The sequence below is a fragment of the Arvicola amphibius genome, chromosome 1, assembly GCF_903992535.2.
Source record: "Arvicola amphibius chromosome 1, mArvAmp1.2, whole genome shotgun sequence".
NCBI lineage: Eukaryota > Metazoa > Chordata > Mammalia > Rodentia > Cricetidae > Arvicola > Arvicola amphibius.
Genome location: NC_052047.1, coordinates 99,890,907 through 100,162,809, shown reverse-complemented (window position 1 = coordinate 100,162,809; position 271,903 = coordinate 99,890,907). Strand labels below are relative to the sequence as shown.

Genomic DNA, 271,903 nt, shown 5'->3' with positions numbered 1-271,903 from the left:
TGGGACTTCTCTGCAATGATTTCTGTCACGGCTCAAACATAAGTTTGGCAATCCTGACAACGAGCATTAGGGTTTCTTTCCTCCTGGTTCACCTCCAGTGCGCATGCGTTCTCTGACTGGGGGGGGCGGGGGGGTCTTAGTGTCGCTGAAGACACTTCGGCTTTAGGAACTGAGGACTCAGGTGGTTTGAACCGGATCCGCCCTGGAGGCTTCTTTCCTACAGTCTAGCTTCCACAGTTCGAGAAAATGCTACTGGCAGTTGCCAAGTTCAGGAAGTAATTAAACAGTCCCACCTGGCTGAGACACATATGAACCATGACAGTGACTAACGTGGCATGATATCGCTAGGCGTGGTAATTAGCCTGCTCCTAAGGCCAGTGAGGTCCAGCGTGATGCCTCGGTACATTCTAAATCTTCTTCTTACAGATGAGTGTAGCCAGCACTCCTCCTCGTCAAAGAAGACTCTCTTGGTGTGGTGGCGCACGCCTTTAATCCCAGCACTCGGAGGCAGAGGTTACAGGGTGAGGACACTGTCCCAAAGGAAAAGGTCCAGGGAGAGGGTCCTCAGGTGAGGTGTTTGCTGCTGCTGAGGCTGATGACCAGAGAGTTTAGTCCCCAGAACTGACATGATAGAAGGGGAGCACCAACTGCCATCAACTGTCCTGGGATGTCCGAGCATGCTCCACCACCAACGCACCCAGACACACACCAAATAAATAAACAAACAAACGCAAATTTTATTTTTTGGAGACAAGGTTTACTCTGTAGCTTTGGAGCCAGTCTTGGAAACTAGCTCTTTTGTAGACCAGGCTGGCCTCGAACTCACAGAGATCCGCCTGCCTCTGCCTCCTGAGTGCTGGGATTAAAGGTGTGTGCCACCACCGCCCGGCTAGGAAATGCAAATTTAAAAACATCCTTTGGCTGGGCAGGGGTGGCACATGCATGTCTTTAATCAGAACACTTTGGCAGAGGCAGGAGGATCTCTGTGAGTTCAAGGCCAACCTGGTCTACAAGAGCTAGTTCCAGGACAGGCACCAAAGCTACAGAGAAACCCTGTCTGGAAGGGAGGAAGGAAGGAAGGAAGGAAGGAAGGAAGGAAGGAAGGAAGGAAGGAAGGAAGAGAAAGAAAGAAAACATCCTTTGAAACCAGGTAGTGCAGCACTCAGGAGGCAGAAGCAGACCAATCTCTGTGAATTCAAGGCCAGCCTGGTCTAGAGTGAGTTCCAGGACAGCTAGGGCTGTTACACAGAGAAACCCTGTCTTAAAAGACTAACTAAAACTAACTAAATAAATAAATAAAACGTCCTTTGAAAGAAAAGGGCAAAAACCTGGCCTGCCAGCTAAACCAGCACTGTGGAGGTGGAGGTAGGAGAGTTAAGAGTTCAAGGTTATCCTTTGCCCTGTAGTAAGTTTAAGGCCAGCCTGGGCTACATAACACCTTGTCCAAAAAAATGAAAAAGAAAGAAAGTGCCAACTCTTCATAATGGTGTGGTTTTTCTTGTTCATGTGAGGCCATAGGATGCACACCAAGCAGTTCTGATCGGTTACTCAAGGGTTGTGTTCTGGACTGGCTGTGCCGGTGTCCCTCACCAGGCAGAAGGCACTGCAGCCACCTGAGCCACTGCTGAGACCAAGATCAAGTGTTGGTTGCCCGCTATGAATCATTGATGCTGCAAAGATTACCCCACACACTGTGAGATCCCCATCTCCAGTTTCCTGCATTACCCTTGATAAAGCCCTGGACAGGGGGTGACCAGTGTAGGGACAGGGGTAGCCAGCAGCAGGGGCTGCCTGCTGACTTTCTGGTCCTAGAGCCCCAGGGGACCCACCAGCACCTTCCAGGACAATGGCATTTCCAAGTCCACGGCACATGAGAAGCCAACTCCAGGACTCAGTATCAGGGAATAGTTTGGCTTTGCCTGTCTAGTTTTTCAGAGATAGGGTCTCCCTGTGTAGGCTGCTCTTCCTTTCCCAGTACTGGGGTGAGAGACATCAGCACGCCCCACCTGCTGGCACTGCGGGTTTGTTTTATGTTTTGTTTCTTTTTTCTTTTCTTTCCTTCCTTCCTTCCTTCCTTCCTTCCTTCCTTCCTTCCTTCCTTCCTTCTTCTTGACAAGTTTTCTCTGTGGTGTAGCCCTGACTGGCCTTGAACTCAGGCATCCTCTGCCTCTGCACCACCTCCCAGCACCACCAGTACTAACACTGTAGTTTTTGGTTTGGTTTGGTTTTTGGAGACAGTGTTTCCCAGTAGCCACGGAGGAGCCTGCCTTGGAACTCGCTCTGTAGACCAGGCTGGCCTCAAACTCACAGAGCACTCACAGCCTCCTGAGTGCCTGGGATAAAGGGGCCACACCGCCATCCGGAAACCCTGTAATTAGAAATGCACTACTGTGCAGGGTCTCCCACTGGGCAGGGGTCTCCCACTGGTGTTGCGGATACAGGGCTGGGTCATTTTCTGGATTTTTTTCTTTTTGGAGACAAGGTCTCTCTATGTAGTCCCTACGGCTCCTTGTGGCAGTTTGTGAAGCATTCACATCCCTGGGGGCTAGTTGTCTCCTGGACGAGAAGCGTTCCTCTTAGTGCTGGGATTGTTGCCTACACACATGTTGCTTTGTCTTTCTTCTTCCTCTGTTTTGGTGCCAGAGATGAAACCTAGGCCTTCCTAAGGAAGGTTCATCCTCAGTACTTTGCTTTTATTATCTTACATTAAGAAGATGTCTTAGAGAAAAACAACAGCACAACAAAAACGATTTGTGGGGCTGGAGATGGCTCAGTGGTTAAGAGCACTAACTGCTCTCCTAGAGGACCCAGGTTCAATTCCCAGCACCCACATGGCAGGTCACAACTGTCTGTAATTCCAAGATCTGACATTCTCACGCAGACATACATGCAGGCAAAACACCAATGCACATACAATAAAAATAAATTGTATATATAAAGAAACTGATGTCCTAGGCTAGGACTGGGAATGGCTCGGTGGGCTGAGAGCTTCATTCATGAAGCCTTGAGGTCTGTCCCAGCAACTGCTTAAACCTGCTCTGGTAGTGCACACCTGGTCACCCCGGAACCTAGGATGTGAAGGCCTGAGGATCAGGAGTTCAAGGTCATCCTGGACTATATAGTGAGTTTGAGGTCAGCCTGGATTATTGAGGACCCTATTTCAAAACAAAAATAAAACCATGTCCTTACACCTGCTGATTATAAAAGTTAAGGTCTAGAAGCCACAGAGGCTCACATGGGGGTGTGAACCCCAAAAATTCACCCTGCAACTATCAGCTGGAAGGCTCTCCAGGTCCACTGATATTCTCTACCTTTGACCCTGTAAGCAGGAGGCCAGGAAGTGGCAGCTGGATCATTTCCAGCCTGGCTCAGGTTCACCGTCTTATCTAGGCATCTCCCTTTTAATAAATTTGCAAAGGCCTTAGAGGTAAGCCAGTAGACGGGGCCGTTGCCATCCCCGTCACCATGGCTGCACGGAGACCCAGGCACGCTTGGCCCCGCTCCACCCCACTGTCCTGGATGCTCAACAGTCTGCATTGTGGGGATCTGAGCAATCTGGGCAGCTCAGAAAAACAGACTTGCTGTGGCTCAAATATTGGAGATGGCAAGGTTGGGAGAGGCAGAGACTTGTGTAGCCCAGGCCATCTGTGTGTGCACCTGTCTGTGCCCTCTCTCTCTCTCTCTCTCTCTCTCATCTCTCTCTCCTCTCTCTCTCTCTCTCTCCTTCTCTCTCCTCTCTTTTCGTCAGAATGGTCAGAGTCTTATGTAGCCCAGGTTGGCCTTAAATGTAGCCAAGAATAACTTTGACTCCTGATCCTCCTGTCTCCACCTCCCCAGGTTTAGAATGACTGGTTTGTACCATCAGACCAGGCTCTTTAGTGCTGGGGATAGAACCCAGTGCTCCCCGTATGGCAGGTGAGCATCCTCTAAACTGAGCCCCAGTCCTAAATGTCCCTCTTCTGTGAACCCTGTTGCTTTAGTCTCAACATTCATGGCCTCAACGCACATTTGCTGTTTCCCACAGAATGACCCATTCTCTGGTCCCTGGTTGTCAGGGATGTGGACAGAAGAAACCAGACTCGTCCAGGCAAAGTGAGGTGTCTCAGTGAGTACAGGCTCTTGCCAAGCTGTCCTGTGACCACCCCCCCCCCACACTCATGGCATATGTCCCTACCCCAAAATAAATAAATATAATTTACAAAAGAGAACCCAGCTGTGGCACGCCTTTAATCCCAGCATCAGGGAGGCAGAGGCGGGTAGATCTCTGTGAGTTCGAGGCCAGCATCATTCACAAGAGCTAGTTCCAGGAGAGCCATGGTTGTTATACAGAGAAATCCTGTCTCAAAAAAAAAAAAAAAAGATAGATAGATAGACAGACAGAGAGATAGATAAAAAAAGAGAACCCAGGGGGCTGGAGAAATGGCTCAGAGGTTAAGAGCATTGCCTGCTCTTCCAAAGGTCCTGAGTTCAATTCCCAGCAACCACATGGTGGCTCACAACCATCTGTAATGGGGTCTGGTGCCCTCTTCTGGCCTGCAGGCATACACACAGACAGAATATTGTATACATAATAAATAAATAAATAAACAAACAAACAAACAAATAAAATAAAATTAAAAAAAAAGAGAGAGAACCCAGGCCGGGCTGTGGTGGCACACGCCTTTAACCCCAGCATCAGGGAGGCAGAGGCAGGCGGACACCTGTGAGTTTGAGGCCAGCCTGGTCTACAGAGCGAGTCCAGGACAGCCAGGGCAAAGTAGAGAGACCCTGTGTCAAAAACAAACAACAAAAATCCAAAGCATTTTTTTTTCCAGTGGGGCTGGGGAGATTTTTGTTGTTGTGTGTTTGTGTGTGTGTGTAACTGTTGTTGTGTGTTTGTGTGTGTGTGAAGTGCGAGTGACTAGTCACAGGCTTACAAGGTGCTCAGAGGATGCAGGAGTGAGTTCCACCTTCACCTGAATTCCTGGGTCAGACTCTGGTCATCAGGCTTGGGCTGCGAGCAATTTTGCCTATTCTGCCAACTAGACAGTTGTAAATAATCTGCGAGAGATTAGGATATTCTCTTCTTGAGAACTGAGGTGTGGCAGAGAAGGACAGAGACCAATGCTGGGACTGCCATCACAGGTATGAGCATTCATCCTGCAGAGGAAACGGTTGCCCTGCAGTTGGGAAACCCACTTCCTTTCTCTGGATCCCTGTCGGAGCCCCACACTGTGTGGCCTTTTGTGTGGGTCTCACTCAGCACGGTGTCCTCAAGGTCCCTCAGAGCTGTGGTGTCAGAGCTTTCCGGCTGGTGCCTGGGTGACCTCCGGAGGAAGGGCTGAGCTCTGTGTCCACCCTCCATCCCCAGGGCCACACGTGCCCAGTTACCAGCGACTACCACAGCTTGCTGCTGATTCTGCGTGCCAGGGATGGCCAAGGGTGCCAGAGGGTTCGCCGCAGTTTCTGAAGTCCCTGTGTGAAGTTGGTGAAGTTGGCCAGTTTCCTTCCTCTGCTTGGATGGATGGCCAGGGCTCTAGAGTCTGGGAAACACTATCTTGGATCTTACAGGGAGGGGCAGGGTGGGTAGCAAATGGGCTGTTGTAAATCAGGTGTGGAGGTGGGTGGGTGGGTGACACAAGGGTGGACAATTCTAAAGGCTAAAGGAGTTTCCTTCAAGGTCCTGGGCAGTTAGGAAAAGGCTTCCTTCCTTCCTTTCTTGCTTCCTTCCTTCCTTCCTTTCTTTTTTCGAGACGGGGTTCTCTGTGGCTTTGGAGCCTGTCCTGGAACTAGCTCTTGTAGACCAGGCTGGCCTCGAACTCACAGAGATCCGCCTGCCTCTGCCTCCTGTGTGCTGGGATTAAAGGCATGCACCACCACCGCCCGGCTAGGAAAGGACTTCTGTTTGTTGTCCCTAGTAGACAGCTTTCAGCAGGAGGTACAGAGGAGGAAATTCTGAGAAGCCCCTTCCCACTTCCTGAATGTTCTCTGTGGGTCAGGGGTGGGCAGGGTTCCCTTCCTTCACTGCTTGGAACCTAGGGACTGAGTCCAGGCTTGGCTTTGTCTCCAGCACCTTCTCTGTCTCCTGGGTCTCCCTGGAGCCCTGAGGTTGGAAGGTTAAAGCCTGAAACTTCCTTAGCATTTCAGCGGTTCTCATCCAGACCAGATTGCCTGACCCTGTGCTAAACTGTCCAATCCAGTAGAAATCTGCGAAATAGCTGGATGGTGATGGTGCACGCCTTTAATCCCAGCACTTGGGAGGCAGAGGCAGGGGGATCTCTGTGAGTTCAAGGCCAGCCTGGTCTACAAGAGCTAGTTCCAGGACAGGCTCCAAAGCTACAGCGAAACCCTGTCTTGAAAAAACCAAAACCAAAGCAAAAATTAAAAAAAGGGTTAAAAAAAGAAATCTGGGAAATAGCCAGTGGTGGTGTTGGGCATGGCGGTGCACACCTTTAATCCAGCACTATGGATGCAGAGAAAGGAGAATCTCTGAGTTCGAGGCCTAGTCTACAGAGCAAGTTCCAGGGCAACCAGGAATACACAGAGAAACTTCTCAGGGGAAAAAAAAAGGAAATCTGAAAAATGGGCATGGATTCCTGATAGCCTGTTTTATTGATTTTTATCAAGGTAAACAATTAGATTAAAAACTATTTGCAGTGCTGGAGAGATTGCTCAGTGGTTAGAATATTGGTTGCTCTTGCAGAGAACCCACATAGTGGCTCGAACCATCTATAACTTCAGTCCCTGGGGACCCAATGTTCTCTTCTGGCCTCCTCTGGCAATAGACACACCACATGGTAATAGATATCTATACAGGTGAAAGACCCATGTACATATAATTAAAATTTTCTTGAGAGTCTAAGTAGTCCTGGCTGGCCTGGAGCTCCCCATGTAGACCAGGCTAGCCTCTATGTCATAGTGATCCATGTCACCACGCCTGCCTAAACAAATTGTACTTATAAAGAAAAGAGAGGGGCTGGAGAGATGGCTCAGAGGTTAAGAGCACTGGCTGCTCTTCCAGAGGTCCTGAGTTCAATTCCCAGCAACCACATGGTAGCTCACAACCATCTATAATGAGATCTGGTGCCTCTTCTGGTGTATATATGTTAACAGAACATTGTATGCATAATAAATAATAAACCTTAAAAAGAAAAAAAGAAAGAGATACTTTCAATTCACACACCAGTGGCTGGGTGTGGGGTCCAGACCAGTCACCTCAGGTGTCTGAGAGGCTGAGACCTTCAGGTTCTCACATAGAAATCCCCAGTGACAGGCAGGGGTGTAGTTTAGGCATAGAGCCCTTGGCTAGCAGGTTTGAAGCCCTGGGCTCCATCCCCAGCTAGGCAAACAAATAGGAAACAAGAAATCCCAACCATAAACATTTCCTTTGGTGGCCTTGTTTCCTTTAGTAGGGGAGTAAACGAGACATCCCTGTCTTCCTTGTGTTCTTCTGAGAGTTTCACTTGGCCAGCTCTGAGGCCCCTCGCCCTGGCCTATCTCCTCCTGCAGGGGAGTGAATCACTTTTCCTGTACAAGCAGGCCAGTGTGCTTCTCAGACAAAGGCCAGGTGAGCTGCCTGTCTCTCCTCACCTTAATCATTCATGAAGACAGCAGCTGGCAAGGCTTGGGTGGGCGCTGGGCAGGCAGGGCACAAAGTCAGGCCTTTCATGTGGGATAAATAAATAATACAGAAGCCTGGGGCAATCTTTCCTAGCAGGTGTTCTGCACAAGGGACAGAGAAATTGTAAAACGGCCGATTACTAAGCCATGGTTCCCCCAGTCAGTCTACCCTGAGGAGGACATCTAAGACTCCGGTGGCCTGGGGTGGAGGGCTCCCAAAGCCAGGTTCTTTTGCAGGATGAAAGGTCAGTCACAACCTTTAGCAGCTTGCAATGGCTTTTCATGATCAGAGGTGGCCTCCACAAAGATATATCCAGTGCTAATCCCCAGAGCCCATGGATGTGGCATGGGCTTCGGCTATGGATCAGTGTGGAACACTGGTCTAGTTCCCTACCCAGCACGCAGACTCTCTAGATACATATCGGGGTCCTGAGACAATCTGAGATTACAGAGAGAGGCGGGGCTCAGAAAAGGAGATTTAAGAAGCAGTATGAGAATCCGTGGGTCCCTACAAAAGCCAGCCAAGGAGACCGAGTCCCGTAGGTAAAAGCAAAAGCCTTTATTTTAGTCAAGGTTGCAAAACTCAGTCTCTTCGCATGTCCAACATATTGGAATATCCGGAGAGCCCGAGCTCAATTAGAATGGGTTTTATAGTAGTAAAGGTGGGGGTGAGGGCTTTCTGAGGTTTTAAGACTCCTGATTGGCTGACATTCGTCTAGCATTTCCTGGTGACTGTGTGCTGGCAGGTGTTTCTATCTACAGTGCTTGGAATGCCAGGCATTTCCTTTGAATGGTCTGCTCTTGGGTGAGGGTCCAGTGATCTCAGCCTGTGGTTCTTCCTGCAGCCCTGTTGTCTCAGGGTAAACAACGGAGACTCCAGCCTTCACTGAAATTCATTGATGGCCAGAGTCCTAGGTGATAATGGTTGGAGGAAGTAAAAAACTTTCTTTCTGCCCAGACCTAGATTATCATGGCTGGCTCTCACAAGAACAGGCACATACAGGGATGAGGCAACCCTATCACAAGCCCCAGACATTGGAACTCCCAAGTCTGGGAGAGGCAGGAAAGAGATTTCCTGTGCAGAGCTGGGTCTCAGACTTCTGGACTCCAGATGCAGGGCTTATATCTGTGACGTTTAGAACGCAAGCCCAACGTGGGGGACCTGGCTACAAAGAAAATACAAATCTATTAATCAATTTTTAAAAAGCTTTGGCGGCAATGGTAATGAATCCCAGGACCTCCTGCAAACTAGGCTAATAATCCTACTGCTGAGCCACGCTCCTAGCCCACCACAACTACTGGGGGATTGATTCTAGGTGGGGTTCCATCCTGACCACTCCCCAGCAGCCCCTTACTGGGGTATTCTAGGCAGGGGAATCCACCTCTGAGTCAGGTCTCCTTCCCTCTTGACTAAGCTGCCCGACCTGGTCTTTTGTTGGGTTTTCGAGACAGGGTTTCCCTGTGTAACAGTCCTAACTAACTCTCCTAGTAGACCAGGCTGGACCTCGAACTCACATGGAGATCTGCCTGCTTCTGCTGGGATTAAAGGCGTGTGCCACCACTGCCCGGCCCCAACCTGGTCTTGAACTCACTCTGGCTGCATGTATCAGTCTAGACCTGTCATTCCATAATTCAGAAAGAGGATCACTGCAGGCTTGAGGCTAGCCTAGGATTAGTACAGTCTAGGACAAACCAGGATCACAGAGTTGAGATCTTGTCTCAGAACAATCCAAGCTGGGTACAGTGCACACACCTTTAATCTCAGCACTTGGGAGGCAGAGACAGGCAGATCTGGATCTCAGTGAGTTTGAGGCCAGCCTGGTCTACAGAGTGAGTTCCGGGACAGGCAGGGCTACAAAAGAAACCATCTCAGAAAAAACAAAACCAAAAACCAAAACAAAATAAAAACAACAAAGAACTCTGTACCACAGGCTGTTCTTGAACTCACAATCCTCCTGTTGTCCTCCCAGTGACCCTCACTTTATTCCTAGCTTGGTAAGGGTTCTTGCTGAGCTGTGGCCCTGTTCCTCTCTGCTCTGCAGCCCCACTTACCTGGGGTTAGCCCAGCTCACCCTCAACTCTCCTGGCCACTGCAGGAAGTAATGGGACACTTAACACTAAACACATAGGCTTTCCTCCTGGCTTTGTGGGCTCGCTGTCCTGCATGGGGGTTCTGCCTGTCTCAGAGAGGTGGGACACAGTTTTCCTGTCTACTGGGACGAAGGCCCTGAGGAAAGATTAAGGGAGGGAAGTCGGATGCCCCAGGGAAATGTTGTGCAAAGGCCCTGAGGCAGAGGGAGTCAGGCAGGTTAGGAATCTCAGTCGAGTGTTGGTAGTCTTACTAGAAACCAGACAGGAAGACGAAAAAGGCCATTTTCAAGAGTCCAGGCTCCACAGTGGCTTTTAATAGACTCAGCCAGTGTAGACCTGTGCTTGGAGATCGGCAGTCTCCACCCCAGCACATCCACCTATACAGGTTGGCTTCCGAGGGTGGGGCCCAGGCTTGGCACCAGCCCACCAAAAGAACAAAGACTGGCAGTCAACCTTGGCCCCGAATGGTCCAGTCAGGACCTGATGGGAGTCCCAGAGGGCTCAAAATCCTCCGCTTGTTGTGAGGATTCTTCTAAATCCGCGGGACGGTCCTGATTAGTGATTCGGGGCCTTCAAGCTAGCTGTTCTGCGGGCTGACTGGGGCCTTAAAGATCTCTCCTGGAGGGGCCTCCGTGGAAATCGGCAGCCGCCCCTAATCCCAGGCTGGAATCCTCTGGCACCAGGCCCGCGTTAGGGCTCTAAGGCTGTTGGGCCCCTGGCCAGGCCTGCAAGAAACCAGCGTGGCTGCAGACCTACCCTCCTCCTACTCGGCGTTCAGGACCACAGAGAACGGAGGCCGGGTGCTCGGCTCACCTCTGTGGAGGGAGAAACTTTCCCCTCCTTCCTGGCTTTTTTTTTCCCTCTCCTCCTCCTCCTCCTTTTTTTAAGCAGAAAACCAAGTCAAACGAGAATCCGAATAATTTGGGTCTTTGGGAGCCACATCAAAGGCATGCCCAGAATCTCTCTGCAGCCTGCACTAACCTCTGAAAAACCCGGCTCCAGCTCTCACCAACCACCCCCAAGACTGGAATGCAGAACCCTGGCTCCTGGGGTAATCCGTTTTGAGTGCTCTCCCGGGTGGAGGACTCATAAGGCGAGGCTCTGCTCCTCCAGTGGACCGTGCTTGCCTCCTGAGCCTAAGTGTAGGGCACGCAACTCGACACTTTCCCCAGCTATAGGCAGAGCTGGCCACACTCCGGTCCGTTTTGTCAGTTTCCCCATTTCTGCAACAGAGGTGGGGCTTGGCCACTTGGGGGTAGACAAAAGATGGAAAGGAATAACGCACAATCAAGTCGGGACTGTGGCTACGAAGCACGTGGCCTCCATCGCCCTGCTCTCTAGTCCAGGAGAAACTCGGCTTAAAGGCGAAGTTTTGGTCACGTGACCGCAAGCCAGCTGGGGCGATAAGGGAATTACTGCCCGGTTTATAAGATGGCGACACACTTCACTTTGCCCTCACGCTGAAGACCAACGGCTTCCAGTGCCCGTTTGAAACATGGCGGCAACCTCCCGCAAGAACGCTTCTTCCCGCATCTGACCCGCCCACGTACCCACTCTCAAGATGGCGTCCCAAGGGCCGGACCTGGGCTCACTCATTGGCTCGAACGCTGTCACGTGGCTCCGGCTCGTTCACGCCCTCCCCCTCCCCACAGATCTTTCCGTCCCTCCGCTTTGACTGAAGGACGTCTCGCCCAATAGCCGTCTGGGTTCCGCCCTCGGAGTAGCTCTCTGGCCAATGGGAGGCGTTGGCGGGGGCAGGCACGGTTAGCCACGCCCACCTTCCGCGGTGGGAGCCAATTAGTAGCGCGCGCGGGGGACGTTGTGCGGGCGTCTCCGCCATCTTGTTGAGTCTATAACTCGGAGCCGTTGGGTCGGTCCCTGCTATTCCTCTGCGCCTCCGCTCCGTCCCCCGCGGGTCTGCTCCGTGTGCCATGGACGGGTGAGTAGTGCCGCGCCCCTCGCCCGCTGCTCTCGGCGCCGCTTTCCAGGCTTGGCCGCCACGCACGCCGGCCCCTCCAGCCGCTGCGGCGCGCGCGCGTGCCCGGCCTCCGTCCGCGTGGCGCGCTCGGACCCCGGGCGGCGGCGGCCGGCGAGGAGCCCGCACCATTCCCCGTTCCCTTCGAACCCACTCTCCCAGCGCACTTCCGGCGGCCGCGCGCCTCCGTGGCAAACCCGCGCCCCTCCCCTCGTGCACGCAGCTCCCCCCGTGGGCCGCGCTCACAGGAAGCGGGCCGGCGCGCTGGCCCCTTCCCGCTTCCCGTCCTCCAATGGGTGCCGGCTCTCCGCGTGCCGACGGATGTCCCTTCGCGCTCCCCTGTCCGGCGCCGCGTGCGCGCGCGTCCGTGGGTCTGAGGGGCGCGCGCCCTCTCTGCCTCGTGGGAAGGTGCCGGGAGGCCGGGTCCGAGTCCGCAGCCGCCGGCCGAGGCGCGATGGCTCTGCAGAGCGCGCACTGGCCTGGCCTCTGGTCTCCCGCCGCGCTTCCGGGACGCGCCGCTGCGCTCGGCAAACTTTTGTTTGTAGTTTCGGGTTTGTTTTTGGAGACGGGGGTCTCAGTGTAGCGTAGCCCAGGCTGGCCTCAACTCAAAGATCCGCCCCCCCCCCCCCGTCGAGTGCTGGGACTAAAGGCCTGCGTTGGTAGTTCCGACTTTTTTCTTGAAACTTGTTTGGGTTTTTCGAGACAGACTGACCTTGAATTCCTGAGGTTCCCAACTTAGCCTTCCTAGTGTTGTGAGTCACCACGCTTAGTAGCAGTTTTGCTCTTTTCTTTTAAGAATCAGTCCTATAAAATCAAATATTTCGGCGTGGCCTCAGGGCTTGTACCTGTCGCCGTCCTCTCCCAGCCTGAGTGCTGATCGCGAAAGCCTCCAGATGCAGTCGGTTAGCGAGTTACTAAGACTTTGAGCCGGGTGTGGTGGTGTGCACCTTTAATCCGGGCCGAGACGGGCAGATTGCTGCGTCCTGGCTAAGCCGGGTCTTGTAGAGAGACTGTCTCATAAAGGGTTTTGGAAGACATGCAGTAAAGCAGAGAGGTGCCCACTAACGATCAGTGTCACGCAACCCAGGCACCACTTCCCTAGGCGGAACTCTTGGAGTCAACTTGGGCACCTGGCCAGCCAAGGCAGGCTTGCTGCTGCCTGTTAATGGAGGCTAGGTTCAGCAGGTGAGGCCGAGTGCAGTCACGAGGGGCTGGGGTTGATCAGTAACCTAGGGTGTATCCCGGCAGCTCTCTTGGTTAGTAAATGGTAACAAGGCCTCTTTGACTGCCGTCAGCCGCCTGGCTCTGGAGCTCCCCGCCCCCCCTCAGGAATCAGTCTTTGGCTACTGCCTTTACCTGCTTCTGGGCTTCTAGGATTATAGGATACCAAGGAGTTGAATAGTGGACCCGGGTAGACCTTGTAGAAAGTGGCCTTCTTAATGTGTTCAAAGGCAGGAGCAGGGTCCTGCATGGAAGGAGGGAGGGGCTCCGAGGACAATGATGGCCCCCTTTCAAGTGGAGACTCAATGGGGTGGCTCACTTCCCTGCCCTTCCTTCCGAGCCCAACTGGCAGAGGGCCCTCCAGGCCCCACAGTGCTGATGTCTCTTTTTCTCTCCACAGCATCGTCCCAGACATAGCAGTCGGTACAAAAGGTAGGTGTCTCTTGCTTGGCATTGCACACAGCCCTGCTGTAGTCAAAGTTAGACTGTGCCTGCTGTAAGGTGGCCTGGCCCTGGTCCAGTCTACAAAGACCAAAAGGCAGAGGATGGCATGGGTGCATACACACTTGCCACCCAAGTGATGCGAAGGCCTAAGACCCTTTTCTGGGTCTGACTGCAGCTCTGTGCTGGCCTCTTTCTGGCTCGTTTTCTGCCAATTAGGTCTTCATCTGAGCAGTGGGTTCAGGCATTTGGGCACTTACTGAGTGTTGCCTGCCCACGTGGGTTTGGTTTGGAGGTGTGGCATGTTTCTGAGGTGAAGATTGCAGACTTGTCTGAGTCCTCTGCTGACCAGGCAGGTCTCTCCTGGACTCACATAGCAGGGGACAGTAGCACACCTCTAGCTCCATTGGTACTTGAGGTGGAGCCTAGGACTAGAAGGGCTTCTATGTCTGATGGGATGACATAGAATTGGGATGAAAGCTGCAGGTCTGTGTGTCGGGGATTGGTCACGCTCTGTTGGGTGAGCTATTTAGAATTGCCTGTTAAGCCTTAGTGGATGGCAATAGTTCCTACCCTCAGAAGGCCCCACAGGTGAGACCCCAGGGTCACACCAGCCACTGACAACTGACTACCAGGCTGCTGTCTGGACTAGTTTCGTTCTTTCCTGAGTGGACTCTGTCTGCACCTGCCTGCTGCTCTCTCTTTCCCTCAGATTCAGACTAACCTGTGTGTTCAGTGGTGGAGGGAGGACCCACTAAGGTCCAGGCCTGCAGGTGACTGGGCAAGGTGTTGCTTGCTGACCTGGATTGCCTCGTGGCTACTTGTCCTGCACAAGACTCCATTCTGGCTAGCCACAGAGGGCATACTGGGCAAGTTAGGAGCAGGTAGCTCTGCATGGAGAAAGAGACCAGGCCTTCCTTGCTCTGGACTGGCGAGCATTTGGGAAGGCTGCGCTCTGACAGCGGCTTCCCTGTGCTTGGTCTCACATGCCTCTGTCTGCATAGCCACTTGGGGTTGTTGGCCCAGGTGCTGGGGTTCCTCTGATAGTCTGGGCTCCCGAACCTACTAGGAGACTGTTAGTGCTCCTGCAGCCTGCTAGGAACAGAGCTACAGGAAGTGCTGCTCCTCCCGCCCAGTCCAGGCAGAAGTCATCCTCCCAGTAGGGTCAGGCCTGAGAGATCTCATGGGAGACTGGCTGCCAACAGGAAGTAACTTCCTGCAGCTCAGATGTGGACATGATGTTCTGGGCTTGGCATGTCAGGGTCTCGGGGGCCCCCCCCCAGTGCTGGGCAGGTCCACGTCCCTGTAGCTTTTGATCTTAAGACATTAATGCCCAAGCTTCAGGTGGGTGCAGGACATGAGGAACTTCTTGGGGTTCCCAGGTGCTGGTCTCTAGACCTGTCAGCTCACAGTGGGTCAGTCCAAGTGTTACTGGAGGATGGAAGCCAGTGCCCTTGGTAATGTTCAGTGAGGATGGAATAAGACATGGACAAGATGGTGGCCCCGAGTCCCTTGGTGTCTAACTTCGGGGTCTGGCTGGTTAGGAATAGATAACCAAGGAGCTCTGCCCCCCTGGAGCCTCTCGTCTGATCTGAGGCTTACTCTGGGTGGCAGGCCATCTCTTCTGCTGTACTGAGCCTAGGTCCTCTGGTTTCCAGGGCGGGGTTGGCTCAGCAAATTGCTTCTGGCAAGCAGGGGTCCCCACTGTGGGGTCAGCTTGGGTGTTCCCCGGTGAGTGGCTTCCATCACTGGATGGTCCCACTCACCAGGTATAGCCACTATCTCCTCTTGGAGTATGGCCAGGGCAGCAGGGTTGGGCTTTGTTTCTGTGGAAGCTGCCAGAGCACCTCTGCCAGGAGGGTACCGTGAGGCTGGCAGCTGTGCGCTCTGGACAGATGACCTGTTAGGCGGGGCCCTCCCACATGGCTGCTGGCACAGGGTCTCAACCACTGAAGGCTGCTGGTTGTGAGCAATGAAGCCACAGGCAGGCTTGGGACATTGTACACGTCCCTGGGGGCTGGTGTGTGATGGGTGGGTAGGAAAGAAGGGATCAGCTTGGAGTTGAAGGTTCATGCTCTTCCCAGCGGGGATCCGACGAGCTCTTCTCCACGTGTGTCAGCAACGGCCCCTTCATCATGAGCAGCTCGACTTCAGCAGGTGAGAGTGCTCAGGCCACACTTGGCCTTTCTCAATCAGGGAGTGCCCTAGGGAAGCCTGGCGTGGGAACGGGAGGGGTTGGGGAGAGTAGGACCCAGCCAGAGGCAGGAAAGGGCTTGCAGTCTCCCAAATGCACCCATATTCGTTTTTTCAGCCAATGGAAATGATAGCAAGAAGTTCAAAGGCGACAACAGGAGCACAGGGGTTCCTTCCAGAGTCATCCATGTCCGCAAGCTACCTAGTGATGTCACTGAGGGCGAGGTCATCTCCCTGGGGCTGCCCTTTGGGAAGGTTACCAACCTCCTTATGCTGAAGGGGAAGAACCAGGCCTTCATTGAAATGAACACGGAGGAGGCTGCCAATACCATGGTCAACTATTACACGTCAGTGGCACCTGTGCTGCGTGGACAGCCCATCTACATCCAGTTCTCTAACCACAAGGAGCTCAAAACTGACAGCTCGCCGAACCAGGCGGTGCGTCTGCAGGGCAGGCACAGGCGGGTGGGTGGTCTGGCTCCCTGCCTCAGCCCTGGGTCGCAGCTCATGATGGTTATCCACAGCGTGCCCAGGCAGCCCTGCAGGCCGTGAACTCTGTGCAGTCCGGAAATCTGGCCTTGGCAGCTTCTGCTGCTGCCGTGGATGCTGGAATGGCAATGGCAGGCCAGAGCCCAGTGCTCAGGATCATTGTGGAGAACCTCTTCTACCCAGTGACCCTAGACGTGCTGCACCAGGTGGGTGGCTGCATGCCCTGCGCCAGGGAGGGTCCCATCTGCCTGCAGCTTGGACTCACACAGCTCTCTTGCAGATCTTCTCAAAGTTTGGTACAGTCCTGAAGATTATCACATTCACCAAGAACACCAGTTCCAGGCGCTGCTGCAGTATGCTGACCCTGTGAGCGCCCAGCACGCTAAGCTGGTGAGTTGGGCTTCTGGTGGGGTGGGCAGTCCTATTCTTGGGCCACACTCACTCACCATTGTCTCCCCATAGTCGCTGGATGGCCAGACATCTACAATGCCTGCTGCACTCTGCGCATTGACTTCTCCAAGCTCACCAGTCTCAATGTCAAGTACAACAATGACAAGAGCAGAGATTATACTCGGCCTGACTTGCCTTCTGGGGACAGCCAGCCTTCTCTGGACCAGACCATGGCAGCAGCCTTTGGTAAGATGCTACACTGAGATGCACCAAGTCAGCGGGGTGGGAAAAGGCCACCTAGCTCTGTCAGGCTCCCCGCCACCCACTCAGCAGTCCAGCCCATGTCCGGCCGTGAGGTGAGGGTGCAGTGATTAGTGTCTGTTTGTTTCTAGGTGCGGCCCGGCATAATGTCAGCCTCTCCGTATGCAGGAGCCGGGTTCCCTCCCACCTTTTGCCATCCCTCAGGCCGCAGGTATTCATGCTCATCCTGACCCCGGTGCCTGCATGCCCACACAACCCCATAGCTGCTCATAGACCGGGATGGCCTCTGGCCCTGAGTGTCAGGTCCCGGGCCCCCTTGTGGGGAGAGGGGAAGGGGCCTCTGGCAGCATTCCCAGACAGGTAGGGCAGGGCAGTATCAGGCAGGGCTGGGCCAGGCGCCCTCTGATGGTTGTTAGAGATGAAGTACTAATCATGCAGTCTTTGGTCTGGTTCCCTTCAAGCACCTTGGGCGAGGACGAGGATGCAGTGTCCCTAGTAGATTGAATTTAATTGGCCTGGTAAGCAAGTGGCCTCCAGGGCTGAGAAGCATGGGCCTCAGCCTCCGCGTGCCGCCCGAGCCTGCATGGAGGAATGGGCGCCGCATGCGTGCACAGCCGGGCGTGTCTGGCAGGCCCTGCTTGCAGAGGGCCCGTGTCGACCAGAGCTTTCGTGCTGTCAGGCGCATGTAGTCTGAACACACTCGGACTGGCCATGGTGCCAGGCAGTGTGCGTGGCCTCTTGGGCAGTCCATAGCCAGGCGACACCTTGTGGCTGTGTGAGAAGAGGGTGCCTGCCTCCTTTTGGCACAGCCATCCAGACTCCAAATCCACACTACTTTCCCTTGCAGGTCTCTCTGTTCCTAACGTCCACGGAGCGCTGGCCCCCCTAGCCATACCTTCTGCTGCTGCAGCTGCTGCCGCTGGCCGCATCGCCATCCCAGGCCTGGCAGGCGCAGGGAATTCCGTCCTTTTGGGTCAGCAACCTAAACCTGAGGTATGTGGGTGTTGCTCTGCTCTGCTTGTACCTGGAATAGTGATGGGGTGCTGGTTTGACCACACGTTCTGGGGGGCGCATTGGATGGCAGGCAAGGGCTCTGGGTGTCCCAGGCACTGTGGACACAGGCGTGCTGCCCTCTGTCTGCTCCTGTTGGCCTCCGCTCCTTCCCAGCTGCTCTGAGGTTTTCCGTTTTCTTCTCAGCTCCATTCGCACCCCGGCCCTCAGTGCTCAGAGCCGGGGTGTTTTTCTTTCTGTACAAGGCAGTCTGAGTTAATTTGGGGGCACGGCAAGGAGAAGGCCTAGGAGTGCCTGCTGGAGGGGAGGTGGCTCAGGCCAGTGCCAGCCACCAGCTTGTCTGTGTGGCGGGAGCTCTAGAAGTGGCCCTTGAGGCTCAGTGTTCCTTTTCCAGGATGAGTCTGTGCGTGGCAGAGCCTCAGGCTGCTCTCTGGCTCCTGTGGCTCCAGGCTGCCCTGCTCCAGCCAGTTGACTGTAGCTGTCCTGAGCTTCACGTCCGCCACCTGGGAACTAATAGGCTCCACTCCTTGCCTCAGTTCTTAGTCCTGGCTTCAGTGCTGGCCATGGCCCTTGAGCCTGCGTGCAGTGCTTCTCTTCACATGCGTGAACGTGTGTGTGCAAGAGTGTGCAAGTGTGAGTGAGTGTGTGTGGAACACTGCCTCATTTTCCTACGTATTTACTGACCTGTATTTTGCTACTTTTTCTTTCCTCCCCTCCCCTCCCAATTTTTTTTTCTTGCCTGATCCGGAATTTCTTTGCCAACTGACTGCACGGTTCTTCTGCTTCCTGTTGTTGCTTGAAACAAACAAACATAAATCAATAAAAACAAAACTCCCCTCTCAAACCCGCTCTCCGGAAACCAACCTGCCCTTGAATATTAACATCCTGACAACTTCAATCATCATGAACCTGCTCGCCTGCGGGGACTGTCTTCCTCGTGGACGATTGGCACTCGCCCCCTTGACCTCTCCCTCTCCCTGTCCCCTGCTGCCTTCCTCTGCTGTCTCTAAAGAGAGTCACACCCCAAAGCCTCTTTATTCTCTTCGGTATGTTATTCTCACTTTTATTATCTTGGTTTCGTTTAATTGATTATTTTACACCCTGCGATGTACTATTGAGTTTGTGTTTGGCCTTCTGCCTCGGTCCGTGGTTTGCTTCCGGTTTGCGGATTGTACTGAGTAGACACGCATGGTTACCACCCTGCATGCTTCCAGAGCTAAGCGTGTCAGTAGCATGTGAACTGGGCTGTTCTGACATGTCAGTGTCTGGAGGTCCGAGACCTGCCGAGCACAGTGCCCCTTAGCAGGTCTTGGACTGTGAGGCGCAGGCTCCCAGTACCCCACTAAACAAACCTGGCCGGCGAGAGCTTGGGGTGCGTGAGGGGTGGGGAGTGGGTGAGGTGAGTGGGTGGGAGAGGTTAAGAGGCCAGGCATCTCATTCTCTGTCTCTGGGCTTCAAAGGCGTTTATGGTGATGTGCAGCGGGTGAAGATTCTGTTCAACAAGAAGGAGAATGCACTTGTACAGATGGCCGATGGCAGCCAGGCCCAGCTGGGTGAGAGCCACTGGAGGGGGATGGAGGCTCATACTGCCGCTGAGGCTGCCGATGGGAGTAGGTGAGCATGGGGCCTGCTGCTCATGTTGTTTGTTTTTTCCCCCTTGCCCAGCCATGAGCCACCTGAATGGGCACAAGCTGCATGGGAAGTCAGTGCGCATCACGCTGTCGAAGCATCAGAGTGTGCAGCTGCCTCGTGAGGGACAGGAGGACCAGGGCCTGACCAAGGACTATGGCAGCTCACCGCTGCAATCGTTTCAAGAAGCCGGGCTCCAAGAACTTCCAGAACATCTTCCCACCCTCAGCCACTCTGCACCTTTCTAATATCCCGTGAGTTAGCCAAAGCGTAGCTTGTCCCTTTGTGAGCCCTGAATGGCTCCTAGTCTTTGTCTTTGCCTGCTGCTGTCCTTGTGTTGTGCCCGCCCCCCCCCCCCCCCAAGTGTGTGTGGGACCCAGCCAGATGCCTCCTGTTTGCCTGCAGGCCCTCTGTGTCCGAGGACGACCTCAAGAGCCTCTTCTCCAGCAATGGTGGTGTGGTCAAAGGCTTCAAGTTCTTCCAGTGAGTACAGCCCCGCTCCACTCCACCCTCCTGCCTTTACCCTGCGTGAGCCCCTCTTGACCAGCCTGCACCCCACCCCTGCAGGAAGGACCGCAAGATGGCACTGATCCAGATGGGCTCCGTGGAGGAGGCTGTGCAGGCGCTGATTGAGCTGCACAACCACGACCTGGGCGAGAACCACCACCTGCGTGTGTCCTTCTCCAAGTCCACCATCTAGATGCGCGTGTCCGCGACAGCTACCACCATTCCAGAAAAGCCACTTTAAAAAGCAGCTGAAGTGACCTTACAGACCAGAGATTTTATTTTTTTAAAGAGAGATCAGTTTACCTGTTTTTAAAAAAATTAAATCTAGTCCACTTTGCTGTGGCGGGAAATGGCTTAGGCCACAGAGGCCCAGTCAGGCCCGGCACCATGCCTTGAGGAGCTCAGGCGTGAGGCCACAGCGGTGCCCCCGAACACAGCCGCTTTCTCGTGCCTTACAAAACCAGCCCACCTTGCGGCCACACACCCACCCTCTCAAGCCACCAAGTCTGTCGCTAGACCTGCCGGTGAGCCGAGACCTGCACTTCCAGGCTCCCTAAACCATGCAGGAGCCTTGGCCACCGCCCCCACCCCTTATAATCAAGTGACATGATTCTCCCATGTCCCTGGCCAGCCCAGGAGGCCCAGGCCATCCTCAGCTGCCGAGCCTCGTGACCTTTGTATTCTGTTCTGGTGGTCACAGACACCTGTGCCTAGCAATATTTCCACTTGACCAAATACTCAAATCTTTTTCCATTTATAAGAGATAGTTTTAAGTAACTTTTTATAGTGATGATACAGTGGTATGTGTGTACTCTAAGCTTCTGTGTCCCTGTGCTCGTCCCCTCCTTCCTGGTGACCAACTTCCGGGTGGGGCCCAGGCCAGTGCTGCCCCTGCCTGGGGAAAACAGCCCTGAGACCATTGGGTTCCTACCTTCAAATTCTGGACCAAAGTTTTTTTTTTTCTTTTTTTTTTTTTTTTGCCTGCCTCTGACTAGGCCCAGGTGAGGGGCTGACCTCCAGGCCTTAATGCCCCTCCCGATATGCCCATGTCGTGCCTAGCCTGTCTCTAGGGGAGGGGTTCCCTGGACCTTGGTTCTGTGAAGGAGTGGCAAGAGTGTAAATATTTATGATTTTTTTTACCTGTGTGGGGCTGAGGCAGTGCAGCAGTTTTTTATGGTGACAGATATATATTTTGGTAACAACTACAGGCTCAGTATTGTCCCAGGGCCAGCCCTGGCTACATTCCACCCCGTCCCAGATGGTATGTTGGGAAGTTTCCATTAAAGCAGTTTTCTAACCTGTGCCTTCCCTGAGCCCTTCATTCTGAGCTGTAGAGGTATCGCCCGGGCTGGGCCTGGATCCAATAAATGCCTGTGTCTTGCGCACCTCTGCCTGTCATTGGGCATTGGGGACTGGAGGGCTTGGTGTGGGTCACATGGAGTAGAAGGGACAGGGCTGAGAAACTGCACATGTCTTCTAGGTTAAGGACCATCCAGACAACATGATAATGTCACTGTCAGCCTTTATTGGTGTCCTGTGTTGTTCCCCCCCCCAAACCATGTTTGCCAGGCTTAGTCCTGGTACCTCCGGGCCTGCATCCTCCTATAGTAACTTTCTGCCTCAGCTTCCATTTCCCGGTTCCCCAACCCACCCACCTGGCGCCTCATGGTAGATTCACGACTGTTTGCACCTAGGGCTCCATCAGTTGAGCCTGGAGGGGGCAGACCCTCCCCAGTGGCGAGGTTAACAGTGGCAACCGCCCCAATTCGGGCCTCCTCCTGGTCCACATCACTAACCGGAGACCCTGAGCCCATGCCAGGCTGTTTGCAGCTGCTTCGAAAGCCTCGTGCTAGGTCCCCCAGCTCGTAGGAGCCATCACCCTCCACTACTTTGGCCTTCCATTCCCAGGGTGTGCTGCCAGCAGACAGGTGCACCACAGGATGGTGGGGTGCATGTGCATCAATTGTGACAATGCTGGCCGAGTCACGGTCTGACGGGGAGCGGTATTGTGAGGAGTCGGAGCTGGTGCTGGAGGATGAGGCTGTCTCAGCCTTGGGGCCCCCTGCTGCCTTGGACATGGCAATGACCTGCAGAAGCCTAGGTGGGTTGACCACCCGTGGCTGTGATGGAGCCACAGCCACTGGGGCTCCGCCCTTCTCAGCCATTGACAGCCATTTAGCCCGCACTGATGAGCTGCTCTTGGGCGACAGGCCAGCTCCAGCCTGCACTCCTTCTTCAGGGATGTGCACAAGGGGTTGGGGACCTGGCCTTGGAGGAAGAATGACTCTGGGCCCAAGCCCTGGCCGCGCCTGGACAGTGGGGTAGAGTGAGGGTGGCACGGGCCCATCCTCCTCCTCCTCCTCCTCTTCCTCCTCCTCCTCCTCCTCTTCTTCCTCTGCCATAGGCTCTGCTGGGGCCCGCAGGTGCACAGGGCTACCCTCATCGGGTACTCCCAGGCCACGGCCCTCCAGGGATTTCTGCTTCCACTCACTGATGAGCTGCTTGGAACGGGAGGCATCAAGGGGCACATGGATGGTCATGTGGCGCCGGGCAGGGTCATCCAGCGAAGGCGTGCTGACACGGGGCAGTGTGTTGCTGAAGGTGACCATGCCCTCCTTGCCCATGGGGCTGCGTGGGGCCAGCAGGTCCACATCCACACTGGCCCGCTTCAGGCTGCCAAGAGATGTCTTCTCTCGAGCCACAGGCCGTGGCACACCCTCTAGCCTCCCCGGAGGGCCCAGCTCGTCTGTGCTGACAGACTTATTCTGCTGATACATGGACTCATGACCCCGCTGTGCCAGCGCTCGCAGGGCATCCTTGGCAGGAGCTGGCAGAGGCACCTTCTCTGTAGGTGGTGCCTGGAAGTTGCCCACTGCGTGGCAGGCCTAGGGATAAGGATTTGCATGAGGCCTGTTACCCAGCAGGGGACAGTACCTGCAGGCTACAGGGAGGCACCAGCATTCTGTGAGGATGGGTGCATGCAGAACCAGTGGGAGAAGCCTTCCTTCAGACCCCAGGCTCTTGCCACTCAGCCTCCCTGCTTAAATTCCACTGGTGGCCAGCCAGCCTCCTCCCTCAGACCTCGTCAGCTCCCACTCTCACCAGGTAGGCAGCGATGCCTGCACCAATAAGAAAGCCAGCATAGACATCCACAGGGTGGCTGCGGTACTGGGTGATCTGGGTGAGGCCACAGACGCCAGCAGCAATGGCGAAGGCAAACACAAGGATGGGCTTCAGCAGCTTGGTGGTGTCTGAGATGACTGAATTGAAGTACATCTGGGCCAATACATAGGTAGGTCAGGCTGTGCCTACTGCCCTCAGATGGGCAGAGCACTGGGCTCATCACTCACCGACACGTAGACAGCAGCAAAGGCTGACAGAGTGGCATGCTGAGACGGGAAGGTTTTCCTGCAAGAGGCATGATGTCAACCCCGCTGGATGAGGGGCAGCCTGTTTCCCTAAGGTCACTGCAGGGCTTGGGGCCCGAGCTCACCGTGCTGACAGGATGGCATGGGTATCGTGACCAGAGCAGATGTCCTGCGTGATGTAGGGGTTCGCCTCACAGGAAGTGCCCAGCAGAGTGTAATTGGGTTTGCAGACAGTTAGGAAGAAAGGCGTGTGGTAGCCGGTGGCCAGCTGGATGACATCCGTCACCAGAGCCGTGGCACACAGGCCAAACACGTGCACACCTGAGGGCGAGAGGGCCAGGCCAGGGGAAGGGAGCAGGGGAAGGCTGTTCCCCCAGAAGCCCATCCACTCTGTAGCCCCCCCATGAATGGACATTAAGGCAGGATCAGAGAGCCCACAGTCACTCACCTACAAAGCGCACTGTCCGCCTGAGGAAGGAGTTAAAATTGCAGCCACCCGCGTTGATGCTGCCCTCAGTGCCCCCTGGGCCACGGCCCCACAGCCGGGACTGCAGGCAGTAGACCATGCCTTCGCCAACCATGATCTGTCCCCCCGGGAACAGGCAGGTCAGGGAGGGCCACAGTGAGAGACCCAAGTGCCCAGGGTCCTGGTACAGGCTACTCACAGATGCCGCGGGTGCCGCAAAGGCCAGACTCAGCAACATGAGCAGTGGAATCAGCTCCTCGTTGGTCTCCACATAGGGCATGGACAGCGAGCGGTCGTAGCACTGGAAGCCCACCTTGGCCGGCTTGAACAGGTCAGTCAGCTCCAGGAAGTATAAGGACACAATGGAGGAAGCCACGATCGGCAGCTTGGGGGAGGCAGATGGTGTCCAAGTCACCGGCCATCCCACCACAGCCTTAGGGTGGCTCAGAGATTCATTTCTGCAACCAGCTATGCCACAAAAGGGAGAGCCGTTGCACAGCCAGGAAACAGCTCAGCCACACAAGATCCATCTGCCACTCACCCACCACCTATCCGTCCGTCCACTATCTATCCTGTCTATCCACCCACCCATGTCCATCCATGTCTATCCACCGACCCATCCATTCAGCCAGCATCCACCCACCCACCCCTCTATTCATCCACCCACCCGTCCATCTACCCACCCACCCGTCCGTCAGTCCACCCGTCTGTCCATCATCTACCCACCTGTCTGTCCATCTACCCACCCACCCATCTCTCATCTGTTCATCCATCCATCATACATACACACACACATATATTCTGTTTATAGCCCTCTCCTTTCAGCTGCTCCTTAACCAGGCTTGCTGTCAGTCCTGCCTTACTTAGCGCAGCTTCTCTAGTGGCATTTCCCTGTCCCTATGCAGCTTCAAATGGCACCCCGCATGTGGCTGGTGCTGAGGTCCCTCACTCATCTCTGAGGCCTTTGTACCAACCCGGCGTATGTCTCCACCACCTAGAGTATGATGTCAGTGTCAATACTTCCAAAGAACAGGGAGCCATGGCTCCTGAAAGTGGAACCCTTGGGACTCAAGCAGGGGAATAACTGTCACTGAAAGGACCTGGGAGAGTGGACTGAGGGAGCTGGGCTGACATCAAAGGAGCATCCAAATTATTTATTCACTGACATAGCATCTCATGTCCCAGGCTGACCTCAGACTCACAGCATAACTGAGGATGGCCCTGAACTCCCGATCCTCCTGCTTCGGTCTCCTATGCTGGGTGACGGGTGGGCAGTTTCCCTCAGGTTAAGGAGCATTTATTGATCAAGAGGTCTGAGGCAGATGAATAAAATGGGTGACATTTGCCTGGGATCAGCTGTACATCTCCATTTTCCCAGCTGCAAAAGAGTAATGAATACGGTCTGCAGTGGTGGTGCACACCTTTAACCCCAGCACTCGGAGGCAGAGGTAGGCGGATCTCTGTGAGTTTGCGTCTAGCCTATTCTACAGAGTGAGTTCCAGAACAGCCAGGGCTACTACACAGAGAAACACTGTCTTGAAAAAACAACAACAACAACAAATGTGTGTGTGTGTGTGTGTGTGAAAGCCAAGGGCTGGAGAAATAGTGTGATAGTTTGATAGTTAGGAATGTTGTCAGCTTTTCCAGATTAGAGTTCAATTCCTAGCACCCACAGGACAGCTCACAACCTTCTGTAACTCTAGTTCCAGGGGCTTCTGTGTCCTCTTCTGACCTCCACGGGCTCCTGTATGCATGCATGCATGTAGTGCTCACGGCAAACAGCCATCAACATAGATAACTTATGTAGTTGGAATAGGGCAGGGCACACCTTTAATCCTGGCAACTGGGAGACAGAGGCAAAGTAAGTCAGAGCTACATACTGAAACTCTGTTTTCAGTAAACAAATAAATACTGGATACCGGATGTGGGGGAGTGGCATGCACCTTTAATTCCAGCACTCCGGAGGTAGGGGCAGGCGGATCTCTGTGAGTTCAAGGCCAGCCTGGTCTAAGCGTGTTCCAGGACAGACAAGGCTACACAAGAAACCCTGTCTCAAGAAACAAAACAAAACAAAAAGTTGGGCAGCCAACAGCTAGGCAGTAGACAGATCGCTGGATTGGAGGATAAGAGAGAATAAGGAGTAGGAGAAATCTAGGCTCAGGAGAGAGGGGAAGGAGAACAGAATGAGGGAGAAAGAGAGGGACAGGTCTGGGGCCAGGCAGCCACAGGCAGACGCGAGAAACAGGAGAGCAGGACGTACAGGATGAAAGTGGTAAAAAGCCCCAAGGCAAACGCAGATGAGGAGAAACAAGATAAGTTAATATGGGCCAAGCCTAAGATGAGGCCGAGACTTCTAACTAATAACAGTCTCTGTGTCATCATTCGGGGGCTGGCTGGTGGTCCAAAGAAAGCCTGCTACAGGGCTGGAGAGATGGCTCAGTGGTTAAGAGCATTGCCTGCTCTTCCAAAGGTCCTGAGTTCAACTCCCAGCAGCCACATGGTAGCTCACAACCATCTGTAATGAGATCTGGTGCCCTCTTCTGGCTAACTTGTATACATAACTAATAAATAAATAAATATTTAAAAAAAGAAAGTCTGTTCCTTTTCAGTATGTAATGAAACTGACCACACATACAGGACTGATCTTTCAGTGTTCAGTGGGTTACATGAAGAATGTGCCCATAGTTTTAAAACAACTCATACAGGATGTAGTGGGTTGTGGCCTCACCTGTGTCAGGTGAGGAAATAAACTCCCTTGCCCGTAGATAAAGGTTTCCTGTCCAGACCGCCCCACCCCAGGAACAGGCTCAGAGGCTGAATACTAATTACAAAGGCTGGCCGATAGCTCAGGCTTATTAGTACCTAACTCTTACACTTAAATTAACCCATATTTCTATTTATGCTTTGCCATGTGGCTTATAACTTGTTACCTCATTTTCTACATGAGCTACTTGTTCCACGGATAGCTGACCGGCCTTCCTCCTGACTCCACCCTCCTTCTTCCCGTCATTTTCAATTTTGTTTTTCTACCTTACTTTCTGTCAGCTTTTAATTAACCAATGAGAGTAACACATACTCATAGTGTAGCAAAGGATTGTTCCACAGCACTCACAGACACACACACACCCTTTCCCTCTCCCTTCCCCTCTTTCTTTCTGAGAAAAAGTTTCCCTGTGTAACAGCCCTGGCTGGCCTGGAACTCACTCTGTAGCTCAGGCTGGCTGGCCTGGAACTCAGAGATCCACCCCCTCTAGGCATACATCACCACACCCAGCCTGTCCCTTTCTATTACTGGGTGGGTGAGGCGGTCAGAGGGCTACTGTGGGAATCTTAGCTTTTGTGCCAGTTGCAGGGATAGAACTCAGGTTGATGGGTTTGCCGGCAGGAGTCTTTACCACAGCTGCCGTCGGTCCATAAATGCCCTTCTCTGCATAGGATTCTTTATTTATAGGGTGTGTTGGAGCCCTGGCTCCATCTGTACTGAAAGTAAAGCAACAGCCGAGCGAAGACAGCCTAAGGCCCACGCTTTGGTTAAGATCCGCTGCTCACTCGGGGCGCCAGTGCCAATGTGGGCAAACACAGCAGGGCGTGTGAAACACTGTACTTCCCTCTGCCCGCAACTGTGGTGTGTGTCTGCAGCCTAAGCACGTGGAAGGCCAACTCTGAGTTCTCGATCAGCTTGGGCTACTTAAAGAGAACCAGTCTTGCTGGGCGGTGGTGGCGCACGCCTTTAATCCGGGCACTCGGGAGGCAGAGGCAGGTAGATCTCTGTGAGTTCGAGGCCAGCCTGGTCTACAGAGCTAGTTCCAGGACAGGCTCCAAAGCTACAGAGAAACCCTGTCTCGTAAAACAAAAAAAACAAAAAAAACAAAAAAAAAAGCAAACAAACAAACAAAAAAAAAACCAACAACGATAAAAGAGTCTCTAACAAACCCTTTTCCCAGAATCTGTTCTAGGGCTTCTCAGCCTGCTCCTCCATTGGGGGGAACAATGCAGGCTCATCCAGGTCTGTGTGAAAATGAAGGTTCAGAAACAAGTTAGTGTGCCCAGGTGGGGGTAGAGTAACTCGTGTGTACAAGTCAAGTTCTCCCTGGACAAAACCCTTGTATAGGGCCAGCAAGATGGCTCAGTATGGAGCATGCCTGCTGCCAAGCATAGACCCACATGGTGGAAGTGAAGATCTGGCTCCTGAAAGCCCTCCTCTGAACCTCCACACTCCCACCACAACACAGGCATGCACGGGTGGGCATGCACACGCACGCACACACACACACACACACACACACACAAAAGAATATTTAAAAACCTTAATGAGAGGAAGTTGTCGTTAGGGGAAGAATGCTTCCTTTCCAGGTGCCAGGACCCAAGTTCAAGTCCCCAGCACCACGCAGCAAGGGGGAAACAGTAGTTGGGTGCTGCCTGTAACTTGGATACTGCAAGGTGAGGCCATGGAGACCGCAGTGACGGACCCAGCCAAACAGCAATGGAGGAAGACACCTGCTGTCACCCTATGATTGGGGGGTGAGCTCTCACCACCCACCTTAGCACAGCATGGTGGTCTGTGCTATCACAGCCTCCCAGCACCAGGGAGGCAGAGACAGGAAGATTGGGTTTGAGCCTAACATGGAATACAATCAAGTTCCCATCCAGCCTGGGCTACAGAGTGAAAATTCAGAATGAGGCTGAGGAACTGAGCTCCCATCCAGAAGGCCCGCAGTGAGTGCCTAGGGGGCATGGTCAGAGCAGAGGGGTCTCCTGGGAGAGTGATCATGGGGTAGTCTCACCCAGAATTCACAATCGAGGGGCTGGGGGTATGGTCAGGGGCAGGGTCCCGCCTAGAATCCTGTAGTGAGGAGCTGGGCATGTGGTCAGGGTGGAGCCCCGCCTAGAATCCCTCAGTGGGGGTGGTGGGCGTGGTCAGGATGGAACCCCGCCTACAATCCCCAGTGAGGGACTGGGGGCGTGGTCAGTGGTGGAGCCCCGCCCAGAATCACCCAGTGAGGGGCTGAGGGCGTGGTCAGTGATGGAGCTCCGATCTGGCAAGGTCCAGGTCCTGGATTCTATTGCCAGTACTAAAGACAATCACGAAAATAATTTTAAATGAGCGAGAAAAAAATAGCTGTAAGCAATTTCTGAAAGGATTTCAAAGGATTCTGGTGAGAGAAAGTCAGCCTGAGGGTCTGGGCAGAGGATGGGACCTGGTTAATCTACTGTCATGTTGGAACTTAATTAAACATTCCCTCAATTGCTCTGTGGCTCACACAGGGTCACCTGCGGGGAGGGATCCGCTTTGGGGACAAAGCTGGGCTCCAGGCTGACCCGGGGCTTGTCTGTCACACAGCTTCTGTCCCCATCCGATTCCTGTCATTCAGAGAAAAACGCCATCATCCACACTTAGTATGCACCAAGTGAATGCATGTATTGTCTTCTATTTTTAGACCCCTCAATTCTCCACCACAGCTGGCTAGTCTTGGGGGGGGGACGGCACGCAGCCATACCATTAGCAGAAGAGGGTTTAGATACATCCAAGGTGCTGTAGGGCCAAGTCCTCAGCACCCACCCTCCCCAGTTGGGGCTTGTTCACCACCATGCCCCAATTTTCAGACCTAGCTTCTCACCCATGTCCTTCAAAGAAAGCCCATCATCCTAGCATTTTCCTGGTCTGTTCCCACAGTCTAAAGGACCCTTCTGAATTTCTGGAACTCCTACTCGACCTGCAGAGCCCTGCTTCTTGGACCCAGCCTTATCCCCATCCCAGCTCCAGGTGCCATGGTTCCGCGGTGCAGGCTCCTGTCCCCGCAGCGTAGAGGCGACGGTGTTTTAAGCTCCACGCCATGGAAACCTATCTCCGTGGTCCCCCACTCACCTCTACGAAATAAAAGCAAGGCAAGAGCGTCATGCTGTCCTTCGGCGTTTTATTCTTCTCCTTCATAGCAATCATGGTGACGCGGGCGCTGTAGGCCGAGGTTGTAGGGGACAAAGGCGCGCTGGAAACCAGGAGGTGCGCAGATGGAGTTCCCAGGTGGAAAGACACGGGATAGACAAAGTGGCCCGGGGAAACTGAGGCTGAAGCGGAAGGAGGTACTGGGGGAAGGAGGATGCAGGAGCGCAGACGGCTCGCTCACCTGGGAGGGCGGAGTCCGCCGCAGAGCGCGGACACAAAGCCCGGACCCCCGCGTGGGAGGGACGCGAGGCCGGGAGCGGTGCGCGGGGCGCGGGCTCTTTGTCTGTGGACTCTGCAGCCGCTCGGGCCCCGCCCCGGCCCCGCCCCCGGTTAGGGCGCCTCCGCCTCCGGCTCTGCGGGTCTCAGGGTCTCCGGCCCCCGCGGGGGATCGCAATCCGGGTCCCTGGTACGCGCCCTCTGTGCGCCTTGCGCGCGCACGATCAGTCTCAGGGACCTAGGGGCGCGCGGCGGAGTGAGGGGAAGGCGAGGTCCCGCGGCCCCAAATCATCTCCCAGCGTCTCACAGTCGCCGAGTCCCCGGGCCCCCACGTTTTCCGCGCCCGCTGCGCTCTGGAGTCGGTTGCCATGGTGAGGTCCCTGGGCGCCTGAGGGAAAAGAGACAAAGACTCCGGGGTGGAGGGGCTGCCCTCACTCTACTTTTCCCCCTCGTCCCCGCCCCTCATTTTCTCCATCCAACCTTCAGGCCTGCCTCACCCTCCTGACCCTATCCAGCCGATGCCTGGAGGATAAATGCACCTAGATAGCGCTTGCAACCCTTTCCCCGCTCGGCAGAGGCAGCCCAGTAAGGTAGCCACCGTATCCCAGTTGGGGCAAACCGAGGCCCAGAGAAGTTAGGAAATCATTCTATCGGTATAGTGAGTGAGCTTACTGTATACCAGAACCTTAACGGACCCTTGGGATCCCCTGGGATACGGCTACATAAGACTAAGCTGGGGTTAGCCAGTCATGCTACAAGCAGGAGGACCTCGTTCGAATCCCCATCATCCACATAAAAATCCATCCATGGTGTCATATCTAACCCCAGCGCTGGGGAAAGCAAGACCGAATGATCCCTGATCCTAATCAAAGAGACTATCCCAAAACATAAGGTAAAACTGGGGGTGACTCTGTACATCTGTAATCTCAGCCGCTTGAGACAGAGGCAGAGGAATTCTACGAATCCCAAGACCCTGTTTCCAAAAAACAAAACCAGGCCTGGACAGTGGTAGCGTAGGCCTTTAATCTCAGCACTCTGTGAGTTCAAGGCCAGCCTGGTCTACAGAGCAAGTTCCTGGACAGCCAAGGCTACAGAGAAACCCTGTCTCAAAAAACCAAAACCAGAACAAAACAAAACACAAAAACAAAGTGGGCAGCTCAAAGAACACATGAGCAAACAGGCCCCTCACAGGGAAACATGCGAAATGCAGGACAAGGGAATAAGCACAAGGTCATATGAAGGGCATGGAGGGTTGATCCATGGAGCACCTACATGTCCACCCTGCTCTAGCGCCCTACCCACCCCACTGTTCCCGCCCTACCCACCCCACTGCTCCCGCCCTGCCCACCCCACTGCTCCCCCACTGCCCACCCCACTGCTCCCCCACTGCCCACCCCACTGCTCCCCCACTGCCCACCCCACTGCTCCCGCCCTGCCCACCCCACTGCTCCCGCCCTGCCCACCCCACTGCTCCCGCCCTGCCCACCCCACTGCCCCTGCACTGCCCACCCCACTGCCCCCGCCCTGCCCACCCCACTGCCCCTGCACTGCCCACCCCACTGCTTCCGCCCTGCCCACCCCACTGCCCCTGCACTGCCCACCCCACTGCTCCTGCCCTGCCCACCCCACTGCCCCTGCACTGCCCACCCCACTGCTCCCGCCCTGCCCACCCCACTGCTCCCGCCCTGCCCACCCCACTGCTCCCCCACTGCCCACCCCACTGCTCACCCACTGCCCACCCCACTGCTCACCCACTGCCCACCCCACTGCTCCCGCCCTGCCCACCCCACTGCTCACCCACTGCCCACCCCACTGCCCACCCCACTGCTCCCGCCCTGCCCACCCCACTGCCCCTGCACTGCCCACCCCACTGCTCCCGCCCTGCCCACCCCACTGCCCCTGCACTGCCCACCCCACTGCTCCCGCCCTGCCCACCCCACTGCTCCCGCCCTGCCCACCCCACTGCTCCCGCCCTGCCCACCCCACTGCTCCCGCCCTGCCCACCCCACTGCTCACCCACTGCCCACCCCACTGCTCACCCACTGCCCACCCCACTGCCCCTACCCTGCCCACCCCACTCCTTCTGCCCTGCCCACCCCACTCCTTCTGCCCTGCTCTCTGTCCATCCCCATTACTCACAGTGTTTGTTTTCCCAAACTCAAGCTCAGCTCAATTTCAGAGTCTCCTTATGGGAACAGCAAGTTCCCCAGGCCTAGTGGCCACACGCAGCAAATGTTCCTGCTCCACAGAGATGCCCTGAATGAAGCCAGGCATGGTGGTGTGCCGCTCTTGGGCAGATGAGGCAGAAGAATTGCTGTGAGTTTAAATAACTCCTGGGCTGCACAGCAAGACCCTGTCTCAAAAAAAAAAAAAAAAAAAAAAAAAAAAAAAAAAAAAAAAAAAAAAAAAAAAAAAAAAACCCAAAACAGCCGGGTGGTGGTGGCGCACACCATACATCCCAGCACTCTGGAGGCAGAGGCAGGAGAATCTCTGTGAATTCAAGACCAGTCTGGTCTACAACAAGAGCTAGTTCCAGGGCAGGCTCCAAAGCTACAGAGAAACCTATCTTGAAAAAGAAAAAATAAAAAAAGAAAAGAAAAAGTATTTGGTGTGGCGGGTCCATACCTGTCATCCCACACCCAAGAGGATGAGGCAGGATTGCTGTGAGTTCCAGGCTAGCCTGGGCTACAGTCTGGACTGCAGTCAGACTTGGTCTCAAAAACAAGCAAATGAAGTAACACACACCTATGATCTCAGCACTCGGGAGGCAGAGGCAGGTGGATCTCTGAGTTTGAGGCCAGCCTGGGCTACAGAGTGAGTTCCAGGCCAGCCTGGGCTACAGAGTGAGTTCCAGGCCAGCCTGAGCTACAGAGTCCCCATTTCGAAAATGGGAAACAAACAAACAAATGACAGAGAGTATGGTAAAAGTGGCCCACGCAGGCTTGAGGACATCACTGTCCACCAGTGTTCAGGGAAAGGGGTGGGCCAATTCCCCTGGGGCAGCCCTTCGCCATAGTTCCTGGGGCACAGGGCACAGGAAAGCAGCAGTGGAGAAACCCAAAGGGGGACACAGAGACCTAGAGGAGCCCTGGCCTCAGTTTCCCTGTCAGTGGGGGGAAAGCTTGGGTGACCTCTTAGGAATTCTAGTGTTGAAGGAAGGCCCCTAAATGAAGGTCCTGGGAGAAGAAGAAGCTGTGGCAACCAGTGTGACCGGCAGGGGATGAGTGGGGGAGGAGGATTTTGGGCCTTCCAGGGTGGAATCTCCACATGGCTATGAGGAGCTGGGCTCTGGTGGCCATATGGCCTAGCTGAGAGGTGTGGATGTCAGCAGTGGCTAGGGAGCCTTGGAGACCAAGGGCAGGAGGCTGAACTCTTTGCTGTAGTTCCAGCATCCAGGAGGATCAAAGTTCCTAAGTCCTAACCCCAGCACTCAGGAGACAAAGGCAAGCACAGCTCTATGAGTTTGGGGCCAGCCTGGTCTACATGAGATCTTGTCTCAGAAATGTCCGAGAACAGAAGGTCCATTCAGCCCTCCCCGGGACAGGACACTCTGTGGCTCCCGAGCCTGACATGCGACAGACCAGATGGACGGTCACTAAGGATTCTCCCTGAAGAGCAGAAGATGCTGGTGGCTCAGCGTCTTGAGCTCAAGCAGCAGAAGGTGTGGGATGAGGAACTTCAGATGTTGCCATTACTCTGAACCAACACTGGGCCCAGAGTCTCCCCAGCCATTGGGTTGTGTAAGAAGTCGTCCTGGAACCCTGTGGACCTCTGCCAGCGAGGCTGCATTTCAAAACGAAATAAAACCACACAACCTCTCTCTCTCTCTCTCTCTCTCTCTCTCTCTCTCTCTCTCTCTCTCTCTCTCTCTCTCTCTCTCTCTCTCTCTCTCTCTCTCTCTCTTTCCTTTTTCCAGTCTGACAGGTCTGTGGTTTCTTTCTCTTTGTGTGGTTTATTGTTTTAACTCAATTTAATTAATTAACTTCTTTATTTGTGGGCTGTCAAGATGGCTCAAAGGGGAAAGGCATTTGCGCCAAACCTGACTACCTCAGTTCGTACCAGGGACTCATATGGTGGGAGGAAAGAATTGTCCTCTGAGAGATGTCCTCTGAGACACACACACACACACACACACACACACACACACACACACACACGGCGGGGAGAGAGAGAGAGGCATGTAGGAAGGAAAGAATTAATTTTTGTAGTACTGGGGTAGAACCCAGGGCCTCACACATCCTAGGCAAATATTTCGCCATTCCCCCATTCCCATTAGCTATATTCCAGCATCCTGAGTTTAGACCATTTTATAATAAATGAATATATTTGCCCTGTGATCCCAGCACTTGAGAAATGGAGGCAGGAGGGTTGATGTGAGTTCTGGGTCAGCCTGAGATTTAACAAAAGGGGGGATGATGGGAAGTGAAGGAAGGGAAGGGAAGGGAAGGGAAAGGAAAGGAAGGGAAGAAGGGGGCTGGAAGATAGCTCAGTGGGTCAAGTGTTTGTGGCATGAGAGGACTGGAATTCTGGTCCCCAGAACTGTCCCTGCCCCACACCTGGTGAAGAACCCCATGGTGGTGCTTGTATTCCCAAGTTTGGGTGGGAGCGGGGCCAGGCAACGACAGGAATCCCCCGCTGCACCGCTGCCAGCAGGCTAGTGAGTTGGCTGACTGAAAGGGTAGAGGTGAGTCCTGCCTCAGTGTGTCAGGCGGTGAGGACCTGAGGAACATGTCTTGGCCACCTCAGGCATCTACGTGCATGTGTGTCTACACATCTGCCTGTGCAAAAATAAAAATGAGAGAAAGAAACAGAAAAAAGCTAAAGATATTTTTTTTAAAGATTTATTAATTTATTATGTATACAGTGTTCTGTCGCCATGTATGCCTGCAGGCCAGAAGAGGGAACCAGACCTCATTACAGATGGCCGTGAGCTACCATGTGGGTGCTGGGAATTGAACTCAGGACCTTTGGAAGAGCAGGCAGTGCTCTTAACCACTAAACCATCTCTCCAGCCCCAAAGCTAAAGTTATTAAAAAAAAAAAAAGAAGAAAGAAAGAAAGAAAAAGAGAGAAAAGAATAGGAAATGATCCCAGTATGAAAGCAAAGCACAGGCCTGTCATCCCAGGCCGCAGGAGGCTGGGGCAGGAGTGGACGGGAGTTCAAGGCCAACCACTTCAGAAAGGGAACACACACTACCACACTAAGGAGAAATAATGATAATCTCTCAAGAAAAAACCCAGACAGGATACAACTGATCGGATCACAGGGCCCTGTGGGTTGCAGCCTGGTGGCTGGCAGTCAAGGCCTCTTCCAGGACCCTCAGCATGCAGTGGGTGGCAGCTGGCTTCCCACACCTCCAGAGAGACCCTTTTATCCTGCCTTACTGCTTACTCTCCTGGGCCCCAAAACTTGAAGGAGGAAGTGGAATACACAGCCCCTGCTGGCCTTCAACCGCTGTTCAACGGCTCCCCACAGAGCTGGGCTATAAGAGGGGCTCAGCGAGCAGGGGGCCAGGAGCCTGACCATGGCCAGAAACCACCCATCCCCCTGCTGGGTCCATCCCTTCCTCCTGCTTGCCCTGGTCTTTGGCGGTGAGTAGGGTTCTGTCCATCAACCAGCACCCTCCTGGCACAGCTGGGGAGACCAGGGCACCTCTTGGCTAAATGCTTGGGAGGAGAAGGATGAAGAGGGAGAAGCCTAGGTCTTTGGATAGGGTCTCCCATAGCCCAGACTGGCCTTGAACTCACCTGGTACTGGGATGGCAGGCTTCCACCACCACGCTGGTCTTCTGTGGTGCTGGAGATGGAGCCCATGGCCTTGTGGGTGCTGAACAAGTGTTCTGCCCACTGAGCTGCAGCCCAGCTTCAGTCCCTTGATCCTTTCTTTCTTTCTTTCTTTCTTTCTTTCTTTCTTTCTTTCTTTCTTTCTTTCTTTCTTTTTTTGGTTTTTCGAGACAGGAGCCTGTCCTGGAACTAGCTCTGTAGACCAGGCTGGTCTCGAACTCACAAAGATCCGCCTGCCTCTGCCTCCCGAGTGCTGGGATTAAAGGCCTGCGCCACCATCGCTGGGCTTCATTTTTTTCTTAGAAGTCTCTATGACTGTGCTACCCAGAGGCCCTTGCTGTAGGGGAGGGATTTCTAGGGAATGCAGAATTGCAGAAACTGGGATTAGTGGTGCAAGCCTTTAATCCCAGCACAGGCAGAAACAGATGGATCTCTGTGAGTTCGAGGCAAGCCTGGTCTACAGAGTGAGACAAAATAATAACCATAGATTCAAGCAAGGATCCCCAACTCCTCCCTAGGCATGGGTCTCCCTGAGGCCATAGCGCTAACTGTGGGACACCTTCCTCCCCCAGGTGCAGTCCGGGCCTCCCAGATCGTGGGTGGACACGAGGCTCAGCCCCATTCTCGGCCTTATATGGCCTCCCTGCAGCTGAGCAGGTCCCCTGGGAGCCACTTCTGTGGTGGCACGCTGATCCACCCGCGGTTCGTGCTGACGGCGGCCCACTGCCTGCAGGACATGTGAGTACAACAGTCAGGGGCAGTGAAGGGGCTGCAGGGCTTAGCTGACCACACCGCACCAGGCTGGGTGTCCAAGTAGCCACTTCCCCTTCCCAGTCCTTTCCCTCTCCGGCCTCAGCTCTACTCCAGGAAACTACCGTAAAGCATTCTTCTCACCTAGACGCTCCCAGTGAGGGGCTGGGGCATGGTCAGGGGTGAGAGGGGCTGGGTCCCTGTAACAGACAAAATTCCACGACCCTGGCCCCACAGCCCCTGGCAGCTCGTGACGGTGGTGCTGGGTGCCCACGACCTGCAAAGCCAGGAGCCTGAGCAGCAGAAATTCACCATCGTTCAGGTCTTCGAGAACAACTACAACCCTGAGGAGAACCTCAACGATGTACTGCTCATTCAGGTAGGTCGGCGCCCTGTGGAAGACACACCGGGAGCACCTCTTTTATGCCGTCCCGGGACCATGAAGGTCCCGTGGTGTCAGTGTCTCAGCTTCTGCCCCAGCTGTGCTTCCTGTCTGGTGCGCTCGGTTGGTGGCTGCAGTTAGGGTTAGGGTTGAGGCTACGTTTTGGTTACTGTTGGGGCCATGGCTAAGTCTAATGTTAGGGTTAGGGTTATGGTCAGAAACGGAGCCTGAGTTAGGGTCTGGGTTGAGGGGGGGGGGCTGTACAACAATCAGCCTCACTGCCCGTAACTTTCCCTCTGCATCATGCTGTACGAACTGACAGCTCTCTCCAGAGAATTTTTTCTTGAAGGGCTGGGACTGACCACCAACAAAGCTTTGAAGCTCTGCACAGAGCAGAGTATTCAGTTGAGTTTTTGTTTGGTATGGTTTTTTTTTTTTTTTTTTTTTTTGAGACAGGGTGTCTGTGTAACAACCCTAACTGTCCTGGAACTCGCTCAGTAGACCAGGCTGGCCTCGAACTCACAGATCTCCGCCTGCCTCTGCCTCCTGAGTGCTGGGATTAGGGTATGTGCCCTCATCAGTCGTTGCTGTTTAAGTGCTCCGCCAGAAATTGTTGCTCTCTAGGTTCAAAGGCCTGAAAGAGATGTTAGGTCCCTAGGGTGGCCGGTGGGGAAGAAGCCTCACATTTTCTTTTCTGCAGCTGAACCGGCCAGCCTCCTTGGGCGAGAAGGTGGCGCTGGCCTCTCTGCCCCAGCAGGGCCAGTCGCTGTCCCAGGGCACCCAGTGCCTGGCCATGGGCTGGGGCCGCCTGGGCACCCGCGCGCCCACGCCACGCGTGCTGCAGGAGCTGAACGTCACGGTGGTCACCTTCCTGTGCCGGGAACACAACGTGTGCACGCTGGTGCCACGGCGGGCAGCTGGCATTTGCTTCGTGAGTGCTGGGCTGGGTCGTGGGAGGCGTGGCCTGTGATTGTGGGGCGGGGCCGCTCTGTGGGGGCGGAGCCTCTGGTGGAGTTTGCGGTTCGGTACCGGGACCGGGCACCTCTGGCGGGGGTCGGGATTGCGGGGAGTGTGTTTCTTGGGAGAGGCGGGTCCCAGGGGACTGTAGATCCCTGGGGATGGGGATGCCTGGGCTGGCCCGAAGGCTTTGTTCCCAGGCGGGTGAGCTGGAGGGCAGGGTCTTGCGGAGTCCGGGTCTGGAGGATAGATGGGTATGCAGAAGAAAGCTGGGGGTCTGAATGTGGCCCCACTGCCTGCCTGTTCCATTCTGACCCTTGGTCTCTACCCCTCGCAAGCACAATTGCGGAATCAGTGGCCCGTGTAGGGACCACGTTGGGCCGCGTCGCCTCTCTTCTGGACCCACTCAGGCTGAATCCAACAGGAAGCTACTAAAAGCCTCCTGGTCACCCCCCCCCTCCCCCGGGGACTCTTCCCAAGTGGCCTCATCCCGGCTGACTTCGGTCAGCTTGGGGACTAATCACTCTTCTGCCTCAGGGAGACTCGGGCGGCCCCTTGATTTGTGATGGCTTTCTCCACGGAGTCGACTCCTTCGTGATCCGGGAATGCGCTTCCCTCCAGTTCCCCGATTTCTTCGCCCGGGTGTCCATGTACGTGGATTGGATCCACATGGTGCTCCGGGGCGTTGAGCGCTGAGCTACCCTTCTGCACTCCAGACAATCTGTCTGGAGCAGGGTGGTCCTTCCAGGCTTTTCCTCCAGCTGGATCCACCTCCGCACCCCCTGGAGTGGAGCCAGCTCTGCCCCCCAGTCCATGTGACCTCAATAAATCTGAGAAGTATTTAAAAGCTGTCTTCTGTCTGTCTTACCTCATGTGGACCTGGGATGTGGCCAGAGCCTAGGTGTCAGAGGCTGGGGATTTACCATGCAAGAAAGAAAGGGGTGGAGGGGAAGCCAGGCTCACTCCCAAACCGCAGCGGTTGGATTCAGCACCCCCTTTGGCTTCTCACCTCTGTGTCTCAATTCCCCTAACTAGAACCGGGACACATCCCAGACGTGGATGAGGAGGTGGGGCTGGTGGGGTTTGGTGATGTGTCCCCCAGCTCCAGACCGGGCTCTTTTCACACCACAGTGGGTAGGGGCTGGGCTTCTCGGGGGGGGGGGTGGGGGGCTCACGGTTGTGATCCTGTCAAAGCAGATAGGAGGTCTTCCTGGTGGAGGAGGCAAGGTGGACAGCCCTGGGAAAGCCGGGAGCAGGGGCGGGACCCAAGGGACGGGCACAGCGAGGCCAGAAGAACAAGGGGCAGACGTGGAAGTCTCGGGTTTTCCCCAGAGGCAGAGAAATGAGCTGGGGCCAGCACAGGGATGAGGGAAAGAGGTCCCAAGCCAGCCCTGGAAGGGTGAGAGGGGGCCGTCTCCTCGCAGGGTCTTAGGAAGTGGGAGCGGGCTGCTCTCTGACTTTTCTTGGTGCCGCCGATTCGTGGTGCTGTTCCGAGGCCACAGGCTTATTATTCCTTCTCTAACATTGCTTTGGCTTTGGGAGACAGTCTCATGAAAGCCAGGCTAGCCTCTAGCTCCCTACAAAGCCGAAGATCCTCCTGCCTCCACCTCCCAAGTGCTGGGATGACAGGTGTAAGCAGCCACTTCAAGGCTTGGTACGCTCTAGGAGGGCAGCTGCCCACTGAACACCAGCCTCTTTTCAATCCCCCAACTCCTGTGTGCAGACTGTTTCTTATGGAGACACTGGGGATCTGGGGACACTAGATGGAGTCAGAGAAGAACCTGAGCTACAGAGGGGTTCCCTCAGGGCCTGGAATTCCACAGCAGAGGACTGGGAACCTGGGCTACAGGGGGGTTCCCTCAGGGCCTACTGGGAATATGAACCTGAATGCAGACCTAACCTGTGCAGCGTGGATGAGCTCAATAAGGTGGTGCTCAATAAGCGTAGCTGTGGTGATCTTGTTTGCCCTGCCCTCCCCGCCAGGTTTGCAAGGGATGGTGTCTACCAGGTACTCACTGTGTGGAAGAAAAGGAGTCCAGTTATTGTGTATCTGGGTGAAAGAGGGCAGCTGTCGCCACTGGCGTCCCAGGCACCCTGGCCACCTGCCCATGTTCGTTGGGCTCCACCTCACCATGCCCTATCCTAGAGTTGGGACATTGGTTTTGCAACAGTCTTGGCAGCAGCTCCTGGAAGAGGGGAGCTGGCCACAGAGTGGGGGGAGGGCTGGGCCCCCAAGTCCTGTCTCCTTTGTGGGAGGGGAGTGCTCCCTCTGTGTGGTTCCAAAGGGAACCCACAGTCTGTCCACTGTCAAGGATAGCAATTCCTTCTCATGGGTGCCCAGGCATGGATGGGGTCAGATGGGAGTGAGCTCTCCACTGTGAGGAGCGACCGGCCACGCCATTTAGGGGCTGGGCTGCTGCAGTGTGGACCTGGTTAAGATGACCGGCTATGCTGGGCATGGTGGCGCCATGCACCTCTGTGAGAGGCCAGCCTGAGCTACGTAGAGAGAACTTTTCTCAAGTGCACACACAGACACCTCACCTGTCACTGGGTGGGTAGAGCCGCCATGTCCCTCAATTTTTCTGATTTAAGTAAGGATCCAGCCAGCCACTCCGCCACCCCAGGAAAAAGTGAGGCTGGCACTGGACCCTTTGAAGACCCAGCACCATGCGTTGCTGTTATTACCATGCCTAAGGTAAACTGAGGCAAAGGAATTGGCCTTCAGATATAAGTAGCTGGGTACAGGGCGCCAAGCTGAGCCTGGAGGGCACGCCTGCCATCCCAGCACTCGGGAGGTGGAGGCCAGGAAAGTAAGAGTTTGAGGCTAGCCTGGGCTACCTGCGATCGTAGTTTGTTTATTTATTTATTGGGACACAGTTTTTCTGTGTAGCCGTAGCCATCACGGATCCTGCTGTAGCCCAGGCTGACCTTGAACTCACAGAGATCCACCTGCCTGCTGCTTCCCAAGTGCTGGGATCAAAGGCGTGTGCCACCACTGCCTGGAGTGAGGGCCTAGTTTTTTAAAAGGAGGAGAGAAAAGGATGGCTTGCTGAGTGTTCGTTGCTATTCAATAGCAGGGATGAAGCTGAAGTGGGGACCCCAGGGGGCACACACCTCTCCATGTCATCCCCATCATCCTGTCCCCAGGGAGGAAGTGGGGCTGTGGCCAGCATGGGGCAATTCAACGGCCTCCGGCTGGGCTATAAGTATGGCTGTTAGGTAGGGGCCTGGGAAACCACGAGAGCACAACCTCACCATGGCCCTCAGCCAATCATCCAGCCGAACTCTGGCTCCGGTGCTTCTGTCCTTGCTCCTGGGTGGTGAGTGCACATGGAAGCACAGCCACCCCACTGACCGCTTGTCTGGCTCCACTGTCTTTCCCCGGGTCCCCCGGGACTTTAGAAAGACATGGAGGTTTCTGGTGGGCAGGTTTATTTGTTTCTCTGTGTAGCTTTGGAACCTTTTCCTGGAACTCCCTCTACAGACCAGGCTGGCCTCGAACTCAGGAGAGTCACCTGCCTCTGCCTCCTGAGTGCTGGCATTAACAGTGTTTGTGCCACCATCGCCAGGCAGAAATAGGGGTTCTAAGCCTGGGGGAGGTGCTCGGGTCTCAAGTCCAGGAGCACCTGGGCAGGTCCTTTGTCCTCTCTGCTTCAGTTTCCCTCATCAACCTTCTGAATTCTCATTAAGGGTTCAAACAACTTGGTGGCTGGGGCTCACTCTTCCTCCCTGTGTCCCTAGGTCCGGTGCTGGCCTCAGAGATTGTGGGTGGCCGGCCAGCCCAGGCCCACGCTTGGCCCTTCATGGCGTCCCTGCAACGACGTGGAGGTCACTTCTGTGGCGCTACACTCATCGCCAGAAGCTTCGTCATGTCAGCAGCCCACTGTGTGAACGGCCGGTGAGTCCCATACCTCAGCATCCACACGGGCCAGAGTGGGGAGGTCAGGTGGGGACTCCCACCCACGCTCCTCCCCCCTTTCCCCTCTCGGCTGTCTATAGAAACTTCCGGTCGGTGCAGGTAGTGTTGGGGGCCCACAACCTCCGGCGTCGGGAACCCACTAGGCAGATCTTCTCTGTGCAGCGGGTCTTCGAGAATGGCTACGACCCCTCGCGTCTGGTGAACGACATTGTAATCATCCAGGTGAGCTTGGGAGTCCGGGAGGGTGAGCCTCAGGTGCAAGGGCTTGAGAAAAGCGCAGTGCAGAAGGGTCTGGGTTGGGGGAACAGACATACCCGGGCAACTGCAGCTACCACCCCTGACCCTGTTCCAGCTCAGTACAGTGGAGAAAAACCGTTCTCTGGGCCAGATGGTGAGGGCACAGTATTTAATCAACAAACGCCTGTATTTTTTGTGCCTCTCCACTCACTGACCCTGCGGCTCTGGGGATCCTGGGGGAACACTTGTTTCTTCCTCCAGTGCGTCTTGGGGGCAGGGCACTAAGGAAAGTGGGGACACACGATGTCCAACGTGGCCTGTGACTCCTTAATGGTTTCTAAGTCTCTCCCCTCACCACAGCTCAATAGTTCGGCCACCATTAACACCAACGTGCAGGTGGCCCAGCTGCCTGCCCAGGGCCGTGGCGTGGGTAACGGCACTCCATGTCTGGCCATGGGCTGGGGCAGGCTGGGCACAAACCGACCATCACCCAGTGTGCTCCAAGAGCTCAATGTGACGGTGGTGACAAACCTCTGCCGTCGCCGTCTGAATGTATGCACACTGGTGCCGCGGCGGCAAGCAGGCATCTGCTTCGTGAGTACACAGAAGGGACTTGCCGGTGTGCAGTGTGGGTAACGGGGCCTTGAGGTCCAGTCTCTGACCTTGATGCTTCCACAGGGGGACTCTGGAGGACCTCTGGTCTGTAATGGGCTTGTCCAAGGCATCGACTCCTTTATCCGTGGGGGCTGCGGGTCTGGATTGTACCCAGACGCCTTTGCGCCTGTGGCTGAGTTCGCAAACTGGATCAGCTCCATTATCCGTAAACATGATGACCACCCCAACACCCACCCCGGAGATCCCGAGAGTGGGACCAGCTAAGACCTGCCTGTCCTCCCCCGCCATCAACCTCATCCATGATGACCACCCCGAAAGCCACTCCGGAGATCCCGAGAGTGGGATCAGCTGATCTGCCCATCCCCTCGGCTGCTCGAGACAGCCCTCAATAAAAGCAGTGTTTCCTTTGTACACAAGATCTGGTGTCTGTTGACCATAGAGCCACTGCCTCGTGTGAGGGGCACCTCCTGGGGTCAGTTGCCGAGTTGGGGCAAGGTCACAGCAAGAGGCATATTCTCCACTTTGTACAAAAGGCTATCACTGGGCTGGAGAGATGGCTCAGAGGTTAAGAGCATTGCCTGCTCTTCCAAAGGTCCTGAGTTCAACTCCCAGCAACCACATGGTGGCTCACAACCATCTGTAATGGGGTCTGGTGCCCTCTTCTGGCCTGCAGAAATACACACATACAGAATATTGTATACATAATAAATAAATATTTTAAAAAATCATAATAATAAGCTATCATTGCCTGGCTGGTGGTGGCGCACACCTTAATCCCAGCACTCGGGAGGCAGAAGCAGGAGGATCTCTGAGTTTGAGGCCAGCCTGGTCTACAAGAGCTAGTTCCAGGATAGGCTCCAAAGCTACAGAGAAACCCTGTCTCCAAAGAAGGGGGAAAAAAAAGGTTATCACTGAGACACTGAGATGACTGTTATGGGTTTCTGTTCCCTAAAACCCACGTTCAGCTAGGTCTCAGCACTCAAGAGGCAGAGGCAGGAGGATTGCCATGAGTTTGAGAACAGCCTGGCCTACACAGTGAGACCCTGTCTCAAAAAACATAGAGGGGCTGGAGAGGACTCAGCAGTGCCTGGGTTCCCACATGGTGGCTCACAACTGCCTGTAACTCCCGTTCCATTCCAGGGGCCTCAATATCCTCCTCTGGACTCTGTGAGCACCAGGCATGCAACGCACCCCCATACACATAGTTAAGAACAATAAGGACTGTGAGGTGGCAAAGTGGCAAAGGTGCCCGTCCCGGGAAGCGCATGGTGGAGGGAGACTCCTGCGAGCCCACACAGCACATGGGACAACGAAACAAACAAAGCATACAGATAAACAATAAAATGAGAAATGATCTGCTTCCCATTAGACTGTCCCAGGTGGCCCCTAAATGGCCTCTTCTGTCCCACCCACCCTCCTCCCCTTACCCCACCCCGACTAGGACAGGCCTCCAAGTGTGTGGAAGCTCAGAGTTGTTTGCTGAAGTGTGTCCTATTGGCCTGACCCTGGGTGGTAGCCAATTTTTGTTTTTAATTTCTCGGGTTTCTTTTTGCACAATCTGGATTCTGTCCTAAAAGGCTTCTGATTTTGTTTTGTTTTGCTTTTGAGACAGGGTCTCACTCTGTAGTCCAGGCTGGCCTCGAACTCACAGAGATCCTCCAATCTCTGCCTCCCAAGCGCTGGGGTTGAAAGCCTCAGGCACCAGGTGGCTTCAAAGCAGACTCCTAGGGTTCTGACATCACCTCTGCAACATTGTTACCCCCAAAGAGAGAACGTACTGCTCTGAGAGGGACTGGTTCACGGACCCTTCAAGCCCCCCACCTCCTCCCTCCACTCCAGAACCCACCCTAGGGGTTAGCTGAGGGGCGGACTGTGACCTAGACACAGCCAGTCAAGACCTTGATTAACGTGAGGGTCGGATTTTCCAGTGAGGGTCCCTGCACCGCGACAGGGAGCAGCCTGGACAGGGAGCAGCTTGGACAGGGAGCAGCTTGGGCGAGAAAGGCAGAGGATGCCTGGATCAGGTCATACCTAAAGGCAGAATCCATAGGGCTTTCCTTTCCATTTCCTTCCCGCCACGCTGCTGAGGTGTGGGCCCCTCACGGCCACAGGAATGTCGATTCAAGTTCCCTGCCCCCACCGACAAACAACCTCTTTCCAAGTTGGAGGAGGAAGTGTGGGAGGGTAAAAAGATGGAGACATGTTTGCCAGCTGGCCTCCTGCCCCTGCCGTTGCGACAGACACCATGCTGGAAGGACAGTTACTGGACCAGGGTGCTGGGTGGTCCAGCCTCCCACCCATCCCAAGTGCTGTCACCTTCAGGATGGGCACTGGCCGGGGTCCCAGGCAGGAAGGAGAGGAAGGATCCCTGTGCACGTGGAAGGTTTATATAATCAGTCCCAGAAGGGCCGACACACGACACACTCAAATCTGAAAGAGTAGATTCCCAGTTCCCTAGTTGGCTCTCTGCCCAAAAGGCAGACTGGAGGCGGGAGGCACCTGCCCCATAAAAAGACCCCGAGGACCGGCGCCTGGGTCAACATCTGGACTCATTAGCGTCAGAATGTGCAGTTCTGTGTGCCTCGTGGTTCTGGTGGTCCTGGGGGCAGCTGAATGTGGTGAGTGGATCAGAGAGGGACAGCTGGATACAGCAGCAGGCCGGCTCACCAGGGGTGCACCCCTGCAGTCAAACACACCAGTCTGCAGGCTGAGCCTCCTGGACTCTGAGCTTTTATCAACAGCAGGACTCTCCCAACCTAACAGAAACCTGTAGACTTTATAGAATTAAAGATCTAGAATTTACTTTGGGGCCAGTGAGAGGCTCAGTTGGTAAAGGGGCTGGTGGCCAAGCCGAAAGACCAGAGTTTGATCTCCCGAACCTGCATGGTGGAAGAAGAGACGGGATTCCCTGCCAGCTGTCTTCCCACTGCTGCAGGTTCTCTGTGGTCTTGAGGGGTGTGCACCACCCACCAGGTTCTGAGTTTGCAGCACCTCGAAGTGTATTTTACAGAGATGGTTGGGGTTCTGGATCTGCGGCAAACGGGGATGGGGGAGGTGGTGTCTGGCGTCTCTCTGGATGCAGCCCAGACTAATCATAGTGCACCCACCTTCCTCAGCAGCGCAGCCCCGAGGCCGAATCCTGGGTGGCCAGGAGGCCAAGGCCCATACTTGGCCCTACATGGCTTCGGTGCAAGTGAACGGAACACACGTGTGCGGCGGCACCCTGGTGGATGAGCAGTGGGTGCTGAGTGCTGCGCACTGCATAGACGAAGTGTGAGTGGTGGAGGTGGGGAGGGAGGGGGTGGGGCCTCCTGAGGGTGGGACGTGGATCTGAGGTGGGCCCTCGTCACGTCTGCAGGACCACGAATGAGATTGTGCAAGTGCTCCTGGGTGCCCACTCCCTGTCGATGCCTGAGCCCTCCAAGCGGCTGTACGACGTGCAAAGTGCAGTGCGTCACCCGGGCAGCCGGCCCGACCGCATTGAGGACGACCTTCTCCTCTTGCAGGTGAGGAGGCTGGGTCCTTCCTACCCCCTGGGTTCCACTCGGGGTCTAGCCTCGACCCTTCCTCCTGCACCATCACTGCAGTCCATTTCCCAGCCCCGCGCCCTACCGTGACATTACCCTCCTCCCACCCTTAGCTGTCCCAGAATGTCTCGCTGGGCCCCTACGTGCACCCTCTGCCCTTGCAACGCGAGGATCGAGTCATGCCCCCCGGAACGCTCTGCCACGTGGCCGGTTGGGGTGTGGTCAGCCACGCCGGGCGAAGGCCCGACATCCTGCAAACCCTGACAGTGCCAATCATGGACCGGAACACCTGCAATCAGCGCGTGCATCACGACGGGGCCGTCACCAAGAACATGATGTGTGCAGAGAGCAACCGCAGGGACACCTGCAGGGTAAGTGGCAAGGCCCGGATCAAGTGGTGTGGGTGGGTGGGTGGAACCCGAGGGTCTGCAGAGGCCAGCGAGGGGCGTGGCTTGCAGAAAGAGTGGCGTTCAGGAGTCCTGGAGCTGCCGGGAGTCAGTGGCTTGGCTATTGGGCGGGACATCACTCGCGGCCCCACCGCACAGGGAGACTCCGGTGGCCCTCTGGTGTGCGGAAACACGGTCGAGGGTATTGTCGCGTGGGGCTCGCGAGTCTGTGGAAACCGCAAGAAGCCAGGTGTCTTTACTCGCGTGTCGACCTACATAGATTGGATCGAAAACGTCAGGAATGGTAACTTGACGATCTGAGGGGACCTCGGAGACACGTGTCTCACAATAAATGCATTTGTCTGAGTCCAGTGAGTCTTTATTGACTGCCTGCTGATTGCGCCCGCACGCACGCACGCGCGCGCGCGCACACACACACACACACCAGGGAGGCTTAAGACAGGTAGTTCCCTGTTCAGCCACACGGAGGCGCGCGTGCTCTTTCAGGGAACCGTGGGGCAGGGCCCACTCCTACCCTACAGAGGTCAGACACCATGGCCAAGATGCTCTGACATAAACACTAAAAGGGAAACTGAGGCACAGAGAGGCCATAAACAAAGGCTGGACTTCGACCTTGAGCCCACATTGGTTCGCTGAGAAGAGTCGGTGATGTTCGCAGTGCCACATGGGCTGGAGAGCTGTGGAATCAACACTCCAGGTCCCCTGCAGGTGACAATGGGCAGAACCCAGAGTCAAGCCCCATGCCTTTCTCCCCTGAGGACAGAGATACTGAGACAATGACAGTCACTTAGCCTCCTGTAGGTATTGGAGACTGAGCATCTGAGAGGTGAGGTCACTCAGGTCCTTGCTGGGATCTGCAGTAGAACTGGAGCCTGGGCCTAAATTTTGGTTCTGCCAGGCAGATTCACCTTTATGAACAAGCACTTACTGAGCACCTACTGTGTGCCCTCCCTAGGCTCCAGTAGAGGGGTGGGCACAGGCGTAGGCAAGCCCCAGTTGTGTCTCCTCAGGAGGCTAGCATTTCAATGCCATCTGTCCCACAATCCCGGGTGCGTCACCCCCTGGAGACACTGTCATTCAGCTGCTCCTTGCAGTTTTCCCACACGGCTTGGCATCCACTAACATGGTCAGCACTGCAGAGAAAGGACGCGAGCAGCCACGCAGACTGGTGAGGAGGAAGGGAACTTACACACAGGATGGCCGGTCACCCCAGTGGCCATGCTCCCGGCCACGGGAAGTCAAGGATGGCTCGAGCAAGGCCAACATGCCCCACGCCATGCTGCTGGCTTCTGCTGGCAGAGGCGGCACCCTAGGGCCAGCAGTGGGTGTCAGGGGAAGTCATAAAACCCTAAAGGGGACACCGGTCTCCCAGGCTCTTCTGAATGTACAGTGTTCCAGGAGGAATGGGAGCACTGCCTGCTATCCCAGGAGATACAGAAGGATCAGGAGTTCAAGGTTATCCCCAGCTATATAGGTTCCAGGTTGGGAGGCCCCACCAGGCCCAGGCCCTGCTACAGTGTCTGGCTATGGCTGCACTCACAGATTGCGTCGGAGCACGGTGAGCTGGAGCCAGGGCTTGAACACAGCCCTCCCCAGGCTGGGCCATGTGTGCCACCCCTGCACTCTCTGCTCCACAGGGTGCCAGGGGGAAAAGGACAAAACCAATTATCCAGCTCCATGAGGCCTGGACCTGGCTGCCAGTGACTGCAGGGGCAGATGCTATGGGAAGACTGAAGGCAGGACCCTGGGGACCAAGAGAAAGGCTGCCAGAAACCAGATGAGAGGCAGTGGGGAGGGGAGCCCGCTAGGCCACACCTGTGGGCAAAAGTGGTGGGGACTGTGGTGGTAAATGGGCCGGACGACAGGAGAACTTTATTGAGCCCACTTTCTGCTCCCATAGGCCTAAAAGGGAAACTGAGGATGACATCCCCAATCTGGACAGGGGCCTATGGACTGTGGACCTTTTGAAGGGTGAACACACAGACCAACTCCTTCAAGCTCTCTGTGTGTGGCCTGGGTGTGGCATGGGCCTTGAGGCCCTCCCACCCCCACGTCTGCTCAGGGACAGCTGAGGGGCACTCTCCGCCACAGCCCCCCACACAGGCAGTTCTTGATCCAGCGCTGCTCCCACTGCTTCACGGCTGTTGTCTTGTTGGGGGACCTCAGCATGGTGACACAGCCACACCTGGGGAGCAGGGGCCGCTGACACTCGCCCTCCCACCATTCCGCCCGCCTCTGCCTGCAGGATGCGCACCCCAAACCATACCCCAGGTACGACACAGGCTACCAAGGGCCTCCTGAAGCTGCCTGGCCCTACAGACACAGGCTCTGTCTGTGGCCTGGCCGGCAGACCCTCACCTGGTACAGGCTTTACACTCCTCGGTTGGGTAAGCGCCCAGGTGCAGCCTCCGGAGGTGGTCTATCTTGGGCTGGCCAGGGGCCCTGGGGATGAGAGGGGAGTAGGGAGATGTTGGCTTCTGGTGTATGACCCTGAGGCTCAACTGAAAGAAACAACAGCTGATGTCCATTTCCTGGTGAGAAAGGACCAAAGTTTCTAGAACCTTCCAAGCATGGCTGAATATGGGTGGAGACCCTCACAGCGGCAGCTCTGACTGAGGTGGGCAGAGCACAGGGAAGGCTGACAGGCAGCAGGCACACCTGGCGAGGCCGTCTAACTGCAGGGTGGAGGAGCTGCTCAGCAGGGTGGGCGCCCTGCCAAAGCGCAGGCGCAAGGGTTGTTTGGGCTGCAGGCGGCTGACCAGGCCATCGCTGGCGGGAAGCCAGTCCAGGTTGGGGACCAGCAGCTGGCTGGGCAGCAGGCAGCACTCATCCACCAAGCCCTCGTCAGGTTCACTGGCTGGGCCCTCGTCACGGCCTACAGGGAGGGGTTGGAGGTCACCCACACGGCACTCGGGGCAGCGTCCCCAGGGTTCTGCCCTCTGCCAGGCTTGTATTTTGTTGGGAAAATGTCTCACAGCAAATCCACAGCTTGGTGAGCAGCCGGAAGAGCAGGGACATGCTGTCCTGGGTGTCCGAGGTGGCCGTGTAGACGGGCAGGCAGCTGGGCTTCAGCAGGCCCCAGATGCGGATGACAACCATCAACTCCCGCAGCATGCCCAGCGAGGCACCATCGCGCAGGAAGCTGTGCCCTGGCCTCAGCGGGGAGCCCTGTGGTGGGGACACGGGGTGAAGTCCGGGACAGCGTGGTCTTTACCACAAGGGCACAACAGGCACAGAGCGGGGGAGGCCAGAACTGCACTCAGTGCCACAGACCAACAGTGGCTCACAAGTGACCAGTCCAGTGTCTGTGGTGCTGGCAGGGACCTGGTGGACACCAACCCAGACAAGCATAGCTGTCTTAACCTTCCACAGAACCTAGGAAGCCAGGGGCTTATCTGTGACAGACAGGGAGGAGGAGTCACCCACTCTGGGGACAGGAGCCGCTGCCTCAGAGAAAGGCAAGGACACAGCGGCCTCTCAAAAACACAGGCTGGAGCAGGGAGACCAAAGGGGAAGCTGAGGGGTGGGGCGGGGGCTTACCTGGTTGGGCAGGCTGGCTGGAGGTATGGGGGGGCTCACCTGGTTGGGCAGGCTGACTGGGGGCTGGCTGGAGATATGGGGGGGCTCACCTGGTTGGGCAGGCTGACTGGGGGCTGGCTGGTGATATGGGGGGGCTCACCTGGTTGCGAAGGCTGGCTGGGGGCTGGCTGGGGGCTGGGGGGGCTCACCTGGTTGGGCAGGCTGACTGGGAGTATGGGGGGGACTCACCTGGTTGGGCAGGCTGGCTGGGGGGTGGGGGGACTCACCTGGTTGGGCAGGCTGGCTGGGGGAGTGGGGGGCTCACCTGGTTGGGCAGGCTGGCTGGGGGTGGGGGGACTCACCTGGTTGGGCAGGCTGACTGGGGGCTGGCTGAGGGTATGGGGGGACTCACCTGGTTGGGCAGGCTGGCTGGGGGGGTGAGGGGACTCACCTGGTTGGGCAGGTTGACCAGGAGGTAGAGCACAAAGTCCCCCACCCACTGCAGCAGCTGTTGCAGAGCCTGCAGAGTGTTCATGTCCAGGACAAACTCCTCTGTCTTCAGGTTGATCATGACCTTGTCGATGTCTGTGGGGACAGTACCGGGTGGTCAGGGAGACCGCCACAGGTCCCAGGGTGGGGCAGGGTCCTGCCCATGTGAGATGGCTGTAAATGACAGTGGAAAGTCACCACCGCAGCCATGCAGGAGACAGCATCACACAGCTCTGAAAGCACTGAGAGTACAAGGAAGAGCCTGGCTCCAGCGTGAGATGCTTCGTGACGGGACCTCGTGCAGTCTAGGCTGGCCCCTGACTGGCTCTGAGGCCAAGGATGACGTTCAACCCGATCTTTGTGCTTCACCACATCTGGTTTACACCAAATAGGTGTTTTACCACCAAGCCATACCTCAAACTCAACGAACACTAAGGATATGAAGACTGCACAGGGCTTGGGCTCTGGTACAGGGCTGGGCACCTCTCCAGCACCCACCTCAAGGGCTGATTATGATTAAATGGTCACCATGGTCCTTGCCCTTTTCAGACAGGAAGGCCAAGCACCCACCGACATCGGTGGTCTTGGCACAGATCTCAGCCAGGCGGTCCCCAGGGCTCTTGTCAGGGGTGTTGAGGAAGTGGGGGCGCAGCAGTGATTTGAGGGTGGACGTGATGGCCATGAGGAACAATTTGGTGTGGTAGTCACACACGCGCGCCACTGTGCAGGGAGACAGCTTGCATAGCGAGGCCTTCATGGCCAGAATTCGGGTGGAGAGGACCTGGGGGGAAACAGCCGTGAGTGGAAGGTCTGGCAGGCTGGGGCTCACACTGAAGGCCCAGAGCATGGGACAGTAGGAAAAGAGCCACTTGCCAGGCAACTGGAAGCAGGTGGGTCCCCTCTCTGGGCTTCCCTCTTTGTGATTCAGCATCCCTGGCACTGAGAACACCCACTAACAAAGGTGACAGTGGCCAGTTATGAGTCCCCACACTCTGCTGTGCTCCCCGGTCTTCCCTGACTGCTTCATTCTGAGGCAACGTCTTGCTCTGTAGCCCAGACTGACCCCAAAATCATGATCCTCCTGCCTCAGTTTCTGGAATGCTCGGTGGGCCCACAGGTGTATACCCCCCTCCCATACTCTTGCAGGCTAGCCACGCTCAGGGTCACCCTCTGTGAATGGCCATGGCTCTCCCCTTTGCCCTGGTGGCTAGTGGCCAAGGCCTCTGGCAGCCCGTGTGGTCCCATGATGCCCACCTTTGACCAGTTCTATGGTAGAACAGTGTGGACAGACCTCTGGGCTTTGGGGCAGATGAGGATGCAGGGATGGATTCGAGCTACTCCCCAGGATCACTGACGGGTGCTGCTGGCTGCCTGCCAGGCCCTGGGCCCTGCCCACAACCCCACAGAGGGACGTTTTCAGGTGAGCCCCACCTGCTGCAGGGCGGGCTTCTGGCGCGTGTACTCCTCATGCAGCCGCTCCACCAGGCTCTGCACCATGCCGGGTTGCACGTGCAGCAAGATGTCCCACCAGTCGTAGCCGGTCACCATGCAGTACTCCAGCAGGAACAGCAGGTGCTGCAGGGCCAGCTTGGGCTCCAGCGGGTGGCCCAGCGATGGAGAGATGCGAAGCATGCTGAGCTGGGGGGAGACTGTGCTGAGGGGACACTGCCTATCCAAACCTCCCCCCTCAACCTGCCCTCCCCACCCCTCCCCACATACCCCTCTACCCTCCTGGTCTGGGCACTCACCTTCCCGTGGTTGTCAATGCCCACCAGGGCCAGTGAGGTCCAGGACAGCTGCATGGCTTTGAAGTGTATGGCTGGGCCCGTGGTGCGGGGGCGCTTCAGGGCGGGCTCATCCAGCGAGCGCGGGGCCGAGCTGTAGAGCACGGCCATGGTCTGCAGCGATAGCCGATGCACTACATGCACGCTGCCGTCCTGGAAGGCCAGCGCCAGGCCTGCTGGTGCAGGAGTGTGGTCAGGGCAGGGCGGGCAGCAGCTGCCTTCCCTGTCTCCCATAGTGACCTCAAGAACCAGAGAGCCCCTGGCTCTGTCCCAGGGTCCCACTTAGGCTTGGCCACCGCCCCCACCTCTAGGGCATTCTCCCATCACGTAGGAGAGAGCAGGAGAAGGACCCTAGAGGCACAGAGACAACTCCATCTCACAGCTGAGCAACTGAGAGCACGTGACTGACTTACAGGATCCGACCCTGGACCGTATATGTACTCTGGTGATTGTATGTGTCTGTCTCTGCAAAAGGGCTTTACCCCGTGTTCCCAACTCACAGCCACAGCTCTTTACATGGGAGGGCACAACTTTCGAGTAACTGGCTACAGCTGTGCACATCTTAAAGCTGTAGCTTCACGTTAATCATCTAGAGTTCCTTACACACTAAGTGATGCCGCTCTGGTCAACCGGCCACAGCTCTTTATATGTCAAGGAGCGCAGCTATCTGGCAGCTTTCGGGGCCTGGATTCTGAGGGACAGTCCACACTCTCACAGCACTCAATCCACCTTCCCACTCCAGGTCCAGGTGCTGGGGGGCTCTCTGGGCCTAACATACCGAGGCCGGGATAGAACTGGGTGTCGCTGGCCACCTTGAGGTCCGTGTTGGTGAGTGAGATGGGCAGTTTGGGCAGCGCCACTGCTGATACGCGGTCCAGGTCGTTGGTGGCTGACAGGATCCGCCACTTGAGGATCATGGGCTGTTTGTCACCAACTGCACAGTTGGGGACAGGAAAAGAGAGGGATATGGGAGGGGTACAGAAAGACCACCTCAGGGCAGCAGGGTCACTCCTGTCCCTATCAGCGTGGCCAATCAGAGCACTTCTCCAGCCAGTTGACCTGAGGACCAGTAGGAGCAATCAAAGGATTTTTCTTGTTTTTTTGAAACAGGGTCTCATGGAGCCCACACTGGCCTTGAACCCTCTACTGGCCCTCCTGCCCCCACCTCCTTGGTGCTGAGATGACAGGCACTCCCCACTATGTCCAGGTCACTGCTGGAGATGGAGCCCAGCCCCCAAGTGCTCTAGCTTGGACGGGTTATCTATATGACAGTCTCCATCGTTGAGACCAGTCCTGAGTCCACAGAGAGCCCCAGCAGGTGTCACTCCCAAAGGACACTGAGGCCAGAGCGGCTACAGCCTCCTGTTTAGAGCGGTCAGGGCTCCCTGCACTGCAGTCTGCTCTCACAAGGGAGTCAGGAAGCAGAGGTGGAGGCAGGAGGACAGCTGACAAGGCTACAAAGCCCAGGACTTTTCTCAAAACCCAAACAAGTCAGTGACCAATGGCAGCCAGTGGTCCCTGCCACAGACAGCTCCTGTCACCATGGTCACCAAGCCTCAGCCTGGCTGCCAGGCACCACCCACTGGGCAGGAGAACTAGGCCAGATGCACAGCAGGCGGTGTGCTCTAGGGATGCGCAGAAAAGGTTCAGTGGGCATGTGTGGTGGGTGCGGGCCTAGTGCAGTCCGGCCCTGCCCAGCCAGGGCCCCAGCTGAGGCCAGGCCAGACTGCAATGACTCACATCCATTTGCAGGAAGCACAGCGGGAGGCTATTCACATTTAATTACTCGCTGGCCACAAAGGGCAGTTAGCGTAACTGCAGCGAGGCTTCATTAGGCCTCCAATTAGGTCCTCTAGCCACGTCAAAGCCACGAGGAGTCCATTAGCTCTCTGCCCTGGCTTCCTCTCACCTTCCTTTCTGTACTGAGGACAGCCATGCCAGGGCAGTCTCAGGGAAGGAAGGTGCCCATCTGTAAGCAAGCATGGGTGTGGGTGTGGGAGACCACGGAGGGCTACAGGAGGTGCTCTGGGGAGGTGAGCTGATACTGCCAGCCTCCTCTGAACTGGGGTTTGTGGAGTGTCTTGACTAGGGGGCCTTGCATCACACTCTAGCCAGGAAGCCAACAGCCTCCTGGGCTGTGCAGTTCATCTCAGTAAACTAACAGGTCAAAGCTTTTGCCAGGAATCAAGGAATCAGGAGGCAGAGGTGGGTGCAGTTCTGTGCATTCAAGGCCAGCCAGGGACACACAAAGACTGTCTCTGTCTCTCTGTCTCTCTCTCTCTCTCTCTCTCTCTCCCTCTCTCAGTTTTTCAAGACAGGGTTTCTCTGTGGCTTTGGAGCCTGTCCTGGAGCTAGGTCCCGTAGACCAGGCTGGCCTTGAACTCACAGAGATCTGCCTGTCTCTGCCTCCTGAGTGCTGGGATTAAAGGCATGTGCCACCACCGCCCGGCATAAGACCCTGTCTTGAGATAAACCTTCAGACCCCACAAGATGAGGACCCAGAGACTCACCCGCAGGCGAGATCTGCTGGAAGATGTTGTTCACAGGCAGGCCTTCCTTCCGTAGGGACCAGCACTCCACCAGGCTGCTGCTCTGGCTGGATGCGCACAGGAGCACCTGGGGGGGGAGGTTAAGTGAGGACCGGTTCACACTGGACTGTCAGCACAAAACTGCAGGGCTTTCAAGAAGTGGGGGCCTCCCAAATGCACAGACGCAGCAGGAACTCAAGTGACCCCTAGCCAGTGGGAAGAGAGCCCCAAAGATGGGACAGGACATATTCTAGGTCAGGCAGAGGGGACTCGGGAGCGGGACTCAAGCTGAGGACCCTGACTGGGGACTTGCCTAGACCATCCAGAGCCTGATTTCACCTTGGGGTTGTGAGGCAGGACAGGGAGAGGCAGATAGAATGGAGACACTGTGCTAGCTCTGAAGGTGGACAAAGGGGCCACAGACCCAGGGATGTGGGGCCACCAGCAGGGAGGGACCTTCCCTGACCCACCAGGTCCCTGTCAGATTCTGCCCCCAGGCTGGGGATGAAGCCTCGCTTACCTGCTCAGACATATCTCGAGCCAGGAACTTGAGGTGTGTGATGGCGGGGAACCTGTCCTTGCGGTTGGGGTCGGTGGTGCAGCGCATGAACAAGGAGGGCAGGATCTCCGTGTCAATGCGGCACTTTTCGCTCACCACGCTCACGCACACCTTGTAGAACTTCACGGGCGACGCGCTGCTGCCATCTGCAGCAGCCACCACGATGTTCCCGCCACCCGTGAAGGCGATGTCGGCCAGCGCCACCCGGCCACGCAGCCGGCACAGGCTCTCTGTGGATGTCAGCACTTGCCCGCTTGGCTTCAGCAGGGACACAGTCACCAGGCCACTGACTGTCACTGCAATCCAACCCTCCATGGGCTTGCCACCAAACAGCGTGAGTGAAGGAGAGAATTTTACACGTGAGAACTTCTCCCCGAAGCTGGAGGCACCTGACTGTAGGAAGGGAAGAAGGGCTTGCTCAGATCCTTGGGGTCCACGTTCGATGATCCCCACAAACAAGAGCCCTGCATGACGGGGCCTCTCTAACTCTTGGTCTCCTCTCTTGTAATGTACAAGCAGTGACATTTTTCTCTGGGCATCAAACTTGGCCCTGCAGTGTCTCTGTTGTGACCTCATGCGTGGTCTCTGCCTGTGCCGCAGAGGCAGCGGACGTTGCCTGTGGAGTGCTGCCTCAGCGGCAGTCACTCTTGTCCTTGCTGTCCACAGGTCCAAACTGGGGTCATTTACATACAAAATGCACGTTGTTTGCTTGAGATAGGGTATGCAGCCCAGGCGGACTCAAAGTTATGATCCCCCTGCCTCAGCCTCCCAAGTGCAGGGATGACGAGCACGCACAACCATGACTAGCGCAATAAAACTCTTTTTACGTTAACTCTATAAGTTAACATAAGACATATAGCCAGGCTCGTTATTTATATAGTGGCACGCGCCTTTAATCCTAGCACTTGGAGGTAGAAGCAGGAGGATCTCTGAGTTTGAGACCAGGCTGGGCTAAAGAGTGAGTTCCAGGACAGCCAGGGCTACACAGAGAAACTGTCTCAAAAAACTGGGGGCAAAAAGATTTATTATATTTTATGTGTCTGAGTGTTCTCACACCACACGAGTGAGGTATCCGTGGAGGTCAGAATTGGGTATTGGATCCGTGGAGCTGGAGTTACACATGGCTGGGAGCCACCATATGGGTGCTGGGAATGTAACCCAGGTCCTTTGCAGGGGCAGCCTGTGCTCTAAGCTCTGAGCTACCTCTCCAGTCCCTATATTTAATTTGTGAGACAGAGTATCAATGTTCAGCCCTGGTTGGTCTGGGACTGGCTACATAGATCAGGCTGGCTTCATGCTCAGAGAGGGCTATTTGCCTCCTGAGTGCTGGGATTGGTCTGTGTCACTAGGTCCAGCCTTTGTTATTCATTCATTCATTCATTCATTCATTCATTCATTCATTATTTATTTATTTATTTTTGAGGCAGGGTTTCTCTGTGTAGTCATTTATTATTTATTTATTTATTTTTGAGGCAGGCTTTCTCTGTGTAGCTCTGACTGTCCTGGAACTTGCTCTGCAGACCAGACTGGCCTTGAGCTCTGAGATCCAACTGCCTCTGCCTCTCAAATGCTGGGAATTAAAGGTGTATGCCACAACCACTTGGCCCACCCAATCTTTTTTTTTAAAGAGTTGTATTGGGTAGGTGCTGTGGAATATTACTTTAACTACGTAAGGATGTGTTACATTTGTTTGATCTTGCCTGGCTAAGGCTCCTGATTTATTTAGTAAAAAGCTGAACCCTGCCTAAGGCTCCTGATTTACTTAGTAAAAAGAGACAGGTGGGGCTGGCAGAAAGTAAGTAGGTGGGATCTAGGTGAATCTAGGCAGAGAAGAATGAGGAAGAAGGAGGGAGACGAAGCCTGGGACAAACTAGGCAGCGGGAAAGTAGGACCTGCAGGATGAAGAAAGGTAAAAGCCGGAGGTTGAAATAAGTTATAAGAGCTAGTGGGACAAGTCTACGCTAAGGCCAAGTATTAGTAATTAATAAGTCTCCATGCCATGATTTGGGAGCTGGCTGGAGGCCCAAGGAAGCCTGTGACAGATAGGCGTGGCCTTAACAGGCACTGCGGGGCTCCTGGGCCCCGTGGACCTGCACAATCATGGCACCAAGGCCTAGCCACGCTCCCTTCCTCAGAGGCGGCCACCTCCCCTGCTCTACTGAAGAAATGGATTCTCAGAGTCCAACTCTGCTGGTGTCCATTTCTCATGCTGAATGCCAGCGTACACACAGACAGGGGAATTCTGGGTCATCACTAAACCGAAGTTGACTGGGGTCTGAAGGCCACATGGCAGCCATCTGTAAAATGGGATGTCATTGGCACAGCTGTCTGTTAAACAAGGTCACTGTAAGGGGCCGTCAGCGAAAGGGGAGGCTGGGGGATGAGAGCAGCAGTTAAGGACAGGTATCCCACTGCGAACAGGGCAGCATGAGCTGGGCCTGGAGCCCGACAGGATACTGACGGCAGTCAGGAAGAGCCAGGCCAGGTACTCGCACCTCCGGCCGCAGTGGGTCTCTCACCTTCTCCACGTGCAGTGCCAGCTTCACACCATTGTGCAGCCACGACAGAGCCACGATGGGGTCCCCCTCCACCTGGCTGCCCACGGAGCTCTCCCAGCTGTTGGCCAAGTGGTCAGCCATGCTCCAACATTTGATCCGCCCATCAGCATCAGCCGACAGGAGCCGGGAGCCTATGGTGACAGAGCTGCGTCAGGAGCCCCCTGATGGACAGGTCGACTCTGGACTCCCAGCGGGCCCCCTGGCCTGGAGAAGGCAGTCCGTGGTGCTCAGGGCTCTGCACAGACAGCAAACCTGGCAGCCTCACCTGACTGGTCCCATTCCAGGCAGGTGATGGCCTCACTGTGGCCAGAGTTGACAGAGTGCACTTCCCAGGGATGTTCCGTGTCTAGGATATGGATCATATGTGTCAGGTCTGCAATGGACGGAGAACAGGTAAGGTCAGCAGGGCGCACAGTACCCCATTTCACCTCTCCCTGGGTGCTCCTGCTCCTCTACGCTGCTAATCCCGTGGGCAGGGTTATCCAGTGTGACCACAACGTCCCCTTCCGGGGCACTAGCGCTAGAGCTGGAGGATGGTGGCTTCTCTAAACCCTCTAACTCGAAACAGAGAGCCTGGCTCTGCCATCGTGAGCCTTTCAAACTGGGTCACATGTATACGGAAATCTGAGATCAACACCTGGCACAGCCCACCTACATGGCGTGAATGCCCGGTCCTGGCCAGGTGAGGGGGACAGACACTCACCCTGGTCATCATTTCGGAGGTCCGTGGTGAAGGCGATGAGGTTCCTGCAGGACCAGGCACAGGCCAGGGGTAGCGACGGGCAGTACGTGCTCTTGGCCCACTTCTCCCACTCACACACGTAGGCCAGGTCCATCATGCCCACGGCACCCAGCACGGTCCCTGGGTCCTGGGGAATAAGGAAAACCCCAAGACCCCAGCTAAAGTGGGTCTAGGCCACTGAAGCCTGAGTCCTGCTATAAACGCCGGGCCTAAAGTCATCCCTCCCTACCCACCTGTCACCCACCCAGATATCAGCCTGAGCTGATATCTAAAAGTACTAAGCACCTCCACAACCAGGCCCCACCCTGCTCCTTCAAGTCTGGGCCTCAACCCACACTCCAAGTTTAGGCCCTACGCCCCGCCCCCGCCTAGTAGCTCAGGCCACGCCCCCTACAAGTTAGCACCCAAGGCAGCATCCCGAGACCTAAATCTTAAACCTTAGCCTAGACCCAGGTACCGTCAACCACGCCCCTCCCGACCTTGTGAAGCTGCACCCACACCTTATGAAACCCTAGGTTCCGCCTCCAAACCAACTACCAGCAACGGACCCTCTTAGCTTGTGGTTACCGGGCCACGCACCCCTCCATCAGCACCAGGCCGGCAGACCACGCCCACACCCCCATTTAAAGCCGCTCCTTAGACCACGCCCCTCCCGAGCTGCCTCATTTCCTCAGGCCACGCCCCCATCCCGCAGTCTCTGGTTGGCTGATGCTCTCAGGCTCTGCCCCCCCGCTCAGGCCACGCCCCCTCCGCAGCCTCAAGTTCCCGGCAAGCACGGGTCCTGGCCACGCCCCTTCTCCCCCTCACCATCTGCTACCCGGCAGGCTTTGCTCCCAGGCCCGCCCTCTGACCCCGCAGGCTCCGCCCCTCGGCCTTCCGCTCGCCGCTCTCGGATTCCGCCGGTCACGCGTCCAGCAGCCTGTACGTCGCACTGACCTGTCCACCCCGAGCGCTCAGTCGGCCGGGCGGTCGCGGTCCACACTCGCCCCACCGCCCGGGATCCTGCGCCGCCATCTCTCGGACCGCGCCGGGCCCCTCGCACAGACTTCTGGGAAAGCTGTCGCTCCGCCCCTACCCGGTCAATTTGCATATAGCAGTTCCTAGTGACCATTGCGACTCTTTGTGCGATAGAAGACAAATAATCCCGCATTTCTGATCAGTGGCTACATCTTACATGATACGTTTAGTTTTATCCAGGAGAAAATAGAAACATACTGCAATTTTCAAACCCAAAGTATAATAACCCTAACTAAGAGGATACTGAGTTTTGTGCCTTTAAATATCCCTCGGAGGACATAGGTGTTCGTGCTCGCTTCGGCAGCACATATACTAAAATTGGAACGATACAGAGAAGATTAGCATGGCCCCTGCGCAAGGATGACACGCAAATTCGTGAAGCGTTCCATATTTTAAACCCGGTAGGCTTTTTACATGTTGTTTATCTTCCGCACATTCACTGATGGGGAAGGAAATTAAGACCCACAGTTACATAACTATTTTTTTGTTTTTGTAGTACAGGTTGGCCTCTCAGATTTCTCTCTCAGACTTCAGCTCGACAGCTGTGCATTACAGAGCCATGGGTTCAGCTATATTTTTATACTTGTATTTTGGTTTTGGGGTTTTTTTTTGGGGGGGGGGATAGGGTTTCTCTGTGTAGCTCTGGCTCTGTAGACAGAACTCGCTCTGTAGACCAGGCTGGCCTCACTTAGAAGAGATCCGCCTGCCTCTGCCCCCCACCCCCACCCCACCGAGTGTGCTCAGGCTAGCCTCAAACTCAGGTGTAGCTGCGGACAACCTGGAATTGTTGGTTACCATGGGGTTTACATGTGCTGGAGATGGGACTCAGGGCTTTGGGCAGACTAGGCAGCTATCGGCTCCACACAATAAGCCCAAGCCTGGCAACCCCATCTTTAAGCATTTTACACATTTTCACATTTCAAAATGAATGGAGGGTCCCGTGTCCAGACTTCCAGCCCACAGCCCTGGTGACTTTCCACACTCCTGCCCCCACCAGACCAAAGCACACAGTCCGGGCGGGAGTACCGAGGCTTTATTCAAAGTTTCCCTTTCTCCCAAGCACAAAGAACCACAGGAAAGGGGAAGAGAGGACAGGCCTGCGGAGCGTGTAAGGCCTCTGCAGCGACCACAGCTATGCTGGACAGCAGAGGGGATGGGAGGGGACAGGGAACACAAGGTCAGAGGCTTCTGGCTGGAAGTCCTGGACCCCTGGCATAAGGAGAGACACGAGGAGGCTTTGAAGGACAAGCAGAGCCCAGGGAGTCAGGGACATGATACACACATCACCAAAAACAAAGCATAAACTCAGCCCTTGAGACAAAGAAGCATGTACACACACACACACTCACTCAAAGTGCCCTGGGGAGATCAGCAGACACCCCCATCAGAGCTGAAATGGGGGCAGGAGGGGGGGTCAGGAGGGGTCACAACCGAACCCACCGCTGGCTGGCGCTGGGTGTTTTTTAATTACACCTCCCACTTCAAAAGAGAAATTAAAACAAATCTATTCCAAACATGCCAAATTCATTAAAACTGATTGGGGGAAAATAAAAGAGAGTCTAGTTAATAAAAACTCGCCTGAGTTTCAGACTGCACCAAAGAAAAAGTGGAAAAGGGTAGGCTCAGGTTTCCCTGCCTGAGCAGGGGCCAAGGGGCCGCCCTGTGCGAGCTGGGCCATGAAGGGGCAGGGCAAGGGGCCCCCGGAGGGAAGCAGGGTGTTCTCATTCTGAAAGTATGCAAGAAATTAGCAGATGTTGGAGGTCTGGGCCGGCCGGCTGGTTGGCAGGCGGCTCCACCATCACTGCTGGTCCAGGTAGGCAGACAGCAGTAGTTCCGGAGGCAGGAAGTCCAGGTGACGGTTGCTGACCCTCATCTGCCGCCGGCCTTCCAGGTCAGCACCTTGGCGGACAAATCATATGGGGACTGGAGGAGCTGGGCCAGAGGAGGCTAGCCTGGGCTACACCCGAGACCCTCTCTCCATAAACAAAAGAAAGTGGGTGGCTGGGGTGTGTGTGGTAGCCATGAGCTGGGCTGTCTAGAGGCACCCCACCTCTACAGAGAAGTCTCCCTCACACCAAACCCCTCCCCACTCTCAGTCTGTGAGAAGAGGCAGGTGTGGAGGCTGCAGCAACCTCCCACAGAGGGAAGCCAGAGGGATCAAGTCCCAGGGTTGCCGTGGAAACCATCACCGCAGCAACTCTGAACCGCAGGCAGAGCCAGGTAGGAAGAAAGGGAAGGACCAGATAGGGCTGGCACCTGGAGCAACCGAGGCTCACTGTTAGGGGGTAGCATAGGGTATACCAGAAAACGGAGGACAAAGGCCTGTGTTCTGGGAGCCTCTGTCTCCTTCTGCAGGGCTGGGATAGACCCCCGACTTCAGGCTTTAACAACCCCACCTTGGCTCCTCTTCCCTGCGAGCGGGCACTCACTGGCTGAGATGAGGTCCAGGTACTGGCAGACGGCATGAAGCAGGAGCCTCTCAAAGCTGCGGAAGAAGGGGTGTGAGCAGAGCTGAGGCAGAGCGAGGAAGAGGAGAGTGCGCTGCCCCCTCGCCGCCACCAGTACCTGTTGTCCAGCATGGCGGTGTACACAGCCTGGGGAGACACGGAGAAGAACCCCAGCAGCCGCTCCTCCCAACTCTCCAGCGTTTCCTGTGGGGGTGGGAAGAGCTGAAGGGTCACAAAAGTCAGACAACACAACGTGCCCTAGCGGTCTCCAAGGGTGTCAGGCCCCGCTTTTTGTCCGCCAAACTCCTATCCATACTGCAGCACCCACTTGCATGGGACCATCCCTCCTCCTCCTAAGCTCGACCAGGACAAGTCAGGACGGTGGCGTGGAAAGGTGAGATTGAGAGGAAGATGGAGACCACTCACCATCGGGATGCGGCTGCGCTTGAGCACAGACCTCAGGCGACGGCTGATGCGCCTGAAACACTCATGAGGTGTGAAGGCCGGGTCCTCTGTGAAGGTGACAAGGTGGGGGGAAGGCCCGGTGACCAAGGAGGCTATGGCCACAACACTTCGTCCCTCCGCAGCTTGGCCCCGCCCACACAAGCCCCACCCCCTGACCCAGACCCCCGTCCGCACAACACACCTGAGTACACCTGTGCGCTAACTCCGCCCACACCGACACACCCGACACGCCCCCAAGCCCGGCCCGAGCCCGACCACACCTCTCCGCCGATCCTCCCCGCGGCCAGGCCCGCGCCTCCGCTTGCCCTGATCCTCATCCTCCAGGTAGCGGAGCACTCGCTCTTGCTCCTCTCCCGAGCGGTTCATAAAATCATTCCAGACCTGGAAGACAGGGATGCAGGCTAGCCTTGAGGACCCTGGGTCTGCTTCCCCTCCTGACAAATGTCTCACATGTGTGGGGCCTGAGCTGGATGCTGGAATGGGGGTTTCAAAGGATGCTTGGAGTTCAGCAGGCGTGACCCCACTCACTCCATGGAAGTTGGGGATGCACCATCAGTGACATGTTCTCATGTAACGGGGTCCTCTATTCTAATATGGAGAGCCAACCATATTAGCACACCAGGGAGGGGTGGGCACATCTCAGGGGCTGCCAGGGGACCCCAGAGTCTCACCTCCACATACATGGCGTTGCTGCAGGCCTCTGCAAAGATTCCAGGTGCCGCAGGAGGAGTCAGGTCCCCATCTTCTGGGCCTGGAGAACCCCCTGCTGTTTCTAACAGAGTTAGGAGGTACCGGGCTGGATAGAAACAGAGGGTCCGTGGGTTGAGGCAGTAATTGGGGTACCTACTCACTTCTGCTGTCCCAAGTTTTGTTTTCTCTTTTACCCAGCCAGTCTCTAGAGCCCCATCTCTTTGCCTTCCCAAACTCCTAGGAACCCTCTGGAGCCCTGAGTCTAGTGCCCGGTCAGTGGGTGTTTCCCAGCAAGGGGGGCATAGCATCGGCACATGGCCCTGCTTACTATTCTCCAAACGCTGCAGGCTCTTCCGTCCCTTGGCTTTGGGAACCAGGTCCGAATTTCGCACAGCCTGGTTGATAAAATGTTGCTTGCGTCTGGAGGCTGAGACCCTCTTCACTTGTGAGCCACCGAGCGTGGGCAGGCAGCCAGGAAGGGGCCTGTGGGCCAGGGGAGGAGGAGGCCATTAGTGTCCATACAGGACCTGCTAGGTGTCCCTGGCAACACTCCCACTACCCCAGGCCCCTGTGTGTGGAGACTTGGGCCCTATGGATTCTCAGGACTCGAGCCATATATGATGCAAGACGGGTAAACTGAGGCTCTGAGAAGGGAAATCACAGAGGAGAGGTGGCCCCTCCAGCCACTCCAACCTCCCAGATTTAAACCACAAGCCATCAAGGCCCCCATGTACTGCAGGGGCTGGAAACCCCCCCAGAAGTGGACCCTCTCCCACACACCCTGTAAACCAGAAAAAGCCACAGGATCTCAAGGTGACAAGCACCTGACCAGGGTGGGAACTGATGGATTCCAGGAAGCTAAAGGAGCCCAGCTGAGTGCCCCCACAGGAGCCAGCCCGCCCGCCCCCCTCAGAGCTAACTCCTGAAGATGGTGCTAATCCTGTGAAGGATTAGCTGGGCGCCCACGAGCCCAGCTCTGCTCTGAAGGACAGGCGGCCACCCAGGCCCCAGGCAGCCCATCCTGGGGGTTTTGCAGGGTTGGAGCCCGGAGCTTCAGTTCAGGTGGGGTCCCAACCCCAGGCCACCAGCGAAGGCGCTGAAAAGGGCCCTGTGGAGCCGAGCCTGGGCAGGGACACCCATCTGCTTGGGTCACCCCTGAGCAGGGTGAGGCCCGAGGCTCCTTGCAGAAGGGGCCTGCTAGGCCAGCTACCAACTTTCTCCCAGCCCCAGGTGGCCTGATGTCACCCCCAGGCCTTCAAAGCCGCACCCCTGGCAGTTGGTGCAGGCTGATAACAAACCGCAGCTGTCGCAGGAAACACAGACACAAGATGGATGTGAACCTGGGTCCCAGTTAGGACAGCTGAACTGCTCAGACCGAAGGCCACCAGGCTGAGACCAACCATGGCTCCCTAGTACCCATAGGGCAAGCCCTCCATGCTCCTTGGCCTGCAGTTTGTGTTCAGTTCTAAGGGCTGTGGGGACATCACCACCCTCTTGTGGGTCACAAGTGCTCCCAGAGATGGAACTGCTCCCTGAATTCAAATTTGCCAGGCCTCCGAGCCTTTGCACAGGCCCTGCCGCAAACACCTCGCCTGGCTCTGCCTGATTCTGGTTTCTGTTCAAATGTCACCTCCCAGAAGGTGGCACGGCCGGTCCAGTCAACACTTCTTGCTGCTGTGCCAACCGGGAACCAGCTGTGTCCCCTTCAGCCCTCATTGCCTCCCAAGTGTCCAGCAGGCAGCCCACAGCAATGAACTAACACGGGGCTTGTCGAGTGAACACTTCCTTCCCCATAACCAGGCCGCTTCACAGAGACTGAAGCTGAGGACCTAGAGGAGGTGTCTGCGCCTCAGAAAGTGACCAGCACCTGGGAGGGGTCGCTAGAACAAAGGCCGATAGTGTGCTAAGTCAGCCAGGTTTGGGGAACACAGTTCCTTTTTTGCATCCCCATGGTTGGGCAATGGGACCCTGACTTGCTAAGACACACCCCAGGTAAACACATCTTTGGCAAACACTCCCAGAACGGCAGAGAACCCAGTTCTCCAACAGGAAGCAGGGCGGAGGTGACTCAGCGCCCCCAACACCCTACAGACAGGTGGACACCTGGGTGAGGCCCTGATCAGAAGCAATTCACCAAAACACAAATGTATTTACACCAGAGCCACGGTAAGGTAGCTAGGCGGGGTCCCAGGAGGTAGAGGCAGGGAGGACCAGGAGCGGAAGGTCAACGAGAACCTGAGGTCAGCCTGGGCTAGAGGGACCCAAGTCAAACAAACAAACAGAGCAAGGCCAGGAGAGGAGCAAGAGCTGCCCCTGAGGAGGACCCAGGTCCGTTTCCAGCACCCACACGGGGTTCACAACCACCTGGGACTCCAGCTCTGGGGACCTGACACCCCCTTCCAGCCCCCACGGGTACTACACACTCATGGTGCACACAGATGTGCAGACAAAATGCCCATAAACATAAAAATAAAATATTTCTTTAATTAAATTTAAATAAACCCAACAGGCAAAGGTGTAACCAAATAGGACCCAGGACTACCGGACACCGTAAGATCAGGGCTTTGTGGGTCCCACGCCGTCTTCCCCATGACGGGGCTCAGCAGCCTGCCTGGAGGCCAAGCCAGCTCTGACACACAGGGCGAGGGGGTTGTCACAGAACCAGGACTCCTGAGGAGCAGCACCCACTGCTCCAGGCTAGACCACTTGCTGGAGCAGTGGAGGGCATGGGGGCCCTCAGAGGGGGCTGAGTGGTAGCGGCTGCCTAGCTGCCTCAGCCTTGGGGCAGGAAATGCCCAGGTGCCTGTGGGCCCAGTTAGCTACCTCCTCATAGAGCGGTGTCCCCATAGAGCGGGGGTGGGGGCGTGAGGAGTAGGGGTGGTCTGTGGTGAGCAGCCAGGGAAAGGGGTGTGGACAGAGAGAGAACAATCTGGAGGGAGTTGGGGAGAAGGGCAGGGAGGAGGGAACAGAGGAGGAGACCCCATCCTGGAGGGGAGGAGACCCCCATCCTGGGGAGGAGGAGGGGGAGAGGAGACCCCAATCTGGGGAGGAGAATGGGGAGAGGAGACCCCAATCTGGGGAGGAGGGGGAGAGGAGACCCCAATCTGGGGAGGAGGAGGGGGAGAGGAGACCCCAATCTGGGGAGGAGAATGGTGAGAGGAGACCCCAATCTGGGGAGGAGAGGAGACCCCAGCCTGGGGAAGAGGAGGAGACCCTAGTCCGAGGAGGAGAGAAGAGGTCAGCCCCCCGACCCTGCTCACAGCCTGGTCTCCGCGCCGGGGGTCGCCTCCAGGCCGCCGTCAGGGTTGTCCAGAGCCACCATGGCCTGCAGCCGCAGTTGCAACCCGGCCCGAGGCCGCGGAGGAAGTGACGCGCTGGGAGGAGTCTGCAGCGGCCCGGGGCGGGGACAGCCGGGGAACAACCTCGGTTGCTGTGGGGTAGCTGTGGGGTAGATCCCCTGCCTCGGTTTCCCTCTCCGTAGACACTGGGCGGCGTCACCCGCCGGGCTGAAGACGGCGTCTGGGCCGTCCAGGGGTCAGGGTGGGATGCTCCCCCAGGAGGCGACTGCAAAGCCGCGACCGGCTCCTGAGGCTGGAGGGAGTGCCGCCCGGGGTGTCGGCCCCAGCCGGTCCGAGCCCGCCTGGTGGAGCGAGTGTGGAGGGAGGTCGGCTCTGGTGCAAGCCCCAGCACTCCGGAGGCTGAGGCAGGAGAATCATTAGAGTGCCAGCCTGGGCTACAGGATTGGATTGGGGGGAGGGCAGGTGCACGCCTGGCCTCCCAACACTTCTTAGAAGAGGCAAGAAGATCAGGTGTTTAAACGTCATCATCAAGTTCAGGGCCAGCCTGGGCTACGTGGAAAGGCTCACGCCTTCGATCCCTTAAAAAAAACTATTAAAAATAAATTAATTAAAACAAAAGTCAGTGTCCACTCCGAGGCTTCGTGGAGACAGGTGAAGCGAGGCCTGTGCACAGGAATCGGGCCAGAGGGAAGCGAGGGCAGGGGGCTATGAGGGGACTTTGGATTCCTGGCGTCACACCTGAGTGCTCTGTGGGTGGACAGAGAAGGGGTTTTTCTGCTTCCTACTCCCAACACCCTTCAGGATTCCCAGGGCGGCTTCCTATTTGCTGACCCTTCCCCCTTAAGTCCCCCCCTCAGTGTGGGTGAACCGTAACCATACTAGATAAATACACTACCACCGAGTTACACCTTAGGTCCCCTCTTTTAACTCGTTTTATTTTTCTCAGCTGCATAGTATTCTGGTGACTTGCCAAGGATAACATCTCAGGGTCCCTAGGGAGCTTCTGAGATGCAGTAAATGGGTGTGACGGTGTGGCTGAGGTCAGTTTCCACAGCGCCCACTCCGGACAGGGACGGGCCGCTGGGTGCCAGTTAGAGGGGGAACCTTGTAACCAACAGAGTCAACCAAAGCAACCGAAGGTCCCTCCCCTGTCCTAAGCTTCACGTGGCTCCCACTGTCCCGGGGACATACTCTGGGCATCCTCCCCTAGAGCGCGGGCCACCCGCCTGCAGCCCCGACTGAAGCTGGGCCCTGCCTGCGAGGGTGGGAGGAAGGGCCACGGACCCCTCCCCTGATTGGTGCCCAGCGCCCTCCCTCCTCTCTCATCCGGGCACAGCTCTGGGAAGAGCAGCGCGAGGCTCCGGAGAGGCTACTGCGCAGGGATACGCGAAGGCGGGGACAAGGGAGGGGGGCGCGGGGTATAAGAGTGGCCTCTGCGACGGACGCTGGCAGAGGAGCCACGTTCCAGCCCCCTCCGCCGGCAGCAGAGCCCGGGGCGCTGGCATCCCGGGAGGGAGGCCATAAGGAGGAGGAGTAGGGACCTTCCTCTGTTCCCAGAGTCGCGCAATCCGCGAAGACTGCCTGGAGGAGGAAGGCCACCGGGCCATGGCCACCGAGGCGACCTTGGGTCCCAACGCGACCTGGTGGGCTCCAACCAATGCGTCGGGATGCCCGGGCTGCGGTGCCAACGCCTCGGACGGCTCGGGCTCCGTGCCCAGGCCACTGGATGCCTGGCTGGTTCCCTTGTTCTTCGCTGCGCTCATGTTGCTCGGGCTGGTCGGGAACTCGCTGGTCATCTACGTCATCTGCCGCCACAAGCACATGCGGACAGTGACCAACTTTTACATCGGTGAGTGCGCGCCTCTCTGGGGTGCCAGGGTGGGAGCGGGGTCCACCTCCCAGCCTCCCCTGCGATGCGTCCCTCCTGAGTACCAAAGGGTGGGTTGACGACTGCGCGAGGAGACGTGACCATTTCTACAGGTGTCTGTCCTGTAAGGGCCTCTGGACAGAAGGGGACCGGTGTGTGTGTGTGTGAGAGAGAGAGAGAGAGAGAGAGAGAGAGAGAGAGAGAGAGAGAGAGAGAGAGAGAGAGAGAGAGAGAGAGAGAGAGAGAGAGAGAGAAAGAGAGAAAGAGAGAGAAAGAGAGAGAGAGAGAGAGACTGGTACCCGCTGTCTCCAATTTAGAGGTGGGGAAACTGGCTCTGAGACACCGGGGCTGCTGGGAATGAGCGCAATGAAGGTGGAGGGTGCCTCCGCTTCTTTGGTGCAAGATTGTGTGTGTGTGTGTGGGGGGGGGGTGTCCCTCGGAACTGGATGGAGAAGTCAGGGGCCCCGGTCAGGAGCTTTGGGTGCCCCCACCTTCCAACGTCCGCGTGTCCCCTACTTGTAGCCAACTTGGCGGCCACAGACGTCACTTTCCTACTGTGCTGCGTCCCCTTCACGGCGCTGCTCTACCCGCTGCCCGCCTGGGTGCTGGGAGACTTCATGTGCAAATTCGTCAACTACATCCAGCAGGTGCGCGGGCTGGGCTGGGGGGCGAGCCAGGGAGCAGGAAGCCGGGGAGCAGGAATAAGGTCTGCCCTGGAGAGTCTGGTGGGGGTGGGGCCAGGAGCTGGGCGCACGCTCTGGTGGGAGAGAGACTGATGGGGTGTGAACGGGACCAGAGAGCTGCGGGTAGGAGGGATGGCCAGGGTCTAGGGTGCGCAGGACCGGGCATAATCAGAAATGAGGCATGGTCTTTTATTTACTTATTTTAAATTTCTGAAACAGAGTCTATGTAGCCCAGGCTGGCCTGGAACTCAGAGATCCGTGCTGGGTTTAAAAACGTGAGCCATTTAAATGTATTTTTAAAGATGCATTTTTTATGTATACAGTGTTCTGCCTACATGCCAGAAGAGGACACCAGATCTTACTATAGATGGTGGTGGCTTCTGTGAAATGAACTCAGGATCACTGGAAGAGCAGTCATGCAATGTGTGTGTGTGTGTTGCCTGGGAGTATCTGGGCACCACGTGTGTGCAGTACCCCCAGAGGCCAGAAGGAGGCGTCGGGTCCCCAGAGCTGGCGTCACAGACGGTTGTGAGGCCCGTGTGGGTGCTGGGATCTGAACTCCAGGTTCCCTGCAGGGGCAGCCGGTGCGCTAACCGCTGAGCCGTCTGTCCAGGTTTCTGAGGGCACGGTCTTGCAGGGCAGGGGTTTGAGCTGGTGTGAGCAGGGAGGAGTGGTCAGGATGGACACCCCCAAAACACAGGCGCCCCATGTGGTCTGTGTGCAAAAGGTTGATTGGACGCAGTGAGTCTGGGTGGGCGTGGGCTAGAGCCCACAGTGGACGCGTTCCGGATTGTGTGGGTGTGTTCGGGATGCCAGACAAACCCTAGTGTTTCCCTCCCTTCCAGCTTTCCGGGTTTTCGGGTCCCCTCAACCCATGGCCACTGCCTGCTCCTTCCAGGACATGTTCGTGTACACCTGAGCGGTCAGATATGTAGTGGGACTGGCAGGACCCACACTCAATCCTTAGCTTTTCCAGGTCTCGGTGCAAGCCACATGCGCCACCCTGACGGCCATGAGCGTGGACCGTTGGTATGTGACTGTATTCCCGCTGCGCGCCCTACACCGCCGCACTCCGCGACTGGCCCTGGCTGTCAGTCTTAGCATCTGGGTGGGTGAGTGCGGTTTGGGGTGGAAATAGGGTGGGGGGAGACAGGGACTCAGACGAGGGGCGTGGCACTGGTGGGGGAGGACGGGACCCTGACTCCTGGGTGGGACCTGTCCCCATTCTCCCACCACGGTGCTCATTCTGGGCGGGTGGCGCAGGCTCTGCAGCCGTGTCCGCCCCGGTGCTGGCCCTGCACCGCCTGTCTCCCGGGCCTCGCACCTACTGCAGCGAGGCGTTTCCTAGCCGTGCCCTGGAGCGCGCCTTCGCGCTCTACAACCTGCTGGCTCTGTACCTGCTGCCTCTGCTCGCCACCTGCGCCTGCTACGGTGCCATGCTGCGCCACCTGGGCCGCGCTGCTGTGCGCCCCGCTCCCACTGACGGAGCCCTGCAGGTGCGGGAGACTCAGGGCCAGGAGGGAGGGCATCTGGGGGAACAGTCGGAGACTGGAGGGTGTGTGCGTGTGTGTACACGCGCGCGTGGGGGGTAGGGGGAGACCCACGGTGCTGATGGAGGGGATTGGAGTCCAGACTGCATGTGCATGTGCGGGGACATAGGTGAGGATAGAGGGGCGACGGGGGGCGATCGGAGCTCGGATTGTGTGTGCACGTGTAGCCGGCTCCCGGGGTAGGATGGCTGCTGGGGGTAGGACTGGAGCCTGGTGTATGTGTGTGCATGTGTTGGGGGACCCTGGGGGTACCTCGGAGGGAGTCCTGTTCCTTCCCGTTAACACCCCTGGGTCACCAGGGACAGCTGCTGGCACAGCGCGCTGGAGCAGTGCGCACCAAGGTCTCTCGGCTGGTGGCCGCCGTGGTCCTGCTCTTCGCTGCCTGCTGGGGCCCGATCCAGCTGTTCCTGGTGCTCCAAGCCCTGGGCCCCGCGGGGGCGTGGCACCCTCGCAGCTACGCCGCATACGCGCTCAAGATCTGGGCTCACTGCATGTCCTACAGCAACTCGGCGCTCAATCCGCTGCTCTACGCCTTCTTGGGCTCACACTTCAGACAGGCCTTCTGCCGAGTGTGCCCCTGTGGCCAGCGACGCCAGCGCCGGTCCCGCGGGTCTGCACTCTCAGACCGAGCCGCAACCCACACCGCGCCGCAGAGTCTGGCCACGCACCCCGCCGATGGCGTCAGGACGCCCGAGCCTGGAAACCCTTCAGTGCGCTCGCTGTGCGGTTTGCAAGAACAAACTGTTCCACTCTGAGCCAACCCCTGCCGGATAAACCAACCCGTATTCCGTTGTTAAAAGCTTAGTTTGTGTCCGGGGTAACCTGTGTAAACCTCTTCTCTTCCTTCTTCAGTTGGGCATCTGTGGGCCATGGTTTTGGCTGTGGTTGTGATAATTCTCTGTACTCTGCAGAGTTTGACGATTAATGTCCCCACTTTCTGCATCGACTTCAAGACTTTGTGCTTATTAGGCAAATGCTGGACCGCTAAGCTAAATTTCTCCCCCACCCCTTGTCTTTTTTGAAACAGGATCTCATGTAGCCCAGGCTGACCTCCAACCTATGTAGCTGAGGCTGACCCTGATCTCCAGTTACAACCTTGAGACCCGGTGTTAAAAGCAAAAGACCGGTGGTGGCTCACGCCTTTAATCCCAGCACTCTGGAGTCAGAGGCAGGTGAAACAGGCAGATCTCTGTGAGTTCAAGGACAGCCTGGTCTACAACAGTTCCAGGACAGGCTCCAAAGCTACAGAGAAACCCTGTTTCGAAAAATAAATAAATAAATAAATAAATAAATGCCAAAGCCTGGGCCCTGTGTGGTGGCACACACTTGTAACCCCAGCACTTGGGAGGCAGAGGCAGGTGGATCTCTGAGTTGGAGGCCAGCCTGGTCTATGGAGTGGGTTCCAGGACAGCCAGGGCTACACAGAATAGCCCTGTGCCCCCCCCCATCACAATAGAAAGGTGTGAGAGGAGAGAGGACTCCTCAGCAGGTAAGGGCTCCGCCTAGTCTTTCACTCTCAGCACCCCCAGCAGGTAGCTCACAAAGGCCAGGTGTGGGATCCCTTGGCCTCCATGTGGGTGCTGGGTCCTCTTCGAGTCTCTCAGCCCCACCTTCTGGGTGTTAGTTCTGAGACTGTCCTGCTGTGTAGCCCTGACTGGAGTCAGCAGGTCGGCCTGGAACTCACGGGAGGGATCTTCCCAGTTCTCATAAGTGCACTGCTAGGGGCAGAGCGCCCAGCACGCAGTACCTGGCTGCACCTGGCTATGGAGGCCCAGAGCTCCTCAGGCCTCCACAGCTAGTGCTGATTGCAAGTGCACCCCATCGGACCTGGGTTTTTACCAGGGTCCTGGGGGACCGAACTCGTCCTCAATCGTGCAAGGCAAGCTTGTCATCGACTAAGCCGGCTCCCGGAGGAAGAAGAAAAGGTTCTTTTGGCCCCATGGAGGGAGAATGAAGCTGGAACACAGTGGCTCACAGGGTGGCCAGGGTCCGTCTCATCCCCCAGAAACACAAACTTCCTCCAATCAGGCCCCAGCTTCCACGATCATCACCGCCAAATTACAAATCCATTCTGAGGTTAACCTCTTCCCAGGAGACCACATACCACCACCTATTGGGAAGGTTTGGGGTGGGGGGCTACGGGAGGTCACGTAACTGCGCAACAGAGAACAGTGGCGGTGGCGTTCGCCTTTAATCCCAGCACTCAGGAGGCAGAGGTAGGAGGATCTCTGTGAGTTCAGGGGCAGCCTGATCTACAGAGCAAGTTCCACAATAGCCAGAGCTGCACAGAGAAAACTGTTTTGAAAAGCAAAAACAAGTCGAGCGGTGGTGGCACACACCTTTAATCCCAGCCCAGGCAGAGGCAGGCGGATCTCTGTGAGTTTGAGGCCAGCCTGATCTACAAGAGCTCGTTCCAGGACAGAGAAACCCTGTCTTGGAAAAAAAAAAAAGAAAATAAAAAACAAAAACAAACAAGAAAGAAAGAGAAAGTCAGACAATGATGTGGCCATGCGCAGGGCCTCTTTTGGGAATTCAACTTTGTGATAAACAGACAGAAGGTTCATGAATTCAAGGCCATCATGGGCTACACGTTGACACCCCGTCTAGTCGGAAAAAGCTCTGTAAGAGAAAATAACTTCAGGCCTCAGTTTCTTCCGTTCTAACGTGGGAAACAGGCTTTTTAGGGGCAATGGCGCCACCCGGCGGCCACTCAGCACTTGTTCTGTTCGCGGCCCCATCATACCGAGCCAGTCTGGGAGCAGTTCCGCTGGCGCCCGGCAGGGGGCGCGCACGCCTTGCGGAACCAGTCTGATGCGGTTCAAGACCCCGAGACGTTTCGTGTGGATCCTAGGAGGCCGGTCATTAAGCTCGCCACCTGGACCCTCGGCTAAATATATCCCGGACATAAATGGGATCAGCAGGTTTCGGCATTTGTTTTTAGATATTTTGCCAGGCGTGATAGTGCATGCTTTTTAATCTCAGTACTCATGGTGGCAGAACTGTGAGTTCAGGCCCAGCCTGGTCTACATAGACAGGTAGGGCTGCGCCCGTGGTGCATAGACTCCGTTTACATACATACATACACACACACACACACACACACACACACACACACACACACAGCTATATGAGGAAGAGACTGGCCAGTCGTCCTCATCAGCTTAGACCATGAAACCCAACACGGACAAATTCAACTGAGCCGGCATAAAAGGGCTGCCCATGCCTGCTTCTGCACTGCCAGGGCATAAACTTCATTGTCATTCACATACCGTGATAGTTTATATATAAAGTAGCATATATAACATTTTGGTTGCATTCACTATCTAGGCACTAGGGTCAGTATGTTTTGGGGGGTGCTGTCCAAACTCAGGGGGGACCCACAAGATGTTGGGATTAGTGTGCTCATCCACCGCACAGGTTGAGAGAAAGATCTGCAGGCCCCGTGATGCTGCAGGACCGCGGCGGCACGTGCAGGCTCCTCCCTGGGGCCACGCCCCAACAGGTCAAGGTGTGGAAGGTGAAGTCTGCAGCCACCTGCGGCGTCGAGCCTGACGGTCTAGGATTCTAGCCGGACTCCGGGGACGGGTCCGGAATCACCCCACCACACCAGACTTGCCCTGCACTGCCCAGGGGAGCTTGCAGAAGTGGGGGGGTTGCCCTGAGCACGGACGCTACACACTAGGTAACTCTGGGCTGAGCTCACACCATGCCTCAGTTTCCCATCCCGCAAAATGGGGGCCTAAGAAGCGGGCACTCTACCGAGCCGCACGCGGTGGGCCAAGCAGGCTGAAGGTCGGTCCTCCCTCCCGCCCTCCCGCCCGCCCTCCTTCCTAGGCGGGGTCGTCACGGGTCCTCGCATTTCCTCGAACGCGCGCGCGCGCAGCCCAACTCCGTGCTTTTGCGCACGCCGCGCACTCTCCCGCAAGCGTCCCCGCCCCCGCAGCTCAGGCCTCTCCCGGGATTTTAAGCCCATTTCTGAGACGTGGAGACCCGGGCTGGAAAAGTTCGGGAAACGCAGTGGGCAGGAGGTCCAGCGCCGAGCTCGGCTGGTCCATCTCACGTGGGTGAAACCAGGAAACGAGCAGGGACCCAGCCGGCTTTCCGCTCCCAGGTGGGGTGAGGAACCCCCGAAACCCTTGATTCCCCTCGACGGCGCCCTTGCGGCCCCGCCCTCCGCCCGCGGCCTCTGCGCCGTGGGCTGCGGCGTGCACTTTGCACACAGTCCCTAAACTAGGGGCGGGGCGTCTCTCTGCCCGGTTCCCCTTTCCTTTTATTATTTATTATCATTTAAAGGGGCCGCGACCTGATATTTTCCGTCCCTCTGTCGCGGCTTTCCAGCTGCCCTCCACCTTCTCCCATCGTGGGCGTCCGTAAATTGAGTTGGAGGGGGGAACCCGGGGAGGTCTTGGGAAGCTTGGAAAGGGGGACCTCGGAGAGACACCCACCACCTTCCCCTGAGTCCCCGGGGCTGCTGAATCACCGGCGAGGTATTTGCATCTGAGAGCAATTTGTCACTCGGCGATTCGTCTGCCGGGTGGGGGAGGGGCGGGGCGGGGGGCCGGTCGCGCGCGGAGACCTCGTCCCTATCGGACGGATGGAGGTGTAGACACGGCCTGGAGATTCGGTGAGGCGGGTGACCCCGGAACCGGGAGCGTGCACCGGGCATCAGGGGGAGGCCAGAGGGGAGAGAGGCCACCGGAGGCCACCACCGGGCTGGACTCCGGGCACCCGGTCATGCGCCTCCCGGGCCATCTCGAGCAGTCTCGGTAAGGCCTTTTGCAGCGCGGCTCCAGCACCCTGGAAACCGACAATTGTGGGGTCTCCAAAGTTAGGCAGGGATGCGTGTGGGGGTGTAGGGCTGGGTGGGTGACTCGACCGACTGTCGCGGCCGTAGACCTTGGAGACCTTCATCCGGTCCGCGAGTGTCCGGGCTCGCGGGGGTCGCGAGTGCGCGCTGTCCCCTGGCGGAAGGAAGCGGACCCGGGGTGTGTGCGCGTGTGTACGCGGGGGCTGGGGGCTGCGCTCTGGGGACTTCATCTCGCGTTTTCTTCCTTAAAAAACATATATTTAATGTTTGGAGCTAGGATTTCACCGTGTAGTCCAGGCTGACCTAGAACTCCGCTTAAAGTGCAGACTGGCCTGGAACTCAAGGCCATCCCCCTGCCTCAGCTTTCCTTCCCAAGTGCTTGGGAAAATCCCAGACCGGGCGCGGCGCCACGCCCCGGTGCCTTCGGTTCTATTTCTCCTCCAAAACCCTGTGTCCAACGGGGTTCGCCGACTCTCCCCCTTCGCTCCCTAGCTCCAGGGCACCAATGGGGTCCCCTCTCCTCCCGCGGGGTGCACCCATCCCGATCCTTCCCACGGGGTCCCGGGACCCCCCTACCCCCCGGACACAAAAGAGGGGGCAGGAAGCGCGGAGTGCGCGCGCGTGTGTCAACTCGCAGCCGGTTTGTCAAATATCTTCCGTTTTTTACGACTTGGGCAGCAGGGGTTCCTCCCCCCCCACACCCTCCTGAGCGCTCTTTCCAAGAAGCCTTTGAAATCCCGACTATCTTAGGGGTTTTCGTTTGTCTTGTTGTTATATTTGTCCTCTGACTACTAGGACTTACTGGAATGTGTTTTTGCACACGTCTCCTAGTGAGGGGGAACACGGTGCCCTCTTTCCCAGACCCCTCCCCAGCTCCTGCCCTTCCCCCTCCACCTCCCTGGGAGGAGAGAGGGGCCCCTTTCGCCACCCTCGGGCCCTGGCCTTGCACAACTCCAAATAACCGTGTTTTGCAAGGCCTGGCCGAGCTGGTGACCTCTCTCTCTCTCTCCCTCTCTCTCTCTCTCTCTCTCTCTCTCTCTCTCTTCCCCCCCCCCAAGCCTGGAGGTGGTGGTGGTAGTGGGGGATGAGGGTGTGGCTCTGAGTCTCCTCCCAGCCCCCACCCCAGCCTGCTCCCCCCCCCCCAAACACCAGCTACCCAGTCCTGGCTCTCTGAGGGTGTCGTAAATTGAGGGTGGGGGCTAAGGACAAAGAGCTGGGCGGGAAGGCTCTCCAAGGATGAGCAACAGCAGATTAGGGGTAATGGTACCCCTGGAGCGTAGGGGGTTCGTCCAGGCTGGCCTAGGGGCAGTTCTGGGGTTCCCACCTACCTCCCTCCACCCACTACTAGCCCCAGCAGTGGAGGCCTGCCCTGTTCCCCTTCCCCCACCCCTCCACCAGGAAGGGTCATTAAACCAAGCAGGCCTGGGGGGGGGGGGACAGAGTCTGGGAGAGGGGCTTCCTCTAGCCTTTTCCCTGTGTGTTCCCCACCCCGCTCCAAAGTGTCCCTTTCCGCATTTCTGTATGGCTGTGAGTTCAGCAGCTCCAAGTTGTCAGAGGCAGGGGACGGAGATGGGCCATGTCAAACCGTGTCCAGAAATGTCCCCTTCAGCAGTTCTTGGGTCTGGTGGACAGGGTGGGGGGTCGGGAGGTAGGGGTGGTGACCAGCAGCCACTGGGTGTGTGTGTTGAGTCTCGGATGGTTTCTCCACTGCCGGGGCCTCTAAAATCTCCTGTCTCAGGAATCCTAGACCGACAGGTCCCTTGGGGCCACACCTGCCACAGTTCTCCTGTGAGCCCCATGGTTTGGGTGGCCAGATGTCTAGGGAAGGGGACAGACGTCCCCATTCTCATTAGAAGCCTCGAGACATTGCAGGGTCCCCTAGGTGGAGGACTAGGTCCAGAAAGTCCCTTAGTTGTCCCTTCCTCCCCACAGCTCAGGAAGTAAGTTCCGAGGGTCATGTATGGACTTTGGGGTTCAGGTTAGGCTGAGGGTGACCCTTTAGACCCTCTGTTTGGGAGGTGGGTTCAACTTTTGTCGTCCTCCGTGGTCCCTTGATTTCAGGCCTGCTGGGTTCCTCCCGCTGTTTTATTGGTGGTTTATGTGGGGTCGAGGGTGTGGCCTGGGCTAGGTGGGACCTGCACCCCGGGGGCTGGCTTCTGGATGCCATATTCTGGGACATTTACCCCCAGACCTATGTCCTCTGAAGAGCTGCTCAGGACACTGATACCCGGCCAAACCCCAGCCGGGGTGACCTGAACTTTGGTTCCCCCATCTGCAGTACAGACCGCCCTCCCCAGGACCCCACCGTCACCTGCGTGCTGTCCACTCTGTCCACTTTCTCTCCATAAGTAGGCAGATCAGGTCCAGAGACCAGCTGAGGTCTCTCTGAGGCAGCTATGAGTGAGAAGGGTACATTGCCTAAGGCTTGTACACACACCAAGGTCATAATCTTGACCAAGGTTCCAGGCCTCTGAGGCTAAGCAACATGAAGAAGACAGAGCCAGAATCCAGAACCCAGAGGCACTCCAGGGTCTAGAACAGGGGTACAGCCAATAAGAAAGCAAGGACACCAGGCCCCTCCCCCACTGTCCTGCTTATGGGACAATAACCCATGGTGTCCCTGGTGGGCCTAACCAGGGGGGACCCAGAAACTCCCTAGGTGTGGATAGGAAGGGCGTGAGCAGGTGTGAGGGATTTTGAGGAGGGATGTATCTGTGAGGTGCAGGTGTGGTCTAACCTCATCTCTTGTGTTCCCCCAGGAGTCTACAAGCACTTGAATGACCCTGACACCAGCTTCTGCCCCTGAGTGCCCAACGTGACAGCAAGGAGCCCTTTGGTAGCCCCTGGCATGCCCCACCCCCCCTCAGCCTGAGTTGGTGGCCCCTGCCCCTGCCCCTGCCGGCCGCCACCCTGCACTGTCCCGGCACCCCCGAGGTTCCCACGCTGCGGTGCAGCCAAGACCCTTCCCCACAGGGGCCACCCCTACCACCTGCCCCTGGTGCCCGGGGTGGCCCGGCCCGTAGGGCCATGAAGCTGCAGGCTGTGATGGAAACCCTCATTCAGAGGCAGCAGCGTGCCCGGCAGGAACTGGAGGCCCGGCAGCCGCCGGCACCCCCACCACCCGAGCCCACTGGTATCCGGGCTCGGACCACTGTGATGGATGAGGACAGGGAGCCTGAGAATGCCCGAATGCATAGGACGCAGATGGCTGCGCTGGCTGCCATGCGAGCCGCTGCCGCTGGCTTGGGACATCCATCCTCTCCTGGTGGCTCTGAGGATGGGCCTCCTGGCTCCGAAGATGAAGACACAGCCCAGGAAGGGACTCTGGGTTCACCTATCCTGCGTGGAAGAGGCCGGGAGGGCCTAGGACACACAGAAGGAGAGGGGCATTTGTTGGACATGGAATCTGATGATGACACGTGAGTTGGGGTTGGGGACGGCAGCTTCTGATGTTTTTCATGGGAGCTAGGAGGGTTACTGAGGGGATGCTGCATGACTGGCCAGGTGTTTGCCGAATGAACCTGTGTTCCTGGGTTCGCCACGCGGGGATCCTGAGACTCGGTGTTTTCTGTGGCTGTGCTGAATGCTGCCGAGGAAATGAGACTGCGGTGTGGGGGAGGGGTGAGTTGACAGAAGGGACTGGAGAATGTTGAACATTTACAGTGAGCCGAGTGTGGGGAGCCACACATGCAAAGGTCCTGAGGCCAGAACCTTTGAGAAGATGTATTGGGGTTCTCTGTAAGAATCTGTTCAGTGGGGAGAGTGGGGTGTGGGCAGGAACCCACCCAGAGCCCTGACAGGCCTGTGGCTGCTCTTGTTTACAGAGAGAGAAACTGAGGCAGGGGTAATGGGTGGGCCTGGCCTTGCCACCGAGACAGGTGGTACCTGCCTGTCTCCTCTGACGGAGGGTACTCTGTGTCCACTGCAGGAAGCCCAAGTGGGAAGAACAAGACCTGGAAGAGCTAGGGGAGGAGGACGAGGAGGAGGAAGAGGATGACTTTGAGGAAGAGGAGGAGGAGGGCCTGGGCCCGCCAGGGTCTGCCAGCCTGGGCTCTGCAGGCCTGTTTGCGCACAAGGCCCAACCTGCTCGGGCTTTCCGCGGAGATGGTGGTCCCAGGATGCTGGGTGGTGCTGAGCGCCTGGGACCCGGCCAGGCCCACCCCACTCACACGGCATCCCAGATGCCACCGCCAGACCACGGAGACTGGACGTTTGAGGAACAGTTCAAACAGGTAGGCCATGCGCTTGGGTACAGCCGTTGGGAGGGGCTTTGATCATGGCCACCCCCACATCCCAGACATGATGAGGATCCTGGGAAGGCCCAGCTTAGATCCTGAGTGTGGCTGAGGTACGCAGGTCAGGGCAAGGCACTAGGAACTTTGAGGACAGTGTGGGACTCTCTCCTCCGTAGAAAGGTGGTTTGTTGGTGCTGTGTTTGGATCTCCAGCACCCCTGGGGAACGCTGTGCACAGTGGAGTGTGTTTGCGGTCCCAGTGCTGGGATACAGGAGTACCCCTGGGGCTTGCCGGCAGGTAGGCTAGCTGAGTCAGTGAGAGACGCTGCCTCAAACAATACCATGGAGAGCCTAGAGGGAGGTGCCCGGTGTCTGCCTGTGGTTTACACGTGTCCTCATGTGCAGCACGTGTGAGGTGGCTTGGTGACCGGAAGCAAGGCCGTAGAGTCCGGCTCTGGAGAGCTGTGAGGTTTGCAGGCCTGTGGCCTGAGCTACAGTGCCCGGGTGTGTGTGTGTGTGTGTGTGTGTCCGTGGACCCCCATAGGTGTCCTGAGCCAGGGAGGGGCCTGAAGGAAGCTCAGACCGCCCTAGCCAGTCCCTTCAGGCGCCCTCGCTCTTCCCTGCAGGCAGGCAAGCTGGAGGAAGTGGCCAGCAGGGAAGCTTTGAAGTTGGCAGGCCAATGGAAACCAGATGGTTGGCCTGCCCGGCTGGGGCCTACATTCCAGCCTGGCCAGCTGGCCCAGCCGACCACTGGGTGTGTGGCCAGGGTGGAAACCAGCTCCTGGGCTGGCTCTGGAGCTAAGTCTTGTGTGGCCAAAAGGTAGCCCCAGAGCTCGGCTGAGTCCTGGGGTGACAGCTGATTAGGATGGCTTCTGGAGGTGACCTGAGCTCTGATGTTGGGGGGCCACCAAGGAGCAGGCCTGGTGCCCTTTGGAGAATCATCTGACGTGGAGGAGCATGCCCGGGAAGCCATTGAGCTGGGGCACCAAGGGGGCTAAGTTAGGTTAGGGTCCAGTACTTGTGGGCAAGCCGTGGTAAATACCCCTGTTCTGGTGGCGAGGCCATGCAAAGGCCCAGGGGCACAAAGAATAGCTTCGAGGAACCGAGAGGAGAATTAAACCCTCTGTGCCCGCCCTCGTGGGACCTGCTGAGACGGCCCAGGCTGAGCGGGGCGGCCTCGTCCTCCATCTCTGCTTCTCGCTCGCCCTGGCTTGCTTAGGTGTGTGCTGGGCAGTCTGCCAGTTGACTTGTCAAATGGACATCACCACTCCTGGGTGTGACCTCGTCCCACACTAGGCCAGGGGATGGCTGTGGGCTTAAAGACTGGGCCTCCCACTCCCCAGGAGGTTCTCTCGAAACACACCACACGTAAAACGATTTGTGTTTGACTGGGTGTGTGTGGGCTCCAGCCCACTCAGTGCCTCGGTTTCTCTGAGCTGTTCTGTAAGGAGTTGAAAGATCTGTCGCCCAGAGAGGCTCCAGCTGTGAGTTCTCTAGGTGTGTGGTTTTCAGCTGGCGCCTCAGTTTGAGGGCAAGCGAAGTTTATCAGTTTTCCTGGCATTTGCTCAAGCTCCCTGCAGACCCCAGCGCCAAGCAAGTCGGTCATCCCCACCCAACCGCGTCACAGCTTACAGTCACAGATCACGGGTGTCCCCTGTGCACGCCACCAGACCCCCCCCCCCCCCTGCCCAACTGCACACTGACTAGGCATAAAAAGGGCAACAGGCCCCAACCCCACCCCCCACCCCCAGTGCAGCGAGACAAAGGGGGACTTCGAGAGCCATTGTGGGGGCCTTTCTGGAGGATATCCTGGGTCAGGGTCAGGGGTCATGCAGAGACACAGCCTGGGTGGGGGTTTGTGTACACAGAAGGCCGGGGAGGCGGCTCCCTGGGTAAGGGCCTGCTTTTGCATCCCATGGACCCACGTGGCCTGCATCTGTTACCCCCAGGGCTGGGGAAGCTCAGAAAGGGGGATCTCTGGGGAGAAAAGAGCCAGGCAGAGGTCCTGGGGAACCAACGGTGTGTTAGGGGCCAAGTGGTCCTTCTGGAAAACAAGACTGCTTGGTGCTGGATGTAGAGATGATGTCAGCAGAAGCCAGCCCTGTGCTCTGGGACTCCTTTTCCGCCTTTGTAGAAGCTTCACGTTCTGCCCTGCTGGCCTGGCACCTGTGCGGCCTGTGTCAACAGTGGTCCAGCCAGCCCCACAGATGTCAGCCCCAGGCCCGGCCTGTGTTGACTCTGGTGTCTGCCCCACTCCCTTCCTGGCACGTGGCAGTGCTGGCTGGCTGGCCTCTTGGCACTGTCTCCGAGTCTTCCTTCCCAGTCTTGGCCACGGCTGGTTTCCTCCAGCTGAGCCTAGACAGCTGGGATTGGCCCTGGGCTGTGGGTCTGAGGAGGGGACACTGGGGTGCGGTTTGTGGCTGTGATTAGGATCTGGGCCTCCTGGCATTGGACGCACATCCTGTGGCCTTCCTGTCCCTCTGCGGCCACACCCTGGCTTGGAGTGGCCTCGCTGGGATTTTTTTAAGCTGGCAGTCTTCTGTGAGGGTTTCTTCTTGTTTTCCCAAGACAGGGTTTCTCTCTGGAGCCCTGGCTGTCCTGGAACTCACTCTGTAGCCCAGGCTGGCTTTGAACTCACAGGGATCCCCCTGCCTGTGCCTCCCGTGTGCTGAGATTAAAGATGGGCACCACCACACCCAGGTTTTTTTTCTGAGGCTGAGTCTTGGTGTGTAGTCCGGGAATGCTCTCCTGCCTCAGATTCCTGGATCCCAAGATAATGGGCATGCATGCACTGCCGTGCCTGGCCTTTAGCTCGTTCATGGGTTCAAGATCATAAACGGACAGATCTCCTGTCTGGTTCAGAATATTTAGGTCTCTCCAGCTCCATCCCCACAGCATGGTTACCTGTCTCCTACATAGCTCCCTACATTCATGTCCCGTTCTGGACACTTCTGGGGCATGTCAGGGTCTCTCTGAGCACAGTGTCAAGACTCCACTCCGTGGTATGTCAGAGTCCCTGTTCCTGTTTACCCTGGCGTGTGGGCTGTTCCTTCTGGGCCGGATACCGGGCTGTTTCCACCTTTTGGCTCTGCAGCTCTCCCTCCATGGGTTTATTCTTGGTCCTCATGGGCGTGTACCTGAAGTGAAATTGCTAGGTAGAACAGCAATCAGAAGGTGCCTATTAGGAGTTCTGTGGACGGCAGCTGTCTGTCCAAGTTCCCTTGTGCAGGGCCGGTCTTCCCCAGCCACACCCATCACCTCCTGCTCACTGTGGAACCCATGCCTGACCTCAGAAATAGGAAGCCCAACTGTGGTGGCACATGCCTGTCACCTAGCCCAAGAGAGCCTGAGGCAGGAGCATTGAGGAGTTCAAGACCAGCCTAGGCTCTAGCGCAAAACTCTGTCTCAAAAATAAACAAATAGAGCCGAGCTCTGGCCTTGCATGCACGAGGCCCTGCGTGCCCACTCCAGGCATGGTGGCATGCATCTCATTCAGCACTAGGGAGTGGGAGGCAGAAGTTCATACCTGAGCTATATCCTGGTTCCCCGAGACCCTGCTACAAAAAAAGAAAAGTGAGTGGGATCCTTACTCATCCTACAAGGAAGGGACTAGAAGGGAAACTGAGGCACAGGATTGTAATAGTCCCACGTCGGAAGGACTCACTGCCCCCAGCCCCCCCTCAGAATCTGGCCCAGGGTGGATGGATGGATATAGCACCTGGTGACTGTGGCCTCACTGAGACAGGGAGTCCCTGGCAGGTCGGGGGTTAGCATGCTCTCACATCTAGACTCAGAACCTGGTGCTATAGCCCAGGCTGGCCCAGAACTCTCCATCCTCCCAGGCACACCCCTCCACCCTCCCTTCCTAACCCTAACACGTTGAAAAAGATTGACATTTCTTTCTTTACTTTGAGTGAGCAGGGCATGTGCATCATAGCTCGTGTGGAGGTCAGAGGAGTCCACTCTTGCCTTCTTGTGTGTCTTTTTTTTTTTAAATATTTATTTATTTATTATATATACAATATTCTGTCTGTGTGTATGCCTGCAGGTGAGAAGAGGGCACCAGACCCCATTACAGATGGTTGTGAGCCACCATGTGGTTGCTGGGAATTGAACTCAGGACCTTTGGTAGAGCAGGAGAGCTCTTAACCTCTGAGCCATCTCTCCAGCCCCTTGTGTGTGTGTCTTAATGGGGACCTGAACTCGGGTCACGGGGGTTGGCTGTAAGATCCTGTACCTCTAAGCCGTCTTGTCCTCTCCCACTAAAGTCTGCTTCTAATTCTAGGAGAGCAGACAGCACTCCAGGGAAAACGGGCCGCGTCCCGGGAGGCCTTCTGCCAGAGGGAGGGCTGCCGTGGTGGCTGTGGCTGTTTCTTTCCTCCCTCGCACAGGGAAATGGACAGGCAGCCAGGTGTTAGAGGTGGGGGCTCTGGGTGGGGCTGACGGGTCCCATCCCTGTCACCTGGTGTGTCCGCCCCGGGCTCTCACGAAGCTGTGAGCCCTCTGGGGCCACAAGGGAGGAGGTGGGTGCTTGTTCCCTGTCTTGCCTTGGGGACATAACGCTGCACAGGAAGGGACATGATGGCTGGGGCTTTGCTGAGTGTCTTAAGAGTCCACTGACCAAGCAAGAAAAACAGGGTCTACTTCTAGGAGAACATTCTGGAAAACCGGAATTAGCCTTGGTGGAGCAGTGGAGGAAAGAGGTGCCGGATAGACCCAGAGGCAGGGACTAGAGGGGGCCTGGAGGTGAAGCATAGGCTACCATTTTCTATAGAAAAGGGAGAGCCAGGCAGACCCAGCCACCCGGATAGTGGCCCAGAGGTCAGGCTCCTGCTTCTGAGGGCAGCATCGTCTTTGTCGTCATTGTCGATGTCTGGGGCATGTTTGTCTCTGGGCTGACAGCCAGTCTTGGCGGCTAGCCCTAGCCCGGAGTTCCTGGGGCTCAGGAGTCCCGTGCGCTGGGGTGTCAGGGACTGGAGGTGTTGGGAAGCCCCGGGGCCGCCTCATCAAAGTCGCTGTGGCTACTGGCGCCGAGCCAGCGAGCTGTGGCAGGCACAGGAGGGTACCTGCCCACCAGCCCTGGCACTGCGCCCCGACCCGTGCCAACCCCGGGAACCATGCTGACTCAGCCGGAAGAACCTTATCTGGTTCCTATGCCGCCAACTTGGCCACCGGGTCACCGCCGCTGGCCAGGCTCCCCACCCTGTGACCCATTGCCAAGCGCGGTCCCGCCCCACGCTTTCTAATAATACACGCTGTGGCAGAGGGAGCGGTGTCCCCGAAGCTGCCACCCTCAAGAGGGTGTGGTGGCTGAGTTTGAACTGGACGTGCAGACAGGACAGCGATGAGCCTAGTAGGCGGAGTCCATGCCTTTGTGACTGTGGGTGCAGGGACCACACTGGGCCACTCAGACCAACCTCCCCGTGTCTTTGGAACTGTTCCTTGGGCCAATTATGTGTCGGTACATGTGTCTATGTATGTATGTGTATGTATCTATGTGTCTGTGTGTCTGTGTGTATATGTATGTGTATGTATCTATGTGTCTCTGTATCTGTGTATATGCCTGTGTCTGTGTGTGTCTCTGTGTGTGTGTCTCTGTGTCTGTGTGTGCCTGTATCTGTGTGTGTCTATGTGTGTGTGTATATGTCTATGTCTGTATGTGTGTGTCTGTGTATATATGTATGTGTATGTATCTATGTGTCTCTGTGTGTGCATCTGTGTATATGCCTGTGTCTGTGTGTCTGTGTGTGTGTATCTGTGTGTGTATGTCTATGTCTGTGTGTGTGTCTGTGTGTGTCTGTGTGTGTGTCTGTGTGTGTATCTATGTGTCTGTGTATCTGTGTATGTATGCCTGTGTCTGTGTGTGTCTGTGTACGTGTTATCTGTGCGTGTGTCTGTCTGCGAGCATATGTGTTTGTGTATCTTTCTGTCTATATGTGTCGTGTGCACCTCCTGGGCAGGTGCATGCTCACCCTGGTCTGAGAACACGGTAGTAGTGAGATACTGTTACCCATCTCCTTGCAGGGTGCATGGCTCTGGTCACTAATTCTAAAATTCCCTGGGCACACACAGGTCAGCTGCCAGCCGCTGCCCATGTTGTCCTGCGTTGGCCACATGAAGGCACTGCCTATGGTAACTGAGGTGTGGATAGAACCAGCCTGGCCAGGGCTCTGCCTGACCCACCCCCACAGTTACCCTGCTTGTCACTGAGGCCTGTTTTTTGGGGAGGCAGCTGTCAACTCCTACAAACAGTTGTCCCGCCAGGACCACAGGACCACAGACTACAGCAGACATGGCACTTGGAGAGACATGGCCCCCGACGGCTCTCAGCTCCCAGCGTGGCCCCCGACGGCTGTCAAGCATGACCAACCTCTTTCCTTCTCAGAACTAGCCCAGGAACAGCCCGTGTGGCCTGGTGGGTGGCACGCATGGGGTGGTGGTGGCCCGCCCCTTCCAGCTCGCCTGGCTGCACATGGCCAGGGGACAATTGGGGGTCACAGGGTTAAACGGTAACTAATGTGTCCATTGAAGGGCCAGGTCTGAGGACACGGCCTTGCCCCGTGATCAGGGCCAGGCCAGGGTCTGTGAGTCCTTGAGGGGGCGGATGACTGGCTAGTGGGGTCAGCTCCCTGGCCACCCCTGGGGATCTGCTTCCGGTCATGGACTCAGATGTGCTGAGATCAGGCAGCAGAGGAAGGAGGATTGCCTTTATTTAATTTCGTTTTGTTTTTTGAAGCAATTTCTCTATGTAGCCCTAGCTGTTCTGGAACTGGCTCTGTAGACCAGGTTGGCCTCGAACTCACAGAGATCTGCCTGCTTCTGCCTCCTAAGTGTGGGGATTAAAGGCGTGTGCCACCACTGCCTGGCTATGGATTGCTACTTTGAAGCTGGACTACGCAGTAGGGTTTCTCATTTCAAAACCACAAACGGAGCTAGGTTCAGTGGGTGCTCGTGGGGGCTCATAATTGCTGGCACGGTGGAGGCAGGAGTGGACCTTGTCGGTTCTTTATACGTGCTGTCTCGTCCTGAGTCCTGGCAGTCCTTCCATGAGCGTTAGTGGAATGCCGTTACATACCGTGTAGTCATAGACAAGAACCCGGCTGTAAGGCACACGCCCTTAATCCCAGCATGTGAGAGGCAGAGGGCAGCAGAATGAGTTCTAGGCCAGCCTACCTAGAATTCCTCGGTGCCTGCTTTCTCTAGCTATAGTCTTATATAACCCCTCCTGAAATCCTAGAAGGGACTTCTCTTCTAAGGGAGCAAACCCCAGAACAGAAAGGGCTACACAGACAAACCCCTTCTACACCAAACCAAAAAAGAACCCTGCTGTAGAGGTCCCTGTGAGATGCAGTGGGATAGGTGGGTGGGGTGGGCCTCTCTGTGCCACTGTCTCCATGGGATGGGGGTCCAGTCTGGGGGAGGTAGGCGTGTCTTCACGTCTGGCTTAGGGAGACAGCTATGCCCAGCTGTGCCCAGCATCTCCACCCAGGCTGTGTCATCTGTGGCTTTGTGTGTAGCCATGATGTATGTGTCTTTCAGTCTTGTTGCGAGAATCCTAGAGCCACAGGTTGGGTGGACTTGGGGTATTGCCAGACGGGGTCTGGGGGATTAGGAGGCAGACCCAGTCGTCCCAGGGCATGCTTACCATCCTGTCTGTCTACCCCTCTGTCCTCTGTAGAGCAGACAAAACTGATGTCCTGAGCGCGGCTGAGTGCTGACACTGGTCAGGATCTGGTTAATGAGTGTCTGTCTGCCTCCACATCTGGCTCCCATAGCAAAGGCACAGAGCGTGGAATGGGCACTGGCGGTATTTACCCGTGTTTATCCACCCTGCCTTTTCCAGTGATGGGAGCTCCCTGCAGCAGGAAGCAGGTGTTCAGAGCCTCCACCTTGGGCTGGGTGTCAGCTATCCTTGGCTCACAGTATGGGGACTCTAAATGGAAGGTAGCCCATTTCTGTCTTAGGACTTAAGCTCCAGCCTGTCTGTCACCTGTTGTGCAGCCAGGGAAGGGACACCTGTCCCCAAGTCCTATCCTGAGAATCCAGTATGATAGCCCTGGGTCTCAGACACACATTAGCCAACAGGGGAGTCCAGATTATACAGGAGTTATTCTAGGCGGGGCTCCAGCCTGACCATGCCCCTCATGGGGGGATTTTAGGAGGGGTTCTGCCCTGACCACGCCCCCAGCCCATCACTGGGGATTCTAGGCGGGGCTCCACGCTGACCACGCCCCCAGACCCTCAGGGGGGGTGTGGGGGGGTGGTATTCTAGGGGGAGCTCCACCATGACCACGGCCCAACACATTTTTTACACACTGCATTTTGAGATAGGGTCTCAATAAGTGTTCCAAGCCATCCTGGACTTACTGTGATTTTCCTGCCTCAACCTCCCCAGTAGCTGAGATCACCGAGTTATGCCACAATGCCTGGCATCTTTCTGATCCTTGAATCACCCTCCTGCATGTTCCAGAGTGATGGGCATTGTTTTTGTTTTGTTTTGTTTTTGGTTTTTCGAGACAGGGTTTCTCTGCAGCTTTAGAGCCTGTCCTGGAACTAGCTCTTGTAGACCAGGCTGGTCTGGAACTCAACCCCCGCCTCCCGAGTGCTGGGATTAAAGGCCTGGCTCACACCAGGCATTGTTTTTTGTTTTTTTTTTTTTTAAATATTTATTTATTATGTATATAACATTTTGCAGGCCAGAAGAGGGCACCAGACCCCATTATAGATGGTTGTGAGCCACTGTGTGGTTGCTGGGAATTGAACTCAGGACCTTTGGAAGAGCAGGCAATGCTCTTAACCTCTGAGCCATCTCTCCAGCCTCCTCCAGGCATTGTTTTTTGCTGATCTCTGTGAGGTCCACCAAGTCTCTGGAGGGCTCCATCTTGGCTCTTGCGTGGTTTTTTTGTTTTTTGGTTTTTTTTTTTGCTTCTGTGTTGGAGTTTAGGGAGGTCACCGTGGGCTCTTCCACACAAGCTTCTTCGCACTTTCTGGCAGCACTTCTCTCCCCATTGTTGACCCCAGGACTGCCTAATCCCTGTGCCTCAGTTTCCCTGTTGTAAAGCAGGCTAGCACCTGAGCAGTTTTGTTCCCACCCAGCTCTCCCTTGGGATTGACCTTTGCTGTGTCTTGTTCTCAGTTTGGAAGCTCTGGGCACAGCCCCCCACCCCCCCACACACAAAAAGAGGCTCCTGATCAAACCTGTCCACTCGGGAGAGAAAGGCGGGTTGGAGGCCTGCACGCTCCCCTGCAGTCAGAACCCAGGGGCCTGCATCTGTGGCAGCCACTCCTGCGGCTCCGAGTGGTCATTTCAGAAGGACTATTAATATCTGCCTCGTGGGTGGGGCATGCTGTGTGTTCTGAGGCCAGCCTCCATCGGAGGCAGCTGAACAGACAGATGTTTGACCCAGCCCAGAATCACTTCCCCAATTTCCTGAGAGCCAGAGCTGGCCCCTGGTGCCCACAGAACTGACGGGAAATGAAAAAGCCCAGAGGCCAGCTGGGAGGGGAAGCCCCTAGCCCTCAGGTGCAGCCTGAGGCCACCGTGTGGACAAAAGAGCTCCCCCCACCCCAGGAGAGAGAGCTGGAGCAGCGGGGTGGCACATTCATGCTGACCTTGCTGTGTGCAGAGTTCCTGGCTCCTGGGATGACATGGTACTTACACTTCCATCCCCAGCATCAGTTTCTGGGAAAAAACTCGGCCTCAAGCCTGTTCAGTTCAGTAACTAACTGCCCACCCTGGCAACGCCCCCAGCCCCACACTGGGGATTCTAGGCGGGGCTCCATATTGACCACGCCCCCAGCCCCTCACTGGAGGATTCTGGGCGGGGCTCCACACTGACCACGCCCCAGCCCCTCACTGGAGGATTCTGGATGGGGCTCCACCCTAACATCTCTGGTCCTCTCTTCATTTTGAGACAGGGTCTCACTGAGATACCTAGGGTTGCCTTGAACCTGCAGTCCTCCTGCCTGGTCTCTTGTGCAGCTGGGAGACAACCCTTTGCCATCTTCACAGTGTTGTGGTTTAGTCTCTGCTGCTGGCCCGGTCCTTAGGTGTGGTTATAAATGTCTAACCGTGCATCATTGGCCTCATATACCGAGAGTATTCAGTAATGGCAGCAAAACTTCTGGGGTTTCCAAATATGAAAATAACCCCAAATCTCCAACCTGACTACCCTGTCCTCTGGCCAGCTGCCTCCTCTTTCTTTTTCTTTTCTTTTCTTTTCTTTTTTTTTTTTTTTTTTTTTTTTTTTGCTTTTCGAGACAGGGTTTCTCTGTAGCTTTGGAGCCTGTCCTGGAGCTAGCTCTTGTAGACCAGGCTGGCCTCGAACTCACAAAGATCCACCTGCCCCTGCCTCCCGAGTGCTGGGATTAAAGGCGTGCGCCACCACCGCCCGGCCAGCTGCCTCCTCTTACCTCTGGGCCACGGTGGCCCAATGCCGTGGTGGGTAAACTGAGGCATGCAGACGCAAGCAGGGAGAGTAGCTACTGAGTTCATGTCCACCCGTCCACGCTGTCTATAGGTCCCACTGAGCCCATTCGATTCTTATTTGTTCATTTATTGGTTTCTTGGCTGTGTAGTCCATGGGATATGTTGAGACAGGGCCTCCCTACATAGCCCTGGCTGGCCTGGAAGTCATGGCCATTCTCCTGCTTCAACCCCGAGTGCTAGGGTGTGAGATGTGTACCAGCACACCCTAGGTCTCCATGGAGAAGGGTCAGTCGTGCACTCAGCTGGTCCTTGGCACCCTCTCATTCACAGGTCACCTCTGCCTCGGTTTCCTCAAGTGAAGAGTGGGTTCCAGGTGACTTCAGTGGCATAATGGGCGTGTCTGCTCAGGGGAGACTTCAGACTGCCCCCAACGCTGAGTTGTTGGTGCCCAGGGCCTTGTTGGAGTGGGAGGAGGACATAGACGGAGGACCAGGCACAGGGCAAAAACCCTTGGGCGGGGCTGTGTAGAGCCAGCCTAGAGGCCCGAGTGGACAAGTATTGTGAGCTTCCAGAAGAGACTCACCCAGCAAGACTGGGCTGGTGCGGAGGGAGAGGGGGAGATGTGTGGTTGCGCTGAAGGTCCAGGCCCTTCCTCATGGGCAGCTGGGAGAAGGAAGTGTTTCGGTGACTGTCCTGGCTGGGACTTTATGCAGGTGAGAGAGGAACATCACAGCCTTTGTTTGGATGTAGGTTATAGACCTTACAAGTAACGTATTTTGTTTTTCGAGACAGGGTTTCTCTGTAGCTTTGGTGCCTGTCCTGGAACTAGCTCTTGTAGACCAGGCTGGCCTCAAACTCACAGAGATCCGCCTGCCTCTGCCTCCCGAGTGCGGGGATTAAAGGCGTGCGCCACCACCACCCTACTGCAAGTCTTGTCTTATCCAGAGCCCAGAAGACAAAATACAATAATCAAGATCCTCAGTGTGGAGAGGGTAAAAAGCTCCTAGAGCCCAGAGACAGGTGAATGGCCACACAGTGTGGTCTCTCCATATACTGGAATGTTACTTAGCCAGGAACAGGAGTGGGGTCTCCCCATACACGCTTACAGTGAGGGACCTGAGGACACTGTGCTCACTGAGACCCAGGCACAAAAGGCCTCACAGTGTGTAACAGTGCCCCAACAGGCCAACACGGAGTTGAGTGTCAGGGGCTAGAAAGGAATGTGGTGTTTTCTCTCGTGTGGTGAAATGTTCTGGAATAGATAGGTATGTGATTATATGTGATCTCAGGTTTTTATGCATGGTGTTTTTAAATGGTGGGGATGGGCCGATCTCCATTGTCTGAAGAGTGCACCAGGTCCCCGCATGATTTTGAAACTCCACATGGGTGCTTGGAACTGAACCCCAGGTCCTTTAGAAGAACAGCCAGTGCTCTTAACCTTTGAGCCACCTCTCTGGCCTGTTTGTTTTGTTTAGAGGCAGGGTTTCTCTGTAGCTCTTGATGTTCTGAACTCGCTCTTGTAGACCAGGCTGGCTTTGAACTCAGAGATCCGCCTGCCTCTGCCTCCCGAGTGCGGGGATTGAAGGTGTTTGCCATCTTTGTGTATCACCCCCGCCACCGCACCTGGTCAAAAGAAGCTGTTTTAGAAACTCCACACAGAGGAGGGGGGTTGCGTACAGGGAGACTCAGTTTCCTCTCACTGGTTCCTGCCAATCTGGCAGTGGCTCTCCAGGGCCTTCAAGGTCCCTGTGTCCCCAGATGGCTTTTCTGGGTTGTCCCCTCACCTGGGGCTGGAGTGCTGACTCAAATCTGATCTGCATTTTCTGATCACTAAAGAGGAAAACAGCTTGAGTTCCCACAGCAGGCGTTAATGCGGCTTTAGAAAGTCCCCTCCAGCCAGGTTGTTGGGGTGGCTACACCCTGTGGTCCCAGCACTGCTGGAGAGTCAGGATTGCTTCAGGTAAGGCCAGCCTGGGCTCATGGGCCCCTATCAAAAAAAAAGGAGAAAAAGAAAACCCAAACTGTCCCATCAGGCGGCATGTACCTATCACAGGGCCCAGGGTGTCAAACTCAGGCCACAGACAGTCCCTCTGTCTCCTGTTGTACCCCAAACTGGGTAACTGCAGGGAGTGCCCATCCTGGGGCCAGGCCAGGTTCTACTTGAATGTCTTTGTTCCTGGGGTCCACCCCGCCTGGCACCCGTCCAAGGTGGGGCCCTGTGGACTTTGGAACCCTGGGGAGCTGGCAGGGGGCCTGGGCTGCCACAGTCTGGGGGGCAAAGGTTTTCTCGGGGCCCCTCACACATGTACACACACAGAGACACAGAGAACAGCCTTTTTTTTTTTTTTTTTTTTTTTTTTTACGGCCGGGGACAGCCAGGGCCCCTTGGCTCTGAGGACACCACCCTGGGCCCTTGTGGGAAAGACCCTGGCTGCCCAGGTGTGTCAGAATAGAAACCTCCAGATGGATGTGACCATGGGCATCTGGGCCCCAGGGCCAGCCAGGTCTGGAAGGGGGTGGTTTTGGTGTCCACTCAGGCCTGTGACTCCAGCTCTGTCTTAGAAAAGCCAGACGACCATTTGAGAATGACAGCCGAAAGGTCCCCGTGAAGGAAAAATAAGAGTGGGCACTCTGGAGGCAGAGGAGCCAGCCTGGTCTACAGAGCACGTTCCAGGACAGCCAGGGCTACCCAGAGAAACGCTGTCTTGAAACCCCCCACAAAAAAACTGAAACCCCAGAACAAAGATCTCCCTAGTGAGATCAGAGGGGGCTGGACAGTGTGATCCAGAGTCACGCTCCTAAGGAGGAAGTGTTTGGGTAGCTGTGAAGAGGAGTGAGAAAGCAGTGTGCACCTAGGAAGTGCCTGCTGTATGCCTTTATCCTGGCACCCTGAAGCCAGTTAGTGGATGAAGCAGTATGGTTTACTGGCAGGGAGTGGACCCCCACTGTAAGAAATCATGCATATTTAACGAGCATTTATTAGACAACTGCTGTGTGCTCTGTCTGAGTCCAGACGAGAAAAACAGGCAAAAGAATCCTCAGATTGCTGGGCCTGTGGCTGGGAGAGGGGCCTGGACACTGTCCTCGGGAGCCTGCCCTCCAGGGTGGGACGCTCCCCGCCCAGAGGTCAGCCAGGAGGGCCAGATATCCATAAAGGGGCTTTTATGGCCTGTCTTTGTGTTGACCCTTCCCCCACAGGCAGCTGGGGGATCCCCTGGGTCCCCCTTTATGGCTTTGAATTGATGTCCTGTCCCTGCAGACCTCAGTCCCTCCTGTTAGAATGGCATCCATGGTGTCCTTCCCTTGTGGGGCAGCTGCCCACCGCGTGAGACTCAGTTTCCCCAAAGACACCAATGCTTTGAAACTCAAGATAGAAGTGTTATTTTGGGGGTGATGGTTGTTTTGAGACAAGGTCTCCTGTAGCCCAGGCTGACTTTGAACTCACGACCCTCCAGCCTTGCCTCCTGAATGCTGGCTTGACAGGTGTGTACCACAGAAACACCTGGTTTCTGGGGTACTAGGGGTTGGGCTAGTGCTCCACCCTCTGAACCTTACCCTCAAGGGCTGGCTACACTTTTTTGCCTGTCAAGGAAGATGAGGAAACCGAGGAAGGAGGCCCTAATGGTGTCTTGTGCAGGGGACCAAGCCCAGCAGGGTGGTGGACCCTGTAGACTGTCCCTTGTCCGGGCAAAGGTTCATGCCGGACTTTGCATAGGCCTCAAGTCCCCCAGGGGTGGGTCCTTCCTGCCTCTTCAGAGTTGGGGGCTCTGACCGTGCCCCTGGTCACATATCTGCCCGTCATTTGCCCATTCATGACCTGCCCCACCCTGCCTAGGTAGCCCCTCAAGGAAATCAAATTGTAGGGTAAAGCATTTATTGAGTGATTGCTGTTTACGGGGCACATCCACCCATGGATCCCCACTCTCCCATGCTGTGTACCCCCCCAGCAAAGGCAGAACCCCTTTGGGAAGGCACGGAGGACTCCAGCTGGCCCCAGGTGCTTGTGCAGGGCACCCAGAGGCCCCGTGCAGGGAGGGCAGCCCTGGTTACCTGCAAGGCCCCACATCCCTCAGGCAGCCTGGAGAGGGAGAGCGGCCTCCCTGAACTTAGGAATGTGGGCTGGCCAGTCTGGCGCTGGCTGGCCGGGGGTGGGGTGCAGACAAAGCTGGACAGTTGGGCAGCTAGCAGCTACGGCCACCGCCACCCAGGGCAGAAGGTTGCCCGCCCTGTCCATGACCTCCATTGAGCAGATGGAGAAGCTGAGTCCTTGGGGGCAGTTGTTGTTGGAAGGATGATCTGGGGCTGGCTCCGCTGCCTGCCCTGAGGAGCCCACCAAGCTTTTGGAGACTAAATGGTGGCTCATGCAAACCCAGGTGTAATTGGTGGTTTCAAGGCCCCCCACAGTCCAGCCAGCTGCATTCCTGGTAGTTAATTTGAGGCCTGGTGTTCAGCTGAGCGGGTCTCATTATCTCCGCCCCACTTCCCCAGCTAGTCAGTGAGTCCCAGTACCCTGAGGCACCCAGGACACAATCCTGTGACAGTGGTTGGTACCACAGCCTGGGTGGGCAGAGGGGCACACTACATAGGAGACAAGCCAGGGGACCCCGGGTGCCCCGCAGAACTGTCACTGTCTCTACACCTCGGTTTCCTGTGGGATCATGCCCAGAGCTTCTAATACGGGAGAGGAGGGAAGGACCTGGTGCCCCCTGCCCGGGTGGGGGCGATGGTTAGTGACCCCTGCACACAGTGGAGGGGGTCAGAACTGCCTGCAGCTTGTGTGGGGCGTTGGCTGAGTGCCTCCCTCCCCCTGATGGGGACTGGTCCCTTCATCCTGCTGACCCATCCTCCCTCCCCCCTACGGAGACCCCCATCCCTTCATCCTGCTGACCCATGCTCCCTCCCCCCCATGGGGACCCCTGTCCCTTCATCCTGCTGACCCATGCCCACTCTCTGCAGCTCTATGAACTGGACGCAGACCCCAAGAGGAAGGAGTTCCTGGATGACCTGTTCAGCTTCATGCAGAAGCGGGGTGAGCACCTCCCAGGGCAGGAGGGTATGATGGGGAACAAGGCAGTCCTCCCATGAGGGAATACTCCCCAAACTCTGTGACTGCCCCCAGCTTCGGGTGGATGGAGACCCCAGGAGACGCAAGTCTCCCTTAGGATGGGACAGGCTAGGTCGTAATCCGTGTTCTAAGGGAAGAGACTGAGGCCCAGGGAGGGTCAAGGCTTCAGCCGCGGAGCAGGAAGGGGCCGAGGGGACCTGAGGCCAGCCTGGGCCTTCGCTGGGGCCCAGCTTCTGTAAACACAAGCCGCCAGGCCTGCCCACCGGAAGGCAGAGAGAGAAGGGGGTACTGTGGCCTCTGAGTTAACCCCTCCATGTGAGGGTGGGGCCTGCAGGCCCCTGTGGGTGTGGGGATGACCCTGTGCTATCCGCAGAGTCCAGCCCTGCTGCCCTTCATGTGGCCAGAGAGATTCCCCTCCCTCAGCTATCTTGAGTCCCCACCTGCCCTGGCCCGGCACACAGCAGGAGCCCCCGCTGCCTTGACCATCTTATTCCCCCCCCACCAGAATGGGGTCAGCAAGGCCAGGGACCTCAATGCTGCAGTGCAGCCACTGACCACAAAGGGCCAGGAAAGTCGCATTTACCCCTGCCTCCTTCAAAACCCCAGGACCACTGCCATATCCGGGACCTTCTTCTGAAGGCCTCGGTTTTTAGAGCTGGTCTTCAAACCACCACCCTCACGCAGTGAGCACAACCTACTGCCCATGGGTCCTTCTTAGGAAGGGACACAGGACTCCTGGAATCAGAAAGCCAAGAACTTGAAAGAAATTTCCCCCTTAAGTCTCTAGAGATGGGAAATGGGAGACGGTGTCCTGCCTTTGCCCCTGGCAGGTCCCCCACCCTTCCTTCACCCCAGCCTCAGCCCTCCATTGGGCTCCTAGACTTCCGATAAAGTTCCTCCTCCACCGGCTGAGGCTGGCCTGCCCACCTCCTGGCTCCCTTTGTGCCTGAGCTGCAATCATACAGGGTGGTGGGTTCAAGACCTCACCAGAGCTGCCCTGGCCTCCCCTTGGTTCGCACAGGGAGTTTTTGCAGTTTGGGAGAGGCAAGAAGCGGCTAAGCAGGGAAAGCCACCTGAGCTAGAACTTCACAGACTCTAGTTCAAGCTGGCGTTAGGCTGGGCTCTGAGTTGGGGACATATGAAAATTCTCTAGAAAATTCTCTAGGAGTCACCAGATGGTGGTTGCACACGCCTTTAATCCCAGCACTCTGGAGGCAGAGGCAGGCAGATCTCTGTGAGATTGAGGCCAGCCTGGTCTGCAGAGCGAGTTCACAGCCTGAGCTTATAGAGGCTGTCTGGGGGTGGGAGAGACTCTGGAGTCCAAGGTGCAGACTTGGGAAACAGATGTCATAGGAGGTGGTTTTGAGAGATGAAGAGGAGGCCAGAGTGTCACTAGATGCAAAATGGATGTTCCTGCTTCTTAAACTGAAAATCCTGTTAGCTGAGCCCTCCCCACCCCTTACACCCTGGAGTCTGCCACTCTGGGGACGGTTGCAGAAGGATGGAGGGCTGAGCCAGAAGGGCTCTGGGGATCTTCCGCGGTTGTTTGGCAGCTCCTGTTGTTGGAGACCTGGAGCAGGAACTCCAGGGAACCCTGGAGTCTCCTTCGTCCCCAGCATGGCCGCCATCCCCTGCCCTGAGGCAAGCAGGGGCATTGCCCAGGGTGATGCCGTTAGGGGGAGTGTGTCTGTGGCTGCCACACAGAACGTCTTGGTGTGGAGTTGGGAGGGCAGGAATGAGTCACGGAGCCCTCAGCAGCTCCTCCCTGTCCTGTAGGCACACCAGTGAACCGGATCCCCATCATGGCCAAGCAGGTCCTGGACCTGTTTATGCTATACATGTTGGTGACTGAGAAGGGCGGCCTTGTAGAGGTCATCAACAAGAAACTGTGGCGGGAGATCACCAAGGGGCTCAACCTGCCTACCTCCATTACCAGTGCTGCCTTCACACTGCGGACACAGTGAGTGCCGGGCTGCACCCCTGAGATAGCCCACGACCCCCTGAGATAGCCCACTACCTCCCTCCTGAGATAGCCCACCACCTCCTCCTGAGATAGCCCACCTCCTCCCTCCTGAGATAGCCCACCGCCTCCTCCTGAGATAGCCCACCGCCTCCTCCTGAGATAGCCCACTGCCTCCCTCCTGAGACAGCCCACCGCCTCCTCCTGAGATAGCCCACCTCCTCCTCCTGAGAGAGCCCACCTCCTCCTCCTGAGATAGCCTACCACCTCCCCCCTGAGATAGCCCACCTCCTCCTGAGATAGCCCACCTCCTCCTCCTGAGATAGCCTACCACCTCCCCCCTGAGATAGCCCACCTCCTCCTGAGATAGCCCACCTCCTCCTCCTGAGATAGCCCACTACCTCCCTCCTGAGATAGCCCACCTCCTCCTGAGATAGCCCACCACCTCCTCCTGAGATAGCCCACCTCCTTCTCCTGAGATAGCCCACCTCCTGAGATAATGCTTCACCTCCCTGAGCCTGTGGCAGGAAGACACTCCCCTGGTTGTCCCCAGTGCCATCCTGTTCCCTGTCCACAGGTACATGAAGTATCTTTACCCCTATGAGTGTGAGCGACGGGGCCTGAGCAGCCCCAATGAGCTGCAGGCCGCCATAGACAGCAACCGCAGGGAGGGCCGGCGCCAGAGTTTCGGAGGCTCGCTTTTCGCCTACTCACCCAGTGGAGCCCACAGCATGCTGTCCTCACCCAAGCTACCAGTAACTTCTCTGGGCCTTGCTGCCAGCACCAATGGCAGCTCCATCACCCCAGCACCCAAGATCAAGAAAGGTGAATCATGGGAAGGAATGAGGTTATCCTTTTATTTATGGGTAACCGTGAGAAATGTAAATTAGCGGGAAAGGGTCCCTGTCTGTTCCTGAGACAGGCATTACTAATCAGTCCCTGTTCTCCAGACCCCTGTCTTCTGCCCACAGCAGACATTACTAATTGAGTTCTGGTTTTCACGTCCCCATAAGGGCAGTCATTATGAGTTGAGCACAGCACCCTTTCTAAGCCCAGCATTGTTAGTCAGTGGTGGCATCAGCCTCTTGTGCACGGCAAACATTACTAACTGGTCACCTCTCTTTCCTTCTGTCCCCTAGAGACCTCTGGCCCATATCCGACTCACCAGACACAGGCAGAATGTCTGTCATGATGCCTTGACCCTTGAGCCAACCTAACTGTAGTGCCAAGGACCCTCCACAACTTGCTGATGCTTTCTGAGCTTGGCTTACCTGTCAGAGACGGGAGGCCCAAGTCCATGCTTTCTTTTATTTTGAGACAGGGTTTCTCTGTAACTTTGGAGCCAATCCTGGAACTAGCTCTTGTAGACCAGGCTGGCCTCGAACTCATAGAGATCCACCTGCCTCTGCCTCCCAAGTGCTAGGCTTAAAGGCGTGCACCACCACTGCCTGGTGTCCATGCGTTCTTAATAAGAAAGCACCTATTTGAACCTTGCAGTGGGGTAGTAGTAGACACCTATGAGGCAAGCCTTGGCTACATGGGGAGCAGGGAGTGCAGGCTCTGCGGAGTCCCCTCCCACCTTGGTGGAGGCGAAGCCAACTCTTCCCCAGGACCCTCCTGACCCTTTGGTCTTCTTCTGTCTAGAGGAAGACTCCACTGTTCCCATCACAGTCCCAGGCCGCCTCCCTGTGTCTCTGGCAGGCCACCCTGTGGTGGCAGCTCAGGCTGCTGCTGTGCAAGCAGCAGCAGCCCAGGCAGCTGTTGCTGCCCAGGCAGCTGCCCTGGAGCAGCTCCGGGAGAAGCTGGAATCCACTGAGCCTCCAGAGAAGAAGATGGCCCTGGTGGCTGATGAGCAGCAGCGTCTCATGCAGCGAGCTCTTCAGCAGAACTTCCTGGCCATGACAGCCCAGCTGCCCATGAACATCCGGATCAATAGCCAAGGTACCTGAGCTTGGGATCCTCCACATTCTAGGGGTGCCTTGGACCATTCTATGTAAAGAGTCCTGGCAAATCAATCAGAAAAAGGTCCTCTAGAGCTAGTACATTCATGGGAAACTTGAGTCTGTCTTGTTGGGAAGCTGCGAGTTCCAAGGAGGTGTTAACCGTCCATCGGCATTTGTTTCACATGGAGCCCTTGGGGTCACCCGCGGTGGTGCATGTCTGTTAGCCCAGCAGGAGGCTGAAGCAGGAAGATGGTAAGTTCAAGGCTAGCCTAAGCTACATCGTGATACTGGGTCATAAAAAATAAACAGTAAATGAATAAATAAAATAACCCCATCAAAAAATGTAGTACAGTCTTATAAAGAAAGCAGACAGGAAGCAAGCCACTCCCCAGGTAGGTGTACCTCTGACCTGAATGACGGCTCTCTTGTCCCGCAGCCTCTGAGAGCCGCCAGGACTCAGCTGTGAGCCTCACCAGTGCCAACGGCAGCAACAGTATTAGCATGTCAGTGGAGATGAATGGTATCGTGTACACAGGTAAGCACCACAGCCACCACCTGGTCCTGCTGTCGAGGCTGCTCTCGGTTGCTTTCTCTCTGGGCCGGGGGGAGGGTATAGGGCACTTGTGGGAGTTGGTGTTCCAGGTTGGCAGCCAGCGCCTTGGCCCACTGAGCTGTCCTACTCGCTGGTCCTTGTCTTTGTTTGTTTGTTTTCTTTTTTGATTTTTTCAAGACAGGGTTTCTGTCCAGAACTCACTCTGTAGACCAGGCTGGCCTCGAACTCACAGAGATCCGCCTGCCTCTGCCTTTCAAGTGCTGGGATTAAAGGTGTGCACTACCACCGCCTGGCACATGCTGATCTTTTGAGACAGCATCTTGGTTGGCCTTGAACTCCCTCTGTAGCCCAGGCTGGCTTCACCCCCTCCTCTACACTGTTCAGTTGATAATCCCAGCCCTGTGACATGTCCCCCCACTTTGTCCTTGTTTCAGGGGTGCTGTTTGCTCAGCCACCACCCCCCACACCACCTTCTGCTCCCAGCAAAGGTGGCATTAGCGGCATCGGGACCAACAACACCATGGGTAGCCGGACAGGAGCCAGCGGCGGGACCAGCAGCGGCCAGGTGGGGCTGGTCGGGGTATCTGCGCCCCCCACATCTTCTACCTCAAATAATTCCTTGCCTTAAAGGAAATCAAGTTGTATTGCTTGCCCACCCGCCATGGAGACTGCATAGCCACACGGGGACCTGGACCATCGTAAGAATTCCAGCGGGCCAGGCAGATTCCCAAGGAGCCACACTGACGCCAAAAAGGAGAAAGAAATTTTTATATATATACATATAGAGAGAGCTAGATAGATAGAGAAACAGATTTAATAAATCAGGGCAAAGAACACTTGAATCTCTCAGGTTTTAGAGACTTTTGAGAAACGGATTTCACAAGGGCCACCAAGGCCCCTCAAAGCTGAAGGAGGCCACCTTTCCAGAGGCTTCCATGGGGTCCGGCTTGACCAACCCGGTTCAAGCATGTCTATTTACCTCACAAATCCCCGCACTGTGCCCTCTCTCTCTCCTTCTGGGAAGGCCGGGATGGTTGTTTGTTTCATTCTCCTTGGAAGCTATGAAATTTTTTTTTAAAAAACGAGATCTCAACATTCGGATGCAATTTTTTTTAAGGTTTTGGGGTTTTCGATTTTGTAAATATTCTATTATATTCTTGAGGGTGAGGATTGGATCTTAGGAAGAGTCCTATCTGTATATCTATATATTTGTGTTCATTCAGGGAAAAGGACAATTTTTTTTTTTAAGCAAAAGTACCAGCCATGGCCCCCAGCCCCTGTCACCACAGAGTCCCTGCGGTGTCCTGTGGTAGAGTCAGGCAGTGCTGGCTCTCAGCAAATTCCACAATTCTCTCTAGTCATGCTGGGCCCTGCCCACTGGCTCCATCATTCAGGGACCCAGGACACAAAGTCTTCTAGAAACGGGTAGGGGAGCAGCACACGGAATGCAGTGGCCTCCTGTATCTCAGGGATGAAGATCTGCACTCTGTCCGGATGGGTTGCTTCCAGGGGAGATGGGGTGCACCAGGCCTAGCTCAGGGCAGGGATTCTTGCTGAGACACGCACAGTGCACAGTGCCTCTTCCTGTCTGTATCACTCTCCCCCCGCTGCTGGGACGGCAGTTGAATGTGACCAGGAAGGATCCTGGTCTGGTGTCTCCATACCACAGTTTAGCTGAACTGAGCCCAGTGGTACAGGTCTGTCATCCTGGCTCCTGGGAGGGTGAGGCAGGAGGATGAGAGTTCAAGGTTATCCTTGGCTGCATATGCAGGTTGAAGCCGACCTGGGCTACTTGAAGCCCTGTCTCAACAAAGCAAAGTAAGATGAGGCCAGGGGCAGTGGCCACACCTAATCCAGCCCTTTGTGAGTAGGCCAGCCTGGTCGATACAGTGGATCCCAAACCACGAGAACCTGTCTCAGAAAGAAAGAAAAGAAAATTGCATCTCATTTTATCTGGAACCACCAGGGCAGAAATGATGTAATCTCCCGCTGGATTGGGGGACCTTTCCTGGACTCTGCTCTGGTCACTGTCCCCAAGGGAGCTGGGACCTGCTTGTCCCTCAGCCCCAGGAGTCCTGGATCCCCTGTCACCCCACTTCTATGTCTTGGCTGTGGGGAGCAAACCCCCTTCTTTCCTGTCTCAGGGTTGACACCCCCTCCCATCCTTCCAGGAGGGACGCCTTGCTCCAAGGGGAGGGGAAATCTCAACTTTTCCTTCTGGAAGCTTCTGCCTGCCCCGTTTTGGGGCCACTGTTAGCCGCACAATCATTCCTGGTCACAGGTGTTGAGGGGGTTTTTGTCCCCTTCTGACAACGTTGTGCAAAGCCAGCCTCCGTCCGTGAGTACCTGGCTTGGGGAGACGGGGGTCGCCTTGGGGGCCACATCCAAGGCGTGTTTCTACCTCAGGTCTTTTGATGCCAAAAAGAAAAAAAATGCAGCTGGGTCACCCACTTTTCTGATCACCTGCTCGAGTCCACAGTGGGACCAGTGTCTTGATGTCCACTCGTGTCTGGGTCTGTGAGTGGCCAGAAAGCACCCAATCCTAACTCAGGGGACCTTGCCCATTAGGGCTGTGCGATTGTAGGGGAGTATCCTCTGCTGGACACACTTGGTGACCCTCCATGGTCAGGTCTGTACCTTGGCATGAGGTACAGTTGGCACTTGTTAGGCAAGCTGGAGTGGGGACAGGGCTGGACATGGTCACTGTCCACCTGGCACCTCAGGGCAAAGAGGGTGGAGGCAGGCCAGACCCCCAAACTCAGGGCAAAGAGGGTGTAAGGGCATGCATAGGCTGCTTCTAGAACCTTCCCAGGGACAGGCTGTTTCTACAACTTTCCTGGTGGCCCTTCTGCTGGCCACCAGGCTGTCTGTCTGTCCAGTGGGTGGGTGGGCATGGGGCTTGGGGACAGCTGGGTTCGTGTTTTCTGAGAGTTATACATCTGTATAGTCTTGTGGGATTTTTTTTCCTTTTTTGTATCAATTTTACACTTTTTTCCCACACCCCACATAATTTTGGCTTTTGTGAATTTAATTTTCCTTCTGGGTGAAGGTGAACTGAACCTGTTTGTTCAGAACATGTGAACTTTTTGGTTTCTTGGGGTGGGAGGGGCTTATCCGACAGTGTGGGGTCGTGCACCAACTCAGGTAAAATAAAAAAAAAAAAGTGGATTAAAAAAAAAGTAAAAACTGCTTTCTACCTCTCACGCCAGGCTGTGTGTGTCCTGCGGTGGCCACGGCCGTGCGGGACACTCAGGAGAGCTCAGCTATTACCAGGAAAACTAAAACACAACAGCAGCAAAGGAAGTGTGATTTTGTGATTTTTGAAATTATTAAAAAAAACACTGAAAGTTTACATTTTATGACCTTATTGTGGATTGTATTTAAACCTCAGAAATATTTAACGCGATTGTAACCCTGTGAATTGGTAAGATTAAAAGAGTTGAGACTTCTGTGAAAGAGTGGCTCCCTGGTGGTTTGGGGGGGCTGATGAGTTGCATGGAGGGGACCCCAGCGGACATGAGTGGCCAGCAGGACTGTGGAAGACAGACTGCCCCAGCCCGTCTCTGCCTTCACCTTAGGTCTGTATGTCGCGTGTGGTGGGAGCTTCCCACCGTGTGGGTCCTAGGAACTGAACTCAGGTCATGGGAGCGGGGAATGAGTGTCCCTGCCTGCTCCACCATCTCCATGGCTGCTGTTTCTTTTCTTGCTTCAGGAAAAAAACAAAAATAACAAGCCGGGACTGTAGTGGCGCACACCTTTGATCCCAGCATCAGAGGCAGGCGGGTCTCAGTTCGAGGTCAGCCTGGTTTACAGAGCGAGTTCCAGGACAGCCAGGGCCACATAGTATGACCCTGTCTCGAACACCTCCTGTTTACATTTGGAGAATTTCATACAATGTATGTTGACCATTTTCTTTTGATACAGAGTCTCACCACACAGTCCTGGCTGGCCTAAAACTCAGCACAGAGATGGCATGCCTCTGCCTCCCAGGTACTGGGATTAATGGTGTGAGCTGCACCCAGCCTGACCTGTCTCAGGACCTTTACGGAGGACATTCCCTTCTCCCACCTGGGAACCATTCCCTCTGCCCCACCCTCAGCTCACCTTGGGACATCATCACTCCATCTTTGTCCCTTGGGCTAGTTGCATGTGACACTCACACTTCTCCATCCCCAGCAGCCAGGTGGAGGCCTCCTGGGAAGCCAACTAACTCCCCAGGTCTCCCCACCCCTGCCCTGTGTCAGATACCTGTCACCCCCAGGGGCCAGGGCTCCTGGCAGCCTCCCCAGCCCCCAGCCCTCTCTGCCTTAACCTCCAGAGGACTGATATCCGAGGCATGTGCCATATGCCACCACCGCTCCCAGCTTGAGGGCTCAAGGGTTTGAGTGGAGAGAGGATCCCTGAATGTCAGTCTCACACCCAGGGGACTCAGGAGACTGAATGACTCAGGTAATTGAGGCCAGGTGGACAGCCCTTGGCCACCTGACTCTCATCCTGCCTGCTCTGGCCAAGTCTGGCCCAGGCTGGACCTTCCCCAGGTTACTGACAGAAAACAGCAGCTGGCTGGCTCCTGAAACATACTTCTGCCCCTGGGGGACAAGAACCAGCAATATTTCTCCATTAGCATCTCTCGGGAGACAGGAGACTCGGCTGGGCCGAAGAGCACCAGAGAGAACTGAGCAGCCCCTGAGTGTCTCACAGCTGGGTCCTACCCAGTAACCCACAAAACTGTTCTGAGCAGACTTGAATTTGAGGAGAGTCCGTAGGACCTCCCTCCTCTTGGGGGTCCACTGTCAGCCTTTCTGCCTTAGGATTTCCCAGATGGTGGGCTGGTTTGTGGCTCCCACAGGGAGAAGGTGGAGGCTGGAGCTGGGTGGGCGCTGGCAGAACAGAGCAAGAGAGCTGTATGTGTGGAAGGCGCTAAGGATGTCTGTGCCTCAGTTTCCCCTGATCCGGATCCTCCATACCTTGCTGTGCCTTCCATTTTCTCAGAGGTCTAGTAACTGGGTGGTCCTGGATACCCAAGTGTGGCTTTTGTCCTCTTAGCTGACACAACTGGACCGTCCTCATTCCAGGGGCCGTCTGGGGGCCGACTGACCCCTAACCTCACACTGTGCCTGGCCGCCCACCCCCAGGGAAGGGGAGAGTAGCCAGGTCTTTAGGAGGGAGGCCTTCCCCAGCTGCTGACCAGCAGGCTCTGATTAGTCTGGAGTCCTAAAATGGAGATTAAGGAAACTTGTAGGCCTGACCCACCCAGATAAGGATTGTACCTGGGGCCTGAGGCTCACGAACCTGTCACTGCTGGGCCTTCTAAGCAACCCCCTTAGGGAGGCCTGGATTCCTACAAGGGCCTTACCCACTGCTCACAGTTGACAAATGGAACTCAGGACCAAGTTCAAGCCCCAAGTTGGCTCTTGGCACCTCCACCCTTCTTTCTGCTGAGAGCAAAACCCAGGCCTTTAGGATTACCGCTTATATCTTTCATCTTGAATGATAAATGGTCATAAATCCAGTAATACACAGGCTGTGTCCTCTGATGTTTGCTTGCTTTTTTGGTTTTTCGAGACAGGGTTTACCTGTAGCTTTGGAGCCTGTCCTGGAACTAGCTCTTGTAGACCAGTCTGGTCATGAACTCACGGAGATCCGCCTGCCTCTGCCTCCCGAGTGCTGGAATTAGAGGCGTGCACCATCACTGCCCGGCTCTCCGATGCTTTCAAAGGCAACTTCACACCCTCCACTCTGCCCCAAGACTTTGTCCGGTGGTGTTTCCCTGAGTCTCCTGCTCCAAGCGGGTGCCTTTTCTTCAGACTCTTGCAGGCTGCCCCATGTGGATCTCCTCCGCGTTCTCCACGTCCCCGCAGCTTGTGCCTGCCATCTGGTGGCCACATTAAGTGCCATTCTCCACCCCAACTGTCTCCTCTGCTCGGAGGACGCGGAGTCCCTCCCCAGGGAGGCCCAACAGAGGCTCAAAACCTCGGTGCAGCGTCCAACCTGCGGCCCCGGCTGGTGCAGCGCTCCGGACAGCCACATCCGCGGCTGCAAGATTTAACACTGGCATCCGTTCTTTACTAACAGCACATTAGGAAAAAACCAAAACAACAAAAACCCCTGGTTTGAGACCTGGTCTAGGGCCAGCAGGCTGTGACCTGAAGCTAAAGGTTTGGCTGGAGATTGACTTGTTGGGTCTACACCGAGTGAACCAAATACAAATGTGAAATTTATGACGCCAAAAAAAGGTCAAAGAGGAGGCGAATCAATAAAGGATGTGGTCAATCAGTACGCGTTTAATCACCAAAGCGACGCCCTGGCCAGATGTGTTATCCTTGGTGTGTACGTAACCTGATCTTACATGCAGTAAATAATTTCTTTCGGTCTAAATAAAGCATAGGGGTCGGTTTTTTATATTTTCTGCCTTAAAACAAAGTTTAAAAAGTAAGCCGGCCATGGTGACAGGCTTGCCATCTCAGCACTCAGGAGGCTGAGGCAGGAGAACTGGTCGAGGACTAGAGTGTCTCAAGACGAAAAAAACAACTGTGAAAATTTGACTCATTTGAGCCAAAACACCCTGCAGGACCGGCGAAAATCTCTAGTCACTCTGCATAGCAATCGCCTCTGATCTGCGTCCGAAACACAAACCCTGCCAGCATTCAGCGGGAGCAAGCACGGAGAGCGCGCGCGTGCGCGGAGCGGCTGGTCACCCCCCCCCCACACACCCCGGAGGGCCCGCGTGGCGAGATCCCGCGCCCTCCGAGCTGGTACGCATGCGCAGGGCGTGCGGCTCCACCTCACCGCGGCGAACTGTGTACGCGTGCGCAGAGGAGCACCGCCCCACACGCTTCCGTGCCGCCTCCTCGCCACGACGAAGCTGCCGCGCATGCGCGCGCTCTCCCGTCCGGCCGCTAGGAGACGCTCTAGCGGGCCAGGAGCCATCTTAAGAGTCTCGCTAGGGATGACGGGATTCAGAGGCGGGGCTGCCCGTTTAAGATGGCGGCGCCCATGGAAGTGGCGGTGTGTACGGACTCGGCGGCGCAGCTCTGGAGCTGCGTGGTGTGGGAGCTTCATTCGGGAGCCAACCTGCTCACCTACCGCGGCGGACAAGCGGGGCCGCGGGGCCTGGCGCTGCTCAATGGCGAATACCTGCTGGCGGCGCAGCAAGGCAAGAACTACATCTGCGCCTGGGAACTGCAGCGCAAGGTGCGTGGCCTCAGCATCCGTGGGGGCCGAGGGACAGCCGCGTGGACTGGACGCGCTGGAGTTGGGGTCACCCGACCCGGGGTGCTGTGTGATGCTGGCGTCCTGACCGGCCTGGTGTAAAGGCGCCCTGAGATTTCCGCGCGCATGCTCAGATGATGTGTGGCGAATCAACGTTTGCTCACTTCTGGTCAAAGGAGCGCTAATTTTGATGTAGAAAGGAAAGTGGGTCCAGTAGAAGTCGTGCTTTTGAAGGATAAGACAGATCAGAGTTCTTGGGAAGAGATGGAGTGTTTGCAAATGCTTTCATTGCCCTCTTTTTTCGGGGAGAGTGCGGGCGGTTCGAGACAGGGTCTCACTATTTAGCCCTGGTTGTCCTGGAAGTAGTTCTGCAGACCAGTCTGACCTCAAACTCAGATCCGGCTGCCTCTGCCTCCTGAGTGCATGCGCCACCACCGCCTGGCTCGTTACCCTCTTAAGGGCCTCGGTTCTTCACTAGAAGGACTGACTGTGAGGCATGCATGGGGTTCTTATGTTTCTGGAACCAGAGCCTCTTTCATGTCGGGTAGAGCCTTCTTGGGGGGTTTTAGGCCAGGGTCTAGCCGTGAGACACCCCAGCCACTCACTGGGGGTTCTGCCTACCCCTGCTTCTTCCTCTTGCTCTTCCCGATGCTCACATGGCTTGTCTCACATTGTGTCCCTAGGACCAGCTCCAACAGAAAATCATGTGTCCTGGGCCAGTCACTTGTCTGACCACAGCATCCAATGGCCTGTATGTCCTGGCGGGAATTGCCGAGAGCATCTACCTGTGGGAGGTGAGAACAGCTTGTCACGTGTGTGTGTGTCACCTGGGAACACTGGAGAGTAACCTGTGCTTAGTGTCCAGACTGACGGAGGCAGGTGTTCTTAAAGCTGTTACCCAAAATATGGGGGTCCTAAATTATCATGACTGTGGGGTGCAGCCCAGGGCTCAGTCTAAGGTGGCCCTGGTGCTGTCCCACCTTTATGGGTAACCACAAAAGAAACTTAGAAAAAGACAGTGTTCTAGCTTGCTTTCTGTTGACAAAACACTGATCAGAAGCAACGTCGTCTGTTTGGCTTATCGTATTGTGATGTTATATTATCTGATAGCTTGTGTTTAGGGATATCAAGGCAGGAAGCAGGAACGCAACAACTTAACAGTTAACGTCCTCACAGGCAACATTCCTGTGGTTAAGAGCTGCTCTTGTAGAGGACGTAGGTTCCGTTCTCAGCACCCCGTGATGTTGGTTCTGAGGGGCCGACACCTGCTTCTGACTTTAATGGTGTGATTCTGGTACACACCTATACCTGTGGGCAAAGCACTCATAGAGAAAATAAACCTGAAAATAAAAAGTACTGAACTTTTAAAAACCATCGATTGGACTGGAGAGACAGCTCAGCAGTAAAAGCTCCGGCTACCCCAGTCCCCAGCACACACCCTCATCTGACCTCTGAGGGTATCCTAGATGTCAATAAAATCTTTTTTTTTTTTTTTTTTTTTTTTGGTTTTTCGAGACAGGGTTTCCCTGTGGTTTCTAGAACCTGTCCTGGAACTAGCTCTTGTAGACCAGGCTGGCCTCGAACTCAGAGATCTGCCTGCCTCTGCCTCCCGAGTGCTGGGGATTAAAGGCGTGCGCCACCACCGCCCGGCTAATAAAATCTTTTAAAATGTAAAATTATTGCCGGATGCTGAGGGTGGATGCCTTTAATCCCAGCACTAGGGTGGCAGAAGCAGGCGGATCTCTGAGTTCTAGGATAGCCTGGGCTACACAGAGAAACCATGTCTCAAAAAACCCTATCGCAAACCCTGAGATAGCCAGCCCCGCCCCATTTGTCTCGGTTATGACAAGAGGTGGCAGTGCCCTCGGCCTCTTCCTGCTTCCTCAGCGCCAGAGGCCCCAGCTGCCTGGCTCCACACTGGACCCAGTTAATGACTTTGGCCATGAGTGAGCCGGAGGAGGCGGGGTTCTAGGCTGTGTCCTGACCCTGCTCCTCAGCTGAGGTCAGCCATGTTTCTGCTCCTCCTAGCTTCATCTTCCTCCAAGCCATCTCTGGGCCACCACGTCCTTCTCAGACCAGGATTCTGAGGCATGGTCCCACAGGAGGGATCCACCTAGGTTGGGCGCATCTAAGATCCCTTTCCTGTGCTTTCTTGGGTTTCCTATACACGTGCTGTGTGAAAGTGCAGGCGTCAGCATCAGAGGGCCACTTCAGCTGGCATGTGGGCCGGTGTTTCTCTGCTCAGGCGCCCAAGATGGCTCCTAGCTCCACTTGCCATTGTCACAGATGGCTGAACATGAATTCTGGAGACTGGACCCTAGGCCTTCACACCTGTACAGCAGGTGCTTCACCCACCCACCGAGTCATCCTTGGTTCTTGATTTTGTCTTTAGAGACAGGGTCTCAAGTAGTACAGACCGGCCTTGAACTCACTATGTGGCCCTTGAGTTCCACCTCCATCACCACTTCCAGTCCTGGCTTATGTGGTGCTGGTGGAGCCAGGGCTCCAATCTTGCTGGTACCCTCCTACTCAGCTACTCTCTTCACACCCATCTCCCTACCGCTCCTTATCAGGGTGTCCCTGCATAGCCCTGGCTGCCCTGGAACTCACTGTATAGATCAGCTGCCCTCAAACTCCCTAGTGCTGGAATTAAAGGTGTGTGCTACTGTCTCACCCCCACCTCCCACCCCTGCATTTTAGCCTGTTTTGGTTGTTGTTGTTCAAGATTTATTTACTATGTGTACAGTGTTCTGTCTGCACGTATGCCTGTAGGCAAGAAGAGGGCACCAGATCTCATTACAAATTGCTGGGAGCTACATGTGTTTGCTGGGAATTGAACTCAGGACCTCTGAAAGAGCAGCCAGTGCTCCTAACCTTTGAGCCATCTCTCTAGCCTATCCAACCTGCTTTCTTTTTTTTCTCTCATATTTTTCTTTATTAAAGTAATTTACTTTTTATTTTCTTTTTTTTTAAAGATTTATTTATTTATTATGTATACAACGTTCTGCCTCCATGTATGCCCGCACGCCAGAGGAGAGCACCAGATCTCATTACAGGTGGTTGTGAGCCACCATGTGGTTGCTGGGAATTGAACTCAGGACCTCCGGAAGAGCAGCCAGTGCTCTTAACCTCTGAGCCATCTCTCCAGCCCCCTACTTTTTATTTTCTATACCATCCTCAGCTCCACCTCCCTCCCTTCTCCCACCCCCCACACCCCCCCAGCCATTCCCCATCCTTACCTCAGAGGGGGTAAGGCCTTCCTTAGGGAGTAAGCAATGTCTAGCCTACCAACTTGGGGCAGGACCAAGCTCCTTCCCCACCGCATCAAGGCTGAGCAAGGTATCCCACCCACCACAAGGAATGGGCTCCCGTGTCCTGGTCCCACTGCCAGCCACGCCCCCCAAAAGATCAAGCCACGTAACTGGCACCCATATTCAGAGGGTCTCAGTTCGGTCCCGTGCAGGTTCCCCAGCCATAGTCCCTGAGCTCCCACTGGCTCGGGTCAGCTGTCTCTGGTTTCCCTATCATGCCCTTAACCCCTTGTTCAGGTGACCCCTCCTCCCTCTCCTCAGCTGAACTCCAGGAGCCCAGCCCAGCCTGCTTTCTTCTGCAACCCAGGAGCCCCTGTCCAGGCCTGGCGCCACCCACAGTGGGAAGACCCCTGTCAATCATTTAGTCAAGAAAATGCCCTACATAATGGCCCTGTAGGTGACTCTTGTTTGTGTCAAGGTGACCCCAGCCTGGGGGCCTCCTCCTGCCCCACCCTAAGGAGTCTGAGTCGTGACCACCAGGGGGCGCTGCCCAGCCCCACAGATTGCTGGGCTGAAGGCTGGTGTGAGAATTTTCCCTTTTTCTGGGGCAAGGGACTCCAGTCAGTCTCAGCACCCGAGTGGCAGCCGGGAGCCAGTCTCCTGTGACATTAGTGTGTAGGTGGCCGAGCTCTTTCCATCTGCAGGTGCCCAGACACCCAACAGAAACAGCACCCCTTGGCCTGGAGCCTGGGCTCACCACATTGTCCTTCTGTCCCTCCCTGTTGTGAGGTGGACGGACCTTAGATCCAGGTATTCTGGCTGCTGCCTCACTCCTTCTGCGGAACTGTTGCTTACTGTTTCCTCTGCTTTTCTAATCGGCTCTCGTGCAGCTGACAGGCAGCTGTGCCCTCGGGAGCCTCCAGTACACCCCTAGATCAGCCGACCTTAGACATGATCAAGCTTAGGCTCCCCTGGGGGCTCAAAGGACCCAGGAAACTTATGTCCCCCTTTCCTGGGTGGTGTCACACTGCCATCAGACACTGGGGACACAGCCAGTCCTGGCAGTGGCCTGGAGCGGGTAGACAGGGTTCTTGTCACCCCTGACTGCTGCCTGCCCCATCTCAGGTCTCCACTGGGAACCTCCTGGTCATCCTCACCCGTCACTACCAGGACGTGTCATGCTTGAAGTTCACGGGTGACAACAGCCACTTTGTCTCAGGGGGCAAGGACTGCCTGGTGCTGGTCTGGAACCTCTGCAGGTAGGGCACGTGCCAGGAATCTGCACAGAAAACCACGGGAGCCTGAGGGCAGGGGGACCTGGGCTGGTGACATGGGGGCTTAAAGAGGCAGGCCAGGGTCTCTGCACATGGCCTCACTGCTATCCTGTGCCCAGTGTGCTACAGGCGGACCCGTCCAGGATCCTCGCCCCAAGGCATGTCTGGTCCCAGCACACACTCCCCATCACAGACCTGCACTGTGGCTTCGGGGGCCCCATGGCCCGGGTGGCCACCGCTTCGCTGGATCAGACCATGAAGGTAGCATCCCCAACCTGGACCTATGAATTCCTGACTGCCACTTGAGCTCAGCCAGGAGAGGGAGACTGGCCTCCCCTTGTCCTGGCTGCCTCCGTTCCAGACAGCCCATAATCCTATGCCTGACCAAGGACACCCAGAGATGGACGGTCTAGCCTGTCTGCTGGAAATTCCCACTCGGCTGTGCTGCAGTGGCCAGCTGCCCTTGAGAGTTTGTGATTGTTTGTTTATTATTGGCGCAGTTGGAGAGATGGAACCCAGGACCTCAGCAGGACCTGGACCAAACCAGGCTTCTACCCGAGCCCTCTTATAAGACAGTATTTTTTCCCCTCCCTCCCTCCCTCCCTCCCTCCCTCCCTCCCTCCCTCCCTCTCCCTCTCTCCCTCTCTCCCCCCCCCTCTCTCTGTCTCTGTCTCTGTCTCTGTGTAGCCATGGCTTGCCTCTGCCTAGGCGTATAGGGAGCGAAGACATGGCCTCCTACCCCAGCCTTGGTGACTTAGTTTCCCTGTCTGGTGCAGTAGCTGAGCTGCCCTCACCACCAGCCAGAGTGGCTTGTACGTCTGTGTGGGTTCGGAGGCTTGTAGCATGGGCAGGGTGGTGCCAGGGTCCTCAGCCTTCCTGGCTCCCTGGCTTGGCTGTGTGCCTGGTTGTCCGTGGTGCCAGGCCTCCCATCCCTGCAGCTCTGGGCCATCTCCTCGGGCGATCTGCTTCTGTCTGTCTTGTTTGATGTGGGCGTCACGTCTGTGACCATGGACCTGGCTGAGCATCATGTGTTCTGTGGAGGCAGCGATGGTTCCATCTTCCAGGTGGACTTGTGCAGCTGGGTGAGTGGCCACTGGGGGCTGAGGGGGCACACGGTGGGTGCCCCACATCCCAGACACTGACAACTGACCTCTCCCAACACCACAGCCCGGACAGAGAGAACACAGCTTCCGGCCTGAACAGAGCGCAGGGAAGGTCTTCAGGGGACACAGGAACCAAGTGACGTGTCTGTCGGTGTCCACGGACGGCAGTGTTCTCCTCTCCGGCTCCCACGATGAGTCGGTGCGGCTGTGGGATGTGAAGAGCAAGCAGAGCCTGCGCACAGTCACCCTCAAAGGTGCGCCTGGCACCGGGAGCACATCGGCCGGCCCGCAGGGCGGCCAGCCCCTGACTTTGTGATTTGTGTCATTCAGGCCCAGTGACCAATGCAGCCATCATCCTGGCCCCGCCCAGCATGTTGAACCCTGAATTCAAGCCCAGCTCGCCCCTGCCCCTCTTCAACAAGCACCTGTTGGGTGCTGAGCATGGAGATGAGGCCCAGGGTGGGGGCCTGCGCCTGCAGCTAGGGCTCCACCTGCAGGTACTCACCCAGCTAGCCTGCTGCCCACTCAGCCGGACATTCCAGCCCCTGGGGGCCCCCTGGTGCTGGCACCATCACTTAAAGACCTGAGTCCTTTCTGCCAGGTCGTTGGCGCCATGGCTGCTCACACTCGCCACCTGTCCCCACAACTGATTCCTGTCTGAAAGCACACTGGGCATCAGCCCACATTCAAAAGGTGGCTTGTCATTGCTCCCACTGTGTGAGCAGGTCACTTGGGTCTTAAAGAATAGAGCAGGATAGATCATTGGGGCAGCCTGAGGACAGCAGCTGGGGATGGGAGAGCACCCGAAGGGAGGGACTTTACCCAGCCCCGTGTCCTCAGCGTCTCCCATCGGGCCCTTGGCCGGGTAGTGTCTGGCCCTTCCACAGAGGGTGGCACCCAGGCTGAGGACCTAGTGTTCGGAGTGCTACCTTGCATGCCCCGCTGTGTGGCATGGGACACAATGGGGTGACCATACCACTTTTCAGGGCACCGAGCAGACCTACCTGGAGCGGCTGGAGCAGCTGCAGGCAGCGCTATCCGGCTACGTGGAGAAGGTGGGCGGGGTTGGTCCTGGTTGTGGGAGGGGCCTGGCTGGGTCGGGCCAGAGCAGCCTCACCCACGAGCCCCTCTCACCACAGAACATGCTAGGCAATCAGATGCTGCCAGTGCGCGTGTTGGAGCTGGAGGAGGAGGTGCGCAACCTGCGCAAGATCAACCGGGACCTCTTCGACTTTTCCACGCGCATGATCACCCGCCCCTCTAAGTGACGCGAGCTGAGCGGCTGTCACCGGAACACTTGCCATTGGCCTGTGCTCTGGTGCTTTAACAAAGGATGGACAAAGAAACTTGTGCCTGGGCTGTTCTGTCCCAGAGGGCCTGGGGCTGGGCTGGGAGGCCTCATACCTGGGGACTCCAGGGCGTGGGTGGGTGAGGTCGTGAGGGACTGACAGCCTAGAGTCCTCACGGGGGCCAACCAAGCAGTGACCAGCCCCGCATGGTCCAGAGCTCAGTCTAGAGTTCAGCCCAAATACCCACAGAGCCTTCTGGAAAGCCACCGTCAACTGACCTCTGCCTAACGATCCAAAAAATAAAAAAGTGACTTAGCAGAGCTGTCACCGCTGCAGCTGGAGCGGGTGCCAGTGCTGACCTTACCCTGAAACCCCATGACTGTGCGCTCAGGACGTCCACCCCTGGACCGTACCCTGAGGACCCACAGCCTCCGGTGCCGCGACTCCAGGTGCTCTGGTGGTCCCTGACACTTGTCTTAGTTTCCCCACTGAGCTGGCTCCCTGCGTTCTTGGCCCAGATACCCTGATTCCTCCCACACTAGTCGCTCCTGCTCCCTCAGGAGAGGTTTGGGGCAGGCAGGTACATGGGGACTCCACCAGCCCATGGGTTCTCAGCACACCAGAGACCTGGGAGGTTACCGGAGACGGGTGAAGGTGAACTCGGTCCCCTCCTTGGCTGTGTGTGTGTGTGGGGAGCTCTGCTTTGCCACACACTGGGTGATCACCTGCTGTGGCTGGGCTAAAAGGCTAGCTAGCCTAGGTTGCCTGAGCCTTACCAGGCTGTCGGGATTATCCCTTCATCTGTGCTGCCCCCATTTCCCTGAGCTGACTGGCTTCTCCGGGCTTATAAGAAATCAGAATTGCTTTTGGGACTCAGCCACCATAATTATCAGGCTGGTTGAGCGCCAAGCTGCAGGAAGGTACTGGACCAGGACCCCACAGACATCCTGGTAGATGGGAGCAGAACAGCCCCAGTGCCCATGGAGAAAGCCAGGTACCAGTGCAGCTGTGCAGTGTGACATGCAATGTCCAAAACCGGATTCTTGGGGATAAGTTCATACACTGAGGCATCCCTGCACTCCAAGAAAGTCTTGCGTGTCTTTTCATTCAGCCGGAGTGGAGGGTCAATTTCTGCCCTTCTGTTAGGAGTGGTGATTCCTGCTGGGCCTGTACCCCAGCTGTCTCGCATTCAGTGGGCTGAACAGACTGACACCCAGGAGTCCTCGCAGACTAGAAGAGGGCCAGGGGGTAACACTGGACAAGGGCAGCTTTCTGAGGACTTTACCCCCATCCAAGAACATGAGGTTGGTGGCATGTCAGCCTCAGTGAGCGTGCCCTGAGGATCCCCTATGTGACATGGTGGCCCCAGGCAGGAACCCTGAAGTACCCCTAACCTGATGTACCTTGGAGCCTTGGCCAGGTGCCTAGCTGACTGCCATCCCATTAGAAGGCGGCTCAAAGTGCAGTCTGTCTTGCTGGCGTTTTTATTTGCTTGATGGATGTTTTTCCTTTAACCGGCTCTGCAAGGAGAGTGAGCGTTGGGGGTGAGTGTCGATTCATTCATCAGGGCTGAGTGTTCCCTGCAGGCGCTGCCTGATCTTGGGAGAATGCCATATTTTCCCGGGCCCTGCCTGTGAGGACAGACCACAGAGTTCCCAGCAGGAGCCTCCCGGCCAGGAAAGCCTTTGGTCTCTGACCCTACAGGCCACACTCAGCGGAGTTGGGGGGGACCGAGACAGCTGGGGGCTGTAGAGGGTTCTGGAGTGGTGGAGGAGGAGAGTGTGCTGATTGCTCAAGCAGTGATGAAGGGTCACTATATGAGAGCCCTGAGAGGCAGGAGGAACTGGACTGGATTTACCCCTGTCCTCCCCTGATGTCTAAATGAGTCATAGGAAGATGAGCCTGGTGGGGCAGGGTGGGGGTGATGTCTGAGCTTTTGACACTGGGTTTGGAAGGTTAAAGAGTTCTGGAGGCCGGAAAGGTTGCTCTATGGCCAATTCAGACTGCTGTTGTAGAGAACGTGGCTTTGGTTGCAAGCGCCCATGCTGGGTGGCTGACATCCAGCTCCAGGGAATCCAATGGTCCCTAAGAGCGTGGACCCACCCTCCACGGAAACTCCAAATGCAGACCCAGATGGATCTCGTGAGTTCAAGGGCAGCCTGGTATAAACTTGGAGTTCCAGACTAGTCATGGCTGCATAATGGAGCCCTGTCTCAAACGAATACAAAAAATAATACTTTCTTTCTTTTTTTTTTTTTTTATTTTTTTTATTTCTCGAGACAGGGTTTCCCTGTAGTTTCTAGAGCCTGTCCTGGAACTAGCTCTTGTAGACCAGGCTGGCCTCGAACTCAGATCTGCCTGCCTCTGCCTCCTGAGTGCTGGGATTAAAGGCGTGTGCCACCACCGCCCGGCAATAATACATACTTTAAAAGAGAAGAAAATTCAACAAGATGGCTGAGTGGGTAAGGATGCTTGTGGCCAAGTCTAAGTAGCCTACTTTGATACTCAGGACCCACAGAGAGGAGAGAAATGACAGACCCCAATAGGCTGTCCCCACTTGGGCTGCAGAATGCAACTTACCGCACAAACCCAAGATATAAATACAGATACCTTTTTGTTGTTTGTTTTTGTGATTCAAGATTGTTGCCGGGCCGGGCGGTGGTGGCGCACGCCTTTAATCCCAGCACTCGGGAGGCAGAGGCAGGCGGATCTCTGTGAGTTCGAGACCAGCCTGGTCTACAGAGCTAGTTCCAGGACAGGCTCCAAAGCCACAGAGAAACCCTGTCTCGAAAAACCAAAAAAAAAAAAAAAAAAAAGATTGTTGCCGGTCCCTGGCGTGATTCTGTCCTACGTGTCTGTTCTGAGGAGCAGCAGGCAGTACCCTCCGTCCGAGTTCTCTGCCACCGAACCGAAGTGCGCGCCTCCGCCTCATGGAAAACTGGACGGACACGGACATGAGCCCTCTAAGGCCTCAGAACTACCTTTTCAGTTGTGAACTAAAAGCCGACAAAGATTTTCACTTTAAGGCGGACAATGATAAGAATGAGCACCAGTTATCTCTAAGAACCGTTAGTTCAGTGCTGGGTAAAAGACGAATGACACATCGTAGAGGGAGAAGCAGAAATATGCAAGCAGTCCATTTAAAGCAACGCTGGCAACTTTGAAAATGTCTGTACAGCCAAGAGTTCCTCTTGGGGGCTTTGAACTCACACCACCTGTGGTCTTGAGGTTGAAGTGCAGGTCAGGGCCTGTGCACAGTAGAGGGCAGCAGCTGGGAGCTGTAGAGGAGTCAGAGAATGAAGATGAGGATGTGGTTTGGAAAGCCAGCTGCTTCTGGAGGTGGCAACAAGGTTCCACAGAAAACAGCAAAACTTGATGAGGATGATGATGGAGAGGAAGATGAGAGGAAGATGATGATGATGAGGAGGAGGAGGATGTGAAGAACTGCTTTCGGATGACTGACCAAGAGGCTATCCAAGGTCTCTGGCACTGGAGGAAGTCTCCTTAAGAACATGGTTTAAACAGTTTGAAGTATTCCGTCTTACTTAATTTCTGCAACAGTTGATATATCTGGCTGTCCTTTTTATAATGCAAAGGGAGAACTTTCCCTACTGTGTTTGATAAATGTTGTCCAGGTTCCATTGCCAAGAAAGTGTTGTCTAAAATGCCTGTTTAGTTTTCAAGGATGGCGCTCCGCCCTTTACTTGGTTCTAAGTATCTCTGGACTGTTATGACAGGACATAGTGGTGGTCAGAAGTGGAAATGGTAGGGAGACAAAAACAAAAACATACATGTGAAATAAACTCAGTATTTTAATAAAGTAAAAAAAATTACCAAAAAGATGATTGCCGGGATTGGAGGGCACATCTACTTTACAGATTTCCACCAGATGTGCCTGCCTCAGTTTCCCCCAGGGTGCACACACTATTGAACACACTATTGAGCTGGTAGAGACTGTTCTGGAAACCTCTGTCTGGGCTGTGGGAGGCATCATCCAATCGTTCCCTGCCAGCCACAGCAAAACCAGGCAGTGGCCCAGCTCCTCCTTCAGTGGATGGGGACCCAAAGGAGGGACGGAGCGGACTGGCCCAGGTGTCTCCTCCTTCTCCGCGCACAGTGGCAACTTCGGGATGGAACGTGTAAGGACGCTGTGGCTCGTCCTGGCGCTGGCGCTGGGGCTCCGGGCGGTGAGCGGTCACCCTCAGCCCTGCGGGGTTGCCTCGCGTGCCGGGAGCTCCCTGCGCCTAGCTGCGCTCCTGCCCCGCGCGCCCGCCGCCCGCGCCCGCGTCCTGGCCTCCCTGGCCATCCCCGCACCGCGGCTGCCACACAACCTGAGTCTGGATCTGGTGGTCATCGAGTCCCCTGCCCGGGACCCCGCGTCTCTGGCCCGAGGTCTGTGCCAGGTCCTGGCACCGCCCGGCGTGGTGGCCTCGGTAGCCTTTCCCGAGGCGCGGCCCGAGCTGCGGCTGCTGCAGTTCCTGGCAGCGGCCACGGAGACCCCGGTACTAAGCATCCTGCGAAGGGAGGCGCGCGTGCCCCTCGGAACCCCGGTACGCGGGGAGCGCTGGGGACCCTGGGGCACGGGGACGGGAAGCGGGAGCCCCATTTCTCCAACCAGGGAATGGAGAGGACCCCTGCCCCATCCCTTCCTTCCTAAGCATGCCTTGGCTAGGAGGGCGCGCCACTCTCTTCTCCTTAGACTTGGCCAGTTTGGGAAATCCTCCCAGAAGTCCATCTTTCCCTCCCAGGGGTCCTACAGGCCAGCAACTCCCTATCCACAGCGCTCTGGTGGCCTCCAGCCCCAGAGCAGAGCTGATTCATCCCCACCTTCCCCATGTCCCATCCTCATCCTTGCTATGTCTTTTTTTTTTTTTTAAAAAAAAAAACTTTTAAAAATACTTAATATTTTGAGACAGCCTCTCACTGTGTAGACCAGGTTAGCCCTGAACTCATAGAAATCCACCTGCCTCTGCTTCCCGAGTGCTGGGATTAAAGGCATGCACCATTACACCTGGCTAGGGTCTCTCTGTCTGTCTCTATGTCTCACTCTGGACCAAGCAGGCCAACCAAAGTTCCCACCAGGGCTAGCAACCCAGAGCCGGCTGGAGACCCTCAGAGGAGGGTCTGTGACTTGTGTCCCTGGGTTCCCTGTATCCCCTAAGGCAGCTTGGTTGGGTGGGAGACTCAAGACCAAGGCTGAAGATCATCCCGTTCTGGGAAGTGCGACCAGCTATGCTTCCAGCCTCTGAGCCAATTCCGGCTCCTCTGGGGTTGGCCTGGCCTCCCCAAACTGAGCCATGACATCCTCCTGTGCTCCTCAGCAATGCGTCCCTGACAGCAGCGCCCAGGGGATGTTGGATGTCTACTGGGGCAGCTGTGTATTCCAAATGTGCTACAAAACCCCTAAGGATGCTCGGGATGTGCTGAGCACCAGGGGGCGCCTGGTGGGGTGGAACTAGGTCAGGACCAAGCCGGGAGACAGACAGACAGACAGACAGGCAGGCAGGCAGGCAGGAACCAAAGTCTGGCAGAGAGAGCTCTGGAGAGTCCAAGGTTCTCCCTGGTAATGTCCAGGTCTACACAGAGAAGAGACAACAGAGCTAGGTTTTGAAGGACATGTAGGTGTTGTATGATGTTTTACTCTTTTTTTAAAAAAAAATATTTATTTATTTATTTATTATGTATACAATATTCTGCCTGTGTGTATGCCTGCAGGCCAGAAGAGGGCACCAGACCCCATTACAGATGGTTGTGAGCCACCGTGTGGTTGCTGGGAATTGAACTCAGGACCTCTGGAAGAGCAGCCAGTGCTCTTAACCTCTGAGCCATCTCTCCAGCCCCCGAGAAGGCATGGCATAACTGGAAGTAGTATATGCTTGTTGTCATCCTAGGGCTCTGGAGGTAGAGGCAGGAGGATCATGAATTCAAGACCAGCCTGGGAGGGGAGGGCAGGTACCGGGGAGGTTTAGAGGGTGCAGAGCAGGGTGAGCTGAAGCAGGCAGGACGATGCCCAGCTCTCAAGAGGACACCTTGCTTGAGAGAGTGGGGTGGAGATGGAGCTGTGGATACCAAGCTCACTAGCACTGACTGGAACCACCTCTTCCCAGACCCCGTTCCATCTGCAGCTGGACTGGGCCAGTCCCCTGGAGACCATATTGGATGTGCTGGTGTCCCTGTTACAGGCGCACGCCTGGGAGGACGTTGCTCTGGTACTCTGCCGCATCCGGGACCCTGGCAGCCTTGTGACACTCTGGACTAGCCGTGCTGGCCAGGCTCCAAAGTTCGTGCTGGACCTGAGTCGGCTGGACAGTAGCAGTGGCGGTCTTCGGGCTGGACTGTCCCTGCTGGGGGCACTGGGCGGCGGGGAAAGCCTAGTGCCTGCTGCGGTCCTCCTCGGTTGCAGCGCTGCCCGCGCACATGAGGTCCTAGAGGCTGCACCACCAGGTCCTCAGTGGTTACTGGGCACACCACTGCCTGCTGAGGCACTGCCCACAGCCGGCCTGTCACCTGGGGTGCTGGCGTTGGGAGAAATCAAACAACCCTCACTGGAAGCTGCCATTCACGACACGGTGGAGCTTGTGGCACGAGCACTCAGTAGCATGGCCCTTGCACATCCGGAGGGCGCCCTGCTTCCAGGTGCGGTCAACTGTGAGGACCCGAAACCAGCTGGGCCTGAGTCATCTGGGCACACCTTGGCTCGGTGAGTCCAGCTTAGGGGGAAAGGCCAGGCCCATAGCCTGGCTCTGTCCCGTGTGTCAGGGGTGGGTGCCTCAGTAGGAACAGAACCTAGAGGCGGGTGGTTGTCCCTCCATCCTCAGGCCTAGAGTTCCCATGGCTTCCAGGGGTGGGGGCTCGCTGAGCGAAGCGCGGGTCTCTCGGAATTGTGATAATCCCTACTCTTTACATCCCCCAGATTTCTAAGCAACACATCCTTCCAGGGCCGCACAGGGGCCGTGTGGGTGACAGGCTCCTCTCAGGTACACGTGTCTCGGCATTTCAAAGTGTGGAGCCTGCGCCGGGATCCGCTGGGCGCCCCAGCCTGGGCGACGGTGGGCAGCTGGCAGGACGGACAGCTGGAGTTTGAGCCCGGGACGGCTGCTGTGCGCGTCCTGTCTCCATCTGGCACCCAGGCACGGCAGAAGCTGCGAGTGGTGACCCTGGTGGAGCACCCGTTTGTGTTCACCAGGGAATCCGATGAAGATGGGCAGTGCCCAGCTGGGCAGCTGTGTCTAGACCCAGGCACCAACGACTCGTCCAAGCTGGATGCGCTGTTTGCAGCACTAGCCAATGGCTCGGTTCCCCGCGCGCTGCGAAGATGTTGCTACGGCTACTGCATTGACCTGCTGGAGCGGCTGGCTGAGGACCTGGCCTTCGATTTTGAGCTCTATATTGTGGGGGACGGCAAATATGGGGCCCTGCGTGACGGACGCTGGACAGGCCTGGTGGGCGATCTGCTGGCTGGCCGGGCACACATGGCTGTAACCAGCTTCAGCATCAACTCGGCTCGCTCCCGGGTGGTGGATTTCACCAGCCCTTTCTTCTCCACCAGCCTGGGCATCATGGTGCGTACACGGGACACGGCCTCACCCATCGGGGCCTTCATGTGGCCCCTGCACTGGTCCATGTGGGTGGGTGTTTTTGCCGCTCTGCACCTCACAGCGCTCTTCCTTACCCTGTACGAATGGCGAAGCCCCTACGGACTCACGCCCCGTGGCCGCAACCGTGGCACTGTCTTCTCCTACTCCTCGGCCCTCAACCTCTGCTATGCCATCCTCTTTGGGCGCATTGTCTCTAGCAAGACACCCAAGTGTCCTACCGGACGCTTCCTCATGAACCTCTGGGCAATCTTCTGCCTGCTGGTGCTGTCCAGCTACACAGCCAACCTGGCCGCCGTCATGGTCGGGGACAAGACCTTTGAGGAGCTGTCTGGAATCCATGACCCCAAGGTGGGGCCTGGGAAAGCTGAGGGGCTGTGGGTTGTAGTCAGGGTGGGGTGGGCACCGGGGCTCAGCAGTTGCAGTGCTGGCAATGGAATCCAGGGACTCTACCCCTCGACCTCGCCCCAGCTCCTCCCTGGGGGATTCTAGACGTGGCCCCACCCCTGATGATACCCCCGTTTGCTTCCCTTACCTCCAGACAGGGTCTAACTCACTCTTGTAGACCAGGCTGGCCTCGAACTCAGGAACTCACAGAGATCCACCTGCCTCTGCCTCCCGAGTGCTGGGATTAAAGGCGTGCGCCACCACTTCCGAGGCCTTCCTTCTTAAGGATGAGTCCTTTTTTAAAAGAATTCCAGCCAGGTGGGCGGTGGTGGTGCACGTCTTTAATCCCAGCACTTGGGAGGCAGAGGCAGGCAGAACTCTGGGAGTTCGAGGCCAGCCTGGTCTACAGAGCTAGTTCCAGGTCAGGCTCCAAAGCTACTACGGAGAAACCCTGTCGCAAAAAAACAAAAACCAACAATTGGCGGCCCTTCAGGGATGACAGGCACGCTGAAGTACATCTGAATTTATTCTCGCTTTTCATGTTTTTGGAGTTCGTGCTATTTCTCAGTTTCTACCTCTTTGGGATCCAGCTGGTCGCATCCTGCTGACCCCACCCCCAGTCTTGCGTTCCCTGCAATTAGGTGCTGCCCAATGCTCTAGCCACCACAGTGGCTGATGGCCAAGGCCAGGTGAGATGAGGACTGGGGTTGGGGTGAGAGCAGAAAAAAATGGAGTGTCTCTGGGGTTCCCCAATGGAGCATTTGCGGAGCTGATGGTACCGCATCTGAGCTCTGTGCAAGGCCCTGCGCGTGGTCAAGCAGGCCCTGGTAGGGACGCAGGCTGCCGGCTGAGCGCTCTTCCTCCGCAGCTGCACCACCCTTCCCAAGGATTCCGCTTCGGTACCGTGTGGGAGAGCAGCGCAGAGGCCTACATCAAGGCGAGCTTCCCTGAGATGCACGCGCACATGCGGCGACACAGTGCGCCTACCACTCCACATGGAGTGGCCATGCTCACGTGAGTCTGCGGGGTACTGTGTGGCGTCGGAGGGCCACCTGCCACTCAGGGCCTGCTGACCTTGCACCATCCTGCTCCACAGGAGCGACCCACCCAAGCTCAACGCCTTCATCATGGACAAGTCTCTACTGGACTACGAGGTGTCCATTGATGCTGACTGTAAGCTGCTCACCGTGGGCAAACCCTTTGCTATCGAGGGTGAGTGTGGAGTGGGGTACTGGGCATCCCAGCCGCGGGGGCACGCAGCTTAGTGGAGCCTCCTCCCACCCAGCTCAACTTCTCCAGGCTACGGCATAGGGCTGCCCCAGAACTCACCGCTCACTTCCAACCTGTCGGAGTTCATCAGCCGCTACAAGTCTTCAGGTTTCATTGACCTGCTCCATGACAAGTGGTACAAGATGGTGCCTTGCGGGAAGCGGGTGTTCGCCATGACCGAGGTGGGCAGGCGCCCGGGACACAGGGTGGGGAGCTCTGGCTATGCTTGCGTGCACTGGCACTCACCCTACACAGCCCCAACACCCCCTCATTCATAAGATCTCCCCACCTATTGGCCCCAACCCCCTGGGGACACTGCTGTCGTGCAGACGCTGCAGATGGGTGTCTACCACTTCTCGGGGCTGTTTGTGCTGCTGTGTCTCGGGCTGGGCAGCGCACTCCTCAGTTCTCTGGGTGAGCACGTCTTCTACCGCCTGGTGCTGCCACGCATCCGCAGAGGCAACAAACTGCAGTACTGGCTTCACACGAGTCAGGTGAGGTGACAGGGACCAGAGTAGGGTGGGATGGCACAGATGGGCAACCCGGGCGCCCACTGACATGCTTGTCTGTGTCCCTAGAAGATCCACCGAGCCATCAACACTGGGACGCCAGAAGGGCAGCAGGAGAAGCCGGAGCAAGAGTGCAGGTGAGCGTGGGACGGGGAGGGGGAAGCCCCAGGTAGGTGGCTAGGCGGCTGCAAGGGCCACTGCCTCCTTCTCTGTCCTAGCAGCCCCGAGGAGCAGCCTGCAGCTGAAGGAGCAGCGCGCTGGAGGCGGGTGCGCAGGGCTGTTGAACGAGAGCGGCGCGTGCGGTTCCTCCTGGAAACCCGGGAGGCCAGAGAGGACAGGCCGTGGCTCTGCTCCAACGGGCCTGGGCCGCAAGCAGAACTGCAGGAGCTGGAGCTGCGCATCGAGGCGGCGCGGGAGCGTCTGCGCAGTGCACTGCTGCGGCGCGGGGAGCTGCGGGCCCGACTGGGGGATGGCGCCCAGCTCCGGCCACTGCGCCTGCTGCAGGTACCACCGGCGGAAAGCTGAGGGACCACACGGCCGCGCTGTCCACGACAGTTTATTCTATATACAAACACGACTCTGTACACTGCAATTAAATAGCGTAGAACGTGCGCCCAGCGTCCTGAGCCGCCACCTGCGAGTCCGGGCCCGGGCGCTCGGCCCCGCGCGGGCGCCGTGTGGAAGGCACTGGGGAGCACCAGGCGGCCGGCGGCCACGTGCCCACCGCACCTCGCCGCCTTGTCCCGGCCGCTTCCAGAACCTTCACCGCCAGCCCCTCTCCCTGTAGACCACAGCTCTCTCAGGCTCCGGCCGCGGCCCCGCCGGGAGCCGGGCAAGCCGTTCCTCTCAGGACCCGGCAGGCGCAGGCGAATCCTCCTGAGGGACCCCGGGGTCAGGGCGTGCGCTGTCAGGGGTGCTGGGGGCCACCGGCCTCCGCTCCAGCAGTGAGGCGCTCAACCCCGACAGGAAGGATGCGTCCGAGATGATGGCGGCCGTCTCGGCCACCCAACCCAGGTCACTGCCGGACACCGAGGCCGCGGCACCCAGAGAGCCAGGCCCAGATGCCCCGCCGGCGGGAGCGGAGCTGGAGTTGGGGCCCAGCGCAAGCTGAGGACCAGGATCGGGGACAGCTGGGGAGCCAGAGTTGTTGTTGAGGTCGTCAGGCAGCGCTGTGGGGGTCCCGGGGCCTAGCTGCGGCGTCTGCAACAACATCTCCTGGATGCGGATCTGCTGCAGGATGGCGGGCAACTCGTAATGGTGGAAGAAGTAGATCATGGAATGCTGCGGAGGTCAGAGGTCAGGTGAGCGAGGCCACATGAGGCCCCGCCCACCAGCAGTAGGTCAGCCAGCCTCGTGGGGCGCAGCAGGGCAGGGGAGGCCCTTACCTGGATGAAGAGCCAGGAGGTGACCAGGGCCAGGCTGCTATACTGCCCGTTGAAGCGGTAGTGGTAGGCGTAGAAGGCAAAGTGGTACAGGTAGAAGAACCTGCAGGGCAGGAGAAGCGGCCCTGTCTGACAGGCCCCGCCCCGCCCCGCCCGGATCCGTCCTGACCCCGCCACCACCTGGCCCCACCCCCACCTCAGCCAGTGCCGCTTGCTGGTGTTGGTGTGGCAGCAGATGGCATCATACTGGTCGGCCAGCCACACGATGAGGATGATGTAGAAGGCCGTGGTGGTGTCATTGAAGAACTCGGACATGATGGCCTCCATCCCTGCGGGGACACGCGGCGGGGTTGGCACGGGTGGGGCGGGGCGGGGGCGGGGGCGCAGCGGGGGTCCTCACCAACGAGGGCCAGGATGACGGTCAGCAAGGGCGCTGCGGGGAAGGCGATGGCCATGTTCATCTCCAGCATCTGCAGCAGGTCCACTGCGGGCACAGGGCGGCCGCCCGTGAGGGCCTGGGGAGAGCCCAGCCCACCCCCGGCCGGCCAGGACTCACCGATGAAGACGAAGATCTGGTGGTGCGAGTAGCGCAGCAGCATGGACACGCTGAGCGTCTGTGGGCGAGCGGGCGGGCGGGCGGGTCAGGGTCAGGGTGTGCCTGGGGTGGCACCCCAGCAGCTCCCCCCCAGGAATGCCAGCCATGCCTATTCACTCACAAAGATGACCATGATGACGAAGGCCGCCAGGTAGGACGTGCGTGCCATCCACATGCTGACGAAGCGATAATGCTCCCCAGACACCACATTCCTCAGGAAACCTGGGAGAGGCGGCTGTGAGCAGCTGGGGGACCGCCATCACTCCCTCCCCCTCCTCCCCGCCCAGAGCCCCACCCTTGTTCTCCTCATTCTCTGCTAGGCCCTTCACACTGGACATGAGGACGTCATCATATCCCAGGAACTCGTCCAGCAAGAGTCGGCTGAAGCGATCTCCGAAGCACTGGTCCCGGGTGGGGTCTGTGGGCAGATGGGAGTCAGGAGTGTGACAGAAGCTGGGTGGGTGCTCCTTGGCCTAGCACCAATCTGCCAGGGTGCCCAAGTTGCCTTACCTAGGGTGACCACCATGACAGGGATGCTCAGGCGCTGTCGTGTTGCCTGTGACAGCCGCAGAAAGCCATACTCCAGCGAGTACTCTACAATGTACTCATCCTGTGGCCACACTGCAGAGACAGGACAGAGTGGTCAGCTACCCCACCCTCAGCATGGCCTTGCCACCCTCCCTACCTGGGGCCACAAACCTTTTGTTGGTGTCTCAGGGAAAGGGAAGTCCTGGCTGTCATTCAGGGCATTGGTGCCACCTGGAGGCTTGAACACCTTGGGCTCGATGTCCAGCTCAAACTGCAGCACAGGGGACCCAGGTGTCAGTGGAGCCCACGAGAGGCAGTCCCTGAGGGTCTACTGGGAGGGTGTCCCCAGGACTGGGCGCCCAGACCTGCTCACCTTGATGGAGCTGTTGTTGAACATTTCCACAGTCAGCTCCTCCTCCTCCTCCTCCCCCAGCTCCAGGCCGCTGAGACCCCCATCACAGAACTGCAGGACCACCGGTGCCCGGCTTGAGTTGTGACGCACCTCTACCCGCAGGACGCCCTCCCGCGGCCATCGATCTCGAACATGCTCCAAGCAGTTGATAGGCGAGCGGGAGAAGACAATGTGTATGTAGGCCAGCACAAAAAGCACAAAGAGGGCCTGGGGTGGGATGAGGGCAGTCAGTAGGGCAGAGGGACACCCCTCTCACAGGTAGGTATCCCTGGCTACCCATGCCTCCTTGGGACCCAGCTGCCTAAGGTCCCCACTGCAACGGTTTCCTGGACCACTACCCTCCAACAGTTTCCTGGCCCAGCAGCTGCTTCAACTCAAAGTTGCCTTTGGAGGGGGCTGGAGAGATGGCTCAGAGGTTAGGAGCACTGACTGCTCTTCCAGAGGTCCTGAGTTCAATTCCCAGCAACCATCTATAATGAGAACTGGTGTCTTCTTCTGGCATGCAAGCATACATGGAAGGAATGTTGTATATATAATAAATAAATCTTAAAAAAAAAAACCAAAAATACCAAAGTTGCCTTTGCGAATCCCAGTCTCACTACTGCTAACAGAAGCCCTGATCTCACCAGCTATTAGCCAACGTCTCCAGCAAGGCACCCTCTGCCCTGTTCCTGGGACTAGCAGGAGCCATACGGACACAGCTGCCCAGGGCCAGGGCCAACTCAGTAGTAATGGAGCTTCACCTGGAAAAGGGCAATGGCAATGGCCACTCTTGCTGGAAACCCTGGGCCATGTGGGGTACTGGAATGGGAAGGAAAGAGCTCTGCTCACACCCTACAGAGTCCATGATGCCCTGCTGAGACCAACCCAGCTCCAGATGTTCAAGTACAGGTTAAGAAAAGAGATGGCTCAGTTGGTACAGGCACTTGCCACTAAGCCCGAGAACCCGAGTTCAATCCCCAGGATATCCAAGGTAGAAGGAGCAATTCGACACCTGCAGGCTATTCTCTGCCCTCTACATGAACACACATATGTATTCACACACAAAATAAATGAATACAAGTTGGGTTTGTTTTGTTGTCTGAGGCAGGGTCTCTACACAGCCCTAGCTGGCCTGGAACGCATTCTACAGAGCCACCACCTGGCTACAAGTTTTTAAAAGTCACAGAGTACTTAATGAGACCCACAGTCACTCAAGAGGCCCCACCCTTTGGGAACAACCTCCCCTTTCTCTGCACAGTGTGAGAATAACTGGAAAGCTGGTAACCCAGGGGTTCTCAACCTGTGGGTCATGACCCCTTGTGGGGGAGGGGTTGTTTAAGACCACTGGAAAATGCAGGTATTTTTACACTATGATTCATAACAATTGTGAAATAGCAATGAAAAGAATCTTATGGCTGGGGGTCACCACATGAACTGTATTGAAGGGTCACAGATTCAAGGTTGAGAATCACTGCCCTAACCCATGCTGGGCAGAGGCCAGGGGTGTTCGCAGCACCCCAGGATGTCCCTCATGTGTGTGTGCTTGGGCTGAGGGGACTCTGTGCTCCATGGGCCTGCACAGGGCATAGGGTAAAACTCCTCTATGGCCCCCACTGACACCTTGCCTGAACTTCCCGCCAAACTCCCACTGACCAGTACAGATCTCTGTCTGTCTGCAGATCCGCGAGAACCAGGACCTGACCTAAGGTGATGGGAGTCACCAGGGCCAGGATAGTCTCGGACAACCTTGCATGCTCAGCGTGTACACTCAAGTTTCCACACTCTTCACGGACCAGACTGGACTCGCACACCCCAATCTCAAGAGAGAGATTCTGCAGTGGCAAGCACAGCAGCAGCGCCCCCACCTTCTGCTAGGTGTCCCCACCTTCCGCTAGGTAGCGGTTTAAGGGACATAAGCAACCTAAGGCCAGAACAAGCCAGAGCCACTCCGCTGCCCACCCTGCTCTGCCTGCTGCCCATGCCTCCCCTTTGCAGCCTGGTGACAGAGTTGGGTCAACAAAGCACCCAGCCCTCCTAGTAGTGACCTGAGGGATGCAGAGCAGCAGGCAGATGGGGGGGGACCCTGGGATTGAGACCAAGGCTAAAGTCCTGAGCTAACCATACCTAAAGCCAACACCTACCCCTGTGAATTGTGAGGCTCTTCTGGGGCAAGGAAAGGATCTGTATTAAGAGTCATGAAGTCTGACCCCCCCCCTCCCAGGCTGAGAACAGAGGCAGCGGCTCCTGCTAGTCAGGCCCAAGAACTGGGAGCAGACAGGCCCATGCTCTACATGTTGGGCAAACAGAGGCAGAGGAGGTGGCCACTGGACAGGTGGGCGTATCTAGGCCTCTCTCGGCACCACAGCTGCTAGGCAATCCCACAAGTCCCTACCTGTCACTGAACTAGCGTCGGGCAGCCCACTCAGGCCCTGGGCCACGCCTCTGCTCATCTACCCTCCCTGTGCCAGAGAAACAGGCACCGAGTTTGGTCACACAAGCCTGGTGAGGGCTGCATACTATCACTTCCCGCAGAACACTTGGTGCCACCAGCCTCAGTCAGGATCTCCAGGAGATCCCAGCCCACCAAAGGGTGTCACACAGCACCTGCCAGCGTCAGATCTCCACTCAGCAGGGCTTGAGCTGGGGCCATTACTCCTGCTCACCCTTCAACAGCTGCCCACACCCTGAGGAGCCTGTAGTTTCCTCTACCCCATGGTCGCCCACACAGTATTGCTGCTTAGCCTAGGCTCCTAGAGCCTCAAGGGAGGCCTGTATAGTTTCAGTCTTTGAGGCTGTAAGGCCAGCAGAGGGGACACCACGGCCATCAGTTCTTCCCTGGACTTCCGCAGGAGCTGACGCCTAGGCTGGGTGTGGGGACAGGGTGCAGGGTGGTAGAGGCCTGACAGGCCTTGGCCATCAGGCACACCCCCTCTATGAAGGCTGGGAGGAAGTGGATGGGCAGGAAACACAGCAACAGGGCTCCCCGAAACAAAAGCAGCCCCAGAAACCAGTCACTAAAAGGCCTGTTTGTCCCAATTCAGACAGCATGGACCAACTGTAATCCAACAGACCCCGGCTACGTTCAGGCACCTGGTACCCCAGCTGGGGGTCATCATCGGAGAGCGGCCACTGGCTCATCTCCACATCAGAGACTGGAGACTGAGGGGAAACCTGACATCTGTCTGGAGCTTGCACCTGAGCTACCTCTAGGAAACCCCGAAACTACTAGCTCTGGAACAGCGACAGGAGCCAGTCCCACCTTCACCAACCCCAGCACATCCGCCATCATGCCACGCCCCCAACACCAGATGGCCCAGCCAGCTCCTCTCGGAAGGCTGTCACAGGCACGGTGCCCAGTGAGAGGCAGCCTGGTGCCCATCCCTCCTGAGCAGCCTTTGTGACTGCGAACCCAGTGCCCCCCTGGAACACAGCAGGAAGACAGCCAGGGCAGGGCCTGGCAACTGGAATTTCCCAACAAGACTCAGGCAGGCGTGAGGTCCCAGGCCACACGGCCCCTGGCTGTGACTCTGCTGCTGACCCCAGTGAGGTGACCTCACCCAAGAGCCACAGAAGGCCGGACAAGACGCTGAGAACAGTGAAGTGACACCGGGGGGGGGGGGGGGCAGGGGACTGTGCCCAGGGGAGGCCCAGCGTGGGGTAGGACGGGAATGACAGGTGGGAGGTGTTCCCAAGGGGACACCCGGCTCTGTTCTTGAGTGAAAACTTTGGGGCCTAGGTTCCCAGGCTGCAGAGTCAGAGGTCAAAGGGCAAGACGCGGGGCCTGGGAGCTGGGGAAGTGGGGACCAGGGGCTGCGTCTGTGGGAAGACTGACATCAGGGCATCCGGGTGTCAGGGGTCAGGTGCTGAAGCAGTGACAGTGGGCAGGTGGGTGGCAGCTGGGGTCAGAGGTCAGGGGTCAAGGGTCACCTTGAGCAGAACGAAGAACTCAAAGAGGCGGCGGAAGGCAGGCGGGAACAGACGTGAGTAGGTGACGGCCATCTTGAAGAAGAGCGCGTGGAATAGCCGGTCGCGCACGTTGATGAGCGGGTTGGGGTTGAGGTTGGGGCCGCGCGGACCGCGCACGGGCGCCGCGCCGCCGCCGCCGTGGGGCCCGGGCCCCGGGGTCGCCACGTGCTCCGACATCACCGCCCCGTGTGTCCCCGGCGGCCGCCGGCTGCCCCCCCGCCGTGTCCCGGCCGCCGGATCCCCCCCCCGCCGCCCCCAGCCGCCGCCGCCTGCGCTCCTGCTCGCGTCCGCTCGGCCCGCGACGCCGGGAGAGCGCCGGGCCAGAGCGCCGCCCGTGCGCGGGGCACGCTGGGATCGCCGCGGCCGCCCCAGGAGGCCGGCCGGGCTGCAGGGGCGGAGCTCCTCAGAAGTGGCCAGGCTCCGCCCCGTCGCGCCCGTGCCGAGCCGGTGAGCGGCGGCCGGACGGGGGCGTGGCCCCGGTCCCAGCTCATTTGCATTGGCCTTTTCTTGGCTGCCACCGAGTCCGCAGCTCTGCGAAGGGTGTCAGTAGGGCTACCTCCGCGGGAGGGCGGAGCTACATTACCATGTAATTTGCATTCGGCTTCCTACTGGCGGAGGCTAATATATAGGGGCGTGGCATGTAGTGCGTCACTGGGGCGGAGTCCGGCGAGGACGTCATTAGTATGGGGCTCCCTGACACCCGCTCATTGGCTGGGGCAGCGATGAGGGCGGAGTGCGGGGGCTGCTGGTGTGGCCCAGAGGCGGCGCCCAGCCTGGGCTCCTGGCCAGCCCGGCCCAGCCAGCTTCCGGCAGCCGGAGCTAAAATTCTTAAGATTTCTGACGTCTGTGTCAGGCGCGCCGAGAGCACTTTACAAATATTAACCTGTCTGTTTTTCAGACAAGGAGCCCGGAGCACAGGAAGGGCTGATAAATACCCAGTGAGTGGGGAAGGAGGATTTGAACCCAGGCTCCCTGACTGTGGCTGGGAAACCTGCAGGCCTTGTTCGTTTTGAGGGGAGGGAGAAGGACAAGGTGTTCTGTAGACCAGGCTGGCCTGAAACTAGCTCCGTAGGCCTAGTAATCAGAGATCTGCCTGCCTCTGCCTCCCGAGTGCTGGGATTAAAGACGTGGAATGGTTAAATTCCATTAATTTGAGAATTTGAGATCTCAGGTCATAGTTAAAGTGCAGAGGCCCAGGACCGTGGGTTCTGTGGTGTCCAGGTTTTTTTGTTTCTGGCATCGTCTGTCATCGGACAGCGGTGGCGGGATTTTGAGCGTGGCAAACATTCCAGCAGGTGTGGAATGGTGTTGCGCCTCCTTTGATTTTCTTTTCTTTTCTTTTTTTTTAAATCCAACGACTTCAACGTCCGGAAAGTCAGTCTGAGCTCAGGGGTGGACAGAAAGAGGGAGTGCCTAGCCTTACTCCTGCATGAGAACAGAGCTGTGGCAATAGCTTCAAAATACACACAGCACTTCAAGTCCAGCCCCTGCTAAGAACCGGTGAACTTCGTAGTGTAGCAGGATCAAAGAGTAACTCAAAAAAAAAATATAGATGATAAATGAGTTGAGAAAGAAATCAGAGAAACGTCACCCTTCACAATAGCCACGAATAACATACCTTGGAGTAACTCTAACCAAACAAACATGTATAAACAAGAACGTTAAATCTTTGAAGAAAGAAATCGAAGAAGATACGAGAAAATGGAAAGATCGCCCATGCTCTTGAATAGGAAGGATTAACAGTAAAAATAGCAATCTTACCAAAAGCAATCTACAGATTCAATGCAATCCCAGCAAAATTCCTCACAGACCTCAAAAGAACAATACTCAACTTCATATGGAAAAGCAAAAAGTCCAGGATAGCGAAAACCATCCTATACAATAAAAAAACTTCTGGAGGCATCACAATCCCTGACTTCTATACAGAGCCACAGTACTGAAAACAGCCTGGTACTGGCATAAGAACAGAAAGGAGGACTAATGGAAGACCCGGATATCAATCCATACCTCTATGAACACCTGATTTTGACAAAGAAGCAAAAAATATCAAATTGAAAAAAGAAAGCATATTTAACAAATGGTGCTGGCATAACTGGATATCAACATGTAGAAAAATGAAAATAGGCTCATATCTATCGCCCTGCACAAAACTCAAGTCTAAATGAATCAAAGACCTCAGTATAAAGCCAGCCACACTGAACCTTATAGAAGAGAAAGTGGGAAGTACACTTGAATGCATTGGCACAGGGAACCACTTCCTAAATAGAACCCCTGCAGCACAGACACTAAGAGAAACAATTAATAAATGGGACCTCCTGAAACTGAAAAGCTTCTGTAAAGCAAAGGACAAGGTCAACAAGACAAAACGACAGCCTACAGAATGGGGAAAGATCTTCACTAACCCCTCATTGGACAGAGGGCTGATCTCTGAAATATACAAAGAACTCAAGAAATTGGTCATCAAAAGAACAACTAATTCAATAAAAAATTAGAGTACAGACCTAAACAGAAAACTCTCAATAGAGGAATCTAAAATAGCTGAAAGACACTTAAGGAAATGTTCAACATCCTTAGTTATCAGAGAAATGCACATCAAGGGGGCTGGAGAGATGGCTCAGAGGTTAAGAGCACTGGCTGCTCCCCTCCCTGCCTCTCCCCTTCCCCTTCAACCCTCCCCCAAAGTTCCCATGCTCCCAATTTACTCAGGAGATCTTGTCTTTTTCTACTTTCTACTTCCCATGTAGATTAGATCTATGTAAGTCTCTCTTGGTGTCTGCATTGTTGTCTAAGTTCTCTGGGATTGTGGTTTGTAGGCTGGCTTTCTTTGCTTTATGTTTAAAAACCACCTATGAGTGAGGACATGTGATACTTGTCTTTCTGGGTCTGGGTTACCTCACTCAAAATAAAGTTTTCTAGCTCCATCCATTTGCCTGCTGTCGTTATTGTTATTTTTTCTGCTGTGTAGTACTCCATTGTGTAAATTTACCACATTTTTCTTAACCATTCTTCAGTTGAGGGGCATTTAGGTTGTTTCCAGGTTCTGGCTATGACAAACAAAGCTGCTATGAACATAGTTGAGCACATGTCCTTGTGGCACAATTGAGCATCCTTTGGATATATACCCAAAAGTGGTATTATTGGATCTTGAGGAAGGTTGTTTCCTAATTTTCTGAGAAATCGCCACACTGACATCCAAAGGGGCTGTGCCAGCTTGCATTCCCACCAGCAATGCAGAAGTGTTCCCTTTCCCCACAACCTCTCCAGCATAATTTGTCATCAGTGTTTTTGATCTTGGCCATTCTTACAGGTGTAAGATGGAATCTCAGAGTTGTTTTGATTTGCATTTCTCAGATGACAAAGGATGTTGAACATTTCCTTAAGTGTCTTTCAGCTATTTTAGATTCCTCTGTTGAGAGTTCTGTTTAGGTCTGTACTCCATTTTTTTCATTGGATTATGTGATCTTTTGATGACCAATTTCTTGAGTTCTTTGTATATTTTGGAGATCAGACCTCTGTCTGATGTGGGGTTAGTGAAGATTTTTTTCCCATTCTGTATGTAGGCTGTTGTTTTGCCTTGTTGACCTTGTCCTTTGCTTTACAGAAGCTTTTCAGTTTCAGGAAGTCCCATTTATTAATTGTTTTTCTCAGTGTCTGTGCTGCTGGGATTCTATTTAGGAAGTGGTTCCCCATGCCAATGTGTTCAAGTGTACTTCCCATTCTCTTCTATAAGGTTCAGTGTGTCTTTGATCCATTTGAACTTGATAGATATGGGTCTATTTTCATTTTTCTACATGTTGATATCCAGTTATGCCAGCACCATTTGTTAAATATGCTTTCTTTTTTCAATTTGATATTTTTTGCTTCTTTCAAAGATCAGGTGTTCAAAGATGATATCTGGGTCTTCTATTTGTTTCCAGTGGTCCTCCTGTCTGTTCTTTTTAAGATTTTTTTTTTTTTTTTTTTTTTTTTTGGTTTTTCGAGACAGGGTTTCTCTGTGGCTTTGGAGCCTGTCCTGGAACTAGCTCTGTAGACCAGGCTGGTCTCGAACTCACAGAGATCCGCCTGCCTCTGCCTCCCGAGTGCTGGGATTAAAGGCGTGCGCCACCACCGCCCGGCTCTTTTTAAGATTTTTATTTATTTATTACACATACAGTGTTCTGGCTACATATATGCCTTCTTGCCAGAAGAGGGCACCAGACCTTGTTACACATGGTTGTGAGCCACCATGTGATTGCTGGGAATTGAACTCAGGGCCTTGGGAAGAGCAGGCGATGCTCTTAACGGCTGAGCCATCTCTCCAGCCCCCCCCCTGTCTGTTCTTATGCCAATACCAGGCTATTTTCAGTACTGTAGCTCTGTAGTAGAGTTTGAAGTTAGGGTTTGGATGCCTCCAGAAGTTTTTTTTTATTGCATTAGATATCCTGGGTTTTTTTGCTTTTCCAAATGAAGTTGAGTACTGTTCTTTTGAGGACTTTGAAGAATTTTGCTGGGATTTTGATGGGCGATTTATTCCTTTTTTAAAATTAAAATTTTTTTTTAAATATTTATTTATTTATTATGTATACAATAGTCTGTCTGTGTGTATGCCTTCAGGCCAGAAGAGGGCACCAGACCCCATTACAGATGGTTGTGAGCCACCATGTGGTTGCTGGGAATTGAACTCAGGACCTTTGGAAGAGCAGGCAATGCTCTTAACCTCTGAGCCATCTCTCCAGCCCTAAAATTAAAAATTTTGGCACGTCTTTAATCCCAGCATTCCAGGCCAGCAACGATACATAGTGAGACCCTGCCTAACAACTTAAAAACCGGGCGGTGGTGGTGCATGCCTTTAATCCCAGCACTTGGGAGGCAGAGGCAGGTGGATCTCTGTGGGTTCGAGGCCAGCCTTGGTCTACAAGAGCTAGTTCCAGGACAGGCTCCAAAGCTACAGAGAAACCCTGTCTCGAAAAACAAAACACAACAAACAAAAACATAATAAAATTAAATATTTATGGGCTCACCAGGCGGTGGTGGCACACACTTTTAATCCCAGCACTCAGGAGGCAGAGGCAGGCAGATCCCTGTGAGTCTGAAGCCAGCCTGGTCTACAAAAGATTTCCAGGACAAAGAAAACGTGTCTCAAAAAACCAAAACAAATAAACGTGTGTGTTTGTCTGTGTGCCTTGTAAGTGCTGTACCCACAGGGGCCAGAAGGGGCATCAGGTCGCCTTGAGCTGGAGTCACAGGTGGTTGCGACCTGCCATCTTCTCTAACCACCCCTGCTTTGTTGAATTTTTTAAAGATTTATTTTAAGTGTGTGTGGGAGGTGACTGGCATCTCTTGGAGATGGAGGAAGAAGGGAAGGGGCAGAGAGGGCGGGCAGGAGAGAGGTCTGTTCGGTGGTCAGATCATTGGCTGCTTACACAGAGGACCTGGGTGAGGCCATCTGGTCCTCCGCTGAGCCTGGGTCTGTCTGTGTGCATTCTGGGGTCCCTCAGGAATGGACAGTCCCATAGAGGGGCCGATATTAGTTGTGTTTGTTTTGCGGGCGGGGCCTCACGTAGCCCAGGTGGGTCTGAAACTCTCTATTTAGACAACAGTGACCTTGAACTCCTGAAGCTGGGGGCGGACCAGCGGGCACCACCACACCTGACTTCATTCACTGACTCACGTGTAGACACTGGGTGAGATCAAGCACTTACCGAAAGCCCACTACATACCAACCCTGTCCCCAGGCCATCACATGACCTTACCCTCTGCGGTTACACCCTCACAAAAGGACCAGCAACCCTCAGCCTCCACTCACCGGCTCTTCCTGCAATCCGTCGCTAACGAGCGCCTCGGTCTTTTAGTTTTCTCCTACCCTTCATGTTTTCGCACCCTTTATACTACCAGAAAGCCCGTTCTGGTAACTGAGAAACTCCTACTCATCCGCCAATGCCCTAGCTCCCACGGCCTCCTCCTCTGAATTAGCCTGTCCTGATTCCTGTCTACATCCCTTCACTATGAGATATTTGGGGGGAAAATACAGGCTGGTAAGCGCCTGTAGTGGCAGAGAGGGACTCTCATTCCAGACGTTAGGGTTTGGGGTCCCGCGCAACAGTTTCCTCTCACTATGGTACGGGGTGGGGACTAGTAGGAAGCCCACACCCCTCGCTGCCTCAGTTTCCTGTAACTCCAGAGGGAGCGGCGGGGGGCCCTCCCGCCCGGCGGGGATGCTGGGTGGCTCCGTCGGGAGGGGGTCCCAGCGGCCGAGGGAGGCTCAGGAAGTGGCGGCTACAGGAATTCGGCGCTTCCACGCCTTATAAGGACATTTGCTCCGCCAGCCAATGGGCGGCGGGGGCGGCGCTCAGCCCTGTCCAGGACCGTCCGCCAGCAGCGGGTCCCTAGGTCCGCCCGTCCCGCGCCGGTTCCGTCAGTCCCGCCATGAGCTCCACGCAGTTCAACAAGGGCCCGTCCTACGGGCTCTCGGCCGAGGTCAGGAACCGGGTGAGTGGGCGCGGACGCAGCCCTGCGCGGGGCGCAGCCTGGAGCGCACCGACGCGAGCGGGATGGCTTTGCTCCGACCCCCGAGGGCTGGGGGCGCTCGGGTAAACCGGGGTCTGTGGGATCTGGGAGGGACACCCCACTTCTCTGCACCCGGGGTGCTCCTGCAGCCCCGCCCCTGGACATCCCGCACCCCCGCCCCGGGGGGTCCTCCGCGTCCCGAGCTCCTGGAAGGATGTAAGCAAGACCCCGGAGTGGGCGAGCAGGCGGGATGCTGGGAGGAGCGACCCCCCGCAATCCCCGCGACCCCGGCTTCAGCACCTGCTAGCACTTACCTTTCTTCCCCCCCTTCGAGCCATTTAAGTTGGGGACGGGAAGGGGGCGGGACCGGGGCCTTCTTAACAGGGTGTGGCTCCCCTCTCCCCTCCTGGGACTCCCCACTCACACCTGGGAGAGGGCTCATGGGGTGAGGGGTCTCGGGCACAGCGGGACATCGAAGTCACCAGTGTCCGAGGGACGGACACACAGCTAGGAGTCCTGATCTGATGAATGGAGGGACGAACGGGACGCTGATCCGATCCCAGACTCAGGGGAGCTCGCCTTCCGGGTAGACCCGCTCCCACACACACCCGCCTGGCACCTGAGAAGGCCGGTTTCACACTCAGCAAAGCCGGGCCACCCGCCTGGGCATGCTGAAGCCACCAGCCCGGCGCATCTGCGACCGGGACAAGCTGCCATCTCAGTTCCCACCCCGGGCTGCGGGTCCCAGGGCCCTGACTGATTCCTGCAGGGAGCAGGGAGCTGGACACCTTCCTGGGAAGAGGAAATGAGACAGAGAGAGACTGAGGAAAGCGCCCAGGATAGAACAGTTAGGAGCTGGGTGGGGCGAGGGGGACAGGGTACCCGCTACATAGGGCTGAGGTCGGAGATTCCTTCCATCTCTGTCAGACTGTGGAGCTGGAACAAGGAATGGCCCCAACCAGCCTGCTGGGGTCACAAATGGTCTCATTTTCCACTGGGAGGGGAGCCCCAGAGACGTGTCTCAGTTTACCCCCCTGACCGCCCTCAGATCCCGTAGGGCTTTGTTCAGTGCGGCTGAGGGTCCTGGCCACTGGGGAACAGCTGGTCCTGATTTAGACCGGGAGGCCACCGCATTCCTGGTAGTTTGTGGCTGGCGGGCTGGAATGTGCTGCCGGGGAGGGAGGTGGCCACAGCGGTTGGGACTGGGACTCTGCCCCCTTCCTTGGTTCTCAGAGCCTCTAGGGACGTGGCCCAGCTGGACTTGGCATGCCTGGCATCCAGGCCCAGCCCCTGCTCATTCCTGCAAGATTGGGACACTCCCACAGGTGGGATCAGCTGTTCCCCGCCCCCCAAGGCCTTTTTTTCCCTCTGTGAGCAGCTAATCCCACTTCAAAAGGTTTAAAAACGCAATGGGAAGGGGAGCCCTGTGCATGGTGGTGCATTCCTTTAATCCCAGCACTTGGGAGGCAGAGGCAGAGGCAGGGGGGATCTCTGTGAGTTCGAGGTGGCACATGCCTTTAATCCCAGCCCTCTGGAAGCAGAAGCAGGCAGAACTCTGAGTTTGAGGCCAGCCTATCCTAGTATACAAAGCAAGTTCTAGGACAGCCAGGGCTACACAGAGAAACCGCATTTCAACAAAACAAGCAAAAAATAAAAAATGGAGAACTGAGACCCGGAGAGCCTAGAACCCGCTGTGGTCCTCCACATGGCAGGAGCCAGGCCCACGGGCAGTTCTCTAGGGTCCTTCTAGTCCACTGGAGAGCCTATTCCTCCCGTGAGGTGGTCAGCCAGACTCCTGGCTGGATCCCTGCCTGTCCAGGCCTGAGATGCTCAGGGGTGAGCCTGTGGGAAGTGGGTGTGTCTGGGGGAAATCTCAGGGTTGTTTTTTTTAACCCAGTCATGTGGAGACAGTCTTCCTGGGGTGGCCTGCTGGCTGGAATATTGCTCAGCCATGAAAAATAACAGGCCGCTATGATGTCAGTGGAGGACCTTCTGGATGCTGCCCTCAAGTCACAGGACAAAGCCCCGGGCAGATAGGAAGTGCTTGGAGTAGATGATGTCAGCGGCAGAAGCCGGGATCTGGCTGGTGGTGTAGCTTTGTTGGCGGAGTGCTGGCTCAGGTTTTATCCCAAGCACTTCCCAGTCGCACACAAGTTTCATCCAGGTATGGGGAGGTGGAGGCAGGAGAACAGGTTCAGGGTCATCTAAGTCCAGCCTGGGCTACATGAGATCCTTTGTCCCTTCTTCCCCTACTGTCTGAGAGTTTGCAGGGTGTGTCCACACCCCAGCTAATCCCTATGCTCCTTGCTTCTCAGCTCCTGTCCAAATATGACCCCCAGAAGGAAGCAGAGCTCCGCAGCTGGATTGAAGGACTCACGGGCCTCTCCATTGGCCCTGACTTCCAGAAGGGCCTGAAAGATGGGGTCATCTTGTGCACGTAAGTGCTAACATGCATACAGACATCAGCACTCTCTTGTTCGTTTCTAGTTTTTTTTTTTTCCTTGTCTTATTGCATAGTCTCTCTTTTGGTTTTCATTCTCTTGGCTTATTTCTTGTCTTTATTTATTTGTTTGTTTTGTTTATTGTTTTTGTTTTTGGCAGCAGGGTTTTTCTGTAGTTTTGGAGTCTATCCTGGAACTAGCTCTTGTAGACCAGGCTGGACGTGAGCTCACAGAGATCTGCCTGCCTCTGCTTCCTGAGTGCTGGGATTAAAGGCATGCGCCACCACCGCCCAGCTATTGATCTTATTTTATTTAGGGTTTGCTTCACTTTTACTTCTGAGTTTGTGTGTGTGTGCACACGCGAGAGTGATTAGGCTTGTGTGCCCCTGTGAGTATATGATGTACATGAGTGCACTTACCTCAGAGGCCAGAAGATGGCGCTATGATCCCTGGAGCTGGCTATGAGTCACCTGACATGGGTGCTGGGAACTGAACCTAGGGCCTGGAACAGTGACAATCACCCTGACCTCTGAGCCCTCTATCTGGCCCCTTGTCTTTTTTCTGCAGTATTGTAGTCTCCAACCGTATTTCTCTGTCCCTGTCTGGTGTTTCCTTGTACCCCCCCCCAGCTGTGATCAGTCCTACCCTAGGCCTTTCCCCTTCAGCGGATAACGCTTCTGGAAGTTTCTCCATCTTGCGTGCTATGCATCTGTTGTTCGTATATTCTACAGTGTGCATGTGAAAAGAAACTATAGTCAAAATTCTTAGATTCCCCCCCAAACCCCATGGTTCAAGATTATATTCCTAGCATCCATTGCTGGCAGCTGAAGGGAAACTGAGGCTGGGTAGAGGCTGTGAGGTGGCGCGGGAAAGTGTGAGCGTGCTGAGGTCAGAATGCCAATGACCAGGGGGGTCCTGGGTCATTTCTTCCCAGACTCATGAACAACCTCCAACCGGGCTCTGTTCCCAAGATCAACCGCTCTATGCAGAACTGGCACCAGGTGAGGAGCTGGCAAGTAGACAGGGGATGCCCTACCCTGCCCATGTGTACACAGGGCTCACTGCCCTTCCCTGCCTCCTCCCAGCTAGAAAACCTCTCCAACTTCATCAAGGCCATGGTCGGCTATGGCATGAACCCCGTGGACCTGTTTGAGGCCAATGACCTGTTTGAGAGCGGGAACATGACGCAGGTGCAAGTGTCTCTGCTCGCGCTGGCGGGAAAAGTAAGGTCCAGAGGGGGTTGGTGGGCAGCCCAGAATCTCACAGCAAGGCGAACCAGACAGACACAGGCCAGGCCTCCTAAGAGTCACTCTGATGTGGGAGGCGGGGAGGAGAGAGAAAGTGGAAAGATTGGTAGAGCAGCGGTTAGGTTGGGGGAACAGCCGTGAAGAGATGTGGGCATGTGAGGAGAAGGAGGAGTCCCTGTGTGGGGCCCGGACAGATGGCTCTGGTCTGAAGGGTGGGGCCAGCCGCCTGTGGGGATCGATCGTGGTGGATGTATTTCTGGGGCGTTGTATCCACTGACCTGGATTGAGGGTCCCCGGCTCCCTTCACTCCCACCCAGGCCAAGACCAAGGGGCTGCAGAGCGGTGTGGACATCGGGGTCAAATACTCAGAGAAACAGGAGAGGAACTTTGATGATGCTACCATGAAGGCCGGCCAGTGTGTCATTGGGCTGCAGGTAAGCGCCACCCCAGACAGTGCTCTGACCCTTGAATTCCAGGGAGGGACTAGGCCAAAGGTCAACCTGTGGGTCACGACCCCTGTGGGCCTGAAAGAGCCCTTCAAGGGGTTGCATATCAGATATTTACATTATAATTCCTAACAGTAGCAAAACTGCAGTTATGAAGTAGCAAGAAAAATAATTTTATGATGGGCTTGGTCCCCACAACGTGAAGAACTGTACTGAAGATTACAGCGTCAGGAAGGCTGAAAAAGCTGGCATCCACAGCCTAACCCCCACATTTCCCCTGCAGATGGGCACCAACAAATGTGCCAGCCAGTCTGGCATGACGGCTTATGGTACCCGACGACACCTCTATGACCCCAAGAACCACATCCTGCCTCCCATGGATCACTGCACCATCAGCCTCCAGATGGGCACCAATAAGTGTGCCAGTCAGGTGGGTCCCGCCTCAAGCACCCAGGCTGTTTGTCCCCTGCCTCAGGGTAGCCTCCACTCTGTGTCTTTCTCACTGTGTGTGCTTTGGTATTGTAGGGGGCCGGTTGTTTGTTCCTGGCTGCTCAGACCCAAAATAACCACACAGAAACCATATTATTTGCAATACTGTTTGGCCAATAACTTAAGCATATTTCTGGCTAACTCTCATATCCTAAACTAACCCATCTCCATTAATCTGTGTATCACCATGTGGCTGTGGCTTCCTGGCAAAGTTTTGGCTCTATAACTTTTCCTTGACTCTGCCTTCTTTCTCCCAGCATTCAGTTTAGTTTTCCCTGCCTAGCTAAGTTCTGCCTTGCTGTAGACCAAATTAGTTTCTTTATTCATTAACAATAAAAGCAACACATAGACAGAAGGACCTCCCACATCACTTTCAGACGTGACAACCCTACTCTGTGCCTCAGTTTCCCCCAAGTGTACACCCCCATCTAAGCTGTTGCCTGTGTCCCTGAGGTTTTGGGGAAGTCTCTGTTCCAGGTGGGGGGACAAGGAGAAAGTGGGGTGCTGGTGCTTACAGGTGGTCAAAAAGTCTGATTTATTTTATTTTTGTGCAGAGGGTTGGATTTGAGATAGGGCCTGACTATGTAGTCCATAGTCTTGAGCTCTCAGCAATCCTCCTGTCTCAGCCTCCTTTTGCCAGGGTTTCAGGGGCCAGGGTGAGGCTCAGTGTGCATAGCATTCTGCTACCATGCGTGAGACTTGGCTTCTGTCCCCAGCATGGCACAAAGGGTCATGCTTGCCTGCTGTCCCAGGACTCAGAAAGTGGAGGCAGGGGGATCAGGAGTTCAAGGTCATCTTTGGCTACATAGTGAGTTTGGGGCCAGCCCGGTCTACAGAGCGAGTTCCAGGACAGCCAGGGCTGTTACACAGAGAAACCCTGTCTCAAAAAACCAATAAATAAATAAAAATAAAATAAAAAAATAAAAGGTTTTAGCTAAGCTTTGGAAATCTTGTAGGGAACTGCTGGGGCGGTATATTGAGGGAATTAGGGGGTCCCCTTTCTGAGCCCCTCTCTCCTATCTCCAGGTGGGCATGACAGCTCCAGGGACCCGGAGACACATCTATGACACCAAGCTGGGTACCGACAAGTGTGACAACTCCTCCATGTCTCTGCAGATGGGTTACACGCAGGGCGCCAACCAGAGCGGCCAGGTCTTCGGGCTGGGGCGGCAGATATACGACCCCAAGTATTGCCCACAGGGCCCAGCAGCTGATGGGGCACCTGTCGGGGGTGACAGCCATGGCGAGGGCCCTGAGTACTTGGCATACTGCCAGGAGGAGGCGGGCTACTGAACACCCAAGGGTGCTGGCTCCCCATATCAGCATCCCTGTGTGGGTTTTTCTTTGTTTTATGTGTTTTCATTGTGTTGTTTTGTTTTTTGAAACTGGGCCTCACTTTGTGGCCCTCTCTGGCCCTGAACTCACTGCAATCCTCCTGCCTCAGCTTCCTGAGGGCTGGGAGGAGAGGTCTGCATTAGCTGTGCCCCTCACCTGTCATGCCTTGCTTCCTTCCCAGGATTGACCCACCCAGTAAGCAACATGGGGGTACTTGATAGAGTACCCAGCTATAGATTTCTCAGAAGGCTCTGGAAGAGCCTAAACCCAGAGTTTTGGGTTTCTTCATCTCTCAGAAGGCTCTGGAAGGGCCTAAACCCAAAGAGTTTCGGCTTACTTCATCTCTTCAGTTTGTGGTGTGTGATCCCATGGAAATTGCAGGCAGTTTCAGTGAAAGGAAACAAGGGGTTTTGTGTTTTGTTTGTTCCCCCTAAAGGTATGGGGGTGCACCTGGGCTCTAAATACTGCAGGCATTCTGAGGGACTGCGTTTGCTTTTCCGAGACCCTCAGATTCCTCTGGGTTTCCACCTCTCTGCTCCTCCTGCACTGGGCTGATCACCCGTGCTGGACTCCGACCCTGCGTCCAGAAGCTGTGCACCCGACCGACCCACAGGGGCCTCTCTGCTTCCAGATAATGTGAAATACCTGTGTGGACCAAAACCAATAAAAACCTCCGTTTCTAAGAGTGAAGGGTATTCCTGACGTTGGTGATGACCGAGGGGGGCTGTTTAGAATCAGGGGCAAGCCATGCACAAAAGTTAGGGGTAAGGAGAAGAAACTGAGACCCAGTTGAAATGATTTTAAGGTCAGGGCCAAGGTGGAAGAACAGGCTGTGTCCTTCACTGGTTCCCTCTGAACATCCTCAAAACCACGACTCTAAAGCCAGGCTAATGGCTGGGAGCTGCATGGAGGTGTAAGGCACTTGCTGCCTTTGGAAGGGAAGAACAGACTCCAGGAAGTTGTCCTTTGGCCTCCACATATGTGTCAGGCACACATGCGACCTATCCCAATAAACAAATTAAAAATAAAGGTCACTCATGGTCGCCAGCACAGAGGAAACCTCTTCCTCTGAGTTCAAGGCCAGCCTGGTCTACAGTGATTTCCAGGCCTGTCAGGGCTACCAAGGTATGAGCCAGTCTCAAATAAATATTTAAGAAAGAGCCCTTGGGGGCTGGAGAGATGGCTCAGAGGTTAAGGGCACTGGCTGCTCTACCAGAGGTCCTGAGTTCAATTCCCAATAACCACTTCATGGCTCACAACCATCTGTAATGAGATCCAGGACCCTCTTCTGGCCCACAGGGATACACCAAGACAGAACACTGTATACATCATCATCATCATAATAATAGTAATAATAAAAGAGTAAAGAGTTCCTGGGGAGAGCTGACAGAGGATTCCCCTGTAGGGGCGAGCGGCCTTTTTGAGTTCTGAACTCTTTGGGGTCCTCCACGTGTTTGCGTCCCTGTGAAACCAACGTGACGCAGGCCGAAGCCTACGTTCTCTTTAAGAAACCCAGCTCCGCGCGCCCGGGCTGAGGTCCCGCCTCCTCCAATGGCAAAGACGTGTGAGTGACAAGTGCACTGTCCAATAGTAGCGCTTGGGGGCGGGGCTGGTGCAGCTTGGGACTCCGGGTTGTGAAGGGCGTCGCTTGCAGTTGATGTGGGGGCTCCTCTTAAAGGGGCCGCGCACCCCTGCCGCTGCGGGGCAGAGCGGAGGTGGATGGGCCTCGGAACGGTGAGGACAGCCCCAAGAGGGTGGAAGGTGGGGTCTGGCGAATTGGGGTGTTGTGGGGTTAGGGTGGGCGGAGCCACGTTCCCTGATACTTAGGGGTTCCAGGCGAGCCCCTACTCTGCCTCGCCCTTTCTTCCCCTTCCCGCGAGTGTGGGTGTGGGAAACTGATCACTTTCTCACAGCGGGCATCTGGTCACCTAGAGGGACCTTGGCCTGCAGCGCCCCGCTTTCTAGATGACTCCGGTCCTCCCAGATTCCCAGATCCCCAGTGGAAGCCGCCAGTTCCCACGTAGATGGTTAAACATTGGTCACTCCCTTCTCTGTCATCCTCAGTTTCCCTGTCTGAATCATGAAGTAGGCCACAGGCAGAAGTTCGGGGAGGTCGTCTGCTCCAACCTTTTGACACTTGGGGGCCGGCCCTCGCTCATCTCCGGTTTCCTTGGGAGCGTGACTCTGCCCCTTTTTGAGCCTCAATTTACATTTCTGTAACTGTAACATGGAGGACCAGGTGGACGTGGGATTCGGGCTGCACTGGAGACAGAGGCTGCGGGTCTCACCGTGGGTCGCTGGGGGCCGTGGGAACCGAGACTCAGGTCCTGGATGAGGCTGAGGGTGGAGGTCAGATTCCGAGGTCTTAAATCCTAGCTCCGCCCTCTAAGAATGCGAATAGGGTCTTCCAGACCCCAGCCTTCATCCTGTCCAGAGCGATAGCCCTTCAGCCAATCAGCTACGAGGACGGCTGCGGGCCGCGCTCCCATTGGTCACCCCTTGATGTTTGCGGGACTCTCTTTACCAGAGATTCCTGCAGCTCAGTACGAAGGGCGGATGACTGGTGGATTGAAGGATGAAGACCAGAGACCATCAGGCATTGCCTTGAACCACACAGCTCACCCTTAGCCTATTTTGCTCTCCTTTCTGCTCTGTTCTTCGTCCAGAGTCGTCATGGCCTTCTGCACACAGCTGATGCTTCTCCTGTGGAAAAATTATACGTATCGAAGGAGACAGCCGGTAAGGCCAAGATATACAGGTGTGGGGCAGTGGCAGCTGTCTGTTCATCACGGTCCCACAGAGTCTCTACACATTTCCACCCCAGATCCAGCTACTGGTAGAGCTACTGTGGCCCCTCTTCCTCTTCTTCATCCTGGTGGCCGTCCGCCACTCCCACCCCCCACTGGAGCACCACGAATGTAAGACCCACTGTGTGCGTCGGGCGGTGGTGGCGCACCCCAGCACTCGGGAGGCAGAGGCAGGCGGAGCTCTGAGTTCGAGGCCAGCCTAGGGAACACAGAAAAGCCCTGTCGAGAAAAAGGAAGGAAGGAAGGAAGGAAGGAAGGAAGGAAGGAAGGAAGGAAGGAAGGAAGGGAAAAAGAGGCCCACTGTGTGTCGTGGGAGGACAAACCTCTCCTGCCAAGCCTCGAGCTGGGGTTGAACTGGGTGATCGTCTACCAGGGAGGGTGACTCCGAGCTGGTGCCTCTTCCCCCAGGCCACTTTCCAAACAAGCCACTCCCATCTGCTGGCACCCTGCCCTGGCTGCAGGGCCTTATCTGCAACGTGAACAACTCCTGTTTCCAGCAGCCAACGCCTGGCGAGAAGCCGGGGGTCCTGAGCAACTTTAAGAATTCCCTGTGGGTAAAGTGGGCGGGTGGGGGCTGGCTAATGAGTGGGGTTTGGGACTTGAGCCCCAGCTCCCATCCCCTGTCTGCCCCCAGGATCTCAAGGCTCCTTGCTGATGCTCGTGCAGTGCTGGGGGGCCGCAGCATTCGGGAGATGCTGGCTGCCCTGGGGAAACTGATGCCCCTGCTCAGAGCCTCGGGAGGTGGAGGTAGAGGATGACAGAGCCCTCAGCTTAGAGGGCTGTGGATCGGGCAGGGGGTAGGGGAGGGAGGACCGCAAGCTGAGCTTTGCCTAACATTGGCACCCCCTCCCCTCAGCCTGGCCACCAGAGAGTAACCTGCCAAACAAGCAAGCGTCAGTGACCACTGAGCTCAAAAAGATCCTGCAAGGGGTGAGGAGGGGTTGGCATGGTGAGGGACTCCTGGAATGAGCCCCTTCCCCTCCCGCACCTCATTTGTAAAAGAGGTGTGATGGATGGAAGCTGAGACTGGGGCTCAGTGGGGGGAGCGGGGTGCTCACCCGCCCATCACTAAAGAAGCCATGGACTCCATCCCAACTCCTCTGGCATCTCAGCACTCAGGAGGTGGATGCCGGAGGATCAGGAGGCCTGAGGACCAATGAGCAGTCCACCCAGGTCTCGGCCACTTTGTTCTCCTGCCTGCAGGCATCCCTGGGACCTGTGCTGGGTGAAACCCGGGATTCCATGAGGGAGTTCTTGAATGCCACCAGGGAGATTATTCAGGAGGTGAGAGGCCCCAGCCCGTCTCCACCCTGGCCAGGAAGCCGAGGGAACCTTAAGGGGCCCCTGAGGCTGGGCGGGGCAACTGTGAGCTTGAGGCTAGCCTGGGCTACAAAAACAAACAGACAGAAGGGCTGGCGATGCAGTTCAGTTATTAGAGTGCTTGTAACTCAGTTGGTAGAGCATTTGCCCAGCATGCATGGAATCCTGCATTCTACCCCTAGCCTCCCCATAATGCTCCTGTCATTCCAGCACTCAGGACATAGAGGATGCATAACAAATAAGGCTTGCCATCTACATGAGACTATGTTTCAATAAAATAAAATAAACAAAAGGGGGGTTGGGACATTCTACAGGAGGTACCCAGCACCACCTGGTGATCTTTCTCTAGCTCCTGGTGCTGCCCAGCCTGCTGGAACTCCGAGCTTTGCTTCAGAGGCCCCGAGGGTCAGCTGGTTCGCTGGAGCTGGTTTCAGAGGTCTTCTGCAGTACCAAGGGGCCCAGCAGCCCAGGGGGCCTCTCCCTCAATTGGTATGACGCCACCCAGCTCAACGAGTTCATGGGTCCAGAGCTGGCCTCTGCCCAGCCTGACATCAGCCTCAGTGAGTCACTACAGCTGAGTTGGGTTCTGCATGGGCCCGATGGAGGGTAGAGGGATGCAGTGGGGCTTCATGTTACCCCCCCCATACCAGGTCCTGCCTGTTCCAAGTTCATGGGGACTCTGGGTGACCATCCTGTGTCGCGGCTGCTCTGGAGGCGCCTGAAGCCATTGATCCTTGGGAAAATCCTCTTTGCCCCTGACACAAACTTCACCCGGAAGCTTATGACCCAGGTGAGACACAGGAGGACAGCGATTTACACAGTACCCATAGTCAGGTGGCCAGTAACAGTGAATAAGTCTTAGATGTGGCACTGGGGGCGTGGTCAGGGTGGAGCCCCGCCTAGAACTCCCCAATGAGGGGCTGGAGACATGGTTGGGTAGAACTCCCTGCCTAGGATTTCTCAGGAGCTCTGGGGGAGGGGAGGGCTCAGTGGTGAGGGGGGGGGTCACCTGGTATACATCCCTAGAACTCAAAATACAAAGAAAAAAATTAAAAAGTAAAACACAAGTTAAAGCGGCAGCTCTTTAGAACCTGACCGTATAGGTTTATTATCCCAGCACTCAGAAGGAAGCTGAGGCAGGAACATGTGGAGTCCAGCCTAAGCTATAGTGGGAGACACTGTCTCAGAAATAAGAAAAGCCCCATGTCGGTGGTGCATGCCCTTAATCCCAGCGCTTGGGAGGCAGAGGGAGGCGGCTCTCTGTGAGGGATACACAGTGAGACTCGGTGATGATGATGATGATGATGACGACGACGAGGATGGAGGCCCAGAGGTGGAGGGGCAGAACATGGCCGGGGTCAGAGCAGGTATGTGGAAGGCAGCCTCGAGCTGATCTCAGATGCCCACTTGCAGGTGAACCGGACCTTCGAGGAGCTGGCTCTGTTGAGGGACCTACAAGAGGTCTGGGAGGTGTTAGGACCTCAGATCTTCAACTTCATGAATGACAGTGCAAACATGGCCATGCTTCAGGTGGGCTGGGCTGGAGGCAGCCACTTCAGGAGGCTAGGGTGTGCAGACAGGAAGGGGGGACAGAGGCCCCTCCTCACCTGTCATTTTCCCCTTCCCCAGAGGCTGCTGGAAGTGGTGTACTCAGGGCCAGGGCAGGAGCAGCAGACACCCAGAGGCCAGAAGCAGTTGGAGATTGTCAGAGATTTTCTGGACCCTAGTAGGGGTGGCTACAGCTGGCGGGAGGCCCACATGGACATAGGGCACCTGGCAGGAATACTGGGCCAAATCATAGAGGTGAGGGGTTTTCATAGATAGTGGAGTGGGGGCCAGGCGTGGTGGCACATGCCTTTAATCCCAGTACTCGGGAGGCAGAGGCAGGCAGATCTCTGTGAGCTCGAGTCCAGCCAGTTCCACAGAGCAAGTTCCAGGACAGGCACTAAAACTACAGAGAAACCCTGTCTCAAAAAAAAAAAAAAAAAAAAAAACCCAAAAAACCAACCAACAAACAAACAAAAAAAAGGGAGTGGAGTGGGCTTTCCCTTGTGACCTGAAAGGGGCCAGCGGCAGATCCTGTCCTGGAGGATAAAGCAAAGAGACATCTGGGCTTCATTTACGTCTAAAAAGGCAGCCCACTGGTCGTGGTATATGGTCATCTAGGGGCATGAGGGGGAAGGAACTGGGGACTGAGGGTTCAGCCACACCCCAGAGTCTGGAATTCATGTCGTCCCTCCCCACCCCAGTGTGTGTCCCTAGACAAGCTGGAGGCTGTGCCCTCAGAGGCAACTCTTGTGTCCCGTGCCCTGGAGCTGCTGGGTGAGCGCCGCCTCTGGGCAGGCATCGTCTTCCTGAGTCCTAAGGAGCCCCTGGGCCCATCTGAGCTGTCACCTCCAGCCTTGGGTCCTGGTCACCTGCGATTCAAGATCAGAATGGATATCGATGATGTCACAAGGACCAATAAGATCAGGGACAAGTGAGGGGGAAGCTTTACTGGGGGGCGGGGCTAGGGTGTGGTGGGCAGGGCCAAGACCATGCGTATTGGAAGTGAGAGATGGGGCTAGGAGTAGCCAAGGGTCTGGGATAAGGTGTTGAGGGAGCCGCGCTGTGGAGCCGAGCGCAATGGGGGCTAGCCTATTACAAAGAGCTGCCAGCCGCGTGGAACATGGGACTTCCCAAGTGTGGAGCTAGGGAGCTAGCTCATAGTGTTACTGGACTTGGGAAAGGAAGGGGTGGAAGGGAAGCCTGCCCATTTCTTTACTTTCGTGTAGCTTATCCCCTGAATCTGATATCTCCTAGGTTTTGGGACCCCGGGCCATCGGCAGACCCTCTCATGGACCTTCGATATGTGTGGGGTGGCTTCGTGTACCTGCAGGACATGCTGGAGCAGGCAGCCGTGCGTGTTCTGAGTGGAGGGGACTCGCGCACAGGCCTCTATCTGCAGCAGATGCCTCACCCCTGCTATGTGGATGACATGTAAGAGCTCCCTTGCGTCCCGCCTGGGCTTTGTGGTTTGGAGGGACCCTACATGGGACCGGTAGAGGGCTCAAGGACCCTCCAGGGTTCCAAGGTCTTCCCATAAAGAAACAAAGGGACCTGTGCTGGGAGCTGGTACCCTCTGGCTAGATCAGCCCTCTGAGGATGCTGCTAAGCCTGCAGACCCCAGGATGGTATTTGTGCACACGCGTGTGTGCACTCTGTGCTGGGGTCCTCCAGTTGCGCCCCACTATCCCACCGTTTTATAGGTTCCTGCGCGTGCTGAGCCGGTCTCTGCCGTTGTTTCTGACTCTGGCCTGGATCTATTCGGTGGCGCTCACCGTGAAGGCAGTGGTACGCGAGAAAGAGTCACGGCTGCGAGAAACCATGCGCGCCATGGGGCTGAGCCGCGCGGTGCTCTGGCTTGGCTGGTTCCTCAGCTGCCTGGGACCCTTCCTGGTCAGCGCCGCGTTGCTGGTGTTGGTGCTCAAGGTGAGGGATCTTCCATCTCCCCCCACACGCACATACAACACGCACCGGTGGAGTGAAGCTCGGGCGCGCATCCCCAGCACCCATCTCGGAATGGAATCCTGAAAGTCTTATGCTTTTTCCCAGCTAGGGGAAATCCTTCCTTACAGCCACCCGGTTGTCGTCTTCTTCTTCTTGGCGGCCTTCGCGGTGGCCACCGTGGCTCAGAGTTTTCTGCTCAGCGCCTTCTTCTCCAGGGCCAACCTGGCAGCTGCCTGTGGGGGCCTCGCCTACTTCTCCCTCTACCTGCCCTACGTGCTGTGTGTCGCCTGGCGCGAGCGCCTGCCGCTGGGCGGCCTTGTAGCTGCGGTGAGGGATGTTCTGGCCTGCGAGGGGACAGACACCCGCAGAGTGTGGCCAGCTCTCTGACCCCCTCTCTCTCCTCCCAGAGCCTGCTGTCTCCTGTGGCCTTCGGCTTTGGATGTGAAAGCCTAGCGCTGCTGGAGGAGCAGGGGGATGGGGCTCAGTGGCACAATTTGAGCAGGAGCCCCGCGGAGGATGTCTTCAGTCTGGCGCAGGTGTCCGCCTTCCTGTTGCTGGACGCCGCCATCTACGGCCTCGCCCTCTGGTACCTGGAGGCCGTCTACCCAGGTGGGGACCGCGCTTGCTCCCTGGAGGCCGAGTATCTTAGGGGCTGTCGTTGGGATATTGGGCTCCAAGAGACTTTGCCTCCTGCTGTTTGGTGTCTGGGTTAGTACTGCCCAGGATGGGTGGAGCTTTCTGCTGCTCCCTGTTACTGTCCCGCCCACAAGACACCACATTTTAGGGCGTGTCTCAGGGATATTGAGTTCCTGAAGGTTCATTTCCTAGCTGACGCTGCCTCTGAGGGGCAGGGTCTGAGGCAAGGAAGTGGGCGGGGCTTCCTGACCTCTCTCCCTTGACGTCGTGATTCTAAGTGTGTGGCCTGGAAGTTCTCACATCTCATGAGTGTGACTAGTGTAACCGCGTGTCCCTTTCCACCAGGCCAGTATGGGATACCTGAACCATGGAATTTTCCCTTTCGGAGGAGCTACTGGTGTGGGCCTGGGCCTCCCCAGGGTTCTGTCTTGGCCCCAGACCCACAAGATGCCAAGGGTGAGGCCCTATGACAATTAATGACCTTTTGCTGATTCTGACTCTCCCTTCTCTCCCCTAGAGAAAGCAGTCCTGCAACTCAATCCCCTGGACGCCCCAGATCCCCAGGCCCTGGTTATGTCCTCTAGGGACCTCCCCTAGAGCCTCGTGCATGCTAAGCAAACTTTCTACCACTGAATGACTTCTCAGCCCCTTTGCTGGGATCTAGACAGGGGCTGTATCCCCAGCCATGTCCCCCGTTTCTCCCTGGGGGGCTTCTGGACAGAGGCTCTACCAGGGAGCCACACCCTCAACCCTATTACATTTTGTCTTGAGACAGAGTTTGCAAGCTGCCCAGGCTGACCTTAAAGCCCTGAGCATCCTTCCTCAGCCTCCTAAGTAGCTGAGCTGATGCCTGCACTGTGCCCATCCCCCGGAACTCTTATAGGACCCTAATTCCGCTGGCCAGCTCTGAGGGACCCCAAGGTTCAGAGCTGACCGTGTCCTCCCTCCGCAGTTCTGGTGGAAGAGCCACCGCCTGGCCTCACTCCTGGAGTCTCCATTCGTGGCCTGAAGAAGCATTTTCACGGCTGTCCACAGCCAGCCCTACGAGGACTTAGCCTTGATTTCTACCAAGGCCACATCACTGCCTTTTTGGGTCACAACGGGGCTGGCAAGACAACTACACTGTGAGCTGCCGGCCGCGATGCCTCTTCCCTCAGTTCCCCTCTGTCCAGTGGAGGAAGCATTGGGGTTGGGATTCCCAGGGGTGCAGTGGAAGCGGGAGCTGGGTCTGGTTCGGATCCACAGTAAACAGACGATCTGGGTCCCTCCGACTCCATCCCTCTCCTGTAAAAAAGACGCACATGACCCCGTTTTTTGGCATGGCATACAGCAGGCACCCTGTAAGTGTAGGTGACTTCTGTCCGTCCGTGAAGGGCAACTGCTCTGAGATCTCTGCACCCACAGGTCCATCTTGAGTGGTCTTTTCCCACCCAGTGGTGGCTCAGCCTCCATACTGGGCTATGATGTGCAGACCAACATGGCAGCCATCCGACCCCACCTGGGCATCTGTCCACAGTACAACGTGTTGTTCGACATGTGAGTCCTGCGGGCCTGGACGGGCGCCGTGGGAGGGGCCTGGAGGGTGCGGTGGGAGGGGCCTGGAGAGCGCGGGGGAGGGGTTGGACGGGCGCGTGGGAGGAGCCTGGACAGGTGCGGTGGGAGGGGCCTGGACGGGCGCGTGGGAGGGGCCTGGAGGATGCGGTGGGAGGGGCCTGGCATCAGCTGAGCCGCACCCCCGAGGGAGTCAGTATCCGTCACCCCTGGCCACAGGCTGACCGTGGAAGAACACGTGTGGTTCTACGGCCGACTGAGAGGTGTGCGTGCGGCTGCCATGGGGCCCGAGCAGGAGCATCTGATACAGGACGTGGGGCTTACCCCCAAGCGGGACACGCAGACACGGCACCTCTCCGGTGAGCCAGAGGAGAGAGGCCGCCTCCGTGGGGGAGGGGCACGGAGGCTCACTCGGGGGGGAAGGGAGGCTGTCTTGCAAATAGCTGGGTGGGTCACATTAGGACTGTCACTCTCTCCACCCAGGTGGAATGCAGCGAAAACTGTCTGTGGCCATTGCCTTTGTGGGTGGCTCTCGTGTAGTTATCCTGGATGAGCCAACTGCTGGCGTGGACCCCACTTCCCGGCGTGGCATTTGGGAATTGCTACTTAAGTACAGAGAAGGTAAGAGCTGGAAGATGGGATAGAATAGCCCGAGGTTCCTATTTTCTACTTATGAAATGCTGGGATGGGGTTTTGAGGGATGCTCAGGAGTTTGCTGCCTAGGCTTAGGTGATTCCTGGGAGACACTGCCACCTGGGTGGAGACCTGGGGAGCACAGAGGTTTACATGCACTGGACCCCCATGTCCAGATCGCACGCTCATCCTCTCCACCCACCACCTGGATGAGGCGGAGCTGCTGGGAGATCGCGTGGCCATGGTGGCCAACGGCTCTTTGTGCTGCTGTGGCTCCCCGCTTTTCTTGCGGCGACACTTGGGCTGTGGTTACTACCTGACCCTGGTGAAGAGTGACCGGCCCCTCCACACCCAGGACTCGGAGGTGAGGGCTAGAGCTAGCCCCTGAGCCCTGTGCCCAGCTCTGTCCTGCAGACACGGGCCATTCTCTTTCTCTATGAAGGGAGACAGCGGTGACCCCAGCCAGAAGCAGAAGCCAGACAGCAAGGGCAACATGGCGGGTGAGTGGCTCAGGGGACCCCTAAGGGAATGATGGGGGCCGGCAGCCACTTAACCCATAGCCACAGAACTCACGACCCCAAACCGGGTGCCTGTCCTTTTTCCAGTGTCCATAGGGACGACCCTCACCCAGGGGACCTCGGACAGGAGCAGCCAGGCCCCAGCTCCTGATGCAACCCCCCTCACCCCACGTACACCCCAGATATTAGATCTAGTGCAGCGCCATGTTCCTGGAGCTCGGTTGGTGGAGGAACTGCCCCATGAGCTGGTGCTGGCACTGCCCTATGCGGGGGCCCTGGATGGCAGCTTTGCCATGGTCTTCCAAGAACTGGATCGGCAGCTGGCAGCTCTGGGGCTCACCAGCTACGGGGTCTCAGACACCAGCCTTGAGGAGGTATGGGACCTGGTGGGGTTTCAAAGGATGAATTGGAGTTTGCTTATGGGTGGCAAGGGGGCGCTCCAGGCAGGAAGGGCTCTTAGGGAAGGTGGGCAGCTTAGAGATGGCTTGAGGAGAAGCCAAAAGGTATATGGGGATCACTCCTGTGAGTCTCTTGCTCTGTCTCCTCAGATCTTCCTAAAGGTGGTGGAGGACGCACAGAGAGAAGGTACGCCATAGCTCTGTAGCCCTTCAACCACCCTAGGTTCAGGGTCAAGCCTGCCCTCAGCTGGGTCTGCCCTCCCTCAGCTGGGTCTGCCCTCCCTCTGCTGGGTTTGCCCTCCCTCTGCTGGGTCTTCCCTCCCTCTGCTAGGTCTTCCCTCCCTCTGAATCCTGGCCTTTTCTCCCCTTGAACTCTGACTTTGTCTTCCCAGGAGGAGAGACCCCGTCCCCAGTCCTGAACCTCTTTGGCTCCACAAGTAGTGACCTTAGACAGCACCTGCACCCTTGCTCGGCCACTCTGCAGCCCCACACAGGGCCAGAGGCTTCCGCCCTGGAAAATGGGGAGCTGGGTGAGTCTCTGGCATGCTCGCCACACCCACTGTCATCCCCAAGGCCCCAGAGAAGTTCAGGAGTTTAACCTCTCATCCCCCACAGCCAGGTTGATGTTGGAGCCCCAGGCCCCACAGGGCTCCACAGCCACCGCTGCCCCGGTGCAGGGCTGGGCACTGACCTGCCAACAGCTCCGGGCTCTGCTCCACAAGCGTCTTCTGCTGGCCCGCCGCAGCCACCGGGGCCTGTTTGCACAGGTGACAAAGCCCTGCTTGCATTACAGAGGACGTGTGACTATCCCAGGTGTCTGGGAAGCCAGGGGAGAGGGAGCAGGGTAGGATGTGTGGAGGTGGGTGCTGACAGCCGTGTCCCCCAGATTGTGCTGCCTGCTCTCTTTGTGGGCCTGGCCCTGCTCTTCAGCCTCATTGTCCCTCCATTTGGCCAATACCCGCCCCTGCAGCTCAGCCCTGCTATGTACGGCCCCCAGGTCTCCTTCTTCAGGTGGGTGCTGGGCACAGTGGGCAGGTGACGTGGGTGAGTGACAGATGGCCACTGTCACAGTGCTGGCCTGTCACCCCACAGTGAGGATGCCCCTGGGGACCCCGACCGGGTGAAGCTGCTGGAGGCACTGCTGGGGGAGGCCGGGCTGCAGGACCCCAGTGAGCAGGGTGGAGCTGCCAGGTGAGGCTAACCCCAGCAACTTTCCTTGGCGATCCCCTGCCCCGGCATTCCCTCAGTTGTTTCCCTCCGTGTCTCCTTGCCTTTGTCCCCCTCTGGCTGTGTGGAGTCTGTGTCTGCTAGCGCCCTCTCCCAGCACCCACATCCCTTCCCGACTCCACAGGGGATTCCAGTGCACACACTCCTTGGCCTGCTACTTTTCCGTCCCTGAGGTCCCTGCGGATGTGGCCAGCATCCTGGCCAGCGGCAACTGGACTCCAGAGTCTCCGTCCCCAGCCTGCCAATGTAGCCAACCTGGAGTGCGCCGTCTGCTGCCGGACTGCCCAGTGGGAGCTGGGGGGGTGCCGCCACCACAGGCCATGGCTGGCTTGGGGGAGGTGGTCCAGAACCTCACTGGCCGAAATGTGTCTGACTTCCTGGTGAAGACTTACCCCAGCCTGGTGCGCCGGGGGTAAGCACCCAGGCTCTGTGTGCCCACTGGGGAAGCTGGTGGGCCCCGTGCCCCATTCTGACCCTTCCCATTTGACTGTTTCACTGTTTCCTGTGTGCCTCCCACAGCCTGAAGACTAAGAAGTGGGTGGACGAGGTCAGGTGAGGTGGGGCCTGGTGCAGGAAACCCTCTGCTGGCCTGCCCGCCGGCTCTCCCCGCTCCTCACTCTCCCTGTCTCCACCTCAAACCATTTCCCAGATACGGGGGCTTCTCCCTGGGAGGCCGAGACCCAGACCTGCCCTCAGGGCGTGAAGTGGTCCACACAGTGGCAGAGATGCGGGCGCTACTGACCCCGGAACCCGGCGGTGCCCTAGACCGTATCCTGAACAACCTCACTCAATGGGCTCTGAGCCTTGATGTCCAGAACAGCCTTAAGGTGGGAGCTGGACCCGGGAGGTGGGGGCAGCTAGGGCATCCAAGGCCCTTTGCTTCTCTGGACCTCATGGTCCTCCCTCCACTCAGATCTGGTTCAACAACAAGGGCTGGCATGCCATGGTGGCCTTCGTGAACCGAGCCAACAACGGACTCCTGCATGCTTTCCTACCATCTGCCGCAGCACGCCGCGCCCACAGCATCACTACACTCAACCATCCTCTGAACCTGACCAAGGAGCAGCTGTCTGAGGCCGTGCTGTGAGTCCATCTGCCTGCTCCCAGTGCCTGTTGTTCAGGGGTGTCGGTGCTGGATTGGAGCCTTCCCTGTGCCCGGGGCTGGTGACAGAATGCCATCCCAACACTGGAAAGACCAGGTGGTGGTGCCCGCTTCTAATCCCAGGACACAGGAAGCAGAGGCTGGGAGATCTCTGTGAGTTTAAGGCCAGTCTGGTCTCATTACATGGAAAGTTCCAGGCTATGTAGAGAGACCCTGCCTCAAAACAAACAAACAAAAACAAAACAAACAAGCCAAGAGACTTTCAGGGTGGGAAACATCCAGGCATCCTGGATCTTATTCCACTTGTACCAAAGGCCCAGACCTCACAGAACTATATGCCCTGTAGTGTTGAGCCACAGGCCTGCTTTCCCGCCTAGCTCCCAGCCGCCTGGCTAGCTTATGCCCCAAAATAACAACACACAAACTGTATTCGTTTAAACACTGCCTGGCCCATTAGTTCCAGCTTTTTATTTTCTAATTCTCACATCTTGATTAACCCATTTCTAATAATCTGTGTAGCATCACGAAGTGGTGTCTTACCGGGAAAGATTCAGCATGTCTGACCTGGTGGCTGGCTTCATGGCATCTGTCTCAGGTCGGAGAATCATGGTGACTGCCTGAAGCGTCTGCCTCACTGCCTTCTTCCCAGCATTCTGTTCTGTCTACTCCACCCATCTAAATCCTGCCCTATCAAAAAGCCAAGGCAGTTTCTTTATTAACCAATGAGAGTCCTCCATCAATCCCCAAATAGCCGTGCCCTCTCTCCTGTCGGGGAATCAATCTCAAAGACTTTGGCATCAAGCCCCATTCTTCTCTGAACCACCCCTGACCTCCCACCCCCAGGATGGCCTCCTCAGTAGACATCCTTGTCTCTATATGCGTGGTCTTCGCCATGTCCTTCGTCCCAGCCAGCTTCACCCTGGTCCTTATTGAAGAACGTGTCACCAGAGCCAAACACCTGCAGCTGGTCAGCGGCCTACCCCAAACCCTCTACTGGCTTGGCAATTTCCTCTGGGACATGGTATGTGTGGCTGGCCACCTGCCACAAGAGAGGAGAGGGGAGGCACAGTGCCTGGTCCTCTGAGCTACTGAGGTAATCCTGTCTTGGATACAGTGTAACTACTTGGTGGCAGTGTGCATAGTGGTGCTCATCTTCCTGGCCTTTCAGCAGAGGGCCTACGTGTCCCCACAGAACCTGCCTGCTCTCCTGCTTCTACTACTGCTGTATGGGTGAGAGCCCCTGCCCTTTGGGATCTGCTCCTCTTGTGGGAGTGGGGAGATCCATAGTAGCCAGAGAAAAAGACTCTCAGGTACAATAGGACCTCAAGAGTGATGGGATTCAGGGGTTGGAGAGATGACTCAGTGGTTAGAAACACTGGCTGCTCTTTCAGAGGACCCAGGTTCAGTTTCCAGGACCCACATAATGGCTCACAACCTTCTGTAACTCCAGTTTCAGGGGATCCAATGCCCTCTTCTGACCTCAGCAAGTACCAGGTACACACATGATGTGTGTACGTAGAAATCACAAAACACTCACACATAAATAAAAATGAATAAATCTTTTTTTAAAAAGCCCAAGGTGGTGGCACACACCTTTAGTTCCTTAATTCCAGAACTTTGGAGGCAGAGGCAGGTTGATCACTGTGAGTTCAAGGACAGCCTTGGCTACATAGTGAGACCAAGAAAAAACAAAAAGGAGTTAGAATTGGGAGCTGAGTCAATGTGGCCTTAAAAGCTCATCACGTCCTGGTACATAACACAGATCTGAGAGGGGTTGTTCTGGGGACCACCCAGTGCTTAACGTCACCAATGGTACCTGTCACCCTTTCCTTTCAGCTGGTCTATCACGCCTCTCATGTACCCAGCCTCCTTCTTCTTCTCAGTGCCCAGTACAGCCTATGTGGTGCTCACCTGCATCAACCTCTTCATTGGCATCAACAGCAGCATGGCCACCTTTGTGCTAGAACTGCTTTCAGATCAGGTGGGATCTTGTCACAAAACCTGGGGCTGGGGTTGAGTTAGCAGGCACTGTTGGGCTTAACCGCTAACCTGCTAGGCTCTTCCTGCCCCTGAACAGAACTTGCAAGAAGTGAGCCGGATTCTGAAGCAAGTGTTTCTTATCTTCCCTCACTTCTGCCTGGGCCGAGGGCTTATTGATATGGTGCGGAACCAGGCTATGGCGGACGCCTTTGAACGCTTGGGTGAGAATGTCTGTCAAGCGGGGACTGTGAACAGCACTGTTGAGAATCCTACCTCCAGACTTGATTACGTGAGATGCATTGCCTTTAACTGGACCATTTTATGTGGCACAAAAATGATGTCAAATTAAAGGTGAAGGAAAGATAATTAGAGGGTCATTTCATGAAAGGTCTGTGATCACACATTAAAGGAGATGTCTAATAGTCTAAGTCAGTTATACCTTAGCAGTACAGGCCTTAGTCAACTTTTCTTGAGTATAGGATAGTCTGGACAGGGGACAAGACCCAGTCCTTCCTGTCCCCACAGGAGACAAGCAATTCCAGTCACCCCTATGCTGGGACATCATCGGCAAGAACCTTCTGGCCATGGTGGCCCAGGGGCCCCTGTTCCTCCTCGTCACACTCCTGCTCCAGCACCGCAGCCACCTCCTGCCACAGTCAGTGGGGACTAGGTGAGGGTGGCGGTGGCTAGCGTCCTTCCCTGGGTCATTCACTTGTCTATCCTCAGACCCAAACCGAGACTGCTGCCACCCCTGGGGGAGGAAGATGAGGATGTGGCTCGAGAGAGGGAGCGGGTGACCAAGGGAGCCACCAAGGGGGACCTGCTGGTCCTCCGGGACCTGACCAAGGTAGGGCCAGGGTGGGGAGAGGTGCTGGGTGGGGGGTGGCACGGGCACTCTGTCCTTTCTCAAGAGGTCCCACCCCTGCAGGTGTACCGTGGGCAGAAGAGCCCGGCAGTGGATCGCCTGTGCCTGGGGATCCCCCCTGGAGAGGTGAGTGCTGGACTGGGCAAGGCTGGAGGCTGCCCGCTGTTTGAGTTCCTCCTGCCTGTCTGCCCCTCTCCAAGCCTGTTCAGTGAGCACCCACTGTGGTCACCGGGCGGGGCACCCTTTCGGCACCTGTCCTGCCTCTGAGGCTTGGGCACACGCAAACCCGTTTGCTAGCTGTGGCTCCCTAGCTGCCTACTAGGGGATCAGAACACATTTGTGAACACTCCTGAGCCTACTGAGGCAGGAGGATTCGATGTTCAGGGTCAGCCTGAGTTACATGAGACCCTGTCTCCAAAACCATAAATAACTAAAACAAAGATCATACCTTGGGTGCCCAAAACCATTCTCGGCAAGGTGGGAGACTTCTGCCTCTCCCAGCCCCCACCCACCCTGGATATGGCCCCCGCCTGGGGATGTGAAGGGTTGTGATTCCCTTTCAGTGTTTTGGGCTGCTGGGCGTCAACGGGGCAGGGAAGACATCTACCTTCCGCATGGTGACAGGGGACACGCTACCCAGCAGTGGCGAAGCAGTTCTTGCAGGCTACAAGTAAGGGGCTCCCGGTAGGGGCATATGTACCCCGAACCCTGGTTCTTCCCCCATCGGGAAGGGTGTGTTACTTCACCAGGCTACTCCCTGGGATCTGTGTCCCTCTGTGCATGGTTAGCGTGCCCTGGGACTCCTTGGCTCTCCACAGACACCCGTGCAATCCTGCATGGGTGGCCTTCCAGCTCTTGAACCTCCTGTCCCCACCCCCAGCGTGGCCCAGGATCCAGCTTCCGCACACCGCAGTATGGGCTACTGTCCCCAGTCTGATGCCATCTTTGACCTGTTGACTGGCCGGGAACACTTGGAGCTATTTGCGCGCCTGCGCGGGGTACCCAAGGCCCAGGTTGCTCAGGTGAACAAGCCGCCGCGGTCAGTTCCTCTCGGTATGGCCTCGCCCCTCTCTGGTATGGTCCCGCCCACGCTCACCATCCCCACCCCACCCCCACACCTCTGCAGACAGCGCTCTCAGGCCTGGTGCGCCTGGGCCTTCCTAGCTATGCAGACAGACCTGCGGGTACCTACAGCGGAGGCAACAAGCGGAAGCTGGCAGCAGCCCTGGCCCTGGTTGGGGACCCAGCCGTGGTCTTTCTGGTGCGTGGAGGCGGGGACTGAGTGGGTTGTGGGTGGGACCCGAGTGGGATGGAACCTGGCTTAGCGATGGGATGAGGTCTGAGCTCATGGAACCCTTAGGGACGGTGCCTTGACAAGACTGGGGCCTTCATTTGGGCTTGACCTGAGCAAGGTGGGGTCTGATTGAAGTGTGCTCTGGCTTAGACGGAGCGGAGCCCCAGTGGGCAGATTTCGAGCAGGTCAGGGGCTGTCACTGGGGTCCAACCTGGTTCAAGGTCTGTCCCGCCCATGCAGGATGAGCCCACCACAGGCATGGACCCAAGTGCGCGGCGATTTCTTTGGAACAGCTTGCTGTCCGTGGTGCGCGAGGGCCGCTCCGTGGTACTCACGTCGCACAGGTGAGTTCCGTGCCACACTCGAGAGAGCTCAGGGGTGGGACAGAGCATGGCCCCTGAACAGGCAGGCTGGGCCCAGCTGTGCTCACACTGTCGCCCACAGTATGGAAGAGTGCGAAGCGCTCTGCACGCGCCTGGCCATCATGGTGAACGGCCGGTTCCGATGTCTGGGAAGCGCTCAACATCTCAAAGGCAGGTGAGCAGGGCGTGATGGACAGGCTCATTGGCCAGGCCTGTGTCGGGAAGGCCGAGGTTGTGGGTGGGGCTAGAAGGGTTAATCGGGTCTGTGGATGTGGAGCCAGAAGAGTTGGGTGTGAACCCTGGAGAGTTAGAAAAGACTAGTTGAGGAGGAAGAGCTTCTGCGGGTCCCGGAGGGTGGGTAGGTGGGGTTCGAGGGGCTTGGGCGGGATCACGCTAGGGGCGGAGCCAAAGGATAGAGAATGGAGTCACTTGTGGGGGTGAAGCCAGAAAGAATTGGGGCGGGGGGGGGGGAATTACAGGTTGTGGGCGGGTTATATTGTATATGGGCGGGGCCTCTTAGACGAGTGGGTGTGGCTTCCAAGCAGAGCAGAATGAGGAGGAGTTGGGCTAGATCCAGGCGTACAAGACAAGCTAGAGACATGTCTAGCGGATGTAGGAAGCAGAGAGGCCTGCATCCCTGCTCCTGTCCCCTCTAGGTTCGGGGCCGGTCACACACTGACCCTCCGGGTCTCACCGGATCAGGCCGAACCAGCGATAGCCTTCCTCATGGCCACATTCCCGTGTGCTCAGCTCCGGGAGGCTCATGGCAGCCTTCTGCGATTCCAGCTGCCACCTGGGGGCGGCTGCACCCTGGCACGAATTTTCCGCGAGCTGGCCGCGCAGGGCAAGGACCACGGTGTGGAGGACTTCTCAGTCAGCCAGACCACTCTGGAGGAGGTTACATAGGGACCCAGAATAGGGCGTGAAGGGAAGAGCTGAGGACCTCACGACCCTGGGCCGACATCTCCCTCCATGCCTTTCTGTTCCCTCCTTGTCACCTCCCTGTCAGGTGTTCCTGCATTTCTCCAAAGACCAAGGGGAAGAGGAGGAGGACAGTCAGCAGGAGCCTGGAGCCGAGAAGGTTTCCACACAGGGCCTGAAGCACCCCAAACGTATCAAGCAATTCCTGGAAGACCCTAGCTCTGTGGAGACCATGCTCTGAGCATGCCTGCCTTGGGTTGAGTCGTCCTTGAGCCACGCACTGGCTCCGTGGGGGAAATAAAGAGAACCCAGAACAGTGAGATTGCAGCTGTGTGTTTGCACTGTGGAAGCCCTGGCTCTGCACCGAGACGCAGACTATTGCATGTACCATGTGTGTATGTGTCTGTGGTCACAGAGGTGACGGCTGCTGAAACAGTTACAGCCACTGGACCCCAAGCAGTGCCTGTGGGGTGAGCCCAGGCGTGAGATATGGGCACTTCCAAGTGTCTAGTCACATGTACCCTGACCTGCATACACCTGTGTGGACCTGGCACCTAAGGGTGGGACTTGTGAGTGTTTCTAACCATGAAGTAGAGATGAGGTCAGGCTTGGGGAATTTCCCAGATGGCTTAGAGGACCCTGGAGCTTTTCTGGCCAGACCAGAATCCCACCTCAGAGCCAGCCAGCCCTCATTCTGAGACAACTCCCAACCCCACCCCAGCCGTCCAGCTATGAGTTGGGGGAGGCATGGGACCTTCAAGGGGCTACTTGGCTGGGTTTGTGGTTGGACCAGAGCTTGGAGAGTGGGCCTGAGCGCCGCAGGCTGTGGCCTTCCTGGGCTGTGTCCTGGAGAGCCACCCAGTGTGGCTGAGGTCAGTGGGGGTCTGGATAGTTAAGGGGTGGGGTGTCTAAATTAGATGGGTCTCTGGGAGTCACCCTGTGAGGCTCAAAGCTGGGATGTGGAAGGCAGGGTGAGAACAGGAGCCAAGGGGAGACCAGCAGGGCAGTGGGGCTTCCAGGCTGTACGATGAGAGGGGTAGAAGCCAGTCGGGGCACCTTCCTGCCCTGTGGTCTCCTGGAGACTGTAGGAAGTGGGGGGTCACCTGCGGGTGGTGTCTGCTGGATCTGTGTGAGCCTCCATTCCTCCTCTTCTGTGTCCCCATATGTCGCTATGCGTGTGAGACTGCCCTTCCTGACAGCCTCTGGGACAGTGCATCCCAGCAATGGCTAGAGCCCCAGCAAGCAAGCTGCAAGGGGAAGATGCCCGCTGTGGGGAGCCTGTGTCAGAGCCGCAGTGCAGAGGAGCCTTCTCAGAACCGGCACCCAGGACAGTCACACTGGGGCGGGTCTACAGTATCACCTCCCTCCCTCCTCCTTCTGCTGGGGGCCTTTTCCTGTGTTGGGGACTTGCGCACCAATGAGGGCCAGGCCCGTCACGTGGGTCTGACAGCTGGGGAGGGGGTGGCCCTGAGCAATGTGGTCCAGAGCCGGCCAGCCCCAGGAACTGCAGGGTTGAGAGGCCCAGACCTGCTGCCCACACCTGAGGCCACGGGACTGGCTCCACCATGTTCTCTAGGAAGAAGCGAGAACTTATGAAAACCCCCTCTATTTCCAAAAAGAACCGCGCGGGGAGCCCCAACCCACAGTCTTCCTCAGGGGTGAGTGGAGCACAGGACGGGCGGGGACTCAGGATGACACCCACAGCCCGTGGTCACTGCTAGGCACAAGGTGCAATTACGGCATCATGCTGGGCCCCCGGTGGGGAACCCGCACCAGCTACAGTCCCCAACAGGCAGGATGGCAGGCTGCGCGACGAGGCCTGAACCTGGGAGTCCGCTTGACGGTAGGGGTGGCCTTTGGTGGCCGCCGAGCCACCCGTCTTTACCAGGAATGACTCTGTCTGGGCAGTGGGCAGAGTGGGTACTGGAGCCCACTGACGTGTTTGATTCTCTGGAAGATGGGGTTGGAGTAATTTAAGGGTTCTGGAAGCCAATGGGGAAAAGGGTGTGGGATTGGGGTACAGGTGTGCAGGGCAGATTTAGAGGAGTCTCTGACTTTCTTCAGGACCTGGATATGCCTGCTGAGCTGTTGGGTGTTTGTAAAGTTTAGAGGTATCTCTACCAGGTCTGGGGGTGTGCAGGGATCGAGGGGCCTGATAACTCCTGCTCCAGGTCTTAGGAGTTATCCATTTTCTGGAGAGTGGACACCCACGGAGAAGTCTGGGGTGGCTAGAAGGCAGGAGACCCACGAGGGCCCTCCCCACCCCCACCAGGAAGTGGGGTGCCCCTCCCTCCTGTGCCTACACAGGCCCCGCCCCAGGCTGCGGTTTGGGTAGTGCCAGTTGTTTGTGAAAGCTTAAAAAGAGGACGATGTTGGGTAACAGGTGTAGGGGGAGAAGCTTTCAAATCTCTGCCCCCTGACCTCTGACATCATGAGTAAGTTCTGGGGAAACTGAGGCAGTGTCCAGGATAAAGAATCCCCCTGAAGCTGGGCGGTGGTGCCCCACGCTTTTAATCCCAGCACTCGGGAGGCAGAGGCAGGGGGATCTCTGTGAGTTCGAGGCCAGCCTGGTCTACAAGAGCGAGTTCCAGGACAGCTAGGGATACACAGAAAAACCCTGTCTCGAAAAACAAAAACAAAAACAAAAAAAAGAAAGAAAGAAAAAAAAGAAAGAAAGAAAAAGAAAAAAAGAAAAGACTCCCCCTTGATTCTTCTCCCCATACCCTCCCAGGAACTGCCCAAGAGGGAAGGTCCAGAGGCTTCCGGTCTGGAGCCACCAGCCACATCCCTGTCCACGGGCACCAAGGCCACAGGCACACTCAAAAGACCCACCAGCCTGAGCCGCCATGCCAGTGCCGCTGGCTTCCCACTCTCAGGGGCTGCCACCTGGACCCTGGGCCGGGGATACCGAAGCCCCCTGTCTGCTGCCAGCCCCGGAGAGCCACCCAATGAGGGACCGTTCCCTGATGGTGTAGAAGACATCTCAACCCTGTTGGCTGATGTGGCCCGCTTTGCTGAGGGCTTGGAGAAGCTCAAGGACTTTGTGTTGAGAGATGGTGAGAATTCCTGACTGGCACTGTTTAAACAGGAGCGGGGGCAAGCTTTCCATCCCAGCACTGAGGCAGGAGATCTCTATGAGTTCCATGTCAGCCAGAGCTACACAGTGAGACCCTGTCTCAAAAGGAAAAAAGAAAGAACAGAATAAAAAAGAAAAAAGAAAAAGGTGAAAAAGAAAGAAAACAGGAAAGGGAGGGCCATGAGGAGGCTTCAAATAAGTTGCAGTGAAGAAGTGTTCGCATCAACTCGGTTCTGAGGGATTTGTAGGACCTACAGGGGGAATGCCTTAGGCTGCGGAGGCTGAAGGACCTTGGGTGCAATGTTGTGGGCTCTGGGGGAACTTGGAAGGTGTTAAGGCAGAGGACAGAGGACTCACTGGGAGTGAGTGGCCCAAGGTATAAGGTTCCGTTTTCTCCTGCACGCGGTTGCTGACGGCTCCGTTTCCTCCAGAGTTATTTTCACCTCCTTCCTGTTTGTCTCCAGCAGCCCAGAGAGATGGGTCAGGCTTCAGCCTCAGCGCCCCCACTAGCTGCTCCCCGGAAACCACACGTCAGCGCTGTACCCAGCGCCCAACCCCACTCCCCCTAAACCTCCCCACCGCACAGACACAGGGAGATGGAGGCCTGGGCCCCGCCTTACCTGGGGGGGGGGGCGGTTTCACGGCGGCTCCCAAAGAGGATAGGAGCAGCCGGTCTCCGGAGAGGGGGCTGAGTCTGCTTTTCTGGGGAAGCCCTAATCTACTGGCCTTTCCGCACCCAAGCATCCTTGGATGTGGGCCTGGAGCGCGGGGTCACCGGCTGGCTGTGACCCCAAGCCTTAACAGGGCATGGATCACCGGTGTACCGGCCTCTGGGGCTGGGTTTCTCTAAACAGGACAGGAACACAATCCCCAGATAGTCAAGGTGCATTTGACACAGCAACTGGAGGGTGGACACAGGCCACCGCGAGGCCCTTTCTCTGGAGCCTTCCCCTGCACTGGACTTACAACTCTGAGCCTCAGTTTCCCTGTAAACCCCACACTCATTCCCAACCAAATTCCTCCTCCACGGTTAGGCCTTGCGCCGGCCTATGGAACATAGGAGGTGGGACTGTTCCCAGAAAGAGGCGGGGCCTGACGACCGGCTTAAGCCGGTTTGGCTATTGGCCAGCGGTCTGAAGACCCCAGACGCTCAGGACTCCGGTCCCTGGGCCACACACTAGCGTCCGTCCTTTCCGTCCTTTCCGTCCTTTCCTGCATCCCTGAGCCATGTGTGTCTGTGGGATGTTGCACCCGGTGCTGGACCACGGCCCCCAGCGCTGTCAGACGGGGTCCCAAGGTGAGAGGACAGTGCAAGGTGTGGGTCGCCCTACCCAGGGCCGGGACCGCGCACACGCACGCACACGTGCGTGCTCAAGGCCTTTGCACGGCCCCCAGGGGTGGCCAGAGACTCCGCGCTCCTCTAGGCTGCATCCTGGGTGTCATCATGCTTCGAAGGAGGCTCATGTGTGGAGCTGCAGGGATCCCGGCGACCCGAAGGAGTTCGTGCCTGCCTGCCTGGAACGTCCCAGGAGGAAGCGCAGCTCCCCAGTCCTCCGCCTCCCATTCTGGCCACAAAAATGTGGAGGGCATCGCCTCCAGGGTGGCGTTCCGCCGGGGCCTGGTGCTGCAGAAAACCAGGGAGCGTTTTCAGGTTCTGTCTGGATGATCTCCTGTCATCTTGCCCAAGGGCTTGTGCTTGCTTGCACTGTGCGGCGCAAAACCCCACCTTGCGATTTTGGACCTTTGAGGATGGAGGCGAGAGGACTGGGGTGTCACGGGCCTGTCATTCCAGGCAGGGTCCTTCTAGGGCTGTGGCACAGGGAGAGCCGTGTGACCATTATTAGCAAATGGCTTTTGCTCTTTGGTTTGGTTTTGTTTTTTGAGACAGGTTTTCTCTTGTAGCCCTGGCTGTCCTGAAAGTCACTCTGCAGATCAGGCTGACCTCGATCTCACAGAGACCCGCCTGCCTCTGCCTCCCGAGTGCTGGGGTTAAAGGCGTGCGCCACCACCGCCACTGCCCGGCTTCCACTCTTTGCTCCTCGCCTTCCATGCCTGCAGAAAGGACGGGGAGGTGACACTACCTCCCTCCGGTTGGAACGCTGGGAGAGGGTGAAATTAACAGAGTTGCTTGGGGAAACCTCTGCCTCAGTTTCCGCACCTCACCTCTGGGAAGACTGGAGCCAGTACCTTCCTTCTTACCCATGCTCACTCTACCCTGCAGACCTCCTTGAGGCCCGCCGGCCCCTGGCGCATGAGTGCCTAGGCGAAGCCCTCCGCGTGATGCGCCAGGTCATCTCCAGATACCCGCTCCTGAACACCGTGGAGACGCTCACAGCTGCCGGCACGCTCATTGCCAAGGTCAAAGGTCAGCCAGGGAAAGGCTTACAGGAGGGGGTATCTGTAGCTGGGTTTTACAGGGTGCATAGGGATTTGACCAAGCCCTCTTACCTCCTCTCCGCCCCTCAGCTTTTCATTACGAGAGCAACAACGAAGCGGATAAACGGGAGTTTGAGAAGGCCCTGGAGACCATTGCTGTGTCCTTCAGTTGCACGTGAGCCCAGGACCGTGGGGGCACAGTGGGGTCGGGGAGTAGAGCTCGTGAACCTCTGGAACGACACCCACATCCCATCCCGCAGTGTCTCTGAGTTCCTTTTGGGTGAAGTGGATAGCAGTACCCTTCTGGCCGTGCCCCCCGGGGACCCCAGCCAGGTAAGCGAAGGGCAGCCCACATCTGGCCACCGTGTGTGTGTGTGTGGGGGGGGGAATGGTCGTCTCCCGCAGGGTAGGCTTCTGGTCCTAGCTGTATTGCCTGAGAGTTCTGGAAAAAAAATAAGCCTGCTTGACTTTACCTCCTGGGCCACGGGGAGCCATAGAGGGTGTCAGCAAAGAAGGGGTGGGGCAGAGGCTCCGCGGCCTGGAACGGGATGTTCTTCCTCACACAGTCCATGGAGAACCTTTACGGACCCGGCAGCGAGGGGTCCCCGCCCAGCGTGGAAGAAAGTGAGGAGGGTGAGTGCCTGTGGAGTGTGGGGGCCGCGAGGACAGGGGCGGTGGCCATCGGGACTGAGCACTGTCCCCTCATAGGCTGCCTGCCCCCTAAGGAGGTGGACATCCTTCTGCAGCGCTGTGAAGGGGGCGTGGACGCTGCCCTACAGTACGCCAAAGACATGGCCAAGTACATGAAAGACCTCATCAGCTACCTGGACAAGCGGACCACTCTGGGTGAGGGACGAGGAGATAACAGGACAGGGTTGGGGGGTCTGGGAAGGCCATCTCTGAAGCCTCATTCTGCACCTCCATCTCTGGCAGAGATGGAGTTTGCCAAAGGTCTACAGAAGATTGTCTACAACTGCAGACAGAGCCTCACTCACGAGGTAGGCTGGGCTAAGCGGGTGGGGAAGGGGTATCTGAAGGATGCGTAGGAGTTCCATGGCCCGGGTGCTCCCTCCTACTGCTTCTGAAGATTTCTGTTGGGTGACCCGCCATCTCGCCCTGCAGCCCAACATGCCCCTCTTGTCCATCTACGCGCTGGCCCTGGAACAGGATCTGGAGTTTGGTCATGGCATGGTGCAGGCTGTGGGCACACTGCAGACCCAGACGTTCATGCAGGTGGGCTGTGCCCCATGAGGTGGGCTGCTGGGCGGGGATGCCACCCACGGCCCAGCGCTCATGGTTCCTGTCCCTCTTAGCCCCTGACACTGAGGCGATTGGAGCATGAGAGACGCAGGAAGGAGATCAAAGAATCTTGGCACCGTGCACAGAGGAAGCTGGTAGGGGCCCAGGGGTGGGTCTGCAACCAGAGCACCTGCACTACAGGGTGTGTTCCCTGCGCTCAGCAGGGGAGGGAAACTGAGGCACACTCCATGTCCGTGCATTTTGGTTCCATTTTTCTTTGGGGTGATTTAAAGGCACAAAGGTGGCTGGGGGAGATGACTCATAGGGAAACATGGGGACCCCATGCGGCCAGCACTCACATAAAAAGCCAGGCATGGCAGTGTGCATGAGTGAACCCCAGCCCTGGGGCAGCGGGACGGGTGGATCCCGGAGGCTCTGTAGCCTGATAACCGAACTGAATCAAAAATATGAGGAGGAAGACCAGCCTGGTCTACAAGAGCTAGTTCCAGGACAGGCTCCAAAGCCACAGAGAAACCCTGTCTCGAAAAACCAAAAAAAAAAAAATATGAGGAGGGGGGGCACGGGACAGGTGCAATGGCGCATGCCTTTAATCCCAGCACTTGGGAGGCAGAGGCAGGCGGATCTCTGTGAGTTCTAGGCCAACCTGGTCTACAGAGTGAGTACAGAACAGCTCTCTCTCTCTCTCTCTCTCTCTCTCTCTCTCTCTCTCTCTCTCTCTCTCTCTCGCAAAGGCTATCAGATTTTAATTTCTTTTTATTATTTTTTATTTATTTTATTTGGTGGGGTGGGGTGGACATGCCACAGCACACATCTGGAGGTCAGAGAACAACTTGTGGGCATCAATTCTCTCCTTCCACCCTACGAGCCCAGAGATTCAGGTCCTTTATCTTGGTGGCAAGTGCCTTTACCTGTTAAACCAGTGGTTCTCAACCTTCCTACCACAGTTGCTTATGCCATGGTGCCCACAACCATAAAGAATTTTTGTTATTTCATCACTGATTTTGCTGCTGTTATGAATCTCAATGTAAATATCTGATATGTCACCTCTGGGGAAGGAGACTTTTTTCATTTGTTTAGTTTTTCGAGTCAGGGTTTCTCTGTGTTGTTTTCCTTGGCTATCCTGGAACTCGCTCTGTAGACCAGGCTGGCCTCAAACTCACACAGATCCTCCCGCCTCTGCCTCCTGAGTGCTGGGATTAAAGGCATGCGCCACTGCCGCCAGGCTTGAGGTTTATAACCCAGGCTGAGTTTGAGCGCTGCCTCTGAGAAGCCAGAATCGCAGCGGGAGCCCTGGCCTTCGTGTTTAGGTTTCTGTCTTTCAGGCTGTGTGGTGCGGGCTTCCCCCACCCAGACCCGTTAGTTTCTGACTCAGTGTGTCCGGCCACCCCAGGGTATTTGGCTTCCTGCCTGGGCGGCTCTGTTTTCATCCGGAAGACAGAAGTGAAACCTTCTGAGACCTGGCATGGGGAGCCGGGAGATGACTCAGTTTGTGTTTCTGTTCAGCTCGAAGTCGTGCCTCGGCTTCCCTGTGTGATCCCACAGCACACACCCTCCCAAGTGTCCCCTGTCAAGGTCCCCTGCTGGTTGGGTGAGAATGTGGGGTCCTTGCTGGTGAGGAGGGGCAAAGGCTGCACAGGCTGGAGCCTCTCTTTTCTCTTGCAGCAAGAGGCAGAGGCCAACCTGCGCAAGGCCAAGCAGGGCTACAAACAACGCTGTGAAGACCACGACAAAGCCCGGCTCCAGGTGGCCAAAGCCGAGGAGGAGCAACAGGGCACAGGCCCAGGAGCGGGGACTGCAGCCTCCAAGGCCCTGGACAAGAGGCGGCGGCTGGAGGAGGAGGCCAAAAACAAGGTGCATTAGCAGGAGAGGCCTAGAAGACAAGACCTGGAGGAGGTGCCTCCCGGGGCCTTGCGCCTGCGCAGTTGCCACCTCCTGTCCTCTGTCCTTCCCACCACCTATGCCAGCTCCTTACTATTTCTTTATTAATTTTTAACTGTACTGAGAATGAACCTCTGGACTTTTCCACCTGCAAGACTTCTGAACAAAGCCCCCAGACCCTCACTGAGGGATTCTAGGCGGGGCTCCACCCTGACCACGCCCCCAGCCCCTCACTGGGGATTCTAGGCGGGGCTTCCCTCATGAACCATGTCCTTGGTCCTCTTAAAAATGTATCTAGAGACAGTCTCTAAATTTCCCAGGCTGTCCCTCCACCTCCCTAGTTCCTGTGGAGACAGTTGTGCCCATCATGCCGGTCTCTTCTGGTATTTCTGTGTCAAAACCCTCACTGACCTTCGCCCCCTCAGGCCGAGGAGGCAATGGCCACTTATCGCACGTGCGTGGCGGACGCAAAGACACAGAAACAGGAGCTCGAGGACACAAAGGTGACAGCGCTGCGACAGATCCAGGAGGTCATCAGGCAGAGTGATCAGACCATAAAGTCGGTGTGTGGCAGGCACTGGGCAGGCTGAGCTTGGAGAGGTGTCTGTGGGCGGTGTTGGTGCGTGTGTGTGGACTCTAGTAGGGTGGTTGGGGTGGGGCGCGTCTCGGGGTCACAGCTAGGACATGTCTAGCCTGTTACAAGTACAGCAGGGTCTCAGCAAGGTTAGGGTGGCCATGGAAGGTGTTCTGGGACTGGGGCCCGGACTTGGAGGGGCAGAGTGCAGGGGGCTGGCCTGGGTGTTAGTCCTTTGAAGGGTGTGCTGTAGTAGATTGGGGCGGTCAACAGGGAAAGCTTTATGAACTGCAGGGCTTAGAGGGCCAGAGGAGGGTCTGGTAGGAGCTGTACAATGGGAGTGATTTGGGGACAGAAGGAGGAGCGGAGAGCCGGTGGGGGGGGGGGGAATGAGGAGCTGTGGGAGGGGCTTGTTGATGTAGGCGTGACTACGGGCGTGGCCACAGCCTCTGACGTCACACCCCACCCCGCAGGCCACCATCTCCTATTACCAGCTGATGCACATGCAGACAGCTCCACTGCCTGTGCACTTTCAGATGCTCTGCGAGAGCAGTAAACTCTACGACCCGGGCCAACAGTACGCGTCGCACGTTCGTCAGTTGCAGCGAGGCGAGGAGCCCGATGTGCGCTACGACTTTGAGCCGCATGTCTCCGCCAACGCCTGGTACCTCTACTGGGTGCAGCCACACACTTGCAGTGGGGTGTGGGTGATATGGCTCAGGGTGGGGGAGATCCTCCTACACCTCTCTACCACCAGGTCCCCCATCATGCGTACACGGAAGGGCAGCTTCAACCCTGGGGATGCTACAGGACCCGAAGTTGCAGGCAGTCCCCCCGAGGAAGGTGGCGCCTCCGAGGGGTCTCCCAGCAAGGACCACAGGGGTGAGTGTGCACAGGTGCACAGAGCAGACGCTGCATTCCGCTGGCCCGGCTTCCCCAAGTGGAGACAGTCTTTCCTCTTCCCTCTCTCCTCCCTCAGGTGGGCGTGGTCACCAGGTACACAAATCCTGGCCTATCTCCATCTCAGACCCCGAAGTTGGCCTGGACGCCAGCTCAGGTAAAGAGGTGCCTGGGTTAGGGAGTCCCTGACCGGGCCAGCCTGGTTCCACCTGGTAACACCGCTTCCCATTAGGGGACTTTAAGAAATTCGATCGTACATCATCCAGTGGGACCATGTCATCCAGTGAGGAGCTGGTGGATCAGGAAGCTGGCTTGGTGGCCTCAGCCTTTGATTCAGGTGAGGGACCCCCAAAGGGACTGGAACAGTGGAAGGCGTATGAACATGATTTATCCAACCGGCCTTTCATCCTGTCCACAGCTGACCTCAATGGTATGGACCCTGAGTTACCTGTGGCCATGCCCAGTGGGCCCTTCCGCCACGTGGGACTGTCCAAGGCAGCTCGCACACACCGACTTCGGAAGCTGCGCACACCGGCCAAGTGCAGAGAGTGCAATAGCTACGTGTACTTCCAGGGAGCTGAGTGTGAGGAGGTGTGTGGGGAGCTGGAGCCCTGGGCCGGGGTGTCGTAAGGATGGGGACTGGGTAGCTGTGGGGGGGTGCTGGAGCCCTGGGCCAGGTGTCATAAGGATGGGGACTGGGTAGCTGGGTGGGAGGTGGGGGGGAGCTGGAGCCCTGGGCCGGGTGTCGTAAGGATGGAGACTGGGTAGCTGGGGGGGGGGGGCTGGCGTGCACACAGCTCTGGGCTCTATCCTCAGTTTCACAAAGAGTAGGCGTTGGTGGCCACACCTGTCAGTCACCCCAGCTCCGGGGACAAGGACGTAGGCTGAGGAGTTCAAGGTCCATCCTTGACTACATAACAAGTCCAGAGCCAGCCTGGGCTACATGAGACCCTGCCTCAGAAATGGACCGCAGAGGGCTGGGGAGGTTTTAGTCCGACGAGACTCCTCCAGGCAGAGGGGTTGTGCAGTGCAGAGGCGCTAGGGTTTCGGAAGGTGGCTGGATGTGGGGCCTGGCCTTTACAATGGGCGTCTGGAAGAGCCACATTTTGCTGTCCTCCAGTGCTGTCTGGCTTGTCACAAAAAGTGTTTGGAGACTCTGGCCATCCAGTGTGGCCACAAGAAGCTTCAGGGCCGCCTGCAGCTGTTTGGACAGGACTTCAGCCATGCAGCCCGCAGCACCCCTGATGGTGTGCCCTTCATTGTCAAAAAATGTGTCTGTGAGATTGAACGGCGGGCGCTGCACACCAAGGTGAGGCCCTGGGACGGGAAGGGGGACAGGGATCTGGTGCGAGGCCGGCTTGAGAGTGACTGAAGGCTCCCCAGGGGATCTACCGGGTCAACGGCGTGAAAACGCGCGTGGAGAAGCTGTGCCAGGCCTTTGAGAATGGCAAAGAGCTGGTGGAGATGTCTCAGGCCTCACCCCACGACATCAGCAACGTCCTAAAGCTGTACCTGCGGCAGGTGAGGAAAACTGGGGGCGTGGTCTGCGGGAGGGGCGTGGCCAAGGTGGAGCAAGGACCTGAGGGAAGTCAGGGGCTGCAGAGGAGGGGCCCCAAGTGTGAATTGGGTTGGGGTGGTATCGCAGGTGGGAGAGGGTCACAGCCCGTGCTAATAGACGTGACAAGAACTGGGTGGTGTGACCATGGAAGGCCAGCATCCACAGGGGCCTAGCAGCATCTCGGCTTTGTGCCGGTGGGTGTGACTGTGGGAGAGCTAGGAGTAGTGAAGGTCTGAGACAGGGATGGGGTGGACTCAGGTGGGTGGGGCCCTAGTGTGGTGGGCGTGGTCATCTGGGCAGGCGCCCAATTCAGGGTATGAGCTGGTGAGTGTGGCTAGGGGTGGATGGGTACCGGAACGGGGCTGAGTTAGGCTTGATCTGTTGGGCGTGGCTAAGGCTAACGGACCCGGCCTTGGCAGGTCTGAGGCGGGAAAAAGCCTTAAGGCGATAGTGGGTGGGCCCTAATTTCGGGGCTCGCCCAGAGCCTGGCAGGGGCCTGGCCGCGTCAGGTGCTCACCTTTGCTAGGCCAGGCCTGTGACCTCTGTCTGAATGTGTCATCCTGTAGCTGCCGGAGCCCCTCATCTCTTTCCGCTTTTACCATGAGCTGGTGGGGCTAGCCAAGGAGAGCCTAAAGGCAGAGGCTGAGGCCAAGGCAGCGAGCCGGGGCCGGCAGGACGGGTCTGAGAGTGACGCTGCAGCCTCAGCCATGGTTGGCCGCCTGCGTGAGCTCATGCGGGACTTGCCTGCGGAAAACCGCGCCACACTGTTGTACCTGCTGAGGCACCTACGAAGGTGAGGTCCCCGGCAGGGAGCAGAGCTGGCTGGGGGTCCCTGGAAACACCCACTCACATCCATCCCTGACTGCTCCCCACTCCAGGATCGTGGAAGTGGAGCAGGACAATAAGATGACCCCTGGCAACCTGGGCATCGTTTTTGGGCCCACGCTGCTGCGACCGCGGCCCACGGAAGCCACTGTGTCCCTCTCCTCTCTGGTAGACTACCCGCACCAGGCCCGTGTCATTGAGACTCTGATTGTCCACTATGGCCTGGTCTTTGAGGAGGACCCAGAGGAGGCACCTGGCAGCCAGGTAAAGAAGGCTATGGGTGGTGAGACACGGCATGATCGGAAGTTCTAGGGATAGGTCAATAGTAGAGCACCAGCCTAGCCTGCGGGAACCCCTGGGTCCACCCCCAGCACCAGGAAGCCAGGCTGCTTTGTGGGTCTCTCATCCCAGCACTCAGAGGTGGAGGAAGGTCCAGGAGTTCAAGGCCATCCTCAGCCACAGAACAAGTCTGAAGCTAGCCTGGGCTACATGAGAACCTTATGTACCTGTATCTGAAAAACAAAAGCATCTTTAATCTCAGCACTGGAGAGGCAGGGCAGGCAGATCTCTGTGAGCTCCAGACCACCCATGGATATATAGTGAGACCTTATCTGAAAAAAGTCAATTATTAAAAAATTTAAAAATCTAAACCAGACGATGGTAGCACATGCCTTTAATCCAGCACTCTAGAGGCAGAGGCAGGCGGATCTCCAAAGACAGCCTGGTCTACAAGAGCTAGTTGTAGACAGGCCCCAAAGCTACAGAGAAGGAAGTGAGAGAGAGGGAGGGAGGGAGGGAGGGAGGGAGGGAGGGAGGGAGAGGTTGACAGGATGGAGATGGAGTGGGGCATGCTGGAGCCAGCCCACCCCTAACACCTTCCCACAATTCAGGAGGGGGCGTCCACCCAGTGTGCCCAGCTGGAGACTGCTGAGGGCCTTGTCTTCCCCCTGCAGGAGGCTGAGGATGGAGGCCGAGGTGAGTGTGGCAGAGGGACCCGCAGACCCTGACTAGTGGGTGTGGGCAGACAGCTCAGGCTGTATCAGTGTGGTGCCATCTTGTCCATAAACTGACTTTTTCTTTACTGTGTTGGTGACCGCCTACCCCAGGGTCCAGTGAGGGAAAGAAGGATGGTGTTGGAGTCCAAGGTGGCTGAGCTTTGGTCACCAGACGAGTTTCTGTTCACTGTCTTTTGGGTTTTGCTCTGTTTTTGGTCTGTTGTCTATGTTTTTATCTGTTTCTCCTCATCCCTCTCTGCATCCCTTTTTCTCGGCCACAGAATCCCGAATGGCGTCCAATGACTCAGACTCGGAGCTGGAAGAGGCCTCTGATCCATTGTCGTCCTCAGACGCCAGCGCCCTGCACCGCCTCAGTTTCCTGGAGCAGCCGGAGGTCGAGGCAGGTCTAGAGGAAGGTCCCCAGAGCCGCAGTGGCAGTGAGGAGCAACTGGAGGGTGAGGACGGAGAGCCAGGCCAGCAGCTGTGTGCCTTCAACACCAACCAGTCCAACAACACGGCACAGGCCCCTCTGCCCGCCATGCGGCTCCGAGGGGGGCAGATTACATGTGACACCAGTGGGGACCGGCAGCCACAGTTTGTCTGAACTGGGTTGTGATGGTGGCGACCGTCAGCCACTGCCAACCACTGTAAGGGTGACTAAGGCCCCTTGACTTGGAGGGCTGGTTTCTCAGAACACTGAGAAAGGAACCTCAGGGAGCTCTGGTACCCTGGCACTGTCGGGTGTGGCTGGACTCGGCTGGGCATTGGTCCCAGATGGTGGCCTGGCCATCGTCAATGTGTCTGTGCAGATGCAGCAACTGGATTCCCATGGTCCCCTCATCGCTCCTGTGGTCCCCATCAGCCCAGGGTGCAAGCCACACCCTTCTTGGTCTGTCTGGATGGACACCCACTCAGGACACCTTGTAGTGGTGCAGGCCTGGCTTGTGTGTGTGGAGCTGGGGCAGCTCTGGTGTCGGGATTCTTGCAGAAAGCTGAACATGGATAGCGAGGAGCTGAGGGTACACAGTGGTCCTCTCCCAGGATGCAGTGGATTAGTTTTTCACATGCACCCCCATTTTGCTTGAAATTTCTTAACCAACCGAGCCACAGGACCCGTTTGATACCATTTTGTTTCTCAGATTTGGTCTTGCTTTGTAGCCCTGGCTGTTCTCGAGCTCCCCGTGTAAACCAGGTTGGCTTAGAACTCACTGGGATCTGCCTACTTCCTACCCACTGGGATTAAAGACTTGTGCCACCACACCTGGCTGCATCTTATTTCATTTATTTGTGCTCCCCTGTCCCCTCTACGACAGGGTTTCTCTGTAGACCAGGCCGGCCTCAAACTCAGAGATCCTCTTGCCTCTGCCTCCCCATTACTGGGACCAAAGATGTGCACCAACCACATCAGGTGTTGTTTCTTGCTACACACTACATTTTAAATATATCTTTGCAGTTCTGGGAAAGGATCCCTCTCCTGTGGAGCTTCAGCCTGGGAGCAGCACGATGGTGGCCCTGGGACATGGATTCAGCCCCTGCTCCTCATAAACTAGGGGTGGCACACACTGTCATCAGCACAGCGGAGGGAGGAGGATCAGGAGTTCAATGTCTTCCTTGGAACAGTGACACTGAACAGCAGAGGCCAGCTTATCATTCGTCATGGAAGTCCACACAATTCTCTGCCACCGATACCAGCCAGAGGGGACAGGGCCTTCCTTCCTGATGGGCGGGACCTGGGGGAGGGCTTCCTCATGAGGGGGCCAGCCATATCAACAAACCACAGGCACAGATAAGATACCTAAGGGTAGGGTGTCTGGAGCCGGTTGGGGTGAGCACTTCAAGGCGGCCCTGTTCTTGGTAAACAAGATGTTTTGGCTCTTGGCCAGGACCCAGACATTAAGGGGGTCTGACGTCAGTTCTTCAAGAGAGGAACGAAGACTGGCTAGTGGTGCGTGTATGCGTTTGTTGACCTTGATGTGCCACTTGGTTTCGTTTTTGTTGAGGCAGGGTCTATGTGTCCCCGCTGGCAAGGTCTCACCATGTGTCCCGCCTGGCCTGGAGTGCAGAGTCCTCCCCGGTGCTGAGATTACAGTTGGCACACACACCCCCACTTCCCACCTTGAGGGCGAAAGGAGCCCCCCTCCACACCTGATTGACTTTCTGAGAACACTGAGAAAGGAACCTCAGGGAGCTCTGGTACCCTGGCACTGTCGGCTGTGGCTGGACTCGGCTGGGCATTGGTCCCAGATGGTGGCCTGGCCGTCGTCGTGTGCCTGTGCAGATGCAGCAACTGGATTCCCATGGTCCCCTCATCGCTCCTGTGGTCCCCATCAGCCCAGGGTGCAAGCCACACCCTTCTTGGTCTGTCTGGATGGGCGCCCACTCAGGACACCTTGTAGTGGTGCAGGCCTGGCTTGTGTGTGTGGAGCTGGGGCAGTTCTGGTGTCGGGATTCTTGCAGAAAGCTGAACATGGATAGCAAGGAGCTGAGGGTACACAGTGGTCCTCTCCCAGGATGCAAGTGGCTCAGAAGCCCATTTCAGTCAGACACTAGACTACGAAAAGGCCGCTGTGCTAGGAGCAGATTGTGTGGTGCTGGGTGTGAAACCCAGGGCTCCCCAATGCTGGATGAGTGCACACCACCACGCCACACCCCACCTGGTCCACTGAGTGACACATGGGGCTCGTGTGACATCAGAGAAAGGGGACTAGGCAAGGTGTGCTCCAGGCTCCCCTATGGCGGCCATAGAGCCGCGGGAGAGCCTTCCATCTCCAGGAATTCCTACCTGCCCACACCAAACCTCTGCCCCATCGGGATGGACACTTCCAAATCCTGTCTACAGGGATCTGAAGGGGCCTCTGGGAGTGAGACTCCCACACCCTTCTAGGTTGGGCAGGTTCTGGTCCCTCTAGTGCAGGGTTTCCCAACCTTCCCGATGCTGACCCTTCACTCCAGTTCCTCACGCTGTGGTGACCCCACCATAAGATTACTCAGTTGCGACCCCGTAACTAGTTTCGCTGTTACAACTGAGAGAATCTGATTTGCAGGATGTCTACTGTGAGACCACTGAGAGCCACTGCTCTAGCGAGGCGGAGGGCAAGCCTTCGTGTGACTCAGTCACAGGGGAAAACACCCCACCCTCTGTGTCTGGGGCTCCACAGTCCCGAAGGCGGGACCAGGAGCCAGACATCAGCATCATCTTAGGTCTGTCCTGCAGAACACCCCACTCTGGTCACGGGACATGACTGAGGTGTGTGTGTGAAGGAACGTAGGTGGCCCAGAGGTTAAAAGCACGGGCAGCTCTTCTACAGGACCCAGGTTTGGTTGCTAGCACCCACAGGGTGGCTCACAACCATCTGTAACTTCAGTTCCCAGGGATATGTGCCTCTGGTCCGCCAGCCAACCACATTCATGGTAACACACACCCTTGGGAGGCAGAGACAGCTGGATCTCTGAGTTCCAAGCCAGCCTGGCCCACACAGTGAGAAAGTGCCTTGGCCTCACCTCCAGAACATGTGTGGGAGCCGGATGCAAACTGAGCATCTAATCCCAGCTTCCTACAGGCAAGATGGGTAGTGGAAGCAGGAAGACAGATACCCAGGAAGCCTTCTGGCCGGCTAGCCTGGGTTGTCATCCTGTCCTCCACAGGTGGGGCCCACGCACGCACGCACCCCAGCAGGAAGTAGAGGTAAAAACAACCTTCAAGCCACCTGTGGCACTGCACACGGTTCACCTCAGCACAGAAGGCTGAGGCAGGGAACGCAGTCTCAGGGCGGCCAGGTTGCATACACAAGGAGACCTTGTCTCAAAACAGAGCCACTCAGCCCATTCATAGACACTCTGTTCCTGACAGATGCCAGACTCAGCAGCCAGGAGCAGCAGCCCTGTGTCCACGGGAGGTGGGCAGTGTGGTCTGTAAACTGGAGTACCATGCAGTCAGGAATAGGAGCAACTCTAACACTAGCCACAGTGTGGCAGGACCCCCAGGATGTCCTGCCTCATGAGACCCAGACGGCTAGTCTGATGGCCAGAGCCATCAGGGACTCTGGGGGACGGACAGTCCTGGAGACGGCTGTGCAACCAGTCATACGTGGCCTGGGTACAGCTGCACTGTGCTGCAGGGAGGAGCCGCTGGCAGCCAGGTGCTGTGGGACTCTGTCCCAGGACATGGGGCAGAGCGTAGGGAAGCCTGAGGCCAGCCTGTGCTGAGAATGGGGATTTGTCACCCCAGCAGGACTTTAGGGTCACCATAGCTACTCGGTGAGTTGGAGCCCTGATTGTATAACCCTGTCTCAAAGACCAAGGAGGAAGACGGCTGGGCGTGGCCCAGGGGCACGGCGGTTGCCTAGCACGAAACCCTTTCCGGGCTTCACCACAGCAAGGCCTGCCTTGCGCAATCAGCTGTAATAGCAGACATGGCTCCTGAGACGCAGGCAGCAGACCAGTGGCTCACCTGACCCATGGAGGAGTGGCTGGGGGCCACAGGGGCCCACATGGCATCCCCAAGCCGAGGACCCTCCAGGACACATCCTGCACAGTTCAGCCCGAATTGACCAGATTTCCAAGACAATGTAACTCCTCAAAATGTCTTTAGTTTTCAGAAGAGTCCTACAGAATGGAGAACTCTAGACAGGACAGTGACCTCAGTGACAAAGGTGTGGGGTGCAGCCAGTACTCCGAGATTGCACAGGGAGGACTGTGGTGCTGGCTGCCCTGGTGGCAGTGGGGGCCTTGTCCAGGGCCACATTCCCAAGGCACTGGCCAGGTGGGAACCCTTTGGTCAAAAGGCAAAGAGGTTGTGGCCCGTACCCTTGGTCCCACGGAGCAGCAGGCGAGGGTACCGGACAGGACGAGGGTGCTGGTGAACGAGGAAAGGCAGACAGCTGGCTCCTGCTACCTGGGTTCCTTTCCTGTTTGCAGACGAGTCTCTCATACCAGAAGCTACCAGAAGCGGCGATGGACCAGTTCTTGCTGAAGTCATAAACTCACTTGAAGTTGCAGCAATCCTCCTGTCTCAGTCAGTCTCCAGGGTGCTATGATTAGGGCAGGCTGGCCCACCTCCAGCCTATCCTCCCATTAGACTTCAGGGTTTGTGGGTTCACACAGCTGCCATGCTGTATGCACGGGAGGTCAGAGGACAACTCGCAGGAGTCAGTCGCTTCTTTCACAAGTGGGTGCACTGGGTGTCTCACCCAACAGTCCTGCTTTTCAGAATGGGACAGGAGTATGAGCTGGGACCCTGGCAGAGCAGTGTGCTGGCCGGGGCAGGCGGGGTTCACCTACCGTGGGCTACTGTACCAGGCGGTAGGTGATGTAGCGGCCGGCTGTCTCACTGGGCCGGATGATCTTCACAACCTATAGAACAAGGCAGGGTTGGGGTTGGCAGAGCCTGGGGCCCACTGTCCTCTGGCCGTAGTGGTCCTGACCTCAAAAGGAGGGGAACAATGGCCATGGCTTCTCACCTGCCCTCGCTTGATCCCAAAATAGCGCGCCACTGGGTCCCCAGCCTGGATCCTGGGCAGCTGGCTTTCGCGAAGCTTGCTGGGCCACCATTAAGGAAGAGGCTGGTGGGGCAGAACTGGGAAAGGAGTCTGGAGTGGGGAGGGAGGGCGGGATAAAGGACACTATCGAGTGGGGAGGGAGGGCAGGGTAAAGGATACTATGGAGTGGGGAGTGAGGGCAGGGTAAAGGATACTATCGAGCCAGCAGCTCTGTCACCTCCTCCTTCGTCATGACCACATGCTCAGGGACCAGCTGTGGAGACAGAGACCCACCCTCAGCCACGCAGTCACCAGGGACCCCAACAGGAGTGGAATGGGGAACAAGAGCAGGCTATGACCACCACCAACTTGGAGTGCGGAGCCATAGCACCAAAGCTGGGGGGTCCAGGGTCCTGTCCACTCAGGCACTGCTGCGCTCCACCCCACCTGGCTGCCCCCAGAACAGGTGCGCACCTCGTGTTCCGTGATGTTGATGAGCAGCTCTTGCTGTAGGAACTGCTCTAGCACGTACTTCGGGGCCATGTCCACCAGGGACTGCTTGGCGGAGGGCGTCATGCCCTGCTGCACCACAATCAGCGCCCGCGTGATGTTCTCCTCCTGCATGCGCTGGCAGTACACCTTGATGGTCTTAATGCCCACCTTGGGCTCCTCTGCGGACACATAGCACGACCCTCACGTCCACTGCCGGAGACCACCACTGCCCTGCCTGTGGTCTAGGGTGTCTCTATTTGCCAGGGAAAATCAGAACCAGGAGCCTTGAATGGGGCTGGGCAGGGATAAGCTGCATGGTACCCTGACCCTGTTCCGTCAGCTGCTCTGAGGTTTGGGGACATGGTATTGTCAGCTTGGGCAGCCTCGAGGAAAAGGAGACAGATTCTGTGTCTACATGGGGCTAACCTCGGCTCCTCAGACAGACTGGGGTTCACTGGAGTATCAGGACCCAAAGTGCAGAACCAGGCCCACATGACCACATGCATGGTTTGCAAACTGTTGGGTCTCAGACTCTCTACTCCCAACCATCGAGTTTTTCTTTTTAGGACAGGGTTTCTTGGCATCAGTGGTTCTCAATCTGTAGGTACTGACCCCCGAGACCACAGGAAAACACAGATATTTCAGTATTACTCATACAGCAAAATAATAGTTATGAAGTAGCAACAAAAACAATTTTATGGCTGGGGGGGTCCCCAAAACACTCGGCACTGTTTTATTAAAGGATGGCAGAGTTAGGAAGGCTGAGAACGCACTGTACAGACCAGGCTGGCCTTGACAGCCTGCCTCAGCCTCTGCTTCCCGAGTGTTACGATTACAGACGTACGGTACCACGCCTGTCCCTGCACCCCTAATTCTCTCACTAAAAACACAGGCCCCAGGACCTCAAAGTGCCAGGATATTAAAGGAGACAGGCTGTTTGGAGACACCAGGAGGCAGACGCCCAGGGTGGCAACCCCTCTCATGAGACACCTTCCGAGCTGCCTGGGGTATAAGGCAGAAACTACAGAATATAGCAGACAGGAGCCAGAGTCTGAGAGCTGGTGCTGAGAGCAAGGGGCAGAGAATGGACACCAACTGGACAAGGGAAGGTTCCCGGGGAAGGCTGGGCACCTGCCACAGTCCTGCAGCCAAAGCAGGGCCAGGGTGGAACCCACCCTCACTGGCGGGCAGAAGGCGGAAGACCACAGACACACTGCCATGAGCCAGCACCGGAATGATGGACCCCACCTGGGAAGAACACAAACATCTGGTCCGTGGGGTCATCGTTGTGGGCCACCAGCACGGTGAGGTCTGTACGCCTTGGTCTTCCTTCGCTGGGTTTGTCCCCAAACTGCGCCTTGAACTCCTCAAGTGTCTGGTCCAGCTCGTCCTGAGTCACCAAGTAGCCACGGTCATGACACAGCTGCAGGGACAGAGAGCCAGATGTCCTCAGAGACGGGGTGGGAATCTGCAGGCGAGCCGGGGACTGCAGGACCTAGACCTGCAGCGCTGCAGGCTGCGTGGGCTCCAAGCTCTGGACTGGCTCCAGCCAAGACCCACCCATCCCCAAGCAACCATAGGGCAACCTCACCGTGCCCCCACCCCCACAAGGTCTTCAACACGGGGACCAGACATCACCATACTGTTCAGTCTTGGGGCTGAGCGTCCTGGAGTCCACCCAACACAGTAAATCCAAACTTCGCAGACCTCTTTCTCCACTGTCCCGGAACTCAACTCTGTATACCAGGCTGGCCTCGAACTCAAGAGATCCTCCTGCCTCTGCCTCCCGAGTGCTGGGATTAAAGGCGTGCACCACCACTACCCCGCCTACCTAGATTTTTTGTATTATTATTTTTGAAACAGGGTCTCGCTATGAAGCCCTGGGTGACCTCAGCCTGGTCTTGAGCTCAGAGACTGACCTGCCTCTGGCCCAAGAGTGACGGGGATGAAAGCTTGTGCCATCAAATTTTTACCTTCTGTTTATTTAGGTTTCTTAACACAAGCCCTCCTTATAAAGTCCTTATAAAGTCCTGGAACTGACTCTGTAGATCAGGCTAGTTTCAAACTTACAGAGAGTCACCCGCCTCTGCCACCACGCTGGCCGAAGCTGGGGTTGGAGATGGTTGCGAGCTGCCATAGGGGCACTGGGGCCTGGGTTAAGCACCCCTAACCCAGGTGTGAGCACTAGCTCCCCGTTTCCACCTGGTTCCTTCTGAGACAGGGTCGGGAGGCTGAAGCAGGAGGAAGCCATCGCTAGGGGCCAGCGTGGGCGCGCCCCGCACAGAGGCGGGAAGCATCCCCGCACCCGAGACGCTGCAGCCGCAGTTCCGTCCGCAACTCGGCACTCGCTCAAGCCTCCCTACGCGCGACTCGCCTGCATGATGGTCTTTCGGATCTTCCACAGCCGGTAAGTCTCCTCCTCGTCGTCCATGTTGCAGCCCTTCAGAAACTGCGCCTGCGCGCTCGTGTCAGCACTGCGCCTGACTACGAACACTGCGCCTGCGCCGGACTACGCGCACAATGCGCCTGCGCGGAATAACGGAGCGGCCTCCCCTGCCCCGCCTAGTTCTGTGCTGTCTACAGCGAAGGCCTGAATAAAGCGACGTCCACGGCAGGCTGCGCGGTGGGCAGCCCCAGCGCTGAGCTGCGCGAGATCGCGGGCGGGAAGAGCTCGCGATACTTGTGGGTATGCGGGCCACGCCTCCAATCCCCGCTCTCAGACGCAGAGGCCTCTGTAGCCGTGAGTTCGAGGCCAGCCTGGACATGTGCGGGGCACCGGACGGTGGAGCAGTCTAGCAGGCTTTCTCTCAGTGACCGTGCCTCGAGTTTGTGCAGGGACCTATACAAGAGCCAAGGCCATGGGCCTCAGTTTCCTTTTATGTACAAGGTTTTTTGTTGTTGCTTTTTTTTCTTTCTTTCTTTCTTTTTTTTTTTTTTTTTTTTTAAGACATGGTTTCTCAGTAGTTTTGGAGCCTGTCCTGGAACTCGCTCTGTAGACCAGGCTGGCCTCGAACTCACAGAGATCCGCCTGCCTCTGCCTCCTGAGTGCTGGGATTAAAGGCGTGCGCCACCACTGCCTGGCTACATACAACTTTTTATTAGTAGCATCTATTAGTATATATTCATTTTGCGTGATAATGGGTTCCCTTATATAGGAAACTGGTTTCCAGCACCCGTGTGAGGTGGCCAACTATCTGTAACTCCATATCCAAAGGGTCTGACGTATCTGGCCCCTATGGGTTAATACTCCCACACAGATACACAAATACACATAATTAAAATGCCAAAATCGCCAGGCGGTGTCATGACCACCGCCACCACCGCCCGGTGGTTTGGTTTTGAGACAGGGTTTCTCTATGTAGCTCTGGCTGTCCCAGAATTCACTATGTAGACCAAACTCAAAGAGGTCTGACTGCCTCTGCCTGTAGAATGCTGTGATTAAAGGTGTGCAAAACTCCTCCCAGATGACTGTCTCATTATTGGTGGTAATGAGTGGTCATGACGTTTCTGCACCCCGAAAAACCTCTCCACTGACACAATAATCCAAATCACACAAAAATCAAACCAAATTAGAAAAAGCCCAGGTTTAATGGATACCAGCGCTCCTGGGTGGCCTTCCAACACCTCAGAGAGGAAATGGGGAAAGGAAGATCAGAAAACCAAGTGTTTTCTGTTTAAATGCCCTGTGGGAGTGGTCTTGAGCATCTTTGGGGAGGGGTCACCATCTGGCAGGCTTTCTTGGGGGTGGAGTCTGGACTGAGGCAACTCCCTGGGGAGTGGGATTGGGATAGAACTTTCCACCCAAACATTCCTGCCTCTGGGTTTATGGGTACATGCCCAGGACTGGGGTGACGCCAGAACCTGAGTGTGGGACCTAAGAAAACAGTTGGGTGCAGGACAGGGGCTTCCCAGTGGCCACCCGGACGAGTTCCACTGTGGGGAGCCAGCCCCATCTCTAAGAGTATCCACAAGTGCCTGCCTGCAGGAGCCTCTCCTCACCTCCAGTGGGGCTTCCAAGGAAGTGGCCCCCAATGGGAGAGGCACTAACAGGTGATGTGGCTTCGTAGGAGTGGGTGTGGCCTTGCGGAAGGAAGTGTGGCGCTGTGGGGGCGGGCTTTGAGGTCTCCCATCTGTCGGAAGGCCTGATGGTTAGAGGTCGCAGTCTTTCCCGGTGAGAGACTCCCTCCCCAGGGAGACTTCTGCTCCTTACACGCCCTCTCTGGAGAATGTCTTTAGGCGGAGGACTGACCTGGAAACCGGGTGGGTTTATCTCCAGTGTGACCCTTGGCGCGGTTTCCTGCTAGGAGTTTGCCCCTGCTGCAGGCATGGTTACTAAGACTTGTACTAGGAACTTTGATATTGGACCCTGCTGCCGCTAACTCCGCCTTATAATAGGAACTGCCACTTCATGCAAATTAGGGTTTGTCCCCAGGCTTTCCAATCCTATACTATCCTATACTCTGGAGTAAAATTGAGCTGACTCACCGAGATCACATCCAAGAGGGCTGTCTCCGTCCTATCTGTCACATCCCCTAGAGGAAGACGGAAAACCACGGTTTATGCTTGAAGGACCCAGAACCAGTCTTTATTCCAGGGGTCGGTTTGCTAAGACCTCTGCCCCGTATTACTTAAGTTGACCCGTGTCAACTTCAACCAGACCCACAGGAAGTACGTCCAGGTAGCCAATCAGAGTCCTACCTGGTCACAAGCAGGGGCTGTTCTTGCTATTTTCAGTCAGACAGACCCTGGACACAGCAGACAGACCCCTGACACCACAACCACAGCTGCTGCTGACCAGATGTCATGAGCCAATCACAAAATGATCCCTATGTCAGTAAGGGTCTACACCCAATCATTTAACAGCAGCTCGAATTCCCCTAAGTAGACTTCAAGGGCTGCCTTACCCTGCCCAGGGTCAACACCTTTTGGGTGGGTTCCAGAATGCTGGTTTTTCTCGAGAATAAAGCAGCTTTCTGTAAAAGCATACATACCGTGTGTCTTCCGGTCATTTGGAGCGATGTGTGCACCCTACTCAAGATACCGCCCATTGTCTCAGACCACTTCCTGCTGCCTGCAAGTCAAGGTGTAGACTCAGCTCCTCCTCCAGCACCGTGTCTGCCTGCATGCCACCATGCCACACCATGAAGATGTTATGCCCAAACCTGCGAAGTCCCCCAAAAGCCAACTAAAAGACCGAGTCCCATATGTAAAAGCAAAGAGCCTTTACTTTATGCAAGTTTACAAACTCGGTCTCTCCACATGTCCAACGTATTAGAATAAATGGAGAGCCCTGAGCTCAGTTACAGTAGGGTTTTTATAGTTGGGGGTGAGGGGTTTCTGAGGTTCAGGACCTCTGATTAGCTGACATTTGTCTAGGGGTGTCCTGGAGAGTGTGCTGGCAGGTGATCCTATCTACAGTGGTTGGAACGTTAGGCATTTCCTTTGGATGGTCTGTTCTTGGGTGGTGCTCAGGTAATCTCAGTTTGTGGCTCTTCCTGCGACCAGGTATTGCTTCAGGGTAAATTACTGAGACTCAGCCTCCATTTAAATTTATCGATGGCTAAATTCTACTCTGGTTATGATAATGGTTGGAGGTAAAGAACTTTCTTTGGATGATCTATTCATATTTAACTTATCATGGCTGGCTCCTACCGATGACAATGGACTAAACTTCTGAAAAAGTATGCCACTCCAATTTAATGTTTCCCTTTATAACAGTCGCTGTCAAAAAAAAAAAAAGCTGGGCAGTGGTGGCACACGCCTTTAATCCCAGCACTCGGGAGATAGAGACAGAGGATTTGTGTAGTTCAAGGCCAGTTTGGTCCACAGAGCGAGTTCCAGGACAGGCAGGTGGTGTCACACAGAGAAACCCTGTCTTGAGAAACAGACAGACAGACAGAGCTGCCGTTTTTTTTTTTTTTTTTAAGAGATGAACTATTGAGGTTCACACCAGCAAGCTGCCTTTTTTTTTAAAAGATTTATTTACTTTTTATGTAAACAGTGTTCTGCCTACATGTGTGCCTACACACCAGAAGAGGGCACCAGATCTCATTACAGATGGCTGTGAGCCACCATGTGGTTGCTGGGAATTGAACTCAGAACCTCTGGAAGAGCAGGCAGTGCTCTTAACCTATGAGCCATCTCTCCAGCCCCCTATCTCATTCTTCTCTGTCACCAGCCAACAACTGCACAAGTTTCCCCTGCCAGGAACACCACAGCCACCAAACACACTTGCCCAGGTTCCAGAAAGGAAAACAATAACTCTCACAGCAAAGATAAAGCTGGATATAGCACCAAGAAACACCTCAACTCTAACTCCAGATGCCTCGATTCTGGTGTAAGGGCCCCCAGAATTTAGGACAGCTGACTCATTGATGGGCGTGCCATTCAGGCCATAGAAACAGCGCAAAGACAGCCCCGCCTGCTGAAATGAAAACCAAGGCCCAGCCCATCAAAGTCCACAGTTCTGGGAAATCTCTAAACGTACTGACCCTTCTGGGCCCCTGTAGCTCTGCTCTGGCTGACAGTTCTTGTTAACTGCAGCGTGCCAACCCAGGACATGGTTTTAGTGCTTAAAAGCTCCCGCTGAGAAAGACTCAGGGCTACACTGGGATCCCGGACACCTAGTGTGGTCACTAGCCGGTAATAAAGGCTTTCTGTTGGCTTTGCTGGTGAATACCCCATGACAACCAAGACAACGCACCTCCTCCCGAAGGCGGCAAGGCTGAGGCTGTAGTTGCCGTCGGCTCTGAGATAAGGAACAGAGCTGGAGCACAAGATAAGGAAGGATTTTCGTTGTTGAACATTAGTTTACACTGTAGAACATTTGCCTAATAATGTAATGGGTGTTGCATTCTTGTGTTAGAAGATTTATCTACTGCGCATGTGCGTATACAGTGCCCTGTCTGCATGTGCACACCAGAAGAGGGCGCCAGATCTCGTTACAGATGGTTGTGAGCCACCATGTAGCTGCTGAGAATTGAACTCAGGACTCTTATCCTCTGAGCCATCTCTCCAGCCAAATGTGCTGTATTCTTTTATGTTGCATTTAACTCAGTGAAGCTGTGTTACTTTGCCTGTCTACAACACCTGAGTGGGTTGTTAAAGACTGGCCGACTGAGAGGCAGGAGAAAGGATTTGGGGCTAGCAGGCAGAGAGTACAAATGAGGGAGAAAGCTGAGAAAATGATCAAGGAACAAGAAAAGAAGGGGCCAGCCTCGCAGCCAAACATGGAATAAGAAGGAAAGAAAACATATACAGAAATAGAGAAAGGTAAAAGCCCAGGGACAAAAGGTAGACAGGATAATTTAAGAAAAGCTGGCTTGGGGCTGGAGAGATGACTCAGTGGTTAAGAGCACTGACTGCTCTTCCAGAGGACCCAGGTTCAGTTCCCAGCACCCACAAGGTGGTTCACAACTGTCTGAAGATCCAGTTCCAGGGCATCTGACACCTTCACACCAATGCACGTTAAATAAACCATAAAAAATATTAAAAAAAAAAAGAAAAGAAAAGCTGGCAAGAAACAAGCAAAGCTAAGACTAAGCATTCATAGGGTAATAAGTCTCCACAAGCTGGGCGGTAGTGGCGCATGCCTTTAATCCCAGCACTTAGGAGGCAGAGGCAGGTGGATCTCTGTAAATCTGAGGCCAGTCTGGGATAGACAAAGCTCCAGGACAGCAAGGGCCACACAGAGAAACCACCTTGTCTCAAACCAAAATAAACTAACAACAAATAAATAAGAAATGAAAGTACTGGTTGTCTGGTTAGAAACTGTGGGTACAGATCTACCCAAAGGGCTAATAGCAGTTTTAATAGCTACTTCTGCCCCAAATCCAGAGTGGTCTGATGTATAAGTGCACACAGCCTATGCTCAGAATAAATCTCTCACCCTGAAGGGTCTCCAAGTCCAAAACACAGTCTCCATGATGTGATCCTCTGTTCAGGCACCACCAGGACACACAGAGATGTCAACAGCGGCACAGATGAGGGGCAAACCCACCCAGATCAGACTGCTTGGCCAGTCTGCTTGGACAGCATCAAGCTTTAGCAAACAGCTACTGAACATGCCTTAGGGAGTCAAGGGGGAGCACAGCCCTTACAGGATCCGGAGGGAGGAACGAGTGGGTTAAGGGATCTGAGACTGTCAGAGAGAGAGAGAGAGCGAGAGCGATCCAAGGCTGAATGCTTGGGTAGGATGGGTCGAGAGGCAGTGCAGGCACAGTGCGGTGTAACCCCGCCGGCGGGTCAGCTATTCAGGGTCCTCTGAAGGGGCGCTACCTGAAAGACATGGGCTGAAGAGAGGAAGGAGACCAAGCAAGATTCCATTTGTCAAGGTCTTGTTTATTAGGGTGAAGGTTACAGCTTATATAGCCCTTGAATGGGGTGGAGGTAGGGGTAGGCAGGAACTTTGCTGGGGTAGCGAAGGTCATCCGTCAGTACCCTGGTGTGTAAGCCGAAACATGTGATTCCATTAACATTTTTCAAGATAGTTGGAATAAGGGCGGGTTCCATTAACAGATAGTTCTCAGGATAGTTGGGATGTGGGGCAGGTTCTCCGTAAACATCCTTAGGGCAATGACCTCTGCTATCCTTTAGGACAATGGTCCCTGACAGTGCAGCTCTGGTGCAGCAGAGGAGATTGCTACCACTGCAAGTCAGCACCCAGTCTCAAGGAGTGCCCTTTCCCCTGGGATCTGACAGGGGCCACGCTGGAGCAAAGTATAAACTGGCTCTGTTTCAGGAGAGGACACTCCCTCGAGTCTGTTGCTCCTGCTCCTGGCTGTGTAAGCCAGCATCTTAGAACCTCCTTTTCTGTCAGCATGCAGCATGAATTAATCTCACCCAGTGAGGGTTCTTGGAGCCTATTCCCATGTCCTGAATGTCCTAACCAACACAGCAGCAAATAGTAATTTCTCCTTGTTTTCCTGGGGCTGGTGTTACTGCGGACATGGGAGCTGCACACTGACCTTTGGTCTCCTCCTCTCCACTAAACCCATCCCAGGACTCTAATCTCTGCTGAATCCATAGAAATTAGACTAGAGCCAGGAGGAGGTGGAGCACGCCTTTAATCCCAGCACTCGGGAGGCAGAGGCAGGTGGATCTCTGTGAGTTCGAGGCCAGCCTGGTCAAGAGAGCGAGTTCCAGGACAGACTCCAAAGCTCCAGAGAAACCCTGTCTGGAAACCCACACCCCCATCAATAAACAAACAAACAAACAAACAAATAAATAAATAACCTGAACCCCTGCAGGGTTTGAACTGGCTCTATCTGGGTCAACAATAAACAGGGATCTAGAGTAAGTTAATCTATCTACGATCATCAACAAAGTGTTACCTGCTACAAAATGGAGGCCCTCAAAGGAGAGCGTAGCCAATCAGATGGCACTGGTGACTGTGCATGAAGCTGGCAGAGGAGGAAGTGGCAGGTGACCACCGGAGACTACGCCGGGTCCCCAAGAGGAGCTGCAGATGCTAGAGCAAGGTCAGTGCGGTAGGGACTTTTCCAGAAGGTGGGCTTTGGTGGATTAGGTCTTTCTGTTCTAGCAGGTGGTGCCGTCTACAAGCTGAGTTTTATGACTCGGGGTCTATTAGATGAGGTGCTCGTGTTTGGAGGGTAGAACGTGTGACCTTTCAGCTCTGGAGGCAACACTCCCGAGGCCCTTGGCCAGTGAGGAGCGTCTGACTCAGGAAGTGACTGTCGTCCACGCCGCAGGGTGGTGTCTGCAAGGGAAGAGGGGAACTTTCAGTCCTAACTTAACTTGGAATTATACTGGGTTAGATTTTTTTTTGAGCTATTTATTTAATTTTTCTGTATGTGTGCTTGTCCACAGAGGCCAGAAGAGGGGGCTGGATTCCCTGGGACTGGAGTTGCAGAGAGTTGTGAGTCACAGGTGTGGGGAATGGAACCTGGGGCCTCTGCAAGAGCAGCCAGTGCTCTAACCACTGAGCCATCTCTCCATCTGTGGCAGGTTGGTAGGGCGCCGCTTTATCCCTGTGTAAGGGGCTAACAATAAATCTGAAAATAAGAGCAAACGTAAAGGAGAGGAGGACTTAAGTCAGGGAGGATGGTCCATTTTCAGTGCGAGGTGCGTTCAAACACTCAGAGTCACAGGCAAGCAGGAAGCCCTAGGCTGGTCCTCCCTGGCTGCTGCTGGTGCCTCCTCTCAGTTCATCCTAGGCTTGGGGAGGGACCTCTGGGAAGACTGGAGGACTAGCCTGTGGGGAAAGCGGAGCAGGGAGGTGCTGCCATCAGGGAGAAGGAAGGCCGTTGTTCCTCGCCACGTGGGCTCGGCAGACTGGCTCCATCTGGCTTTCACTCCGAGGTCTCTGCTTTTCTGTGGAGCGAGGGTCTTGCCTCTCACAGGTGTGGCGTTTGATGGTAGTAACCTCACCCCCTCCCTCTGTGGGCCGTGGATGTGTGCACTGGGAGGCAGACAGGAGGATCCCCACAAGGCCAGCCTGGACCATTTAGCAGAGTCTGTCAAACACTTGGGTCAGTGGTAAGATGTGTGTTGGCACACATGGGACACACAGCCACCCGAGACTCCAGCTCAGGGGGATCCAATCATCTGGTCTGCGGCCACGCACAGGGATATGTAATCATGAGCAATGTGCATAAGGAAATAAAACAGCCCTGGGGCAGAGGCAGGCAAATCTCTCAGTGTTTGAGACCAGCCTGGTCTACAGAGCGAGTTCCAGGCCAGCCAGGGCTACACAGTGAGCCCTGTCTCAAAAACAAAAACCAAAGCATGGCAATAAACGGGTGTGGCTTGGGCTCAGTGGGGAGAGTCCAGGAGAGTCTGAAGCCCTGGGCTCCGTCCCCAGCTCCACGTGCTAGCACACTAGTCACCCAGCACTGGGAAGCTGAGGCAGGAGGATGGCTCTAAGTTTTAGGCCAAAGTAGTACACATACCAAGTTCTGTGCTGAATAGGTCTGCAGAGCTAACGCATCTCAAAACAAACACAACCAAACACACCAAGTCTGTGTGTGTCCGCGTGCAAGCCCTGTATGATCAGGGCCTCCTACCTGGGTTGTCCTGTCAAGGGCCAGGGAGGGGCTGTCCTGTGTCCTGCTCACCTCTGCTGGAATCCACACCGGTAAAAATGTCCCACATGCTGGGCAGGTTCGCAGACTGCTGGGCTCTGGCACCTGAGTCATGGTCCCCTCCTTGTGGGTACAGCTGCTGGGGTTCCCAGACTGTTGCCATCCCAGAGCTTCTGAAACAGAAAAGAGGACAGAGGAGTCAGGTGTCACAAGCAGGAGGAATTGTGTCGGGAGGCTCCGGAGCCACTGACTGCCACGTGGGAGAGAGGAGAAGGCCTAAGCGAGGGGGTGGACTGAATGGGAACAGGGCGTGGGTGGCAGGCTGACACAGGGATGGCAGTGTGGCTCCGGGAACTGTCCTGTTGGTCCTCAGAGCAGTGGGTCGTAGAAAAAAGTGTTGCCTGGAGCATGCAGACCCAGGAACCGGGGCCGCAACAACTCCAAGTCCTGTCGATGACACTGAGGACCCAGATCAGGACTCACTGCTCAGTTCCAGACAGGACAGAAGCTAGAATCCCAAAGAGCTGGTGGGGGTGATGGCTGGTGGGGTGGCGGTGGCAGGTGCTGGGTCGGTGGCTGGAGAGATGGCTCAGGGGTCAGATTACTGGATGTGACCCCAGTGCCTGGGGAAAGAGGCAGTTAGTTGGATCTCTGTGTGTTTGAGGCCAGCCTGGTGTACATGGAGAGACTATAAGTGGAGGGAGGAAGGGAGGGAAGGAGGAAGGGAGCGGAGGGCTGGAGAGATGGCTGATCAGTTAAGAGCACTTTTTTTTTTTTTTTTTTGCACAGGATCTAGGTTCAGTGCCCAGCACCTATATGGTAGCTCACACCCATCTATAACTCCTGTTCCGGAGATCTGATGACCTCTTCTGACCTATATTAGACACCAGGCACACACTTCGTACAAGACATATATGCAGGCAAAACACTCATACATACAAAAAAATCTAAATCACTAACATAAAAGTTTAAACCTGGAGGTGGTGGTGCACGTCTTTAATCCCAACACTCAGGAGGCAGAGTTCGAGGCCCAGCATGGTCTACAGAGTGAGTTCCAGAAAAGCCAGGGCTACACAGAGAAATCCTGTCTCTGGAAAAAAAAAAAAGAAGAAGAAGAACTATAGCATCCTACATACTGTTTACCAGGGACAAATGCCCAAGCCAAATAGCCAAATCATACTGTTAGGTTTCAAACCCGGGAGGAACATAGCAGTTGAGGTGCCTAGTTAACAGACCAAACTGGACTGGCCAGCCAATTCTCCCAGTATCCCCATGCTCCGCCCCATACCCTCAACTCTCCAGCTCACTGGCTGGGCTGCCCTTCCCTGTGTATTCCGACCATTTTGGTTGCCTGCCTTTCATCTGCGCCTTTTGGGCCCCCTGGTTGCTGCACCTGGTTGTGTCCCATCCCATCCCCCCCACATGTCTCAGACGCCCCTCCTGCATGTCTACAATAAACTTTCTTCCCAACCACACCTGGGAGCAGCCATGTCTTTTCCTTTCCTTTCTTGTTTTCATTCACCTGGTGCCGAAACCCAGGAATGGCACAGACAAGCTCTTTGGCTTTCTAACGGAAGCTGTGTCTCTCTGGGCTCTGCCCTCCCTCCACGTGGGCATCTCCTTTTGCTCCTGCTCTCTCCTGCCTCCTTCTGCACTGGGTAAGTGTCACTCCTGAGGCCAGACTTGTTTACTGTTACTACAGAAACCATACCTTGTGCCAGGAGTCTCCTCCTGCTCCCCTGGGGCTCCAATCACAAGGACAAGGGACACCTCTGTTCTGTAATTTGGAACTTTTTTCTTTTTTCTTTTTTTTTTTTTTTTTTTTTTTTTGGTTTTTTGAGACAGGGTTTCTCTGTAGCTTTGGAGCCTGTCCTGGAACTAGCTCTTGTAGACCAGGCTGGTCTCGAACTCACAGAGATCTACCTGCCTCTGCCTCCTGAGTGCTGGGATTAAAGGCGTGCGCCACCACCGCCCGGCGGAACTTTTTTCTCTGGCAAGTTTCTAGTCCTAGTCGGAGACACACAATGAAAATTCTTGTCACTGTGAAACTCTACCCACCTCAGCTACTCTGTCCACCTCAGCTACTCTGCCCACCTCAGCTACTCTGTCCACCTCAGCTACTCTGCCCACCTCAGCTACTCCGTCCACCTCAGCTACTCTGCCCACTTCAGCTACTCCATCCACCTCAGCTACTCCGTCCACCTCAGCTACAATGCCCACCTCAGCTACTCTGTCCACCTCAGCTACTCCATTCGCCTCAGCTACTCTGTCCACCTCAGCTACTCTGTCCACCTCAGCTAACACAGCTCTCGGTTCTGGCCTGCCATGCCCACCTGGGTCTCTATATCATTTGCCTTGACCCTGGACTCTGCTGGCCAGCTCTCAGCTTCTGCCAGCTTCAGCTTTCAGTTCCCTCTTGGAGCTTATAGGAAGGCACACACACACACACACCACTACCACCACCACCACCACCACCACCACCACCACCCCTGCTCCCAAACCAGGTCCTATTTTTCAATTCTCCCTCTCTTCCTCCACAGACTCAGACATTATCTCTACGCTTTGGCCTCAGTACAGATCATTGGACAAAAACTGGAGTGCAGATTCTAACACCTGCCACCACACAAACAAAGGATCCCAACGTCTCCTTAGGTTCTGCTTTCCACTCTTAAAAATCTCAGCCAGGACAAGAGCGAGGTCCAGGACAGGCTCCAAAGCTACAGAGAAACCCTGTCTCAGAAAAACAAACAAACAAACAAACAAAAACAGCTAGGACAGAGAGAGCCGAGGAAACAAGCTCCACCGGGAGCAAATCCAGTCCCTGGACACTGGCAGACCAGGACTGAGCCAACGACCTGACTCTGTGTCTGCAATCTTCACCAGAACTGGAGTGGGACTGAACCAGCTACCTAGGACACAGAGAGAATAAGCTCCACCAGGAGCAGAAACCAGGAGCAAACCCAGTCCTGGGACACAGGCAGAGCAGGATTGAACCAGTGACAATATCCAGAGTCAGCCATCACCACCAGAACAGGTCCAACTCCAAGCCAGGGACTTCTGCAGGAGGGGAACCAGACAAGGATTTACAGAAAAAGATCAAAGCCAGGAGCTTAGGCCAAAGTAGGCCTGAGACAGCAAACTCCAAGGGAGCAGAGCAAGGCACAGGAGCACTGAGCTACCTCCAGGAACAGGAGCAACCAACGGGGTAACTAGAACTGTGACACTGACTGTACCACGAGGAACAACCATCTGAGCTTTGGATTCACTGGCACCTAGAAGATTATTCAATAGAATCTCAGACAGCCCCAACCACACCTATGAGAGGAAAAGATGAGTAGAAAAGGTAAGATCACATGCTACACCACAGAGAGCAACGCAACACCAGTAAAACCTAAAGACCCTACAACAGCAAGACCTGAACAACCAAATACGGATAAACCAGAAGAAAATGATCTAAAAAATAACCGCAAGAGAATGTTTGAAATTCTTAAAGATGAAATGAGAAATGACCTTAGAGAAATGGAGGTGCCAGTTGTGGTGGCGCACACCGGTAGGATTTGCTGAAGGAGGCGGAGGCAGGAGGATCATGAGTTCGAGGCCAGCCTGGGCTACACATTTGATGATCTCATTACAGCAAATCCCAAAGAATAAAAAAATGCACAAATTAACATCACAAACGATGAAAACTAAATTAACAGGAGATAGCAACCACTGGTCATTAATAGCTCTTAATGTAAATGGACTCAACTCACCTATAAAAAGGCACAGGCTAACAGATTGGATACAAAAACAGAATCCATCCCTCTTCTGCATACAAGAAACGCATCTCAACCTCAAAGACAGACATCGTCTCAAAGTAAAAGGTTGGGAAAAATATACCAATCAAATGGACCTAAGAAACAAGCGGGTGTAGCTATCCTAATATCTAACAAAATAGACTTCAAGCTAAAATCAGTCAAAAGAGACAAAGAAGGTCATTTCATATTAGTCACAGGAAAAATCCATCATGAGGAAATTTCAATACTGAACATCTATGCCCCAAACACAAGGGCACCCTCATATGTAAAAGAAACACTTCTAAAGTTTAAATCATACATTAAACCCCACACACTAATTGTGGGAAACTCTCACCACTGGACAGGTCGGTCAGACAAAAACTGAGCAGAGAGGGGCTGGAGAGATGGCTCAGAGGTTAAGAGCATCGCCTGCTCTTCCAGAGGTCCTGTCTCCAATTCCCAGCAACCATATGGTGGCTCACAACCAGCTGTATTGAGATCTGGCACCCTCCTCTGGCATGCGGGCATACATCGAGGCAGAATGTTGTATACATAATAAATAAATCTTTAACAAAAAAATTGAGCAGAGAAATAAGAGAACTAACAGATGTTATGACTCAAATGGACTTAACAGACATCTATAGAATAATCTATCCAAACAGAAAAGAATATACCTTCTTTTCAGCATCTCATGGAACCTTCTCAAAAACTGACCACAAACTCAGTAACAAAACAAACCTCAACAAAAAAATTGGAATAACCCAATGTACCTTATCAGATCACCATGCTTTAAAACTAGAAGTCAACAGCAATATTAACTCCAGAAAATCCACAAACACACGGAAATTAAACAATGCTCACCTGAATCATCAATGGATCAAGGAAGAAATAAAGGGGGAAATTAAAGACTTCCTAAAATTCAATGAAAATGACCACACAACATACCCAAATTTATAGGACACAATGAAAGCAGTGTTAAGAGGAAAGAAGCTGGAAAAACCCCACACTAGTGTGTTGCGGGAGCTCCTTCTGCTCCTTTAGCCAATAGCCGCTGAGATACCAGCCCATTGGGGCGTGGTCTCTCTTTTTAAAAATGCGGCCACTTCCCTCTGCTCGCTCTCTGGCTTCCGGCTCCCCTTCGGACGACTAGGCTCCCTTCCTGATTGCGCAGAGGGCTGTTGTCTGGGACGGTGATCTGTAAGTTTTTTACCCTTTAAATAAATAACCATTCTATTAATCGTAATTCCAAACTGGTGTGGGATTGTTTGTGATTTACGCCATCATCTGGCGCCCAACGTTTGGTTTTAGGACCCCTCCTTTCCCCACTCGGCTGCCTGCCGCCAGCGCGGCTTGGCGCGAGCCCTCCCTCCCTCAGCGGCGGCCTGTGCCTTGTGCGTGGAGACAGCGTTTAATGTAAATTACACACGGTGGCTTTTCTTGCTGAAATTCTTTATATTTTCTCTTTACACGCCTCAGATTGACTCCAAGTCCCCACGCACCGTATCGTTTGCCTCCCCACGTGGATTTAAACTCCACAGGCCCGCACAGTCTCTGCCCGCCTGGCCTACTCTTTTCTGAGACGCTTTTAAATCTCCCTTGCAAGCACAACGCTTGGGTGGCGCAAACCAGCGTGCAGGCGGTTGCTGAAAAACTGCAACCCCTCAGGGCGACTCTGTCACGTGGAGGCCATACACAGCTGCGGCTTCCAGGTTACTCTTCTTTTCCCTTGGATTCTGGGTTTCTAGTTCTGTGTATGGAATTGATTTAATTACATTTTCTTTGTTGAGCAACTCGCATTTCCCAGTTTTTAACAAATACTAAGGCGGACACTGAAACAGGACCCCGTTTTAATCAACTTTGCAGCGATTCTAGTCGCGACTCTGCAACAGCACCACCGGCTGGATAATAGGTAATATGGCAGTTTTCGTTTCCAACGCAAATTTTACTGTTTTGTTTATTAATACATTGGACTATATCATGCAAGGTTTATATGATTATGGGGATACCTTAATTTGCTTGTTACTAGGTTGCAGTTTTATTTTCCATATTCTATCATTAAGGAAGAATAAGGCACTCGTAAGAACCATACAATCTCTACGGACTAATAATGAACAACTAGTAGAAAGGATTAAAATTATTGAAAATCAGAGGTTATCTGAACAAGTGGATACTATGATAGACAAAATTGACTCCATATCCAAGGGTACTAGGAAGTTACCTGAAAGGGTTCAGGCTGTTGAATTTGATGTTCAGACGTTATCACAAAGTTTTGATAAGGTAACAGACAGAATGTACCTCCAAGATGGGAATCTACATGATATACAAGAAAAGTTTAAAGAGGACATATTATCTTTGAAGGAAAAAATTAAAACTTTGGAAACACAAGTACAGAATAGAGACCAAAAATCTGATACCTTAGTGAAATCACTAGAAACACATACAGGTCAGGAGATTCAGGATTTAAGAGAGATGATGATAAAAAGATTTGAAAAGATTGAAGAACTTATTGGAGCTGGTGAACAGAGTAAGGAGGCACAAGGACAGGCTACAATGCCACCACCAGCTATTAGAACTGGCTTACCCAGGGTTTTAGCGACATACCCTGTAATTAATTCTGACAAAGCATCAACTTCCGAAGGCTCAAAGGGAGTCAAAGATGCTAGATGGAAGCCAATAGAACTGAATGATCTAAAAGAAATTAAGCAGGCTGTTGTTAATTATGGCTTGCACTCTGCATTTGTTAAGGAAATGATAAAGACTTGGGCCTCTAATGTCAGAGCTACCCCCCATGATTTCTCTCAGTGTCTGCAGTTTTAGATGATTGGACCTTCCTTGATGTTTGGAATTTATTTCAGAGAAGAATCCAAACATATGGAACAGCAAGGAAGAGCAAAAGGTGTGGAGGTTTCCCAAGATCAAATTCTTGGTGTAGGAGCATATGCTGATCCACAGGTCCAAGCTCTTTACGACGAAGAAGTATTATGTCTATGTCACCAAGCAGCCTTAAATGCTTGGAATAGGATACAAGATCCAGCGAAAAGGGTCGAATCATATACAAGGATTAGGCAGGGACAGAGAGAACCCTTTATTGACTTTTTGCAAAGATTAATTAAGGCTCTGGACATAGGGGTAACAGACCCAGAAGCTAGACGAATACTTCTTGAATCTCTAGCTTTTGAAAATGCAAATGTAGATTGCAAAAAGATAATTGGGCCTTTAAAGTCTAGATCAGCACCTATGGATGAATGGATTCAGCATACAATGAATGTTGAGACATTTAGCTATAATGATGAATCTTGGGTAGGAGAAGCAATTTCCAAAGCAATGAGGAGACATCAAACTGCCAGGTGTTTTAATTGTGGTAAATTAGGGCATCTGCAAAGGGATTGCAGACAAAGAACTTCTAGGAATAATATCTCCTCTGGGAATGACAAAAATAGGAGACCTCGGCCTTCAGGTATATGTAGGAGATGCGGTAAAGGCCGACATTGGTCCAACGAATGCAGGTCAACAACAGACAGACAAGGAAACCCGATACCATCGGGAAACCCCTTGAGGGGCCTCTCGCAGGCCCCCAAGCCAACAGCGGCCCAGTCATTCCCAGTCACAGTGGAGAACGTGCCTCACCAAGAAAACTAAAAGCTCCAATTTCTGCTGTAAAAAGTAATACTGGTCTAAAGGATGAATTACATGTGGAGGACGAGTCAAAAAATCCAGTAGGACAGAGTAAACGCATATTTTGGCAGACTTCTATTAATGATCAAAGACCAAAGCTAAGAGTCTGTATAAATGGCATTTTTATTGAAGGCTTATTAGACACAGGTGCGGATGTAAGTATCATTACTCCAGAATCTTGGCATCCGAATTGGCCTCTTCAAGAGGTAGATGTTCAGTTCCTGGGAATTGGAACCCTGTCTCGTGTAAAACAAAGCACAAGATGGGTCGAATGCATAGGGCCTGAAGGGCAAATAGGAAGACTAAGGCCATATATAGCCAATATTGCAATAAATTTATGGGGCCGTGACCTGCTACAACAATGGAATACCCAGATTAACATTCCTGCAGTCTCAGGAACTCATAATTCTGGGAAGGATGTAATAAAGTACCATGAACAAAGGTCACCAGCCATTCAGGCTGTACAAGAACATAAAACAACTAACAAACCTTTAGAGGTACCAACAGCCCTACCTTTAAAATGGTTAACTGAGAAGCCAATATGGGTTAAACAATGGCCTTTAGCTGAAGATAAATTACAGGCATTGGAACAGCTGGTACAAGAGCAACTAGATGCTCACCATATTGAGGAATCAACCAGCCCTTGGAATTCTCCTGTGTTTGTTGTAAAAAAGAAATCTGGTAAATGGAGAATGGTGACAGATCTAAGAGCTGTCAACAAGGTAATTCAACCTATGGGCCCACTACAATCTGGAATTCCTTTGCCTTCTCTATTACCAAAAGGATGGCCTCTTATAGTTATTGATTTGAAAGATTGTTTTTTCACTATACCTTTACAAGAAAAGGATAGAGAAAAATTTGCCTTCACAGTGCCTACTTATAATAATTCTCAGCCTACTAAGAGATATCAATGGACTGTCCTCCCACAGGGGATGCTCAATAGTCCCACATTGTGCCAATATTTTGTAAGTAAGCCATTGGAAATAATTCGTAAACAATTTCCCAAGTCAATAATTTATCATTATATGGATGACATTTTGTTATCTGATTCAAATAAAGATACTTTAGAAAGGATGTTTGAAGAAGTAAAGAAAGTCTTGCCTAAATGGGGATTACAAATTGCCCCTGAAAAAATTCAAAGAGGAAATTCTATTAATTACCTAGGTTATAGAATAGGGTTAGAGAAAATTAAAACGCAAAAGGCACAAATTAGGAGAGACAGGTTACAGACTCTTAATGACTTCCAAAGATTGTTAGGAGACATTTCCAGTCTACGACCAGCTGTTGGGATAACACCTGATCTAATAGTTCATTTAAACAAAACCTTAGATGGTGATAAAGATTTGAATAGTCCCAGAAAACTGACAGCTGAAGCAGAAAAGGAACTGACAATGATTGAGGAAAAATTACAGGAGGCACATGTGGATAGGGTGAACCCAAATCTTAGCTGCATCCTAGTCATATTGCCTTCCAGAATTTCTCCTACAGGGATTTTAATGCAGAGGGAAGATACTATTTTAGAGTGGATATTTATGCCTAATAAACCAAGTAAAAAATTAAAAACTTATGTGGAAAAAGTCTCTGAATTAATTATAAAAGGTAAGCTGAGACTTCGTCAACTAGCAGGTATAGACCCAGCAGAAATTATAGTGCCTTTTACTACTGAGGAAATAAAAAAGTTATGGGAAGACAATGAACCATGGCAAAGAGCTTGTGCTAATTTTTTGGGAGAAATTAACAGCAACTATCCCAAAAGTGATAGACTTAACCTCATAAAGAGAACTTCTTGGATTCTTCCTAGAATTGTACGTGATGCTCCAATAACTGGAGCCCGAACATTTTATACTGATGCAAATAAATCAGGGAAAGCTGGTTACAAGTCAGATGAATTGAGTAAGGTGGAACAAAGCCCTTATAATTCTGTCCAAAAGGCAGAATTATATGCCATTCTTATGGTGCTAAGGGACTTTAAAGAACCTCTTAATATAGTTACAGATTCACAATATGCAGAAAGAGTTATCTTGCATATTGAAACTGCTGAATTTATTCCAGATGACACAGAGTTGACTTCATTGTTTATCCGGGTACAAGATATAATTAGGAATAGGCTTTGTCCAATGTACATAACACACATCAGGTCCCACATGGGTCTGCCTGGTCCTCTAGCACAAGGTAATGCAGAGATTGATCAATTATTGATTGGAAGTGTGTTGAAGGCCTCAGAATTTCATAAAAAGCATCATGTCAATAGTAAAGGCCTAAAGAAAGAATTTTCCATTACATGGCAACAAGCTAAGGACATTATAAAGAGATGTCCTACTTGTTCTTTCTATAATCAAACACCGTTGCCTGCAGGGAGTAACCCAAAGGGTACTCAAAGGAATGAAATCTGGCAGATGGATGTGTTTCACTTTATGGAATTTGGTAAATTAAAATATGTACACCACACCATAGACACATATTCAGGTTTTCAATGGGCTACTGCCCTGAGCTCAGAAAAGGCTGATTCAGTAATCACACATTTATTAGAAGTTATGGCCATCATGGGTATACCTGCACAAATAAAGACAGACAATGGTCCAGCATATGTATCTAAGAAAATGAAACGCTTTTTTGATTATTATAATATAAAACACATTACAGGTATACCAAATAATCCTACAGGTCAGGCAGTTATAGAAAGATCAAATCGTACTATAAAGGATATGCTGAACAAACAAAAAGGGACAGAAAATACCCCCAGAAATAGATTGCATAATGCTTTATTAACCTTGAATTTTCTTAACGCTAATGAGAAAGGAACAACAGCGGCAGAAAGACATTGGATAATGGAAAAGTCTGCTGAACTAAATCAACCAATTTATTTCAAAGATGTACTGACCTCTCAATGGAAGCCAGGAGATGTGCTGCGTTGGGGAAGGGATTTTGCTCTTGTCTCCACAGGAGAGGAAAAATTGTGGATACCATCAAAATTAATAAAGGTTCGGTTTGAAGAGGAGAAGCCCCTTGGGAAAGAAAAATAATTCATTCACAAGGATGATGATCATACTGATGGTAAGAAAAGCATATAGGTTGGGGGCAGGGTTCTTTTCTTATCTCCACAGGAAACCACTCATCTTCAAAGAACTTAAGGGACCCTGGATATTTAAATACTGATGGATGGACACTAGTTACAACCTAATATGGATCAACACAGAACCTGAATAGGTTTAGTAAGTATAAAACATTTTTTAAATATATATATATACATTACTGTGCTTTTATTTATATGTATATAGAGCTGGTTTTGGAGTTGGACTATGGCTCAGTCCCTCTTCAATTCCAAGCCTGTTGATAAGAGATATCTCAGAGATTCTGTCTCAGGTCAGGAGCCATGAAATGGGACAGAATAATAATAGTAATGATGATGATGATGATGATGATACTTGATAAACTTTCTTTGCCTTTCCTCATATCTGTGTCTGTCTTTATTATACCTTCCATCAAATATATATGTCTGTATATGTCTTTGTAGATAATGTTTACCTTTCCTGTAACAAACAACAAATTTTCCTTCAGTAATCTTTGAAGTTTCCAGGATGAAGATGGGGCCCCACAACATCAATTTCACCTGGTTACTATGACATCATGTTTTTAATAGCGCTAAAATTAGACCTTTTTTTTTTTTGGTTTTTTTTGGTACCAACTACACAAGACAGTTTCAAATGGTGTACAATTTTGACAACAACACTCTGGCCGGACCTCCTCAAAACACTCAGAGGCTAGTTACAATTTCCTCGACCAAATGTTATTCTGGGAATTTTACCATCATTTGCTTTCATGGGACCCCCTGAGAAGAACGTCGCCCCCATGTCAGCTAGAAGCAATCTTAGAGGACGACACCCCCTCTCCCAACAGAGTTTGCCCTCTGGTTTAGGGACATCATTTAGTAGTTGGTATCGGGTTGAGGGGATGGGGGAGGTATTATATGGACTCAGGGGTGTTTATGAAAAAAAAGGGGGGGAATTACCTGGTTTGATGGGATGATTGGTATTTGTGAATTATTGTTATTAGAAAATTGCATTGGTGTTGATTCTTGTATATTGAACATTGTATGAGAGTATGCTTCTAACTCTGTTTAAAACAATTGTCATATTGAGATATTTATCATATTGCAATGTACATTTCTACCTCTGATATTATTTGTATAATGACATTGTTTACGTTTGGGGATATTGTCCTCATTTATTGCACAGTTGTTTATTGTCTTAGTCTTTAAGTTAGATAGGTATTGAGAATTATATAGATCAGTAGTCATCTATGTTTGTCATTTATAATTAGACTAATCAGGTTTGTTAGATAAATAGAGATTATACTCAGAATAGATAGATAATCTTCAACCTCTTCAAAGAGCTGTAGAAAATGGCCTTTTAACTCAGAGTTTCATGGTAGACAAATAATTTGGTAGTGAGACACAATTGCTCCTGGCAACACCAATCTATTCCCGAGAGAATGTTGAGCACCAAAGACACTCCACGTGGAGCCTTTCTTCTTGGCAGAACTGGCCTTTGGGCAAAGAAATGCCCATACCTCAACCACTGACAGATACAGAGCATCCATAAATGGATAAAACAGGACTGTCATATCCTGCCAAAACAGGGTAAGATAGTTCTGAAAAGTTTCTTGCCTTTGAAAATGGTATGTCAGTTACGTTAGGCCTTAGCCAAAGTTGGTTGCTTCAACGCTGCAAACGTGACTTTGGGTGATTGTCCAGGTAGCTAGTTGTCTCTGTGATTTGTTATATGTTTTAGAAGTTGTTTGAATGCACTTCCTAATTACTCAGGTAACTTTATTTTCCTTCTCAGATCTTCGATGGGGTTGAAGACTATATAAATGTAGTTACTTTCCTCTCATGACTTGGCCAAGTTATTTATTATACAAGACTTAAGCTAGTTGGAATAGGATATCTGTGCTTATTGTATATAATTTCATAGTAGGTTTAGAACTCTCTTACTTAAACAAAAGGGGGAGGTGTTGCGGGAGCTCCTTCTGCTCCTTTAGCCAATAGCCGCTGAGATACCAGCCCATTGGGGCGTGGTCTCTCTTTTTAAAAATGCGGCCACTTCCCTCCGCTCGCTCTCTGGCTTCCGGCTCCACTTCTGACGACTAGGCTCCCTTCCTGATTGCGCAGAGGGCTGTTGTCTGGGACGGTGATCTGTAAGTTTTTTCCCCTTTAAATAAATAACCATTCTATTAATCATAATTCCAAACTGGTGTGGGATTGTTTGTGATTTACGCCATCACTAGTGAATTAACAGAACATTTGAAAACTTTAGACCAAAAAGAAGCAAACTCACCTAAGAGAACTAGACGGCAGGAAATAATCAAATTGAGAACTGAAATCAACAAAATAGAAACAAAGAAAACAATACAAAGAATCAATGAGACAAAGAGTTGGTTCTTCGACAAAATAGACAAACTTTATCCAAACTATCCAAAAGGCAGAGAGAGAATATCCAAATTAACAAAATCAGAAATGAAAAGGGGGACATAACAACAGACATAAAAGAAATACAGAGAATCATCAGGTCATATTTTGAAAGCCTGGACTCCACAAAATTGGAAAACTTAAAGGAAATGGAAAACTTTCTGGACAAATATCACTTACCAAAATTAAATCAAGACTAGATAAGCAAATTAAACAGACCTATAACTGCTGAAGAAATAGGAACAGTCATCAAAAGTCTCCCAACCAAAAAAATCCCAGGACCAAATGGTTTCAGTTCAGAATTCTATAAAACTTTTAAAAAGAAACTAATCCCAATACTCCTCAAATTATTTCACACAATAGAAACAGAAGGAACATTGCCAAACTCTTTTTTATGAGGCTACAATTACCCTGATACCCAAACCACTAGGAAAGAGAATTACAGACCAGTCTCACTCATGAACATTGATGCAAGAATACTAAATAAAATACTGGTAAATTAAATCCAAGATCACATCAGAACCATCATCCACCATGATCAAGTGGGCTTCATCCCACAGATGCAGGGATGGTTCAACATAAAAATCTGTCAATGTAATCCACCATATAAACAAGCTGAAAAATAAAAACCATATGATCATCTCTTTAGATGCTGAAAAACTTTTGACAAAATACAACATCCCTTCATGATAAAGGTCTTGGAGAGAGCAGGGATACAAGGAACATTCCTAAACATAATTAAGGCAATATAGAGCAAGCCAACAGCCAATATCAAACTAAATGGAGAGAAACTCCCAGTGATTCCACTGAAATCAGGAACAAGACAAGGTTGTCCACTCTCTCCATATCTATTCAGTATAGTTCTTGAGGTCCTAGCTAGAACAATGAGACACCAAAAGGAGATCAAGGGGATAAAAACTGGAAAAGAAGTCAAACTCTCACTGTTTGCTTATGATATGATAGTTTACATAAGTGATTCCAAAAATTCTACCAAGGATACACTCATAAACAGCTCATAAACACTTTGAGCAATGTAGCAGGATACAAGATTAACTCAAAAAAAGTCAGTAGCTCTCCTGTACACAGATGATAAATGGACTGAGAAAGAAATCAGGAAAACATCACCCTTCACAATAGCCACAAATAGCATAAAATATCTTGGAGTAGCCGGGCGGTGGTGGCGCACGCCTTTAATCCCAGCACTCGGGAGGCAGAGGCAGGCGGATCTCTGTGAGTTCGAGGCCAGCCTGGTCTACAAGAGCTAGTTCCAGGACAGGCTCTAAAAAAGCTGCAGAGAAACCCTGTCTCGAAAAAACCAAAAAAAAAAAAAAAAAAAAAAAAAAAAAAAAAAAAAAATATCTTGGAGTAACTAACCAAACAAGTGGAAGATTTGTATGACAAGAACTTTAAGTCTTTGAAGAAAAAAATTGAAGAAGACACCAGAAAGTGGAAAGACCCCCCATGCTCTTGGCAGAATTAATATAGTAAAAATGGCAATCTTACCAAAAGCAATCTACAGATTCAACGCAATGCCCAGCAAAATTCTTCAAAGACCTTGAAAAAGAATGGTACTCAACTTCATATAGAAAAGCAAAAAACCCAGCATAGCCAAAACAATCCTGTGCAATAAAAGAATTTCTGGAGGCATCACAATCCCTAACTTTAAACTCTACTACAGAGTACTGAAAACAGCCTGGTATTGGCATAAGAACAGACAGGAGGACCAATGGAACTGAATCGAAGACCCTGATATCAATCCACACATCTTTGAACACCTGATCTTTGATAAAGAAACAAAAAATATCAAATGGAAAAAAAGAAAGCATGCAGGAAGCTGATTTGCCGGCCACCATTACAAGATGGTGCTGAACCCCTGCACCACCAAGTAAACAACTCCATATTAGGCAAGGCTGTAGACAGAACCTCTCACATGCGCAGTAGTGCACAGTAATCATGGCCAATCCCGTGGCTGGGGGCATCAAAAGACGAGCGAGTAGCCAATCCAGGCACGACCCATGTCTGCTCTCCCTTTATAAGCATAAGCGGCTGCCGTTTAGTCCTGGGGCCCCTCGCTTCCTGTTCTCCCTTTAACCAAGAGGCTCCAATAAAGCGTGATTTTAAAAAAATCCTCACCAGGCGGTGGTGGCGCACGCCTTTAATCCCAGCACTCAGGAGGCAGAGGCAGGTGGATCTCTGTGAGTTTGAGACCAGCCTGGTCTACAAGAGCTAGCTCCAGGACAGGCTCTAAAGCTGTCTCGAAAAACAAAAAAAAAAAAAAATTCCTCGACTGGTGGTCGTTCTTCCCTGCTGGTCAGGGGGGTTCGCCGCAACTGGTGCGGAAACCTGGGACTCCGGGACATCTTTCGGTTGCTGGGCGAGGGGCCGAAGAGGATTCAGAACTCGACACGCGGAGCGGCGATGTAGGTAAGCAAGTCTCCCAGGTGTGATGATTGCTGGAGTTGAGCCTGTAGTGTTCTGCCTCGTTTTCGTGGTGATAGTGATATGTGTGTTCCTGTGTTGCTTTTGGTTGCGCTGCCATAAGCCTGGTCAAGAGTGCCTCTGTTGTTGTGATCGCGCCTAGTCAAAAATCGGAAGTAAGACCGCTGTAGATTAAGCAGCTCCCCGGTAGGGCGCCCATACATAAGACCACATTATGGGCAACACTCATTGGGCCGGTCCTTGTACCGTCGACCTGATTAGCCCCTTGCAGGCACTGCTTAAACAACGTGGCCTGAAGGTTTCTCGGAGCAGGATCGATAAGGTTGTGAAGGACATTGACCAAAATGCACTGTGGTTCGTGGTCTCTGGGGATTTCACCTTGCCCTCATGGGAAAAATTAGGATGGGACTTGGAAAGAGCTAAACGTGAGGACAAAATAAGCCGTGGCACTATGCCGCTATGGCGACTAGTGAGGAACTGCTTATGAGGGGGTGATAATGCAGATCTTGTTAGAAAAGGTAGGGAGGCATTAATGGCACACCAGGACAGCTTATCAGAATCGGAGTCAAAAGGGGGAGACTTGGATAGGCCTAAAAGAAAAAAAAAAGGAAAAGGATCCAAAAGCTAAGCCCAGGGAAAAGGGCCAAAGAGAGCCTTGAGCAGAGAAAAGGAGGAAAAGGACCGGCTTTATCCGGTTCTTGAGGAGTTCGCCGACCTAGACTTGTCGGATGATGAGCTGAGTCCTCAGGAAGAGGAGGACTTAGAGGAGGAAGCTGCCAGATATGAGGAGGAGCGGTGTGGGCGGCGCCTGCTGTGGCTTCCTGCAGTTGGAGGCGGGGCCAGAGGAGGGCCTGGGCGGCTATTGGGTGAGTCTTGACCCACAGCGCCGCCATCATATGCACAGGCAGCACAGCCTGACGAGGGCTATCATTTCATTAGCAGTAATACTTGGGCTCGTTTGGCCTCAGCCTTCCCAGTGTTTGAAGACGCTGATACACATCATAGATGGTATGAGCCGGTGCCCTATAAACAGCTGAAAGACATAGTGGCCGCAGCTAGGGACTTTGGGCCCTCCGCAGACTATACCATTGTGTTGTTGTGCAGGCTCTGTACCCAGGTCCTAACACCCACAGACTGGACAGAGATTGCTAGGGCATGCCTGTCCCGAGGACAGTTTTTGGAGTTTAAATCCCTGGCCGCTGACAAGGCACAGATTCAGGCTTGGCTTAATGCACGAAATGGCCATCCAGATTGGACTGCCGAGATGCTTTTGGGACAAGGACAGTTTGCTGGAAACCAAGTTAATCACCCCCTTGAGGTGTACCAGCAAATTAGTGATATTTACTACCGTGCTTGGAAGGTCCTACCCAATAAAGGGGAAGTGACAGACAATTTGACCAAGATCGTCCAAGGATCTACAAAGCCATTTGCAGATTTTGTGGCCAGGATAACTGAGGTCTCTGAAAAGATCTTTGGAAATTCAGACGTGACCCTGCCGTTTGTGCAACAGATAATTTTTGAACAAAGCACTAAAGAATGTCAGAGAGCCATAGGACCGGTCAGGCATAAAGGACTGAATGCTTGGTTGAAGGCCTGTAGGGAAATTGGAGGCCCTTTAACAAATGCAGGCTTAGCAGCGGGGTGCTTTCGGCCACTAGATCGGCCCGGGATACAAAAAACAAAGGATGCTCTCGATGTGGCCAGATGGGACACTTAAAAAGAAATTGTCCTAATGACAGCGGACCGCCTGAACCGCCTACAAGGACTGGTCCGCCTATACCAGGCACTTGCCCCCGCTGTAAGAAGGGAAAGCATTGGGCCAATAAATGTCACTCAGTTAAGGATATCAATGGCCAACCTATCCCACAAGCCTCTAGCTCTGAGACAAAAAACGGGACGAGGGGCCCCGGTCCCCGGGGCCCCAAAATATTTGGGGCACTTCAGGCTTCAGCCCCACCTCTGAGTCACCAGAGGCATGCCTACCAATCCGGAGAGCCACCATTGGTTCTACAGGGTTGGACCTCTGTGCCACCTCCGAAATGGTATTAACCCCAGACATGGGAGTTCAGATTATGGGAACTGACATGTCGGGCCCCTTGCAGGAGGGGCATGTAGGGATTGTTTTGGGGCGTTCCTCATCTACTATGAAAGGACTGATAATTCACCCAGGTGTTACTGACCCTGATTATACGGGACAGATTAAGTAAGATTCTTTGTCACGTTCTCCATGGCGTAATTTCTATCGCTCCGGGTGACCGGGTTGCTCAATTGCTAGTCTTACCCTCCAAACATAAATCATTCCCCTCCACAGACAGAGTAACGGGGAATGAAGACTTGGGGTCTACAGGAGTTGACCTTGCCTGTTTGTCCATGGCCCTTAATGATAGGCCGATCTTAGAATTGACTATTGAGAAAAAAGTTTTTTTTCAGGCTTGGTGGACACTGGCGCGGATCAAAGCATTATTAGAACCCAGTCCTGGCCTAAGCAATGGCCCCTACAACAGTCCTCTCAATCTTTACAGGAGCTAGGGTATGCACGTACACCATGCATCTGTTCAAAAAAATTGACTTGGAGGATGAAAGATCAGCATGAAAAGATACAGCCTTTTGTAGTAGACCTCCCCATTAACCTCTGGGGGGGGGGATGTTCAACAACAATTACAGCTCAGGTTGACCAACAAATTTTCAGATAAAAACAAATATATGATGAGGTTACAAGGATTTGTTCCTTCTCAAGGCCTGGGAAAAAATCTCCAAGACATACCCGACTTGATAATACCGGTCAATAAGACAGACCACAAAGGATTAGGTTTTTCTTAGGGGCCACTGATATATCAGCTTCCACAACGGGCTCCATACCCATACCATGGACAACAAGTAAAGCTGTATGGATCCCCCAGTGGCCCCTTTCCCAGGAAAAATTGAAAGCTACCAGACAATTAATTAAGAAACAACTATATTTAGGACATATTGAGCCTTCTGTATTGCCATAAAATACCCCAATCTTTGTTATCAAAAAGACATCAGAAAAATGGAGGTTATTACATGACTTGCGGGCTGTAAACAGTCAGATACAAGTCATGGGGGCAGCCCAAAAGGGCCTTCCGTTACTCTCTGCCCTGCCAAAGGATTGGCCAATTATGGTATTGGACATCAAAGATTGCTTCTTTTCCATTCCGCTGTGTTCCCAGGATAGGAAAAGGTTTGCCTTCACTTTGCCTTCTGTAAATCATGAACAGCCTGATGCCCATTATCAGTGGAGAACCCTCCCACAAGGGATGGCCAATAGCCGTACTATGTGCCAGCTGTTTGTAGACTCTGCCCTGCTGGCTATTAGGAGACAGTTTCCCACTGTAAGGATCATTCACTATATGGATGATATCCTGCTGACAGCTTCATCCCAACAAGTGCTTAAAAAAGCTTTTCAAAATACGGTTCAGACCTTAAAAAAACAAGGGCTAATTGTAGCCCCTAAAAAGGTACAATGTTCTACACCCACACGGTTTCTGGGTTCCATTATCTCCCCAGATACAATCAGACCCCAAAAGGTCCTTATTCGTACCCAAAACTTAAGGACCCTTAATGATTTCCAACAGTTACTAGGAGATATCAATTGGATCCGAGGGTATCTACATGTACCAAGGTCGGAGCTGCTGCCCCTATTTTCTATCTTAGAGGGTGATCCTGACGTTACTTCCCCACAGACGTTGACACCTGCTGCTATGCAATCTTTACACAAGGTTGAGGGGGCTATATCCAAGGCACAGCTATGCCACCCTGACCCGTCTTTGCCAATTTCTCTTTGTATATTAAAAACAAAAAATATCCCAACAGGGGTTTTATGGCAAGAGGGACCTCTATGGTGGCTGCATGGTAATTCAGTTGGGGCAAGAACACTTAGATATTATCCTGACTTGGTGGCTAATCAAGCCTTAATGGGAATAAAATTTTGCTTGACCTGTTTTACAAAGATGCCTGATAAGCTGATTATACCCTATACTAAAGAACAAGTGGAGGTCTTGGCTGCTACTGTGGACAATTGGGCTATTTTGCTTTGCACCTTTTCTAATACTATTGATAATCATTTTCCTAAACATCCAGTTTTGAGTTTTGTGGAAAAAAATTTGGTGTACTTTCCATGAGTTACCTCCCCTAAGCCCTTATTGGGAGCTGTAACCATATTTACTGATGGCTCAAAAACAAAAATGGGGGCTATGGTGGTAAAAAATCAGCCACTGGTGGTATTTAATTTTCAACCCGATGCCCCTCAGACTACCAAATGCTTGATGGTATTGGAGGTTTTTAAGAAATTTCCTGAGCCCTTTAATTTGTTTTCGGACTCACAATATGTAGTTAATGCGGTGTCCTCTCTCAAGGTGGCCGCTTCCATTCGCCAGTCAAGTCCGGTTTCCGATGTTCTAATACAGATTCAGCAACATATACTTCAAAGGAGTAATCCATTCTATATTGGCCATATTAGAGCCCATACCCTACTGCCTGGTTCTATGTCTGAGGCTAATGCAAGGGCTGATCAGGCAACCAGAGCTATGGCCTTGGTTGCTGCGGACCCAGTGGAACTTGCTCAAGAGTTCCACAGGCTCTATCATGTACCCGCTGATACCCTTCGTAGAAAATTTGCCCTGTCCAGAAGCAATGCAAGAGATATTGTGAAGGCCTGTTCCTCTTGTGTGACTTTTCTTCACCCTCTTCATACAGGGGTTAATGCCCAGGGCCTGCGCCCGACTGATCTATGGCAGATGGACATGACTCACGTCCCTGAATTTGGGAGGCTGAAATATTTACACGTGTCTGTTGATACCTGCTCGGGCATTGTCCATGCCACCCCGTTGGCAGGGGAACAGGTTGCCCACGTTAAAACTCATTGCCTGGAAGCCTGGGCAGCCTGGGGTAAACTGCTGTGTTTGAAAACAGATAATGGCCCGGCGTACTCCTCCCAAGGCTTTCGCTCCTTTTGCACACAGCTTCAAGTTGAACATACCTTTGGCCTGCCATATAACCCCCAAGGCCAGGGGATCGTTGAAAGGGCTAACAGAAGCCTTAAAGATATTCTAACAAAACAAAAAGGGGGATAGCAGGAGCAGCGTCCCCCAGGGATAGAATCGCCCTGGCACTCTTTACGCTCAATTTTCTAATCTCTGATGGCCACGGAAAAATGGCGGCTGATAGATATGCTAACATGACCCCCGAAGATAAGGGAGTGTCTGTTATGTGGAAGGATGTGTTGGATAATAAATGGAATGGATCGGATCCAGTCATTGCGAGATCCAGGGGAGTTGTTTGTGTTTTCCCACAGAGTCAAGAAGTTCCTCATTGGGTACCGACATGGCTGACAAGAAGCCTGAGACCAACAGCTGAAGATGAGGGCCACAACATGGATGCTAATCCTGGCAATAGAGACAACCCTGCTGAACGCGAGTCCAATGACGTTATGGGCGGTAGCGAGGGCCTGGCCCATGCCGATGCCTGTTCATGCTAACTCCTCCATATTGCCCATACTGTTTTCCACCTCCTGCGATCTGGAGGCACCCTGTCTGCCTAACTCAGAGGCCAAACAGGAGTTGTTTAATGCTACAAAGATAGCCCTAAATGGGACTATGTGTTTCTCCCTTGAGGGGAAGGGACCCTGCATAAGGCTTTTACGCAAAAACTTGACCAATTGGATGGATCCCCTGATGCAGAGTAAAGTTGGGATAGGGTTCCTGGGCGCAGCATTAGCCCAGGTGACTCAGGGTGCCACCTCAGAGTCAGGAGGGCCCAGTAATGCTACATCCATTAACGCTACCACCTTGGCCATGAGAGTGGAGTCCATGGTACCGTTGGGAGGTGCATCCACCCCTAAAAATGGCACTCGTTTTAGGGCGTCACCACACTGTGTTCCAGATTTTTCATTTCCACCCACATTCACAGCCTGCCAAGCTAAGACTTGGGAAAAGGCACAGGTTGCCTATGGGTTCTCCCTATCCCCATCTATGAGGAGATACTTTTATAACCAGTCTAATCAAAATTCTACTATTGGGTCAGGATGGTCCTGGTATCAATGGCTGCTCTCTAATGAGATGGGATCCACTGCAGACATCTCAGCCCTGGCGACGCTACAGTTAACTAGGACTTGGCTCCTTAATGTTTCTGGTAGCATATCAGAGTCATCGGGCCAGGGGAGATGGCTTCGCATTTATCAAGAAGAATTGAGTAATGCCACTCTAGGGGGAGCTGCGGTCTGCGTGACCCCTCCATTTTCCTTTTTGCTTACTGATTCCACCCCGGACTCCTCGGGTACCTTGGATTGCACAAATGGATCAGTAAAGTGCCACTTGTCTGAATGTTGGAATGGCACCCAAAAGCTGGCTATAATGGTGAATGTCCCAACCTTGGTACCCCTCCCGGTCCAGGCTGACCCGGACCAATTTCCCATCACAACGCTTTTGCGTGAACGACGTGACTTTGGTATTACTGCAGCCGTTGCTATAACAGTATCGGCGGCTGCCGTCACGGCTGGGATAGCCAACGGCGACCACAATTAACGATGTGGTTTCAAAAACAACTGATACATTAAAAACCCATAATAAAATCAACAATCATATCCTTTCTGGCATAATAGCTGCCAATCAGAGGATAGATTATGTGGAGACCCAGGTGGATGAATTGACCCGTCTGGTCCAGATCGGCTGTGTCTCCTATCAAAAACATATGTGCATTACTTCTCTTGTCTTTAACAACTCCAGGAATGAGTCACGAAGAATTGGGGAGTATCTGACAGGGAACTGGACGCAGGAAGTGGAGCTGTTTCTCCAGAATCAATTGTTTCAGATCACTATCCTGAATAATACTCGTGTCCAGCCCATCACCCTTAAACAGTTTTCTGATTGGCTATATTCCGCTTTCTCCTTTTTTAAGGAATGGGTGGGGGTTGGGATATTTCTGGCTTGCTGTCTGGGAGGATGCATGGTCTGCTTGTGGCTGATTTGCCGTCTTCGAGCCCAAACAAATAGAGATAAGGTTGCTATCCTACAGGCCCTAGCCGCTTTGGAATGTGGTGACTCTCCCCAAATATGGTTATCGGTTCTTAAGAACCAGTAGGCATTTGTCCTGCATAGCCTTTGCACCCCTGTAGGGCTAGTTCCCATTGCACCAGGGAAGGTATGCTGAGACTACGCTTGAGATACTGCCTTTGCACCTCCTAAGGGTTTGGCCCATTGCACAGGAGAAGGAGTACCACAAGCCTGGGCCTCCCTTGATCGGCCCCCACATCATGAGGTAGGAGCCAGAACAGGAATAAGACCCCTTGTTGCCTATCATACTATAAAAACAAAAAGGGGGAACTGCAGGAAGCTGATTTGCCGGCTGCCATTACAAGATGGTGCCGAACCCCTGCACCACCAAGTAAACAATTCCATATTAGGCAAGGCTGTAGACAGAACCTCTCACATGCACAGTAGTGCACAGTAATCATGACCAATCCCATGGCCAGGGGCATCAAAAGACGAGCGAGTAGCCAATCCAGGCACGACCCGTGTCTGCTCTCCCTATATAAGCGGCTGCCATTTAGTCCTGGGGCCCCTCGCTTCCTGTTCTCCCTTCAACCAAGAGGCTCCAATAAAGCGTGATTTAAAAAAAATACTCGACTGGTGGTTGTTCTTCCCGGCTGGTCAGGGGGGTTTGCCGCAAAAGCATATTTAACAAGTGGTGCTGGAATAACTGAATATCAACATATAGAAGAATGAAAATAGACGCATATCTATCACCATGCACAAAACTCAAGTCCAAATGGATCAAAGACTTCAACATAAAGCCAGCCACACTGAACCTTATAGAAGAGAAAGTGGGAAGTACACTTGAATGCATTGGCATAGGGAACCACTTCCTAAATATAACTCCAGCAGCACAGACACTGAGAGAAACAATTAATAAATGGGACCTCCTGAAACTGAAAAGCTTCTATAAAGCAAAGGACACAGTCAACAAGACAAAATGACAGCCTACAGAATGGGAAAAGATCTTCACTAACCCCACATCAGAAGTCTGATTTCCGCCGGGTGGTGGTGGTGCACGCCTTTAATCCCAGCACTCGGGAGGCAGAGGCAGGCGGATCTCTGAGTTCGAGGCCAGCCTGGTCTACAAGAGCTAGTTCCAGGACAGGTTCTAGAAACTACAGGGAAACCCTGTCAAAAAAAAAAAAAAAAAAAAAAAAACAGACAGAAGTCTGTTCTCAAGACTCAAGAAATTGGACACCAAAAGAACACATAATCCAATAAAAAAAATGGAGTACAGACCTAAACAGAGAACTCTCAACAGGGGAATCTAAAATGGCTGAAAGACACTTAAGGAAATGTTCAACATCCTTAGTTACCAGAGAAATGAAAATCAAAACAACTCTGAGAGTCCATCTTACACCTGTAAGAATGGCCAAGATCAAAAACAATGGAGTACTACACAGCAGAAAAAAATGACAGCTTGAATTTTGCAGAAAAATGGATGGAGCTAGAAAACATTATTTTGAGTGAGGTAACCCAGATATGTTCAACATCCTTAGTCATCAGAGAAATGCAAATCAAAACAACTCTGAGATTCCATCTTACACCTGTAAGAATGGCCAAGATCAAAAACACTGATAACAACTTATGCTGGAGAGGTTGTGGGGAAAAGGAAACACTCCTGCATTGCTGGTGGAAATGCAAGTTGGTATAACCCCTTTGGACATCAGTGTGGTGATTTCTCAGAAAATTAGGAAACAACCTTCTTCAAGACCCAGTAATAACACTTTTGGGTATATATCCAAAGGATGCTCAATTGTGCCACAAGGACATGTGCTCAGTCATGTTCATAGCAGCTTTGTTTGTCATAGCCAGAACCTGGAAACAACCTAAATGCCCCTTGATCAAAGAATGGATAAGAAAAATGTGGTACATTTACACAATGGAATACTACACAGCAGAAAAAAATAACGACAGCTTGAATTTTGCAGGAAAATGGATGGAACTAGAAAACATTATTTTAGCCAGGTGGTGGTGGCGCACACCTTTAATCCCAGCACTCGGGAGGCAGAGGCAGGAGGATCTCTGTGAGTTCGAGGCCAGCCTGGTCTACAAGAGCGAGTTCCAGGACAGGCTCCAAAGCCACAGAGAAACCCTGTCTCGAAAAATCAAAAAAAAAAAAAAAAAAAAAAAGAAAACATTATTTTGAGTGAGGTAACACAGACACAGAAAGACAATTATCACATGTACTCACTCATAGGTGGTTTTTAAACAGAAATCAAAGAAAGCCAGCCTACAAACCACAACCCAGAGAATGTAGACAACAATGCGGACACTAGTCGAGACTTACATAGATCTAATCTACATAGGAAGTAGAAAGTATAAAAAGACAAGATCTCCTGAGTAAATTGGGAGCATGGGGACCTTGGGGGAGGATTGAAGGGGAGAGGGGAGAGGCAGGGAGGGGAGCAGAGAAAAATATAGAGCTCAATAAATATCATGGGTTCTAAGCCGGGCGGTGGTGGTTCACGCCTTTAATCCCAGCACTCGGGAGGCAGAGGCAGGCGGATCTCTGTGAGTTCGAGACCAGCCTGGTCTACAAGAGCTAGCTCCAGGACAGGCTCTAAAGCTGCAGAGAAACCCTGTCTCGAAAAACCACAAAAAAAAAATATCATGGGTTCTGAAGGAAAAAAAATAATAAAGAAAATTTAAAAAAAACTCAGCTGGGTGGTGGCGCAGCCTTTAATCCCAACTCTCAGGAGGCAGAGGTGCGCGGACCTCTATGTATTTAAGGCCAGCCTGGTCTACAAAGCAAGTTCCAGGACAACCAGAGCTACAGAGAGAAATCCTGTCTCACAAAACCAAAAACCAAAACCAAAACCAAACGTAAGGTCTACTCAGGTTCGCACTATTAGTCTAGCTTCCTAGTTCTTGCTCCTCGTAAGGTCACCCATTTGGATGACCTTTAACAATACAGAGGTATGTTGCATTTCTTTATGTGTGTTTGTTTAACTAGGTAAAAATGTGTTACATTCATTTCATCTTGCCTGCCTAAGGCCCCTGATTGCTCTAATGAAAAGTAGAATAGCCAATAGCCAGGCAGAGGATGGATAGGCAGGGCTGGAGGGCAGAGAGAATAAGTAGGAGAGGGAGGAGAAGGAGAGAGCAAGGAGGAGGGAACAGTAGATGTCTGTGGCCAGCAAGCCAGGCAGCTGCCAGCCAGCTGGACGCGGAGGACACGCGGAAGGAAGGAAATAAAGGCCGGAGGAAAGCGTGAAGGGAAACAGGCTAAGTGACTTATGGGAGCTTGTGGACCATGCAGGGGCTGAGGCCCAGAATTTATAACTAGTAAGTTTCTGGTTAGTGTCCCAAAGGAAAGCCTGAAACAAAACCTCAGATAAAATGTAAGGATGTAAGGATCGGTCTCCAAGCACTATAGTCAACGATGCCACATTGGCCAACGATCTGTCTGATGCCAAAGCACATCCCTGCCTCAGAGGTCACCAAACCACCCTGCACCTTCACATCTAGTGATGTGGGAGGGTCTTCTGTTTGAGCTGATTTCATTGGTTAATAAAGAAACTGCCTGGCTCATTTGATAGGCCAGCCTTTAGGTGGGTGGAGTAGACAGAACAGAATGCTGGGAAGTTAGTCAGACCACCGTGCCTCTCCTCAGGGAGACAGACGCGATGAAGCTCCGGCCCAAGATGGACATACGCTAGAATCTTCCCAGTAATAAGGCACCACTTCGTGGTGCTACACAGATTATTAGATATGGATTAATCAAGATGTAAAAGGCTGAAACTAATGGGCCAGGCAGTGTTTAAATGAATACAGTTTGTGTGTTGTTATTTCGGGGCATAAGCTAGCCAGGCGGCTGGGAGCTGGGCGGGACAAAAAGCAGGCCTGCCCGCAGCTCATTACTACACTCTAGCACTTCCCTTCACTGCAGCCATGAAGATACCACTCTAGCACTCTAAATTAGTTTCACATGCTCTAAATGTCTGCAGGGGGTTCAGCAGGGATTGGCGTACTAGTGCCAGGGCCTTCTCTCCTTGAAGGTAGGAGAAACTTGGCCATGATCTAAGGTGGACCTAAGGTCCGTCTCCCCAAACGCTGGCTGAATGTTGATGTAATTTTCTTACTATTCCTTTCTTTAACAACGATGCTCTCGGTTACCAACCACCTGTGTCTCATGGCGAATTATTATTGGATTAAAAAGGTGACTTAAAGTATATTCCAAATGAAAATCTTCCACCGGTATGCTGTATGACGTTATTACACTAAGACTTCAAAGGTTCAGAATTTTAAGATTAATCAGAGGAGTTCTGGAGTTCCGATAAGCTCATTGTGCTAAACACAGCTGTCCAACGCGAAGGGACTCCAGCCAGCTTGAGCACAGCAGACTTGGCTCTGCCAGGCCTTGCCTTCCCCAATGCTCCCCTCCAAGGCTCCTAAAGCTAGCCCCCAAGGTCTATTCCCGTTTGCCTACCTCCTTCTCCTGCAGCCGCAGCCGACGACCGTGGTCCAGCTAGAAACATGCTGAAGTCCAGCAATCAAAAGCCCCACTTTCTTTCACCAAATTAACATACCCAATCAAATATATACCACCACACCCCAGCCCATTCTAACACAGACCTCCCTTTCACCTGCAAGGTCACTAGCTGTTGCTGGCTGCTGGATGGGAGAGCAGCCACTTTCACTTTTCTTCCCTGCTCAATAAAGGAAAACAGGTGTGTGGGTGTGGTTTGTGCCTAATCTGGGGTCTGAGAGAGAGCACTCCAATACATGCATGTCCCTTCAGTGGTGGCACACGCCTTTAATCCCAGCCCTTGGAGGCAGAAGCCAGTGGATCTCTTGAGTTCAAGACCAGCCTGGTCTACAGAGTGAGTTACAGGATAGCCAGGACTACACAGAAAAACCCTGTCTCAGAAAATCAAAAAGAGAAAGAAAGAAAGAAAGAAAGAAAGAAAGAAAGAAAGAAAGAAAGAAAGAAAGAAAGAGAAAGAAAGAAAGAAAGAAAGAGAAAGAAAGAAAGAGAAAGAAAGAAAGAAAGAAAGAAAGAAAGAAAGAAAGAAAGAAAGACAGGAGGGAAAACTCTTCTGAGTCGCCCTAGCACAGGCCAGGGCTCCTCCCTGGCTGACAGAATCCTGCTGTGTTTGTGTGGTGGCAGGTGTTAGAATCTGCGCTCCAATGCTCCAATTTTTGTCCAATGATCTGTACTGAGCCAAAGCGTAGTGATAATGTCCGAGTCTGTGGAGGAAGAGAGGGAGGGAAAACTGGGATTTAAGGTCAGTTTAAGGTCAGACCAGGACTGGCCCGCACAGCAGTGACTGGCCTGTGACCGCCAGGGCCTTGGTTCTGGGGACAGGACTGCTGTGAATCTGGCTGTCTCCTTTTGTGACGGGAATGGACCCTAACTGGCCAAGCTCTGGTTTTGTACTGTTCCGTTTTGTTAGAATGAACACACTTTTGTGTCCTTAAACAAATGTTCCACAGCGTAAACCCTGAAAGTAGCACATCTTAAACTAATATTCTACAGCACTAGATGTTTGGCCTGCCTCAGTCCGCGGCTACTCGGGGCAGAGGAGTACTCTAGTGTGCGCCACCACCGCCCGGCCTACAATGCCAACTTCTAATTCGCGGGTCTCTTCTGCTGGCGGATGTGCAGCTCCCATTGTAGTGCCGGGAAAGCAGGAGTTGGAAAGCTCTCGGGAGTTCAGGTTAGCCTGGGAAAGGAGGAGAAACCTGGTCTCGGCCAGCCTGGGCTACCTGATGCCTGTCTCCAGAAAACCAGACCTCAGTCCTGGTCCTGGAGCTAGTGGCTTCTCAGGGTCTTCTAGGCGGCTTCTTGTGGTTGCCTCTGGACCTCAGGACTTCATTTCCCAGTTGGTGAAATTAAAGTGAAGTTGGAGTTTTTTGGGAGAAGCAGATATTCCACCTGCAAGTCCCTCCCAGAGCAGGGCGGGGCTCCTCCTCGGAGAGGCCGCCTTCAGCCCGAGCCTAGGTCTCCGCAATTCTGCCTTTTTCTCTGCTGACTGTAAGCAGGGAGCTGGAGCCTCCCAGCTACCCTGAGAGGGCGTGGCCAGTCCGAGCCTCTAGGTACTGGTCTTTCTAACTTCAAGGTACCACGTGACAAACTCAGGGCTCTGGAAGAGCTGGGGAATGGGGTCTGGGAGGAAACAGCTGACTTCCTGAGACCGGAGAGGCCCTCAGACCAAGGGGGACCTTGGAGTCTCTCCACACAAGTGTTGGTGGCCTACTCCAGGGAAGACAAAGGGCTGGTTTAGGGACTAGAATCCTGGGGGTGGGGCGGACAAGCAGCTGGGCTGAGGAATTTCATGAGTCACACCGCTAGGTCTCTCCTCACCCGGAGGACAAAGGCCGGCAGTGCTGGGCCTAGAGGCCTGGGGCAAACTCTGGGGCCTTTACTTTCTCGCCCAGGCCTTCAAGACCCCTGGCTTCTTTTCTTTTCTGTATGACCTCTGAGGTCATACAGAGGTGGCTGACCTGAAGCTTGCTTACTGGACCAGGCTGGCCTCTGCCTCCAAGGGTTGGGGTTGAGGGTGTGGCCACCATGTCTGGCTCCATCTTGTTTTGGGGCATTTGACCGTCCTGACTTGGCATCCCCGAGTACCTGCTTACGCGGTGCTGGGGTCTGCATGGAGCTCTTTGCGGTGTTCGCAGGGCAATCACGTTACTCACAGAGCCCTCTTGCCACACCCCTCAAACCAATCTTCCCGTGAATCAATCTGTACAGGCCTCCCTCGTTATCTACAGGGGACAGGGTGGGGCTGTGAGTGCCAAGCTGGGGGCGGGGGGGGGGGGCTGTGTCTGGGCTGAGGGCTCGCACTTGGCGTGCTCCAGGCCCTGGGTTCCATCCCAGCATTGCATGGTGCTGTGTATCTGTCATCCCAGTTCTGAAGTGGAGGTAGGAGGGTCGTGAGTTTGCTGTCCTGGCTACAGTGAGTTTTTGAGGGTAGCCTAGACTACATGAGACCAGCTCTGAAAAAGGAGAAAAGAGAGAGAAATGGAGGGGACGTGGGGTGGCACACACCCCGTTCCCAGCACGCAGGGGGCTGAGAGACTCGGACCAGGAGTTACATGAGGCCTGGGTTACATGAGACTCTTTCTCCAGTAGAAATGGAAGCTCTCGTACTCAACGGGGCTGTTTAGGGGATTGGCTCCCCTTAGCGCCCTGGCTCCCTCCCCGCCGCAGGCAACCTCGCGGATAACTGTCCACGGCCCCCCAACGCGCATCCGCGAGGACGCGGCTCCGTTTCCCTGTCTTTCCCACCATTGAGCATGCGCAGTTGCTGACAACAACAAACCCTCAAGCCACGCCCCGCTTCCCATTGGCTGCAGGGGCCGCGCGTCTTTTGGCCCAATAAGAGACGTCAGGGGGCGTGGCCGAGGGCGGGCAAGTCAGGCTTGGCATCGCGCACATTGGTCGGCTGTGTGAGGGGAGGAGCTGTGGCTCCGGCCGCCGCGATGAGCTGGTGCCGACTAAGCCGCTTACTGAAGCCCGCGCTGTTGTGCGGGGCCCTGGCTGCTCCAGGCCTCGCAGGCACCATGGTGGGCACCCCGGGGACCTGGGGGGTGGCAGCCACAGCGGTCGTGTGAGCGATCTGGTGGGGACAGGGTCCGGAGTTGGGTCCCCGTGTCCAGGGTGGAGATCGGGGGTTGTGTTAGCTAGACTAGGGGGATACCCAGGCGGGAAGGCGGACTCCAGGAGGCAGTCCCCGGGCAGAAGGCGGTCAGGCCTTGGCCGGGGAGGTTCCTTGGGGGTGGGAACCGGTGTCTGGGTCACCATAGCGGGCTCTGACCTGGCCCCGTGCCCTGCCGGGCCTGGTGCGTCACAATCGGCGGCACCTTGGCTACCGGCTCTTTGTCCCCGCGCTGCCCTCGGGACTCTCAGTCGGGGAGGCATGGGCCGCGCGGCCGCCGGCAACCCGGGACGCTGCCGGCAGCGTGGCGGGTCCCCGGGGGGCCGGCGACGGCGTGAACCTCGACCCCGAAATACTCGGAAGCGCCCGAGCCCTCGGAGGAGGAGGAAAGCTCGAGAGTGCCGCCGCAGGAGGGCGCGCCCTCCCCGGACGAATCCGGCTCCCAGGCCCTTCAATCCCGGGCCTCTACTGCAGGAGCCTGCTCAGGACAGCAGCTGCGCCGAGCTCCTGGGCTCGGTGTGCGGCCAGGGGTACCCCTACCGTCCCCTTCCCTGGTAGCACCTTCTAAGGGCTCCACAGCTCCTTTTAGAACGCCCTGAAGGGGGCAGATGCACGGAAGCGGGAGGAGCCTTTGTCTTCCCCGCAGCCCAGTGCTCCTGGGCATTCTTTTTGTTGGTGTGGTACTCAGTCCCTGGGGAACCTGGGATAGGACACTCAGTCTCCCTGTTTTACAGTGCGCGTCCCGTGATGATTGGCGCTGTGCGCGCTCCATGCACGAATTCTCAGCTAAGGACATCGACGGGCACATGATTTGCCTGGATAAGTACAAGTGGGTGCCTGGTTATGTGGGTGTTGCAAGGCCGGTCTGAAAAAGTGACTCCCCTGACAATGACCTCATTCCTACTCTTTCTCTCCCAGGGGTTTTGTTTGTATCGTCACCAACGTGGCCTCGCAATGAGGCAAAACTGACGTAAACTACACTCAGCTAGTCGATCTGCATGCCCGATATGCTGAGTGTGGTTTACGAATCCTGGCCTTCCCCTGCAACCAGTTCGGGAAGCAGGTGCGTGACGGTCCCCAGGCAGTGGCCCAGAGTCGGGGTGCTGTGTTTGTGTGTGTATCTGTCTCTCTCTGTGTGCAGGGGCATCTACCTTACCATAGTCTATTACTACCCGCAGGAGCCAGGAAGTAATCAAGAAATCAAGGAGTTTGCAGCCGGCTACAATGTCAAGTTTGACATGTACAGCAAGATCTGTGTAAATGGGGACGATGCCCACCCACTGTGGAAATGGATGAAAGTCCAGCCCAAGGGCAGGGGCATGCTGGGAAAGTGAGTGGCCCTGGGGGAGTAGACAGGGTAGTCAGATGACTCTAGACCAGGATGGGAGCAGGTGCCAGCGTTTTGGTTTGAATCAGGGTCTCACTGTGTAGCTCTGGCTGGCCTGAAATTCACAGAGATCTATCTGCCTGCCCTACCTTCAAAGTGCTGGGATTAAAGGTGTACACCACCTGGCCCAGCCTCAGATTTATTTGCATGTTATGTGTATGAATGCTTTGCCTGAGTGTATTTATGTGCACTCCCCGGGTGTAGTGCATGCAGGGGCCAGAAGAGGGTGTTGTATCTCCAGGAGCTGAAGCCAGAGGGGCCTGGTAGATTGTAGCCGCTGCGGATGCTGGAGGCAGTTCTCTTAACCACAGGCCTGTCTCCACCCACCTTCTCCCCTTCCCAGATTATTCTGTGTACGGGTGTTTTGTCTGCATGTATGTCTTGGTACTACATGCATGCCTCATGCTCTCAGAGGTCAGAAGAGGGCCTGTGATTCTCTGGAAATGGAATTACAGACTTCTGAGCCACTATGTGATGTGGGTGCTGGGAATGTGACTCCCCCTTCTTCAGAACAATATATTTTAACTACTGAGTGAACCCCCCCTTTTTTTGAGGCATGGTCTCACTATGTAGCCCTGGCTGGCCTGAAACCCACTGTGTTCCCCAGGCTGGCTGAACTCAGGTCTGCTTGCCTCTGTCTTCTGAGTGCTGGGGTTAAAGGTGTGCACCCCCACGTCCTAGTGGGTACCACTGCTAAGCTCTCTTTTTTCCCCCTCTCTTAACAGTGCCATTAAATGGAACTTTACCAAGGTAAGAGTGGCATACAGTGTGGGGGGGTGGCCCAACTCCCCTGCACTCTGTCACCATGGTCTCTCTGTCCCCTAGTTCCTCATCGATAAGAATGGCTGCGTGATGAAGCGCTATGGCCCCATGGAGGAGCCCCTGGTGATAGAGAAAGACCTGCCGTGCTATCTCTAGCCCTACAAGTGTGTGCCCCCGCCGAGCCCCCCTGCCCTGTGACCCCTGGAGCCTTCCACCCCGGCACTCATGACGGCCTGCCTGCAAACCAGCCCGCTGGTGGGGCAGTCCTGAGGACCTGGCGTGCACCCGCCGGAGGAAGGGTCCCGAGGCCTGTGGCCTGGGCTCGAGCTTCACCTTGGCTGCCTTGTGGGAATAAAATGTTGAAACACGTGTGTGTCCTCGGGTCAGGAACTGAGTGCATTGCGGATTAGATGGCCATGCCTGTGCCCCAGGCCTCTGCAGGTCCCGAACTGGGTCAGCAGGTTTTAGTTCCCTAGTAAGCCCTGATTACCAACAGGAAGGACCGGAGTGTGGTTAGGGCTGTTCCTAGGAGGGCCCTAACCTGTTAGGAGGCCTCTTGGGTTGAGGTCTGGGAAGCTGCTTTAGGGTTGCGTGTGTGCATGCATGTGTGAGCTGTCCCATGTTCTAAGTGGGCATGGTTGAGCCAGGGCCTCTGACTGACTGGGGCAGGTCTGGAAATCTGTTAGAGGCTCTTGGTTGCTCTCCTGTACCTAGCAGCCCACGGCTCCTCGCCCTGTGTGGCTGTGAGCTTTGTGGCCCTAGGACTGTGGACTAAGCCAGTAGATGGCCGCCTGCCTCAGCCTCCCCTGTCATCCCTCCACTGATTGAGGACCTGCTCCTCCCCAGCCCCGACTGCAGCTGCCACTGGGTGAATTCCACCTCTCCAGCTGGTCCCCCAGCCAACAAGAGGATAGGTTTGCTGACTGGGCCTGTCATCTGTGTCTTCTCTCAAGTGGGGAGGGGTGTAGCTGCTCTGTGACTCGCAGGTGTCCTCTTCCACTCACCTGCAGGCCACAGCACACTGGGAAGTAGGCAAAAGGCGCATATATTTTAAAAAAGGTCTTTACATATATACACCAGAGTTCATTATAAATACATAAAAACCAGGGCCCGCTAGCTGCCCACGGGTAGCAATAATTTAGGGAGGAGGGGATTGCATATATTAACGGGGTCTGCCCCGTGGAGTCCCCATAGACGGCGGGGCCTCAGCACCGGATTTCCTGAGTTACCAGCTCTCTGGGACCACCACCCCACGGCCTCCAGGCTGGGCTCGGCAGGTGGAGCAGCGCAGGAGAGGCCCCGCACCCAGCTGGCGGGTAAGGCACTGCGGCCAGGTGCCCTCAGTAGTCGTGGGAACCTCTTTGCTCGCAGAGGAGCCGGTGTGGGCCTTGCTGCCCAGGACAGTTGTAATACAAGGGCCATGGTGGCTGCCTACGAGTTCGGGAAGGGTGGGCTGAAGTGGATGACGCTCTGCCGCTCTGTACCCCCACCACCCATGCCCACCAGAGGCGCAGGGGTCTCGGTGGGCCCTGCACGCAGAGAGCGGAGCATGTCCTCCAACACTTCCCTGAAATTGATGTCGCAGCCCTGGTGTGCCAGCTCTGCGGGGTTGGTTGCAGGGTCTCTTGCACCCAGCATCAGAGAGCTGGGGTCTGGGGGCGGAAGCGAAGGGAAGGCAAAGCGAGGAGGTGGCGGGAAAGCCTCGGCGGGGGGACTGTAGGTCAAATCCAGCACCTCACCAGGACCGCAGGGAAGCGCGATGGCGCGCGGAGTGGGTGGGCGCGCAACCAGCCCATGGGTGCTGCGGCGCTTCACCTCGGCATCCATCAGTCGCAGCTCCTGCAGTACGCGGTGAACGCAGCCCTCGGGGATCTTGATGCCTGCAGAAGCAGACACGCGGTCATGTCCGCCTGGGGACGATACCTGGCAATCCTTTCTCTGGGGATCCCATGCCCACCGCCCCACTTACCCACTTGCTTCTTCTTGTCCTTGGTCTTGAGGCGTACGATCTGTAGGTAGCTGCTGCTGCTGACGTCCGCCATGACGGCGGCGATGCGGCCCCACACGCGCAGCAGAGCCCCACACAGCATGTAGTGGTGGCGGAGGCGCAGGCCCTGGGCACAGCCCTTGCCCTCCTGTGCCAGTCGGCAGCGCTGGTTCCTGTACCAGGGGACCACCGGTCAGCTCGCAGCGTGCGCTTTCCCAGCCCACAAGGCCCTGGGACACTGGGCGCGCCTCCCGCTCAGGCCTCACCAGGTGGTGTGGCTACAGTGCTCCAGCGACAGGGCATAGGTGCTCTCCCAGGGCTCTCGGGCCTCCTCCGCGGTGACCTGGGGATGCAGGCCCAAGTCAGCAAGGGACTTAGGCTCAGGGGCTTCCCCACACATTCTCAGCTGCCACGGGAGGGCAGGGTAGGTCCTTCCATACCCGGTGGAACCTGCGGCACAGGCTGTCCAGGGTCTCCAGCTGGCTCTGTCGGCCGATGTTCGGCTTGTAGACGGTGAAATACTCACCGCGGTTCTGTTCCGCCAGGAGGCAGCTCATCTTGCTGCCTCGTACCTAGGGCCCAAGAGTCACCACGGTTGCCCACCAGGGTCTCTGGGTAGGTGGCTGACAGGGCGCCCACCAGGAGTGGGTCAGCTCACCTTGTAGGAGAGGTAGAAACCGTCATAGGGACCTTTCAGCTCCAGAGACCTGGCGAGCGCCTCTTCCCACTTCATGCCACGGTCCACGCTGATCTGCAGTAGGGAATGGGGTGTTAGCAGGTTCGGGGGCTGTAGCCATGGCTGGGGGTGGGTGGCTCCCTGCTCACCTTATAGAAGACCACCTGCCCATCCTGTGGGTGCCCAGGTGCCAGGAACACCTGCTGGCTTTCTTCATGAATCTCATTGATGCCAGGGGCCAGGTCTGAGGAGAGGGTAGGTGGTCAGCGGCCAGGACAAGACAACCACAGAGGTGACCCCGTGAGTGCGCAGAGGGACCAAAAGCCTGGAGACCAGATGTCTTGTGGGTGTCAGGGAACCCTCTAGTCTAGGGTCCCTGGTGTCTTGTTGTGCACAGCTGCACAGAGGGACTGTGTCTGTTGCCAAGGACAGCTGTCTTTTTTTAAAGAAGAATTTTTATTTTTATTTGTGTCTGGGCATTTATCTGCACGTGTGTGCATACCCATGGAGACCAGAAGAACGCATCAGATCCCCTGGAGCTGGAGTTACAGCAGTGGGGTGGGGAAGGCAAGCATGCTGTCAAGCTACCTCTCCAGTCTCCCTATTTGTTTACAATGAGACAGGTCTCAGTAGCTCAGGCTGGCCTTGAGGTCAGTACCAGTGGAGAAACCGCCTTTACCAGAGCTGGGTCGGCAGGCAAGTGTCACTGTAACCCTTACAAGTGACCATCTGTCCTCGAGGTCTAAACCTTAGCTTTTGAGTAGCAACAGGGACACTGTCCAGTGAGCACAACATGCAGCTGGCATGTAGCCCAGGCTGGCTATTAATGCAGCCTGACACAAAAAACGTAATCTTTTGGAAAGCGTTGAGATTCCTTGTGCTGTAGCTGTACTGTGTGGGTCTCTAGCATGAGCTTCCCAGGAGATCACACTTACAATGACAGCAGCTTGGACCAATCTCTGGTCTTCGTCTGTAGCTTCTCAACGGCAGACTTCAAATATATCATGTATTGGCCCTGGATCCCATGAGGGGCTCCCAGGGCCTGAACTCCAGCCTTGACCGGAAGCTTACCCAGAATGCCCATGTCGTATCTGCCCTCCTTCTTGTCTATCTCGATGAGGTGGTCAAAGGTGTCAGAGAAATACTGGAACAGAGCATTCTGCTTGTGCACCTCCAATCCCAGGATACGGTTCAGGAACTTGGTAATGGAGCAGTCTGCGGGCACAGCTGAGTCTCAGGGTGCCTTCGGGCCCTCATAGTGGCCCCTGCACCAACAACACCTTCTAGTATTCCTGGGACTCACCCTTCTCTACATCCAAGCAGCCAGTGCGCGACTCGCGGCCCCCGATGCCCACAGAGAGCAGGCCCTGCTTCATGTCTGCGAGGGGAAACCAGCCAAGTCCTTTCCCTAGAAGCCCGCCCCGCCCATGCACCCAGCCCAGTCCCGATGGAACCAGCCCTGCTGTAGTCCACATGCCTCCCAGAAAGGCTCACCACGGAAGAAGGCGGCATCCCCTCCCGGGTAGCCCTGGGGCAGGGGCACCCTGCTGTCCGTCTGGCCCAGGATGGTGGTGAGGACGCGGCTGAGAGCACGGGTGCCGTACTGTGGGACAAGCGGTGTGAGTGGGGCGGGGTAGAGTGCGCCTCCCGGCCGCTGCCCTCTACTTACCTTGTTCTCAAAGTTGTACTTGCTCAGGTCTCGAGACTCGGTGGCCCTGCGATCTCCGTGGGTCAGGGCACCCTGCCAGAGTGACCCAGGGCCAGAGTGATTCAGGCTCCAGCATTTCCTCACCTTTCCCAGGTCCGCCCTCAGCCCCTGCCCCTTCTGCTCACCAGGCTCTCCAGGCGCTTGGCCACAATGGAGGCGAACCTGCGCTCCCCGGCCAGCTCCGAGATGAGGAAGACATACTCGGGGGCTGAGACCTGGTTGGACCTGTGGGTGCGACCTGAGGACAAACAGGCTCTAAGTAACTGGGATGGGGGGGTCTCGGGGAAGGAACAACCTGGGCTGGGGCTGGGGGCCTCACCAAACTGCTGAATGGCACGGTCTGCGCTCCAAGGCAGCTCCAGGGTCATGTGTACCCGGCGTCGCTGGTTCTGGACCCGTCGGTCGGCTTGGAGGGAGACACCGGAGCTGGAGGCCTCAGAGATGATGGCCACAAGCTGGGGGTGGGGGTGTGATGGGACAGGATGTTGGGGGCCTTCTCACTGTTCAGCTCTGGGTCCCCAGGGTCACTCCCCTGCAGAGCTGTGCTGGGAGCACCCCAGGGCACCTGGGCCCCTCGCTGCCGCGCACCAGGCCCCACCTTCTCGCCGCTCATAAAGCGCTGTTTCTCCCTGAGGTTCACATGGTCGATGGACAGGCCCTGTTCTGCTCTGGACTCAAAGACCACCGACCCGTCAGGCCTGGATACTACACGGCCTTTCCTGCCAGTCATCTGTGGTTGAGGAGAGAAAAAGGAGACCCCCACCAGCTATCAGTGTGGTGGCCCTGCTGGGACCCTGTGCAGGGACTTGGTTTCCAGTGTGGCCTCAGCCCATGAGGATTCCTGCCTTTGTCTTTCTTTGCTTTCTTTTTAGAAAATAGTAATTATTTTATATATGTATATGTGTCTGTGTGGCACATGTGTGCTGGTGTCCTCGGTCCACCTGAAAAGTGGGAAGCACTCTTATCTGCGGAGCCATCTCTCACCTCCCTCTGCAGTCAGGCTCCATCCCAGTCCCTACGGTTGACCACAGGGCCCTTAGAGCTGGCTATGGGCTGCCAGGCTCACCTCAGCCACACACTCAGGACCCCCAAGCTGGTGGATGAGCTGGTCCAACGTGTTCACGGGCAGCTCCCGGCCCAGTGCGCGCACCTTGGCCAGCAGGCCTTGTTTCAGCCGTTCTACCCGGTCCAGGACACCAGGTCCCTGCTGGTCTCTCTGAAGTGGGTACAGGGGCCCTGGAGAGGGAGGGAAGAGCGAAGGTGTCAGTGAAGTGGCCTACAGGGCCAGGACGAGCTGCAGCAGGGGTGGGGCCAAGCAGGACAGAGTCACCCTCCTCTGTCGGACAGCATGGCTTTGAGTCTGTTTTCCCCATCCCCCCGTGGGTGTGTGCTGGGGAAAGGACCTCGTGTGGTTGTGTCTGCTGTGTGGAGCACGGCTGGACGATGAAGCTCACCTCGGTCGTCTGTGGGGAGCGTGGGGGCGTCCACGATGACCACATCGTCATCGAGCAGCGACTCTGGGGATGAATTGAAGTCGCTATCCAGGCCGGCATCTGACTCTGTGCTGCTGCCATCGCTAATACGGATAACTCCTGATGCCTCCAGAGCCAGTCTGGGAGCCTTGGTGACGCGCCCCCGAGGCCGCCCTGCAGGGAGGGGTGAGGAAAAGCTGGAGTGCAGGGCAGAGAGCAGGAGGCACCAAAGCGCTAGTGAGGGAGGACCAAAGGCCTGACTTGGACGGGGCAGGCTTCGTGTACTCTTCCAGTGTCTGTGTTCCCTCCAGGAAGACCCTAGCCCTGCTTCTGGGAGGACAAGGTGAACTGAGACATCATGGCCCCATCCTCAGCCCTGGCTGGCTTCATGGCTGAATTCCACTGGAAGGTAAGAGGCTCAGAGGGTGTCAAAGCCTGCTTGAGGGACAAGTTCAGGGACCTCCTCTCAGTGCTGTAGGCTGCCGGAAGGTAAGGGGCCTGTGAATGTCCTAGGGACTCAGGAGTGGAAGAGCCCTGCACTGTCCGGTCCTTCATACCAGGCTGTGTGTCTGCAGGTAAATTACTTGGCTTCTCTGTGTCTGGCTTTGGGGATCTGTGAACTGGAAGGTAGGTAACCTTGTGCTCTGACCTGTGCTTTCTGGGCACAGTACCATCCTTACAATCAGCATGGACACAGTCAAGAAGCATGGCTATGCAGCACGCAGAGGCTGCCCCATCTGCCAGCGAGTGGGGCTGGAGCTGGGCTCTACAATGATACGAGGGTCCCGAAGGCCTTGGCTAGTGGGGCTGGCTGGCTGGGCGGCCTGAGATTGGAGTCCACCGGGGTCTTGTCCCAGAACTTTGCTTCTCTAAGCACCCTGCAGGGACATGGCCAGTCCTGTCTATACCCTTGTACTGCCTTGGGTGACCATGTACAAACTCCCAGATGGGTTGGTGCAGGATACTAGAATGGGGACAATCCTTCAGGCGGTAGGGAGTGGAACACACAAAGCCAGGAGGAACCTGGTGGGCTCTTACTTTTCCTCTTTCCGCCTCCCCGGTCCCGCCTCCTCCGGGTGGAAGGGAAGTGCTTCTGAATGAGCGACAGGAAGACGCCTCTGCAGAGGAGAAGAGTGCTCAGCACAGCCGCACAGCATGCAGCCTCAGGGAGAGGGGTGACAATGGGACACACTGGTCCCAGGCTGGAGCCCCTGTGTAGGACTGGTAGTGGGAAGCTTCCCTAGGGTGGACTGAGGTGTCAGCCTGTGAGGGCACAACAGGCCAGACCCGAGACCCCATTATACTGTGTTAAAATGGTACTACCTGTATGGGGGCAGATGTCCAAAAGTCTCCTGTTGAGACCCCAGCATCTCAGTGATGTGCCCTCCAGACCCAAGGGCCACCCACAAGATTCCTGTCTGGTCCTGCCCCTCCTAGCTTTCCACAGTTGCTGAGGGTCAAGGGGTAGTCATAGGCCATGCAAAGTGACACACTAGGGACTCCCCCAGCGAAGGCTGCCCTGGAGCCTGTTCTGTGCCCCCATAACTTCCATCACTCACTCTGCCGCTGAGACAAAGCAGTCCAGGCGCCCTTCATTCTCGTCCAGCACCTCACGGGTCCGCGCCTCTCCTGTGGACTGCAGACCGATGACCACACACTGCGGGGATGGAGTGTCTGAGCCGGGCTCCAGGGTGACTAGTCCATCTTATCAAGTCCCCCCAAGGCCCTGCCTAGCCTCCGGGCACCCCACCACCCAACTATGAGGGGAGGTGGCAGCTATCAGGATCATGGCCTCAAGGCTGGCCTTGGTACTCACCTTGTCCTGGCTCAGCTCCTGCTGGGCCAGCTCCACCAGCCGCTGCACCTTAGCTGCGATGCACAGGTACTTGAAGAAGCGCTGGTGCGCCGACCAGAACTGACCCCACAGGGACTTGCGAGACTCCAGGCCGATCCAGTCGGCCGCCTGCTGGAACACGCTCAAGGCCTCAGCCCACTGCAAGAGCAAGGCCTGTGCTAAGCCTGCCAGCTGGCCTTAGGCAGGGGGCTCCAGGGGCTGGTGGGGTGAGGGGCAGTAAGGGCAGCAACCAAAACTGCACAGTGAGGATGTCACAGCCAGGGCCCAGGGCAGGGGTGAACAGGATCAAAACACAGGTTCATACACAAAGCTGTCGGGTTGTGCAAAGGCTGTTTTGTTATTTGAGAATCTTATATAGCTGACAGCGGTGGAGGCACACACCTTTAATCCCAGCACTCCAGAGGCAGAGGCAGGGGGATCTCTGAGTTTGAGATCAGCCTGGTCTACAGAGTGAGTTCCAAGACAGGGCTACACAGAGAAACCCTGTCTAGAAAACCAAACAAAGAAACAAACGAATAGAATCTCATGTAGCCCAGGCTGGCCCCGATCCCCTTGCTTCAGCCTCCTGAACACTGAGACTTAAAACACTATGTCTGACTTAAAGTCTCTCTCGTTGGGGAAGGGGCTTGGTGGATCTGAGCTGAATCTGAAGTCAACAATGACTTCATTTCTGATCCTCCTGCCTCTGCCTCCCAAGTGCTGGGATGACAGGCCTGCACCCCATACCTAGGTTTCAGAGTTTCTACAGGAGAGGGGAGCTCAAGGCCGCCTGGGCACCATGAGCACCACGTCCAGTCATCTCTGCCAGGTCCTGAGCAAGGTCCCTGGCCCCACACACGCCTTGCCAGGAGTCCCACTTGTCTTATGATGTAGTCCAGAGTTCTCTGGGGACAGTGCTGGGCCTGAAGAATCGAGAATGTTCACTGGAGGCCACAGGGACAGGCACCATAGATGCCCGCTAATCACCAAAGGGCTATTCTCAGCATGGCTCTGCCAGGACCATGCATTTTGGCCTTTTGTTTTGTTATGTTTTGAGACAAGGTTTTCCTATGTAGCCCAGGCCTCCTGAGTGTATGATGGACAGCAGTGTGCTGCCACACGGGTCAAGCCCTACATACACTGGACACGCTGGGGATGACGGCACATGCCTGTCACACCAGTACGTGGAGAGTAGAGGGAGGAGGGTCCAGGGTTTAGGACCTGTTGCTGAGACAGTGTGGGAACAAGAATCTGTCCATACAGAGCCCATGGAGGCAGGACATATTCCTGCAGGGCGTGTGTGGGGCCAGGGACCTTGCTCAGGACCTGGCAGAGATGACTGGACGTGGTGCTCATGGTGCCCAGGCGGCCTTGAGCTCCCCTCTCCTGTAGAAACTCTGAAACCTAGGTATGGGGTGCAGGCCTGTCATCCCAGCACTTGGGAGGCAGAGGCAGGAGGATCAGAAATGAAGTCATTGTTGACTTCAGATTCAGCTCAGATCCACCCTGCCTCCAGAAGCCCCTTCCCCAACGAGAGAGACTTTAAGTCAGACATAGTGTTTTAAGTCTCAGTGTTCAGGAGGCTCCATATCATCATCTAGTGCAACATCCCCCTAGGCTGTGGAGGCAGGTCTGCCAACGTCACAGTATCATAGTGGCAAATCCCTCATGAAAACTCAGGTATTCTGGTACACATCTCTTAGTATAGCACACCGGTGGCTGAGGCAAGAGGATTGCCAGGAATTTGAATCCAGCTGAGCTATAGTGAGATAGGATAGTCTCAGAAGTAAAAGTAGAAGAGATAGGGCTGGAGGTGGAGCGATGGCTCAGTGGTTAAAAGCATTGGCTGTTCTTCCAGAGGTCCCAGATTCAATTCCCAGCACCCACACGGCAGCTCACACCTGTCTGTAACTCCGTTCAAGGAAAGCTGATGCCCTCACACAGACATGCAGGCAAAATGCCAAATACACACAAAAATCATGAAAGAAAGAAAGAAAGAAAGAAAGAAAGAAAGAAAGAAAGAAAGAAAGAAAGAAAGAAAGAAAGAAAATAAGCCTGGCAGTGTTGGCGCACACCTTTATTCCTAGCACTTGGGAGGCAGAGATAAGCAGATCTCCATGAGTTTGAGGCCAGCCTGCTCTACAGAGATATATGACAACCAGGGCTACAGAAAAACCCTGTCTCGAAACAGAAACAAAAGTAAAGAGAATAAAACTAAAGAGCTAGAGCAGTGCAGGCGCGGGCCAGACGGCCCAGGGAGAGCAGTGCAGGCGCGGGCCAGACGGCCCAGGGAGAGCAGTGCAGGCGCGGGCCAGACGGCCCAGGGAGAGCAGTTCAGGCGCCGGCTCTGGAAAGCACCGGCTCCACTACAGAAACCAACAACATCTATGGGATGGCGTGACTGTGCAACACAGATTAGGAGGAGGAACAGAGGTCCCTGTTTGCCCCAGCTTACCAGCCGGGCTGCCCGATTATAGACAAGCTCGAAGGCGGGGGACAGCGGGATCTCCTCGATGCGGAACGTAACCCCTGAAAAGCTGAGCTGGCGTGCGATGTACATGCCACTGACCTTCATGTCCATGGCCACAATCTCCATGGCACCCACTCCCCTGCAGACAGATAGGGCCTCTGAGACTGTGTCCCACTAGGAGACAAATGGGCAGAGGGTAGAACACAGCACATGGCAGAGGCCCTGTGGCCATGAGAAAGGCACAAGGCTGGGCCTGAACAGATTTGTATGGCCAGAGGGGAGCATGGCAGAGGACTTAGGAGAAGGGCTTATCTTTCTGAGAGGACAGGAGGTGCTAGGGAGAGAAAGGATGGCATACGTGCATCAAGGGCCCTCAGGATTCCTGGCAGGGACAGTCATGCCCACAGGCAGAGCAGGGGCTCACCTCTTTTCAATGGCGTGCAAGAACTCCTCGAAAGTCCGGAAGGGTGTGCCCTCACCCCAGATGCCCAGGCGACTCATATAGATCATGTTGCGGGGTTCAGAAGCACCTAGGGGTTGGTTGGAAGCAGGGAGCTGAGTGAGGTACAGTGTCATAACCCCAGGGAGGTGGGGAGACCGAGGGAAGAGAACTGAACTCCTAGGGAACATGTCCAGGGGTACCCTCAAGGTCAGGCAGAAGGTGGCATGGAGACAGCAAGCTCCATATTTGCCCCAGGAGCCACCAAGCAGAAAAGGTACAGATTGAAGTTCTGTGTACAGCTGGCAGGACGCCTCCCATTCCTGTGTAGGGGTACCAGAGGCCACATATGTGATGGAGCTTGCCTACCTGTGGCGCTGGCGTACACCACTCTGGCCTGGGGCAGCTTGCTTTGTAGGTCCAGCACGGCCTTGCCCATCTTGGTGGAACTGGCATTCTTGGCTTTGTGGCACTCGTCAAACACAATCTGGGATATGCTGGGTTAAGGAATGCTCCAGAAGGATGGAGGGTGTTCTGTCGGTAGGTGTTAAAGGGCACTGGGAGTGGGGCAATGACGCCCTATGGAGGCATGCTTACTCAGCAGGCAGGAAGCTGAGTTCCATCCTCAGCACCACATAAGCCAGCCTAGCGGTGCCCGCCTGCCACAGCAGCCCCTGCTGAGGGAGACCCTGACTGGAAACAACAGTGCGCCAAGGGGACGCAGCTCAGCAGAGCACACGGTAACCACGGCATCAAGGGAAGAACACACTGGGTAGAGGCTCTTGCCACAGCAAGCTCAGGGCCACCACTCCTGGCACATCCCTGCAGGGCCAGTGGCATTCACCATGGGCATACACTGTGTCCTGGGTCCTGTGGGCTGCCCACATGGAGGAGCCCCAGCGTGGGCAAGCTCTGTCCCATACTGTCAGTCAGTGCTCCAATACTATATATAGGGAGTCTGGTTGCCTACAGGCTTGCTAGGACCAGATCAGGAGTGCGGAGGAAGGACAGTTTGCAGGTTCTACCCTATGCTCAGCCCCTGGTATCACAACAGTTCTGAAAGGGCTGTGCCACTCTGAGGTGAGGATGCAGGCCTAGTTGAACGGGGAGCTCCCAACCACAGGTCAGTGTGGCCTTGGGTCCCTCTACTGCTCTCCGCTCCCAGGCTGAGCGGCTCTAGCCCTTTGGCTCTGCCCTTCTCCGTGCCCATCCATCCACCGGCTGCAGGATACCACACCATCAAAGGCCTCACCGCACCACTGCAGGATCTGGCGGAGGCGTGTGCGATGCTGCCCTCCTGCCTGGCTTTCTCCAATCAGGGCAGAGTAGGTGGCAAAGAGGACACCCTCTGAGGTAGTGTTGTCACCGTACTTGATCTGCGGACACAGGTTCAGACGTGGGGACATGTGCAGGGACTCCTCTACTTTAGTTTCTTCCTTAGTAAAGGGCTTGGACTCAGCTGGTCATCCACCACCTCCCTACCTTGCTCAACGCATGCACTGCGATGCCTGGCGCCTCAATGTCTCTCAGGTCCCGCTCCGCATCATACTTGAGGTCATTGGAGGCACTGAACCTGGGGGAGAGACCTGGTCAGTCACAATGCTGCCTGTCTCATGTTATCCCACCCATCCGGGACACCAGGCCAGGCAGGAACTCACCACAAAGCTTTCTTCCGGCCCCGCAGGTAATTCTCCACTATGATGCCAGCCACTGTACGGCCCTTGCCCACGCCAGCTCCATCCCCAATCAGGAACCCAGCACGCTGCCCACTGGGCAGTAGGACCTCATGTTGCTGTGGGTGAGCAGAGGTGAGTCAGGCCTGGGGTGTCAGGTGGCCTCCTTATGAGCCTGGCAAGGGTTGGGGGGGGGGGCTGGCACCTGGCAGGCGTAGGTGATAGCTTCCAGCTGTAGAGCAGATAGGGTCCCGTTGTCTGAGGTGGGTAGTGCCAGGGTGTAGGTGATGTCTGGGGGAGGAACACTGGACAGTGTACTGGTTTCCACTACACGGTCTGGATGCTGTTTCCCAATCTTGGCTGGTGAGGGGACAGAGGGCAGAGTTGACGCAGAATAAATAAATAGGGTAGAAGTAGCCAGTAGGATGCCAGGTGTGCACTCTGCACACACGACTCTGTCCTGACACCTGCACTATGGACGGGTGTGCACTCTGCACACACAACTCTGTCCTGACACCCGCATTATGGACCAGGTGAGCACTCTGCACACACGACTCTGTCCTGATGCCCTCACTATGGACTAGGGAGGGGCCATGAGCCCTCAGGTTTACACAGTTGTCTTCCTAGGAAGCATCTCTATCCTGTCCCTGGCCCGGACTTACACTTGGACGGTACGTAGTCGGCATAGGTCTCAGCGTGGCCCAGTTCTTCTGCCTCCTCTTCCTCATCTCCCTCCTCTTCCTCAGGCTGGCTGTGTGACTGCAGGGTGTGACATTTCAGGGTCTGTCTTAACTTGCAGTGACCCAGCTTTCCCCAGGGCAGCAGTCATGCTACACGGAGTGGGCCAAGCACAGTGCTGTAGAGGGGAGGAGCCCCTAAGTGGGGCTTCAGATTTCCAACTGCAAAATGGGCAGGGCAGCCCAGGACACTGGAGATGCCTTTGGAGCCTCTCTCTAGATCCCCAGGAGATACCGCGGCCACCCAATTTACCTGGTAGCTGACGAGAAGTGGGGTGCTGGAAAGGGAGGTCACTGGATCTTCAAGAGCCGAGAATGGCCCATTAGGCAGTAACAGCTGTAGGGGACAGGAAGGGAGGATGTGAGCCATGGCCTCCTATGCCAGTACCCGTATCCTTAGGTAGCACTGCTCATTCTCAGGGGCCAACCCCTCCGCCAACCTGGGATGGGGCAGATCCTGGTAGGACAGGCTGAGGACAGACTGTGTCCCTGTGGCATATGGGGGACCATGAGGCAGTAGCCTCTGGGCCAAGGGAAAGCAGACAAAAGCCAGACAAACATCCCAGAGTGCAGACTCCCTTGGGAGGGCCTGTCCTCCTCAGGGTCCATGTCCCCAATACTGTGATCATACTCCAAATATCACAAACCAGAGTCCTTCACAGGAGAGATGGATGGCCCTGAGCCTCATCATAGAGACCTGGGGCAGGACACGTAGCCATAAATGTTGAAGGGTCAAGATAGACAAATGGTGTGGCCTGGCCAGTGAGTTGAGTCTGTAGCCATGTCAGGGGACGTAACTTTTTTTTGTAAATGGATTCTCAATTCCCCAATCTAAATATAAGAATAGATTTTAAAGACTTATTTGTTTGTTTGTTTAGTTATTTATTTATTTATTGGTTTTTCCAGACAGGGTTTCTCTGTAGCTTTGGAGCCTGTCCTGAAACTAGCTGTTGTAGACCAGGCTGGCCTCGAACTCACAGAGATCTGCCTGCCTCTGCCTCCCAAGTGCTGGGATTAAAGACTTATTTATTTTATGTGTATGGGTGCTTTCCGTACATGCGTGTGAGTGCACTGTGTGCATGCAGGCCTGTGGAGGCCAGAAGGTGCCAGCACCCCTGAAATTGGAATTACAGCTGTGATCCATCATGCAGATGCTGGGAATCAAGCCTGTAATGACAGCACAGTCCCCTTTGTTTGGTTGGGTTTTTTTTAATATTTATTTATTTATTTGTTATGTATACAATATTCCGTCTGTGTGTATGTCTGCAGCCCAGAAGAGGGAACCAGACCTCATTACAGATGGTTGTGAGCCACCATGTGGTTGCCGGGAATTGAACTCAGGACCTTTGGAAGAGCAGGCAGTGCTCTTAACCTCTGAGCCATCTCTCCAGCCCTGTTTGGTTTTTTAAAATAAAGGCATGTAGCCCAGGCTGGCCTCAAACTTCCTATGTAGCCAAGGAACCTAAAATCCCAATCCTCCTGTGCGCTGAGGTTACAGGTACAGCACCACACCTGGTTCATGTGGTCAGAGGATGAACCCCAAGGCTTTGTGCAGGCCAGGGGAGCACTCTGCACTGAGCCCAGTCCTCTGACTGGGAGCAGGGACCGACTGCTCAGTGATAGCCCTGCCGGCCCCTGCTCCTGATGGCAGGCGACCTTCAGCCCTGGCCTCAGCATCCTTGAGGGAGGACAGGAGTCCCTGGGGCACTGCAGGAACACTCACTGTCACATGTCCCCCGCTCTGCTGGGAACAGAGCCAGGGGTGTCGAAAGCCAGCAGAAGCTTGGGAAGGTTACAAGTCCACACTCAACCCTCCTGCCTCCTTCTTCTTTTTTTTTTTTTTTTCTTAAATTAACAAAAACCCAAACAGACTGATGGAGGTTCCTGGAAGGCTGAGTCATGTTCCGGCCTGCTGGGCTGGGGCAGTGCAGGGTGTTAGGTTTCAGATAGGGGCTTGGTCCACAGCTGCCTGAGGCCCTGGGTGGGGTGGGCAGTACCCTGTGGCCGGCCTTGATCTCAGAAGGCGGAGGGGCAGGCGGGGGGAGCACACAGGGGCAGCCTGTCCTCCTGATGGCCCCCTGCCAACTGCACAATTGGCCTTTTACCTCAGAGCTGCATCAAGGACTCCCATCTGGAGACTCCTGGGAACATTCCTAACTTATTCTCTCAAAGTTTACAAGTTTCCATTTGGAAGATCCCAGGAAGGCCTAGACTGGAGTTCCCTTGTATCACTAGAATTAGGGACCAGGTCAAGCTCAGTGAGGTTCCATCCATGCCAAGGGCTCCTCAAGTTGGAATGACCATACATGCCATTAGTGTCCTCTTAGGGCCCGAGCCTTCTGGGTCAGTGTTCTGTACCCCTGAAGCCTGGGCACCCCAGTCACGTGCCTGCTGAGTTCTGGAGCCCTGTCTATGTGGAAACCCATCCACAGTGTGTAGAGCGAGAGAGAAGGTCAGTCCCGGAAGCCAGGATGCCCTGGGAGACACTGTCTGCCTCGCTATGGCGTGCTCTGGGGTCTCATGTGTCAGGGAGTCATCAGCTAAGTGTCTCGTCCTGAACATGAGGCCAGGTGCTCTCTGTGAGGCCTGGGCCTTGCGGGGATCTAAGCAGTGTCACTGACTGTACCCACCCAGGCCAGGAGCAGCCCCTAGCGGTCATGTCTATCTTCATCCACACCTCTGGGATCCACCGAGGGCAGAGTTCTTGGGGTGAGAATTGGTAACCTAAACTGCCTTTGGAGTCAGACATGCTGTCTGAGGACGTGCTGTCCTAGGATCAGGAGTTCAAGGTCAACCTTGGCTATGGAGCAGAGTTGAGAGCAGCCCAGGCTGTGTGAGACACCAGCTCAGTAACTAACAGACACCAAAGAAAAATAAACTCAGACAGCTTTGTGTCTCTCTTGGCTGCACCTGTTTCTAGCAGACACACATCTGAGACCCAGTGGGGTCATCTGGGGACACTGGACGTATAGCGGGCCACTAGGCTGTGGAGAATGTTCCTCCAGCCTCTGGGGTACAGCGCCCCTTATAACCCAGGCCACAGCCCTCCCTGCTCCACCCATGTCACCAGAGTGGCTCTGGAGGTGGTGCCCCGGCCCTGCTGACCTTGCCAGGGGTGGCTGAGGTGGTGCTGACGTCCCAGATGGTAGACACCTCGTTGAGGCTGTCGACATGCATGAAGTCAGGTGTGTCAGGAATGTCTGACAGGGAATCCACAGAAGACGAGAAGATGGAGGCATTGGAGAGGTCCTCCAGGCATGAGGGGTCCTAGGAGAAGGCATGGGTGAGGCAGAAGCTGGTGTGGGCCCTCAGGCAAGCGACAATGTAGTCTGCCACACAGTGGAGTTTGCAAGCCATGGACAGCAGTGAAGTCCCACACAGCACAACATGGAGTGGCCTTGAAGACATGGCACTCAGTGAGAACCCAGTGTTGACAAATGGATTCAAGGGTCCAGGGCTGGGGACGAGTACAGTGATGGCTAACAGGGATGGGATTTTGTCTGATGGGATGGAATGTTCTAGAAGTCATTAAATATACAGCTACAAATACATTAAAATCACAGAAACACACACTTCACATGAGTGATCTAAATGGAATATGGATCAAACTCAATAAACTTAGGTTTGTTTGCTCTGGCTTCAAATTCATGGTAATCTTCCCTCAGCCTCCCAAGATGACAGGTGTGAGCCACCATCTCCACCTAGAGACCCTGAAAGCACTCAGCAGGTTGGGGGTCTCCATGCTCCTCCCATCTCTCCAGCTTTACAGACAAGGGACTGAGGCCAGAGTGAGGATCCTGAAGGCCTGAGCTTGGGCAGAACTACCCTGCCTCCCTGAGCCCTGTGGCATTAGGATCACACCAGAAAGAGCCCCTTCACACAACCTGACTCTGGGGTCTTAACAATGAGCACTCCCAGAGTGCACAGCAGGCTCTCTGGGCCACTGTCTGCAACAGAGGTGTGCTCAGAGAGTGCCAGGGAGATGAGGCTGTGCCGGGTGGGAGTCTCGGTCCTAAGGCGGGTCCTGCATAACTCCCCACCTTCTCCGTTGGCATGGGGACAGCTGCCAGTGCCGGCCCCTTAGTTGAGGCAGGCCAGGGCCATCTGGTTTTATCCAGGGAAGGGGAGGTATGTCTGGGTACCTGGCAGCTTCCTGGAGAAACCTGCATGAACTTGGGTTGCTATGGGGTTGGGCTTCACAGCCCCCACCTCCCAGGGCCCTGTGATCTCACTGCAGAGGTGGCAGCCTGCATTTAGGGACAGGAAAGTGCACTGTGGGCTCTCGAGACCCGGTTCTCCAGACCCGGTTCTCCATCATATTCTGGGAGCAGGCTCAGAGAGACAGCCAAAGCCTGCGCCCTGTGCCACCTCCCTGTCCCCAGCACAGCGCCCAGTCTAAACCCTGGGTTTAGATGGCGCAGCATGGCACAGCTCTGAAACATGTGGTCTCCAGTATGGCAAGAACAAGGAAGGAGGCAGAGGAGTTAGAAGAAGCCCTAGGGCATTGGGGCTCCCCGGAACACACCAGGGCGCCCAACACCCTCCCCGCACACAGCCCTAGCAAGTCAGTGGACTATAAGGGCCTAGGGAAAGCAAGGTTCAGCAAAGCCATTGGTAAGAAGCAACTCAGACCCGTTCTGTTCCCATCTTCATCTTCCCTGGGATGATCTCTGGAGATGTGGCTGGAGGAGGCAAACCCTGTCACTTTCACAGTGGCCTCAACCCAAGATGGGGACACTGCCAATTAAGGCTGGCCCAGGGAGGCAGACTGAGAGGGTAGACTGGCTTATGTCCTGAGGCATCTCAGGACGGAGAAAGGAAGAAGCGAGGAGAAACTGAGGCACTCTACACAGCAGGCCATTATGGTGTCAACAGAAAGCCCCTCAGTGTGATGCGCATGACACAGGAACAGAAAGTGAGGGCTCTGAGGAGCGCCGTGCCACCCTGGAAGCCTAACTTTCTAAGACAGTCTCACACTGCCCAGGCTGACCTCAGCCCCCCACCCCCGTCCTCCAGTGCTGGAGTGGTGGAAAAGCTCACTGGCACCCCCAACGCCAGTCCAAACCTTTGCCAACAAAGCCAGTGAAGGGCCAGGGACAGCACGTCTGGACACAGGGTCTCCAGGCGTCCAGGCCCTGCTCACGCGTGAGTGCCGACGCTCCGGGCCATCAGGACCCAGCTCCCAGTCGTCACTAACAATCACAGACCCCCACCCAACCCGCTGGAAATGTCACAGCTGGGTGGATACCTGGTCCTGGGCCTCCCCTACAGGATGATCTGAGGATGGGGTTCCCAGCGAGCTCCCCCTAAAGTCTATACCATGTAGCTCCTCCCTGCTGGGTCTCTAGAGGCAAGAGCATCACCCTACTGGGCGGCACAAATGAGGAGGTTAGGAGGGTCCCACTGTGGTCACTGGCTGCAGCACCTGAGGTAGGCCTGCTGCGGGGAGGGGAACTGGCAGAAGCAAGCCCTAGCTAGACCCTCCTAGGCCACTCAGAGGCCAGACAGCAGACAGCTCCCAAGCCCAGGAAGGACCCTCCCTTGGTTGGAAACACAGAGGCCCCACCCCTCCTGGACTGGAAGACCAGAGGAAAGACGGGCTCCTGGCTCTACTTACCCTACGAGACCTGGCTGAGACTGAGTTCTGCCCTAGTCCAGGAAGAGATGTTGACAAAGTTCCCACAGGGGCTGAGAACATCCTCAACTCCCTTTCCCAGCACAGAGGCCACCTACAACCCTGTACCTCCTTCCCCAGTCACCCCACGCTGGCTACTGCTCTGAGTTCCAAATCATTGACTTAAAAAATTCTGGCATGTTCACTGTGACTTGCCAAGGAAAGTACAGAGTGCACAGGGCTGGGGGCGTCCTGCCCCAGTTCTGCCACCTGTGGGAGCTCAGGGGCGCCACAGGTGGCTCTGGGTGGCCCTGCTGGTCCCTGGCTGGTTACCTTGTTGAGCGCGGCGAACTGCAGCCAGAAGCGCAGCTGCGACATGGTCGGGGTGTGGGGCGCTGAGCAGTGGCCGCCGTGTCCCCCTGGAAGAGCTGCAGGGGAGCACCAGCCTCATGACCACGGTGGCTGCAGGCTCAGCAGCTCTGTCGGGCTCGGAGGCAGCAGTGATCCTGCCGGCCCCATTTGCATGAGGGTTAGTCACCAGCTCCCGACTTCCCCTAAGGCTGGGCTGAGTTTCAGGAAATGATGCCTGCCTGGTAAGTCAGGGCAGTTACTGGCAGAGTGCGGAGAATTACTGTAGGGGGCGGATCGGCCCAGAAGGGCTGTCAACAAAGGCGTACCCTGCCGGCCCGGTGCCTGGTCTGGTCCTATTCTCCTGGAGCATTCAATGGGTGGGTGGGGGGGGGGGGAGGTAGAGGACAAAGCCTCAGTTTCACCAGAACTACTGAAGCACTAGACTCTCTGTCTGTGACTCTCCTCCCCAAGGATGACAGGAATTAGGGGCTGGAGGGGGGACACCGTGAGAAGCTAGGAGAACTGAGGCCAAGGTACCTCTCTATTCCTCCCTTAGGCTAAGCGGAGTCTCCCCAGCCCTTCATCAAACCATACCCTCATCCTCAAGCTTCCTCAGCCCGGGCCATAGATGGTCATTCCTGGTATCCCTGAAGGAGCTGGGGGGTCACAATGGTGTGATTCCCCCATGGTGCTATAGTCATTTATAGCTGCCCCTGGGGACTGTGGCCTCTCAGGGTCCCATGCAGGGACAAAGAGCCCTGGGCATCCTGTCAGGAACATGGGGCCACAAGGTTCTCCTAGGTTCTCACTCCTTTGGTCACCCAGGACAAAGGCCCCAGAAGCAGCAGACAGAGCCGACTCATGTTCCTGGCCCTCATCAACCCTGGCAACATCAGTCCTACCCAGAAGCCCCTGCACTGCATTGCAGACCGGTGCAGGCACTGAGCAAAGTGTCAATTCCAGTTAGTGGAGGGAAGCCAGGCACTGTGGAGCACCCTTGTTATCACCCCAGAGGATGAGGCAGGAGGATCGGGAGAGCAGCCCAGGCTCCACTGAAAGAGCCTATCTCAATAAACTGAAAATAGAACTGGCTGAGGAGGGTGGGGAGCTGAAGCCCAAGGACTCCAGGAAGCAGCCAGGGAGCTTCCTAGAGGGCAAAGCACTCACTAGCTTAGAGTTAACTCCACAATCGGATTTCTAGATGCTCATGGGAAAATCAGGAGCACCACAGCAGAGAAGCATGGCGCACAGCCGGGAACATCATACAGCATGAGCAGGAGAGACCCAAGCACACGTGGCTTGGAGGAACCTCGAGGACGGAGCACACACCACGTGGGACTCCAAGGGCTGAGGACAAGATGGAATAACCTCTCAGGGGATACACTTTCCTCTGAGGAGACATGTGTTCTAGAACTGGACAGAGGTGAGGACTACCTGTGTCTGTAAATGCACTCTATGCACCCAAGGCTAACCTGGAGCTCCTGATTCTCCCATGGGTGGTGAATGTACCCTGTAGGACAATCTTTACAGCTGTGTGAATTCTAATTTAAAAAGAACTATTGGCCAGGGATGGTGGCGCATGTCTCTAATACCAGCACTCAGGAGGCAGAGGCAGGTGGATCTTGAGTACAAGGTCAGCCTGGGCTACAGAGTTCCAGTACAGCAAGGGCAAAAAAGAAACCATGGGGGGGGGGCGATTTCAGGAGGACTGAGAATAACAGAAACATCTTAAGAAGCTGAAGTCCAAAACAACCCAAGCATGAAAGGTGAAGGGCCTAAGGGCTCTCCCAGAGGAGAAAGAACTCAGGGTGTGACAGGGAGGGGTCTCTGATCCAGGTTGTGGGGTTGCTCTCAGTCTGGGAGGAGGAAGAGCCGGGAATAGGGTGGAGGGATGGACAGGGCCAAGCTAGACACACAGCCCAATGGTGGGACACTTGCTGATGTGAGGTCTGAGGCTGATGGCCACAGTGGGTGGCAGGGCTGGCCAGAGGGCATGGACAGGGTTGTAGACCCGTCACTGACTCCCAGGCTACCTGGTCTTTGGATCTGATAGAGGCAGTGGGAGTGAGTGTCCCTTACAGGGACAACCTGAACCTCATCTGACCTTGGTCTTAATGCCCCACTGTGTCTCCGGCCTTGGTTCTCAGCACCACGAGAGGACAGAGTAGGGCAAGGAGGGTTGCTAGTCTTGCACGGGGGTCTCAGAGCAGAGAAGCGGGGCTGCTAGCTCATCTGACCCCAGCACTCAGGAGGCTGAGGGAGGAGCACTAGCAGGAGGTCAAGGCCAGCCTGGGCTACACAAGGAAACTTTTGTCTTTAAAAAAATGAAATAAAAGCCGGGTGGTGGCGGCTCACGCCTTTAATCCCAGCACTCGGGAGGCAGAGGCAGGTGGATCTCTGTGAGTTCCAGGCCAGCCTGGTCTACAAGAGCTAGTTCCAGGACAGAGAAAAACCCTGTCTCGAAAAAACAAAACAAAAAACAGGCAGTGGTGGTGCACACCTTTAATTTCAGCACTGGGGAGGCAAAGGCTGGCGGATCTCTCCAGCCTGGTCTATGTAGTGAGTTCCAGGATAGCCAAGACTGCTGCACGGAGAAACCTTGTCTCAAAAAACAAAACAAAACAAAACAAAACAAAAAACAAACATACAGGAGCTGGTGTGGCACAAGGCTGGGGGCAGAGTGAGAGAGTACCACAGAGCCCTGGGTTCATCCCAGACACCAAAGAGATCAGGTGTAGGAAGTGGAGGACGGGAGATCAGGAGCTCAAGGTCCTCCTCAGCTAGCGGTGAGTTCAGGGAGACTGGCTGCTCTGCGGAGGACCAGGTGTTTTGATTTGGACTATTTTATTTATTTATTTATTGTTTGTTTGTTTGTTTGTTCGAGACAAGGTTTCTCTGTAGCTTTGGGGCCTGTCCTGGAACCGACTCTGTAGACCAGGCTGGTCTCAAACTCAGAGATCCACTTGCTTCTGCCCTCCGAGTGCTGGGATTAAAGGCATGTGCCACCACCGCCCAGCGAAAACCAAGGTGTAATTTCCAGCACCCACATGGTAGTTTATAACTGTCTGTAACTCCAGTTCTAGGGAATCTGATACCCTCACACAAATGTGCACATAAAACTGAAATAAATAAAAACAAACAAACCACTCCTGGGCCTGGATCCTAACAACACAGTATAGCAGAAATACTGGGCTACTATAATGACCCACAGGGTCATCTCTATGAGATGGAGGATCAGACACAAAAAGAAGCCATGGCACAGGAGGCTGGGGCTGGAGACAGGCTAAGAGTACCTGGTGATTGTGGCAGCAGTGGCCAGATAGGGATTGTGCAAACCCGCCTCACACACCAGGCTCCCCAGCAAGGAAAGCCAGATTCTAAATGGTTTTGGCCTCAGTCTCCCCTGCCCTGCCGACTTGCTGCCTCTACACAAGCCCCGCCCTGTGGCTCACAAGTTCTGTGCATAGCCTGGGCCATAGTGCTGTGGATCTCACTGTGCAGGGTCCCCCACAGCCCACAGCCCACAGCCCACCTCTACGTGGCAGTAGCCGCGCATGTCTTCCTGTAAAGCGAGCGCCCCTCTCTGGCCCTCCTTCCCTGATGCCAGTAAACTGTTGGGCAGGCAGAGGCCAGACCTCTGATCACCGAGACTAACATTTGCAGAGCAGTCAATGCTGTGCGGCCGCCCGCCGGGCAGGGCGGGAGGTGGGAGTGGGGGGAGGCGGCAGCACTGCTCCTTCCTGAGTGTGAGCTCATCTAGCTTCCCAGCAACCAGCCTGGAGAGCACATTACGGGATACACAATCTTGGAGGGAAGTAAAGGGGGCCTGGGGTGCAGGCCTACCTGTGTACACAGGACCCCATCCTACCTGTACAGGACCACGGCTAAGAATGTGGGGTCTGTGTGGCTTACACCAGGAGCCTCAAGGGAGATTCAGGGCTTGGATGGGCACTGGGAATGTTAAGGAGCCCTAGGGCATTCTAGGAGTACAGGCCAGGAGAGGCCTGAGGAGAATGCAGAGGAAAGACAGGGGGTTAGACAGCGGGTCCTTCCCCTTCCCTCTAGCACCCCTCACTCCCATCTGTCCCAGGCTTTGCCCTCCAGAGCTGACAGTCTATCTGTACCCCTGGAAACAGAAGCTTCCACTAACAGCTCCAGCGGTCACCTCGCCCTCACAGCCATTCCTGGACATGTGCCTGGGAACAAGGCCCCGTGAAAACTCTCCCATCCACAATGGGCGAACGGACAAACAAGCTCTGCAGAAGAGTGGACAACGGACACGGGGAGCACTGTCAGCCACGACAGGTAGCGACACAGGCCACAGCGTGGAGGGACCCACAGTGTGGGGCTCCACAAAAGGAAATGTCCAGAGCAGAAGAACCCAAAGATAGGAAAAGGATTCTTAGGTGCGGAGACTGAAGAGGGGAGGTGGCCGTTCATGGGATGGGTGATATGGTGGCTTTGGAGTCACGTGATGTCTCAACTTAAAAAACACACACGAAGAAACAAAACAAAACAAAAAACCCAACAACTCAAAAATGGAGATAAAACCAGGCGTTGAGTACCCACGCACCTGCACAGCCCAGGGTGGGCTATCCCCACAGGGGTCTGTGGAGCTGTTCCGGTCACCAAGCAGGGATATCAGAACCCATGGGGTAGGGGCTCCAAGCCACCTGGAGATGGAAGGCGGAGTAGGGATTCACGGGGCCCTTTCCTTGTAGAAGCAGGTGGTTGAGGTCTGGGGCTGGCTGAAAAGGAAGGCAAGGCTCCAAGAGGTACAACCAGGAACTCAAGACTGTGGGAGCCTGAAGTGACCCCTGTGTGATGTGACAGGGCCAGCCAGCAGCTACGGGGGGGTGGGATGGGGAGCGGTGGTGTCGAAGGTACGCAGCCTCTTGGGAGATGACCCCGTGCTGGGGAAGGGGACTCCCACAACTCACAGCAGAGGGACAAAGAGCCTGAACAGAAGACAGCAGATATCAGAGGCGACTATCCGAGGAAGAGACAGAATGCCAGACAATACTTTGGATTTCTTCTATTTCTTTTCCTGTTGTAGTTTTCTTGTTGCCTTGAGACAGAATCTCAAGGTGCAGCCCAGGAACACCCGGACTCCTCCTCTGTCAGCCTCCCAAGGGCGGGGTCTGAAGGACTTCTTCCTTAGAGGGCTAAGTCACATGGCTCATCTTTTTTCTCTTTTTGCTTCTTCTACCAAAAAACTTAGGGCTTGTGTTTAGTTTCCAGCTGCCTGAGGGTTTCTGCTGGTTCCTGGCACAGCTGGGTTTTCTGTCCCGACTCCAGGCTCACACTGCGCAGTGAGCAGAGGCCACGAGGGTTGCGGTGAGGGAGTGTCTGCTCGAGCAGAGGCCTGCAGCCTGCAGGTAAAAACTCTAAACTCAGATGGGTGGGGCTGGCACCACACCTAGCCGGTCCAGGTCTCCTCACTTGAGCACTCCTCAAGTCCCTTCCCTTTTGCTTGGCTCAAGTCTGGCTCCTTCTGGTTCCATGGAATTCAAGGCCACCAAGAGCCCAGGGAGGTGGGAGAGGTGAAGGCAGGTGATAAGCTTGGGCCCCTCAACCCTGGGTCCAACCTTCTGTGAACAGGGCACAGGCATTTTGGGGACAGTGTGTGCAGGGCACACACACAGCAAGTGGTCAATAAATGCTCAACCACTGAATAGACGTGGCCATCTGACATGAGAGGTAAGAGCGAGCCACCATGTCCCAGATGTGTTGGGACAAACAGGGTCCAGGCAAGGGGCAGACCACATAAGCACAGTTCAGAGAGGAGGCAGCTGTAGGCCTCTGGCATCAGAAGAGATGGAGACAGAGAGACACAAAGACAGAGGGCAGAGACAACGAGACAGGGAGACAATACAGAGACAGAATGTGAGGGCTGATCTTCTTGCCAGCTCGCCACATCTGGAGCAACGAGCCCAAGCAGCTGGGCCCACCTGTAGAAGATTCTCTTGCCTAGACCCTAACCTGTCCACACCTTCTGGTGGCAGTCTGCATAAAAGGGCACAGGAGGAATCGTTTGCTCTCTGCCTGCTGCCCTCTCTCGCTGGCGGGTTTGTCTACCCTGCGGCTGAGGCACTCCTTCACGGTGAGAGCCCACTCCTTCAGGATTCCAGTGCAGACCGTGGACCAGCAGTTCCCTAGGGTTCCTCCAGGACTCCAGCGCTGGATTGGGACTGCTGAGACACCTGCTTCTGGACCAGGACAACCCAGGCCACAGCCCGTAAGCCACACTACTAAATGGCTGCATGTGTCTGTATCTGTAGCTATGCGCATGTATATTTTATACTCATTCACCAGTTCTGTCCTTTAGAACCACGACTAAGGCACAGAGGGACAGACACAGAGACAAAGACAGAAAGGCAGTTGAGATGTGGGCTGGCAGGCCTGGCCTCCTCACTGTGTTCTGAGAAGGAGCCTGATGACACAACACTCTTTACACTTCTGCAGAGACCTGGTGACAGAGACATAGGCCACTGCCCTATCGCTGAGCAGAGCCCTCTGGGACAGCTCGCTGGTGTGAGTCCTTGGGTGTCAGTGGGAGGGGCTGGTGGGGCGGATGCCCTGGTGACCCATGGGGAATGGGATTCAGAGCCTGTCCTGTGATCTGTGGGTGGGCTTGGCTACCCGCACCTGCTGCACAGGGCATGCACGCTTTGTGTAGGGCCTGTGGGGAAATCCCACCACAGTGAGGGGTGTGAGGCAGGTGTTAGACAAGACAGATGATCTACCCCGTGAGCCACAGACCCTGGGAGCCTCCAGCCTTCCTCATACAGCTCCCCTGGCTAGGGAAAAGTCACCTTCAGGTACAACCCTGAGGCAAAGTCCCAAAGGCCAGTAACAGCAGATCTCAATTCCAGGATGCCAAGACCAGTCTGGGTGGCCTGATCCTCCCTGCCCAGAGTGGCCTTGAATCCCTGTCCCATCAGTCCTGCTGAAGATTGGCGACCACAGTGATGGCTCAGGACCCTGTGCAGTGGCTGTTACCTGAGGAAAGTCGCTGCTCTTGGAGAAGAAGCTGGGGACAGTGGCTGTGGTGGGGTAGCTGGTGTCAGGGCAGGACTGGCCGTCAAGGAACGGGGTGGAACCCATGAACTGTCTGTAAAAAGAAATAAGGAGAGTGACCATGGGGCTGAGAGAGGCAAGGCGGGGCACAGGATCGCAGTACCCCTCTCATCTGGTGGGAGCTCAGTGACATCAGTCATATGGCTGATAAGGCTTGGCCTATCACACTGGACAGTCATGGCTCCAACCCAGGTGCTTCAGAAACACAGCTTAGAGCGTATCCCAAGACAGGCTTAAATCAGTCTACCAACCAGCACCTCCTCCATGGCCTCCTCCATGGTCCCTCAGACACTGCACCCACACAGGACAGACAAATATGACCTGTTTCTCTGTGGCCAAGAAGAGCAAGAAGAACGGAACAGAGCCAGTCCTGTCAGGGCCGCCTCTCCCAGCTGAGTAACAACAAGGCCCTGCAGGTGAGGAGGGCTGGACTCAGTGAGCTGTGCTGAGCCTGGGGTGTGGTGAGGGGGATGTCGCTCCAACTCTGACTTCCTTAGTTGCTGGGGAGGCAGAGGGACACTGGCCATCCCTAGGGCCTCTACCTATTTTCCGGAGAGATTTGCTAAAACAAACGTGAAGGCTGAGTTCACATAATAAATCCCAGAGCCTGCCCACAAATGGTTCCCTGTGGGAACCTGCTGTGCAGCACCAGGACCTGAACCACATGCACGATAACCTCAGCAAGGGGACAGGCAGAGTCAAACAGTCCAGGTCCAGTGAGAGAGTCTGCAGCTTTGGAGCCTGTCCTGAACTAGCTCTGTAGACCAGGCTGGCCTTGAACTCACAGAGATCCACCTGCCTCTGCCTCCTGAGTGCTGGGATTAAAGGCTTACACCACCACCGCCCGGTGAGAGATCCCATTTCAAAACCAAGGTGGATGGGGCTGGAGAGATGGCTCAGTGGTTAAAGTACCAGCTGCTCTTCCAAAGGATACAGGTTCCCAGCACCCATGTGGTGGCTCTCAACCACCTGTAACCCCAGTTCTAGGGATCCAACACCCTCTTCTGCCTCCATGGCATGCACGTCATATATAAGCATACATGCAAGTCAAAATACCCATAACTGAGCTGGGGGTGACAGCCATCTTTAACCCCAGCACTCTGGAGGCAGAGGTGCGTGGGTCTCTGAGTCCCAGGCCAGCCTGGGCTACACAGGGAGCTCCAGTCAGGACTGCAGAGTGAGACCCCAACTCAAATTTAAAGGAGAAAAGGTAGTGAGTGAATGAGAAACACACCCAGCACTGGCTTCCAGCTCCACAGGTACAGGCACGCACGCTCGCACACGCACACATGCAGGCAAACACACAAGCACACACCACCCTGGAACGGAAGCTCTGACCCAATCTGCTTTGAGTTGATTGCACAGTGCATGCTCCCCCAAGCCTTCAAAACCCAGGACTCTCTGGGGGTCCTGGAGTCCTCCCCCAGCAACCTCTGCCATTTCAAACCCAGATTTGTCCTGACACAGGGCTCTGCAAACACGCTCTCTCTAGACCTGGGGTCCTCCAGGCTGCTCTACCATGCACACTTACTGGTTTTCACTGGAGAAGGTGGGGTACGAGGCCGGTGAAAAACTGCTCCACCAGGGACAGTGCAGGAGTCGGTTCTGAAACACAGGGGGGGGCATCAGGTATGGCAGCAAGAAAGCAGGCCCCAGTGTACAAAAGGCAAGGGTCATGGAGAACCACTAAGTCAGCCAATGTCTCAGCTTCCCCATGTGCATGAGGTTAGCCATGGAAGGCTGCAAATAAGGCAGAGGGAGCAAATGAAACACTGAGTGTGGTGTATAGCCCCACAGGGCTGAATATGTTCCCTTCCAATAAGAACCCTGGAGACTGCTTGAAAGGGATACAGATGTGGATTGGTGACAGAGACTCTGCCTAGAATCCCCAGTGAGGGGTAGAGGGCGAGGTCAGGGTGTAGCCCCGCCTAGAATCCCCAGTGAGGGGTTAAGGGAGTGGTCAGGCATGGACTGCCTGCTTAGAATCTCCCAGTGAGGGGCTTGGGAGTGGCTTAGGCTGGGGGTGTGGTTCCAGGCTCTGGGACCCCAAAGGTAGTCTGGGCAAAGTTGAGGTTCACCCAAAACCTCTTCAATAAGGGACCAGCATTCCTATCCCTAATAGGGCTTGATGCTGCCCTAAATGAGCAACCCTGGATGTCATCATAAAGAATCACATTCTGGGGGTCCCAGCGCCATCCGCTGAGAGTCCGCCATCCTTGTTTCTGTCCCTGGAATCCTGTTTGGGATTCATACCATGGGGATGGATGGAGGGAGGAGAAGGCAGCACTATTTATAGCAGAGGAAATTGGACTCTCTCCAAAGGCCCCACAATAGGGAAATAATTAAGTAAATTATGGGCTGTGGATGAAGGAACAGTGGGCAGGGAACATGGAGGGCCAAGCAGAAAGGAGAGGAGTTAGGCATGGCCTGGTTGCCAGCCAGGGTTTCTGAGCTGTGAGTGACATTCTGGGTGTCAGCAGCTGTTGCGTCTTCCACTACATGATGTGGGAGCTCCATTAATGATGCTTCCTCTTCTGTGCTCTATCCACAGGAGCAAGTGGTGGCCCCGCTGGGCACAGTGTGGGCACTGGGTAAGCACCACTCTCCCTGGCCCTTCCAGTGTCTCAGCTGCGCCCACCTCTGTTCCGTCTGGTTCACCCTCATCCTGTCTGACCACCCTTCCTGTGTCCTGCATCCTCAGTGCCTGTGACAGCACAAGGAGGAGACAGAGGGCAGAAGGTGCTGTCTCCCTTAAGAGCAGCCCCTGCCAGGCTAGCTTGGTCTACAGAGCTAGTTCCAGGACAGGCTCCAAAGCTACAGAGAAACCCTGTCTCGAAAAACAAACAAACAAACAACAAAAAAGAGCCCCAAATCAAGCTGGAGCTGGTGCAGTCTGCACGAGTCCTGGGTTCCATTCCCAGCACAGACACCAGGCATGGTGGTACACACCAGCCACCCCAGCTTTCAGGAGACGCCCTCTCATACTGGCAAACTTGAGGCCACTCTGGGTTACAACAAAACCCAACCTCAAAAACAAAACAACAATAAAACAAACAGAAGACCCTCCGCTGCCAACTGTGGGGCAGGAGACTCAAGAGGATTCTGCAGGCCAGGGTCAAAGTCAACCTCTTTCTCACTCAGGGACAGGACTGTGTCTAGGTGTCACTGTGAGCTGGGGAGCAGGGCTCTGTAGAAGTGCTACAAAGGTTGTCATGGCTATCAGGGCATCCTCTATGTCCCCTGGGGTAGTTATGAGAAAAAGGACAAGGCTCACCTGCAGCTGGATGCCACCTCCAGGGGGCGGGAGCTCAGGTGGAGGGAAGTCCCCATCCATGGTGGGCTCCACTGCCAGCATCAGGCGGGTGACAGTGGGGCTCCACGACCCTTGGGTGGCACTATCTGGCCTTCTCACTGTGCGGTACTAATAGCAGCAGCTGCGATGTTATGTCCTGTGGTAGAGAGAACACCATACTGAACTGACTATGGATGCTCCCGACTCCAGTGCCTCCCATTTGGGATGGTGTCAGGGCAGAAGGTGCAGTTGTGGCTCCTGGCCCACTGAGGCCATCAACACATCAACACTAGTCATGGCACGGCCGCTACCTACTGGGTCCACCCACTATGAGCACAACAGCCTGAGGCTGGCCCTGTGGCCCCGTGGGGATGGTCAGTTAGGCCCTCTGCAGACACTGCAGACACCCAAAGCCTGCCATGAGCCCCAAGTCTCTCAGAAGATCCCCAGAAGTTCCCGCTGGGTCAGATCAAGAAAAGCCCTGCTCAGGGTATCCTAGGCTTGGGGGTGATGAATGCTCAGCCCCGACACAGTCAAACGCAGGACAAGTACGGCCTTCTCCCCAAGTCTATGGTCTACCAGCCAGACTTGAGCCCCCAGGCCAGCCCGAAGGGAGGTAGAACTCAGGCAGGCAGAGCACAGGGGTAATCACCAAAGAGGCAGGAAGGGGAGAAGGCACCGCCCAGTTAAGCCCTGGAGTGGAGCTGGCCCTTCCAGTAATTGCCCACAGCCCAGGCCGCAAGCAGCAGGCAGTGGCTTGTGTAATCCAACCAGAGGAAGGGCCTGCCTGGGGATGGTGGCAGGAGGGAGGGAAAGGGGCCCAGTGGGCAGAGGCAAGACTGCCAGCAAGGCCAGAAGTCCTGCTCCCCACCAGTCCCTGCTCAAAGGCCATCTGCTCAGCTCAGCAGGCCCAGACCTGTGATAGCCTGGTCACAACTGGATGCACTCAGAGCAGCTCATGGTGGGTGGATACTGTGTAGTCTGAGGGACTGGATGTCCCCGTATTTCGGGGCAAACTGGGATCTGGCTCAGTGATGAACATTTGCCTAGCTCTGGGTGTTACAAGCCTGTCACCCCAGGACTTGAGACGCTGAGGCAGCAAGATAACACGTTCAAGACTGGTCTGGGCCACAGAGTGGCCTCAGAAAGTAAACACAAGTTATGGGGTGTTGCTGGCTGTGTGCCAGGGATAGATAAAGCTTTGGGTTTGATCCTCGGCACCCCATAAACAAGCTGTGATGGTGTACCCGTCATCCCAGCACTAGGGACTGGAGACAGAAGGTTCAGGAGGTAAAGGTCAGTTGGGGATACACAGGAAGTTAGGGCCAGCCTGAGCTACATGAGCCCTTCTCCGAAACTGGAGGTCTACTGGGTAAAAATACCCACTGTGCAGACTTTGGATTCCCAGCACAGCAGAACAAGGACATGGCCACACATACTTATAACACAGCAGTAACTGCGACAGAAACAAGCCAACAATGCAAGCTCCAGGGTCAGTGGGAGGAAGTCAGGCTGAGACTGACTCAGTGAGTGGAGCACTGGCCTAGCATATACAAGGGCCTGGCTCCATCCCCAGCAAACACCAGGTGCCACAGTATGGTGTAGGAGGTCCTTCTGTATATGTGTTGCTTTTATTGGGTAATGAATAAAGAAGCTGGCTTGGCCTGGCATAGGGCAGAGTAGAGCTAGGAGGGGAAAACTAAACTGAACGCTAGGAGAAAGAAAGCAGAGTCAGAGATGCCACATAGTTACCAGAGGGGAAAGATGTGAGCTGCCAGCTGGAACCTTGCTGGTAGGCCACGAGCCTCGTGGTAAAATATAAAATAATGGAAATGGGTTAATTCTAGATGTAAGAGCTAGCTAAACTATTAGCCAAACAGTATTGCAAATAATGTAGTCTCCATTTTTTTGAGACAGGGTTTCACTGTAGCTATCAAGCCTGTCCTGGAACTAGCTCCTGTAGACCAGGCTGGCCTCGAACTCACAGGGATCCACCTGCCTCTGCCTCCTGAGTGCTGGGATTAAAGGCATGCGCCACCATTGCCCGGCATAATGTAGTTTCTGTGTGATGATTTTGGGAGTCTGGGCATCCAGAAATGAACAAGCGGCCTCCCCCAACAAGAGTACACACCTGTCATCCCAGCACTAAGTGGGAGAGGGGGGAGCAACCAGAATGGCCAGGAGTTTAAGGTCATCCTCAACAACACAGAGAGTTGGAGGATCAGCCTGTGTCATATGAAATCATTTTTAAAGATTTATTTTAATTTTATGTATATGGGTGGTTTGCCTGCACTTGTGACTGTGTGTGCCTGGTGCTCACAGAAGCTAGAAGAGGGCATGGGATCCCTTAGAACTGAGGTTACAGACAGCTGTAAGCCATCATGTGGGTGCTGGGAATTGAACTCCTAACCTCTGGGTCATCTCTCCAGCCAGAGAGACTGTGCTTTGGGTTTTTTGTTGTTGTTGTTGTTGTTGATTTTTGTTTGGTTTTTTGAGGCAGGGTTTCTCTGTGTAGCCCTGGCTGTCCTGGGACTCACTCTGGAGACCAGGATGACCTTGAACTCACAAAAATCTCCCTGCCTTTGCCTCTGCTGGGACCAAAGGAGTGTACCAGCATCAGCGGCTGTTTTGTTTTTAAGGAGAGGAATAAGGCCGAGACTGACAGAGTCCTCTGGCTCTGTGTGCACCCGCACGAGCATGTGCACATACACATGCAGAGATTTAGGGTGAGGCAGGCCACACCTGGCTCCATCTTGGCACCTGTGCTCCTTGGGTCTGAGTAGCCCATCAACTAACTGATGGACCTAACTGCTGAAGGCTCCAGACCTCCTCAGCTCAACTTCTGCCTCCCAACCAAGCACCCTGAGGGTGAGTGCGGCAGAACCCTCAGAGCCCAGTCCTGTGGTGCTGCTTCATGTTGTCTTTACAGGCTCCCAAGAGACCCTCCCAGGCCTGGTGTATTCTGGGCTGGAGGCTAGCATCAGGCTGCTGTCTGAGGAAGTGAAGCTGACTGGTCATCCAGACAGTTATCAGGGACCCTGCAGAGCAGGCTGGGCCCCACCATGCTGTGTCTTTCCTCTTGTTATCTAGGAGCACTGGTACTCCTTCCTGTTCTGAGAGGCAGTGCTGGAAGGTGTGGGTCATGCTTGGTCAGTCAGGGGCAGGGGGCAGGCTCAATAGCCACTGAGTGGTAGGAGCCATAACAAGTGATCTGGGATTTGTGCCTTGGTGATCCTTGCTGGTTCCTCTGACCAGGCAGAGGGTTCACACCTAGACCTGGAGTAGAGGTGGGGGCAATATGAGCATCTGCCAAAGCACTGGGCACTCTGAACTGTAGAGTAAGGAGCACAGGCAAGCCAGCAACATGGCAAAGCCCCAGAAAGTGCCTAGTGGTTCCTTAAGAGTTAAACAGAGCCAGGCGGTAATGGCACATACCTTTAATCCCAGCACTCGGGAGGCAGAGGCAGGTGGATCTCTGTGAGTTCGTGCCCAGCCTGGTCTACAAGAGCTAGCTCCAGGACAGGCTCCAAAGCCACAGAGAAACACTGTCAAAAAAAAAAAAAAAAAAAAAAAAAGAGCTGAACAGAGATGTTGGAGATCCAGCAGCTCTGCTTTTAGCCATGTGTCCAAAGCACAGGTCCACACAAATTCCCACATGAAAAATCAGAGTGGCACCATCAATGAACATAAGGTCCACTGATAGATGATGGACACACGGTGTGTACCACCCACACACCAGTTACACAGCCATGAGCAGGAGGAGAGCTCAGGTACACTCCACAGAGCGGAGGGACACTGGGGCCATTGTATTCAGTGAGAGCACAAGACAAAAAGTCCACAACGTGGACTACAGGCTGATGGCCTGAGCGGCTGGAGAGCCGTCTGACCTCCGCACACCCGGCATGCACACACTCAGGTTCCCCTGTGGCCGCGGTGCAGTGCCCAACCTGAACCTGCACCTTTTTTGCTGGCAGTCATAGCGCAGCACTGCCTCCTCCAGCCTTCCCAGATCCCTGAGGTCATCCTTCCTCCCAAGGTCTCCAGGTATGAATCCACTCTGGGTTATGGAACCAGCCCAACAAGTCCCCAGAATTATATTCAGGAGGGGCTAGCAAGATGGCTCAATGGGTAAACATTTTCTTTGGACATAGTATCACTATGTAGACCAGGCTGGCCTTGAGCTCACAGAGGTCTGGAAGTCTGAAGTCTCCCTCCAATTGCTGGGACGTTTGCAGGTGGTAGTGGCGCATACCTGTCATTCCAGTAAGAGGGGACAGAGCAATAGGATCAGAGTTCAGGTGAGCTGGGCACGCCCTCTTAATCACCAAGACCTGGGAGGCAAGGGGATCTCTATGAGTGAGTACAGGTTAGCCTGGGCTATCTAAGAACAAGCAAACAAAACATAAAACAAAAAAAGAAAAAATCTTTTTTTTTTTTAAATTAGATTTGTTTATTTATTATGTATACAGTGTTCTGTCTGTCTGTATCCTTGTTGGCCAGAAGAGGGCACCGGATCTCATTACAGATGGCTGTGAGCCACCATGTGGTTGCTGGGAATTGAACTCAGGACCTCCAGAAGAGCAGTCACTGCTCTTAACCTCTGAGCCATCTCTCCAGCCCAAAAAGAAAAAATCTTAAGGAGCAAAGGACCTCAAGCTTCCAGAAGCAACTCTGGCCTAGGACATACTGTGCAGCTGCTGCGGGCCCTCCAGGAGGCTCAGAGCCTGTCTGTAGTCTGGAGTCACCCACTGAAGTGGGTGTCTAGTGTCTGGGAGTGGGAAGCTGACCACAGGGGACCACCAGAATGTCCTGGGGTTAGACATGCAGCAGCAGGGTCAGAATACATCAGATAGATAGTGCATAAAGAGCCCTGCTGCTCACCATGACTGAGACCCACAGGCCTCCTCCACAGAAGCATGGGGGGAAGTCTGGCCTCTCTGTCACTGGGCTCTCACACCCCCAAATCCAGTAAGTTCACAGCCCCGGATCTAGCCCAGGCAGCAGGAAGCTAGTAGGTTTCATGAGGCTCAGTCATATGAGGCAAAGTCTTGGGTAACTCAAACGCCTGATTAGGCCCTGAGTGGTGCAGCTAGAGCTGTCTAGAGCTGCCTAGTGATGCCTAGAGCTGCCTAGTGCTGCCTAGAGCTGCCTAGAGCTGTCTAGTGCTGCCTAGTGCTGTCTAGAGCTGCCTAGAGCTGTCTAGAGCTGCCTAGAGCTGTCTAGTGCTGCCTAGTGCTGCCTAGAGCTGCCTAGAGCTGCCTAGAGCTATCTAGAGCTGCCTAGAGCTGTCTAGAGCTGCCTAGTGCTGTCTAGTGCTGCCTAGAGCTGTCTAGAGCTGCCTAGAGCTGTCTAAAGCTGTCTAGAGCTGCCTAGTGCTGTCTAGAGCTGTCTAGAGCTGCCTAGAGCTGCCTAGTGCTGCCTAGAACACCACGGTCACTCTCAGGTCCTGGAGATGTAGCCTTTGGTACATCTTCTGTACAGACATTGGCCTTCTTGGAACCTCTGGGGCTAGTTACATGTGGAGGAAACTGTGAACAGTTGGGAGCTGACTAGAAGAGGTGTTAATGGCGGACATAATTAGAGATGTGTCCACTCACAGATGAGGTTCTGGATGGACTCCAGGAGGTGGATAATGAGTCAATGGCAAGGAGAACAGGAGGGTTCTAGGTGGGGCTCCACCCTAACCACAGCCCCAGCCCCTCACTGGGGATTCTAGGCAGGTGCTCCACCCTGACCACGCCCCCAACCCCTCACTGGAGATTCTAGCAAAGGGCTTACTGTCTAGCCAAAGCCCTAACCTGGTTTTTTATAACTTTTTTGAGGGACATGTGAGATGTCTCAGTGGGTAAAAGTACTAGTCACCAAATCTGACAATCTGAGTTCAATACTTGAGATCCATGTAGTAAAAGGAGACAGTGACTCCTACAGGTTGTGCTCTTACCTCTACATGCATGTGCCCTACAACCATCTCTCTCTTTCTACACACACAGACACTCTAAAAAGTTAGAACATTTTTGAAAACAAGACAAGGTCTCATTAACTGGCCCAGGCTGGCCTTAATCTTGCAATACTCTTGTCTTAGCCTCCCAAGTAGCTGGGAACATAGACCTGTGTTACCCTCCTCACTCTCCCTCCCTCTTCTTTAAAATACTGGACAGGGGGGCTGGAGAGATGGCTCAGTGGTTAAGAGCACTGCCTACTGTTCCAGAGGTCCTGAGTTCAATTCCCAGCCACCACATGGTGGCTCACAACCATCTGCAGTAAGATCTGGTGTCCTCTTCTGGCCTGCAGAACACTGTATACAGAATGATAAATAAATCTTTAAAAAATAAAATAAAATAAAATACTGGACAGGGCTGGAGACAGCTCAGGGGTTAGAGCACAAGCTGCTCTTACAGAGGACATGGACTCAGTTCTCAGAGCCACATGGCAGCTCACACCCATCCCTAGCTCAAGTTCACGGGAACCTGGCACTCTCTTCTGACATCTGTGAGCAGCAGGCACACGTGGCACACAGACACGGGCAACCATATACTCATATACATAAATTAAAAATACATAAATCTAGAAAACTGTAATACAACCAGGGGGAACAGTTAGAAATAATGATGATAGCCAGGCATAGTGGGCCACATCTTTAATCTCAGCACTCACAAGGCAGGGGCAGGTGAATCTCTGTGAGTTCGAAGCCAGCCTGGGCTACAGAGTGAGTGCCAGATCAGCTATACAGAGAAACCCTGTATCAAAAAACCAAACCAAACCAATAACAAATCAAAAATAATGGAGATGATATGGGATTCCCCTCTGTATGCTGTGAATATGTTTTATTACAATTGGTTAATAAAGAAGCTGCTTTGGGCCTATTGCAGCACAGAATAGAGCAAGGCAGGAATACCAAGCAAAGATAGAGGAAAAAAGAAGGCGGAGTGAGGGAAACACCATGTAGCTGCCAAAGGAGACAGACACCAGATCCTTACCAGTAAACCATGAGCCTCGTGCAATAGACAGAAAAATAGAAATGTGTTAATTTAAGATATCAGAGTTAGTTAATAAGAAGTCTAAGCTAACAGGCAAAGCATACTGTAATAATCATACAGTTTCTGTGTGATTATTTTGGGTCTTGGCAGCCAGGAAACAAACGAATAGCCTCTGTCTACCAAGAGATAGCTCAATAGTTAAGAGCACAAGGAACCCAGGTGGTTCAGTGCCTGTGAATCTAGCTCTGGGTAGCCTATGCCTCTGTCCTTTATGGGCACCTGCACACACACACACACACACACACACACACTAAAATATAAAAATCTTTAGCTGAGTAGTGGTGGTGCTCACCTTAAATCCCAGCATTCATGGGCAGTGATGGCGCACGCCTTTAATTCCAGCACTTGGGAGTCAGAGGCAGGCGGATCTCTGTGAGTTTGAGGCCAGCCTGGTCTACAAGAGCTAGTCCCAGGAAAGGCTCCAAGGCTACCGAAAAATCCCTATCTTGAAAAACCAAAATCCAAACAAACAAAAACCAGATTCATACCAGTGTACTTGGGGACCTGGGTTCGAGAGTCCAGGTTTAGCCACACAAGCCCTGGCCACTGATCAAGCAGAGTGCAGAATAAACTGATGTGAATGCACATGCGGGCAGGAGGCAGGCAGGGGCTCAGCCCACACTGAACCCTCAGGAGCAGCAGGGACCACACAGGTGACATACCCAGCCACCATCCCTCATCATAGAAAGGAAATCTGACTCTTCTCCAAACCAGGCTCATTTGGTAACAGGGGCAAATGTGGATGGACCCGTGAGTGCAGGAGACACTGTACCCAATGCTGCGATTTCAAAACAGAAAGTTCCAGAATAAATGGCCTGTGATTGAGTGTGGGTGGCTTGGGTGTTGTATCTCTCAGAGACCAGGGCTCCATGCAAGGTGAGCCCAACCATACACGTGTTCCTGCACAGAACCAGCAAGCAACCTGCCCTTGGCTTCAGGGAGGCTCACAGTTCCATGTGTGCACGGCTGAGGTGTGGAAGGCTGTGTGTCCCTCCACACCACTCCCAAGTGTCCACAGAAGAAGTATCCGGCATGGTCCTCAGCCTCACGCATGACTAATGCACCAGGCTACCACTTTGGGCCAGTGCATGATGGGGATCAAGAGCCGGGTAGTCACAGTACTGCCACCCCATAGCTCAAAGACCTTACTATGGCCAAGGACACCAGTCTGGCAGTCTGGTCTAGCCAGTCCACCCTGACCCCTTTCCCAATGGTCAGGTGGGCCTGGGGGTGCAAGAAACCCAACACCACACGCCCTTCTTGACCTTTGTAAAGGTGCAGCCTGGCTGTGGGAGAGGCCATGTCCTTAATGACAGGAGTAGTATCCAGAGAACACCCATCTCATCCAACTCTGCCCTTCCACAGCACTCAGGCACACCAGAAGACAAGGCCGACCACCATTCCCAGGAGCCCAGTCCAGACGGGTCCCCTCCCTCCCTTGGGCTGCCCATGCTCTCAGGGACAGTTAACCGGGGTGTCCCCAAGGCCTCAGAGTTTCTCGTAAACCACAGTGACTCTGGAGAGCCAGGCTGAGAACAGAGGGGTCGTCTTTTTCTGGGTCCTGGCCTCCCACTCTATGATTGCTAGACACTGAGGGTGAGAGTTTGGGGTGGAGAGGGTGGGGGTGTGCCGAGCCGTGGCGCTACACAGTCGTGGGCTGCTGACTGGGACTGCAGGTTCGAGTATCTGGCAAGGGTCCCCCACACTCAGTTTCCTCTCCCATCTTACAGCCAAGACACCTGAGGCTTCTGTGGGAACTTGGGACAGGGTCCTAAACAGAGACCAGTAACCCTATTCCCCAGTCAGGAGTGGAACCCCAGCAAATAAGTGCTGTGGGGGCCAGCACCATGGGTCCCCAGGACCTGCAGGGCTGAACTGGAGAACTGCCTCCCACGGGTTGTTCTCTGATCTCTACATGCCGTGCTGCACACGACACCACCACCCATCCCACCAACCCCACCAACAATAAATGAATGCAAAAAGTAAATAAGTAATTTGGGCAGTCAAAAACAGAGTTGGTCAGACCTCCACCTCTACTGGCAGGGCTCCCCAGAGTAGATTTTACCATGTGCCACACAGAGAACTCAGGCTGACTTCTCCCTACCTGGCCCCATTCCCCCCACCCGCCACAGTATTCAGGAATACACCACGGGATGGGGAGAGATGGGCACAGGGCCAGTCCTATGTCCTCCATTGTTCTGTACCCTGGTGTATGTGGCTGGGTCTGAAGAGGGTCGGAGCACCTCTACCCTGCCTGTAGGAGCGGCCACCATCTGGGAGAAGGACAGGACCAGACGCTCGGCCCTGAAGGGCACAGGTAGGCACTGAGTGCCTTGTCTGGGTCTTTGAACACACAATAGATGTTGCTGGGTGAAGCTGGAATAGCTGACCACCAAACCCACTGAGTTGTGTGGTTCGGAATCCTAGCCTTGCAGATGGGGGTATGGGGGTACGTGAGACTGAGGTATCAGGACATCAGAATCTAGGGCTAGGGTTCCAGGATTCTCCGTTTCTGTGGCTTCAAACTGCCCAGGTTGGAAAGCTCTGCACCCTGGCAAACTCGCAGGGCATCTGAACTGTGATGGAGGCAGTCCTGCCCTATGTTCCCTTCCCAGGGAACATATGCTCCCTATGTTCCCTTCCATAGGGAGCAGCCTGGCCTGGAGCGTGACCTTGGGTTTCCAGAGTTCTCTGGAGAACAATGGGGATGCCAGCTACAGGCAGAGGCCATAGCCAGCCTAACCTCAGGTCCTTCTGGACATGGGCACCGAGTGTCACAAGCACGCTGGGGAGAGGCGTCACATGTGTGTAATGGGAACAGAGTACCTGGGGAGCAGGCAAAAGGAAGGGATGTGCATGTGAATTATACCTTGAGTTTCCAGTTCTGACCCCTCAGTCCAGGATACCCCTCCACCAATCTCATGTGATCCCACTCAAGAGAAAAGTGTGCAGGCTAGACTTGGCCCTTGCAAGCCCTCACTCTTGGCTGTACTTAGGTACTGAGGAACAGTGGCCATAGGGCCACCACAGCCCTTCCCAGGGTTCCTCGAGAGGTCATAGTATGGGGGCTCAACACAACACCTTCATCTCCAGTGAATCGGCCTACCCTTGCCTTCCAGGACTGTCTGCGGGACAGGAGTATGCAGGAGGGAACGTCAGAAGATAAGAGTGCCAGGTTCAGGGAAGAGCCTGGAGCAGGCGTCTGAAGTGCTTATCCTCTCTTGCAAAATGTCCTTGTCTAGCCGGAGAGAAGCCTTTACTCATGGACTAGATGCTTGGATGGGGTGACAGCTGTGCGCTCAGGGGCAGGGATAAGGTAATCCGGCTGGAGACCCTCTAGCCCCTGGCAAAGAAGACCACAAGAATGCCCATGCTGACAACTAAAAACACAAACGTCCATGCTGCAGACAGGTCTGGTGGGAGTGCCTGGCACCCCAACTGACTACAACTGTGCCTTTGGGAGAGGGCATGGGGTTGCTGCTGGGGCCACAGAGAATGACCAGGCTGGGGATGTCTTAGCCAATCACCATGTGGCTGGAGAAAAGCCCAGGAGGGGACAGTAAGTAGGGAGAATGCCTTGTTTGCATGTCCCTGCATCCTGACCATGGGCGTGGAAGCAGGGGCTGGGGCCAGCAGGGGCTGAAGCACAGGAGCACAGGAGGCGCAGAGAATGACAGAGAGGTGGCTGGGATCCTCACTCTCAGGCTTAACTATAGCGCTGTGCTCTCTGTTGACTGGGACAGGGCCTCACCTACTCTAAGCAGGCCTTGAACGCATCCTCCTGGGGTGGCCCATGTACATCACCACGCCTGGCTCTCAGTCAGGGTCCTATGGATGCTGCCACCGCCAGGAGGAAAACCTCAGCTGAGGAGCCAGTCCACGGGTGCCATCAGGGCTGGGACACGGCCTCGGGAACTGCCCCAGTGCCTGGCTTCGGGTATACAGCCCTCCATGTCATCTAGCTCTACAGCTGCCCATCCCAGAGGCACGACAGGGCCCCAGCCCTGCTCTGGCCACTTCGGGTGCAGTCTCACTGCCGTGGAGAGAGCTGGGGGAGGACACTGGCTCTGGTGATGAGCTCAACTGCTCATCTGATGCTTTAGTCCTTTACCATGTGTCACATGTAGACAGCCTCCTGGGGCTGGCTTCCAGATGGGTCTATCTGGGAAAGCCCATGAGGGTCTTGTGTGTAGGCATGGACTTTGACAAGAGTAGAGTCTCCTCTGATCCCAGATCCAGCCAACCCTTCCCACCACCCCACCGCCCATCTTCCTGGTCCTTTGTAAAGACACGGTCAGCATAGAGGGTGTCTCTTCCATCCCACAATTGCTGCCATCCCCACCTCAAGCTCAGTGATCCTTGGAGAGCCCAAATGGTGGCTGGGGCTGGCTGTCACTGGGCCAGTGATGTCCCGGTGACCACCACTTGTCCTTGGGTCCCTTTGGTTCAGCCTCAATGTCAACAACAACAACCTCATCCCAGTGGTGGTCACTCAATGTCCAGAAGAAAATGGAGGCTGGCTGTGGCTTAGGCATGGGCTACAGGGACAGGAGCAGAGCGTGTCTGTGTGAGTGAGGCTCTATGCTCCGCACTAGTGACAGGCAGGCTTGACTGACACTTCAGCAGCCCAAGGCACACCATTTTCTCTCTACTGTGAGGAGCCTATAAGTCCAGCGGTACAAGGCAGGGCCTCCTTGTCAATGCTGTCAGTAGGTAGGATTTGGATCCAGAGGACCCCTGCTGTCCCCAATTCCACAGCCAGCAGGGCAGCCAGTGTGTCCCAACTTGGGGTCTCAGACTTGCCCAGAGTCAACTCACTTGTCTGTAGGTAAGTGGAAGAGAGAGGCCTGTGAAGACCCAGGAACACCATGGCCACTCAGACACACCCAGGAAGACTGTGGCCATGAACTCAATAGAACTCTAGAGTGTATACCACATACCAGGTTTATATGGTGCCGGAAATGGAACCCAGGGCCACTGAACTGCAGTCTCTCATCCAGGACTCTTACCTAAACCTCAGAGCTAGGTCCTGACCATGAGAGAGCATGCCCTCAGGGCTGGCTATTCTGATGGCTCTCTAGGCCAGACCTAAGGTCCCAACTCCACCCAAGACCAGCCACACGCCCCAAAATTGAGACTCTCGAATGACCAGCAGGGATCCACAAGCACAGTGACAGATGCTGGGGTATCAGGAGCCCCACAGCTTCTCAGGGGCTCAACAGCCAGCCCTGCCCTCCAGTGGAGGAACAGGTTGGCAGGGCACACTGGGAAGGCCCAGGCATGGCAGGAGGGGGCAGGAGAAAGGAATGTGGCCCTGGGTATCCAGACAGGCTGGTTTTTCTGGAGAAGACTTGGATCAGAGTTTGGGGTGGCAGCCCCTGACTATCTAGAGTGGGCGACACAGGATGTCACATCCAACCCCTAATGCTGGGTGCTGTCAAGTTCCCACAAAGCCAGAGTAGAAATGTCAACTCAACTCTGGGACACCCCTAATGCCATCCCTGTGACTCCTACCTAGGTCTCAGAAGACCGAGCTTCAGAATCTAAGAGGCCGTCTGTTCCCAGGCAACATCAACAGGTTTCTCAGCTGGCCTCTAGCCAGGCTCAGACACAAACCTGATGGTCAGGACACAGGAGCTCAGATACACCAATTCACAGCACTTGGGATACACACAGAATGCTCACTGGCCCAACCCAAAACGTTCCAGCTGCTCTTAGCTCCCCTCCTGGTCCCCACCAGGCACCCATCCCCAGGACCCAGAACCCAAACCACAGCCCGGTCCTGCCCACATGCAGCAGAGACTGAGGTGCGGAGGACACACCGCCCAGGGAGTCCAGGCTTGCCTTGGTTTACCTCATGTTCATGAGGCCACCCTAGGCACAGGATAGTGAGGGAGCAGTGGGGTGGGTAGCTGCTGTTCTCTAACCCGCTGGCACGCCTGGTACAGTCGCCCCACCCTTGTCACAGTGAGTCACCACCATAAAGACCTAGATCTGCTGCCCTCCTAGGACCCTCAGCCTGTCCTATGTCTGTGGCCTTTGACCCCCATGGGTGGGGAGACTTCCAGGAAAGGCGAATGACCAGCCTTCCTCCAGGATCAGTGCTGTCACTTTTGAAATGAAGCAGGACGTTGGCCCATCCCAGCCACTGCCCCTTTCAGTTTCAGTCTGTGCTGGGTTTGCACTGGGCCTGACCCAGGCTGTCTTGACGAGGGACCTCCAAGTCTGCTTCTCTCAGAGCAGCAGCATGTGGATGTGGGTGCTGCAAGTCTGCAGAACACAAGGCAGGGCAGACCTGAAGCCGCCTGCGAGTGCTGTCCGACCTACCGTCCATCTCCTCTCTGCTCAGTCTGGGTACATGGTGGCCGAGCCAACCTTCCCCAGCACATGACCCGGGCCCGATGGGCTGCTCTTCATAGACCAGGGGCACCTCCCTATCCCCTTGATAATGCAGGTGTGGATGGAACACACAGGCCCACTACTGGGAGCAATACACACCAGTATTGGCACACGGGTCCTCACAGAAGCCCAGGTCCCCACCGTGGCGTCTGTGTCTGGCTCCTGGAAGCTGCCCCCTAAAGACAGCTGAGCTGTGGCCATATGGGTCACTGTGCCTGCCCTCCTCCAAGGGTTCCCAGCCATTCTCTGGTGTCCCTGATGCGAACTGGCAAGGAACCAGACCTATGACCCATTCCCAAAGCCTGCAGTCAGACCGTGGGTTTCTGGGGGACACAACTGGCCTTGCTTTGGGCAACAGCGGCCATGTATCAAGTTCCTCGGCAGAGTCTGTGATGCGCTGGTGCTCACTATATCCTGAGTTATACAAATATCACCCCTGTCTAGCTCTGGAACATTCTATGATCTTTGCTCAAAAGAAGACCTGTCCCCATAAGCAGTCACCTCATCCCCACCTCCCTACCCCAGACCCTACAAATCCTCCTCCTGTGTCTGGATTCTCCTGCTCTGGATACTTCTCACCACAGGGCATGTGTGACCTTCTGTGTCTGGGCTCTGAACACCATGTCCTTGAGGTTCCTCCACACTGTTCTAAGCACAAAGTGCCCACAACACAAAGACAATAGTCTCAACCGGAGTCCTGGCTCTACCATCCCGAGACACAACCAAAAGAGGTGCCTACCTCTCCTAGGGATGAAGCAGGGTAACTAGAAGAGTGGCGGCCACTGTCCACAGGAGTACCGGAGAAAGTCAGTTCCTCACCCCAAGTCCTTGCAGGGGGCAGACTTGGCACTCCTGAGGGGGGCACCCCCAGCTGGGAGTATGCAGGGGGACAGTCCAGGATGACTTCAGGCTGTGTCCCATACTGACCACACATATCCTCCATCATTCCCGTGTTACCACAGGACCCTTAGTTATGGAAGACGTGAACAGAGTTGCAGACTGCACACAGTGAACAGCACACACATGTGAACCCGTGTGAGTGAGAGGGACACTGGCATGCAAACGCACACATGCACACAGCACAGATCTGATCGAGTTCTTGCACAGTCCAGAGTATTGCACACACAGACGCGGTCTGGGGCCATGTTGCCAACGTGAGATGAGGACCATCCTTTACCCCCACGCAAACCTCCCCAGTCTCAATTTCAGATTATATCACAACATCCCAAGCAGGGAAGCAGCCAGTCTCACCCTTCCAGGCCCCTGGAGAGGGCAAGGACAGTCACCTCTTTATTCTATCTCTGGGTCAGTGTTTCCTGCCGGCCCTGTTCGCGGGGCTCTGGCCTATCAAGCCAGGGTTGCATGGGCAGGCATGTGAGCTGCAGCGATACACAGGGCGAGTGTAAGCTCTCAGCACCTCAATTTCCCTCTTACGCACCTACACCCACTTCCACGCAAGATTGCCCACACTCCAGAGCTCAGAGAAGCGGCCACTAGTAGGGCCAGGCTGCTCGCTCCAACCTGTGCCCAGCTTCTCCCTAAAGGAGGGGGCAGCTGAGAGGCATGGAGGTGCCCCCCCATCTCATGCAGGGCTGGGCTGGCAGGGCCTCAGCACCCATCCCCAGGAGACAACCTCTGGAAAAATTCAGGGCTGGGCCCAAGGACATTGAAGGATGAATGGGGGGAACAGGGGGTCCAGCCTGGCCTCCCAGGTAGATTCCAGCCACTTGCCACTGAAGCAGGTCCCTAGTAGGGTCAGTCACAGAGAGAGGGAAACAGGTTACCAGGCCTCTATCTGAGTTAGGGGCAACTTTGTACCCACTAAATTATGCGCCTTGTCCCTTCCAATATCCCCCGTCGCACACGGCAGAGCTTTATGAGTAGCCAGTCCCAGTCACCCAGCCTGCTGGCGACCCTTCGTCTATGCTCGCTGTGCTCCCAACTCAGCTCTGTGCCCCTCACCACATTGGGAAACTTACCACTCACCAAACTGCCAGCAATCATACCACCCCCAAGGCCAGGCACCATGCTTACTCGCCACACGCAGGGTACAGTAGTTGGCACCAGACAGCCAGGGCAGGAAGGCTGCTCCCGAGCAGGCGGGACTCACAGGCATTCCGGGAAGCAGAGCCGGGGGATGTCCCGGCCACTTGACACACTCAGGCCTCATGCCTTTTTTTTTTTTTTTTTTTTTTTTTTTGAGAGTTAATCATGACATCTAGGGAGACACCCTGAGGTCCCTGCCTCACCACCAGGCTAGTCCAGCCGTGTCCCTCCAGTGCACTTCCAGTACTTGGGGTGGTGACACCCACTCTCATCCCTCAGCTCCCTGGAGTCTTGGTTTGACATTACTCCTATCACCGCCCCCCCCCCAAAGAAGAGCAGCATAGCGTGAGGGAAGCTAGGGTCAGCGATGACTGCCATCCACACAGTGAGGCGGCTCCTCCCGGAGAGCCAGGAATCCTGGGAACCCCCAGGGCTGGGGCCAACATGAAGGGGATAATGGACAAAGACACCCCATGGTACTCCAGGGTCAAAGATCCACCAGAAAAAGCAAGGGGTCCAAAAGAACACGGGGCATAGAAAACAACAGAAAGAAAAGGTTGGAAGCCTTGAGTGAGCCTGGGATCAAGGGATCGCGGCACAAGATGGGGGCTGGGTTTCACTCCCAGAACCGGAGTCAAGGGCAGGAGTCACGGGAGAGGCAGTGGTCAAGGTTCCCAGGGAAGAAACTGGTCTCAGAGGGCAGGGCCTGGGTTCACTGGGAGAACGGGGTCCCCAGTGTGAGGTTAAAGTTCACTAGGAAAATGGGTGCCCCAAGGTTCAATTGTAGACAGAGGGTAAGCGAGAGGTTGGGGTTAAGGTTCAAAGCAGACTATAGGGGGTTTGAGGTGCAGGAAGGAGAAAGGGGTACCTCTCAAGATCCAAGACCAGGGTCAAGGCCAGGAGTGGTCAAGATTCCCGCGGAAGGAAGGGTTCTCATCGGCAGAAGCGGGAATCCGAGTTCGCCCAAAGCACGGGGGTCATAGAAGTTGGGGTCAATGTCAAAGACGCCCCGCGGGGGTCGCAAAAGGACTCAGGGTTCCCGGGGTGAAGGGTCAAAGCAGCAGTAAGAGGTCTACACGGAAGGCAGAGTTAAGGTCCCTACGGAGACCGGTCTAGAGGCTTGACGGCTGGGGGCGGGGTCAGGGGTCGCGGCAGAGGGCGGGGTCAGGGGTCGCGGCAGGACGGGGGTGGGGGGGCAGACAAACTCCGAGGTCGACACGGGGGGCCGGGTCAAACTTCACGGAGAGAGACAAGGGTCGCGACTGGGGTCAGGGTCGGGGGTCGCGGGTCGCGGGAAGGGTCAGAGGTCGCGGTGCCGCACTCGCCTCCGTGCTCGCCCCCGCCCTGCAGCCCCAGAACGCCCGCGAGAACCCCGGAACCCGGGCCTGTCCACGTGAGTCGCGTGGGAGTAGCGGAGGGGGTCACAGCGGAGTCTCGGGCCGGCGCCTCACCTCAGACCCAGTCGCGAAGCCCGCGGCGCCTCAGTTTCCCGGAGCCTCTCAGCCGCCGCCGCTCACTTCCGGGTTCTGGGCGCCATCTTGGCGGCGGCGCGCACTTCCGCTCCTGCGAGGGGGCGCGGCCTTTGAGGCGGGGCTTCGTGGGAATGGGCGGGGCTTGGGTGGTGCAGGGACCGGGACCCCGCTGGACAGTCTGGGCCTCAGTTTCCCCATACCTGGCCTGGCACACTCGCAACCTCGGACCCCACCAACCTCTTACACCCGAGCAATCTCCAGCTACCTCAGAACCATCTAGAACAAGCCCTTTTAGACAAAGTCTCACTATAACCTTGGCTGGCCTAAAACTCACAGATATCTCCAGCCTGCACTCACAAGGGCTCGCGTTAAAGTATAGCGTTTCTCATGTCCACATTAGCTTCGCAGCACAGACCTACGGCATTAGCCTCAGTGGGGGTAAAAGCCGGTTCAGCCACCATCCCCTTTCCCAGCTGAAATCGCGAATTCAGACCCAGAGCTACTACCACACAGAAGCCTCCTGTGTCCGGCAATCTTGAGATTAGACTTGCTTATAAATAAATAATCTGATGAACTCTATGAATGCTGTTTTCTCTCCATGTAGCCCTGGCTGTCCTGAAACTCTCAGCGTAGACCAGGCTGGCCTTGAACTCACAGAACTCTGCCTGCCTCTGCTTCCCAAATGTTGGGATTAAAGGCACACCACACTGAGGACCTGGGTCTTTATTGTGCCCCCAGGAAACCCCTGCCTAGGGGACAGAAAGCCAGGACTAAACACCCTCACACAGGCCCTGAGGGAGCAGGCCACAGGCAGGGGTCACCTATAACTGTAAGGGTACTGCGGGGGCCCAAATTGTTGGACAAGGCTATATAAACTTGAGTTTTGACGTTTAAGTAAGAGTTTGTCACACAGACAAAAAGAAAGAAAAGCTGTTCAAAGGGCTGGTGGAGTGGGTTGGGGCGGTCAATGGGTAACATGCTCCCCTTGCCAGCCTGAGGGCCCGAGGTCGATGCCCGCGCCCATGAGAAAGACCCAGGTGTGTTGGTATGTGTTTATAGCATAAGCCCCAGCACTGGGGAGGCGGAGGCAGGGTTTCTAGAGCTCCCTAGCTAGCCAGTCTAGCTGACGCG

The 271,903-nt window shown here is 54.9% G+C and overlaps 18 protein-coding genes, 1 non-coding gene and 1 pseudogene across 31 annotated transcripts; 14 read left to right on the top strand and 6 right to left on the bottom strand.

Moving 5' to 3' along the window:
- The first annotated feature begins 11,502 nt into the window (after positions 1–11,502).
- On the top strand, positions 11,503–21,192 carry Ptbp1 (polypyrimidine tract binding protein 1). Its single transcript, XM_038313952.1, is given in 16 exon segments — positions 11,503–11,629; positions 13,287–13,315; positions 15,410–15,484; positions 15,639–15,958; positions 16,045–16,215; positions 16,290–16,338; positions 16,341–16,399; positions 16,472–16,484; positions 16,487–16,645; positions 17,508–17,653; positions 18,684–18,717; positions 19,132–19,224; positions 19,337–19,473; positions 19,475–19,554; positions 19,706–19,783; positions 19,868–21,192. Coding segments are annotated over 16 exon segments (1,584 nt in total). The 5' UTR covers positions 11,503–11,621; the 3' UTR covers positions 20,001–21,192.
- On the bottom strand, positions 19,126–29,582 carry Plppr3 (phospholipid phosphatase related 3). Of its 2 annotated transcripts, XM_038313893.1 has the most exons (8): positions 29,508–29,582; positions 23,841–24,026; positions 23,624–23,759; positions 23,301–23,496; positions 23,158–23,215; positions 22,910–23,083; positions 22,299–22,692; positions 19,126–19,163 (listed from the first exon to the last, which is right to left on the bottom strand). In XM_038313893.1, exons 1-8 carry the CDS (start codon positions 29,580–29,582, stop codon positions 19,126–19,128), a joined length of 1,257 nt encoding a protein of 418 aa, XP_038169821.1. The 2 variants fall into 2 exon arrangements, with proteins under 2 accessions (XP_038169821.1, XP_038169811.1); XM_038313883.1 differs by lacking the exon at positions 19,126–19,163 and having other exon boundaries at positions 21,379–22,692.
- A 5,743-nt stretch (positions 29,583–35,325) lies between these two features.
- LOC119815522 (myeloblastin) lies at positions 35,326–38,369 on the top strand. The gene is made up of 5 exons (XM_038331715.1): positions 35,326–35,392; positions 36,157–36,322; positions 36,572–36,713; positions 37,417–37,647; positions 38,211–38,369. Exons 1-5 carry the CDS (start codon positions 35,326–35,328, stop codon positions 38,367–38,369), a joined length of 765 nt encoding a protein of 254 aa, XP_038187643.1.
- A 2,560-nt stretch (positions 38,370–40,929) lies between these two features.
- LOC119815440 (neutrophil elastase) lies at positions 40,930–42,708 on the top strand. Its single transcript, XM_038331609.1, has 5 exons — positions 40,930–40,993; positions 41,415–41,571; positions 41,673–41,814; positions 42,190–42,423; positions 42,508–42,708. Exons 1-5 carry the CDS (start codon positions 40,930–40,932, stop codon positions 42,706–42,708), a joined length of 798 nt encoding a protein of 265 aa, XP_038187537.1.
- A 2,290-nt stretch (positions 42,709–44,998) lies between these two features.
- On the top strand, positions 44,999–46,678 carry Cfd (complement factor D). The gene is made up of 5 exons (XM_038314077.1): positions 44,999–45,062; positions 45,561–45,717; positions 45,803–45,950; positions 46,085–46,342; positions 46,517–46,678. Exons 1-5 carry the CDS (start codon positions 45,008–45,010, stop codon positions 46,676–46,678), a joined length of 780 nt encoding a protein of 259 aa, XP_038170005.1. The 5' UTR covers positions 44,999–45,007.
- A 1,543-nt stretch (positions 46,679–48,221) lies between these two features.
- Med16 (mediator complex subunit 16) lies at positions 48,222–59,597 on the bottom strand. Of its 4 annotated transcripts, none has more exons than XM_038313830.1 (15): positions 59,494–59,597; positions 58,519–58,684; positions 58,081–58,188; positions 57,777–57,946; positions 55,219–55,650; positions 54,681–54,786; positions 52,949–53,104; positions 52,135–52,343; positions 51,818–52,024; positions 50,957–51,167; positions 50,349–50,482; positions 49,354–49,546; positions 49,037–49,253; positions 48,737–48,820; positions 48,222–48,563 (listed from the first exon to the last, which is right to left on the bottom strand). In XM_038313830.1, the coding sequence occupies exons 1-15, from the start codon at positions 59,569–59,571 to the stop codon at positions 48,437–48,439; spliced, it is 2,598 nt and encodes an 865-aa protein (XP_038169758.1). In that variant the 5' UTR covers positions 59,572–59,597; the 3' UTR covers positions 48,222–48,436. The 4 variants fall into 4 exon arrangements, with proteins under 4 accessions (XP_038169758.1, XP_038169767.1, XP_038169775.1 ...); XM_038313839.1 differs by lacking the exon at positions 59,494–59,597 and adding an exon at positions 59,365–59,474; XM_038313847.1 differs by lacking the exon at positions 59,494–59,597 and adding an exon at positions 59,058–59,168.
- A 265-nt stretch (positions 59,598–59,862) lies between these two features.
- Positions 59,863–59,969, top strand: LOC119805998. The gene has a single exon (XR_005284055.1). It is a non-coding gene; the product is annotated as a U6 spliceosomal RNA (small nuclear RNA).
- Positions 59,970–60,589: 620 nt separating this feature from the next.
- On the bottom strand, positions 60,590–66,543 carry R3hdm4 (R3H domain containing 4). Of its 2 annotated transcripts, none has more exons than XM_038314043.2 (8): positions 66,437–66,543; positions 63,505–63,659; positions 63,158–63,282; positions 62,747–62,867; positions 62,448–62,533; positions 62,140–62,225; positions 61,971–62,059; positions 60,590–61,473 (listed from the first exon to the last, which is right to left on the bottom strand). In XM_038314043.2, exons 1-8 carry the CDS (start codon positions 66,496–66,498, stop codon positions 61,373–61,375), a joined length of 825 nt encoding a protein of 274 aa, XP_038169971.1. In that variant the 5' UTR covers positions 66,499–66,543; the 3' UTR covers positions 60,590–61,372. The 2 variants fall into 2 exon arrangements, with proteins under 2 accessions (XP_038169971.1, XP_038169978.1); XM_038314050.2 differs by having other exon boundaries at positions 62,004–62,059.
- On the top strand, positions 65,233–71,330 carry Kiss1r (KISS1 receptor). Its single transcript, XM_038331498.2, has 6 exons — positions 65,233–65,342; positions 68,033–68,324; positions 68,865–68,989; positions 70,002–70,137; positions 70,289–70,521; positions 70,875–71,330. Exons 2-6 carry the CDS (start codon positions 68,081–68,083, stop codon positions 71,328–71,330), a joined length of 1,194 nt encoding a protein of 397 aa, XP_038187426.2. The 5' UTR covers positions 65,233–65,342; positions 68,033–68,080.
- A 3,574-nt stretch (positions 71,331–74,904) lies between these two features.
- Arid3a (AT-rich interaction domain 3A) lies at positions 74,905–103,022 on the top strand. Of its 3 annotated transcripts, none has more exons than XM_038313916.2 (9): positions 74,905–75,062; positions 78,142–78,801; positions 79,311–79,614; positions 95,002–95,074; positions 96,887–97,070; positions 97,648–97,895; positions 98,715–99,011; positions 99,450–99,548; positions 100,001–103,022. In XM_038313916.2, exons 2-9 carry the CDS (start codon positions 78,410–78,412, stop codon positions 100,192–100,194), a joined length of 1,791 nt encoding a protein of 596 aa, XP_038169844.1. In that variant the 5' UTR covers positions 74,905–75,062; positions 78,142–78,409; the 3' UTR covers positions 100,195–103,022. The 3 variants fall into 3 exon arrangements, with proteins under 3 accessions (XP_038169844.1, XP_038169853.1, XP_038169860.1); XM_038313925.2 differs by lacking the exon at positions 74,905–75,062 and adding an exon at positions 75,128–75,199; XM_038313932.2 differs by lacking the exon at positions 74,905–75,062 and adding an exon at positions 75,253–75,341.
- Positions 103,023–106,542: 3,520 nt separating this feature from the next.
- Positions 106,543–114,036, top strand: Wdr18 (WD repeat domain 18). The gene is made up of 9 exons (XM_038313961.1): positions 106,543–106,760; positions 107,462–107,572; positions 111,155–111,288; positions 111,423–111,564; positions 112,242–112,385; positions 112,471–112,660; positions 112,737–112,903; positions 113,393–113,461; positions 113,546–114,036. The coding sequence occupies exons 1-9, from the start codon at positions 106,551–106,553 to the stop codon at positions 113,672–113,674; spliced, it is 1,296 nt and encodes a 431-aa protein (XP_038169889.1). The 5' UTR covers positions 106,543–106,550; the 3' UTR covers positions 113,675–114,036.
- A 2,589-nt stretch (positions 114,037–116,625) lies between these two features.
- LOC119815248 lies at positions 116,626–117,203 on the top strand (annotated as a pseudogene).
- A 622-nt stretch (positions 117,204–117,825) lies between these two features.
- On the top strand, positions 117,826–123,980 carry Grin3b (glutamate ionotropic receptor NMDA type subunit 3B). The gene is made up of 9 exons (XM_038348237.1): positions 117,826–118,245; positions 119,803–120,395; positions 120,609–121,641; positions 122,546–122,691; positions 122,774–122,889; positions 122,977–123,128; positions 123,276–123,440; positions 123,525–123,592; positions 123,674–123,980. Exons 1-9 carry the CDS (start codon positions 117,826–117,828, stop codon positions 123,978–123,980), a joined length of 3,000 nt encoding a protein of 999 aa, XP_038204165.1.
- Positions 123,981–123,995: 15 nt separating this feature from the next.
- Positions 123,996–130,525, bottom strand: Tmem259 (transmembrane protein 259). 3 transcript variants are annotated; one of them, XM_038348257.2, is made up of 11 exons: positions 130,282–130,525; positions 126,334–126,579; positions 126,132–126,231; positions 125,943–126,053; positions 125,728–125,850; positions 125,554–125,654; positions 125,394–125,451; positions 125,238–125,321; positions 125,034–125,166; positions 124,841–124,940; positions 123,996–124,736 (listed from the first exon to the last, which is right to left on the bottom strand). In XM_038348257.2, the coding sequence occupies exons 1-11, from the start codon at positions 130,495–130,497 to the stop codon at positions 124,302–124,304; spliced, it is 1,707 nt and encodes a 568-aa protein (XP_038204185.1). In that variant the 5' UTR covers positions 130,498–130,525; the 3' UTR covers positions 123,996–124,301. The 3 variants fall into 3 exon arrangements, with proteins under 3 accessions (XP_038204185.1, XP_038204190.1, XP_038204177.1); XM_038348262.1 differs by having other exon boundaries at positions 125,238–125,270; XM_038348249.2 differs by having other exon boundaries at positions 125,238–125,451.
- A 6,131-nt stretch (positions 130,526–136,656) lies between these two features.
- Cnn2 (calponin 2) lies at positions 136,657–143,454 on the top strand. 2 transcript variants are annotated; one of them, XM_038330844.1, is made up of 7 exons: positions 136,657–136,788; positions 139,122–139,243; positions 140,182–140,248; positions 140,333–140,470; positions 140,812–140,928; positions 141,224–141,370; positions 142,456–143,454. In XM_038330844.1, exons 1-7 carry the CDS (start codon positions 136,726–136,728, stop codon positions 142,720–142,722), a joined length of 921 nt encoding a protein of 306 aa, XP_038186772.1. In that variant the 5' UTR covers positions 136,657–136,725; the 3' UTR covers positions 142,723–143,454. The 2 variants fall into 2 exon arrangements, with proteins under 2 accessions (XP_038186772.1, XP_038186765.1); XM_038330837.1 differs by lacking the exon at positions 136,657–136,788 and adding an exon at positions 137,970–138,131.
- A 1,665-nt stretch (positions 143,455–145,119) lies between these two features.
- Abca7 (ATP binding cassette subfamily A member 7) lies at positions 145,120–162,187 on the top strand. The gene is made up of 46 exons (XM_038349363.1): positions 145,120–145,503; positions 145,589–145,682; positions 145,980–146,121; positions 146,206–146,318; positions 146,428–146,501; positions 146,775–146,855; positions 147,241–147,451; positions 147,542–147,681; positions 148,305–148,421; positions 148,521–148,694; positions 149,141–149,370; positions 149,694–149,870; positions 150,140–150,362; positions 150,486–150,707; positions 150,788–150,989; positions 151,362–151,472; positions 151,969–152,140; positions 152,421–152,552; positions 152,787–152,926; positions 153,051–153,188; positions 153,377–153,564; positions 153,643–153,700; positions 153,806–154,092; positions 154,267–154,303; positions 154,509–154,646; positions 154,732–154,883; positions 155,003–155,127; positions 155,209–155,307; positions 155,468–155,755; positions 155,863–155,895; positions 155,993–156,170; positions 156,257–156,426; positions 157,289–157,466; positions 157,560–157,675; positions 158,282–158,426; positions 158,523–158,646; positions 158,951–159,080; positions 159,152–159,272; positions 159,354–159,416; positions 159,854–159,960; positions 160,171–160,312; positions 160,417–160,551; positions 160,825–160,928; positions 161,029–161,121; positions 161,603–161,843; positions 161,956–162,187. The coding sequence occupies exons 1-46, from the start codon at positions 145,438–145,440 to the stop codon at positions 162,106–162,108; spliced, it is 6,564 nt and encodes a 2,187-aa protein (XP_038205291.1). The 5' UTR covers positions 145,120–145,437; the 3' UTR covers positions 162,109–162,187.
- A 1,153-nt stretch (positions 162,188–163,340) lies between these two features.
- Positions 163,341–176,569, top strand: Arhgap45 (Rho GTPase activating protein 45). 3 transcript variants are annotated; one of them, XM_038311771.1, is made up of 23 exons: positions 163,341–163,525; positions 164,599–164,923; positions 167,165–167,308; positions 167,410–167,494; positions 167,580–167,652; positions 167,886–167,952; positions 168,028–168,165; positions 168,253–168,317; positions 168,442–168,552; positions 168,633–168,713; positions 170,242–170,430; positions 170,883–171,020; positions 171,505–171,695; positions 171,789–171,913; positions 172,011–172,088; positions 172,164–172,268; positions 172,350–172,522; positions 173,052–173,240; positions 173,315–173,452; positions 174,056–174,282; positions 174,368–174,578; positions 175,205–175,289; positions 175,591–176,569. In XM_038311771.1, exons 1-23 carry the CDS (start codon positions 163,433–163,435, stop codon positions 175,911–175,913), a joined length of 3,354 nt encoding a protein of 1,117 aa, XP_038167699.1. In that variant the 5' UTR covers positions 163,341–163,432; the 3' UTR covers positions 175,914–176,569. The 3 variants fall into 3 exon arrangements, with proteins under 3 accessions (XP_038167699.1, XP_038167690.1, XP_038167708.1); XM_038311762.1 differs by lacking the exon at positions 163,341–163,525 and adding an exon at positions 163,540–163,710; XM_038311780.1 differs by lacking the exons at positions 163,341–163,525; positions 164,599–164,923 and adding an exon at positions 166,171–166,240.
- A 3,309-nt stretch (positions 176,570–179,878) lies between these two features.
- On the bottom strand, positions 179,879–183,783 carry Polr2e (RNA polymerase II, I and III subunit E). Its single transcript, XM_038332040.1, has 6 exons — positions 183,653–183,783; positions 182,527–182,701; positions 181,261–181,457; positions 181,002–181,060; positions 180,769–180,847; positions 179,879–180,661 (listed from the first exon to the last, which is right to left on the bottom strand). Exons 1-6 carry the CDS (start codon positions 183,707–183,709, stop codon positions 180,596–180,598), a joined length of 633 nt encoding a protein of 210 aa, XP_038187968.1. The 5' UTR covers positions 183,710–183,783; the 3' UTR covers positions 179,879–180,595.
- A 38,343-nt stretch (positions 183,784–222,126) lies between these two features.
- On the top strand, positions 222,127–224,854 carry Gpx4 (glutathione peroxidase 4). The gene is made up of 6 exons (XM_038339630.2): positions 222,127–222,244; positions 223,071–223,165; positions 223,255–223,399; positions 223,515–223,666; positions 224,449–224,473; positions 224,549–224,854. Exons 1-6 carry the CDS (start codon positions 222,161–222,163, stop codon positions 224,639–224,641), a joined length of 594 nt encoding a protein of 197 aa, XP_038195558.1. The 5' UTR covers positions 222,127–222,160; the 3' UTR covers positions 224,642–224,854.
- A 677-nt stretch (positions 224,855–225,531) lies between these two features.
- On the bottom strand, positions 225,532–270,870 carry Sbno2 (strawberry notch homolog 2). Its single transcript, XM_038335565.1, has 32 exons — positions 270,752–270,870; positions 253,801–253,975; positions 252,058–252,131; positions 250,449–250,560; positions 240,587–240,748; positions 237,735–237,818; positions 237,407–237,503; positions 236,950–237,104; positions 236,730–236,863; positions 236,554–236,644; positions 236,304–236,447; positions 235,441–235,558; positions 235,057–235,162; positions 234,618–234,771; positions 232,145–232,321; positions 231,888–231,985; positions 231,367–231,446; positions 230,311–230,502; positions 229,923–230,092; positions 229,455–229,586; positions 229,176–229,311; positions 228,982–229,094; positions 228,818–228,889; positions 228,643–228,751; positions 228,452–228,526; positions 228,220–228,363; positions 227,298–227,392; positions 227,131–227,223; positions 226,913–227,044; positions 226,739–226,815; positions 226,455–226,645; positions 225,532–226,365 (listed from the first exon to the last, which is right to left on the bottom strand). Exons 2-32 carry the CDS (start codon positions 253,879–253,881, stop codon positions 225,917–225,919), a joined length of 4,047 nt encoding a protein of 1,348 aa, XP_038191493.1. The 5' UTR covers positions 253,882–253,975; positions 270,752–270,870; the 3' UTR covers positions 225,532–225,916.
- Between the last annotated feature and the right edge of the window lie 1,033 nt (positions 270,871–271,903).

What these genes read in the sequence shown, in the direction of transcription:
- R3hdm4 (XM_038314043.2), bottom strand. Translation starts at nt 66,498, where the DNA reads ATGGTGGCTCTGGACAACCCTGACGGCGGCCTGGAGGCGACCCCCGGC. An exon ending in CCTGCAGCGTTTGGAGAATA is followed by an intron (nt 63,283 to 63,504) that starts GTAAGCAGGGCC and finishes GTTTCTATCCAG; the next exon opens with CCCGGTACCTCCTAACTCTG. An exon ending in CGGGGAGGATCGGCGGAGAG is followed by an intron (nt 62,534 to 62,746) that starts GTGTGGTCGGGC and finishes TCACCTTCACAG; the next exon opens with AGGACCCGGCCTTCACACCT.
- Kiss1r (XM_038331498.2), top strand. Translation starts at nt 68,081, where the DNA reads ATGGCCACCGAGGCGACCTTGGGTCCCAACGCGACCTGGTGGGCTCCA. An exon ending in AGTGACCAACTTTTACATCG is followed by an intron (nt 68,325 to 68,864) that starts GTGAGTGCGCGC and finishes CCCTACTTGTAG; the next exon opens with CCAACTTGGCGGCCACAGAC. An exon ending in CCACTGACGGAGCCCTGCAG is followed by an intron (nt 70,522 to 70,874) that starts GTGCGGGAGACT and finishes CTGGGTCACCAG; the next exon opens with GGACAGCTGCTGGCACAGCG.
- LOC119815522 (XM_038331715.1), top strand. Translation starts at nt 35,326, where the DNA reads ATGGCCAGAAACCACCCATCCCCCTGCTGGGTCCATCCCTTCCTCCTG. An exon ending in GCCCACTGCCTGCAGGACAT is followed by an intron (nt 36,323 to 36,571) that starts GTGAGTACAACA and finishes CTGGCCCCACAG; the next exon opens with CCCCTGGCAGCTCGTGACGG. An exon ending in ACGATGTACTGCTCATTCAG is followed by an intron (nt 36,714 to 37,416) that starts GTAGGTCGGCGC and finishes TCTTTTCTGCAG; the next exon opens with CTGAACCGGCCAGCCTCCTT.
- Sbno2 (XM_038335565.1), bottom strand. Translation starts at nt 253,881, where the DNA reads ATGCTGGCAGTGGAGCCCACCATGGATGGGGACTTCCCTCCACCTGAG. An exon ending in AGTACAACTTTGAGAACAAG is followed by an intron (nt 228,752 to 228,817) that starts GTAAGTAGAGGG and finishes CTTGTCCCACAG; the next exon opens with TACGGCACCCGTGCTCTCAG. An exon ending in CACTGTAGCCACACCACCTG is followed by an intron (nt 226,646 to 226,738) that starts GTGAGGCCTGAG and finishes CCCCTGGTACAG; the next exon opens with GAACCAGCGCTGCCGACTGG.
- Grin3b (XM_038348237.1), top strand. Translation starts at nt 117,826, where the DNA reads ATGGAACGTGTAAGGACGCTGTGGCTCGTCCTGGCGCTGGCGCTGGGG. An exon ending in CATGGAGTGGCCATGCTCAC is followed by an intron (nt 122,692 to 122,773) that starts GTGAGTCTGCGG and finishes CCTGCTCCACAG; the next exon opens with GAGCGACCCACCCAAGCTCA. An exon ending in GGGTGTTCGCCATGACCGAG is followed by an intron (nt 123,129 to 123,275) that starts GTGGGCAGGCGC and finishes GCTGTCGTGCAG; the next exon opens with ACGCTGCAGATGGGTGTCTA.
- Med16 (XM_038313830.1), bottom strand. Translation starts at nt 59,571, where the DNA reads ATGGCGGCGCAGGATCCCGGGCGGTGGGGCGAGTGTGGACCGCGACCG. An exon ending in CCTCCGAAATGATGACCAGG is followed by an intron (nt 58,189 to 58,518) that starts GTGAGTGTCTGT and finishes CGTCCATTGCAG; the next exon opens with ACCTGACACATATGATCCAT. An exon ending in GAGTGTAAAGCCTGTACCAG is followed by an intron (nt 48,564 to 48,736) that starts GTGAGGGTCTGC and finishes CCTGCTCCCCAG; the next exon opens with GTGTGGCTGTGTCACCATGC.
- Arid3a (XM_038313916.2), top strand. Translation starts at nt 78,410, where the DNA reads ATGAAGCTGCAGGCTGTGATGGAAACCCTCATTCAGAGGCAGCAGCGT. An exon ending in CAGCTTCATGCAGAAGCGGG is followed by an intron (nt 95,075 to 96,886) that starts GTGAGCACCTCC and finishes CCTGTCCTGTAG; the next exon opens with GCACACCAGTGAACCGGATC. An exon ending in CATCCGGATCAATAGCCAAG is followed by an intron (nt 99,012 to 99,449) that starts GTACCTGAGCTT and finishes CTTGTCCCGCAG; the next exon opens with CCTCTGAGAGCCGCCAGGAC.
- Abca7 (XM_038349363.1), top strand. Translation starts at nt 145,438, where the DNA reads ATGGCCTTCTGCACACAGCTGATGCTTCTCCTGTGGAAAAATTATACG. An exon ending in GCAATTTCCTCTGGGACATG is followed by an intron (nt 157,467 to 157,559) that starts GTATGTGTGGCT and finishes TCTTGGATACAG; the next exon opens with TGTAACTACTTGGTGGCAGT. An exon ending in ACCCAGCCGTGGTCTTTCTG is followed by an intron (nt 160,552 to 160,824) that starts GTGCGTGGAGGC and finishes CCGCCCATGCAG; the next exon opens with GATGAGCCCACCACAGGCAT.
- Polr2e (XM_038332040.1), bottom strand. Translation starts at nt 183,709, where the DNA reads ATGGACGACGAGGAGGAGACTTACCGGCTGTGGAAGATCCGAAAGACC. An exon ending in GATGTTTGTGTTCTTCCCAG is followed by an intron (nt 181,458 to 182,526) that starts GTGGGGTCCATC and finishes ATGTGTCCGCAG; the next exon opens with AGGAGCCCAAGGTGGGCATT. An exon ending in TTGGGATCAAGCGAGGGCAG is followed by an intron (nt 180,662 to 180,768) that starts GTGAGAAGCCAT and finishes CTTGTTCTATAG; the next exon opens with GTTGTGAAGATCATCCGGCC.
- Tmem259 (XM_038348249.2), bottom strand. Translation starts at nt 130,497, where the DNA reads ATGTCGGAGCACGTGGCGACCCCGGGGCCCGGGCCCCACGGCGGCGGC. An exon ending in AGAGAATGAGGAGAACAAGG is followed by an intron (nt 125,655 to 125,727) that starts GTGGGGCTCTGG and finishes CGCCTCTCCCAG; the next exon opens with GTTTCCTGAGGAATGTGGTG. An exon ending in CGTCATCCTGGCCCTCGTTG is followed by an intron (nt 125,167 to 125,237) that starts GTGAGGACCCCC and finishes GTGTCCCCGCAG; the next exon opens with GGATGGAGGCCATCATGTCC.
- Cnn2 (XM_038330837.1), top strand. Translation starts at nt 137,970, where the DNA reads ATGTGCTGCCGGGGAGGGAGGTGGCCACAGCGGTTGGGACTGGGACTC. An exon ending in AGATTGGGACACTCCCACAG is followed by an intron (nt 138,132 to 139,121) that starts GTGGGATCAGCT and finishes CTTGCTTCTCAG; the next exon opens with CTCCTGTCCAAATATGACCC. An exon ending in CCAATAAGTGTGCCAGTCAG is followed by an intron (nt 141,371 to 142,455) that starts GTGGGTCCCGCC and finishes TCCTATCTCCAG; the next exon opens with GTGGGCATGACAGCTCCAGG.
- Plppr3 (XM_038313883.1), bottom strand. Translation starts at nt 29,582, where the DNA reads ATGATTGCTATGAAGGAGAAGAATAAAACGCCGAAGGACAGCATGACG. An exon ending in CTTGCTTTTATTTCGTAGAG is followed by an intron (nt 24,027 to 29,507) that starts GTGAGTGGGGGA and finishes GCCTCCCCCAAG; the next exon opens with CTGCCGATCGTGGCTTCCTC. An exon ending in TTGCTGCTGTCTACGTGTCG is followed by an intron (nt 23,084 to 23,157) that starts GTGAGTGATGAG and finishes GTATTGGCCCAG; the next exon opens with ATGTACTTCAATTCAGTCAT.
- Arhgap45 (XM_038311762.1), top strand. Translation starts at nt 163,612, where the DNA reads ATGCTGGGCCCCCGGTGGGGAACCCGCACCAGCTACAGTCCCCAACAG. An exon ending in ACCTGGGAGTCCGCTTGACG is followed by an intron (nt 163,711 to 164,598) that starts GTAGGGGTGGCC and finishes ATACCCTCCCAG; the next exon opens with GAACTGCCCAAGAGGGAAGG. An exon ending in AGGAGGCACCTGGCAGCCAG is followed by an intron (nt 174,579 to 175,204) that starts GTAAAGAAGGCT and finishes CCCACAATTCAG; the next exon opens with GAGGGGGCGTCCACCCAGTG.
- Cfd (XM_038314077.1), top strand. Translation starts at nt 45,008, where the DNA reads ATGTGCAGTTCTGTGTGCCTCGTGGTTCTGGTGGTCCTGGGGGCAGCT. An exon ending in CCTGGGGGCAGCTGAATGTG is followed by an intron (nt 45,063 to 45,560) that starts GTGAGTGGATCA and finishes CACCTTCCTCAG; the next exon opens with CAGCGCAGCCCCGAGGCCGA. An exon ending in ACCGCAGGGACACCTGCAGG is followed by an intron (nt 46,343 to 46,516) that starts GTAAGTGGCAAG and finishes CCCACCGCACAG; the next exon opens with GGAGACTCCGGTGGCCCTCT.
- Wdr18 (XM_038313961.1), top strand. Translation starts at nt 106,551, where the DNA reads ATGGCGGCGCCCATGGAAGTGGCGGTGTGTACGGACTCGGCGGCGCAG. An exon ending in GCGCACAGTCACCCTCAAAG is followed by an intron (nt 112,661 to 112,736) that starts GTGCGCCTGGCA and finishes TGTGTCATTCAG; the next exon opens with GCCCAGTGACCAATGCAGCC. An exon ending in TATCCGGCTACGTGGAGAAG is followed by an intron (nt 113,462 to 113,545) that starts GTGGGCGGGGTT and finishes CTCTCACCACAG; the next exon opens with AACATGCTAGGCAATCAGAT.
- LOC119815440 (XM_038331609.1), top strand. Translation starts at nt 40,930, where the DNA reads ATGGCCCTCAGCCAATCATCCAGCCGAACTCTGGCTCCGGTGCTTCTG. An exon ending in TCTGTCCTTGCTCCTGGGTG is followed by an intron (nt 40,994 to 41,414) that starts GTGAGTGCACAT and finishes CTGTGTCCCTAG; the next exon opens with GTCCGGTGCTGGCCTCAGAG. An exon ending in ACGACATTGTAATCATCCAG is followed by an intron (nt 41,815 to 42,189) that starts GTGAGCTTGGGA and finishes CCCTCACCACAG; the next exon opens with CTCAATAGTTCGGCCACCAT.